Source organism: Castor canadensis, chromosome 11 (genome assembly GCF_047511655.1).
Source record: "Castor canadensis chromosome 11, mCasCan1.hap1v2, whole genome shotgun sequence".
In the NCBI taxonomy this organism is placed as follows: Eukaryota; Metazoa; Chordata; class Mammalia; order Rodentia; family Castoridae; genus Castor; species Castor canadensis.
This window is the reverse complement of record NC_133396.1, coordinates 41,779,840-42,066,402: the sequence shown is the minus strand read 5'-3', so window position 1 is coordinate 42,066,402 and position 286,563 is coordinate 41,779,840. Positions and strand designations below refer to the sequence as shown.

General features: G+C 40.8%; 8 protein-coding genes, 3 non-coding genes and 1 pseudogene across 26 annotated transcripts; 6 read left to right on the top strand and 6 right to left on the bottom strand.

The window, feature by feature from the left end:
• Nucleotides 1-1,653: 1,653 nt before the first annotated feature.
• LOC141414391 (U7 small nuclear RNA) lies at nucleotides 1,654-1,716 on the bottom strand. The gene has a single exon (XR_012439430.1). It is a non-coding gene; the product is annotated as a U7 small nuclear RNA (small nuclear RNA).
• Nucleotides 1,717-5,217: 3,501 nt separating this feature from the next.
• Suz12 (SUZ12 polycomb repressive complex 2 subunit) lies at nucleotides 5,218-43,067 on the top strand. 2 transcript variants are annotated; one of them, XM_020174473.2, is made up of 17 exons: nucleotides 5,218-5,761; nucleotides 7,820-7,866; nucleotides 7,955-8,019; nucleotides 13,598-13,666; nucleotides 19,764-19,813; nucleotides 20,207-20,233; nucleotides 22,607-22,692; nucleotides 25,012-25,243; nucleotides 26,602-26,695; nucleotides 28,861-28,966; nucleotides 32,738-32,915; nucleotides 34,826-34,917; nucleotides 35,102-35,245; nucleotides 35,721-35,878; nucleotides 37,434-37,632; nucleotides 38,673-38,752; nucleotides 40,703-43,067. In XM_020174473.2, exons 1-17 carry the CDS (start codon nucleotides 5,470-5,472, stop codon nucleotides 41,046-41,048), a joined length of 2,265 nt encoding a protein of 754 aa, XP_020030062.1. In that variant the 5' UTR covers nucleotides 5,218-5,469; the 3' UTR covers nucleotides 41,049-43,067. The 2 variants fall into 2 exon arrangements, with proteins under 2 accessions (XP_020030062.1, XP_020030063.1); XM_020174474.2 differs by lacking the exon at nucleotides 20,207-20,233.
• On the bottom strand, nucleotides 11,268-11,399 carry LOC141414475 (small nucleolar RNA SNORA51). Its single transcript, XR_012439502.1, has one exon. It is a non-coding gene; the product is annotated as a small nucleolar RNA SNORA51 (small nucleolar RNA).
• Nucleotides 43,068-50,842: 7,775 nt separating the features above from the next.
• On the bottom strand, nucleotides 50,843-83,687 carry Crlf3 (cytokine receptor like factor 3). Of its 2 annotated transcripts, XM_074046423.1 has the most exons (9): nucleotides 83,485-83,623; nucleotides 66,261-66,468; nucleotides 63,816-63,873; nucleotides 63,267-63,354; nucleotides 62,070-62,247; nucleotides 59,069-59,291; nucleotides 57,691-57,823; nucleotides 53,511-53,623; nucleotides 50,843-52,542 (listed from the first exon to the last, which is right to left on the bottom strand). In XM_074046423.1, the coding sequence occupies exons 2-9, from the start codon at nucleotides 66,294-66,296 to the stop codon at nucleotides 52,286-52,288; spliced, it is 1,086 nt and encodes a 361-aa protein (XP_073902524.1). In that variant the 5' UTR covers nucleotides 66,297-66,468; nucleotides 83,485-83,623; the 3' UTR covers nucleotides 50,843-52,285. The 2 variants fall into 2 exon arrangements, with proteins under 2 accessions (XP_073902524.1, XP_020030060.1); XM_020174471.2 differs by lacking the exon at nucleotides 63,816-63,873 and having other exon boundaries at nucleotides 83,481-83,687.
• LOC141414372 (U6 spliceosomal RNA) lies at nucleotides 62,737-62,826 on the bottom strand (annotated as a pseudogene).
• A 7,171-nt stretch (nucleotides 83,688-90,858) lies between the features above and the next one.
• Nucleotides 90,859-136,880, top strand: Atad5 (ATPase family AAA domain containing 5). Of its 2 annotated transcripts, XM_074046409.1 has the most exons (23): nucleotides 90,859-91,314; nucleotides 92,692-94,607; nucleotides 95,423-95,519; nucleotides 99,080-99,244; nucleotides 100,923-101,049; nucleotides 101,741-101,822; nucleotides 107,091-107,275; nucleotides 109,534-109,688; nucleotides 110,250-110,409; nucleotides 110,831-111,160; nucleotides 111,671-111,767; nucleotides 113,083-113,162; nucleotides 113,392-113,534; nucleotides 113,981-114,131; nucleotides 119,735-119,908; nucleotides 120,161-120,297; nucleotides 121,675-121,768; nucleotides 124,038-124,102; nucleotides 130,607-130,787; nucleotides 131,352-131,533; nucleotides 132,321-133,186; nucleotides 134,034-134,192; nucleotides 134,297-136,880. In XM_074046409.1, exons 1-23 carry the CDS (start codon nucleotides 91,249-91,251, stop codon nucleotides 134,373-134,375), a joined length of 5,691 nt encoding a protein of 1,896 aa, XP_073902510.1. In that variant the 5' UTR covers nucleotides 90,859-91,248; the 3' UTR covers nucleotides 134,376-136,880. The 2 variants fall into 2 exon arrangements, with proteins under 2 accessions (XP_073902510.1, XP_073902511.1); XM_074046410.1 differs by lacking the exons at nucleotides 132,321-133,186; nucleotides 134,297-136,880 and having other exon boundaries at nucleotides 134,034-134,159.
• Nucleotides 136,881-138,771: 1,891 nt separating this feature from the next.
• Nucleotides 138,772-145,903, bottom strand: LOC109693259 (transcription elongation factor, mitochondrial). Of its 2 annotated transcripts, none has more exons than XM_074046420.1 (4): nucleotides 145,770-145,903; nucleotides 143,475-143,935; nucleotides 140,137-140,286; nucleotides 138,772-139,402 (listed from the first exon to the last, which is right to left on the bottom strand). In XM_074046420.1, exons 1-4 carry the CDS (start codon nucleotides 145,798-145,800, stop codon nucleotides 138,971-138,973), a joined length of 1,074 nt encoding a protein of 357 aa, XP_073902521.1. In that variant the 5' UTR covers nucleotides 145,801-145,903; the 3' UTR covers nucleotides 138,772-138,970. The 2 variants fall into 2 exon arrangements, with proteins under 2 accessions (XP_073902521.1, XP_073902520.1); XM_074046419.1 differs by lacking the exon at nucleotides 145,770-145,903 and adding an exon at nucleotides 145,526-145,759.
• On the top strand, nucleotides 145,882-190,198 carry LOC109683327 (arf-GAP with dual PH domain-containing protein 2). Of its 9 annotated transcripts, XM_074046415.1 has the most exons (11): nucleotides 159,208-159,389; nucleotides 160,181-160,311; nucleotides 161,872-161,963; nucleotides 165,625-165,704; nucleotides 168,185-168,297; nucleotides 174,740-174,886; nucleotides 181,716-181,799; nucleotides 186,198-186,260; nucleotides 187,330-187,407; nucleotides 188,015-188,243; nucleotides 189,206-190,198. In XM_074046415.1, the coding sequence occupies exons 1-11, from the start codon at nucleotides 159,296-159,298 to the stop codon at nucleotides 189,238-189,240; spliced, it is 1,146 nt and encodes a 381-aa protein (XP_073902516.1). In that variant the 5' UTR covers nucleotides 159,208-159,295; the 3' UTR covers nucleotides 189,241-190,198. The 9 variants fall into 9 exon arrangements, with proteins under 9 accessions (XP_073902515.1, XP_073902518.1, XP_073902519.1 ...); XM_074046414.1 differs by lacking the exons at nucleotides 159,208-159,389; nucleotides 189,206-190,198 and adding an exon at nucleotides 145,882-146,016 and having other exon boundaries at nucleotides 188,015-189,191; XM_074046413.1 differs by lacking the exons at nucleotides 159,208-159,389; nucleotides 189,206-190,198 and adding an exon at nucleotides 145,981-146,510 and having other exon boundaries at nucleotides 188,015-189,191.
• Nucleotides 190,199-195,993: 5,795 nt separating this feature from the next.
• On the top strand, nucleotides 195,994-204,735 carry LOC141413793 (E3 ubiquitin-protein ligase RNF135-like). Of its 3 annotated transcripts, XR_012438690.1 has the most exons (4): nucleotides 195,994-196,447; nucleotides 198,642-198,781; nucleotides 199,614-199,776; nucleotides 204,057-204,735. XR_012438690.1 is itself a non-coding variant. In XM_074046422.1 (3 exons), exons 1-3 carry the CDS (start codon nucleotides 196,066-196,068, stop codon nucleotides 199,632-199,634), a joined length of 543 nt encoding a protein of 180 aa, XP_073902523.1. In that variant the 5' UTR covers nucleotides 195,994-196,065; the 3' UTR covers nucleotides 199,635-204,735. The 3 variants fall into 3 exon arrangements, 2 of the variants coding, with proteins under 2 accessions (XP_073902523.1, XP_073902522.1); XM_074046422.1 differs by having other exon boundaries at nucleotides 199,614-204,735; XM_074046421.1 differs by lacking the exons at nucleotides 199,614-199,776; nucleotides 204,057-204,735 and having other exon boundaries at nucleotides 198,642-199,541.
• Nucleotides 204,736-204,819: 84 nt separating this feature from the next.
• On the top strand, nucleotides 204,820-234,629 carry LOC109683323 (uncharacterized). Its single transcript, XM_074044752.1, has 8 exons — nucleotides 204,820-215,389; nucleotides 215,618-215,678; nucleotides 222,576-222,748; nucleotides 223,654-223,725; nucleotides 224,221-224,295; nucleotides 230,205-230,323; nucleotides 232,264-234,038; nucleotides 234,384-234,629. The coding sequence occupies exons 1-8, from the start codon at nucleotides 211,560-211,562 to the stop codon at nucleotides 234,612-234,614; spliced, it is 6,336 nt and encodes a 2,111-aa protein (XP_073900853.1). The 5' UTR covers nucleotides 204,820-211,559; the 3' UTR covers nucleotides 234,615-234,629.
• Nucleotides 234,630-256,136: 21,507 nt separating this feature from the next.
• Nucleotides 256,137-256,337, bottom strand: LOC141414379 (small nucleolar RNA SNORA73 family). The gene has a single exon (XR_012439421.1). It is a non-coding gene; the product is annotated as a small nucleolar RNA SNORA73 family (small nucleolar RNA).
• Nucleotides 256,338-262,127: 5,790 nt separating this feature from the next.
• Nucleotides 262,128-282,228, top strand: LOC109683328 (protein Njmu-R1). Of its 2 annotated transcripts, XM_020159121.2 has the most exons (10): nucleotides 262,130-262,495; nucleotides 263,348-263,428; nucleotides 272,894-273,019; nucleotides 274,608-274,751; nucleotides 274,998-275,055; nucleotides 277,393-277,512; nucleotides 277,957-278,021; nucleotides 278,143-278,279; nucleotides 278,835-278,938; nucleotides 279,450-282,228. In XM_020159121.2, exons 1-10 carry the CDS (start codon nucleotides 262,356-262,358, stop codon nucleotides 279,663-279,665), a joined length of 1,191 nt encoding a protein of 396 aa, XP_020014710.2. In that variant the 5' UTR covers nucleotides 262,130-262,355; the 3' UTR covers nucleotides 279,666-282,228. The 2 variants fall into 2 exon arrangements, with proteins under 2 accessions (XP_073902509.1, XP_020014710.2); XM_074046408.1 differs by lacking the exon at nucleotides 272,894-273,019 and having other exon boundaries at nucleotides 262,128-262,495.
• Nucleotides 282,229-286,563: the final 4,335 nt, after the last annotated feature.

Genomic DNA, 286,563 nt, shown 5'->3' with positions numbered 1-286,563 from the left:
ATAAAAATGAGTAAACATTTGACTTTATGTTTCAAATATAACAGTTGAAAGCAGTCCTTCACTGCCTTATATTAGGCAAATCATTACTGTTTTTGCCTTGGGAGCTATTTTGCCTTAGAATTTATCGCAAATAAAATTAGTTTACTTAAAGCACAACAAACATTTTTCTTTGATACAGCATTCGCAGGCTTATTTTAGTATTCTCAACCCTTTTCTTGATCTTAAGGTGATAAAAGGGTAGGTGGAGGATGGAAAGATGTACAAGTAAAAAGGAGACTTGATATTTTTGTTATGTTTTGGCAAATGCATTCATACTGATGACTAATTCCAGGGTTCAGAGGCAATATTTACTGATCTAGAAATGATATGTACAACATTTTGTATCTCTTAAACTCTAGTTTTGTGGCACAATGGTCAAGAGTGAGGCTTCTAGAGATGGACTGTCTCCATTAGAATCCTAGCTCCACTACTGACCAGGTGCAAGGTACTTAACAGAGCTCACTATTGTTTCTTCATCAATGAAATGGGTTGGTGTGGAGAATGAATGAGCTAAAAATGCTAAAAACTTAACATATTGCCTGGCACATAGTAAGCACCTTGATTATTATCATAATTTACATTTGTGCCCTGGTATCCATCCTTATACATCATCACTCAATGAATGAGCCCCTATTCTGTGCCAGACACAGTGATAGACACGTCAGTTACTGAATCATCCATCTGCCTTTCCCCAGGAGCTTATAGCCAAATAGAGTGAAGATTTCCTGCCATAGGAGAGAGGTTGTTTCTTTTACTTTTTGGTGCTGAATATTGAACCCAGGGCTTTGGACTATTTGGCTAAGCATATACTCTACCCTAGAGACACCTCCCCCACATACAGAGTGTGTCCTTAAATTGAATAGGATTCAGTTTGTGAACTTGGATGAGAAAAAGTTCCATCTTTATTTGTATTGAACTGTTAAGTGAACTTTAAGACTTCCTTCAATTACTAACTAATCACAGTAGTGTTGGCAGTATCTGTGGCTTTGTTACCAAGAAAAATAAGAGATATTTCCATATCACATTACAATTCTTTCAGTATCTCAAAATGTTACTTATTATCATACTTTGCTTTTGTGTGTGTGAGAGAGAGAGAAAGAGAGAGAGAGAGAGAGAGAGAGAGAGTGTACTGGAATTTGAACTCAGGGCTTCACACTTGCTAGACAGGCACTCTACCACTTGAGTCACACTTCCAGCCATTTTTGCTTTAGTTATTTTTTCAGGTATGGGGCTCAAGTTCTGCTCTAGACCAGCCTCAGACCTCAGTCATCCTACCTATGCCTCTGCAGAGCTCTAATCACAGCTTATCAAAATCGGGGGGTGGGGGGGTGGGGATCTCACCAATTTTTTGCCCAGGTTTTCCTTGGACCACAATCCTCCTGATCTCTGTCTCCTGAGTAGCTGAGATTACAGATATGAAGCACTGTGCCCAGCTTCCTACTTTGCAATGTTGATATTTATTACACTAACTTGATACTAGATTTTATTTACTGCATTCATCAAGAAGCATAGTATTATAACACAACTTTAGTTTTACTATTTTGGTAACAGTATTTTATTGTAAGTGGTTCTCTGTGTAGTTTAATATATCTATGCATTCTTTTTTGGCGGGGGGGAGGCAGTTCTGACATAAGCCAAAAAACCCACTAAACAAATTCTACAAGAGCTGCAACACTCATATCTATGTATTTTTAAAAAGGGGGTCCATAGACTTCACTAAACTGCCAAAAGGGTCCATGGCACAAAAAAAATGTTAAAAATCCTAGTACAGAAATCTACATCAAGCAAAGTAAGGTGCTAATGAGAGTGGAGTGGACAAGAGGGAGGAGTACAAAAAAAAAGATTTTTTTGGTAAGAGAAGTTAGGTGGCTTTTTTTTTCTTCTTCTTTTGGTATTACTGGGGTTTGAACTCAGGGCCTGTACCTTGAGCCACCCCACCAGTTCTTTTGTGTTGAGTTTTTCGAGATAGAGTCTCTTGAACTATCTTACCCAGGCTGGTCTTCTTGGTCTCTGCCACCTTGAGTAGCTAGGATGACAGACATGAACCAATGGTGCCTGGCTAGGTGGCTTTTTTAAAAAAGGAACTTTAAAATGGTAGAGTGCCTGCCTAGCAAGCCCAAGCCCTGAAGTCAAATCCCAGTGCCAACTGGAAAACAAATCAAAACCAAAAAAAACAAAACAAACAAACAAAAAACCTTTGTTTTGGATTTTATTTTTAATTGTAGTGCTGGGTGGGGGTACATTGCAGCATTTACAAACATTCTTGCAATATATCAAATATATCATACTTGAAGTCACCCCCTCCACCATTCTCCTTTATCTCCCCTCCCCCCAAAAAGGAACCTTACAGACAAAGGACAATTTTTTCTGATTGCAACAGCATAGACATTGGAGTTAGAAAACCTGAGTGTAAGTCACAGCTATGCCACTAAATTTAAAAAGTCATTTAATTTTGCTAGGTCTGTGTTGTCAGTTGTAAATAGAAATAATGCCAGTTGCAAAGAATCATTATGAACAAGTGGGCTAGTCTCCATAAGAGCATACGACAGCTGTAAAGTGATTAAACAATTCTTAAACTATTCTTTTGCATTACATTCATACCTAGTCATGTTAGGAAATGTAAAAGAAATATATGATGGCCTTTGCTTTTTAGGAGTTTATATTTCAATTCCAAATATAGGTTTATATGGCAAAACCAACCAAACAAAAACCCTTAGACAAGGTGGCTCACACCTGTAATCCCAGCTATTCAGGAGGCAGAGAGCAGGAGGATCTGAAGCCAGCCCCCGGCAAATAGTTCAGAAGACCCTATCTCAAAAAAAAAAGGGAACGAAGGAAAAAAGAAAAAAAATATCCAGAAGAAAAAGGGCTGAAGCGTGGATCAAGGGGTAAGCACCAGGCCCTGAGTTCAAACTCTAGTACTGTCCCTCACCCTACCCCCCAAAAAAATCAAAATTCAGTATACATCAGGGGAATTACACATTTACATGTTACTGACAGGGAACTGGCGTCACAAACATCAAATCGTTCTCACCCAAATTTAAAAATAACAAAATAAACAAGCTAGCCAGATAAGGCCAGTCTGGAGATGGAGATGATCTATAAATGTTTCTTGATTAAGAAGACATTAATGTAACTAAGATAGTCCCTCAATTAATTCTAATTTGCCAGAGGTACAGATTGTTTTTGATATTCTACATATATTCTGGATAAAGAACTCACAAGTAAGAATGCGTTCCTGTGCCTCTCTCATGTACTTAACAGTACACTTGTTCATGCCCAACCCTGACATGTCCTTTAAGAATGCCCCAGGGCTAGGGATGGAGCTCAGTGGTTGTGTTTGCTAAGCATGTACAGGTCCTGGGTTCAATCCCCAGTACCACAAAGAATGCCCCAAATTCCTCATGTCCATTCTTCTTTCCATCAGTGAAAGATTTGATAGTCTATCACTTGGTTTTTGACTCTTATCTTTTCCTGTATTCCTCTCTGCCACAAAACAGGAGAACCCTAACAAATGATTGAGAGCAAGCATTTTGTCAGTTATTTTTAAGGTTAATAAATTACCATTGTGGTTTATAAATTGATATTTTGTGATTTGCTTAGTGATTTAATGCTCCAGACTATGACTGAGTTGATGAGATTTCTTTTACTAATCCTAAAAGGCTGAAGACAAGATGGCTTACTTCGAAATCTAAACATGAAAAAAAAAAACCCTATTTTTAAGAGAGTTTAAAGACACATACAAAGTATAGAGACTAGTATAATAAGAGTGCGCCCTAAGCTTTTTGTGTGAATATAAAATATAGACTATCCTTAAAAACCAGCAACAAGAATACCCAATTTCAGGTAAGAAAGGTATACCTGATTTCAGTTGTGTCCCTCAAATGCCAAATTTTATATTGAATGCATCATTTGTGGAGCTCACTTTCTTGAGAAGCAAATGCTGTGATAAAATCAGTACTTTAGATATTTAAACAACCATTCCAAAGATAACTAGTTTTGTAAACCAACACAATAACCACTCCAAAGATTCTTCTTGCCGTTTTGTAAACAGTTTTGTGGCTCCCTGTAGAGAACCCAAAGTAGACGTTTGAAAAATGCGACTCAAGAGTCTGAAATGGTTCTGTTTTGTTGATTGGGGTTTTTGAAGATAATGTTTCCTTTTAACGTATCGTAAGATCAGAGGATTTGGGTTGAAGAGCGTCCTTGGAAAGAGATCATTTAGTCCGACCTGAAATTCAAATCTTTCATCGTACTATCTCAATCCGAACCAACCTGTCCCAAAAATCTGAATCCGGCCTATGCATCGATCTTTTCCAAGCAAGACCCGCAAAAACCCGCTCGAGTTTTTGAGCGCAAAATGAATGGGTTTCTCAAGAAGAGCGTCGGCACTTCGAGCCACCCCATTCGCCAGCAGTGTGTGTGGGGGAAAACCAAATTATCACTCTGCTGCCATCACGCCGAGAAGCCACACCTTCCTCGGCAACGATCCTGAAGCCTCACAGCACCTACAAAAATTTAAGTTTTCCTCTTTTCTCAAGGCACGACTGCCACAACACAGATCGCTCCCGAAGGTGGAGCCCAGTCGCGTCCGACAGCCGCCGCCACCGCAGACCCGCGCTGAGCCGGGTGGGACTCGGCCATGGGTGGCTTGGGGCACGTGGCGGCGAGGGGACAGGGACGCGATCCTCTCCCTGCGGGCCCCTCAAGCTGAGCGGCAACCCCGACTGTAGACACCCCACACCCCCCCTTTCCTGAGTCGTTAGGGACTCGGTGATTCGCCACGCATCTGAGTTCATTTCACAGATCCCTCGCCCCCCAAGTTCCGCAGACGCCCGCCTCACTTCAAGGGTCTTGTTCACCCCCCACCCCCAGGGGGGCGGTGACTGACGACGCTCTGAAGGCGAGAAACGGAGAGCTAAACCTTAGCTCGCTAGGTCCCTCTCTCCCCACAATGCACCGGGGCCAGCAGGAAGGCCGCTCCGACCCCTAATTTTCCCGCGAATTCAGTTCAAAGAGGCGGCTGGGCCCGCGATCGGCAGCGCGCACGGGCCAACCAAGCCGCGCCTCCGCGAGAAGTACCTCCGCGTGACTGACGGGGGATTCCACGGGCCAACAGGCTGGGCGGCCGGGCGGCGCGCGCTCCCGCCGACCAATCAGAGCACCGGGCGGGGAAGTGGGCGGAGCGAGGCCAGGGTAGGGTGAGCGGCCTCCGAAGCGGAGCGGGGCTCTGAGGAGACACTTTTTTTTTTTTTTTTCCTCCCTCCTTCCCTCCTCTCCTCCTCCCTTCCCTTCCCCTCTCCTCCCCTCTCTCCTCCTTCCCCCCTCGGTCCGCCGGAGCCCGCTGGGGCGAGCGGTTGGTGTTGCAGGCGGCTCACTCTCCGGGGCCACCCGGCGGGTAGCTGGCGGGGGGAGGAGGCAGGAACCGCGATGGCGCCTCAGAAGCACGGCGGTGGGGGAGGGGGCGGCTCGGGGCCCAGCGCGGGGTCCGGGGGAGGCGGCTTCGGGGGTTCGGCGGCGGTGGCGGCGGCAGCAGCTTCGGGCGGCAAATCCGGCGGCGGGGGCTGTGGAGGTGGCGGCAGTTACTCGGCCTCCTCCTCTTCGTCGTCGGCGGCGGCGGCGGCGGCGGCGGCAGCGGCGGGGGCCGCGGTGTTACCGGTGAAGAAGCCGAAAATGGAGCACGTCCAGGCTGACCACGAGCTTTTCCTCCAGGCCTTTGAGAGTGAGTGTGTGGGAGGGGAGGCGCTCGGGCGTTCGGGGGACGGGACACTCGGTTGGGTCCCCTGGCTCCCGGGCTGGGAGGTGGGGGGGCACTTGCTTTGGGGGATGGAGGGAGGTGGTGTTTGTGGTGGGGGATGTCCCCACTTCCCGGGACCCCGCGGGGTGCGGCTGGGAAGGGGGTCGGCAGGTCCCTGGCTGCCCGAGGGGGTCACACGAGGGGCCGGGCTGCGGGGCCCGCGTTCCGGGACGTTGCAGTTATTAGGTGCGTGCGGTCTGGTCCCAGACCAGTTGCTGGGTTCTTGCGGGTAGTAGCGGGGTTCCGGGTGTGGGTGTCGCGGGGACCGGCGCGATCGTCACCGACCCGGGCTGGCTGCGGGAAGCTTTCCAGATCCGCCCGCCCATTGCCTGGAAACGGAGACTGAGGCCAGCGCCTCCCTCGGCCCCGGTTCCCAGCATCCCAGCTCAGCTTGTGCTTTAAAGGCCGCCGGGAGGGCGGGACTGTGACTTAACTTGGAGAGGGGAGCCAGGTGCCTGCAAACAAACAATAGAATTTATCAACACCACCAGGACTATAAATAAGCCTAGCTGTGGTGGAACGACCGTGCCATCCCGATTGTCTTCCTTTTGGCTTTTGTGTGCAGGCTGTAATTTGGGTAATGGGATCGCCCAGTGTCTTCGGGAAACTTAATAAAGTCGGCTCTACCGCCCAGTGTCTTTATTTACAATGATATCCGTGGCATATGTTAAGGGCATTGGTATCAGCTGTGCTGGGAAAGACACTACATTGTTTAATGTCCTTCCTTCATTCTCTCTCGTTAGTGCTTCATGAGATTCTAATTGGAATTTAATACGAGGAATTCCGGTTTTTATTGAGATAAATATTGAACCTGCCTCCTAGAGATTCACATTATTCTTTTGCTTGATATACTTTCAAAAAACTGGGAAGGCTGTAATTGGCTATATAGAGAACTGAAGGACAGTCGTAACAATGAGCGTATTTGTTTGTGTCTCTTCTAAAATGTCTCATCTTTTAGTTTAATTTGAAGGGAAAACTAACTGGAGATTACGTGGAAACTTAAAACTTTCTAAATGTTATGAGAAAATAAATCCACCTAGAAGGTTTTAGCTATTTGCTTTTGGATGGTTCCACCTGGGAGAAGTCAACTGTCATTAAAAGCTAAATCTGGTCAGGAAACAACTTTTCCCTAATATTGATGTTAGTTTCTGGGAAGTTTAAATGCCTTAGTATTATTAATATAATTAATTTATTTTGATACTGCCTTATTTAAAGAAACATGCTAGTAGGTCAGTATCACTGGCATGATGGCATGTGGATGTATTTTCAACTTTAAGTAAGTCTCTTATAAGAAATTGAATTTTAATAAATTTTAAGCATTATAAAAGATTGCTTTGGGACGCTGTCAGTTGTGCAAAAAATATGTGTAAGAGGTAGTTTTTACAGATTGATGCATTATTTACATTGAGCAAAATGCATAAAAATTACACTAGAGTTGAAACTTCATTGAGAAATCTGTGATACTGACTTACCTGTATTAGGATGTCTGGTAACTGGTTTTATTCCATTTCAGCTGGATACGATACAATTTTTTAAATGGCCAATTAAAAAGTGAGATTTTCTTCTTGTTTGGTGTCATTAAATACTTCTTTTGTTGAATGCAGCTATCTCATTCCAACTACTTTTTGTGAGGAGATGGGTTATAAATAAAATAGTTAAATTAAATGAACAAAACTACTATTCTTTAGTTCTGCAGAATAAGTGGTTACCTTAGAAAGGTTTAAGAACAACTTTGTGGAGATCTTTAAGTTTAAAATAAATGTAGATGAATTTTGGGAATGTATGCTACAGATTAAATGTCTTTTGATCTTATTTTGCATATTCATTTTCTTAATATTCTAAATATTTAGTGTACTTCTTTTCATAACAAGCGGTTAGTTTACATTGGATGTAGTGTAGACTAGCATGGGCTGGGTAGGTTCCTGACAAGTTAGGCAATAAGTTCATTTAGATAATGTTTGGATTTTGTTTTCTGTTACCTAGAACCAACTCAGATCTATAGATTTCTTCGAACTCGAAATCTCATAGCAGTAAGTAGTCAATGAAATTTACCAATATTATTTCATTCTTCCAACTTCACCTGTATCTAACTTTAACATTTTTCAAACTTTTTTATAGCCAATATTTTTGCACAGAACTCTTACTTACATGTCTCATCGAAACTCCAGAACAAACATCAAAAGGTACATTTTTGTGACTCTTACTTTAAGCTGATCAAACTATCTGAAAGTTTTATATTAAGGTACTATGTCTAATTAAAGGTTAAATGTGAACACTAAAGTGAAAGAGCACCTAGTTGAATTGGTTGTAATTTTTAATAGTATCATTTTTGTAAATTCCAGTTTATTAGCTAGGTTTTTTTGAAATAGAAATTATTTAGTAGGGAAGCAAATGAAGTGATTTTATTCATGGTTTTACTTTGTGCCACTGGTTGTTCTTAAGTTTGGTAGAAGCCTAGGATTTAAATAATTACTACAGAGCTCAGAGTAACTTTAATCTTTGATACATAAAATTTAGCAGCTAGTTAAAAATATTTCTTATGTCTAGTAATGAAGGATTAACTTCTTAAGTTTACATTTAGAAAACCTCACTTTGTATCTTTGATGGTATTTTTTGTTTGTTTGTTTTTGTGTGTTGGGTATTTTTGAGATAGGGTCTCATGAATTATTGCCATCCATCTTCCTGATCTCTGCCCCCCAAGTAACTAGGATTACAGGTATGAGCCACAGGGGCATCTCTTGTTATTTATTTTATATTTTGACAGTACTGGTGTTTGAACTTAGGGCCTACATCTTGAGCCACTCCACCAGCTCTTTTTTTTTTTTTTTTTTTTTTTTCTTTTTCTGATGGGTTTTTTTCAAGACAAGGTCTCTCAAACTATTTGCCTGGACTGGCTTCAAACCTCAGTCCTCCCTCCCAGTCTCTGCCTCCTGAGTAGCTAGGGTTACAGTGGGGAGCCACCAGCGCCAGGTTGATGGTATTCTTATTGAAGGGGAAATACTTTTGAAGTTAATAGGAATGTTTTAAAAATCAAAGTATCTTAACCATCTAGCGTTAAAGTGGAGTCCAGAGGTGTGCGATACAGACTTATTTTTGCTATGTGATATTTAGTACTTAACCAAATGCAATAGTAGAATACAAGTTTCTTGACCTAGTGTAAGATTATATTTGTTGAGAATATCAAGTGAACAGGTTCAGATTTAAAAAAAGAAAACGTCTATTAAGGGTTTGATATTGTTATAGTCTTGATTTGATAAAATCATTAAACTATTTCAAGGTTTTAAAACTAAACTTGTTGGGAGATTCATAGTTACTAAGCAAGCATCACATTTCTATAGCAAGATACAATACAGGTTTTTTTGTTTGTTTGTTTTGGTGGGACTGGGGTTTGAACTCAAGGCTTTGCTGGCAAAGCAGGTGCTCCTCTGCTTGAGCCACACCTCCAGTGCATTTGGCTCTGGTTATTTTGGAGATTGGGGGGAAGGGGGAGGGGTCTCTCAACTATTTGCTGGGATTATCTTCAAACTTCAATCCTCCCAATGTCAGCCTTCCAAGTAGCTAGGCTTACAGATGTGAGCTGCTAGTGGCTGGCCTCAGATACAGTTTTGTAGATACTTCAAGATGTGTATTAAAGGATTGAAAGGCTAAAACTGTTTGTGTTTTAGCAATCTTTCTGAATGGAAGAGGGATATGAATGAGTCACATTTAGCGGGTAAGATTTGCTAGGCAGCAAGAACTAGGAAGGAGGTAATAAATTAGGCAACAGTTAGATTTGTCAACTCTTTGCCTGTCTATGCCATTATTTGATCTATGCCAGGATTCAGCAAACTTTTTCTGTAAAGGACCAGACAGGAAATATTTTAGGTTTTGTAGCCAGGAAGTGAAATAAATTGAGGACATTATGTAGGTATTTAATATATAAAGAGAAAAATTTTGAGCTGGAGGAGTCCCTTAAGCAGTAAGAGCGCTTGCCTAGTAAGTATAAGGCCCTGAGTTCAAAAATCTCAGTGCCACCAAAAGGGGAGGGTAGAAATGTCCATATATTTTTGGGGGAGTGGGGTGCATAGTTTGCTGACTCTTGATTTATTCCATAAAATTAGGAGAATATGAGTTCACTTTTTTCTTTCATTTAAAGTATTTTTAATAGGGACAGTTTGGGACAGTTGAATTGTTACCTATGGTACCTGTTTTTAATTTTAAAATGATTAATCATTTTAAAATGATTTTTAAAACCATTTTTAAATGGTTTTTTTTAGCCAGGTGCGAATGACTTATGTCTATAATTCTAGCTACTCAGGAGGATTGAGGTTCAGAGCCAGCCAGGGCAAATAGTTTGAGAGACCTTATCTTGAAATAATGTAACACAAAAACAGAGCTGGTAGAGTAGCTAAAGTGGTAGAGTGCCCACCTAGCAAGTGTGAGGCCCTGAGTTCAAACCTCAGTCCTACCAAAAAAAAAAAGATGTCTAGCTGGGCACAGTGACTCAAGCCTATAATCCTAGCTTCTCGGGAGGCAGAGATCAAGAGATCAGCTGAGGACAAAAATTTAGTGAGACCACATCTTAACCAATAAGCCAGGTATGGTGGTATACCTGAGAGAGGCAGGGGTAGGAGGATCATGGTATGAGGCCAGCTATAGACAAAACTGCAAGATTTTACCTGAAAAATAACTAAAGCAAAAAGAGCTTGGGGCATGGCTCATGTGATAAGCACTTGCCTAGAAAATGTGAAGCCCTGAGTTCAAACCCCAGTACCACAAAAAAAAAAAAAGAAGCCCTTCTCAACTGGAGCATGGCACAACCAATAGTTCCCAGTACTCTGGAGGCTGAGGTAGGCAGTCAGGAGGATCATGAATTTGAGGCCAGCCTCGGCTACATAGTGAGATCCTGTCTGAAAAAAACAAAACCAAAAGAGGATGTTCTGTATTTCTATTGTGTCTGAGCAGTATTAGCCTATAGAATTTGAATATCTCTATGAAGTAAGACTAAAGTACAAGATGAATTTTAAAAATACACCAGAGTATTACAACTGAAAGTATGGCATCAAAGGGAGTAAAATGCTTATTCCAGTAGTGGATATTGAGCTGGGGATGTAGCTCAATGGTAAAGCACTTGCCTAGCATGAGTAAAGCCCCAGCACCATCACCGACACCTGGCTCCAGCTAGGCATCTTTTATTGAATCCATTTTATTACATTTCATGTAAGCTGCTTCTGAACCCTTCCAAAAATTTTTTCAGAAATTTCTCGAAATTTTGATCATTCTCTTTTTGGGTGACCATTTGATAACTGTTTCCTCTATTATCTTAAAGTTACAGAGCATTTTTTTGGCCAGTACTAGGGTTTGAACTCAAGGCCTTATGCTTGCTAGGCAGGTGCTCTACTACTTGAGCCACTGTGCCAGCCTTTTTTTGGTGTTGGATATTTGCTTTTTCCCACATCTCCCCATTCACAATAGAGACCAGGCACAGGGCCTGGGCTGAGGTGTATGTGGGATATGTTTACTTTACCTCCTTTTTCTATACAGTCAGTGTAAGAACACAGCCTGTGGCAAGCACCAGGAGGCTTGTGTTGGGTATTTTTGATATAGGGTCTTAGAAAATTCTTTGCCCCGACTGGCCTTGAACCTTGATCTTCCTGATCTCTGCCTCCTGAATAGCTAGGATTACAGATGTGAGCCACTGGCACCTGGCTTTTTTTTTTTTTTTTTTTTTTTTTCTGGTGGTACTTGGTTGAACTCAGGGTCTCATGCTTGCTAGGTAGGAGCTCTATCACTTGAGCCAATACCAAACCTACACACCTGGCAGTTTTTTACAGAATTTTTTTTTTTTTTTTTTTTTTTAATGATTCTAGGGTTTGAACTCAGCCTACATGTTGAGCTACTCCAGCAGCCCTTTTTTTTGTGATGGGTATTTTTGAGATAGTGTTTCAGAAACTATTTGCTGGAGCTGTCTTGGACTCTCGATCCTCCTGATCTCTTCCTCCTGAGTAGCTAGAATTATAGGTGTGAGCCACCAGCACCTGGCTATAAGGTTTTTGTTTGTTTGTTCGTTTTGCAGTACTGGGGTTTGAACTTAGTGTCTTGGCACTTGCTAGGCAGGCGCTCTACATTTGAGTCACACCTCAACATTGCTGTGTGTGTGTGTCTGTGTGTCTATGTATGTGTTGTGGATTGAACCCAGGGCCCTGTGCATGCTAGGCAAGCACTCTATATCAAGCTATAGTCCAACCCAGTGTTGCTTTTTTAAAGTTGGGGAGGAACTGCTTTTGTATGGTTACTTGTATGATTTGTTTTATTTTTTCCTAATGGTTTGTTTTATTTTTTGGTAAGGAAGGCTGGGTTGCCTTTACGATCTTAATCAATTTCAAATGATTATTACCATTCGGTTCTCTTACTCACTTCTGTGTAAAACTTCATAATGTTGGAAGAAATGAACCTTGGGACTTATAGTTGTTCCTTTCTTCCTGTAGGCAGAGTTTCTTCATAATCATTACATAAAGATAACATTATTAAAAGTTTCTAGTAGCTTTAAAGCCTTCCTCAGTGGTAATTTACAGTATTCATGTTGAATAGTCTTTTGTAACTCTCTTATCTATAGAGATTGAAAATGTATTGTTAGCCTTTAAAAATCGCTTCTTACTATGCTATGTTGAGTGAAAATTGATGTTTTCGGTTACTCTAAAGATAAGAGGGAAGGTTTTGTTGAAAGGTCTTTTGTTAATGAAGAGTATTCTTACCTAAAATACAGACTGTTAATGTTGCTCTTCCTCTATTTTACTGTAATACATGTACATTAATACTTCTCTACTGATGATTTTTATTGTAGTAGTTGAATACAGTAGTTGTATTTGGCTGGAAGTCCTAACTTTGAACAGAATATAAGACTATAAAGAGAAATAGTGTTTCCAGTTAACAAATTACATGGGGGCTAGATTCTTAGCCTCTATCTGTAGGTCATATTATAGACCACCTTGAGAGTTATGATGAGGCTTGTTTTATAATCCATTTGCTCTTTTAATTGCTTTGGGAGATTTTACTTGAGATTCTATTTTGTGGAAAAATTACATTTTTCTCTTAACGCATGTCAGGTTAGAAGCTAATATATCATTTTATTATGATTTTATGAGTATGTCCCCTGACTTAAGTTTTTTCATAGTTTTTTTTTTCTTTCCCAGCTATCCCTTTAGTATAGCATACTTAACTTTAGGCTTTGCCAATAATTGTTTAAGATGTCTTATGAACTTCAGATACATTGTATAGAATATCCATTTTTTGTGGTGGTGCCAGTACACATTTGTTGTGTTGCTTACTATGAAGTAGAAGTGTGGATGTTTCAAAATAGACATAATTTATATTTGTTTGGCTTAGTTAAATAACCTACCAAGAATAAGGAACTATGTCAAAAACCGCATGCATAATGAAAAGCAATCACTGCCTTTCACAAGCTTATAATCTAGTAGGAGAAATAAAATATTTACCCATGTTTTCCATGTAAGAAACTTAAAAATCAATGTAAATGCAGTGTCATAGGTGTGTAATTACTAAAGGTTTCATAAAAAAGGTAGCATTTTAAATGGGGTTTAAAGGCTTGTCTGCTATATTAGAACATACAATGTCTCGGTATTCATTGTTATGGCTAACCATGTATAATTTACCATACCAAAATAAAATGAAACTTCCACCTTGCTTATTATAGTGACAATAAAACATAATTTGTGTTTTTCCCAATTGAGAGGAAATGATTATTTTGTTTATTTCTTCCAGGAAAACATTTAAAGTTGATGATATGTTATCAAAAGTAGAGAAAATGAAAGGAGAACAAGAATCTCATAGGTAAGATAATCTATCAGTTAACATTAAATGATATACTTGAGTAAAGAGGAAAAATTACAGTCATTTTCCTAGTGATCGCCTCAGTATTGTTAGGAGTTAGAAGAACTTTAGAGGTCAGTTGGTCCAAATTCATACACAAGTCAGGAATTAACTTTGGCAGAGAATCCTTAAGCCTCAACTTGAGCACCTCCAATGTTGGGGAATTCACTCTTTGGCAAGGCATTTGGGTTCATTACCATTCATCTCTGTTACCGGTTTGACTTGAATCAAAATCTGTAAATTCTACTCTGCAGTTGGTTTTAATCCTACTATCTCATCTAACGAGGTAGTAGATACTCTTATGGTACACTTACGATGCTGTAGGTGCTTCATAGTACTATACCTCTTCTAAGTAATTATCCTCAAATGTGAGAGAGGCCTCTTATTTTCCCCATCTTCTCTTTTTTCCTCATTTTCTCTCAGGCTATTCATAGTTTTATATTTGACATGTTTCTCTCATGATAGTTTCAGGAATTTGACCCTTTGGACAAAATCTGCTTATTTGTGTTTTCAAATATATCACCAGAACTAATCCGTAAATATTCTAAGTTAATCTCTGTTTACTCTAGACAATATGCTTTTCTTTAACTTTGGCATATAAGCTAAAGAAAATTAAACCTTATTCTGAATCAGGAACTTGATTGGTATGTATGTATGTATGTATGTATTTATTTTTGCAGTGCTGGGGTTTGAACTCGGCCTACACCTTCAGACTCTCCACTAGCCCCTTTTTTTTTTTTGGTGAAGGTTCTTTTCGAGATAGGGTCTTGGGAACTCTTTGCCCTGGCTGGCTTTAAACCTTGATCCTCCTGATCTCTGCCTCCTGAGCAGCTAGGATTACAGGCATGAGCCACGAGCACCAGGCCATTGTCTACTTTTTTAAATTTGTTTTTGACAGTACTGGGGCTTGAACTCAGGACTGTGTGCTTCCTCAGCAAGCACTCTGCCACTAGAGTCATTCCTCCAGGCTTCATTCTTGGCTACTTTTAGAGAGAATATAAGACTAGAAATGTTGGCTATCCATACCGTGTTCCCTGAGATCAAACCGAGGGTCATGTGAATGTTAGGTGACTGCTGCTCTACCACTGACCTATATCCCTGTAGTCCTTTTAAAAGGAGTTGCACATTTCACCATTATGTATTTTCCTTTTTCTCTTGAAGTTTTTACTTTTTGAGACAGTTTCATGTAGCTCAGGCTGGCCTCAAATCTACCCTACTGCCTCCTCCTCAAGTGCTGGGATTATAGACATGTGGCACCATGCCCAACTACTCAAAGTTTTAAATCATCATCTTACCAATTTACCAATAGAATATATACCCAAGCATGCTTCATGTGTGCTTTCTGATTATTTTAGAGACTGGTAAAGTCTTGTAATTTTATAGGATTGAGTTATAATTTAATTATACTTCTATATCTAGGCAAATCCTGACTGGTCACCTTCACAGATCTCTTGTTTTCCTTGGGGCTTTTTTTTTTTTTTTTTTTTTTTTGGGTAGTGGCAGTGCTGGGAATCAAACCCAGGTTCCTGAGCATGCTAATGGCACTGTACTTCTGACCTGTATCCCCTAGAATCAGAGCACAGTCTGATTTCCCTGCTTTTCACTGGACACCTTAATAGTTTGCCCTCTAGAATTTTCAAATGAAAAGGAAGAATGAGCTAATAAGAAGGAAACTTGACCCCTCCTTTATCTTCCCTGTCAGGATCCTGTTTCATCACTGCTAAACCCCACTACTATCTCATTGTGCCATTGTCTTTCATAAGTATTACATAGCTTCCCTGAGAACATGTGTTGTGAGGAAGATATACTGGTCATCTTTAGAGTTATTAATCTTTTCTAAACATTCTAAACATTTTTTTCTAAACATTTTTGATGGCACTGAGGTTTGAACTAAGAGCTTCATGCTTGCAAAGCAGGTGCTCTGCCACTGCAGGTACACCTGCAGTCTATTTTGCTCTAGTTATTTTGGAGATAGGGTCTCAGAACTGGGTCTGGGGTAGGCCTCGAACCTTGATCTTCTTGATCTCAGCCTTCCAAGTAGCTAGGATTATAGGTGTGAGCCACCAGTGCCTGACTCCACTGAATTATTTTAAGTAGAACCATCACATTACTGGTTTTTCCTCTATCCTTCTGTTTTGTAGATATAGCTCCATTTTTAAACTATTTTTTAAAACTATTTCCCTAATGTATTTTGGTTTTTACTTTTTAAAAACACTCCATCTTTAAGTTTTGAAGTTGTTTCAAATTGGCATCTTTTCACTCTTGAGTTTAAATTCTTTTTTTCAGAATCTGGGCCATAAATTTTTCCTGAAATTGCCTTATCATTTGCCACTGAGGATAACTGATTCTTAAAATCTAGGTATTTTGGAGCAAATTTATTTATGTTGTGCTGGGGATTAAACTGAGCACTTTGCACATACTAGGCAACTGCTCTACCACCGAGTTACACCATCTCCTACAGAGTTTGCAAAATGTTCTTTGTATAATTTTGGGGTTTATAACAGTTCCTTTATGTTTTCCCTATAGTAATTTTGGAAGATGATCCATTTACATGTAATAGACGTGCACATCCTCATTTTAATCTTCTCATTATAAAGTCTTTCCATCTGTGTCTGAACCCTGTATCTTGGGACCTTAGATTCTAGGATAATGGACTTGACAATGTAATCACCAGTTGCTCAGCTTTATATATCAGAGGATAAAGCGTGTAAGAAAAGTTGAGTGACTCCCATTGAACAGTGTAGATGTCAAGTAGCTTATCAACCTGTCCTGTTTTGAGGTAATATGGCCATGACCCTAGAAATGAAGCTTTATACCTGCCACTTTCAGATTAATGTGTATAGATTAGAGGTACTAGTCTTAGTCTCTTCGAGTCTGGCTATTAAACTTTGAGGTTCTTATGTGAGTCTTGTTTCAGTGTTAGTCCCTTAAGAATTTATTTTTTGTAATACTGGGGTTTGAACCTGATTTTGTACTGTCTGGGCAGATGCTCTATTACTTGAGCCATGCCTCCAGCCCTTTATGAATTTACTTAACCTCATTTGGTAGACTGCTTCAGAGCTGTCAGATGTTTGTGCTTGAAATGGAGAAGAGAAAGACAAGCTGGCTAGCTGGGTGCTGGTGGTTCATTCACGTCTATAATCTTAGCTACTCGGGAGGCAAAGATCAGGAGGATTGCAGTTTGAGGCCAGCCCAGGCAAGTAGTTTGCAAGACCCTATTTCAAAAATAACAAACACAAAAAAGTGCTGTCAAAGTGACTCAAGCGCTGTATTGCCTCCCTAGCAAGTGTGAAGCCCTGAGTTCAAGCTCCTGTACAAAAAAAAAAAAAAGAAAGGTGATCATTAAACTGTGGATGATTGAAATTGGTGTCTTAGTAGAAGAGGAAGAGACTATTGGATACATTATTATTTTATGTACTTCGCAATCTTGAGAGAGATAGCATCCTTATTTTAAAGATAACATGTCCCAGCTAATAACTAAAACTAGAATTCAAACTTGGATTTGTCTCTATTTTCCCATTCTAGGTTCTATTTTCCCATATAAAAATTTAGTAAAGATAATAAGAAATGAAGAAACTGAGCATGGTAGTGCATATCTGTGATTTCAGCACTTGTGAAGTTGAGATAGGAGGAGCACAAGTTTGATTCTAGTCTGGGCTATGTAGTGACAAGACCCTATCACAAAAACCAAAGTAAGTAATAAAAAAAATAGACAGTAACTAGACAAATTACAAAGGGGATTATAAATACAAAATGATGTTTTAATACACTAAGCCTGATGTGATGCCTTGGGTTCAGTCCTCCAGCAGCAATGAAAAAAAGAAAAGAAAATTAACCTGACTTTATAGTATGTAGGTTTAATTGAACCAACTAAGAACAGGATAGACTAATTTGACTGTCCTCCTGATCTCAACTTCCCAAGTAGCTAGGATTATAGGCATAAGCCACTGGCATCCAACAGGGTCACGTGTTTTTAAGAATCCCATTGTATACCATTCTGTTGATATTTAAGTTGTGGTTGTTAACTAGTCCCTAATATTTGTGCTTTCTAACTCTGCTTCAACCCCCTATACTTCTGCTCTTCCATAGTTACTTTGTCATCTACTGATATCCCAGCATTTTTTCCTTAGTTCTATTCTAGAAATGCCCATCAATACCCCTACCCTGGTTGTTGTTTTTTTTTTTTTGAGCAGGTTTATGGTTTACTTAGATGATAAAGGCATTCCCAGAGTCTTTCATTGAAATATCTTACTTGCCTCTTTTTTTTTCTTTCTTGGTGTGACTAGGGTTTGAATTCAGGGCTTTATGATTACAAAGCAGGCACTATACCACTTGAGCCACATCTCCAGTCCTTTTTTTTTAATGTGTTGTGCTGGGTGGAGATTCATTGTGGCATTTACAGAAGTTCTTAACAATATATCAAATATATCATACTTGAATTCACCCCCCTTCTCTAGTCCATTTTCCCTGGTTATTTTGGAAATGGGGTCTCAAGAAGTGTTTGCCTAGGGTGGCCTTGATCTTCCATACTCCTGATCTCAACCTCCCAAGTAGCTAGGATTACAGGTGTGAACTACTGACATCTGGTTTCTTTCCTTTTATTTATCTTGGAAAAGAAGGATTCTTGGGCAGAATTTAACAGATACTCTATAGTGTGTTCTTGTTTCCAGTCATTACTTTCCCTTAACACTCTCTACATTCAGTGTCTTTTTGCTATAAAAATACCTAGATTGTCATTATTTTAAAAACTAACACATAGTTAGTTGGCTTTCATGTAGCTGTGACCAAAATACCTGAGAGAGCAACTTAAGTGGAGGAATGGTTTATTTTGGCTCTTGGTTTCAGAGGTATTAGTATGTCATGGTGGGGAAGGTTTGGCAGCACAGAGCAGACCAGTCCACTTGGTGGGCCAGGAAGCAGAGAAAGGCATACAGGAAGGGGCCAGCAGGGCAAGATAGAGTCTCCAGGGACATGCCTCCCAGTGATCTATTTTTTTATAACTAGGTCCCACTTAACCTTTCACCACCTTCCTATAATGGCATCTTACTATGAATCTATGAAAAGATTAAGTATTCATTAGGTCAGAGCCCTCATCTAATCTTCCCTAGAGATGCCAACACAAAACATCCAGAAGTTTGGATTTACTGATCCTCATTGCCCTGTAATTACTGATTACTTTCTTTTCTCCAGTAAATTTCTTTGAGTACAGGATCAGAACTGCTTTCCTTTCCCCATCATCTCTTCTATCTAGCCCTATGTAATCTGGATTCTGTCTATATCACACCGTAGAAACTATGCCACAAATGAGATTATTCTTTTTTGCAGTTTAAAGGTACTACAAAAGCCTACTGATGTTTATTTTATTCCATCCTAATAGTTTTTCCACTGTTCATACATTTTTTTCAAAACAAAGGATCACTGATTTACCCTTCCTTTTCTATAGTTTCTAAAGCTGGAAATAAAAGTGGCATGTTGAAATAGTACATTATAGATACATAGCAGATTTGTAATTATGTATGTTTATCCTAATTGAAATGTAAAGTGATGGTTTTCTGTATCATTGGTTAGGAAGTTAAGGTGTCCATTGCTTTAAAATATCCAGATACTTTTGATTGATTCTGCTACCTTTATCAGACACCTTTTGTAAAATAGGGAAAAAAAGCCTTCCATTTTACAGGTAGGGCTACTAAAGCACAGTAAAATATATGACCTTATTTGATGCTCTTTTTTCTTCTGCCTTACTCCATTTGTGGTGATTTTTTTTTTTTTTTTAATGTGAATTGTGGGGTTTTGTTTAGAATATAGACATACTGTTTTGGATGTCGTACTTAATAGGGATAGTGTCTAGAGTCATGGGGCTGAGTAGCAGGGTGTGGTAGTGCAGAGTTCCAGGCTAGCCTGGGCTATGTAGTGTGACCCTGTCTCAAAGAAAAAAAAAGAGAAAATCAGATGCTTGTAAGTTAGATGTAGTAGCTTAATCTCAGTGGCACAGTTTGAAGTTTTAGGTTTATTTGTTACAGAGCCATAAGTGACAATTTTTTGTTGTTGTTTTATTTAGCTTGTCAGCTCATTTGCAGCTTACATTTACTGGTTTCTTCCACAAAAACGGTATGTACTTTAAAGTAATGGAAATGATGTTTATTCGATTTGTTTTGTTTATTTTTGTTTGTTTTGTACTGAACTTTTGTTTTGTGGTAGTTGAACCTATAATCTCAACTAAGCAAGTGTTCTATCATTGAGCAACACCTTCAGCCCTCTGATAATGTTTATTGAACTAAAGTTATAAGGGTTACTGATTAAATTTTTAATTGGTTAATTGCCTTAGAACTAGGATAGGTGAAGAATCTCCTTAATATCTATTCTGCATAAACATTTTGAGTTGATGTTAATACATCATTAAAAAAAAATAAAACTGAACTACTAACCATTACTATCAATGGGATGTTAGTACTATATCAGTATCATATCAAGGAAATTAAATAGTATTTTATGTTATTTCAGGAAAGGCCAAAAGCATGCTGGGAAAAGGTATAGTTGTTTTATAGTTGTTAATTTGTCCTTAAGTTTTTGCATATGTCCTCTAATTATCATGTAATGTAATAAAACCTTTATTGGAAACATGCCAGGTTGGTTCTCGTTAGTATTGTTCCATAAGAAGCAAAGTTTAAAGGGTTGGAGGTGTAACTCAGAAGTAGAGTTCTTGCCTAGCTTGCCCAAGGCCCTGGGTTCTATTACAGCACTGAAAAAGAAAAGGGGGGGGGGAAACCAAACAAACCAGGTTTAATAATAAAATAGTTATCACAGTAAAGGTTGATAACCAGTCATGTCTTTTATCTAAGAAATTTTAAATCTGATGATATCTCTTAACTAATGCAGTCTTTAGTTTTTGCCTTAGATATGGCCCATAGCTGCTTTTTTTTGTTTTTAAGTAGAGAAGTAATCTGAATAGTGTCCTTTACACCCTTAATTATTTAGAATTGTATGATGGAATCTTTATTTCTAATCATCCATACTGGTTTTCTATAGTACTTTTAAAGTATATGGAGTCTAATACTTGGGAAGTTCATAATTTGACTTCTATAAGTTCATTACTCCTTTGTTTCCAGGGATTTGTTTAAAATATACAAATTCTCACTGAAATTACATCTTTGAGAAACAGTCTTATTAAACTTTTTCCTGTGTATGTGAGAAAATATGTAGTTTGAAAATTACTCAAATTCATTTCAGGCTTTTGGTTTTTTCTTCATATTATTAAAAAGGGAAAATTATTCATAATTCTGTTCTCTCAAAATAATTTCCCATCATAATTTTGAAATTAGTAGAAGTTCAGAAGGATTAGGAAAGAGTAGATATATTGCTTCTTTTGTTGAAAAAAGTTACTAGGGTTGGGTGCTCATGGCTCACATCTATAATCCTAGCTACTCAGGAGATAGAAATCAGGAGTACAGAGGTTCAAAGCCAGCCCAGGCAAATAGTTCATGAGACCCTATCTTGAAAATACTTAACACAGAAAAGGGCTGGTGGAGTGGCTTAAGGTGTAGAGCGCCTGCCTAGCAATTGTGAGGCCCTGGGTTCAAACCCCAGTACCACCAAAAAAAATCATGAGGGTACTATTCTCATGATGATTATCATTCTGGCAGTGATTTTGTTACTGTTTTGGACAGTGGATTCTGTTTTACTATATTAAAGTGTGGTTGTCCTGATTATAACTTCTGAGGAGACTGATTCAGACATGTTCTGTGCATATGTTCTGTATAAAATTGTTTTTTTGTTGTTGTTGTTTTGTGGTGCTGGGGATCTAACCAAGGGCCTTGAGCATGCTAGGGAAGCACTCTATCATTAAACTACGTTCCCCAGACTGTTGTTTTTGAGTAGGAAAATATGTTGTCTAAAATCTCAGAACAAAGTGATTTTGTTTTGATATATTTCGATAGATTCATCTATTATAATAGTTCTATTGTATATTACTGAAGTTTAATGATTAAATATTTAGGTTTGAACGGTTCACAATTTGGGCATTTTAAAAACAAGTAATATATAGAAGAGTAGCATGGGACCTTAATTTGCAAAGCCTTTGTTAATTGACATAGCACATACACAATTATTCAAAACTAAAATTCCTAAATTTTGGAAATTGGGATTCCCCTAGGTAGTAAATGATAACTAAATTTTTGCTATCTAATTTAGACTCAGAATAATTTTGGTAAAAGACTAAGTATCGCCATTTTATAATGTTTAATACCTTTTGAAATCCCCTTTTTAATCTCTAGTCACAAATTGTGGTCAGATCAAGACCTTCTTAGTTTCATATCTCTTTACATTCATAATTAAACATGTATAATAGTAATTAATTTAGCTTAAGTGTACCTTAAATAAATTTTCTAATAGATTTCCGAAGGGGAGTAAAAACTTTTTTATATGTGGTTGTTTTTCTAGGATTATTTCATTCCTGCTTCCTGCCAAGAAACTGTACTTGTCAAAATTTTTATTTTTTACTTTTAATTTTTTGGTGGTACTAGGGTTTGAACTCAGGGTCTTAAACTTGCTAGAGGCAGAGACTGGAAGGATTGGGGTCAAGACCATCCTGGGCAATAAAGTTACATTTATCTCAATTAGTAAGCCCATCTCGTGGTACATGTCTGTAGGTAGGAGGATTGGGTTCCATGGCTAGACCCTAGCAAAAATGTGAGACCGTATTTTAAAAATAACTAAAGCAAAAAGGGCTAGTGGCATGGCTCAAGTGGTCGAGTATCTGCCTAGCAAGTGTGAGTACCTGAGTTCAAACCCCGCTACTGCCAGAAAAAGAAAGAAAAAGAAATTCCCAGACTTCTTAGGAAAATGGGAAATGAATACTGTGTTTATATATTAAAGTAGATTTTAAAGTATTGATTTTTTATTTAGATAAGCCATCACAAAACTCAGAAAATGAACAAAATTCTGTTACCCTGGAAGTCCTGCTTGTGAAAGTTTGCCACAAAAAAAGAAAGGTAATGTATAAGCTGCCTTCTTTTTGTGGTACTTGGGATTGAACTCAGGGCTAGTGCTCTACCACTAGAGCCACACTCCCAGTCCAAAGGTAATGTGTAAAATGATACTTTTTGAAAAAAAAGACTAATTTTTGATTGTGTTTGGTTTTTTTGAGACTGGGGTCTTCTGTGTAGCCCAGTCTGGCTTTGAAATTTTGACCTATATGCCTCAGCCTCACACACCAACTACCATGCCCAGTGGAATAATTTTTTTGGCAATACTGGGGTTAAACTCAGGGCCTACTTGAGCCACTCTGCCAGCCTGGATTTTTTTTAATTGAACATGTTCATGCATACGTTGTATTTCAAAGCTAGTTTTAAAAACCTTAAAGAGTTAAAGAAATATGTTAATGGCTGAATTGTAAACTGTAACCTCTTTTGCCAACTTTGTGTTAGTTCTAGTCTGACTAGGTGTCTATACTTTCTCCAGTAGGAGTCAGGAAGAAGCTATGGCCTTATGACATGAATTCAGTTGTTTTACTATCATTTCTGTCTATTAGCTTATCCCTTAGCTATTAATATACATTAACATCGTAGATAAGAGTTGAGAGTTTTTCCCAAAAGGGTTATCTCTTAAAACACTACCATTAACTTATTAATACATTGCTTCAATTTTTTATTTAGAAGATGAAATTACTTCATCATAGAAACAAATATTATAACAGTAAAGTTTCCAGGGCCACCCACCAAAATTATCAGATACATGTTTAGTAGTCTTGAATCCTTCAGTTTTTAAGAAGAGCAGGAACTGACCTGTATAGAGGTTCCTATTGTTGATGTTCTTCCAAGATCATACTAAGGTGACAAGGGGCTTAGAAACTGCTGGAGCACTTGTAGGGAGTGGACTCAGGTAATAGGAGGTGGTGGTGCAACTGTTAAGTTTATGTAAAGTTAGAACACACTGCTCCTTCTCTTCAACCTCCATATAGTTTATGACAAGAAGAGAAGTGAAAATTCTAGCAGATAAATTATTTAGGAAAAAAAATGTGAATGTAAGTATAGTATGATCCATTTTTGTGTTTCAAAAACAAAATAGCAAGCATAAATATTTTCTTTGAAAGATAAACAAAGCCGCTAGTATTAGTCGTTTATAGAGTGTAGGACTTGGGGTGTGGATGAGACATATTTCTTGTTTTATCCTTTTGTAGAGTAGAATTTTTTTAAACTGTGAATATATATTCTTTTCATTTTTAAAAATGAAATTGCCAAAACCAGGTTGTGGTGGTGCATGCCTAGAATCCCAGCACTTAGGAGGTAGAAGTAGGGGTTGTGAGTTTTCTAGGCCAGCATTCTGGGCTATATAGCAAGACCCTGTCTCAAAAACAACAACAAAAAAAGAAGCTACCATAAAATATGTTGTATACTTTTTTTGTACCATGCTGTCAGCATAGCTATTTATATGTAAAAGAATATTACTCAAGCCAAGTGCCCGTGGCTCAAGCCTGTAATCCTAGCTACCTAGAAGGATGGAGGTTTGAAGCCAGCCTAGGGAAATAGTTCTTGAAACCCTATCTTGAAAAAAATTCATCACAAAAAAGTCTGGTGGAGTGGCTCAAGATGTAGGCCCTCAGTTCAAGCCCCAGTACCGCAAAAATTAGAAAAATCAGATGATCAACATTGCTTCTATAAATAACTTATTTATGGGCTGGGGAAATGGCTAAAATGGTAGAGGCCTGCCTAGCAAAGCACAAGGCTTTAAGTTCAAACCCCAATACCACACACACAAAAAATTAAACATATTTACTGTTCCATAATGTTGATTGGGAGCTTATGATACCCATCTTATGTTTCATTTCTAATGGTCCCATCAGTTGTTGTTGTATTAAAATAGAAAATTTAAGGAAAACAATGAAGTTACATGAGTTCAACATTAATATTAAGCTTGATTTCTAGTTCCATATTTTTTTTTCTTTTAAAAGGTGGTAGTAGTGATCGAACCCAGGGCCTTATGCATGCTAGGCTAGCTGTCTACCACTGAGCTATATCACCAACCTTAATTCCATGTTTCTAAGTTACACCATTTCAGAGGACCACCAGCTAAATATTGTATATATATATATATTATATCATTATTTTCATTGTATTGTAAGAATCCTCAATTGCTTTAACATTTAGAATATAGTTCCATTTTAATTTTGCTTCACAATTTTCAGAACTATGATTATCTTAAGATGCCATTTGGGTAGCATGTTTCCCATAGTTGTAATTAGCTAATAGCTTTATTGCAGTTCTTATCATTGCTTGTATATTAATATAATTTAATAATCTTTACCTTTGCAGGATGTAAGTTGTCCAGTAAGGCAAGTTCCCACAGGTAAAAAGCAGGTGCCTTTGAATCCCGACCTCAATCAAACAAAACCTGGAAATTTCCCGTCCCTTGCAGTTTCCAGTAATGAATTTGAACCTAGTAACAGCCATATGGTGAAGTCTTACTCATTGCTATTTAGAGTGACTCGTCCGGGAAGAAGAGAGTTTAATGGAATGATTAATGGAGAAACCAATGAAAATATTGGTAATTTTCATTTCAAAAATTTTACTGGGCTTTAACTGGGCTTTATCATTAGAGATTAAAGTAGTCAATGAAAATGACTGTAAAGTATTTCTTTTTGAGATATTTTAAATTTTTGCCTTCAAAGTTGGAAGGATTGGCATTATATTGTTATTTTGCTGTGCTAGAGATCAAATCCAGGGGCTCCCACATGATGGGTAAACTCTCTACCTCTAGCTGGTATTTTAAATTAATTTCTTCAGTAAATGATGAGTTCATCCTTCCCCTGATTACTTTTTTTGGGGGGAAGATGGGATCTTTCTATGTTGCCAGGCTGGCCTTAAACTCCTGGGTTCAGGTGAGCCTCCTGAGTACTGAGACTACAGGTGTTTGCCACTATGTCCAGCTTCCAACATGTTGTAATGAAAATTTTCCAACAGAATGAACAGTTGAAAGAATTTTGTAATAAATATCTGCCTGCTCCCTATTCAGATTAAAGATGAACTTTTTTAGTTTTGAAATGGGGTCTGATTGTGTTACCCAGGCTGGTCTCAAACTCCTGGGTTCAAGTGATCCTCCTAGCTCAGCCTCCCTAGTGCTGAGACTGTTAGTCACACCACCGCACCCAGCTTGAACATGAATAATTTATTATATTTATCTACATGTTGATCCCTCCTATCCATCCCTTGATTATTTGAAAAATTCTGAGTTAATCATTGCAGTAATCATTCAGCTAACAAAGGTGTTTTGATAATAGTCTCCAAAAGCTCATAAGCTAGGGTAGACAGACATGAAAAAAATAATTGCAGTATAATGTGAGTACAGTAATAAAAGGTATATGTGAAGGTCAATGGAGGCACCTTAGGAGAAGTAATCATTGAGTGTTGAAGTGTCCTTTGAAAATTCTCTTTTTTTAATTTTTTTTTCTTTCATTCATATATGCATGTAATGTTTGGGTCATTTCTCCCCCCTGAAAATTCTTAAGAAAGAACCTTGGGTGATGAGTTAGCGAAGAACATCATTCTAAACAGAAATTTGCAGTTGTAAAGGTGTGAACTTAGTATCAGTGAATGTCAAAAAGTAGTAAGGACTGCTGCACTTCATGGTACATACCTGTAATCTCAGTACCAAAGAGGTTGAGGCAGAAGGATAAGAGTTAAAGTCACATCCTACACATTGTGAGACCCTATCTCAAAAAAGAAAAAAAAAATAATATACCCATATGGTAAAAATGCAAAATGGGAACAAGTATGGTCTAAATATTGCAACTTGATTTTAATTTGTGCTTTATTTGGGATAAAGGTAGCATGTTTTATGTTAAGGGACCATAAATCATACCACATTTTTGTTCAAATATTTATAACACATTTTGTTGAATTCAGATGTCAATGAAGAACTTCCAGCCAGAAGAAAACGAAATCGTGAAGATGGGGAAAAGACATTTGTTGCACAAATGACAGTATTTGATAAAAATAGGTAATATTGATGGGCAAGTAAGGTTTCTATAGTGTTCTAGAGATGTCTTCATTCTGAAGCAGAATATAATGCTGAATGATGATTTCATTGCATGTGCTTTATTCTTATGAATAGAAATACAAATTTGCAAATTTTTATTATATAGAAAGTAGTAAGCACTAATAACAGTCTTTGAATGACTCAGTTAAAATTGTTTATTTGGCAAGTATTTTCTAAGTATTATCTGCTCTCTACCATACATTAGTCTGTACAATAGAGAAGCAAAGAGTCCCTACCTTCCTGTGGCTTAACTTTTAATGTAGGATATAGACCACTCTACCAAAGTATCAACTAATGTCAGCTAATGATACATGCTGTGAAGAAAAACAACTTTATAGAGAAAGCCTCTGGAAGAAGAAATATTTGAACAGAGTTCTAAATAAAATGGGTGTAAATTGTAGTTACATGCTTGCTAAAGTTAAGAAAGAAAATTTATATAATCATTGTGTGGCTACATGTGCATTTGACACAGAGTGGCAAGGGGAAACAGGGCTTTAATCATCTCTGTAGTCTGGTTGGAAATGAAACATCTTAGCACCAGTAAAGGAAAGTCTAGGAAATAAATGCAGCTTTTTTTTGTTGTTGTTGTTTTAAACACATTGGAGGATGTAGGTCCTGAGTTCAAACCCCAGTAACACACACACACCACTCCCACCCCAAAACCCTTGATAAAGCACTGTTGATGAGGCTGTAGGGGGCAAAAGACCTCTTTACGCATCACAGGTAGGAAAGTACATTGGATTGTAACCAATAAATATACAACCACAAAATGGAATATTATGTAGCCATGTAAAAGCATGAGGGAAGCACTCTTACATTTGGGAATATAGTACTCCATTACCTAAATAAGTAAAGCCAGCATTTCTTTTTTTTCTTTTTTCTTTTTTTTCTCTAATACTGGGGCTTGAACTTAGGACCTTTTCCTTGAGCCACTCCACCAGCCCTATTTTTGTAAAGGGTTTTTCAAGATAGGGTCCCACAAACTATTTGCCCTGGCTGGCTTTGAACCATAATCCTCCTTATCTTTTAAAATAGAAAGTTGAGCAGCTTTGTTGATATACTGTGGAAAAAGTAAATTCAACTATTACAGCACAGAGAAATTGCAAAAGTTCTTGAAGTCTCAAAATTATTTGGTGTTAAGAGTTAGACTTAAGAGACAGACTATCTGAATTCACTTGTTACATCTGTCTGCTCACTATATGACCTTAAGGCAAGTTACTTAATGTTTCTGTGCTTCAATTTCCTCTTCTTTAAATGGAGTAGTAGCACCTGGATCATAAAGTGGTTGGGAAGGTGAAATGAGCCTGGTACATAGTAAACATTCAATAAGTATTTTACAATCTAGTAGGATTTCTTAAGATTGCTGAAGACAAGCCAGATTCTTGATATGTATGTACAATCAATTGTTGAGCATGGTAGGTTTGATGTTGAAGTGGTTGCCAGTGTTTAAAGATAGGGAAAAAATATTTAAACTATATGTGCATACATATGCAATATGCACATAAAATATACCGTGTGAGTAAAATTTAATTGATTATTTGATTCAACCAGTATTCATTCATTCATTAAATACTTAATTCAGCACCTATATGTGCCAGATGCCATCAGATTCCTGTTACCAGGTTTGACATTATAATCATTAATTTGTATACTTGACAAATATCAAAAAGTAAAGGATTCTATTTCAAACATTTATAGTAGTTAAAAATCACACACATAATTCTTAGTGGTTCCATAAGGTGAGTATTGTAACATTTCCATTTTGGGGGGGCAGGGGTGATTCTGGGTCTTGCACATGCTAGCTAGGCAAGTGCTCTATCACTAAGCTACATCTCCAGCCTGTCACCCTAGTTTTAAAAGTATGAGGCCTGCACACATGCTTTATATTTAACGTGTAAAATTTACAAGATTTTGAGACCTTAGGAATATTATATTTTAAATGTTTAAAGTTACATCTGAGCAGTTACAGTCATGAAAGAATTTTGTCAAAACTTGAGTATAGATAAATTTTTAAATCTTCCTAGATATAAATTTAATAAATGCTTCTTAGTGTAAATCTAAAGCTGTAGAATTTCTGTACATAGTAACACACAGGTTACCTTAAAGTGTATGTGTTTGTCTAACAGGCGCTTACAGCTTTTAGATGGGGAATATGAAGTAGCCATGCAGGAAATGGAAGAATGTCCAATAAGCAAGAAAAGAGCAACATGGGAGACTATTCTTGATGGGAAGGTATGGACTGACTTAGAAGATTGAGCACATTACAGTTGTGAACTCCCATTTTTGATTAATGTTTTCTTCCCCAAATGCAAATTCATATTGGAAGTAAAGAGTCTTTTGTTTTTTAATACTTTGAAATACACAAGTAAAATGATCTAGTCAGAGGATTTCATTGAAGGCATTGTTCTTCAAGACAGACTGCCTGATTCAGATCTCTGAGTTGTGTAGCATTTTGCAAGTTACTTACTGGTGTACAGTTTTTACATCTATAGAATGAAGTATAGAATTGATGGATCAAATGAGATAATAAAATATATGCCTGTCACACAATACGTGCTCAATAAATGTTAACTACTGTTTTAAATCTTATTTGTAGTAAGAGCAAGTAACATGTAATGACTAGCAATAAATTTGTCAAGAAATCTGGGGCCAGACATGGTGATTTTGACCTGGGAAGCAGAGATTGGGAGGGTCACAGTTTGAGGCCAAACCAGGCCTGCAAACAGTTTGTTTCTTACCCAATAAAAGCTGGGCATAATAGCACATGCCTGTCATCCCCGGGTCATTGGGAAGTGTAAATAGGATCAGGGTACTGACCAACCCTAACATAAATGTGAGATTGTATTTGAATAATAACTACAGCAAAAAGGGCTGGGGAAATGCCTGCTTAGCAAGTGCAAAGCCCTGAGTTTGAACCTTAGTACTGCAAAAACAACAACAACAACAGCAGAAAAACTTACAGAGGTCAGATAAATATACCTAAGTATAAAGGAATAAATAAGCATGCATTTATTTCTTAGTAGGCAGTCTTAGCAGAATATAAGTGTGCCATTTTGAAATAGATCAGTAGCAGTTGCAATCTCAAGGATTTTTTTTAAACCTAAAAATTAGTCTAAAGTTAATATAACATATAATAATACTAAGAAAACTTAGTATTCATAGTACAAGGGAAATTTTGGGAAGATAGAATAAGGTTTGAAGAACTTAAAATGGACTGAGCATGGTGGTACTCGATTATAACCCTAGCACTTGGGAGGCAGAGGCAGGAAGATCGTACATTTGAGGCCTACCTGGGCTGTGTAGTGAGATCCTATTTGAAAACAAGAACAACAACAAAACCACACTCAGAAAACTTTCTGTATAATATAAGAATATATCATCAGATCACTGCACTATACTCATGAAGTAATTTCATGTCTATTTGAAATTTAGTGTATGATAAAGGTGATAGTGTACAGGTCTGTACGGGGAAGAATATTGATTGTGACAGAACTGATCTTAGCCATCTGAAGATAAACTTACACCTAATAAATTCCAGAAGGCCTTTAAACATAAATGTGAACGTTAACATTCTAGTACTGCAGAAAAAGTTGTTAATAGTCTTGAGGTGAGAAAGACTCTTGTAAGGATGATACAAAAGCCAGAAACAGCTGGACGCCAATGGCTCGCACCTGTAATTCTAGCTATTCAGAAGCAGACATCAGAAGGATTGAGGTTTGAAGCCAGCCTGGGCAAATAGTTTACGAGACCCTATCTTGATAAAACCCAACACACAAGAAAAGGGCTGGCAGAGTGGCTCAAGTAGTAGAGTGCCTGCCTAGCAAGTGTGAGGCCCCAAGTTCAAAGCCTAGTATGGCCAATAAAAAAAAAAAATTCTGTTCCACAAAAATGTGAAATTAACAGAAATGGAACTGTGACTGTATCTCAGTGGTAATGTGCTTGCCTAGCATGCATGAGGCTCTGGGATCAGTCCTTAGCACCACAAAAAAAAAAAGTGATAGAGGCTGGGGATGTATTTGAGTGGTAGAGTGCTTAACATGCTTGAGACCTTGGGTTTAATCCCTAACACTGGAAGGAAGAGGGGTAGGGGACCCAGAAATGATTCACTAGCTGATGAAATTTGTATCTCACAATATGGTGATATTACAAACACATGTAAGTTTTATAAATCTGTAAGTGGAAAGGAGTTGGGATAGTGTTTATACTTTATATGCTCAAGGCTCTCTGTTTAGTCCCTAGTATCAGAAAAATAAAGGAGGCAGGGGTGAATAAGAAAAAGAGCAATCTAGTAAGAAAAATGAGTAAAGAAAAACCAGATAGTTCTTAAAAGGACAAATAGAGATGCCAGCAAGCTTCTAAAGTGATATTAAACATACTCAACCAAGACATGAAACAAAAGATAGTACTTTTTTGACAAAGATTAAAAAGCTTCCCAGTTTATAGTATTATGGATGTGGAGATACATACTGTCAAGTAATATTTTTAACTCAGAATAAATTTGGTAGAACCTTACTGGAAAGCAGACCTATAATATGTATAAAATTAAAATTGTGTGCATTTCGTCATTAGCAATTGCAGTTCTACGATTTTGTTTCATGGTATCAATTGGTTAGCTGAAAAATAAGATCTAAAAAAGATAAGCATTTAAAAAGAGAGTTTGACAAGACAATTTCCATGATTTTAAATTTTTATGGAATATTATATATAATTCCACTTTTTCTAAAATAAATATTATAGTGGCTAACTGAGTATTGGGGAATTCAACTAATTTCATTTCTGTGTATTCATCTACAGTGCTTGAATTTTCTGCAGCTGTTTATAATTTTTTTAGTATGTTCATTAAAGATAAAACGAATATATATGAAGGTTTTAGTCTAAGAAATTACAGCAATTGCTTTTTGGCAATTTGTCTAAGATAATTCTAAAAATTGTTTGCAGCAATATAAAATAGATGTTCTTTAAATTAGAACCCATAGATACACTATTTTTTAAAAAAACATCTGTGGTATTTTATGTAAATGTCCTGTTAAGCCAGTTTTGGTTAATTGCTAATTACTGGTTTTTTGGTTTTGTTTTGTTTTGTTTTTATTGGTACTGTGGTTTGAATTGGCCTCAATGCTTGCTAGGCAGATGCTCTACCATGTGAGCCACTCTGCCTGCACTTTTTTGTGTTGGATTTTTTCGAGATTGGGTCTTGTGACCTATTTGCCTGGGTTGGCCTTAATCCTTGATCCTCCTCATCTCTGCCTCCTGAGTGTCTTCAGGTATGGGTGAGACATTGGGTCAGATGGTTAGTTAGGAACTAAGGAACCAAAGAAGAGTTGTCTTACAAGTGATTTGAGGTGAGGGTAGAGAGCTAAGATAATTTAGTATACCAAAACAGAAGAAATTTTCAGGCTGAGAGTAGCCAAGGAACATTACTAATTGTAAAACTTGCTCAATTCACAAAAAGGAAAAAATAAAAAGGAATTGGGTACCTATGATCAAAGGTTGAAAGTAGGCTGGCTTTTGGATACCACAATTTTCTTTTGCTTTATTTTAAAGACATTTAGAATTGGTTATCCACATAGAAAATGGGAAAGTTTCTTGAAGGCTGGTTTCTGACTCTTGAAAACTCTGAATTAAGCTTGTGACACACACCTGTAATACTAGCACTTGGGCAGCTGAGGCAGGAGGATTGTGAGTTCTTGGTCAGCTTAAGCTACATTGTGAGACCCTATCTCAAAGAAAAGAAAAATCTGAAAATCTGGCTGTACTGGGTTATTGTTTCCACATAACAATTCAGCTGTTACTATAATAACTACTGCTTTATACAGCCTGAGCTGTTCAGTCACATAGTGTCTACTGCTCAGTACTTTGCTTGACCATCGCTGTTGGCTTCTGTACTTTCAAAAAAAATTCTGATTTAAATCAAATCCACATTGGCATATAATGATTTTTTAAAAAAATAACTCGTACACTTTCAGATCATTATGTGAATCTTTTTGTGTTTTTATTGTTTAGAGGCTGCCTCCATTTGAAACATTTTCTCAGGGACCTACATTGCAGTTCACTCTTCGTTGGACGGGAGAAACCAATGATAAGTCTACAGCTCCTATTGCTAAGCCTCTTGCCACTAGAAATTCAGAGAGTCTCCACCAAGAAAACAAGCCTGGCTCAGTTAAACCTACGCAAACTATTGGTAAAAACAACATTGTTATCAAAATAATGGCTTCAAAGTTAGATCTTATGTTTTGGAGTAATTCATTTGTATTTTGTTCATGTAATTATTCTTTAGAAAATATTATTTGGCTTATTAGGCAATAGATTATTAACCATAGTAATTTGGGTTTTCTTCCTAAAGTTCTGTGTTGAGTTCTGATCAACAATCTTTTATTCAGAATCTTTGTGCCAGATGTGTCTGGGATTTGCGAGCATATTTATGAGTTATATGCCATATATTCTGAAACACCTCCAAGTTGGGTCTATAGATAGCTTCATGTTATTTTAGAACAAGTTTTTCCACTACTACATAAGTTTGCCACAGATTCACAAGAAAGTGACTGGTTTACAGTGCATTTTAAAATTTTTGTTTTAGTGTTTTGTTTTTTTGTTTGTTTGTTTTTTTCCTGATGGTACTAGGGTTTCAACTCAGGGCTTCATGCTTGCTAGGCAGACACTCTCTACTTGAGTCATGTCCCTAACCCTACAGTGCAGGTTCTTTTGGGTTTTTTTAATTTATTTTTTTATTCTATTGTTTTTACATTTACTCACATATGTATACATTGTTTGGGTTGGGGGCGGGGTGGGCACCTCCACTGCCACCCCACCCCCAGTGCAGTTTTAAGAGGAAAAAGCATTTACAAATGGAGTTAGCTCTCTGCTGGGTTAAGTCCTAATTTGTAGTGGTTTCATTTTATATCTACCTAGTGAGAACACTCCTTGACCTGAGAGCATCCATTTATTTTTATCTGTGTAAAGAATACAGAATTTTGGCTCAAGTTGGTAGCGTGTCTGCCCAGCAGGTGTGAAGTTCCAAGTCCCCATTACCAAAAAAAAAAAAAAAGAAAAAATTTTCTGGAGTTTGCAGTCAGGGCCAGAAGCTTACAAGGCAGGTACTCTACCACTTGATACACATACGCAGCCCAGAAGGCAGAAGACGTAAAAGATGTTATCTTTGACATGAGCCCATCACATGTAGTCATTATGTGTAGGTCAATGTACTATATTAAATAAAAAGAAGTAAATTGTGGTTTGGGCATTTCTCAAAATACTCTGAAGCCAATGAAATGGGTAAAAGAGTTGAGAAGAACGTATGAAATTGACAATATTACACACGTGGGAGAATTGTGCCACCAAAAAAAAAAAAGGTATTTTTCCCTAAGATTGAGGGAAATAAGCTTAAATCTTTAATGGTGCCTATCCTTTGGATTTGGAGTGATTTTAATACCATCACTTTTTACTTAACTTTCTAATTTGCTAACAATTAGTAGATGCCTGCTGTCTGGTGTACACTGGTAAAATAAAAACCAATCAAAACCATACTCTTAGTTAGGCATTGTGGCAAATGCCTGTAAACAGCAATTAGGAAACTTACAAGTTTGAGGCCAGGTTGGGCTGAGACCCTTTTCAAAAATAAGAAAGAAAAAGAAAAAACCTCCATTCTCTGGTAAAGCACTTGCCTAGCATGCATGAAGCCCTGAATTCAAACCCCAGCATTTAAAAATAAAACCCACACTGTGACCTGGAAATGCGCTTATGTAGTATAGTGGCCACATAATAACTTGGGATTATTTTTATCATGGGTTAGGACATGGATGTAGGGTTTGTGTTTTGCGGGCCTATTTTGTTGTTGATTTTTGAGTTACTGCAGATCAAACCCAGGGCCTTGTGCATGATAGGCAAACACTCTACCACTGAGCTCCATCCTTAGCTCTGATTCACTGATTAAGAGGATTGTTTGTGTGATTAGCAGTTGAGGGTAAGAACAGAAATTACATTAATTACTAATGTACAATTCTGTGAAATCATTATTTAATAATTTTGGCAAGATATTATTTCACTTTTTAGAATCAAGTATTTTCATTTAAATATAAAAGTGTATGTTTTCAGCCGTTAAGGAAACATTGACTACAGATCTACAAGCAAGAAAAGAAAAGGATACGTCAAATGAAAACCGACAGAAATTAAGAATATTTTATCAGGTAAACATAACAGACTCTTCTGGTTTAAGTAGTCATAAAATACATTTTCTGTATTATATCTGAAATCTTTTGGCATGATACCTATCTAATTTTATTTTTCTCTTAAATTGTACCTATTTTAAGATTATTTAAACAAAATACATGGAGATGTATAAATTGTGAATTTGTTGTTTTTGTTTTTTAGTTCCTTTATAACAACAATACAAGACAACAAACTGAAGCAAGAGATGACCTTCATTGTCCTTGGTGCACTCTGAATTGTCGCAAGCTTTATAGCTTACTCAAGCATCTAAAACTCTGCCATAGCAGATTTATCTTCAATTATGTTGTAAGTAATCACCATTTTTTTCTTATGCATTAAATATAAGACAATCTGACTTGAGAAATTGAACTTTGTTTAAAAATATCAAAATTTTTGCATTTAATAGATTGCTTTATGCTAGGATTATTGTTAATGAGTCAGTTTATAAGTATTTAGAACCGTAATTAAGATTTTGTAAAGTATTCTCTTTATTGACTCATGTAATCCTTATACCAGTTCTTTGAATGAAGGGGTAATTGCCTTATTCTTGCTTGGGTAAGAAATAATTTCTACAGTCACCAAGTCAATAAATGGTACTCAAGACTTTTAACACTTTTTTTTTATTTTTTAACATCTTCACCAAGCTGGTACACCTGACTTGTATTAGTTTTCAAAACATTAACAACCCATAAATCCTTTTTAATTCGTTAAATTAGATGAGTAGATTTTTAGGGTAGGATAATATTTTCTTTACCTAAACATCCTGCTGTTTTTATTATAGTATCATCCAAAAGGTGCTAGGATAGATGTCTCTATCAATGAATGTTACGATGGCTCCTATGCAGGAAATCCTCAGGATATTCATCGCCAACCTGGATTTGCTTTTAGTCGCAATGGACCAGTAAAGAGAACACCTATAACACACATTCTTGTGTGCAGGTAGGTGAAAAGGTCACAACAAAAGTTTGTTTTCGGGCTGACAGTATGCCTGAAGTGGTAGAGCGCCTGCTTAGCAAGCTCGAGGCCCTGAATTCAAACCCTAGTACCAATAAACACAAAAAGGTTGTTTTCTGGCTTTTATTGATGATGTTGGAGGAACTAAGTTGGGGGGAGTGTCAAACAAAACTAGTTCAGTGGAGATCATTATTTCAATGTTAGGTAAGTCTCTGGAGTAGGATACAATATTTTATATCTTAACCTCTATAGGTTTTCTCCCCCTGCCCCATTTCCTCTTTTCATCTTTTTCCTCCAAGTTGTATTTATTTGTTTATTTATTTATGCTGCAGATATTCAAACCCAGTGTTCTACTACTGAATAGGAACCTGCACAAAAGGGATATTATCGTCTACTTTTAAAGAGTTGTATCCCTGTCACTTAGTATTCCCATAATGGTATACATTCACATAATAGTATCCTGTTAGGTAGTACGTAAGATTGGTTAGCCTTCCATTAGGATTTACAGCCAGTTGGTGGTATATTTATAGTAGCAGATGGATTGCTGAGATTAAAGTTTTACCTTTTTTGGGCACCACTGGGATTTGAACTCAGGGCCTCGAGGTTTGCTAGGTAGGCACTGCACTATTTGAGTCATAGCCTCAGCACTAAAGTTTTAGCTTTGTAAAACTGAAAAAAAAAAAAAAAATTTCGGGAGGGTTGAGTATATATGTATAACCAGTATTGTGGTTTTCCACTTTGTAAATATACATGTGTTATATTATGCAATTTTGGTATGCAGGATTTTTTTTGTTTGTTTTTGTTGTTCCATTTTGTTGTTTGAGACAGGGCCTGAATCATCCTGCTTTACCTCTGAGGTGCTGGGATTGGTTTTAGGCATGCACCACTACATCTGGCAACATACGGGATTTTGTGTGTGTGTGTGTGTGTGTGTGGTACTGGGGTTTGAACTCAGGGCAGGGCCTCATACATGGTAGATAAGTGCTCTACCAAGTGAGCCCCTCACCAATGGTTTTGTGTTGGGCACTTTGGAGATAGGATCCTCCTGTACTAATTACCTGGGCTGTCCTCAAACCACGATCATCCTGATTGATCTCTGCCTCCCAAGTAGCTAGGATTTCAGGTGTGAGCCACCAGCACCCGGCAACATACAGGATTTTTATATGCATGATTATTCTTAGTGTGCCTTCTAGTATTCTGTTCCTTTTTATCCTTTTTAAACCATTTTCCCTTTTTTTTCCTAGGTTTTTATTTTTCATACACAAAAAACTGGGGTTAAATTGATAAAGTAGGGTTTGGATGCAGGAATAGAGCTCTTGCCTATCACTCAGGGATCTGGGTTCAATCTCCAGCTGTGAAAAAAAATTGATATGTTAAATGTGCTTTGCATTATGCATAGAAAAATAATTTGGGGAGAGTCACTTTTGTGTGCTTAGTTTTATCAAATATTAATATTGTAACTTACTACAGATGTCAACCAAGTATTTAGATGATATAGATGTAGATGCCACGTTATATCACATTTATTTCTTTTCATTAGGCCAAAACGAACAAAAGCAAGCATGTCTGAATTTCTTGAATCTGAAGATGGAGAAGTGGAACAGCAAAGAACATACAGTAGTGGCCACAATCGTCTGTATTTCCACAGTGATACCTGCTTACCTCTCCGTCCTCAAGAAATGGAAGTAGATAGTGAAGATGAAAAAGATCCCGAATGGCTAAGAGAAAAAACCATTACAGTAATTATCTTTGTCATCATCATTATTTGGCAGTCATCTTAGAATTTTGTGATTGAGTGTTTGAAACCTCATTTAATATGAACTAGACTTTTTTTTTTGAAACAGGTCTTGATACATAGCTTAGGGCTGGCCTGGAACTTGCTGTGTAGCTTAGGCTATCCTTGAACTCACTGTCCTTGTCTCAGCAGACTCTTGAGTTTTAGTAGACATGCACTACTATGCCTAGCTAAAGTAGGCTTTTGACCTGTGAAGGAGCTTTTATGAAGTCCCAGAATACACAGTTTTTATAATTGTTATCTCTTTGGCAGTACTGGAGTTTGAACTCAGGGCCTCACACTCGCTAGTGGCCACGTGAGCCACTCTGCCAGCACAGTTTTTATAATTGTATCGTTTAAAAAGTTGCAGAGTAGTAAGCAGGTGCAGGTGGCTCATGTCTATAATCCTAGCTACCCAGGAAGCAGAGATCAGGAGGATCATAGTTCGAAACCAACCTAGGCAAATAGTTCGTGAGCCCGTCTTGAAAAAACCTTCACAAAAATAGGGCTGGTGGAGTGGCTCAAGGTGAAGACCCTGAACTCAAGCCCCAGTACCTCAAAAAAAAAAAAAAGAAAAGAAAGAAAGAAAATAGCCAACACATAAAAGGGCTGGTGAAATGGCACAAGGTGTAGACCATGAGTTCAAACCCAGGTACTGCCAAAAAAAATTTAGAGTAAAGGAAATTCAAATATATTTTTCATGTGACTTTGTAGTGGATATGTTATATATTTGTAGATAACTATTTTATATTTTATGATCCCCCCCCACACCTTTCTTTCCTTGGTGGTACTGTGGATTGAGCTCAGTGCCTTGCAGTTGTTAATCAGGCATTTTACCACTTGAGCCCCATCCCTATCCCTAATATACTTAACTAGATGTTGATTTTTAAAAATGTTACCTCTTTGCTATTTTGAATTCTAAATCTTTGGTTTTGATACTCAACAATTTTTTCCTTGAAATGCCAATTATGTTCTGCTTAAATTTAGTATTTTTTTTCTTTTTAGCAAATTGAAGAATTTTCTGATGTAAATGAAGGAGAGAAAGAAGTAATGAAACTATGGAATCTCCATGTCATGAAGCATGGGTAGAGTATTTCTAAATTAAATATTCCAATATTAATACTCTTTTTGCTGCTTTACATTCTATTAATCAACTTATGTTAGAATCTTATTTTAGCTTCCACTGGTTTAGGTATGTGTCTCAAATCTTTTCCTAGTCCAAAAATACTATAATTACATAGTGAAAATAGTGATGCTTAGTAGGCATGTTAGGAAAACCTGGGTTTTTCGAAGGGCCTTTGACATCTTCTTTTAAGTGTTTATATTAAAAAGAAAAAAAAGAGTAAAACTTCAATGTTTCCTCTAGTTAAACTGAATTCAACTCTTTCACATATTGTGAAATGAGCCACCACACCTGGCAGACAATAATTTCTGACTGCTCATTAGATTACTATAATATATCTTCTGTCATTTATTTTTTTTGAGACAGTATCTCTCTGTTGTTGCTCAGGTTGGTCTTAAACTACTGGTTTTAAACTTTCCTTCCACCTCACTCTCCTGAAGTAACTAGGACTACAGGCACCTAATTGCTTTCTTCCTTTATTGCCAGGGAATACAAGAATAATATACCATTTGCTATGTACCTAGACATTCTCAAAATTTATTACAATCTTCATCACAGGGTTTTGGTTTTTTTTTTCTTTTTTTTGGCAGCACTGGGGTTTGAACTCATAACAGAGTTCAGCTCTATCAGTTTTCAAAACTTGTTTCATAGTGCTGGCTGAATGGCTCAAGTAGTAAGAGTACCTGCCTAACAAGTATGAGGCCCTGAATTCAAACCCAAGTGTCACACAAAATAAAAGCTTAATTATTCAGAATAAAATACGTGGCTTTTCAGCATGTTCACTCATTTGATGAGGTCAGGGTACAACCATTCTTATTTCTCATGCCTTTGTGACTAAAAGTATGTTCGTAGCCATTTTTTCCTAAAAATCTGCTTTCTTCTATATACACAAGATCCTTTTTTTTTTTTGTAGTGTTGGAGTTTGAACTCAGGGCCTACACCTAAAGCCACTTTACCACCCCTTTTTTGTGATGAGTTTTTTCGATAGGATCTCATGACTTATAGATCCATAAGTAGTTAGGATTACAAGCATGAGCCACTCGCGCCCAGCTTTATGTTTTTCTTGTATAGCTCAAACATCCAAGGTTTTTTCATTTTATAGAAATGAAATTAAGGACTAGAGGTATGGCTTAAGTGGTAAAAACCTGCTTTGCAAGCAGGAAGCCCTAAGCTCAAACTCCAGTAATACCAAAAAAGAAACAAAGAAAGGGGGATGCGGGCAGGATGCCCATGGCTCACACCTGTAATCCTAGCTACTTGGGAGCCTAAGATCAGGAGGATCGAAGTTTGAGGCCTTATCTCTAAAATAGATCCTACTCCCCTCCCCTCCCCCCAGCCTTTTTTTTTTCTTTTTGATGGGACTGGAGTTTGAACTCAGGGTCTCACACTTGATAGGCAGGCATTCTACCACTTGAGCCAATCCACCAGCCTTCTTTTGTGTTGGGTATTTTCAAGAGAGGCTCTCTCAAAATATGCCTAGACTGGCCTCAAACCACAATCCTCTTGATCTCTGCCTCTGGCACCTGGCTAAAACACTGCATCTTAAAGTACGTCAAGATCAACAGAAGAAATAACGGGAGGAATTGTCAGTACATATAGAGTTAATAGACATGGTACTGATAAAAGAGAACATGTCATCCTTTTAAAAACTGTTGTATGTAATTTCAATAGCAAAAACATTTCTGACTACTCTAATGAAACCTGAGTAAGGTCTGCTGAGATTAAGTCACTTCTTAAGTTTCTAAAATGTTCAGCTGACTCAGGTGATTGGCTCTCAGTTTCACTGTAGTCTTATTACTTGTTAAATGGTAATGTACTAGATTGGGATATAGTTTTTACTGTTTTATAATGGTTATCATTATTGTATTTTGTAAGTGTTTTGCATCATTAATGTTTTGTTTTTATTATATAGGTTTATTGCTGACAATCAAATGAATCATGCCTGTATGCTGTTTGTAGAAAATTATGGACAGAAAATAATTAAGAAGAATTTATGTCGAAACTTCATGCTTCATCTAGTCAGCATGCATGACTTTAATCTTATTAGCATAATGTCAATAGACAAAGCTGTTACCAAGCTCCGTGAAATGCAACAAAAATTAGAAAAGGGAGAATCTGCTTCCCCCACAAATGAAGAAATAACTGAAGAACAAATTGGGACAGCAAATGGATTTAGTGAAATTAACTCAAAAGAAAAAGCTTTGGAAACAGACGGCGTCTCAGGGGTTTCAAAACAGAGCAAAAAACAAAAACTCTGAAAAGAGCTAACCCCGTGGTGTGGACAAACACTGAAATTGCATTCGAGGGAATTCAGCCTCTAGAAAGAGTTGTGTTTTTGTGTTTTGCTTTTTAAATCATAGCTTCCAAACAGGCACTGTTAGATGAAGTAAATGATTTCAACAAGGATATTTATATCAGGGTTCTCCTTTACTTCATTGTGCAACATTACATGTTTATCCATTTTATTGTCATTAAAACTTACTTCAGTTCGAGCATGAAAAGCAGTACTTCACTGTACCACTAACTGCAACCATTGTCTCACGAAATGTATTCAACTAATCTAGAAATTATTTCTTGTATTTAAATTATGCTTTTTGCATTTGTGACTGGCTGTTTTTTCTACTTTGTAATTGTGAGACATTTTCTTGGGGAGGGAAAATTGGAATGCAACTCCCTTTTTTAGAAAATTGAAGATTTTGTGAAATTGTTGCATTAATACTTGCAACCAAACCATGATCCTTGCTTTTGAAATCATTTATAAATTTAGAATGAAAATTACAATGCAAGATATTTTACATAAGCTTATTTTACAATTTTAAAGTAGCACTTCTTCATCTTACGCCTGTTTGAGAACATGTTAATTTTTCACATTGTTGACGGTGAGATGTCAGGTTGGTTTATAAGGATACTGACCATTTGTTTTCATGTGGATAATTTTAGTGCATTGCTTACCCAGCATATTTTTTTAAACATGAACATTTTGGTTTTCCTTTTTCAATTAGGTAATTACATGGAAAACTTCAGCCGTACACATCCTTTTATTAGGATTGTGAACCAAGGGAAGAACAAATTTAAGGTTTTTAAGATGCCACTTTGTGGCCAGGGGGACAGTGTTCTGTAAAAATGAACCAGAAAATGTTAGACTTTTTTTTTTTTCTTTGCAAGGATGTCTTTGTAATGTATCTCATGATTAGAATATTCAATACAGATAAGCTGACTTGAATTGTTTTGAGCAATTTTGCCCTGTGTTATGTGTTTTACGCACATATTTGCAGTTGGATTTTTCTCCAACAGAAAGCGGTTTCACTACTGGCACATTAATAAGCACCAATAGGTTTTTTACTCCAACTCCAAGCACTGTGGTTGAGTAACATCACCTCAATTTTTTATTATCCTTTAAAGATATTGCATTTTCATATTCTTTATTTATAAAGGATCAATGCTGCTGTAAATACAGGTGGTTTTTTTTTTTTTTTTTTTTTTTTAAATTTCATTCCACCACCATCAGATGCAGTTCCCTATTTTGTTTAGTGAAGGGATATATAAGCTTTCTAATGGTGTCTTCAGAAATTTATAAAATGTAAATACTGATTTGGTTGGTCTTTAAGATGTGTTTAACTGTGAGGCTATTTAACTAATAGTGTGGCTGTGATTTGTCATCCAGTATTAAGTTCTTAGTCATTGACTTTTGTGTTGAAAAAATAGGAAGGAGGGAAACTGCAGCTTTCATTACAGACTCCTTGACTGGTGAACTCTCCCCATGAGGAGTTCCATAAACTCCCATTTTGCCTCTGGGTAGTGGGTTTCCAGCATTTCTCTTGGGCTTTAATTTGCTAAAGCTGTGCACATATGTAAAGAAAAAAAAATAGATTATTTTAGGGGAGATGTAGGTGTAGAATTATTGCTTATGTCATTTCTTAAGCAGTTATGCTCTTAATGCTTAAAAGAAGGCTAGCATTGTTTGCACAAAAAGTTGGTGATTCCCTCCCCCAAATAGTAATGAAATTACTTCTGTTGAGTAAACTTTTTATGTCATCTTATAATAAAAGCTGAAAAAAACCCTTTGTTTCTATTTATAAAAAAAAAAATGCTTTTCTATATGTACCCCTGATAACAGATTTTGCAGAAATCATGTAAGATGATAAAGCATTTGAATGGTACAGTAGATGTAAAAAAAATTCAGTTTAAAAGAACATTTGTTTTTACATTAAATGTTTATTTGAAATCAAATGATTTTGTACATAAAGTTCAATAATATAAAAGTTGTGTTTTGCTTTTTTGTTGTTTTGTCATTATATAGGCACTGTTAAAATGTGCATTTATATTTAGAGGACTGGAGATGTGGCCCAAGTGGTAGAGCACCTGCCTAGCAAGTGTAAGGTCCTGAATTCAAACCCCAGTACCAATAAAAAAAAAATAAAAGATTTAGATACAATAGTAAAGATCCAAAAAGTATAGTAGCATCAAATAATGAGTCAGCTAATACGGAATTTTTTAAAATGTGAAGTCATTTACGACAATGACATGGTTATGCATACACACGTTTTATATATATATATATATATATATATATATATATATATATATATATATATATAAATTTCATGGTGCTGGGAATTAAAGCCTAGGACCTCGCATGTGCTAGGCAGATATTCTAATACTGGGCTATATTTTTTTTTGGGGTGGTGGCTTCTGGGGTTTGAACTGAGGGCCTTGTACTTGTTAGGTGAGCACTCTGTTGTCGTTTTATCTGTGTCAAAGCTGCAGGGGCAGCCTGCATATGCACCAAGTACTGGAATCATGATTTGTGTCCAATCTACTCCACTGTAAAATGACCGTGATAGCTTCCATGGCTCTTTGAGCATGCTATCACTAGTGACCATCTTTTCCCTCACTGATTGAGACTATATATGCACCACAGTACTTGTCCCAAACACTGGGAACAGGAAATTGAATTAGACATGGATTTTTCCAGGGCTTAGAGGTAAAAGTTGTCATTAACTTCTATCTGTCCCTAAGTAAGTACATAGTCCTTTTCTCTGGAATAACTGCTTGTTATTCCAGAGAAAAGGTGAAGGTGTAGGCACCAAGGAAACTTTTTTGGTGGGACTGGAGTTATATTTTTATATTTTAACAAATCTACGAATTAGTATTGTAATAGGTTAATAACCATAGCTCCTTTCCTTACTAAATCAATTACAATTTTCCTAAAAGTTCTATCCCTATATCTCTTCTAACTTGAGGAGCTGTCTCTTCTGGAGGCCTTCGAGGAAATCACCATGTGGGTAACTTGGGTTGGAGAGCCTATGCACTTATTAAACACTAAGGGCCCAGTAAGGAAGCAAGGCTTAGGGATTCAAAGATGAGTAAGCCAGGTATTGTCCTATCCTTGAATTTTACAGACTAGAAAGCTGTTTCAGTAACACGTTCGGTACTTACTAATGTCTTGGCTATCAGGGAGTGATGGAATACGGGTTTTGGAATTGTTAAACTTGGGTTTGAATCCCAACTTTGGTGCATTTGTAGGTTCATAACTCAAAGTTAGTTAACCACACTGACTGTTTCCCTAAATGTAAAATGGGATCTAAAGAGTTCACTCAAGCACAATAAGTAGTATTACTTCCTGCCCTACAAACACTTGACCTACTTCAGCCTTCCACTCCCACCTCTGAAGAATTACATGCTAAACTATTTTAAGAACAAAGAATATACTCTAGCATTGCCTTATATATGAACAATTGTAGAAAAGAATTTTTGGAGGAATGAGTTTGAACTCAGGGCTTTGGACTTGCTAGGTAAACACTCTACTGCTTGCGCCACACCTTCCGCTCTTTTTGCTCTTGTTATTTTGGAGATGAGGCCTCAAGAACTATTTGCCCAGGCCAGCCTCAAACCACGATCCTCCTGATTTTAGCCTTCCACATAACTAGAATTACAGGTGTGAGTCACTGGCATTTGACAAATCCCCCGCCCCAACTGGTACTGAGGTTTGTAGGATTTTGCTTTAATCAACATTAAACTTCATGTAATAAAAGCTTTTGTCAAATTATCTGAGATCTTTTAAAACGAAAAGTACTAGTCTAGTTCAAAAGTATAAAATACTGATAGATTAAGATTTCTAGGAGATCCCATACTTTCAGATTTCATCAAGTATAACTTTAAATGTATTTTTAATTTCTCTTTTGTTAATATAAGATTAACAAAACAAACCTGTCATCTGTCACTTTTAAAATGACAAGACTAGACTACAAAGAAAGGATAATTTCAGAATAAAGCATAGTGGCTTTTTTTGTTTTTTAGCAGTACAGGGGTTTGAACTCAGCTTGTTAGGCAGGGCTCTTACCACTTGAGCCACTCCTAAAGCTTAATGTTTAAACAGTAAATTTAGAAGTACAAAAGAATCCCTATGGAAACTGTTATTTGCTTTGGAACAAGTTACTGCTAAATCAGCCTTTACAATAGAATCATGTAGTTTCTTAAACAATGAAAGCATGTCAACTGAGACTAATTAAGTGAGGATTTCTGCAAGTTTTAAAAGCTCTCCAGGTGATTCCAATGTGCCTCCAGGGTTTAGAACAACTGCTATAGAAGATGTAAAGCCTCAAGGAATTTGTAATCTCTTGGGTTTACAGCAGATATCACACACTGAAATACTCAGAGGGTCAGCAGTTAAGTGAGTTACACAGCTGGCATTAGACCAACTTATAAAAACTAGGAACAAAGAGAAAAAAACAATACAAAAGAATAGGCCTCAGAATGGCATCCGGATTTCAATTCCAGAAGCTAAAGAACAGTGGAGTGATGCATTCAAATTCTTAGCTATCCATATATGTGCAGTGTAAAATAGAAAAGATTTTCAGATTTATATTCTCAAAAAATTTACTTCCAAGACAAGCTTCCCCAAGAAGTGGAGAAAGTGCTCCACTGAAAGAAGGGAGTAAGTCCAGGGTATGTACCTCAGTGGTGAGTGCTTGCCTAGCATGTATAAAGCCCTGGGTTTTATTCCCAGCACAGGAATGAATCAAAGAATGAAATAATCCAAGAAAGAGGATTCAACACTTGGAAACATGAAATGCAACCCTGGATGTAGGCTGAGCAAACGATATATTCTGGCACTGATTTGTGTGTGTGTGGTGATTCTGAGCCAGTTAGGAGATCTTAAATGAGTATGTCAGCCATAGTTGTCACCATAGTTATCAACAATTGACTAAATCTCACTTTTTGATCTTGGACTAATGCTTTTCTACTTAATGGACCTTAACTGCTTCTACTCCATTCTACAGGGAAACCCTTCATAAGTGTTTTATTTCCATATGAACTGTTCTATTGTTTTGAAATTAAAATTTATTATATAGCATCAGAATCTCTGCTTTTGAGATGGTGTATTAGTTTTCCCATTCCTTCTGCTAAAAGCCCTCAAAAATAGACAGCTAAACATAAGAACACACACTTTTTGATGAGACTGGTTTGAACTCAGGGCTTTGAGCCATACCTCCAGCTGTGGTGGTGAGTTTCTTTTATTTTCTTTTAACTGGCAACCTGGCTACCAACAAGCACAGGCAAAAAAAAAAAAAAAAAAAAAAACCCAACAAGCTAGCACTGGTGGCTCATGCCTATAATACTAGCTACTTGGGAGGCAGAGATCAGGAGAACTGAGGTTCAAAGCCAGCCCAGGCAAATAGCTCTTGAGACCTTATCTCAAAATAAAAAGAGCTGGTGGAGTGGCTCATGTGATGGAGCACCTGCACAGCAGGCCCTGAGTTCAAACCCCAGTACCACCAAAAAAAAGAAAAAACAGAAAACCAAACCCTTCTGGCCAAAGGACAGGGAAGAGACAGCCTGGTAAGTCAGAAGCCTTGGAGCCAATAACCACTCTACGCTAGCCAAACACCATTGCGCCATCAACAAAAAGACATGTCCATGTCCCCACATCCAATACTGATTTTATTTGGGACAAGTCTTTGAAATATAAATAAGGATCTTTAGGTCATCCTTGGTGGGTTCAGAGTCCAAGACAAGTGTGCTTATACGAGAAGACAAAGGCAGAGACTTGAGTCATGTGGCCACCGCCAAGGCATGCCAGAAGCCAGGAGAAGAAGCAAGAGGCAAGGAAGGATTCTCCCCTAGAGCCCGCAGAGTAAGCACAGCCCTGCCAACACCCTGATTTCTGAAATACAGCCCCCAAACCATAACGATAAATTTCAGTTGTGCTAAGGTACAAAACTGTGGTAATTTTAATCCAGTGGCAGTCTGATGCCCAACCACCAGAAAAGTCAATGAAGACTGTGGGGAGCCTGGACTTCCACCCCTAGAAGCTGTGGTTTAGAAGGAGTGAGTTCCTCTACTGGACTGTAATGGAGCTCACCACAGCCAGCAGCAACAGGGAACTCCACATGGCTGACAATGGCGGCTGAGTGGGGAAGAACCACTTTTCCCTGCTGGAATGGTATCAAAAAGCCAGCTGAGAAAGATTTAATCAGATTCACACTCTGGTACCACAACACAAAAATGGCCATTTTTGTTTTTTGAGAGGGCTGGCCTCGAACATGCGATCCTCCTGCCTCAGCTTCCTGAGTGCTGGGATCACAGAAATGCAATACCACATTCAGCTAAAATGTCCACATTTCAATAGAAATTCATCATACAGGATCCAGAAAGACTTCAAACTGAATGAAGAAAGATAAGACACTGAAACTGGAATGTGGTACTGGGAGCGTGGCTCAAGCAGTAGAGCACCTGCCTTGCAAGTGCAAAGTCCTGAGTTCAAACTCCAGTACTGCAAAAAAAAAAAAAAAATAACCAAACTGGAATGTGCCTGGTCTCTCCTGGAGAAGACCCTTTGGGCCTTTCTTTATGATATGACTTAATCCATTCTGTGCCTGTCCTTTTGCGATTCTACATGGTAACTATAATCGAACAGTTTTTCTGAGTTCTGAGTCCTGAGAAATCACTGATCCTGGGAACAGTCTTTTGGTTTGTTTTTATTTCTACTTATCTTTTGGGACAGTGTGTCACTATCAGGCCAGGCTGGCCTGGATCCTCCAGCCTCCACTCTTGGGCCATGGGCACATTGCACTCACCTGGTATTACAGGGCAAGCCCCTTGGGTTTGAGTGCTATTTCCAAACTGCTCCATGGTGTTCGTCATGGAGTGCCTGCTGTGTTGGATTTCTCTGTTCTACTCTGCCCTTTCTGCCTCTCCCTGCACAGATACCAAGGTCACACAGGGTTTGAAGCTGTTTGTGCAGTGTCCTTTGTCTCCATGAGCTTAGAATTTGGGATTCACAGGGGATCCCCTGTCACCTAGTCTTACTGTAAATGTTGTCCATGGGATTTTGCTTTTGTAGCTATCTAGTTGCCCTATTTCTCTGCAGGAATTATGAGGTCTTAAAAACTATACTGCTTGAAATATAAAGTGCTTCAAAAAATTAAAAAAAAAAAAAAACAAGAGCTGGGTGCCAGTGGGTTACACCTGTAATCCTAGCTACTCCAGAGGCTGAGATCAGGAGGATCACGGTTCAAAGCCAGCACAGGCAAATAGTTTGTGAGACCCTATCTTGAAAAAACCCTTCACAAAAAAGGGCTGGTGGAGTGGCTCAAGGTGTAGGCCCTGAGTTCAGGCCCCAATAATGCAAAATAAATAAATAAAAACTACACTGCTATCATTGCAAACTCCCTGGAATCCACCTGGCACACTTATTATTTTTGGCAGTACTGGGATTTGAACTCAGGGCCTCATGCTTGTGAAGCAAGTGTTCTACCACTTAAGCCACGCCTCCAACCCTTTTTGCTTTCGTTTCTAGGTAGGGTCATGCATTTTGCCTGGGCTGGCCTGAACTCCAATCCTATTTCTGCTTGTAGGTATGATGACAGCATGCCCAGCTATTTTGTTGAGATGGCTTCTAATTGTGATCCAATTTCCACCTCTGAAGTAGCTAGGATTACAGGTGTGAACCACCACACTTGGCCCCATCTGGTACATTTTAATTACATATATATACACATATATAATACTAAGAGATATGTTAAAGATAAGCCTGTAGCATAAACAACTGTAGTACTGGATGTGAAGAATGAAGGGATATTTGAGGGTAAACTGCATGCAGTTTATACAGCATTTGCAGGGGACAGAGAGCAAGACCCAGAGACAAATGATCAGATTTTCTAGACTCTTCTTTAAGCCAACAGCATTTTGTCAATTCCCTCATGTAAAAGTAACAACTGAAAAGTAAACATTATATTCTACTCTGGTGAAAAAGGAGTAGGACTATCACATCTTTAATCATGAAAGTCACCAGTCAGGCAACAACTCTAAGCCTCTGCTCTCACATGGGTCATCCAGTCCTGGGTCTAATTCAAGAATCTATTGTTTGTGTGTGCATCCCTCTTGTCACTGGCCATTCCACCACTGACAATGTCTCTCAAGGATGACAGTCTACTGACTGTTGTCTTTCATTCTGATTCATCTTTATTTTTGACTTTTTTGTGGCAGTATTGAGGTTTGAACTCAAGGCCTCACACTTACTAGCATTTGAGCCGCTCTGCCAGCCCCTGATTCATCTTTTTGAAATTAAGTAGTTTTACCTGTAAAGATTTAGTATTAACTTTAACTTGGGATCAAAGACCTTCCAATCTGACCCTAGACTCTCCTTCCAGACTTCTCTCCACCTCTGCCCCTCACTCCAGCCTCACACCATCTCGATCTTGAGATGCCCTGACAGTTTCCTCCATTGTGACTTTGCAAATCCTTTCCCTCTGCTTTGGATGCCACTTCTGAGCTTACCAAATTTTTAATCATCTTTTAAAAACGGGCTCTGAGCTGTCTGAGCTCTTCAGGCAAATGTAGTCATTCTTTCCTCGTTTGGCCCCGTCAGTTGTTACCTATAGCTGGGGCTTTCCCCTTAGCACCCAGCCCTGCCCTGAGCACAAAGAACAGAGCTGGGACCCCACAGAGATGTCTAGGCCAGAGTCCTGACAAGACCAGTCACTAGCCATGATCTCAGACAGATTAGTTTACATCTCTTGAGCCTAAGTTTCTCATTCACAAGAAGTACAACAAATGATAGTAATACCAATGTCATAAGTCATGTGTAGACTAAATGAGATAATTGGTTTTTTCTGCTGTATTTGGGACTGAACTCAGGCCCTCAAGTACTCTACCACTTGAACTATGCCCCCAACCCTTTTGTTTTTGAGATAGGGTCTCACTAACTTTGCTGGGGTTGGCCTCAAACTCGCTCCTTTTGACGCCACCTCCCAAGTAACTGAGATTTCAGGCATGTGCCACTATGCCCAATGGTAACAGTGTATTTTGAAAATTTAGCATTGTGCCTGGAACATAACAGTGGCACCTATAGTCATTCAATCCAACTTTTTTTTTTTTTTTTTTTTGCAATACTGGGGCTTGAACTCAGGGCCTTCACCTTTAAGCCACCAGCCCTTTTTTTGTGCTAGTTTTTTGAGATAGGGTCTCAAGAACTATTTGCCCGGGCTGGGCTGGCTTTGAACTTCTATCCTCTTGATCTCTGCCTCCTGAGTTGCTAGGATCACAGGCGTGAGCCACCGGCGCCCGGCTCAATCCAATATTATGCACATGTTGTATGTCAGGCACGATGTTCAATATGAGTTACAGAGAATATAAGAATGTACAAGCAGCCTTTCACATTAATTTTCATTAGGCATATCTAATGAAAATGCCTAGAGCAGCCAGGTGCCAGTGGCTCACGCCTGTAATCCTATTTGGGAGACCAAAATCAGGGGGATCGAAGCAATCCATTCATTCAATCCAACATTTAATACGCACATGTTATGTATCAGGCAGGATTTCAGTATGAGTTATGTTGTAACCTTTCACAAGTCTAATTAAAATGCCTACAGCCACAAGAAACTTCTTCTCTTCTTGAAAAGCAGATTAAAACTGGATTCATTATGGCTGGTGGAGTGGTTCAAGTGGTAGAGAACCTGCCTAGCAAACCAGAGACCCTGAATTCAAATCCCAGTACTGGGAAAAAAAAACTATATTCATTAAATCTCACAAAACAAAAATACACACATTTAACTTTTAGTTTTTTATTTTGTTTCAGAGGGCTGGCAAGGCAGCTACATTCTACAGTCTCTTCTTAACAGTCACTAAATATGTGAAAGGCTACTTACTTATCTATAGAAGGGCAAGGAGAAGAAGTCATGATTGTCCAAAAGGGAACACGAATCCCCAAATAAATTATCTTACAAAAATATCACACCTGCTCTGCCACTTTTCTACTACTGATAAAAAAGAGAAAAAATTTCACATTAAAAAAATTCTATAGGCTGGTATAGCAAGTTAAGGCCACTGTTTTTGTTTTTGTTTTTTAAAAACATTAATAAGTAAGCCCTTTAAATAAATATTTTACATAAATTTAAGTTTAAAAAAATAGGTCAAGTATTTACCCTATATTTATTTGGTCCACTAAAAGACCATTGAGACCACTGACATGACATTGGACAGTAGCTGACACCCACCAACAGTAACAGGCACAGCCTTGGGGCTGGATGTGAACACTGCAGATCACGTACATATGAAACTGCAGGCACTGCTAGGCGCTACTTCCATGACTAGTTTCACCTGTACAAATCCTCCACCCTACCATGGATCAAACTGCAAGGAAATAATAGATAATACTTGCCAATTATAAACACTTGCTCAGGCATTATTTAAAAAAGGCAAAAACTGTGAAGCTTTTCATACTGAACATGGGCTGAAAGCTAACACTGCTTACAAATACCCGAATCTGGGGTGTACAGCAAGACATCATGTGGAGAGTAAATGAGCAAATGCATATCACACAACTCTGGCTTCTGGCTGTTCTGTTCTTGATTTTTTTTTTTTTTTTTTTTTTTGCTCAGGCTAGCCTTGGACTGCTGTCCTACTACATACAGCCTCTCATGTAGCTGGAATCACAGGAGTATACCATCACATCCAGCTGTTTGGTTGAGATGGGATCTCAGTAACTTTTTGCCTGGGCTGGGCTGGAATTTCAATCCTTCTGATCTCTGCCTCCTGAGTAGCTGGGATTACATAGGGATGAACCACCAAGTCCAGCCCTATTCCTGTTGTTTTTATTCCAGAGTTTTGCATAGCCTTGGATCCAGATGGAGGTTTCATAAAATTAATGATGTCACATTAAATTTTCCTATTCTAACAAACAACTTTAAGAAGAAGTACAGTAGAAGGGTATGGAATTTTTATATCTTCCCAGACTTTTAAAGCTCATTTGATTTTTATTGTAATGTGAAATTTTAGTTAACAGTATGATAATAAAAAAATTGACTGGCTTCTGGTTTTTTCCACACCATTCAATTCTCCTATTGCTAAAATATTACAATATAAATCCAGTAAACACTTTCCATTTCTAACAGCCTGAGAGATGAATTCAACTTTTTAAAATTTAAGTTAAATAAACCAGGCTGAGGATGCTATGGTAAACCCTACAAACCAGAGGCAAGCATCCAAAACACTAAAACACTAACACTTTCCATCCAGGATAGAAAAATGAGCATCCAAAGTAAAGAGAACCACAAGACTGATCAAGTAACCAATCAAAAACCACCTCTCTGTTATTGGAGCTAATAGTTACTCGGAGCTTGAAGTTTCCGCCTTCATTATTATTGGTGGTTCCTAGAGTCACAGCTTCGACGTCAAATGTGACAGTGGATCCAGAGGTAACTGCAGGCAACTGATTAGTCATTTCTTTTCCATTGACAAAGACTGCACCTAAAATGTTAAAAGTCATTTACCTATGAGCAATAACTGTAACAGAACTGAAATGGGTTCTAGATGGTTAATAACAGACAATTTCCTAATTCTGAAAAAAATTCGGAATGCTAAATGAATTTAACTTTGCTAATTAACCTTCATCCTCATGGCAGGAAAAAGTTAGAACCTCAATTATATTTTAGAATTCTGGTACAGGGTTCTACTCTTTTCCTATAGAGACTATGTATTATTCATGTGAATTGCATCAAAACAAAACGGACACTATTACAAAATTACAACCTGTGAAATGGCAAGACTGTTTCATATGGAATAAAAATTTAATTCTTCCTAATACTTGATCTGATACCATAAAATATTAATGTGTCTTAGTACTGATTTTTAAAACTGTGATTACTGTGGAAAAAGGAACCAAAGAACACTAGAGATGTATAAATGTAATCTTTCTCCATAGTTTTCAAGTCTACAACAGGAGTATGTTGAACTTAGATGACCAATGCATACAGAATCAAGAGGCAGACTGCCTGGTTCAAATCCCAGTTGCTTCTGAGCTCTGAGTTGCTAGCTACATTTCCTTTGTGGGACCTTACTTTCCGTCATCTGTTAAAATGGGGATACTACTACTTTCCACCTCAAAAAGCAGTTAGAAACCAGTGGAAAAGCACCTGCCTAACATATGAGAGACTCTGGGTTAAATCCCCAATACCAAAAATAAAAAATACTAGAAAGATTAAATTTGTTTGTAAAGAGTTTAAAAGAGTATTTGCTAAGGGGTAAGGAGTGTAGCTCAGTGGTAGAACACTAGGCCTAATATAAGCAAGGCCCAGAATTTAATCCCCAGAACTGCAAAAAGAAGAAAAGGAAGAGCTAAGTCTTCTCATCTGTTTTATAAATGTGGGATATTGGGACATCTTCATATTTTATGATAGCAGTTAATATGTTTCAAGGACACAGTTATTCAGGCTTACCATTTGTACTAATGCACACAGCTTGATCCCTCTGCAGAGATTCATACCCATTCTGTTTTTCTGCACATACTCCTATACTATCTCTTCTGTCTGGTTGTCCCACGGTTTCAACTCTGTAAATGAGGTAGAAAGGTATTTTACCTCTTTTCTTTTTTTAAATATAACAGGATACCTAATAGCTACTAGCTTAAAAACAGCAGTTTCACAATTGTTCATTTCTAAATAAATAATAATAGCTACTTACAATTGAGAACTTACTACATTCCATGCACTATTTAAAGTATTTTATAGACTCATGCCCGCACAACAAGGTTATAGTCAATGACAGACCACATATATGATGGTAGTCCCATAAGATTATGTAAAGCTGAAAAATTCCTAGTGTTTTACCCTACCTTGCCTATGTTTAGGAACAAATACCATTGTGTTACAACTGCCTACAGCATGCAGACCAGTAACATGCTGAACATGTTTGTAGCTAGGAAGGAGCAACAAGTTACCATAAGGTCCAGGTGTACATTAGGCTACACACCACCCAGACTTGTGCAAGTGCACACTCTATGATGTCCGCACCATGACAAAATCATGTGATGATGCACTGTTCAGAACACTGCCCCATCCATAAGTGATGCATGATTGTATCTATCTATAAATAACCTCTTCCAATTCTTACAACAACCTATGAGAACCTTCAGTCCACACCTCTAGTCCAATTTGCTCTGGTTATTTTGGAGATGGGGTTTCTCAATTTATATACCTAGGCTGTTCTTGAACCTCAATCCTCCCAATCTCAGCTTCCCAAGTTAGGATTACAGGTGTGAGCCACCAGCATCTGGCATGTGACTAAGCTTTCTTAAATAAATTAATATTGCAGCCAGGTGTGGTGGTTCACACCTGTTATCCTAGCTGTCAGGAAGATCACAGTTCAAAGCCACCCTGGGCAAATAGTTCACAAGACCATATCTTGAAAAACCCATCACAAAAAAAAAAGGCTGGTGGACTGGCTCAAGGTGGAGGCCCTGAGTTCAAGCACCCTAGCTGGAGGCATGGTTCAAGTGGTAGAGTGCCTGCCTAGCAAGCATGGGGCCCTGAGTACAAACCCAGCACTACAAGGAAAAAAAAAAAAAAAAAGCAAGCATGACTTGGGAAATAAATCCACCAGCCCCTGTTAATACCACATGAAACAGAGATAAACTGTTCTCACCATGCTATGCCCAAAATCACAATTTCTTGAGCAAAATAAATGACTACCATTGTTCTAAGACTCTAAGTATTGGGGTAGCAATAGGTAACCGGCACGCCATTATATTTTTATGTTCTTTGAAGGAAAATTAATAAAAACTAGCTAACTTATTCCCACTTCCTGTTCCTTGCTAAGAGCACAGACTTTGAGCCGGGCACCAGTGGCTCATACCTGTAATCCTAGCTACTCAGGAGGCAGAGATCAAGAAGATTGAGGTGCGAGGCCAGCCCTACCAACAAAAAAGAGACCCCATCTTCAAAATACCCAACACAAAAAGGCTTGACAGAGTGGCTCAAGTATAATGCACCTGCCTAGCCAGGACTTGAATCCTACAAGTCTACTTGTCTCGAAGCCTCTCTGTGCTTCTGTTTCTCCATCTGTAGAAGACAGGAACAGCTCTAGATTAGGACTAAGGAAGACTGTAAGCACTGAAAGAAAAGAAGCTGCTTTTTAAAAAGAGGTGACAGAGAAGATAAAGTAAAAGTATGGTTTTTAAAAAAAAATAAGACAAGGAAAAGTTAAAAGCAAGGAAAGAAAGAAAGAAATGTCAGGCAGGAAATTGGAGAGAGGCCTGGAAGGAGGGGTTGCCAGAAGACATGGGCACCAAAACAGAGTGGACACTCGGGACTGTTAAGATCTAACTAGGACACTGGTTTCTCTGACTTTAGTAGCTCTAAGCCTTCCAAAAACGTCAGCAGGTACAAAAATTGGCACTTGGAAGGACCAGGCCCTGAAGTACCCTCAAATAATTTAACAGTTTATCTTTATTCAGGTATGCCCAGCTGCCCCTCCCATTCACATCTCCTGATCCAATTGCAGCTGCCTGAAATTCCTTTACACAGGGGAGAAAATACTTTCATTTGCTACTCAAGGGGGAAAAAAATGACAAAAATGCAAAGTCTAGCTAAGATAACACTGAGTTTAACTGAATTTCAGTTAACCACTCTGCCAAGAGAAGCCGCGTCAAGCTTGTTTGGGAAAGAAGAGAACAGTTCACTGAGGCCTACTAAGTGTCAGGCTATAGTTAGCAGATGGTAAGCAGTGGATTTAAATCAGTCTGTGTTATTTTCAATGCCTTACTCAGTAAATGTTTACTGCTTGATTCAAGAAACAAAACTAAGTATACAATACATCAAACATTCCCCTGCATCCACAAAGGAAGAATTTAAAAAGCAGATGAGCATCAGGATTACAGTCAAGCATGAGGCTCTGAGCTCAAATCCCAGTACCGCCCCCTCCCCCCCAAAAAAGAGCATAGTCTCTGCCAGGCATGGTGGTCCATGTCTGTAATCCTAACACTCAGGAGGCTAAGGCAGGAGGATCACTTGAGACTGGACAATATAGTGAGAAGGCAGACCTTGAAGTCAGACTGCCTAGACTTAAATCGTAGCTTCGGCACTGACTCGCAGTACTCACTGGGTGAATAACTTCTCTGTGCCTTAGTTTCCTCATTCCTAAAATGAATAGCTAGTTTACAGCCATACCACCCAGAACATGCTGATCTTATCTAAAATGGGTAACCACACTTACCTCATTAGATTACTGTAAGAATAAGCACAATTGCTCAGAACAGTACCTGGCATACAGTAAAAGCTGTTTACGTATTAACTGCAAGTATTATCACTACCATTATCTGAGCTATCTACCCGAAATCTATCAAGAAGCTCTGGCACATAAGTTCCTTTTTTCAGGAGATTCACTAATGAAAGTATTTCTGTAAGCAAGAGACACAAACAGAGAAGGGTATGTTAGTTAGGAGAACTCATGAGTACTTGGGGACTAATTAACTAGATTTTAGGTTTAACTTCAGTTTAGATTGCATAGTGTCCCCCAAAGCCCATGTGCTAAAGAACTGGTCCCCAGTTTGGCGCTGTTAGGAGGTGGCAGAAATGCTGCCACCATGATGTGCTGCCTCATCGCAGGCCCAAAAGCAGTGGAGCCAACCAATCATGGACTGGAAACTCTAAAAGAGTGAGCCAAAACTAACTTCTTCTCTTTGTAAGGTGATTGTCTCAGTTATTAATCATATTAATGGAAAGCTAACTAACACAGGCTCATTTTTTCCCCTTTCTGTCTTTTCGGTGTTTTTCCAGTTAAGTCATTGTTCTTTTATAACACAAGGGGTGAGAAAAGTTAGACAAAGGATTAACTAGCGTGTCTGACAACTGTTGACAGTTCAAAAGTTTTGGCTGGAGGGAAACATAGCAATACTGGCTCAGACAAAACTTTCAGATATATTTCATGCCTTATACAAGGGACTGAAAACAGGAAGGACTTGGGACAAGCATTCACAGTAAAATCCCATCCATCTCAAGACATAAAACTTAGGGAAGAGTTTACCACACTAAGTTGAGTATGGTGAAAGTCAGGCAAGCTTTGTTGCTCTAAATCAAAACTGGGCTTTGGCTTCTAGGAAGAACTATTTTAGAAATATGACCATAGAGCACACAGCTAAGATACAAGAAAAAGAAAAATTTTCCAATACAGGAAGAAATGGGTAAAGAAACAGAGAATTAGTTGGTAGCAGAAGAGGCCTGCTTTCAGTTTTATTTTACAGAGAAATATTCACATGGTATACTTACACTGGTAATGTGCCTATCTCAACGATTTACATTGACAAAGGAAAAAACAACCTTGGTCTCTGAATTTTTCAGATTGATTTTTTATGAGGTATTCTATTTACTTCTGTTTACCAAGAGGAAAAAAGACATAAACATATTGAGTACCAAGCATTTTATGTATATCAGTTAGTATGAATAACCTTATGAATATAGATAAGAAAACAGAAATACAGAGAAATAAAGAAAGCTCCCTAAAGTAACACTACCTATAAATGATGGAATAAACTCAAGATATTTTGAATTCCAGGTTGGTGCATGCTCTACACACTTTCACTGCACTGTCTAAGGCATGACAGATGTTTCAGAATCTACTTGCCTGAATGTTAATGTCTGCCCACAAAAATAGGTAGGCGCATTGGAGTACAGAACCCCTGAAGACTCAGAATCATTCCGGAGCGCTATATTTCTTCGACTGCTCAGACTGTAGCCCTCAAAGCCAGTTGTCCACTCTTTTAAAAACAAAAAGATAGAAAATTATTAGCATCTTTTCAGGAATAACTTCCATACAGAAAACACTAAATAGAGGGGACCAGGAACTAGAGAAAAGGTTAGATCAAAAAGAATTAACCTAGAAGGTAACACACACGCACAGGAAATCAATGTGAGTCAATGCCCTGTATAGCTATCCTTATCTCAACCAGCAAAACCCCTTGTTCCTTCCTATTATTGCTTATACTCTCTCTACAACAAAATTAGAGATAAGGGCAAAATAGTTTCTGCGGGGTATTGAGGGGGGGAGCGGGAGGGGGTGGAGTGGGTGGTAAGGGAGGAGGTGGGGGCAGGGGGAAGAAATGAACCAAGCCTTGTATGCACATATGAATAATAAAAGAAAAATGAAAAAAAAAAAAAAAAAGAAAACACTAAATAGAACTTGGAAGTGGAAGTGACTACTCATAGGGGTCCTAGCCAAGTTTAATAAAATAAAATAAAATATTCAGTAACAGGGAACTGTGGTCAGCTCCTTAAGTTACAAAACAAATTTTCATATTTTACTGCATAATTCTGGCATGGAAAAATCAAATAAATGTTATTCCCCACCTAACAAAATCATGGTTCAAGTTTAATCTGAGCTTATTCCAACCTGATTAAGAACTAATTGATAGGGACAGAGGTACAGCTCAGTAGTAGAATGCATGTTTAGCATCTGTAAAGCCCTGGGTTCCATCCCCTGAACCATATTAAGAAATAGCGAGTGAGTATGTATGTAGCCAACTGTGTGGCACATGCCTGTAGTCCCAGCTACCTGAGGTTGAAACAGGAAGATTAATTGAGCCCAGGAGCTAAAGGTTATCCTGGGCAAACCACAAGACCCTGACTCTTAAAAATAAGGAAGAGGGAAAAGTAGGTATTTTAAAAATAGTAATGGAGGAGACAGAAATTTAAAATTAAGTTTTTTAAGAAAATCCTTCTACCCAGGTATTTATTGAGGGTTTGGAAAATCAGTGTCCTATATAATATTTTCAATCTTTGCTTTTTAAGTGATGCTAAGAATCTGTTTAGCATTATTTTTGAACTCCAAAGGTAAGAAATGATGAAAACAAAATTAAAATGAAGTAATCTGAGTATATGTTTCAGGCTCTCATCAATTCAGGATTTATCTTTAGAAAAAAGGTTGTCAGTGCACCACCCTTAGCAGAGAATAGAAGTGTTTGTATACATATTAAGCTTCAGGAATGAAAAGGTTAACAGCATACCATGAGGCACCAATGTGGAATGACCTATCTGGGGGACGCTCCAAGGACTCCACTCCTGTCGTCCATCTCCTCGGGCGCAGACTCTGAACTGATAATCGACATTGGGGTCTATGTGCAATACTATGAATTCAGTTTCAGAGCCTACGTATACGTCTTCAAAGTGATTTGAAGTGCATTTTCGGAACTGGAGCCTGTAATCTTGGGCTGTAAAGTCGTCATCCACCTAAGGAGAAGGGTTTTATGTTAAGTAAAAACTAGAGAACAAATGGGAACCTTCTGGACCAAACACCCAGGTCCATGTGCTGAATATGGGCTACACTGGAGAAGGCCAGCGGAAGCATGCAATCACTATTTTCTTTCCTCCTTTTTTTTTTTAAAGACAGGGTCTCACTGTGTAACTCAGGCTGGCCTTATACTTGCCATCCTTTTGTCTCAGATTCTCCAGGATTGGGATTAAAGGCATGTGCCACTATGTCCAGCTCCGTTCTTTTTTTTTTTTTTTTTTTGACACTACTGGGGTTTGAACTCAGTGCCTCGTGCTTGCTAAGCAGATGCTATACCACTGGAGTCATACCACCAGTCTTCCTTTCTTTTCTTTATTGACTTATGTCTTTAATAATTCTCAGTCTAATATAAAAAGTTGTTTCCTTTTTTTTAGAAATGGCATGCTTTTGTAAACAATAATGCCAAAGATAAAACATTCAAAGAAGTATTCCACAGCTTTATACCATTTATCTAACCAACAATTAATATCATTATGAAATATATATACATGATATCATATATACATGATATCATGTATATATATATATGATTCCTAAAAATTAATAGAAGACAAGCCATCCCTACAAAATGGGCAAAAGAACAGGTGGGCATGGTGGTATATGCTTGTAATCTCACTTGAAAGGCTGAGGCAGGAGAATCATGAGTTCCAGGCCAGCCTGAGCTACACAGCAAATTCTAAGTTAGCCTACACTACAAAGCAAGACCTTATCTCAAAAAAAAAAAAAAAAAAAGAGAAAAAATGAGTAAAAGAGAATAAGAAGTATCAATAGCTAAGACACATATAAAAATATTCAACCTAATTTATAAAATGGAAATGCAATGTAAAACCACAATAAGATAACACTTTGGCAAAAATATTTACTCTGACTTTGCCAAGTACTGGTCAAGATGTAGGATAAGCTGAGAGCCAGTGGCTCAGGCCTGCGATCCTAGCTGTTTGGGAGGCTGAGATCAGGAAGATCCAGGTTCAAGGCCAGCCTGGGTAAATAGTGTGCAAGACACCATCTCCAAAATAACCAAAGCAAAATGGACTTAAGGTGTGGTTCAAGTGGTAGAGCACCTGCTTTGCAAGCATGAAGCCCAGAGTTCAAACTCCAGTCCCACAAAAAAAAAAAAAAAAAGAAAGAAAAAAGAAAGATGTGGAATAAAAGGTACTCATAAGGAGGGGAGAAATAACCCAAACACTGTATGCACATATAAATAAAAGAAAAAAAAAAGGTGCTCATATTGGAAAGCTAAATTCACACAATTGTTTGGTAAAAAAGATCTGACACCACCTAATTGTGTATAGACCCAAAACCTTAAGTTTCATAATTTTAGAGCTAGGTTTATGATTTAGAACAAACTTCATATGTGTGCACAAAGAAACATGAATAAGAACATAAAAACATGGGCTAGAGGTATGGCTCAAGCAGTAGAGCACCTGCCTTGAAAGTACAAAGCCCTGAGTTCAATCTCCAGTATTGCCAAAAACAAACAAAACACCCCCAAAATTGTGGAAATGACCCTTGATCTACTGATAGGCAAAAGAACAAAAATGAAATAGGAGCCCTTCTGGGGTTTTCACATTAGTTATGGTTGCTTTTTGTTGTTTTGTGTTTTTTTGTGGTGATGGTGGTAGTAGAGAAAGTGGGCACCAATAGAATCCTTGTTTTGAGCCAACAAAAGCATTCTTACTTCTTTCTTCTTTATCAAGACTTCATTAAAAATAAATAAATGAATACATGAATAGATACATACATACATACATAAAATTCCATTTAAGAAAATAGCTTGCAGGCTTGAGGAATGGCTCAAATGGTAGAGTACCTACCTAGCAAGCATGAGGCTGAGTTCAACCCTCAGTACTGTGAAAAAGTAAGTAAGTAACAGCTTCCAGAAGGCAGGCACTTATCTTTGAGTGATGTACTTGTCAATAGCCACAGTACTATGTGGCTAATCTGGGTATGGTTTCTACTTAAAATATGGTAACTCATATACACAGTAAGATTTAATACACAGAATTCTGGGTGACACTGAGAGTATGAGGAAACTATACATTAAGAATCTTATGTCAGAGCTATCAGTTCAATAGTGAACAGACAATATTAAGATACTGAATATTCACTATCATCTTTTGGCTTTTCTAATAAATAGAAATGGGAGAAATCTTCAATTTACTAAAAGTTAAGTCTGGGAAATATGCAATGAGAAACAATGTGATACAGAGCTTTAAAAAGATTTTGAAAAAGATTTTCAGGCTGGGAGTGTGGCTCAAGTGGTAGAGCCCCTGGCAAGTGCAAGGTCCTGAGTTCAAACCCTAGTACTACAAAAAAAAAAAAAAAAGACTTTCAAGGGGCTGTACAGTATTTGCCTGGCATGTGTGAGGCCCTCAGTTTGATCCCTAGCGTGCGCACCCACACACACACCCCCACCCTTGTAGAAACTTTTGGTGGGGGGGTGGTACTAGGGTTTGAACTCAGGACCTCACGCTCACTAGGCAGGCGCTCTACCACTTGGCCACTCCACCAGCCCCTTCAAAACTCTTTATTTCAATCTGGAAGAGCTACCTTAGTTCATCTTCCCTGTTTCCCTTGACTTTGTTTTAACTGTAAAGCAAAAGAAATTTTTGGTTGAGAAGAGAATATTTAAAGGTAGTTAATGAAAAAAAATTTTAAAGGCTCCAAGTCCCAATTCCATAATGTGGAAGCTACTTTTGCAGTTCTGAATTACATACCTTACACCATCGTACTATGATGCCTCCGGGTTTCTCTATTAGTTCTTCTATCTGTACTGGTGGACGAGATGCTACTGTTCCATGCTTAAAAATGTGGTCTTTCACTATGTTAAGAATTGAATCATCCAACTGAGCAGACAAACAAGGCACATCAACCAGCAAAGGTACTTCTGGTAAGCTGAGGAAACAAAGCTCATGTGTTTATGAGACTTTAACTTAAGAGTTGAATATTTTAGTTCAGTCACATGCTAGAAGGATCCTGAAGTCCCTGGCAAATAACTCACATGGCAGTCAGGGGCTTTTTAGTGAGGGAATTTAATCTTTACTTTACGTAAAGATTAAGTACATATAAGCAAGACAAAAAAATTGGGAGTCAGAAGGGGTGGTACATGCCTATAATCCTAGTATTCAGGAGGCTGACAAGAACATTGCAAGTTCAAGGCCAGCCTGGGCTATATAACAAAACCCTGTCTCAAAAAACAAAACAAAACAGGAAAAACTGGTGGTAAGAACACAACTGTAAAATTTATACCAAAAGATCTGGTTTTCTGAAATATGACTTTTTCTTTTTTTTTTTTTTATTCATTTATTCACATGTACATACATTGTTTGGGTCATTTCTCCCCCCTGCGGGCCCCCCCCCCCGCCCCCAGACTCAGTTTCAATGATACAATTGGAATTTTTTTTTTATGCAGGGTCATGCTAATCTTCTCTGTATCATTCTAGTTTTAGTATGTGTGCTGCTGAAATCAAGAACTAGAATTTTAAGAATTTAACCATTCTCCTACACTGGAACTGAAAAGGATCTGTAGGCAAAAAATTACAATCACAACTATTTTACAGTGATAAAAGGGAAATGAAACCTTCAAAATTAATTCTCTATCTTCCTTAACTGGAATTTCTAATTTTTATCTTAATTAATTAATTAATTTTCAGTATACTGAGGTTTGGGCTCAGGGCCTCATGCTTGCTAGGCTTGTACCCTACCACTTGAGCCATTCCACCAGTCCTTTTATGTGGTGGGTACTTTCAAGATAGCCTGGGCTGGCATTGAGCCCAGTCCTCCTATCTCTGCCTCCTGAGAAGCTAAGATTATAGGCATGAGCCACCTGGTATTAACAGGAATTTTTAACAGGGGGGAATAAAAGAAAATACAGCTTAAATGCTTAGATGTCCAAAAGGCATAAACTCTTTTACCTGTCCAACTGAATGTGGGAGGCCTTTTTGGCAAAACTCCACAGTTTCTCATTCTGTTCTTCTATACCACCAAGAATGGCGATCTCACCTACAAACAAGAATAAGAAAACTAGTACAATGAAAAATGGGTACCTATCTTGCAAGCACAAAGCCCTGATTTCAAAATCTTGTACTGCCAGAAAGAAAGAGTGAGAAATGGTCACACAACTCATCTTTGCATGGGTCTCTAGTTTTCCCTCCCTCTCTTCTTCTTTCTCTTGCTTTTTTTTCGGTGGTACTACGGTTTGAGCATTTCCAGGTTTTTTGCAGACAATTCCTAAGTGATTTCACAGTCAATTTCCCAAAAAGTAAAAACGGAAACTATTTTGGAAGTGATTCTCTTGGTAAGCCCAAGAAGAAAAAGGATACACAGTGGTAATATTTTGCCAAGCTGAAAGTTTCTGCTCTACACAAACAATCTGGTATTACAACCAATTTCCCACAAAGTACAAGGCCCAGGGACTTTTCCCCATCCCTCTTACAGAATCTTCAATGGGAACAAAATTTTACCATGACAGCAGCACCAGGGTACAGGTCTTAAAAAGCCAAATGATTCAGTCAGATTTCCCTAAAAGATCACACATTAGATCAGAAATTATTCAACAAGAACAATAAAAAGGAAATGCTATATAGAGGGTACAAAAATGACCAACTTCTACATCTTCCAAAACTCTATTCCATCTGACTGCGCCATGGAGTTACTCAAGTTTTTTGAGAGCGTGTAACTTTCTTCACCAAAAGAAAAAGGGACATACTGAACACTGCCTCAAAATCCTCAAAATTTCATAAATAAGTTTTTGTCTCTTGGGAGGAGTGAGGAAAAAAGTGTTTGAAATTAAAAGTATTTCTGAAGTATAAAAAAAATCAGGCATCAAGTGCTATAACAAACATATGTATTTGCCTTAAAGGATTTACTTTCCAAAATGAAAACAGTCCCCAGGGTGATGGGTGTACACTCCTGACCTGTGCTGACCTGCTTCTGAGTTTGTTTCCAAATGCAAAGCCTCCAGGGAAAGTTATTCTGTGTTCTTGCTAAAAAGAATTTTCACAAAGGCACTGTTATGGTCAGTGAAAAATAAACACTTCTCCTTGAAGGTTATAATTAGCATGTAAAGATAACACTAACATATTCTATGTGGGACCAAAAGGGGATTAACTTCCAGCTGGAGTGACAAACTTGTGAGCTAGCCACACATTTTATTCTATGCCACTCACAGCACTCATTCTGTGGAATGGATGGAATTTAGTTTCCTTCCCTGACTCCTTTTCCCACAACTGCCCTGCAAATGTTGGCATACTTTAGTGTTCTCCTATCTGCCACCTGTTCTTCCCACATTATACAGTATCTCCTGATGATTTTACTTATTCCCATGGATTTGATGCATATGCCATTAACTGTCACAATGACATCTTCAGGTATGATCTCTCTCTGAAATGTCATACCCATACTTCAATGTTAAACGCCTCAAACTCAACCCAAAATCAAATGCCTAAGTACCTATTAAAGCCCTCTTCTCCTCCTTTATTTTCTGTGTCAGTAAATGGTGGCAACATTCTCTGGTCAGTGAAAAACAGGCTGGTTTTGATCATCTCAAATCCTCCCCTTCTACTCCATCCTGTATCCATATACTCACCAATCAGTGATGAGGAAAATCATCAACTTTATCTCTGAAAAAAAAATCTTTTGTTTATTGGGTTTGAACTCAGGGCCTTGCACTTGCTAGGCAGGCCTCTACCACTTGAGCCAGGCTCCCAGCTCTGGAAAAAACTCTTAAACCCAGCCCTGTTTCATCTTCACTTGCTATTGTCTTTACCACTTCCCACCTGAATCACTTTCCCTACTTTTTTTTTGGTCAGTACTGGGGTTTGACTCAGAGTCTTGTTCTTGCTAGGCAGGCCCTTAACCGCTTTAGCCACACCCAAGCCCTCACTTCCACAACATTCTAATCGGTCTTTTTTTTGCCTCCAGTCTTAAATTCTCTAATCCAGGTTCATTTAAAAAAAAAAATGTTGGACTGGAAGCATGGGTCAAGTGGTAGAGGCTGCCTAGCAAGCCTGAGGCCTTGAGTTAAACCCCAGTATGGCCAACAACCCTAAGTTCAAACAAAAAATACAATAATAAAATAATAAATAAAACTGACTATGTAACTCTGCTATTTAAAATACTTCAATAGATCCCTGAATATGCCATTTATTACATGCTTGATGTCACCTCTCTTTGGAATCATGGATACCTTTTTTCCCTTTATCTGCTTACTGAATTTCTTCAAGCCTCTGTGAAACTCCTCCTACAGAGAGCTACCCTATGCTCTTCTAGACAGACTGAAGCATTTCCTCCTCCATGTTCCATTAAGGCAAATCTTAGATCTTGCTCCAAATGTCTGTCTCTCCCACTGGACTGTGTATCCCAAAGAACAGAACTGTTACCTTTTTATTTAATGTACCCAACAGAGCACAATGTTGTACAAAGTATAATGTTGGAGGCAGGAAGGTGGACATGAAGGAAGATAGCAAAGCAATATCTGGACATGACTTATCCAAAAAACCTTGCTAAAGACAGGAATATAAAAATAAAATTTCAGAAATAAATATCGATCTCATTTTTAACCTTCTAAAAGGTTAATTCTAAAATTTTAATTCTACAAATTATGTTCACTGAAAAATGTTTCAACAGATTCAAAATGACCTCAAAATTGTTAACAACTGATTAGGTATATAATCATAGAATCATCTGGGACAAATCATTTACTTCTTATTTGTAAATGATTCTAATAAATACTTCAATTACACTTACCCTGGGATATCTCAGGAATATATGTCATCCTATTATAAACTGTCTTAAGATATGAACATCCCAGGCACCCCACAGATGGTAAGAAGCCTGCTGTTTTCTTGCAAAATCAGTCAAGTGTCAATCTGAATGAACCACATTTAATATGCTCACTGGACTCCCACCTTCTTGGACCAGGTCCTCCGCGGTTTTAACTCCATGTTCTATGAGCTTCTGGCAGTCATCTAGTGGTTTAATGGTCTCCTGTTCAATGGTATCCACTTCTTGCAAAAGGGATACCAATCGCTCATCTAGGAGCTTCCCAAGAGTTCCCTTTAAATCATTAAAATGCTGTTTGAGAACATCCCTGGTCTGTGATGCACTCTCTTTGATCTAAAAAGAAGTAACATAAAAACTCAAATTCAGAATCTATAGAAAAAATTAAACCACAAGCATCACTCACAATTAAGGTTCCATACAACTATCATGTACTACTCATACAAAAAAATTTTTTATTTTTGAAACAGGGTTTGATTATATAGCCCAGGCTGGCCTTGAATTTGTGATCTTCTTGCCTCAGCTTCACAAATACTGAGATTACAGGCTAATCTCACATTAAAAAAAAAACTGGAGGCTGGTGGAGTGGCGCAAGTGGCAGAACACCTGCCTAGTAAGCATGAGGCTGAGTTCAAACTCCAGTACTGCCCAAAAAAACCAAAAAACTGGGAGACAGGGGGTGTGGCTCAACTGGTGGTAGACCACCTGTCTAGTATGTGCAAGGACCTGAGTTCAAACCCCAGTACTGCTAAAAAAATTTTTAATGATACGGGGTGGCTTTATATAGCCCATGCTGGCCTGGAGCCTGCTATGCAACACAGGCTTGCTTCTAACTTGAGATCCTCCAGCCTTAGACTATTAAAAATTGTTAATGTAGGTAGGCATGGTGGAACACTCCTAAAATCACAACACTCAGGATGCTGAGGCTGGATGATCCCAAACACAAAGCCAGCCTAGGCTATATAAGACGCTGTCTCAAAAACACAAAACAAAAGTGGTAGTAAGGTATGAACTCAGGGCTTCATGCTTGCTAGGCACATGTTCTATCACTTGAACCACTCTACCAGTCCCCCCCCAAAACTGAGATTATATATACTTAAGGTATACAGTGGGATGCTTTGACATACATGTACACAATTAATTGCTATTACAGTCAAGCTAATTAATATATCCATCTCCTCACATAGTTAACTTTCTACATGGGGTGAAAATGCGTAACATCTCTCTTAGCAATTTCCAAACAGAAAATATAGCATTAACTAGAGTCCCCATTCTGCACATTACATCTCTACATTTATTCATCACACACGCACTCTTTGGCCAACATCTCACTATCCCTTCCCACTAATCACCTCTAGCCCTGCTAGCGACTATTCTACTCTAAGCTTTATGAATGTGACATTTTTTTTTAGATTCCATAAAAGTGAGATCAGGCAGTGTTGCCGTTTATCGACCTTTGCCTCAGTTCCTTGGAGCTTTCTCACAAGGCCAGATGCCAAATCACACAGGCCCGGTCCCACTGCTGGCTCTGACAAGGCAGTATTTTTTTTTCTGTCTGTCTTATTTCACTTAGGATAATGTCTTCCATTTACAATGCTATTGTAAAAGACAAAATTTTCTTCTTTTTAAAAGCCAAGTAATATTTCATGGTATAAACACACATCTTCTATCACTGATAAACCAAATATGATTATTTTGCACAAATTTGCAGACCTGCAAAGAATTGGCCATCCTATCAGAAAGGGCTCAAATCCTAGCTCCACTGTTCAGAAAATGTGCCAATTTGACCAAGCTAATTAAGTGCTCAATACCTCGATTTTCTTATTCACAAAATGAGTATAGTAATGGTAATTTCATACTCACAGCAATTTCAGTTGCTGTGAAGATTAATTAAAATCTATGTACTGTTTTTGGTAGAATAACTGACACGTTGTTCCAATAAATAAATGTTAGAAATTATTATGCCAGATGTGGTGGTGTAGGAAGGAGGACAAGTTCAAGGCCAACATAGACCACAAGTCCTGTCTCAAAAGAAAAAAAAAGGGTGAGGGGAGGGATTGCAGCTCAAGTGGAAGAGCATTTGCCTAGCAAGCAAGAGAGCCTGACTTTCCACAAAAAAAGAAAAAGTTATTACTTGCATAATCTAGTTCTTGCCAATAGCATGTTTTGGTACTAAAAATTAATTACAGGGTGACTAAAATTCATTTCACTGAAAAGAAGCAACGAAAATACTGTAATTAGAAAGCAACAATACAAACATAAAAATCACTACACGGAAAAAATGCCCTCATTATGCTAAAAGAAAACTAACAGCTGGACACCAGTAGCTCCTACCTATAATCCTAGCTACTCAGGAGGCAGAGATAGAGGACTGAGGTTCAAAGCCAGCCCCAGGCAAATAGTTTGTGAGACCCTCTCTTGTAAATACTCAACATGAAAAAACACTGGCAGAATGGCTCAAGTGATGGAGTGCCTGCCTACACCTACCAGCCTAGCCTAGTGTGAGGCCCTGAGTTCAAACTCCTTTACTGCCTCCCCCCAAAAAAAGAATTTATTTATAACCCAAAAAAGACTCAGGAGGCAGAGCTGGGACAATAACTTAATCGTTTTTGAGAAATGGTACTCTTTGTGACTCCGCATGAGAGATTTATAGACCCTCTTCCCAGAAAAATGAATAATCCAGACCCTAAAAAAAAAAACCACTCAATTTCAAAAGTTTAAAATTCCCTCAGATCCAAACCATGGCTTGCCTAGAGCAGTAATTATGAAACTTTCTTTGCAAAAGAATCATGAAGGCTGCTTGTTTTAATTCGGATCACAGGGTTCCATCTCAGGCTGACAGAACCAGAAGCTTAGAGGAAGGGCGGGAGGAGTGTACAGATGGAGCTCTCGTTTCTCACAAGCACACATTAGGTTCTGCAGCACACAGATGCACTGCCCTCAGTCCACAAAGCTGAGATTAAGAGCCCTTGTTCCGGGAGACAGAAGAGAAAAATCATTGTATCTCATGCGTATTTTGAAATAGGCTGTTGGTATGGGTGTTAGCTTTATTTATTTATTTATTTAAAACACTACTGGAGATTGAACCCAAGGCTTCGACTATTCCACTTGAGCCCCAGCCCCAGCCCCATTGTTTATATTTTGTTTTTGAGATAGGGTCTCACTGACTTTGCCTCAGCTAGCCTCAAACTCACCTGTCTCCTGCTTCAAACTCCAGAGTGCTGGGAGGTGTGTGCCACCACACTTGGCTCTTACACAACTGTTTAAACCAGAGCAGGGATGGGGGTGGGGAAGGTGGCCCAAACAATGTATACATATGTGAGTAAATGTAAAAATGATAAAAATAAATAAATAAATAAATAAATAAATAAAAAAGAACCAGAGAGAGGATGTCTTACAATTTTGATATTATTAGCAATGAAGAATCGCAGGCTCCATCCAGAATTACTATTTTCAGCAAGGCCACAGGTGACTTGTATATACAAAACAAACAGAATAATAAATACAGATATCGTGTCTGACCACTGTAACAAATTTCAAACCCAACCACCAAGAGGAAATTCTGTAGTTGAGCAGTATATCACCAAGGTCCTGCCTCACTTAACGGATACAGTATACACAGGAAGTACACTGGTTAGGTAAAGTCAATTTCCTCTTTAGAAAGAATTCAAAAGCTCCTTTAGCCTTTACAGAGCCTGACTATACTTTGTTTTTGTTTCAGAACCTCAGGAAAAAAAACAAAAAAGGAAGTATGTAAGTATGTACACATAAAACAGGAGAAGGCTATGGAAGGGAGAATCCATTTCCAAACCCACCCCTCCTGTGCTCTCAGTATAAATTTGGTCCCTTTTGTTCATGAATATCAACCACTGACATTTCAAAACTGATACTACTTCGGGATTGTTTTCTTTTCCCAGAGATAGTTCAGAGTTTAAAGTTCAGTCACCTTGCTGGGCACTGGTGGCTCATAGCAAAATGGACTGGAGGTATGGATTCAAGAATTAGAGCACCTGCTTTGCAAGTGAGAAGCCCTGAGTTCAAACTCCAATCCCACCAGAAAAAAAAAAAAAAAGAAAGACGTTCAGTCATCTTTAATCTACCATGTAACTAATCTAGATCATTTGTTTGGCTTCATGAAACTAATTTAAAAATGAAGACTTCACTACCGAGAGAATTTCCCCAGAGTCAATTCAGTACCAACGGTCTGATGTGCTCACTATTAACTCCTAAATCTTCAGAATAACTCTGAGAGTGGGTCTGCGTTGCTTACAGTTGCAGAAAATGTGGCTTTAAGCCGAACAACTGCCGGGTGCCACTGGCTCACTCCTGTAATCCTAGCTACTCAGGAGGCAGAGATCAGGAAGATTGTGGTTTGAAGCCAGCCTGGGCAAATAGCTCCAAGAGACCCTATCTTGAAAAACCCTTACAAAAAATAGGGCTGGTGGAGTGGCTCAAAGCAAAGGCCCTGAGTTTAAGCCCCAGCACTACAAAAAAAAAAAAAAGACTAACAACTAAGACTTCACAGCCCAAAATACTCAGATTCTGACCACCACACTCTTCCTACCACACCAAGCTGTTTGTACTTACACATCTCATTTTAAAGTGTTTCCACGGGGGCCAGGGCCTTCCATAGCAAGCACTAGACCCTGGGTTCAACCCCTAGTATCATAAAAATATATATATATATATCTTTCAAAGACATTTATTTGCTTTATTTGCTGGGGGTACAGCTCAAGTGGTAGAGCACTTGCCTAGCATATACAAGACCCCAAGTTCAATTCCCAGTACTGCAAAATGAATGAATAAACAAATAGTTTCCAGGAAAACCTATAAATTAGGTATTGGCCAAAGACACTTTGTACTACAACTTGTGTTATTTCCCTCTGCATAAAGCATTATGTAGTAACAATCCATCAGCCCCAAAAGCTATATAGTCATCTAGGGAAAAAACAATTGTGGTAGTTTGTAACAAAGCACATAGAAGAAGAACACAAATGATTGAAAAGCCAAGATCTCAGAAAGGAAACTATAATATTTATTGTTTATATTGATTTGATTAATCATATTCTAAATTTCTTTTCCACTAAAACTTCTAGAGTAACAGACCATTAAACTTACAAAATTTCCACTGGAACTGAGTCTCACCTTAACATAACCATTTTTAAGTTTTAACAGGATGATGAGCTCACAAACTGCCACCCATAAATACTGTGCCACCCCAAAGACAAGCCAATGTTTAGTTCACAATCCTCCAAACCAATATGATTGACATATTTCCTCCCAGAGCTAAGCTACCAAAGTCTTCAAACTCAGATTTTAATACACCTCTGATCTTAAGTGGCACAACACAATTACTATATTAACAACCCACTATTACTTCAGCTAATTAAGTAACTGGAATCTGTCATCTCTAAAACATGAATTTTCATGAAAAAAATATTTTTATCCTCCAGGGTTAATGTAAGAATTTATTTTCCCAACTGCTAAAAACAACTTAAAATTGAGACTGCCTTTTTATTATTATTTTCTGGCAGCACTAGGGTTTGAACTCAAGGCCTCACACTTGCCAGGCAGGTGTTCTTACTACTTGAGTTACTCCACCAGCCTGATTTGTGTTGGGTATTTTTGAGATAGGATCTCACAAACTATTTCGCCCAAGGCTAGCTTTGAACAGAGATCCTCCTAATCTCTGCCTCCTGAGTAGCTAGGATTATAGGTGCCCCGCTTTACACTGCCTTTAAAAATAATTACCTAGGGCTGGTAGAGTGGTTCATGTGGTAGAGCACCTGCCTAGCAAGCATGAGGCCATGAGCTCAAACTCCAGTACTTATCCCCCCACCAAAAAAATGATTAGCCAAGCACGGCTCATATAGCACACACCTATATTCCCAGCACTCTGGAAGATGAGGCAGGAGAATCATGAGTTGGAGGCCAGCCTGATCTACATAGCAAGACTCTGTCTCAAAAAAAAAAAAAAACAGAAATAAATAAAAATAAAAGATGAGGAGCTGAGGGTATAGTTCAGTGGTAGAGCACAAATTTAACATGCATAAGGCCCTAGGTTCAATCCCCAGAAGCAAAAATAAAAGAGAAAGATATAAGGAAGTCAAGTGAAATTGAAGAAACTAACCAAAATATTTTCTCTCGGTTCATGTGAAATATACTACGTTTTATGTACCAAGACACCGGTCATTAATAATAATGGCAATACTAACATTACAGCAGTATCTATCATCTACTGAGCATGTACTATGAACCAGTTACTTACACTAGGGTCTCATTTATACTCTACCACATCCCGTGAAGAAAGCATCTGTAGATGAGTCACATGGACATCAGAGAGATGAACCTGCTCACATCACAAACACAATGAGGTAGCAGAGAATCTGAATTCTGTCTTGCTCAACTATAGACTCAAAGATCTACATTTCCTCTTCTCTCTCTTATAGTTTGATTTTGTTTTTTAAATGATAGCCAGGCATGGTGGTTCATACTTGTAATCCCAGCACACTTCACAGGCTGAGCAAAAAAAAAAAAGGGAATTCATTAGATTGGCTCACATACTCAGAGTCTGGTAGACCCACAATGGTCATTTGTAAGCTGGAGGGGCCAGGAAACCAGAAGCTGCTCAGTGCAAGAAGCTGGAAGCCGCAGAACAAGGAGATCAATGATGTACCCCCAATTTGAAACTAAAGACCCAGAAGCCCCGGCAAATCCCCAGTGTGAGTCCATATTCAAAGGCTGAAAAAACTGGAGTCTGATGCCATGAGTGATGGTAGCAGCAAAAAATATACCTCAAATATGTACCCACTCAAAAACAGTCAAGCATGCACATACATCTTATATCTAGACATAAAAAAAATGCATACTTGAGGTCAGGCATGGTGGCTCATGGTTGTAATCTCAGCTACTCTGGAGGTACAAATTGGGAAGATAATGGTTTGAAGCATACTCTGACAAAAAGTTGGTGAGGCCCCATCTCAAAAACAAGCTAGGCATGGTGGGGCATGCCTTTAGTACCAGTTACACAGGAAGCATAGGTACAATTAGGAATTTGGTCTGAGGCCATTCCTGGGCAAAATTGTGAGACCCAGCTTCAGAGTGGCTCAAGTGGTAGAGTGCCTGCCTAACGAGCATGAAGTCCTGAGTTCAAACTCCAGTACCCCTGTACAACAAATATATGCTAATAAAAATTAGAAACAAAATTTAAAAAAATTTTAAAGTGCATACAAAAAAGCCCAAACAAGCCCTAATACCACCACAAAAAAAAGAGAGAACCTACCCAAAAAATAACTAAAACAAAAAGGGGCGTGGCTCAAGTGGTACAGTGACTGCCAGCAACCCAAGACCCTGAGTTGAAACTCTAGTACAGTTAAAAAAAAAAAAAAAGTGTGTATCTATGTGTGGAAACTTTCGAAAAGATCTAGTATATCATATGGTGTGGTAGCCTGCTACATTAGTGGCCCCCAATGAAGCTGGAACCACACCTCCCGTAGTCTTCTTCCTTGGATTCTGGGCCTGTGACTAGCAACATACAGTGAACCCTTGGTATCCTTAGATGTACAGCTGCAAGAAGATGCCACTGAGAAAAACCAGTGAGTGCTCAGGATGCAGAGTTTAGTGCTGTACTATTATTGATGCTTGATTCATTTTTTCCCATAATACCACCCAACTTCCACTAAACACATGCCACCAGTCAACAAATCTCAAATTTCTATTTTATCACTTCAATTAAGCACATTCACTTTTACTTGCTTTTTGGACACCATGTGCTTTTGGGGAGGCAGACTTTCATAAAATGAAGAGCAGGAAAATGCTCAGCAGATTACACAAGGATTTAAACACAACTGCTGATAACGTGAGACTGACTGAGAGCTCCAGGTCCACTGAGCAGAATAAAGTACACATGGCAACTTAAATTTTTTGGTTTTGAAATTTCTTCTGATTTTTAAAAATTTGTTACTTTTTAAAAACCATACTTGGTCAAAAAAAATTATGAACATGTAGTCAGTTACATGTTCCTAGCAAGAGTGTATGTAACTAATGCTGCGCCAGTTCCAGACCTTAGCCTTAAGAAGACCTGGCAACTTTCACTTTTGTCTTTCAGAGGCCTTGAGGCACCATGAAGTAGTACGGCTATCTTGACAGAAAGGACATGTGTCAGAGGGATGAAAGAAGAGAAGGAGAGAGGGAAAAAGAGGGACATATTGAGGCCTAGAATTCCATCTGAGTCCTGCTAACACTAAACTCCAACCATCTGAGTGAACATTCTGTATTGGACATTTCAGCCTCAGCTGCCATCTGAATGCAACCACAAGAGCATTGGCAAGCAAACCAGAACTGCCTAACTCAGCCTCAGTCAACTTCAAGAATAGTAAGCAAATAAAAGGGTTGCTTTTTAAGCCATTAAGCTTTGGCACAATTTATCATGCAGCAAGAGTTAACCAAACCATGTAAGACAAATGTCAATTCTTGATTAACTGCATTAATGAGTAGGGTGTATATAGTGAAGATTACAGACAATCTAAAAAGGATCTCTGCAAGATTATACCCACAACATTCATAAAGGCACTCATTCAATGTTTCTTGCGCTCTAGTATGTGCCAGGACAGGGGTTACAAAGATAATAAGGCATAGACCTAACCTCAAAAGCTATCATTCTGCTGGTCACGGAGGCCCATGCCCATAATCCCAGCACTTTGGAAGCTGAGGCAGGAAGACTGAAAGTTTGAGGCCAGCCTGGACTACACAGTGAGACCCTGTCTTAAAAAAAAAGCAAACAAGGCTTGTGCCTTGTATGCACATATGAATTATGAATAATAAAACAACAAAAATAAAATAAAAATAAAAATAAATTACTTATATTTAAAGTGAAAAAAAAAAAAGCAAAACGAAAACAAACAACAATGAAAACCCTCTCATTCTGGTATAGGAGATAAGACAAATAAAAGCGGGGGGAGGGGGGAAAAATGACCCAAACACTGTATGCACATATGAATTAAAAAAAAAAAAGACAAATAAAAGCACAAGCAACTATGATAAAATATATTAAGTTCTTATGTTAGTGGAATGGACAGATTGCCATCACAGCTCAAAAAGGGCATTCTGCTGGGAAAGGGAGTAGGCTGAATTTAAGGAATAAGTTGTGGGTTGGACAAGTAGGAGATATCATCTCAAATAACAATAATATTCAGTGATTTTATTATCATTGCTAATAAGTAAGAATATTCTATGTCCTAAGCATTGGGCTAAGCATTTTAAATGTTTCTCATTTTAATTTCAACACTGGCCAAGTAAAGTAGGCACTATCTTTACCCTCATTTTACAGATAAAGAAACTGAAGGGCTGGGGCTGTATCTCAAGTGGTAGAGTGCCTACCCAACAAGTACGGAGGCTCAGAGGTCAAATCCCAATACCACCAAAAATCCCCCTGAAGATCAGGAAAGTTAGATTTCACCAGATCTCATGGCTAACAGGGACAAGTAAAATAACCACAGATATTAGTGATTCACTGACAGCCCTCAATAATAAAAAGATGTTCCTATATTTGCTTGACTTTGAAGAAAACAAATTAGCCATATTTATCAGGTTTATAATAAAAATCATTCTTCTCTATCAACATTATATATACATTATAATATACACTGTAAAAACAACTATACTTGGAAGTATACCTCTGTGACACTCAGGTTCTTGTTAATTAACATCAATGAGTTTAACATTACTGATTCAGAATGCTAGATTCTCTACCCCCTCCTATATTTCAACTGAATTTTGAACTCAGCAAGCAGTCTTCATAGTATCATATTTAAAGGATATTTGTGAAGAGGTGACTGAAAAGCCCAGGTAATTATGTGTGCAAATATGTCTTCTGTACAAAGGTGTATGTGGTTCACCTTCCCCCATTGCAATTATTTACTTTTGGCTAGAGAATGTTGCTTCTGGTATTTTGGGGTACCTGAGTCAATACATTTCATCCTATCACCAATGAAAGCTCTATTAAGTACGTATGTTAATAGACTCTATTCACCTCTGCAGGGCTGGCAGAGCGGCTAAAGTGGTAGATCACCTGCCTAGCAAGCATGAGGCCCTGAGTTCAAACCCTAGTACTGCCACAAACCCACACACACAAAAAAAAATGCTGCATATGGAATTTTTTTTCCCTTCTTTTGTTGTGCTGGGTAGCAAACCCAGAGTATTTTGCATGTTAGAATAGTACTTGATCACTGAACTACAAATGCTTATGTTAACCAAAAGAAAAAATTAGGTAGTCTCGACTTTGTAGAATAATATGTATAGAAAGATACACGAAATGTTAACGGCAGTTGTCTGAAAAGAATAAAAATGTGAATCATTTTTAAATGATTTTACTTGTTCTTGGTTTTCCCTAGTTCTAGAATTAACTTTTTCTTAGGATCTTATAACGGAATGGTACTGCTTAACAAATTACATTCAAAGGGGTTTGCACTGTTTTGAACATGGTGAGAAGGGGAAGTGAGAGATAAAAGGAGCAACAATAGCTTTCTTTTCTTTGCTGAGCTACTAAGACTTCCTGTCTTAGTTTTCTGAAATAACTCACTTTTTTTCTTCACTGAGTTCTATATATGTACCAGTCTTTAGTATGCTATGTATTTTCAAGGCCAGTCTGGACAACATAGTGAGACCCTGATTCAAAAGCAAAACTAGGTGTGGTGGTACATGACTATAATGCCAACACTCTGGAGGTTGAGGCAGGAAGATCGAGTTCAAGGCCAGCCTGGACTATGTAGCAAGACCCTGTTGTACACAAACAAATAGTAAATCAATCAATAAATAAAAACAAAAAAATATAGGAAAACTATTCAGCAAAAGGCCACATTAATCTCGGTGTCGGTGGCTCACACCTGTAATCCTAGCTACTTGAGAGGCTGAGATTGGAAGGATCACATTCAGGACAGCTGGGGCAAATAGTTTTGGACACCCCCAACTCCAAAACAACCAGAGCAAAATGAGCTGGAGGTGCGGCTCAAGTGGAGGTGCTTCGCAAGCACTAAGCCCTGAGTTCAAACCCGTCTCACTCCCTCCTCCCAAGAAAAGGCCACAATACAGATATCAAAATATGCTAACCAGGGCTAATGGTGTGTATCCATAATCCCAACCACTCAGAAGACTGAGGCAAGAGAACTGTTAGGTTTGAGGCCAGCTTGGGAACATTTGACCTCAAACTTGTGATCTCTTGCTTCAGCCTCCTAAGTGCTAGGATGACAGGCCTGTGCCACAACACTCCAAACATTTTAATCTTGAGCATAAACTACAACAATTTATGAAGATACACTGTTAGTTTAAGCTGTAGAAACCAGTAAAGGTCTGATGAAGTGGAATGGTGTACTCTGAGGCAATGTTCTACAGTTTTGTTTTTGTAGTTGATGGAAATGATTTATTTCACCTGTACTATCCTTCTCTTTCTCAATTCTGAATTCCTAGAATGCTACCTCTTTAAAATTATGGATTAAATGTTGTACTTTTAAACTAACTGAATAAACAGACTTGCCAGAGAGTAACTATAGCTGCAATAATGTTTTTGTTGTTGTTTGTTTTTTATTGGGATATATTCATTATATGGGGGGGATTCATAGTGACAATTCTGATTAGACTTACATTGTACTTTGGTTACATTGCCCCCATCGTCTCTCCCCCTCAGCCCCCTCCCCACTCCACTTAAAGCAATTGCAAGAGGTTTCTTAGTTCTGTCTCATACAGGTACATGAAGTCTATCTGCCATATACGGTCACCTTAATCTCCTTCCTTCACCCTCCCCCCTGCCCACAATGTTTCAACAGACATGAAGAATACTTCACATTTCAAAGCATAAAACCTTTTCTATGAAATAAAAACCCAAGAGCTTCTTCCTTTCCCCACCCAAATCACTTGGAAGCAACATAAGATGCATTATCTGGAATAGTGGAAAACATTCCTGGACAATATCTAAATGCCCCTAAATGATGCATATGCCCATTCAACAATGTACTCATAGCAGTTAAGTTTCCCTCAACACCTTCTGACCAAACACAATACCTTCGGGCCATCATACACCTTTAGCACAAGTTCATTTCATACTCGGATTTTTTTTAGTTAGAATGCTTATGCTGCGATTTTTGTCAACAAAATTATAGCAGCTATAAGCAGTTCTTTTTGGAATCTAAAAACTAAAAAAGAAAGTACAAATCAAGATACCAAACTCTTTCATGCTTGAGGACAAATGTATTCCCTTCCTTTCCATGCAGCACACATGCTCCTTATCCAAAACAACAGTTTGGGACAGCCTTTGAGGATCCAAATCTCCTTCACAGTGAACCCATCTTGCAACATGTGTTCCACTAAGAATCTTACATAAGGAGAAAAGGAACATTCTCTTGACCTACAGATTGGCCAAGTGAGGAGTATACTGGAAGAGAGCTAACATCTACCGTGTCTCCCATTACCATCAAGCTCATGTAGGTTCTGGTTTTATTGTTTTTTTTTTTTTTTTTGGGGGGGTGGTTTTTGTTTTCTTGTGGTTCTGAGGTTTGAACTCAGGGCTTTGTGCTTACCAAGCAGGTGCTTTACCACTTGAGCCACTCCACCAGCCCTAGGTCCTGTATTAACTTGTACCAACAGATTCCTGTAAGAAGCCATTCAGATTTGCCACAGCAGGGAAGAAGTGTCCCTGTCTCTACTGTGCATACATATCACACCTATGGATCTTGCTAAAGTACAGATTCTGATTTGGTGGTTCCAGGTTATGCCACTGTTGCAAGTCATGCATCACACTTGTAGTAATGAGGATCTACGGGTCACCATGTGCCAGAGCTGAGAAGGGCCCTTACCAAACAGCATCTCAACTAGGAATCAGGATCTGGTCATCTACTCTGAGAGAGCAGAGACTTGTTTTTGTCAATGCCTTGAGAGACAAAGAATTACAACAGTAAAAGGGCACATGAAGGCTGATACATTCATTTTTTAGAGTAAACTCTAACTGCACAGACTAAAGTACTGGCATTTCTTACTGCAGGCACTGCTAATACCTCAAACTAATCCCTCTTTAATAATGTAGAGAAATGGAGTTTCTGGACCTGCAAACCTTAAGGATCAGGCCCACACTAGAGCAATGTCCTCAAGATAGTACTGCTCTGTAAGCCTGGGCGGACAGCTGTCATCCTTGATCTGTTAACTCTACCTACAACAAGCAGAAAACCCAATGCTGTAGATTAGAAGGCAAGTGATAAAAAACACAATGCAAATAAAATCTAAAAATGAATAAACAGAACTTACGTTTTTATTTATTTGTTTTCAGTGGTGAGAACCTAATTATCAACCACCAAAGATAAGAGTATGTCCACGAGTGCAATGTTCTATTTCCCTGACCTCAGTATACAGGACCTAGAAATACCTCTGATGCATAATAATGTTTACTGAGAAATGACCAAATGAATATTTAAGGAAAGTGGGAGTTAATTTATTTGGTATTTACATCTTAGTACCCAGGATTCCAGGGAGCTACAAAGAACAATTCTTAATGATTTCAACATCAGGACTGGGCTATAAACATTATCTGATTTCCTGAACCCAACCAAACATCTTTCTAGTTTTTAACTTATTCAAACAGAAATAAGAGACAACCCTTACATTCCTACACAGAACTTCCTTTTCTCTGAAAACAGAGCGTAGGGCCTAAACTTAACCACAGAGGAAAAACTGCAATATGTTGGCAGTTGTTTTGACAGAATTAGTCTTCTTTCTAAATGTTCATAGGCATGATTTCTTTTCTTTTCTTCTTTTGGGTGGCATTGGAGTTTGAACTCTAAGCCTCATGCTTGCCAGGCAGGCATTCTTAAGGCTTTGGCTACTCCACCACCCCTTTTCTTGTGGTAGGTTTTTTCCAAGATAGGGTCTCACAAACTATTTGTCTGGGCTGGCTTCAAATGGCGATCCTCCTGGTCTCTGGCTCAAGTAGCTAGGATTACAGGTGTGAGCCACTGACACCCAGCTAGGCATGATTTCTTTTTTTTTTGTCTTTTCTTTTTTGGTGCTGGGATCGAACCCAGGGCCTCGCACATGTTAGGCAAGCACTGTACCACCGAGCTACATCCCAGCCCGGCATAATTTCTTAACATAAGACAAATTTCTTGAGATTTTTAAATGTAAGAAAACAAAAACAAAGATAAAAAGTAGTCCAAGAACTTCTGAAAAGATTAAACAAGCCTTAAACAAAAAAAAAAAAATTACCATGTGATCCAGTAATTAGTAGCTATATTCTAAAAAATAAATAAAGTAATAAAAAGATGCCCCCACAAAAAGTTGCACAGAGCGTAACTGGAGTGGGTCAGGCAGTACGAGCGCCTGCTTAGCAAGCATGAGGCCCTGAGTTCAAACCCCAGTGCCAACAAAAAGAAAGAAAAGTACAGATGTTCACAGCAGTATTATTCATATAATCAAATGTCAAACGTCTAACCTGATGAAAAGATAAATAAAATGTGATATATACGAATCACAAATATTATTCAGCCATGAAAGAACTGGAGTACTGATACATACTACTACATAGATGGACTTTGGAAATATATGCTAAGTCAGAGAAGTCAGTCATGAGCAGTTATATACTGCCTGATTCCATTTCTGTGAAATGCCCAGAATAGGCAAATCAATAGAAACAGAAAGCAGTTTAGTAGGCTAGTGACAGCAATAGCCCAGAGGTATGGAATTTTTCTGGGAAATGATGAAAATATTCTAGAGTTAGTCAATCATGATGGCTGAACAATTTTGCAAACTACACTAAAAAACACATTGAATTGTACACTTTAAAACATGAGTTTTATGGTATGTAAATTATATCTCAATTTTTAAAAATCAGGGGCTTTGGGTGTAGCTCAGTGGTAAAGCACAGCCTAGCAACCCCAGCAATACACACACATACTCACACACACACAAATCACATGCCAGAGGAAATAAAATCAGCAAGTAAAAAATACAAAGAGTAGCAAACCTTCTCTCTGGTCTTTTTATCTTTCCTCATATAAAATCTGACTAAAAACAATGAATTTTATGTAGCAAATCTGAAAATAACTGGAACTCTAAAAATATCCTAACCACCAAACAAAAGCAGCTGCTCATTTTAAAAATATTTTTGTGACATACACCTTTCTTAAAATGCAACCCTAAAGTCTGGGGGTATAGCTCATTGGTAAAATGCCTGCTTACCATGCACAAAGCCCTGAGTTCATACCCAGCACAACAACAAAATGCAAGTTGACAGAAGCAGGAGAACGCTGAGTTTGAGACTAGCCTGGGTTACACAGAGAAACCCTGTCTTAAAAAAACTAAAAAGAGAAAAAAAGTAAGTTGGCAGAGGTCTTATTCTACAAATTCAAACATGCACAATCAAGTAGACCTAGTTGTTGTAACTGACACTGGCACAAAACACATTCCTGCTGGCAAAAGAGAACTAACTACACTATTACTCAGTGTACTCAGAAGGCAATGTCATCAGAAATCTAACGGGGATGGATGTGCTTTTAGTATTTTCTGTCTTAAGCGTGAGACAATGGCCTTCAAAAACAAAACGAAAAACCTCCACATTAAATCACACTAAGTTGTAGGAAGTATGTTCTGTATTTAAATTACTGGATACAAAATAGGTTGGGGTTATAGCTAGAAGCAGAGTAAGTTGCCTAGTATGTGGGAAGGCCCTGGGTTCAATCCCCATAATAAACAAACAAACAAACAAACAAATAGAACAGAGGTTTAGTTCGTTGTTGTGTTTGCAGTGCTGGAGATGGAAGCCAGGGCCCCTGCATGCTAAGCAGGCACTCTATCACTGAGCCATACCCCCAACCTTAGGTCTGGATATTGAACACTAAACTACCTAAGATGGAAATCACACTAATTTTTTTTAATGCATCCAATATCACATGAGAAATTAATCAGTACCACTCCCAGGCACCAACCTCATTCTTTTAATGCCAACTCTACTGCTTCTTAATTGCTGACACAGAATTAAATAATAGTCATGCTCATGTATTAAATATTTTAACTGGCTGAAACATTAGTCATATATTGAGAGGTATTTTACTTTTTTTTTTTTAAACAATGTCCTAGGTTTAGAACCTTTACTTCAAAATAGCAGAAGGAATAATGTGGATGTTTTCAGAAGGAAATCTAGATGAGTGTATTGGAAGGCCTTGGAAAGTAATCACCAAATCAAGATAATCATACTTAGATTCTGCTCCCAGTTTTTGCTACTATAATAAAAATGATGTGTGGCCTGCACCAGCTCTACAAAGATTTTAAAATAACCCAAAGCATGCTGAATATTCTTAGTGTTAACAATATTCAAACACACTGTTATCACAGCACTCCTGTACCATTTTCAGATTCTATGCAGCACGGGAGTTACTAGTATGACAATATATATTGATATCAAATGAGACTTAGAGAAATTCAGATGGAATCCTATTTACTCCAAAAACATTTATGTTAAATAGTGGCCTGAGGATGATTTGTCCTATCACACATTAGCAGTGGGTTATATCCTTTTCTGTATATCTTTGAGGGTGCAGAGAAACCATGTGTCTTTCCCATATCCTTGATAACCCTTTCCCCACGGAACAGATAACTGCACCACTTGAAGGTATATTTAGCTTCTCCTTTCAGCACTCCTCTCTTTAAATCTGTTTTTCCATTTCTCTTCGCCTTTGTGTACCCTCCCTCAAGCATTCCATTTTCCTTCTTCTGCCCTTCCAGCAACCTTCATCTTAAATTCTAAACCACCTAAGAGATTACTCTAAGTGATTTTTTAATGCATTCAAGATCATATGAGATATTCCAACATTAACCCCATTCATTTAGCATTATGGCTACCGCTTCTCAGTCTCTCCCTCTCCCTCTTTCTCTGCTTCGTTCTCCTCTCCCAGTATCTATTTTTTCTGCACTTCTATCTCTCTGCAGGTCACTGCCCCACATTTTCCTCAGGACCTACAAAGTGAATCTCATCTACTGCAGGTTTTCCCCAACAATCCCCACTCCTCCAACTCTCTTCAATCATCACAACCCCCAGTGGTCCATCACCCCTCGAATTTTGCAGTGGCGGCTCCACAGTCCCTCAACTGCCCGGCACGGTGCTGCGAACGCTCCCCACACACTTCCTCGATCCCCGAAACTTGTCTTCCTCTAAGACTCCCCAGCTTCCACTTCCCTGTTACCAGACCCTGCGAGGTCTCCGTCCACCTTCGGCGCCTCTTCCTGTCTCTCTATGGTTTTCGGACGCTCCCTCACTGTCGGTGCCCACCGCCCGGACCCCGCGCCCTCCCGGGCCCACAGCCCGGCCCTCCGACCTGCCTCTGCGCCTCCCGCAGCCCCTGCAACCGCTGGCCCAGCTCCCGCCGGTAGCTCTGCGCCGCCTCCACGTTCTCACGGGCCTCCTGCAGCAGTAGCTCGGGCTCCAGCTCCATCGCGCCTCTCATCCGGCCGCGCGGCCGGCGACTGAGGCGCGGGTTCACTGAGCCCGGCGCGGGCGAGCGGCGCTGCCTCACGCAGGCGGAAGCGCCGCTATGCCACGCCTTGCCTGTCAGGCCACGCCCCCGTCACAGCGCCTTGATTGACAGTCGCGCGGCGGCACCTACCCCTAATCCCCACCCCCCAACCCCCATCCCCGGGTACTGCTCTCAATGCCTGGCCCGCCTGACTTAGCTGCTCTGCGGTGCAGCGCAGGGGCCGCGGTACTTCCCCAGGAAACTACCCGCGGCATAGCGAGATAGCACGAGTTCTTCGCTAAGTGCTTCCCATATCTTATCTCATTTACAGCCCAACTTTTATCTCCACGGTACAGAGGAGGAAGCTGAGAGGAGAATACACTTTCCAAACTCAGCGTTTCAGCCCAGAATTAAGGCCACACACCCTGGCCCTTAAATCGTCACTGTACTACCTCCATAGTAAATGAGAAATGATGACCAGAGAACAGCAATCCTAGCAGAAGTCCAGGGCCGGTAAGGGTCAGGTAGTATTTTCGGCCTGATGGGCAAGTCTGTTGCAATATAGTAAGTAAATGGGTGTGACCGTGTGAAATATAACCTGTGAGCCCAGCAGGGTGGCTCATGCCTGTAGTCCCAGCTACTGAAGAGGCTGAGGCAGGAGGATCCTTTGAGTCTATGAATTCCCGGGCCAGCCTGGGCAGCACGACAAAATCTGGTCTTAAAAAATAAAACAAACTTGGTAGGTAAGGGAGGGGGCGGTGGGGGAAGGGGGTAGAAATGTCCCAAACATTGTATGCACATATGAATAAAAGAAAAAAAATAAAAATAAAACAAACTTTATGGACACTGAAATTTGAATATTACATAATTTTCACATGTTAAAAAACAGTCTTTGGATTTTTTTCCCCCTATTTTATTATTTCTTTATTTGGCAGTACTGGGACTTGAGCTCAGGGTCTACACATTGAGCCACGCCACCAGTCCTTTTTTGTGATGGGTTTTTTTCAAGATAGGGTCTCACAAACTATTTGCTTACTATCTCTTGATCGCTGCCTCCTGAGTAGCTGGATTACAGGCAAGAGCCACTGGCACCCGGCCTCCCCAACTATTTTAAAAGGTAAAAATGATTCATTGAAAATTCATACCTGGAGGGGGTGAACTCAACTATGAAATATTGTAAGAAATATGGTAAATGTCACAACGGACCCCCAGTACAACTGTAAGGAAGAGGGGAGGGAGGGAAGGAAGGCAAAAAGGAAGGAAGGAAGGAAGGAAAGAGGGAAGGAAGGGAAAGGAAAGGGAAGGAAGGAAAAGGAAAGGATGGAAGGAAGGAAGGAAGGAAAACTCATGCAAAAATAGGCAACAGGTTGTAATTTGGCCTCTGGACCACAGCTTGGTGACCTCCCTCACCCAGGATGTTAGAGCTGAAGGTTGCCTCAGCCAGGAGCAGATACTGATCCTGATCACATTGTTTTGTGATAAGAAAATGACACTTGGAACTAGAGAAAATTAGAAAGGAAGCCCTTTTGGAAAAAATGAGAAGTTGGATTTATCCTGAAAATAAGGCAGCTTGGCCCTTAAAAGGTAGCCAGAATCTGTGAATAAAGGTATTATTAACCAAACAGAAAAGATTAGGAAAAGATCCCCCAGGTAGAACAGAGTGGAGAGAGGGAGAGAAAAAACTTGGAGAGAAGAATATAAGAGACTGATGAATATGTAGACCAGTGTGGATAGAGAGGTAGAACTGAATAATAGGTTGGGAGGTGAAGTTGAAAGATTAAGGATCTTGGAGCTCAGGTTAAGAAGTGTTGTTTTAGCCAGGCTGCAGTGGCACATGCCTATAATCCTAGCTACTCTGGAGACAGAGATGAGGAGGATCACAGTTCAAAGTCAGCCTGGACAAATCACACTAATTGGGAAAAACCCAATACAGAACAGGACTTGTGGGGTGACTCAAGCAGTAGAAGGCCTGCCTAGCAAGTTCGAGGCCCTGAGTTCAAACCACAGTACTGCAAAAAAAAAAAAAAAGATAGAAAATGGCATCTTTTGCTTTTTCACTATGTACAGACAACAATGTATCATTGAAACACACACACACACACACACACACACACGCACCAGGAAGTTGAGATTTGGCTGCTCACTGTAACTTTTGTAACTGTAAGCTACCATGTCTGCTTTTATAAACTGACAATCAGGTAAATGTCTTCCTCAAAGTGCTAATGTAAAGGATGAATTATGTAGTTGTGCAAAAAGCACACATTTGCATAAAAAATGTTTAAAGAGCACAAGAAATATGTCTGGGTCTGTGCTAGCTGCTGGGAATCAAAACAGAAATGAGCCTCCTACTTGTCTTCACAGGCCAGTATGTGTTGGGGGGAAGGGGGAACACAATGATACATAAATAAGCAGGAATTTATAATATAATGCACTGAGTGCAATAGAAATACAGAGACCTGCCACAAAAATTTAACCTGAGGCAAAGTAGATGGATGCAGGTATCAGAGGTTTCTTGGACAAACTGAACTCCAAGTTGAATCTTAAATTTGTTTCTTGGGTTGACTACATATGTTTATCTCCTGTCTCTTCCAAAACCCTGTCAAACAATAGTACAGGAATTTAAAGATTAGATTAAGGAACAAGAGAGACACCAGAGAACAGGAGAAGGCACAAAAGCACACCAGAGTGGTCTGCCAATATTTGGAATTTGGAAAACAGATACAGGAGTAGTAATGGCCCAAGTCAAGCAAAGGAGGTTGCTTCCTCAGCTGCAGAGAGGTACCAGTCAGAATTGGGCCAACTTCTTCTAGAGATGCTAGAGACACTCAGTTTAGAAGGCCCCAGATATAATCTCAGCCACATTTAAAGCATGCAATCTTCATCTTTTCCTTATCCGACTTCCCGCATTATTTTCTCCTCAGTATTTATCCTTGCCTATCATAGCATATATTTTACTTATTTGTCATTTGTATCACTGTATCATCCAACTAGAATATAAACTTCAACAAGATAGGAATTTTTATCTGTTTTTTCACAGATACTTTGTTGACAGCTGGCACATACCTAGTACTCAATAATATTTGTGGAATGGATGGATGCATGGATGGATGAATGCTATAGAAGATAATGAAAGGGTGTGGGGTCATAACTGAAGTATCAGGCACTGGGTTCAATCCCCAATACAGAAAAAAAAATTGGGAGCTGGGATATAGCTCAGTGGTAGGGTGCTTGCCTAGCATGCACAAGACTGTTGGTTTGATCCCAGCAGCAAAAAAGAAAAGACAGAAAAAAAAATTGGAGGAGAAATTGAATGTCTGTAGAGCAAAGGCCACTCATGCAGAAAAACAGAAACCAGCTTTTAAAATACTTTGTTGTTTATTTAACATAATTTCTTTTGAGTCAGGGTCTACAAGTAACCAAGGCTGGCCTTCAACTTCAGATCCTCCTGCCTCAGCCATCAGAGTACAGGGATAATAGGTGTGCATTACCGTGTCCAGTTTTTTTTTAATATAGCATTATTGAATATAACTGATTTGAAATGAATTGTATATATTTAAAATATACAATGTGATGAACTTTTACATGAACCTATACCTGTTAAACCATCACCATAATCAAGATAATGAACATTTCTGTCTTTCACCTAAAGAGTTTCTTGTTATCTATTCCTGGGTCCCTGAACCCAGGCAACACTGCACTGCTCTGCTTTATGTCATTAGAGATTACTTTTTGTTGTCTAGAATTTTGCATAAGTAAATTTTGCATAAATTTTATTTACATAAATAGAATCAGACAGTATATACTCTTTTTCATCTGGCTTCTTTACCCGTAATAATTTGGTGGAGTTTTACCATGTTGTCCAGACTGGTCTTGAACTTGGAGATCAAGTGATCCTTCTGCTTCAGTCTCTTGAGTAGCTGGGACTACAGATGTGTACCACTATGCCAGTCATTATAATAAAGATTTTGAGATATACCCATGTCGTTACCTGTATTACATGTTCTTTAGGGATGGAGCCCAGGGCCTTCCTCACACTAGGCCAGTACTCTACCACTGAGCTATAGCCCCAGCCCTCATTTCTTTTTGTTGCTGGGCAGGATTTCATTGTATAGGTGTACTACAATGTGTCTTTTCTGTTTTTTTTTTTTTTAAACTGGGCTCACTATGTAGCCTAGGCTAGCCTCCCTAAAACTTATGATCCTCCTACCCCAGCCTCCCACGTGCTGGGATTACAAGTGTCCAGCACTATACCCAGTTCCACAATGTGCTTATTAAACTTTATGTTGAAAGGCTGGGAGGAGAAGTATGGAGGATGGTGTTCTAGGGAGTTAAATTCTTAACCACCATGACAGGGCTTTAATAAATACTGTTTGAGTTTTTTGTGTGTGTGCAGTACTAGAGTTTGAACTCAGGGCCTACATCTTGAGCCAGTCTACTAGCCCCTTTTGTGTGTGTGTGTGTGTGTGTGTGTGTGTGTGTGTGTGTATTTTGTTTTTCGAGATAGGGTCTCTTGAACTATTTGCCCACGGCTGGCTTCAAATTGTGATCTTCCTGATCTCTGCCTCCTGAGTAGCTAGGATTACAGGTGTGAGCCACTGGCACCCGGCTCTGTTTGAGACTGTTAAGTCATGGGATAGGTATATATATCAGTGGTAGCGTGCTTGTTTAGCATGACCAAGGCCCAGGGCTTCATCTCCAGCAGTGCAAAACAATGGTAACAGTTGTACAATAAAAAAATAGCTGGCTGGGTGCTAGTGGCTCACGCCTGTAATCCTAGCTACTCAAGAGGCAGAGATCAGGAGGATATCAGTTCGAAGCCAGCCTAGGCAAATAGTTCTGTGAGACCCTATCTTGAAAAACCCTTCACAAAAATGGGGCTGGTGGAGTGGCTCAAGGTGAAGCCCCTGAGTTCAAGACCCAGTACCACAAAAAAATTAATAATTAATACATTTATTAGCTGCATAAATGTATTACAGTATTTAAAAATAAGGAGTGGAAGGCTGGAGCAAGAGGAAGGTCCTGAGTTCAAGCCCCAGTATTGCCAAAGACCCTGAGTTTGATCCCCATTACTACAAGCAGAAAAACAAATAAAAATAAGGAGCTGGTGGCTCACACCTGTGATCCTAGCTATTTGGGAGGCTGAGATTGGGAGGACCATGGTTTGGGGCCAGCCTGGCAGATAGTTCATGAGACCCCCTGCCATCTCTAAAAACAACCAGAGCAAAATGGACTGGGGATGTGGCTCAAGTGGTAAAGTACCTGCTAGTGGGAAGCCCTGAGTTCAAACCCCAGTCCCACCAAAAGAAAAAAAAAATTATGTAAAAGTATTTAAAAAGAGAAATGACCAAAGCCTTGTATGCACATATGAATAATAAAATTTAAAAAAAAGTATTTAAAAAGTTTTGACCAATTGGAGAACATCGTTCTGAGTGAGGTTAGCTTGGCCCAAAAGATCAAAAATCGTATGTTCTCCCTCATATGTGGACATTAGATCAAGGGCAAACACAACAAGGGGATTGGACTTTGATCTCATGATAAGGCGAGAACACACAAGGAAGGTATGAGGATAGGTAAGACACCCAAAAAACTAGATAGCATTTGTTGCCCTCAACGCAGAGAAACTAAAGCAGATACTTTAAAGCAACTGAGGCCAATAGGAGAAGGGGACCAGGAACTAGAGAAAAAGTTAGTTCAAGAAGAATTAACCTAGAAGGTAACACACATGCACAGGAAATCAATGCATGTCAACTCCCTGTATAGCTATCCTTATCTCAACCAGCAAAAACCCTTGGTCCTTCCTATTATTGCTTATACTCTCTCTTCAACAAAATTAGAGATAAGGGCAGAATAGTAGTATCTGCCTGGTAGCGAGGGGTAAGGGGGAGTAAGGGAGGGAGGAGGGGGTAAGGGACGGGGTGGGGGGAATGGGAGGGAGAAATGACCCAAACATTGTATGCACATATGAATAAAATAAAAATTAAAAAAAAAAAAGAAGCTTTGACCACTGGAGAGGAGAGGAAAAGACTAAGTTTAGGGTTTGGAAGTCAGATGGGACTTAGTTTTTTCTTGTTTTGTTTTTCAGTGCTGTGGACAGAACCCAGGGCATGAATATATTAGGTGAGCACTCCACCACTGAGCTATATACTAGCCCTATCTTTTTCATTTCTTAATCTCCCCCTCATCTCTTCCACCTCTCCTGCCTCTTCCAGGGAAATTGTTCTCATCCGATATGAGTTATTGAAAAACCCTAAACCCAAACGGCAAAATAGTGTATAATTAGAAGACAGAAAGCAGTCTTCCCTTCCTGAAAAACCTAATCCAGATTTAACTTTTAAAGGAAAAGTAATTATCCCTAATTTCTGTACCCTTTATGTTAAAATAACACCAAATACTGTAAAGATGAACACAATAATATTAATAGTTAAAATCAAGCCTGGCGCTGGTGGCCCTCTCCTGTGAATAATCCTACCTACCCAGGTGGCAGAGATCAGGAGGATCACGGTTCGAAGTCAGCTCAAGCAAATAGTCAAGCAAATAGTTCAGGAGACCCTATGTCGAAAATACCATCACAAAAAAAGGGCTGGTGGAGTGGCTCAAGGTGTAGGCCCTGAGTTCAAGTCCCAGTACCAAAAAATAATTAAAATCAATTTATATGATCTGATTCTTACATAGGATGCAGCTAAAATTATGCACTCCAAGAAAATTAACAGATACTATATTTATGGAATTGCAGCTTTTACTTAAAAAAAGGTTTGTAGACAAATCTATGAGCGCAATGCAAATGATGCATGGGATTATGATCACTAAAAACCCTTTGAAAACTGAGACTATAGCTTTGGGTTTCTCCGCTGCTAACCTTGGACGTCTATGGGGAAGGGGGTGAGATGCCTTTTTAGTACGATTAAGTGCATAAAAATCGAAATCTCAGACCCCAATGGCGTATCTCGAGGTAGCACACTTACCAAAATACTAACATTTTTGGAGGGGTGGTTTTTCAAATTTCCACTTTTTAAAGGAGGACTAACCTAGATTCTTACGTTTTAATTCTGTCAGCAATTGATCGGCTAGATAGCCTTAGTTAAATCAGGTCCTCAATAGTGAAGGTACGAATGTCCAAAAATCCCGCCGGTATGCAGACTCCAGGACGTTTGGTCACGCCTCCAACATGTTCGCCAGGGGAGGAATTTTGGCCTTCGCGGCTCGCCGTCCGCGCAGCCTCCAGAAGCGGCCGTAAGCTCCGCCCCCTGCGCTCTGGACGGCGCGAAAACCCAATTGACAAGAACTCCCGCCGAAGCCCCGCGGTCCGACTGCATTCTGTCTGCTGATCCGACCCGGGCCAGAGTCCGGAGCGCTGTATCTGGGGAGCCCGAATAAGAGGCCTTTTGCTTGCCGGCCGCGACCCAGAGGCCTGGCTGCCCGTACTTTCTCACCGCCTTTTCCGCGTTTGACTGCGGAGCTGGGCCCAGCGTCCGCGCCCGCTCCGGGCGGGTGGGCGCCCGGGGTCCCGAGACCCACCCGACCGTCCAGTAAGTCGCTCTGGTAGGAGCCAGCTGCCTCCATGGCCTCCAGACAGGCGGGACCGGACCGCGCTAGGTCCTAGGAGCCGGGATTCTGGTGGAAGGCAGGGACTATGGTGGGGGTCCTGGCCATGGCGGCTGCAGCAGCTCCCCCTCCCGTGAAGGACTATGAGATTGAGGTGAGGTCGAGCTTCTGTCAGGTTCCTTTCTTCTGGTCTCTTGGGGGATGGTGGGCGGGGTGGGATGGTGGAAGGCGATCTCAAATTTGCATTTGGGAGGTCGAGAGGAGGAACAAGGTGAGGAGTCACAGTTGTGACTTTGGGTGACACGGTTGCCACAGTGTGTCGTTTCTTACAGTCGAGATAAATGCCGACAAACACTGGGACTGTGAGATGCTTGTTGAGATTTAGGAAGCCAGTCAGTTCCTAGATCCGAAATGTTGCTGGGATGCGATGTCTTGAATTTCTGACATGTTAGGAGGATCCCAGGGTCAAGTTCTGAGTTCGTGATACGGACTCATAGAACCTTAGCGTGGAAAGAGATCTAGTTCACACGTCTGCCTGTTCAGGGAATTCCACTTAGAATGTCACTTGAGGAATCAATAAATCACTGGATAAGCAAATCAGCTTCTAATGGCTCCAGAGCATAATATGCTGCAGTTAGGAATCCCAGCGTGGCATGCTGATGTTCTCCTGTATTTATCAGGTTTCAGTGAAATACACTCAGCAGTCATTAGTCATATTTTATGCCGTGAAGTGGTGGGTTAGTATACAGCTGTTATATTTTTGCACCTTTTCATCTCAGTTTAGAATTCTAACTGAAGTACCTTGGTTTTGTTTTGTTTTCTTGTTTTTGATGAGACTGGGATTTGAACTTAGGGCTTCATGCTTGCAAAGCAGATGCTCTACTGCTTGAGCCACACCTCCAGTCCATTTTGTTCTGGTCATTTTGGAACTAGGGTCTTGAGAGCTATTTTCCCTGGCTTGCCTCAAACTATGATCTTCCAGATTTCAGCCTCTCACATAGCTAGGATTACAGGCATGAGCCACCAGTGCCCAGCTTTTTGTTGTTGTTGTTGGGACAGAGTCTTGCTGTGTAGCCCAGGCTGGCCTCAAACTTGATCCTCCTGCCACAGCCTCCTGAGTGGTGAGATTACAGACATGTACCACCACACCAGCTCTGTTCTGGTCAGTTTTACTGGTCTTTTGCTTAGTTTCTGCTTTTGATGCCCTTTTTTAGCCTATTTCATGATGATGATACTTGCTGTTTAGTATGGTAAAGGCCTTTTCCACATTGTTTTGCTTAATATCAGCCCTGTGATGAAATATCTGTATTCTATCGATGAAAGAAGAAAGTTAAAAAGTAATTAAAAGTAAATTTTTGTTTTGATGGATGTAGGTTTAACATTAACGTTCACTTTCTTTTTAATGTATGATGTTTGTAATCTAAAGTGATTTTTTCCAATTATTTACAATGTTAGATCCATGCTTTAAAATTATATATTTATTACTTTGCTTGAAATAAGTGCTTTTTTCCCCCTTCTTTTAAAATGTTAGCCATGCAAAAAGCGAAGGAAAGATGATGATGACGGATCTTCCTGCAAAACAATTACAAACTATTTACCACCAATAGGGAAGTCTGGAGACAGGGTTTTCTCTCCGCCCAAATCCAGTAATATTATGCATTACTTTAGGAAGACTTCACCCTCAAATGAGCAACTACAATCAGCAAAAGACTGCAAAAAAAATTTGTCTGCGCTATCACCTGTTGACAATAGCAAAGACTGTAAGGCACCTTTGGAAGTGTTCTCAAATATAAAGTGGAAGAAGAGAAGAAAAAAGGTTAATTTATCTCATCAATTAAATAATATCAAAATTGAGAATGAATCTCCAATTGAAATTAGTAGTGATGATAGTAAAGAAGACTCTGGTTTAAGTAATGATTTTATGGAAAGTAGTACTTCGGTGTTACTTTACAAGAAACATGTAGACATTCTTGCAGAAAGTATTCAAGATAGCAGAAACCAGATAAATACTATGACCTCCAAAAAAAATGTTAAGAAAGTAAATCCTAGACAAGGATCCACAAAAACTGATCGCAAAAAGTTGAGAAAAAGAAAGTCCAGAGATGTAATAGATCTATCTCAAAATTTACCCTTAGCAGAAGAACTAAATATGCTGAAAAAAGACGGTAAAGGTAGTAAACAGACAATGCTTTCCCTAGCTAATGAAATTGAGAGTACCACAAATGATGCAAACTCTAGCAATCATGAAATAACCAATTTAAATGATAGTACAATAACTGTCTCATATGAGGACTTTTTGAAAAGCCACAAGGAAACTAAAGTGGAAGAGACACTAGACTCTACAGCATCAGTTTGTGTTCCTTTTGAAACAGTTGAAATAGTCAAAAGTGATAATCTAAGTGAATCTGAAAACTGTGAAATACCTCAGCAGGTATGCTCTAAGACAGTTACCATTCTTGCACAAGTTCACCCCACTCCCCCCAGGAAGACAGGGAAAATACCCTCAATTTTTTTGAAACAAAAGCAAATTGAGATGGAGAATAGTCTGTCTGATCCTGAGAATGAACAGACAGTTCAGAAAAGAAAATCCAATGTTGTTATACAAGAGGAAGAATTAGAATTGGCAGTGTTGGAAGCTGCAAGTTCTGAAGCTGTGAAACCAAAATGCACCCTGGAAGAAAGACAGCAGTTTATGAAAGCATTTAGGCAGCCTGCATCAGATGCTCTTAAAAATGGATTAAAAAAGTCTTTGGATAAGCAGAAAGACCTCAATGAAAAATCTTTAAATGAAGATGGAAGAGATAATACTACACGAATCATGGAAAATTCTAATATCCAAATGTTTTCAAATAATGGCAGTTCACAGCCACATACTGATAAAGGAAGTTTTTCTAAGGAGAAAAGTAAAAAGCTAAAGAAAAAGGGCAAAAAACCATTGCGTACTTCTCCAAGTGAAAGCAGAGAGGGAAATACTCAAAAGAAAGAAACAACTTTTTCCTTAAAAGATAAACAAAATCAAAATAGGGTCAGAATGAGTTTAAGACAAAAGAAATCAGAAGTTTTCAAAAGCAGTACATTATTTGACAGTGAAAGTCCTGTTTGTGAGAATATAGCAAATGATGACCCAGTAAAGATTTCATCTCCGTGTGACAACAATACATCATCAAGAAAAAACAGCACACCAGATAAGGATGTTAAGGTTATACATCTTAAAGCTGAACCCGAAGACAGACTGGTAAATCTTCCCACACCCAAATCAACCAGGAGATCTTTGAGGAGTAGCAGCACGCTTACTACAGTAACCCTTGTAGGTATTGATTCTGAAGATGCACAAGATAATAGTCCAGTAAAGGTTTCCACTCCAAAAGCAGCCAACATATCGGAAAAGCATAGCCTATACACAGCGGAATTAATAACAGTATCCTCTGATTCAGAGAGCCCTATCAGGTAAAGTTTTGGTTTTGTTCTAAAGTTTTAGCATTCTACATGTATTATTAGTTGGGAAGGAAAACACTTCAAGCATTGGTAGGCATTATGTTTTCTCTAGAACACAGCTGATTTATAAGAAAAAAGACAAAGTTTCAAAAATTTTTCTTGTTTTTCTTATTTACCTTAAAGCCAATCATACTTTCAGAAGAATTCTATATATTTTAGATATATTCTAAACACTTATTCATGACAGTTGATAATCTCTGGAGAAAAATCCAATAAATATGGTATCTGTGTGTTTAACAAAAAATTAAAAATAAATCAATAGAGTATTATTTCATACTGAAGTATATAGTTGCATACTGGTTCTGGCTAATATATGAATGATCCTAGGGCCCAGTGTAGTGGAGCATACCTGTAATCCCAGTACCCAGGAGGCTGAGGCAAGAGGATCATGAGTTTGAGGTCAGCTGGTCTACATAGCAAGTTGCAGGCCAGCATAGGCTACACAGTGAGATCCTGTTTCTAAAAACAAAACAAAAAAAGATTCTAGAGGCTAATTTCTAAAGGAAGTAGTAAATAATAAAGTTTGAGACTGAGGATATAACTCAGTGGTAGATTGCCTCCATACACAGAACTCTGGGTTTGATCCCCAGCATCTCAAAAAAATAAAGTTTGGCTTGTGTTTGAATCAAACTGATGAGAATTTTTTTTTCTTTTGTGTTTTATAATTAAGCCCAGAAACTGGAGCTTTAGTTGGTTCATTTCTATACTTGAGATTCCTATACATTGTAATGAAAATGTTTCTAAATATCTTACCTTTTGTTTTCCAGAATGAAATTCACCAGAATTAGTACTCCCAAAAAATCTAAGAAAAAATGTAAGAACTTTGAAACAAGTGATGGAGATTTTACTTCTCAGACTAGAAAGGTAATTAAAATATTGGAGTCTTATAAGTGACTCCAATATTCTATTTTTACTTATTTATTTATTTTTTTAAGAACACACTCACCAGGTGCTGGTGGCTCATACCTGTAATTCTACCTACTTGGGAGACTGAGATTGGGAGTATCACAGTTTGAGGCCAGCATGGACAGATAGTTCATGAGACCCTCTTTTCCAAAATAACCAGAGCAAAATGGACTGGAGGTGTGGCTCAAGCAGTAGGGAACCTGCTTTGCAAGCATGAATCCCTGAGTTGAAACCCCAGTCCCACCAAAAAACCAAAAACCTACACTACTATGGAAAATAATAGAGCAAAAGAAGATTCATATTTCACAGGTTGGTTAATGACACTCCTGTACCATTTTTCACTCCTATTTGTCTAGATATCTTTATATGAAGGTATCTTCATATCTTAATATCAAAGTAGCTGTAAAGATAGGGTGTAATTTACTTAGAAAAAGCTTAGTGACTGTTAACATTCCAGTCATTTTCCCTAAGATTGCACATCTGAGTTTGTGTTGTTATAACAAATTACTGTAGGTTAAGTGGCTCAAATAACAAAAATTTATTTCTCACGGTCTGGGGACTGAGAAGTCCAAGATCAATGGTAAGGCCAGTTTTCCTGGTTTGCAGTGGGCTGTTATCTTTCTGTGTACTTGCAAAGTACAAAGCAAGCAGAAAGAATTCCACACTGATGACCTAATTACCTCCCAAAGGCCCACCTCCTAAGATGAAGACATTGGGGGTTAGGATTTCAATGTGAATGGGGGGGCACATTTAGTCATGTCTATAAATAATGATTGAACTTGAGGTTGATATATACAAATTAGATTTTCAAAAACAGGGTTTCTTAACTTTGACATTGTCAACATTTTGGACTAATTTGTTTTAAAGGTCTGTCCTCTACGTTGTGTGATGTTTAGCAGCAACCCAGACCTCTACCCTTAAGATACCAGGAATACTCAGACTCCTCTAGTTATGACAACCCAAAATGTCTGCACATAGTGCTAAATATCCCCTGGAGGTGGGGAATCACCCCTTCAAAAACTATTGCTCTAACAGGGGTGGTGGTTCAAGTGGTAGAGTGCCTGCCTAGCAAGTACAAGGTCCTGAGTTCAAATCCCATACTGCATTAAAAACAAACTACTGCTCTAAAGGGAGAAGTAGGATAAATAAAAATTGTTTAGTTGCTTCTACAAAATAAGCAGCTTGCACCCACCCTGGGAAAATTGAATTATCTTCAGTATGAGTAGATATGTGCCTGTGTTTTGTAAAAGCCACCAACGTGTCTCTGATAAAATCCTTAAATCCTTGTGTGAAAGGAAGTTCCTACTACAGGAACTTGTTGAACGTAAGTGTTCTCTCTCTCTCTCTCTGCCCCTGTCTTTCTCCCTCTCTTCCTCCCTCCCTCTCCTTCTCTTTCTCTCAGTACCTCTCTTGCTCTCAGTACCTCTCTTGCTCTCAACAACTGTCACTTTTTGGCTGCTTGTCACATTCTAAACACTGTGCTTAGTAGTCACTAATTTCATAAAGTTGGGATGAGGAAACTGTAGTTTAGCAACTATACGTAATTAAAAAGATACATACTAGGTACATAAAAAGTAAGTAAGCCACAAGAGTTTAGAGTAGAGAGTACTTTAGGCTGAATCCTTTGGAGTGAAGTTGGAAAGGTATTACAGAATTTGGAAAATGTCCTTAGCCTCTTGGAAAGCACTCTGGATTCCAACTGATTATACTACAGTTAAAAGTTTAAAGTCTCTGAGTTGAACTTTATCCCATAGCTATATTCTTTCTGATTTAATTCTAGAGGACAACCTCAACTTTGATTTTGGAAATACTATACTTTGGTTTGTTCCATATACTGTGTAGAATTGGGATTCAGTAAATTTAGTTGGGTAAATCACAAAAATAAAGGTCCTTTATTGGGGTCCTTACTCAAATTTACTTAGATCACTTATAATCTATCAGTAAACCACAGGACATTTCTCAGAAGGATTCTGTGAAACTTTATCCCTGCTTATATCCTAGCTCTAGGAGAATATCTTCATTTATTTAATTTATTTATTTTTGCAACAGACTCGATATGTAGCTCAGCTGAGGCTTTAACTTGCTGTATAGCCCAAGCTGGCCTCAAATTGGCAGTCCTCAAATTGGCATTCCTCCTGCCTTAACCTCCTGAGTGCTTGGGATTATAGCATGAGCCACCAAATACAGCTAAGAGATTTTTCATGTTTCTATAAAAATGAGGAACAAACTGTTTTCCCTAAGTGTTTGCCTTCTAGGTTTAGTAGTTAAGTATTTATCCTCAGACTTTTCCTTAGATGTATTATCATTTTTTAAAGGGATCATACAGTGTAAACTGTTCTGCATTTTGCTCTGTGTGTGTGTGTGTGTGTGTGAGTGTGTGTGTGTGTGTGTATGCGTGTGCATGTTTGTAGGACTGGAGTTTGAATTTAGGGCTTTGTACTTAAAAAGCAAGTGCTCTACCACTTGAGCACACCTCCAATCCATTTTGCTCTGATTATTTTGGAGACAGGGTCTCACAAACTATTTTCCCAGGCTGGCCTTGAACCATGATCCTCCCAATCTCTGCCTCCCAAGAAGTTAGGATTTGGATGTGTGTTTTTAGTCTCAATGTAAAAACCTATAGAATTCCGAATATGGAAAGCACATTCTCTGGAAGATAATATATGAATGCACAAGGTCACATCATACATCAGTGGTAGAGCTAGGCCTGAAAGCCAGACTTTACATCTAGTAACCTTTCCGTTCCATAATACTTTTCAACTTCACTTCAGCCAAAAGTATCTTCTACTCTTAAATTCTCATGGTTTACTTTTTATTTACCTAATATATATCATTCTCCCCGTCTTTCTGCCTCTCTATACATGTGTGTGTGTGTGTATGTGTGTATGCATAATATACATGCAAACACTAGTATACACAATAACATATAGTATGTGATTGTACTTATCTGTATTCTTAATTCTTCCTATACAAGTTTCTTGAGACCAAGGTCCATGTATTACAATATTTTTTTTTTCCTGTATAGTGTCCAACGCAGAGCCTTGCATGCATTAGACTAAGTATCTACTTGCATTTGGAATGTACTTTGCCTGAATTTGATGATTAAAACCAAAGCATAGAGTATCATGAAGATAGTAGGAAAATAACTACCAATTCTAATGTAAACTATAGCTGTTCTTCTGGGCATTTTTTACACATGTAAATATATTTGTCAGGATACTTTCAATTAAGAAAGGCAAAATAATTATAACTATATATATTTTAATTTAAGATCTTTGGTAAGATTTGAATAATCATTTTTTGTTGATTATTTAACGTGATTTGCAAATAGCTTTTTTTCTGTTATATATTTCTATTAAGTATTAAATATTTGTTGTGGGTTTTTTTTGTTTTTTGTTGGTACTAGGGTTTGAACTCAGGGCTTAATGCTTGCTAGGCAGGCGCTCTACTGATTCAGCCATACCTCCAGCCCAAAACATTTGTTTTGGTCTAAATTAATAGTTCTAATTTTTGTCTAGGCAAGTAATACTTCAAAAAATATATCAAAAGCAAAACAATTGATTGAAAAAGCAAAAGCTTTGCACATCAGTAAGTCAAAGGCTACTGAAGAAATAGTGATGCCCTTAAGGCGTTCCTCGAGACATCGGACACTTCCTGAAAGGGTGAAATCATCACAAACAGATGTAAGTATTATAGATATCTATTAGCATAAATTCTGTCCCATTTTGCTATTTGGAGTGGGAAAAGGAAACTATTACAGAGTTATGAGGTCATGTTTCTGATAGCCTTGATGTGTTAGAAAAAATACCATGTTCAGTTTTGCTTTAAAAGCCTTTGGCTCCCTTTTGCTTACAAAATACAGTCAGAATCTTTTTCAAGTCACTCAATATCTTTCATAAGCTGAACTGGCTCTTCCATTTTCTCAAAGCAGTTCTTTACTATAGTTATACTAAATTATTCATTTCTTCCCAAGTGGTGCTCTTTTCACTGTTTCCACTTTATTTTTTTAACTTGAAATATATGTTCCAAGTACTGTCTTACCCAAGGAATTCCTACTCTGCCTTTAAGAGCCTGCTAAATGCCACTTCCTCCCCTTTTTAAATAAAATAGTTTTCACATAACATACAATTCACCATTTAAAGTATACAATTCAGTGAATTATAGTATATTCACAGAGCTGTGAGTCTATCATAATCAATTTTAGAACATTTTAATTACCCCCAAAAGAGACACCATTCCCCTTTGCTGTCACTTACCAGTCCTCCCAATTTGCTTTCTTTTTCTGTAGATTTGCCTATTTTGGACATTCCTTATTAGTAGTATCACAGACTATGTGGTCTTTGTGTCTGGCTTCTTTTGCTTAGCATATGTTTTTACAGTTCATCCATATTGTAGTCTCAGTATTTCATTTTTTTTATTGCCAGATAACACATTGTATATAGCACGTTTTATTTACTGATTCATCCATTGAGTTGTTTCTGCCTTCCACCTGTTATAAGTAATTCCATGAACATTCTCCTACCTCTTCTTGATGCCTTAAAGGCAAATAATTTCCTTTCCTATATGTATTTTACTTCCTTTTATTCCCTGTAATTTAGTTTACTTTGCTTTCACCGTACATACAATTAATGTCATAAAGTACAAAAAAATTTAATTGTGTGATGGATAATAGTCTCATTATCTACATTTTTGCTCTCTGAGGTTCACTTGCCCATAGTCAACATGGTCTGAAAATATTAAATGAAAATATTCCAAAAGTAAACAGTAGCTTTTTAAATTGCATCTGGATAGCTTGATGAAATTTTGTGCTGTCCTACTCTGTCTGACCTGGAATGTTAATCATCCCTTTTTCCAGTATATCTGTGCTCTATATGCTACCTACTTATTCATTATTTTGCAGCCATCTCAGCTATCTGATGAGCTGTGGCAGTGCTGTAGTATGAGTTCATGTACCTTTGTTTTACTTACTAATGACTGTGAAATACTATATAGGAATGCTGTCAAATTGAATATGCAAAGGGAAACCATAAAGTGCTTCCTTTAAGCGAAAGGGTAAAAATTCTTAATAAGGAAGGAAAAAAAGTTGTAAGTTGAAGTTGCTCAGATCTATGTTAAGAAGGTCTCATCTGGGAAATTGTGAAGAAGGAAAAAAGACATCCTAGTTTTGTTGTCATATATCAAGTTTCAAAAGCAACAGCCACAGTGTGTGATAAGTATACATATATAAGAAAAAAGCCTGTAAAATTATATAGTCTGAGACTATCTTAGGTTTTAGGCCTTCATCGGGGTTATTGATTTGTATCCCCTGTGGGTAAGGGGGAGTACTACATTAAAATTATTTTTTTTCTTATTTTGTCCTAGGATTCTGTAATATTGGTAGATTCAAGTCCCACTTCTTTAAAACAACCAGAGAAAAATCAGAAGAAACTTCAGTGTTTGAATGATGTGCTAGGAAAAAAACTTAGCAAGGCTTCTAAAAATGTACCTGGTAATCAGATTTAATGTCATTTATGATGAATAGTAGGATGTTTGGGGGAATTATTCTGAATGCACTACTTAATGGAACTTTAATCTCTTGTCTTACAAAATGGAAAATTTTAATTGTATCATATTATTTGCATTTTGATAAGTAAACTTCTGATAAAGTGAAGGTTTTTTCAAAGTGTAATTGAGCATATAATTTACGTTTTTTTGGTTTTGAGCATATTTTAATTTATTGCATTTTTGTGTATCTATTTAACTTTAGATAAGGCTATTTGTCTATTTAGCTAGTTAGGTTAGTGGTTCCCAAACTTGACTGATCATCAAAATTATCTAGGTACAATAAAACTTAATTTTAAGTCTGTAGTTCTTTCCCTAGACATATTAGATAACAATCTCCAGAGGTGGGTTGTGGGATTCTGTAGTTAAAAATGAAAATTTGGGCTGGCAGAGTGGCTCAAGTGCTAGAGTACCTGTCTACAAAACACAAGGCCCTCAGTTCAAACCCCTCCCAAAAAAAACCCACAATTCCTCAGAGGATTTTGATATTGCCAGGTTGAGGGAACAGATCATTATTCAGAATTTTATAATTAAAAGGTTAAATTTTAAAAAGTTTAAAGATTTATAACTTTGAGAATAGGTAAAGGTAAGTGGAGATGGTAAACATTAACACTAACCTAAATGTTTATTTTTCTAAGGAAAAATGAAAGTTGCTCCTTTATTTCTTGCCAGAAAGGCTCAAAAAACAGCCAGTCCTGTCCTTGGGTTTGATGAGAACAGGTCAGTCCGCTACAAATTTTTAAATGTCAAAATATTTTATGGAATGGATTTTGTATTTACTCATTTACTTTGATGAGAAGGCATGTAAATTGTTATTTGAAACTTTGATAAGTACATTTTAAAAGATAACAATATTGACAGTACTTCTTCTGCTATTGAAAATCTTGATTTTTGCAAGTATATTTTGGTAATCTCTGCATAAAATAGCAGCATAATAAAAAAAGCAAACCAAAAAAATAAAACTTCATTTATGAACCTCATTCAATATATATGTATTTTTTTTTTTTTTTTTGCAATACTGGGTTTTGAACTCATGGCATCACACTTGCTAGACAGTCACTCTACCCCTTGAGCCACTCTGCCAGCCCTTTTTGTATTGGATATTTTTGAGATAGGGTCTCAAGAACTGTTTGCCCAGGCTGGCTTCAAACCTCGATCCTCCTGATCTCTGCCTCCTGAGTAGCTAGGATTACAGGCGTGACTCAGTGGTGCCTGGCTTCAATAAACATTTAAATACCTATTGTGTACAGGTACTAGTTATTGTGGGGAACAGGACAGATTCCCTGTCCTCCTGAGTTTATAATCTGTAGGGAAGGCAGTCTATGATTAAACACTAATGAAAAGCTGACATTGTGCTAAGGAGAGGTACAGAATTCTATTAGCGTTTATATTTAGCAGATTTCATGTGGTCAGGGAGGGCTTCTCTGAGGAAATGAAACCTGAACTGAAATCTGAAAGAAGAGCAGGGGTTCATCAGGGAGGTACAGTGTTACAGTTTGTCCAGAATACCTTTAGCTAGTAGGAACATGGTAAATACCAAAGACTGAAAGAATGCTAATGTGACTTGAACACAGGGAGCAAGGGGGAGAGGAATATGAGATTAAGCTGGAGAGGGCGTGCAGCCAATGTAAGATCTTGAAGGCCATGTTAAAGAATTTTGTGATTATGTTAAGAGCAGTAAGAAGCAGCCAAAAGGTTTTAAGCATGAGGATAGACATAAACAGATCTGTACTTTGAAGGTTTAATGTTCCTGCTGGGTGACTCTAATGACTGCATAGAGTAGAATGACAGGTGAAAGTAGATGGAGGAGTACAGTTGTGAAGATGATGGAGGTGAGAGCTGGAGTCTTGGAAATGATGTATGAAAATATTTTAGGAGATAAATTTGAAAACTTTTCATGTTTAATTACATTGGGGGAGGGGTCTGGAGGCAAGACTCAAGCAGTAGAGTGCCTGCCTAGCAAGTGTGAAGCCCTGAGTTCAAACACAGTACCACCAAAATAGAAAAAATTAGGCTTGGGGGATAGGACTGGGTAAGAGGAAGATGTAAGGATGACTCAAGTTCCAGTTTAAAACACTGAATGACATGCTGAAAGATTAGGTTTAAGCTCACTGTGGGCTCAGGTTATTTTGATTGTGTTTCAATTTTATTGAGCCATTATTCATATTGTCAAGTACACAGACCTCAACCATATGGTTTTGACAAGTATATCATCTTAAGATATACAGTCTTTCTGTTACCCCAGAAAGATTATAGGTACTCTTTTTCTGTAAACTCAGTCACCACCGTTATGACACATGGTTACTAATATTCTGATTTCTGCTACCATCAGTTAGTTGATCTCTGTTTTAGAACTTTACATGAGCCTTGTATGTATATATTTTTTTGTGTCTGGTTGTTTTTGCTTAGTACATGTGCGTGTGTGCGCGCGCACACACACACACACACACACACACGCACACACACGCACATCTTTATCTCTTAAAAAATTTTTGCCCAAGCTGGCCTTAAACTTAAACTTCTGGTCTCAAGTGATCATCCTGCTTTAGCCTCCTGAGGAGCTAGGACCACAGATGTGTGATACCAAGTTTGACAATATTTTTTAATGAGCTTCATTCAGATATAGTGTACATATAATACTATGCATCCAGGTAAGTCAATAGTTTTGAGTTTTAACAAATGTACATATCTGTAATTACCATCCCATAAAGATATATAACATTTTCATCACTTTTTTTTTTTTTGTGGTGGTGGGGTTTGAACTCAGGGTCTATACCTTGAGCCACTCCACTAGCGCCCCCCCACCCCATTTTTTTTTTTTTTTTTTTTTTTTTTTGTGATGGGTATTTTTGAGATAGGATTTCATGAACTATTTGCCCAGAGCTGGCTTTGAACCATGATCCATCTGATCTCTTCCTCCTGAGTAGCTAGGATTATAGGCGTGAGCACTGGCACCCAGCTGTTTTCATCACTTTCAAGAGTTCCTTTTGCTGAGTTTGCTCAAGTGGTAGAACACCTGCCTAGCAAGGACAATGCCCTGGGTTCGTACCCTGGTACTGCCAAAAAAGAAAAAATAAAATAAAAATTGCATACATTTATTTTTAAATTTTTAAAAAAAGTTTCTTTGTGCCCCTTTGCAGTTAAGCCCTGGCCAGTACCATGCAACCTCTGATTTTCTTTCTGTTGACATAGTTTGCTTTTTCTAGTTCTCATTTAAATGAGATCATACAGTTAAGTGTTCTTTTGTCTTTGGCTTCTTTCATTCAAGGTAATTCAGTAATATTTCTAAGTAATATTCTTTACGTGAATATACCACGATTTGCTTATCCATTCTTTTATCGATGGGCTTTAGGGTTACCTCCAGTATTTGACCATTAAAAAGGCTGCTGTGAACATTCTTATACATATATGTAGACAAGTTTTCTTATCTTTCTTGAGTAAAAGCATGGAAGAGTAATTGCTGTGTCATTATACAGGTGCATACTTAACATTATAAGAAGCTGCCAAACTGTCCTGTAAAATGGGTGTTCCGTTGTACACTCCCACTTACAACATATATGAGTCCTAGTTACTGTCCTAGTCCTTGCCAGCACCTGGCAGTATCGAGATGTTTACTTTTAGCTACTCTAATGAGTTTGTAGTCGAATCTCATTTGTGGTGTTTTGGCTAAGTTAATTATTTAATTTTTGTGGCACTGGGGATCAAATCTAGCCTTGCATGTGCTAGACATGTGCTCTACCACTAAGCTACATCCCCAGCTCCAGTTTTTGTTTGCTAATAATTAATGAATCTAATTTTTAATTAATTCTTAACCTTTTTTGAAGTATAATTTCCATGCAGTTAACTGCTTGCATTAAAGTATATATTTTGGTGAGCATTGTTAATTGTATATACAGTGAAATAACCATAGTTAAGATACCAAATTATTTCCCTTACCCCCAATAGACTCATGCTTTTTTACTCCATTACTCCTTCTGGCCCACCCAAGGCCAACACCAGTTTCTTTTCTCAAACAAGAAAGGAAAACAAAACAGAAATAAAAAGTTTTGTAGCTTCTTTTTAGTTACTCATCCAAGTTTATATTTGTAGGAAATATTGCAGTTCTCACTCTCTCTGTATATGGCAGGCCAGGAAGGGTATGTAAGCTCTGACACACCACCACTCCATCCTCCCATTTTGCCTCATCTTCATACCTCTCCCACTTCCTACAACTCTGGTTAAGAGTCCTATGATAGGATGTGAGGGTGATCTTGCTGTGACATCTGTCACCTGATTGACTACCAGGATTGATTTGGCTGATCTGGCTGGTTAGGCAGGTGTCCCCTTCCTCCCTCACCTCTTTTTTTTTTTTTTTCTCTTTTATTCATATGTACATACAATGTTTGGGTCATTTCTCCCCCCTTACCCCCTGCCCCCTCCCTTACCTACCCCACCCCCTCCCTCTACCCCCCTACCCCCTCACTACCAGGGAGAAACTATTTTGCCCTTATCTCTAATATTGTTGAAGAGAGAGTATAAGCAATAATAGGAAGGACCAAGGGTTTTTGCTAGTTGAGATAAGGATAGCTATACAGGGAGTTGACTTGCATTGCTTTCCTATACATGTATATTACCTTCTAAATTAATTCTTCTCGAACTAACCTTTTCTTTAGTTCCTGGTCCTCTTCTCCTATTGGCCTCTGTTGCTTTAAAGTATCTGCATTAGTTTCTCTGCATTACCTCCCTCACCTCTTGAGGTGTGTCCCTCCCAAAGTTGCATGCTCAGTGGAAGAGAACAACCATCCCCGTTCTTCAGTCAAGGGTATATGAGTAGCTGCGCTCCCCTGCTAGAACCTCCAAACAAGCTCTCAAGATTCCTGACACATAATCTAAAGATAAGCCAAGTAAAATAGACTTCAGTGATAAGGGTTTTAATTATCCTTCTATTATATTGAAAACAATATTATGAGATTTTTTTTTAACTGTTTTTGTTTGACGTATGTGTGGGTTTTGTTTGTTTTTAGTTTTTTGCAATGCTAGGGAATGAATCCAGGGCCTTATATATGCTAGGCAAGTGCTCAACCACTGAGCCATATCCCTAGCTATCTTTTTATTTTTTTATAATTTGGCACTTTTTTCTGATTATAATATAAGTGCACATTTAACAACAATAATAAAACTCCTAGGGCCAAGGATGTAATTCATTCGTAGAGTGCTTTCCCTGCATGTATCAGGTCCTGGGTTCGGATCCCAAGCACTGCAAAAAAAAAAAAAAACCCTCAGTAAAGAAAAGATGAGGAAGAAAATTCACCTTCCAGTTAAAGATAGTCCCAGTTAACATTTTGGTGGATGCCCTTCAAGTCATTTTTTTCTATACATACTTTTTGTTTTTTGTTTGTGGTACTGGCAATCAAACCCAGGGTCTTGTGCATGCTAAGTAAACACTAAGCCACTGAGCTACATCCTCAGTCTCTGTTTATTTAATTTCTTAACATGGGTACTTTGATTTTGTGATAAGCAAACAAATTTTTTTTGACATGCTAACATTTTAGGTGACTGATTAATTTTTAAGTTAAATTATTCTCTTTTTTATTTTTCGCATATTGTAGTTGTACCGGGGGTACATTGTGACAGATACATAAGTGCTTACAATGTATCTCAATTAGATTCACCTCCTCTCTTCTTCTCATTTGCCCCTTTTCCCCCCTTAAGTTAGATTTTTTTTTTTTTTAACAGTACTAGGGTTTGAGCTCAGGGCCTACACCTTGAGCCACTCCTCCAGCCCTTTTTTGTGATGGGTTTTTTTGAGATAAGGTCTTGAGAACTATTTTCCCGGCTGGCTTTGAACCACCATCCTTCTGATCTCTGCTTCCTGAGTAGCTAGGATTACAGGCATGAGCCACCAGGGCCCAGCCTTAAGTTAGATTTAGAAGTATTTATTTTCTAGATAGTTTGTTCTTTATGTGTTTATAACCTTAGCTTTTCTTTTTCAAATTATTTTCTTAAAAGTCAAGATAAATCTGAAAAGTCTCAGGATTATGATGTACAATTTAAAGCAAAGCGTGATTTTCTGATGAGTGGTTTGCCAGACTTGTTGAAACGACAAATTGCAAAGAAAGCTGCTGTACTGGATGTTTACAATGCAGCAAGTACCAGTTTCCAGACAGTTGTTCATGTACAACAAAAGGATGATGGTAAGTTTCCTTATTATTATTGAATACTTCATCTTCAGCTGTTAGAAGTAATATGCAATTACATAATGTGGTTGTCAAAAGTGAGACTAAGGGCCAGATATGGTGATACACACCTGTAATCCCAACACTTGGGTGGCTTATGTCACCCCTGAATCTGTAATACAAGGGACCGTGAGTGAATGTTGTTCTCTAGAAGGCACTGTGTTCTAACAGGAAGACAGTTCCCTTCTGAGATCAAAGCCCATGTGTGAGCAGATCATCTTTAAGAATTTCTTGGAGGCTGGGGATGTGTCTCAATGATAAAGTGCTGGCCTAGCATGAATGGGAATTGAGGTTCAATCCCCAACACTGTTGAAAACACAAAGTTTAAAAACTTCTCAAAGGCAGAGCAGTCCTTGTTCACAGCTTTGTCCTTGTCCTGTCTACTGGTGAGTGTTCAGAGGAAGCCCAGTTGCCTCCTTTCCAGAACAGCTTTGGCTGTTAGCACCATGTAAGTCCCTTAAATAATAAATAGAGAAGTAATGACTGAGCTGTTTGCACAAGCCTTTTGTAACCCTGGTAATTAGCCTGATCATAATCTAATTCATTTGGGTTCAAGTATATAACACCCTTACTTTACTTATAGTTGTTAGTAACAGACAATGTGCAAAATCTTTTATTATTTAAAAAATTTTTTATCTCATGTGGTGCTGGGAGCTTACTTAGCCAAGTGTTCTACCACTTGAGCCACACCGCCAGTCCCAGTGTGCAGTCTTTTATCATGACTTTGCCATTGTTCCTACCTAGAGTTTTTGTTTGTTAAAAAAAAAAAAAGAAGAAAAAAAAAACAATTACTTTCACCTCAGTTGGCTTTAAGGCTTGGCTTTGTGCGTTGTTTGTACCTATGAAATGTACATTGTGTTCTGTTCACCTTTCTTTTCCTTTTGTGTGTTTCTGACCTCGCTAATGCTTTCTGGGTTTTGTTCAGTCTTTCTTTTTTATGGGGTATTTCCCAGCCAGTGTGTTTTTTTTTTTTTGAGAAAGATTCTCACTGTGTGTGCTAGGCTGTCCTCAAACTCACGGTCTTTCTGCCTTAGCCTTTTGAGTGCTGAGATTACAGGCACGTGCTACCAGGCCCAGCTCCTCAGCCAATCTTTCTAATATTTTCTTCTATTTTACCTTGTTTCCCATTTATGCTACTAACCAGTCAGCTTATGGGGCCTTTTGTGGTATTTTTACTAGTTCAGTTTCATATAACATTTTCTTTCTTTCTTTGTTCCTCCATCCTTCCTTTTCTTTCTCCCTCTCTCTTTTTCTTCCATCCCTCCCCCTTTCCTTCTTTCCTTCCTTCCTTCTTGTTTTTCTTTCTGTCTCAATTTTTTTTTCAGTGCTGAGGATCAAATCCAGGGCCTTAGTGTACTAGGCAAGTGCTCTCTCACTGAGTGCTCTACATTGCCAGTTCAGCATTTTCTAATGATACTCAACTTCAGAAATTAGATAAGCTTTTCTTTTCTGAATGTGATAAACTCATTTTCACAGGAGTGCTACTATAAAGTAAACATTTCTGTTTGTAGATGAGCAGGTGAGGTAATCATAGAACCCCTGTCTCACAACCTTACAAATAATATATTAAATGTTTTCTATTATTTGGAATCTTGCTGAGCTAGTTTAATTGCAGTATAGCTAGTTTAATCTCAATAACAAATTGAAGATGTTGAGTATTACAACTATTGCATTACAGATAAGAAACTAAGCTCTGGAATCTTGGCCTTACTCACAAGGGTAGTAAGTGGCAAAGTCTGGATTTGAGTCCAGATCTGACTTAAAAGCATAAACTTTAGAACTGGGCTTGGTGATAATGCCAGCAGTCCAGAAGCTGTGGCAGGAAGATCTGTACTTCAAGGCCAGACTGGTCTCAATAGCATGAATGCTAAATTTCACTAAACTTTCCCATTAAAATTTTTGCTCTGATTATCAAAGTAGACTTAAAAAGAAAGTTTATTCATTTTTGTTTGTTTTGAATTTGTTTGTTTGGAAGACTAATTTTTATTAATTGTATTTGTTAGAGGTGTTTATTTTTTCCCATGTATTCACCTGTGTTTTTGGTACTTTCTCTTTCACTAGCCTTTGTTTTTTTTTTGGCCATGCTACAGTTTCAAATCCAGAGCCTCATGCATGCTATGATTTGCCAAGTCTTTTCATGTTTGCATACTTGCCATTCAATAAATGCATAGTATATAAGTACAATTAATTATGATAATTTTCCTGTTTTTCTTTAGGGTGTTGGCTTTGGCATTTGAAACCACCCTCCTGTCCTCTGTTAACTAAATTCAAAGAACTGAATACTAAAGTACTAGATCTCTCAAAATGTGTTATTGCTCTTGGTGAATTTTCAACATTGAATTCCAATCTGAAAAGTAATTCTGCTGTTGAGGTAAGTACTAGAGAGCTCATCTTTCAGAGGGGAAAAAAATTGAATATCTGTGGTTGTAGCCTATACTTTGTTCTTTTCCTAGAGCCTAATTTTTAAAAATATATCTAATTGAAGTATACATCCTTTAAATACAAAGTTTTAAAAACATTTAAAAAATTAATAATAGAGCTGGGCATGGTGGTACATACCTGTAATCCTAGCATCTTGGAGGCTGAGGCAGGAAGATTATGAGTTTGAGACCAGCATATGTTATATAGTAATACACTGTCTCAGAAAAAAAGAAATTAATAAACAGTTTTGGTAGACTATATAGCCCATTTAGATTCTGCGTAAGTCAGCATTATTGTTTAATAAAGGTGTAAGTATAATAGTTGAAAGGGAGAAAGTAAAAATATGAACTGAGTTCTTCAAAAGCTATGTAAATGGAGCCTTGTGTGTAATGACTATAGATAATCCTACACTGATACTGACTGCTTTTGGGCAGAGAACACTTGATAGTATTGTGACTAACATGAATATATGATATGGGTCTGTTATTGTGTATCTTTTTCTTCTTTGCAGTTTACGAGGACAAGAAAGGATTTTACTAAAGAAGTAAGAAATATTTTACTGGAAGAAATTGGGTGGTCAAATCCTGACTTTTCTTTGGGAAGATATTTTCCCTTGCTTCTACAAAAACGATTGGAGCACCAGGTACTTTATGAGTATCATAGTAAACAAGGTTAGTAATAATTACTAACATTTATGTTAATATTTCAGTTTTGAACATATAAGACTTAGTTTTTAACTCTGAGAAGTGTACACCATAGACAAAAGTTGCTTAAATTGGCAACGAAAATTGTTTATCCAAAGGAAAACACCTTATGCATGCAGTGTTAGCACTGTTAGCTTACAGAGATGCCAACATAAAGACAGCTTTAATTATGATAAAATGTAAATCACTCATTTAAGGAAAGCCTTAAAGAAGATAATAGTAACTTACGTTAGGTTTTCAGCTTAATTTCAGTATATCACATTTGATTCTTATTTTTTCATCACAGTGTCATAATACTATTATCTGGAAGTGATATGAAGATTATTCAGTATTAAAAAATAGTTTTTGTTGATAAGTAAGCACATGACTTCTATAATTACCCAAATAGGGAGTCTACACCTAGAGCCTGATGTCAATCAAAAAGAAACCAAAAGGAAGCGAGTGGAAACAGAAAATCAGAAGGCAAAAAGAAAGAAAACAAATGAATGTTCAGTAAGTCCAGAAAAGATAAATGGGAAGTCAGAAGAACTACACAAAAAAAACGCCTCTTTTGGGATAAAGCTAGATTCTTCCAAAGGTATATTTTCCAGAACATCACGAAAGAAGCTAACTGCTTTGAGTACAAGGTGTAAAGGGAAGACAGAAGCAGTCAAAGATAATGATGTTCTGAAAACAGATGATGACAAAGAATCTGCAGCAGAGACACCTTCCATTTCTGGTAAATTAGGTTTCTCTCCTCTTGTCCTAATAGTGTTGTTTTTGAACCCTCATCCTTTTTCATTCCCTTTTTTCTTTTTTTCCCCACAATACTGAAGTTTGAACTCAGGGCCTTATGCTGGCTAGCCTAGCCCCTAGCCGTCATAGAATGTTTTAATGTTTCTTTCCAGTGGTCAAAGGGTCTCCATTACGATTATGTTGTCTTTGTTCTTTAAATTGTTGGGTTTTATACTACAAATTATTTTTCATAGTTCTTGTTTCTTGAGTGGTAATTAAATATTGTAATGTGTACTTTTTTATGCCTTCTTTTCATGAGATTTTATGGTGATTTTTTTAAGTTGTTGATTTGATGTGATGAATTTTAAATGTAATGTTAAATTTTAAAAGTACCTTTCTTGCATTTTATAAACTAATACTTCTATAAATACCTAATGTTACATTACCACAGTAATTTAAATCCTTAAGAGTATATGCTTATGTCCAGAAATAAATAATACCTTTTGTTTTTTAGATTCTGGAACTGAAGATATGCTTTGGACAGAAAAATACCAACCTCAAAATGCCAGTGAACTCATAGGGAATGAGTTAGCTATAAAAAAGTTACATAGGTTGGTAAAAACTATAAAGAAATTGAGAAATAACCCATAAATTTAGTTTTCTAGTTTATTTAGACTAAAAATTAGAAATTGTAATTATTGAGTAATATACTATGTGGAAAAATCTTTTTAAAACAAAAAAAAAAGAAGAATTTTAAGTAAAAAATTTCTCTTTTCTCACATTTCTCCACCCTAGAGGTTACCACTGTTGAGACTTTCTTATGAAAGTGTTCAGAAAAAAATTTTTTTTTGTATTACATAACATTTGTTCTTTCCTTTCTGACCAGTAGAATCATATTATTATTTATTCAGGTCCACACCCTTTGCTTATAACTCCAAAAAAGTTCTGAAAACTGAGTATATTGACTTATATTACATAAAGTTTATTATGTTGTTCATGATTACACTTAGTAGGAATTTGAATTACCTTTCTAAAACCTGAAAAATTCTGAATTCTAAAATTGCTTGAACCAAAGGATTTTATGTAAGGGATTGTGGACCCATAATAATTGTTAGTATCACAAACTTGGTAATGTTCCAAGTACTTGTGCTATTCTTAGTTCATATAATCCTTCGGACAGTACTTTTGGGGTAAATACTGTTCACCTCATCTGACAGATGAAGAAATAGGCCTCAGATATACTGTTATTTGTCCAAGGTCCCAAGCTAGAAAGTGGAGGAGCTGGGGTTTACACTTAGAACTGTCTTTCAGCTTGCACTTAGCATTGTATATTAGGCCTCTTTCATATCATCATACACTCAGTTTACCTCAGTTCTTTTCAACTACGATGTACTGGTTACTTCTATGAGTATACCATAATGTATCATTTCCTCTTCTGCTGTACTTTTCTGCATGTCCTTGAATGAGCTAATACAACATTGCAGTGAATGTTCTGACACATAGAGTCTTATATATTTAGGAAAAAATTACTTCATTTAAAAATACTCGTGCCCATGTAAAAATATTTTATTAAGCCAGATGCTGGTGGCTCATGCCTATAATTCTAGCTATTTGGGAGGCTGAGATAGGGAGGATTACAGTTTGAGGCCAGCCTGGGCAAATAGTTCTCAAGCCCCCCATCTCCAAAGTAAACAAGCAGAATGGACTGGAGGTGTGATTCAAGCAGTAGAGCACCTGCTTTGCAAGCATGAAACTCTTGAGTTGAAGCCCCAGTCCCACCAAGAAAAAAAATTACTGTTTAGTTGATGCAGAAGCACTATGGAATAAGATACCGTAACTTCCGCCTAGCAATCATTTTAACATAGGTTTAAGAGATCTATATTCTGTAATTTCTTTTTTTATTAACACACATTTCTTGTGTAACAGTTGGTTGAAAGACTGGAAAAGAAGAACTGAATTGGAAGAAAGACAGAATTTAAAGGGGAAAAGAGATGAGAAACAGGAAGGTATTTTGAGTCATCTTTTTCCATTTCACTGAACTTTTCTAAACTTAGATTAGCTAAAATTTTCATAAAATTTTTGGGTTCAGATTTTATATTAATTTTTTATTTTTTGTAAATTCATTTTCCAGCATTCTTTGTCAAGAAATTTGTGGGATTTGATTATAGAGTTTCGTGAAGTAGAATTGCTACCTAAGCAATTAATCATTTTATATGCATTTGAATAACTTTTCAGATTTTTCGGATAGTGTAGACTTTCAAGGCAATTCAGATGATGAAGAAGAAAGTCGTCTTTGCAATACTGTCCTTATAACAGGGCCCACAGGAGTGGGAAAAACTGCTGCAGTGTATGCTTGTGCTCAGGAGCTTGGATTTAAGGTTAGTAATAGTTAAAGCTGAAGAATGTTAATATAGTAATTACCCTTGAATTAAAAGAAAAACAAGCAGGTGGCTTGTGGTCACTCCTGTAATCCTAGTTACTTGGGAGGCTGAGATGGGAGGATTGCAGTTAGAGGCCAGCCTGGGCAAACAGTTCATGAGACCCCCATCTCCAAAATAACCAGAGCAAATTGTACTGGAGGTGTGGCTCAGTTGGATGCCTGCTTTGCAAGTACAAAACCCTGAGTTCAACCCCCAGTCCCACCAAAAAACAGAAAAAAAACCCCAGCTGGGTATGGTGGTGTACATGCCTATAATCCCAGCTCTCAGGAGGCTGAGGCAGAAGGATCTGGAGTTCAAGGCCAGCCTGGGCTACATAGAAAAACCCTATTTAAAAAAAGTAAAGAAAACTAAACCATTCTTTTTTCCATATATTCTTCTTTTAGATATTTGAAGTGAATGCCTCTTCCCAGCGCAGTGGTAGACAAATTCTGTCTCAGCTGAAGGAAGCTACTCAGTCCCATCAAGTAGACAAGCAGGGTGTAAACTCACAAAAACCCTGTTTTTTTAATAGCTTCAACATTGGCAAGTCACCAAGTAAGTAAATTCTTTTCTTTATCTTATAACCTTTTGAAAAAAAAAAATCTGCAAAAATAGTTTGTCAGCTTTGTGCTCTTCATTTTTTTAATCTTTTCCTAAGTATAAGTATGCTGAACTATTTTAAAAGAAAACAAATTGAAAATCATTGTATCATCTTACCCATGTTTTTCTAATCAATAAGAGCTTTTTAAAAAGCGTAACTACAGTGTCATAATGAGACCTAACAAAATTAAGTGTATTCCTTGGTATCACCTAACACACAGTTTGATTTCAGTTTTCTATTGTTTCATGTGCTTTGTTCAAATCAGGATCTAAAGAAGGCTCATAGCTTACATTTGATGAATGTCCCTTAGGTTTCTTTTAATTCCTCTAACAATTCCCATACCCTTTGTACTCATGTCATTTATTTGTTGAAGAAACTGAGTCATTTGTCATAGAAGTTCTCACGTAATGGATTTGGCTATCCTTGTGGTGTCAGTTAAGATTTTCTTCTTCCCTGTATTGCTTTTAAACATGTAATGAGCTTGATTAGATTCAGGTTCGGTTTTGCAGCTGGAACGCAGGAACAGTTGGGCTTGTACTTTCTGTGACACCATGACAGAAGATATAGCCCATTTTTAGTGCTGTTATGATTGATGAGTGAGTTCAAATATTTTCACTCTGACCCATTTGTTTCTTTTTTTTTTTTTTTTCTGTTTGGTGCTGGACATTGAACCCAGAACCTTGTATATGCTAAGCACATGCTCTGTCACTAAGTTATAGTTCCACCCTGTGTGTGTGTGTGTGTGTATACACATATATACACACACATACACATATATACATGCAAACAAATATATATGTGTCTATATATATTTATTTGTTTATTTATTTATTTCAGTACTAGGGATTGAACTCAGGGCCTCATACTTTCCAGGCAGCCATTCTACCACTTGAGCCACTCCCCTGTAACTATCTTATTTAATGGTCCTTTATAGCCAATAGTGCTCTTTGTGTAATGGACTGGTTATTAGAGATTTAAAAATGATTTTTATAATTCTTTTGGCCCTTTTGCATTTATTACCTGTAATTTTGAGAAGCACTAGTCTCATCAGCTATTTGGATACTTTGAAATACAGTTTGTTTGCATGAGAAATGCTTCCCATTATTTTTTAGTTCTTAAAGCATCCTAGCAGCCTCCAAAAGTCACTAATGAGTTTTTGTACTTTTATGTTTTTTAATGTTATTATGAACTCATGAATTTATAAATATTTAATATATTTTAATACTTTTTGTTCATTAGTCTTTGCTGCTTTTAAATTAAAATTTTTTATTTGTCAGTAACTTTCAGCAATTTGATTATGAGATAAATTGGTGTAGGTTTCTTCGTGTTTCTTCTGCTTGGAATTTGTTATAATTTTTGAATATATGGGTTTATAGTTTTCATTGAATTTGGAAAACTTCAACCATTGTTTTTCAGAGTATTTTTTCTGTCTTCTCCACATCCTTTGGTAGCTTCAATTGTAGATATTTTAGACAACCTAAAGTTGTATCACAGCTGAGTGATGCTTTGTTCAGTGTTTCAGTCTTCATTTTCCTCTTGGTCAAGTTCACAGATCTTTTCTTCTACAGTGTCTAATACTTTCAGTGCCATCTAGTGTAGTTTTCATTTGTCTTCTTGTTTCTACTTATGTGCCCACTCTTCACTCTTTCCTCAAGGGTTTTTGAATATCTGGAATTCAGTTACGGTAACTTTTAATGTTCTCTTCTAGTAATTCTGTCATTTGTATCATTTCTAGTTGGTTTTCAATTGATTGTTTCTCTTTCTCTCATACACAAGGCACATTAGGGATGGTATTTTTCTGCCTCTGATGTTTGTTACTGTTGTTTGTGTGGAGTTTTTTGAGATAGTGTCTCACTATTTAGCCTCAGGTTGGCCTTCTGCCTCATCCTCCTGAATGCTAGGATTATAGACATGAACCACCATGCTGGCTGGATGCCTAAAAAAAAAAAATGTGAGGGGTGGGCCTCACATTTGCTAAGCAGGGACTCTACCACTTGAGCCATTCCATGCCTAAAAAGTTTGATTTCATGTCAGTTTTACTTTGTTGGATGCTGGATACTTCTATATCCTTCAGCTTTGTTCCAAGATGCAGGTGAGTTACTTGGAAACAGATTATTCTTTTCAGGTTTTTTAAACTCTGTTAGGCAAGACAATAGCAACAGTTAGACTAGGACTACTTTTGTCACACAACTTTGGCAAAACTGAGTTACTTTACCTAGTACCCCATTAAGTCTCTTGTTTGCTACTATGTCTTTTGGGATGAATGAACTCACTCTTTAGGTCTTTAGACAACAGGGATTATTCCCTGTTGTCTGATGAGTCTTCAGTTTTAGACTTTAGGGGACCCTGCACATTTTCAGTGTTCTTTGCACAACTGACTCCTCTTGTTTATTCTGCATTATGATCTCTGTCTGCCTTGGTTCCCTGGCACCGAGTATAGTCTCCTTGACTCAGGAAAACCTGCACTGAGTTTTCCTTCTGCACTGTGGTTTGGAAATTCTCTTGAAGCAATAAGCTGGCCAATCCTAGTACTTACTTTGCTTCTTGTCTCTCAGGGACCACTGTTCTTTGCTGGAGGAGGGCTAAAGTGTTAAAATGTTTTATATGTTATGTCCAGCTCTTTTATTGCCATTATTTCAGGTAGGAGGGTAAATCCAGTCTCTGTGTCTCAGCTATAACCAGAATCATATCTTTTTTCCTCTGATGCTCATATATCCCCATCTATAGCTAGCAGGGAATTGTTACAATTGGCCTGTATCCTTTTTACGAATCCCTAGCAATGTTTTATATTTTTCCTTGCTTTCTGCCAAGTCAAGATGTCCCAGACCAGTGGGGCACTGGTGACTTACACCTGTAATCACAGCTAGACTTGGAGTTACCTATTTCTCCTAGGAGGTGATTCTTTTTTTTTTTTTTGGTTTATTATATATGCTTTACTAAAATGGTACTTGTATTTACAGTATCTGCAGAAAGAGTCCTTTCCGAGCCCTCTCACATATATCCAGACATCCAGATTTACCCATATAGACATCCACACCATGGTGTCATGCATCCACACCAGGTGTGAGAATCACTCCTAAAGTTAGGTTGGAGGATAAGAGTTGTTGATTTGTTTTTCAGTTTGTTTTGGCAAAGAGAAAAGCATGGGGAAATGCATTTAGCTATTACAGTGCTAACTCAGTTGTGTATATTAACATATATGCAGTTAACACTGATTGGTCCTTTTACATTCTAGATGTCTAGAGACATCAAGTTTATCCCAACTTCAGTTTCAGTGCTGTCTGCAGTGACTTCTGAATTCACATAGGTGCTTTCCCTAAAATTAATTCAGGTTTATAGAAGTGAAATAAGGCACAGTTAATATTGATTTGACTGAGGGGAAGGAAGGGAAGAGATAAAATTGGTTTCTAATGGTCTCAGTTGTGGAATTGCTTTGACCTCAATCCATTTGAAATTCCCTCTCCTTTCTAAGGTTTATTGGAAAAAAGTTCTTTCCTTTTCCCTGATAAAACCCTGGAAAAAAAGTTTGGGAATTCACATTTTAATGTTTCAGTAGCCTCAACTATTCTAATTAATGTGTAATCACCTAGGAAGTGCTTGTTTATTGAAAAGTTTTTCAAAAAGAATATATTAATAATAATCAGGTAATTAAAAAATTTTAAATTTAAATTGGAGTATCTTTAAGTAAAAATTTTCTTGTAATTTTTAAAACCAGTCTTAGGACTGATACCAGTCTGTCATCAAGCAGTCAATCCTTGGTCTATGTCAAAATAAGAAAAATAACAGGATAGTAAATGTTTCTAATATTATACAATATAAAGAATTGTTTTTCACTTTAAGATTTTCCATCTCTTACCTATGTTGTTGAAATAATGTGATGTCTATGATAATTTTTTCAAACAGAATTATGAATAAGTTTATTGAATACCTCAAATACGCAAGGGATAGGACAAGATCTATGGATATAAAGGGGACAAAAAAATAGGCTGAGCTGGGTACCTTTGGCTCACTCCTGTTAACCTAGCTACTCAGGAGGCTGAGATTGAGAGGATCACAGTTCAAGGGCAGTATGTGCAAATAGTTGGAGAGACTGTATCTGGAAAATACATAACAAAAAAGGACTGGACAAGTGGCTCAAATGGTAGAGCACTAGCCTAGCAAGCGTGAGTTCCTGAGTTCAAACCTTAGTACTGCCAAATAAGTAAATAAGTGTAGGACACAGTATAGAATTGTGTCCATAAGAGTTAGTAAAAAAGCTGGGCATGGCAGCACCCAGCATTCGGGAGTCTGAGGCCAGAAGATCGAGAGTACAAGGACTACATAGAAAGGCTTCTCCCAAAAAACACAAAGGGGAAAAAACCTGGTGCTTTGGGCCTGTGTAATCATTAGGAATATAGGCTGGGTCTAGTGACTCACTTTTGTAATCCTAGATACTCAGAAGGCAGAGGTAAAACTACTGTCCAAGGCTGGCCCGGGTACAAGACCCTATCTGAAAAATAAATGAAAAGCAAAAAAGGGTCTGGATGTGTAGCTCAAGTGGTTGGCACTTGTCTAGCAAGCACAGGTCCTGAGATCAAATCCCACACTATAAAAAAATAATAAAAACAAAATAAAATTAGAACAGATAAGAACTAAGTCAAGGTACTTAGAGGAGAAAAGGGCCTAAGCTCTGTAATAAATGCCTTGGGACTTCTGGAGAGTAGAGATCAAGTCCCCATCCTCCAAAGCATCTTTGGAAATATATATTGTTTGTGTGTAATAAGAGTTACATATAGGGCTAGCCAGGTGCTGGTGGCTCACACCTGTAATCTTATCTACTCAGGAGGCAGAGATCAGGAGGATCGAGAGCCAAGCCAGGCCGGGCACATAGTTCATGAGACTCTATCTTGAAAAAACCATCATAAAAAAAGACTGGTGGAATGGCTCAAGGTGTAGGCCCTGAGTTTAAAGCAAAAAAAAAAAAAAATTTACTTATAGGGCTAAGTTGAAGTTGAACAATAAAGGTCTATAATGGGCTCAGTGTGTATACTATTATCATTTTTCCTCCAGCCTCTTCTGACTTCAGGCAGGTGTTAAGAAAGTCAGTTGAGGGTTTGTGAACATTATTTGCTTAAAAAATGTGTATTTTAGCTGGGTGCTGGTGGCTCAACCTGTAATCCTAGCTACTAAGGAGGCAGAGATCAGGAGGATCACAGTTTGTAGCTAGCCTGGGCAAATAGTTTGCGAGATCCTATCTTGAAAAAACCCTTCACAAAAATAGGGCTGGTGCAGTGACTCAAGATGCAGGCCTTGAGTTCAAACTCCAAAAAAAACAAAAACTCAAAAAAAAAAAAATGTATTTCGTTGGAAAAGAACGATTTCCAAATGGCTGATTTCTTTGTACAGTTAGAATAAATATACTACAGTAATATTTGACTGTAAAGTATTTGCATATTAGAATGAAAGGAGGCTTCTACGTCTATGCTTTTTATCTGGTAACAGTAGGTTATAGAATGTGTATAACTCTATCAGTGTAATTTTTAGAATGTTTTTCCTTAAATGCATTTGTTTTTCACAGAGAAATTGAGCTCCCCTAAAAAAATTGTTTCATCACCAAGGAAGCATCCTCCGTCCTCACCAAAAATTGGTGGGCAAAAGCGGGCTCCTCCCTCCAAAACTTTGGCAAGTTACTTTAAAGTGTCTTCCAAACCCCAAAATAAAGAAGAAGTAGGAGTACTTAAGGAAAATAAAGGTAAAACATTAAAGTCACAAAATAAGTGTGACATTTTTAATATTAATGATGCTGATACATAAAATATGAATGTATGTCATAGGTTCCTATTGTTATTTATTACACCTTGGTTACATTGAAGGTCCTACATACAAGAGTTTTAATATTCTGTTTCAGTTTTGGTAAAGGGAATCAGTTGAACTTATTCTGTGGAAATATCCGCTGTTTGAATAAAAATGGTTTTCCTAAAATATTAGTATTTTATTTATGCAGGAATCAAAAATTCTTCTTTGGAACAGAAGCAAAGTACTCAGACTAAATCTACAAATGCAACTAATTCAAATGTCAAAGAATTTGGAGTTGAGGAACCCAACAGGAAAAATGCAACATCTCTCATTCTTTTTGAGGAGGTAGGTTAGAGAGGTACACATTTATGATATCTCCTGATAGAAACTTATTTTAAACATTAAATATATTTTCTTATAAAGAAATATAAGCCAGCTGGGCACTAGTGGCTCACGCCTATAATCCTAGGTACTTAGGAGGCAGAGTTCAGGAGGATCGCCATTCAAAGTCAGCCCAGGCAAATAGTTCGTAAGACCCTATCTTGAAAAAACCCATCACAGAAAAAGGGCTGGTGGAGTGGCTCAAGGTGTAGGCCCTCAGTTCAAGCCCCAGTACTGAAAAAAAGAAAAAAAGGAAAAAAAAAGAATTATAAGCTAGATGTGGTGGTTCATGCTTGTAATCCCAGCTACTAGAAAATCAAGAGACAGGAGGATTGTGTATTTGAGGACAGCCCAGGTAAAATTATCGAGAACCTATCTCTAAAACAAAAATAAACAGGGTGCAGAACTAGAGATGTTGTTCAAGCGACAGAGCACCTGCCCAGTAAGTGCAAGACCTGGACTTCAAATCCCAATACCACAAAAATTGTTTACATGGCTATGTATTTAGTTCTATTTCTGATTCAGAAAGAAAGATTAGCTCGTTAAAATGCTTTTCTAAAATCTTAATTTCTTAAGCTGGGTGCTGGTGGCTCAATGCCTGTAATCCTAGCTACTCAGGAGACAGAGATCAGGAGGATCGTGGTTCAAAGCCAGCCCAGGCAAATAGTTCAAGAGACCCTGTCTCAAAAATACCTAACACAAAAAGGAGTGGCTGGTGTGGTGGCTCAAAGTATAGGCACTGAGTTCAAACCCCATTACCACAAAATAAATAAATAAAATAAATAAACATAAATAAAATAAAAATAAGAGATGGAGGTGAAGCTCAAGTGGTAGAGTGCCTGCCTACCAGGTACTGAGTTCAAACTCCACTACTGCAAAAAATAAAAAGACTGTGGGTGTAGTTTAAGTAGTACAGTTCTCTTGTAACGAGTGCAAGGCCTTTGGTTAAATCCTGAAAAAAATAAATAAAATAAAATTATAAAATAGCTAAGGAAGCCAGGAATACTTATATCTATTTGAAGTTAAAGCAAATGAAACCACCAATTATAGAAGAATTTTTTAGGAAGATGATTAATGTAGTTCAAGGCTATTAGTTACTGTTTAGTGATTGTAGAAATTATTGTGATTCACATCCTTCCAATTATGGATGACTGCATGTTTAATGTTGAATATTTGATTATTTTATAAATTATTTTATGGTACAAGCTTTCAGCATGGGCTAAATTCACTTTTCAAATATTAATAAATTTTGTCATATGCAGTTTATGCACTTTGTATGTATCTGATACCAGTGAGTATATTGTTACTAATTACCTTAATATTCTAATAAATGGTTTATAGGTTGATGTCATTTTTGATGAAGATGCTGGGTTTTTGAATGCAATCAAAACATTCATGGCAACAACTAAACGACCTGTAATCCTTACTACAAGTGGTAGGTAACAGTGATTTCAGTACACTTAATTACTTTTGCTTAAAATGTTTCAGGAAAGCTTCCAGTTTTATTAGAAATGTTCTTTTAGAAATCAGTTGGGGCCAGACATAATGGTGCACACCATAATCTCAGGCACTCAAGGGATGGAGCCTTCTGCAGTTCCTTAGTACTGAACGTACCCCTTTATGCTGATGCCACTACCCTATTGCACGGTTTAGCTAAAGGAAGCCATCACCAACCTCAGAATCTATCTACTTTTTTAGGAATTAGTAGGGGATATTTAGTTTTTAAAATCCACACAGCCAGCCATGGTGTAATCTCAGTTACTAAGTGGCCACATGCAGGGGAATCTTGAGTTGGAGGCCAGCCTGGACAAAGTTGACAAAGTTAGTGAGACCCTATCTCAAAAACAGGAGTGAGGGTGTGGCTCAAGCTGTAGAGCACTTGCCTAGTATGTTCATTCTGTGCCCACCACCCCTGGCAAAAAAAATTCATAGTTTCTTTTTTTGTTATTCATTTTGTTTGGTTTTTGGTTTTCTAATACAAGATATCCCTATGTAGCCGGGCTGTCCTTAAACTTACAATCCTCTTGTTTTAGTCTGCGATTATAGGCTGCGATTATAGCCATGCTCCACTACACCAGGCTCAACTTCTTCTCTTCTCTTCTATTTTCTTCTCTTCTCTTTTCTTTTTGTGGTACTAGTTTTTGAACTCAGGGCTTCACTCTTACCAGGCAAGCACTCTGCTACTTAAACCACACCTCTGTCCTTTAGTTATTTTTCAGATAGGGCCTTGTGGTTTTTTGCCCAGGCTGGTCTTGAACGGCAATCCTCCTATATCTGCCTCCCACAAAGCTGGGATTTCAGTTTCTTCTATATCTGGGGTGTGGTGCTACATACCTGTAATCCAAGTACTCTTGAGGCTAAACAAGACAATTACAAGTTAGAGACCAGCCTGTCCTACACAAACTCTGCCTTTAAAACTCAAACAAGAGCTAGGGATGTGGCTTAAGTAGAGGTGCTGAGTTCAAACCCCAGAACTGCCAAAAATAACACAAACAAAAAAATTTGAAAATATTCAGGAGGCTAGCTCTGCTGTGGATTTATATAAGAGAATGTGGTTTTGTTAGGCTTTACTTACATTTTCTTGGTGCTGTGGATCAAATGCAGGGCCTTGTGCATGCTAGCCACATGCTGTCCTGGAGCTACATCCCTAGCCCCTACTTAGAAATTAATGGCCCATTTGACAGCTAGTGACTGTACTCTAAAAATATAAAAATTTATTAACCATAAGTTAGTTGGTAGCTTAATGAAAAGATCATAGTTACTTCAAATAGAAAGTCCCTTTAAGATTTATGATTTACATGGTAGTGTACAGTAGTCACCCCTTATCCATAGGGGATATTTCTAAGACCCCAGGTGGATGCTTAAAATCTTGAATAGTTCCAAGCCCTATATATACATCATGTTTTTCCTATACATGCATACTTATAGTGAAGTTAAATTTATAAGTTCATCCCAGTAAGAAATTAACAACTAATAATTAACAGTTACAACAGTATACTGTAAGAAAATTGTCAGCCTCACTCATGCTCGAGCTGTAATTAAGGAATAAAAGGATTACTTGAAGTCAGCACTGTGTTTCTACAAAAGTCAGTCTGACAACCAAGAGGGCTAAGTGAGCAATGGGCAGGAAGCAGATAAAACATGGACACCCTGGACAAAGGGGATGATCCATGTCTAGGGCAGGGCAGAGCAGGACAATGCTAGATTTTATCACAATACTCAGAATGGCATGCAATTCAAAATGCATGAATTGACTTGGGTTGTAACACATTTGTACATGAAAGTAATGCTAGGAATCTCTCTGTATATCTATCCTTAACTAGCAAAAATGCTTTGTCTTTCTTATTATTGTTTATACTCTCTCTTCAACAAAATTAGAGATAAGGGCAGAACAGGTTCTGCCTGGAAGCGAGGGGGGTTGTGGGGAGAGGGTGGGGGCAGGGGGGAGAAATGGCCCAAATAATGTATGTACATATGAATAAATGAATAATTTTTAGAAATACATGAATTGTTTAGTTCTGCAGTTTTCCAGTTAATGTCCTTGGACCATGGTAGACCACAGGTAACTAAAACTTGAGAAAACAAAACCATGGGTAAGGAAGACTACTTTCATTACTGATGAAATGCTAATTATTATCATGAAAAAGTATAACTGAGAAAAGTTATTTAGTAGTCTTAATATTTAAAATTTTTTTTTTCTGCAGATCCTACATTTAGCTTAGTGTTTGATGGCTGTTTTGAAGAAATCAATTTCAATACTCCTTCCCTGGTAAGTTTTAAATTCTGATGATCATAAATTACATATTATGTAGAAGGTAATTATGTAGAAGGTAATTTCATACTATGTTTCGTTATAATTTAAAAATGTGTTTGCTAAGGGATACATTAAAACATTTGGGGTTGGGATGGAACACAGCAGTAGAGTGCCTGCCTGCCAAGGCCCTGAGTTCAAACCCCAGTGCCACAAAAACAAAAACAAAAAACCAACTTCTGGGCTCATGGAATGGCCTAAGTGGTAGAGCACTTGCCTAGCAGACATGAGGCCCTGAGTTCAAACCCCAGTCCTGCCAAAAACAAAAAAACCAAAAAAACTAACTTCTGTGTTTGGGAAATTTCTAATTAACTTTTTGTTTTAAAAATGTTTTTAAAATTTTTTTACACTACAGTGTTCGACTTTTTTTCCCTTAGTAATAATGTTTATTTTTTAATTAGGATATATTCAATATAGAGGGATATTCGTAGTGACAATTCCGATTAGACTTATATTATACATTATTTACATTGCCCTCATTGTCTCTCCCCATCAACCCCCTCGGCATCTCACTTAAAGCAATTGCAAGAGGTTTCTTAGTTTTGTTTTATATAGGTATATGAAGTCTATCTACAATATACCGTCACCTTAATCTTCCTTCACTCTCCCCCTCCCACTAGTATCCCCCCACACACACACTGGACCTATTTTACAGGTCTGGTTTTCATTATTAATATTTAAGTTGATGTTCAAAGGGGTGTGTCAGTGTATACCCACTGCGGGTATACTTTACTTTGGTCCAGTCAACCCCTTCTATTACTCTCCCTTACCCCTTTAGCTTCCACTCCCCCGTTTTTGAACAGTTTTCAACACACATCCTTATATCGTCTTCCTTCACATACTATGTCATGTGATATTACTGACGCTCTGTCACTCTCTTTCCCTTTCCCTCTTTCCCAGAGTTCCATAGAGTAGTTCCACTGTTACCAACATGCTCTACATTTGAATTTGTACATGATCACGCTTGTTTTGTGTATATGTTTATCTTTGGATCTACCTTCCACATATTAGAGAAAACATGCGGCTTTTGTGTTTCTGATCCTGGCTAACTTCACTTAACATGATGTCCTCCAATTGCATCCATTTACCTTCAAACCCCATGTCATTATTCCTTGTGGCTGAGTAATACTCCATTGTGTACATGTACCACAATTTCATGATCCATTCATCAGTTGTAGGGCATCTGGGTTATTTCCAGAGTTTGGCTATTGTAAATAGTGCTGTGATGAACATTGGTGTACAACTGTCTCTACTGTATCCTGTCTTAACATTCTTTTGGGTAGATGCCCAGGAGTGGTATCAGTGGATCATATAGCAGCTCTATCTATAGTTTTTTGAGGAATTCTCATACTGCTTTCCATAGTGGTTGTATTAATTTGCACTACCACTAAAGGTGCCTGTTTCACCATATCCTCTCTAGCATTTGTTGTTGTTGTTACCCTTGATTATGGCCATTCTAACTGGGGTGAGATGAAATCTAAGTGTTGTTTTAATTTGTATCTTTTTTATAACCAGGGGAGTTGAACACTTCTTCATGTATTTACTGGCTATTTGTACCTCTTCCTTTGATAATTCCACTTAATTCATGTGCCCACTTCTTCATTGGGGTGTTGACTCCTTGGGGGCTGAGTTTTTTGAGTTCCCTGTAGATTCTGGATATTAGTCCCTTATTGGATGAGTGGCAAAGATTTTCTCCCATTCTGTGGGCTGTCTCTTGAGTCTGGTGATCGTTTCCTTTGCTGTGAGAAGCTCTTTATTTTGATGCAGTCCCAACTTTTTTCATTCATTCATTCATTAGGATATAGAACATTTAATCACCCCATGAAGCTCCTATAGGCTAAGGTATATTAATTTAGGTTTTTAATTTTCAAGTAGTAGGAAACATGTGGCCTTTTGTATGTGGCTTCTTTAGACATTCAACATGATGCTTGATTGATTTTTCAATGCTGTTCTGTTGGTGCAACTGCTGAGTCATATGCATTAGGTATTTGTTTAACTTTTTAAGAATTTGCTAGGTAGGTTTCCAGTGCATAATAATTCTGTCAGCTTCTGTCAGTCTTTGTTCAAGAGCTCTACCACTTGAGCCACACACCCCAGTCCTTATCAATCTTTTTAAGTTTAGCTACAGTGGTGATGTCCATCTGAGTATGTTTGCTTCTTATTAGTTAGCGCTATTGAAGTATAATTTACATTTAATGACATTCATTCATTTTAAGTGTATGGTTCAGCGAGTTTTGATAAATGTAGGTATAGAACATTTGCATCAAGCTGGGTGTGGTAGTATACTCCTGTAATCCTACACTCAGGAGGATCAAGAGTTGGAGACTAGGCTGGGCTGCATAGTGGCACCCTGTCTAAAAAAAAATGAAACAACGTTGAGAATTAAACTCAGCCTTGTGCACGTCAAGTCTCTACCACTGACCTAACATTCCCAGGCCTTGTTTTTTTCAAACAAGATCTTGCTATGAAGCTCAGGCTGGCATTGAACTTGAGATCCTCCTTCCTCAGGCTCCCAAGTGGTAGGATTATAGACATGAACCACTATGCTGGGCTGTTAAGCATCTTTTCAAGGGTCCATTTACCATCTGTCTCTTTTTAAACTTTTTTATTCTTATTTTTTATTGTTCTAGATTTTTTAATATATTTTATTAGCATATATAACTAACAACTGTACAGGGGGTTTCATTTTCACGTTTATATTATGTGCTTACAATTTTTTTTTTTTTTGGCAGTACTGAGGTTTTGAACTCAGGGCCTCATGCTTGCTCAGCAGTCTCTGTACCACTTTAGCCATTCCACCAGCCATTCTTTTGTGTGAAGAGTTTTTTCGAGAAAGAATCTCACAAATTATTTTCCTTGACTTGCTCTGAACTGTATCCTTCTGATCTCTGCCTCCTGAGAAGGTAGGCTTATAGGCATGAGCCACCAGTGTCCAGCTTACAATGTATTTTAATTATATTCACCCCCTCCATCATTTTCCCTCATCTTCCACTGATCCACATCTGTTTGGTGAAGCATCTGTCAAATCTTTTTTGTGTGTGTGTGCTAAAGATTGAACCCAGGACTTTGTGCATTCTAGGCAAGTACCTTACCACTGAGATATACCCTCATCCCCATTCAAATCTTTTGCCCATTTTTTTTGGAGGTACTGGAATTTGAACTCAGGGCCTTGCACTTGCTAGGCAGGTGCTCTAACACTTTAGCCATATTTCCAAATTGTTTTCCTTCAGATATTTTTCAAAGAGGATCTCCCTGTTTAAAATCACACTGGCTCAAACCATGGTCCTCTTATTTACACTTTCCATGTACCTGTCACATACCAATGTGACCAGCTTTTATTGGTTGAGATGGGAGTCTCACGAACTTTTTGCCTAGGCTGGCCTCCAACCACCATCCTCCTAATCTCTGCCTCCAAAGCAAGTAGGATTGCAGGCATAAGCCACTGGTGCTCATCTTTACCCATTTTTAAAATTAACTGTTTGCCTTATTGAATTGCAGCAGTTTTAAAAATACATTTTAGGTATGTTTGTGTTAGATTTGTGTTTTGTAAATGTTTTCTTTTAGTTTGTGGCTTTTTCATTTTCATTATGAAGAGTGAAAGTATAATTTTAATGAAGTTCACTTTATCAGGTTTTTCTTTTATGGTTTGTGGTTGTATATCCAATTTAAGAAATCTTTGCCAGGCACTGGTGGCTCAACACCCAACACAAAACAGGTCTGGCGGAGTGGCTCAAGTGGTAGAGTTCCTGCTTAGCAAGCATGAGATCCTGAGTTCAAACCCAAGTTCCTCCAAAAAAAAAAAAAAAGAAGAAGAAAGAAATATTTACCAAACTGAAGCTTATAGAAATTTCATAGTTTTTTAGCTGTAACATTTAGGTATGTAATCTACTTTAGAACGTGTTTTTTTTTTTTTTGACAATATTGGGATTTGAATTTAGAGCTTCACACTTAGGTGCTCTATCACTTGAGCCAATCCTCCAGCCCTTTTTCCTCTGATTATTTTGGACATAAGGGATTTCTTTTTGCCCAGATCACCTGGACAGTGATCCTCCTATTTTATGCTTCCCAATGTAACTAGAATGACAAGCACATGCCACCACACCTAGCTTTTCTCCATTGAGAGGGGTCTTGCAAACTTTTTCTTTCTTTCTTTTTTTTTTTTTTGCCAGTGCTAGCCTGGAACCACAATCCTCCCCATCTCAGCCTCCCAAGTAGCTTGGTTGAGATAGGATCTGTCAGTCTTTTGGTTAGGGCTGGTTTCAAACCTTGATCCTCCCAGTCTCAATCTACTAAAAGAGTTTATATATTATATGAGGTTCAGCATAATCTGTTTTCATTGTAGACATCCAATTGTCCAAGCATTATTTTTTCAAAAGACTTTTTTCTGTTGAATTACTTTGCAGTTTTGTTAAAAATTCATGGAATATGTGTGAGTCTTATTCTGTTCCATGCATTTATGTGTTCTGTAGGAAGTCTTGAAATCAAGGAGTGTAACTCCTCTAACTTTGTTCATTCACAAAGTTGTTTTGGCTGATGTAGGTCTTATTCATTTTTCTGTTAATTTTTGAAAGAGCTTGTCAGGTTTTACAGTTTATTCTGATATTTTGCTGGAATGGCATTGACTTTGTTTTGTGTATTAGTTTGGGGACAGCTGACATTTACCAATATTGAGTCTTCTGATTTGTGAACAGTTTACTATTTTGGGAGGAGGTAATTTCTCTCAGCCATGTTTTAAATGTTTTGAACATGCCAAAGAACATAAAGTATACCACAGTTCCAAAGTAGCCAGTTTTACATGTGCGGTTCAGTGGTGTTAGGAATATTCACATTGCTGTGCATTCACATTGCTGGAGAGAACTTTATCATTTTACAAAACGACACTCTATGCCCACTAATTCCCTCTGACTCTTCCACCCACGGTAGCAACCGCTATTCTACTTTCCGTTTCTGTGAATTTGACTGCAGATACCTCGTGTGGTACTGGGCCATATTTGGCTTTTGTCACTGGTTTATTTTATTTAGCATATGTCCATCTATGTTGTAGCATTTGCAGTTTTCAGTTTTGATTTGTGTCATACTTCCCCTGGAGAGTGCTTCTCTAGACTGTCAGTGGTTTTTTTCTTCATCCTTGCTAAATTCTCTTATTAGCTATAATAAGTTGTTTTGTCGGTTTCTTAGTGTTTTGTTTTTTTAAAGCAACTATGCTGGCATCTGGTATAGTTGACAACAGAATTGTCATGGCACAGGCCCAGAATGTCAACAGCTACTGGCTGCGGGTCTCCCAGCAGAGTAACACTGATTTAACAACAAGGCACCCTAGGCAACTGCCTACAGTTGGGTATTTCTTAGATTTTCTGTGTATGCAATCATGTTACCTACAAATATAGGTAAGTTCACTTCTTCTCTTTGATTTTTCTTCCCTTCATTTCTTTTTTGATGCTCTATCTCATTGATTAGGACTTTTAATACAATGTTAAGTAGAAGTGGTAACAGTGGATATCCTTCACTTGTGCTTGATCTTAGATGGGAGGTGATTACTATTTTACTATTGAATACAAAGTTAGCTGTAGGTTTTCATACATTCTTTTTATAGAATTGAGCAAATTCCCTTTATTACAAACTTTCTTAAGAATTTTTACCAAGAGTAGATGTTCAGTTTGAAAACCTTCTATGGCATGTTCTGAAATCAAATATTTTACTATTACTATAGAAAATTGCAGTGATTACTATTGGCCTTGGGTTTGATCCCCAGCACTACAAAACAAAACTAAAAAAAAAAAATTATGTCACGTGTGGTGGTATACACCTATAACCTCAGCACTTGGAGGCTAAGGGAGGAAGAATGCCAATTCCAGGCCAGTTTGGGCTACATCAGAAGTTCCAGTCCATCCTGGACTACATTGGAAGACCCCATCTCAAAAGAAAAAAAAAGATATGTGTGTGCGTGTGTGTGTATAGTAATACTGGAATACTAAATAAAACAAAAGTGTTCTTTTCACCCATAAACTCCCCAAAAAATCAAATGTTTTCCCTTCTGTTTCTTATTTACATACATATACATTTTTATGCACTCATTGCTATAATTTTCTAATTCTAATTTTAAAAATACGTATTTTTTCAGTATAAGTTTTCATAATTTTGATGACTATAAAATATTCTATCAAGCTATACTATTATTTAACCCTCAGGGTTTTTTTCAAGGTTTATAAAACTTTGTCCACAGGTTGGAGAATTTCCTATAAAAGTTTCCTTGCCGACCTGGACTATAAATTATAAATAAAAGAAGTATATGTAAATGCCTTTAATTTGGTGATATATGCCCTTATATTTTTTACAGAAATTTCTTTCTCAAGAAGAGCTTTAAGGTATTGTTTTAGCAAAATTTGTCTCACTTGTAGATACTGTTCTGTTGACTCTGCAAGTAACCACGTTTCTCTTTCTCTTTCTCTCTCTGTTTTTAAGCTAAATGTTGCCAGCTACCTACAAATTATCTGCTTAGCTGAGAATTTCAGAACTGATGTAAAAGACTTTGTAACCTTGTTGACTGCAAATGCTTGTGATATCAGAAAAAGTATCCTTTACTTACAGTTTTGGATTAGAAGTGGAGGTGGATTTTTAGAAGAAAGGCCATTATCTCATTGTCGTAAGTTGATCTATTATAAAAGAAGTTTTTACTATGGGACCTTAAGTATATTCTATAACAAATTATTTGTGGGGTTTTTTTTTTTTGTTTTTGTTTTTTTTGTTTTTTTTGTGGTACTGGGGTTTGAACTCAGGGACTTGCACTTGCTAGGCAAGTGCTCTACCACTTGAGCCACACTCCCAGCCCTTTAGTATATTCTATAACAAATTATTTGAAAGACTATATAAAAATTTTGAGTATCTAGTCATGCTAATCTTCAGAATACAAACACACATCATATGCGCACCTTTTTATGAATTTACTATAGTTGTTTTTTCCTTCTTTCACAATTCTTTTTTTGTATTGGGGTTGTTTTGAAAGCCCCTATCATCATTTCACTTAGCTTAGGTATTGTTTTTAAATAATGCTTATATTATACTCTTAATGACTTAAATAAATACATGAAGAATAAAAATGGGGGTATAGGTCCAAAAGGCATCAAAGGATTTCATACTTTAGATAATTGTCTGATACAAATTGTTTAAAATATGCATAGCTAAGATTTTTCATTTATGAATTTTGTAGGTGGAAATAGCAGAAATGTACTATCCTGCTCTGAAGATGACCCTGGTTCCAAAAATAACACTAAACCTACTAGAAAGAATCTTTGCATAGACCTTCCCAAATGTGACACTGGCTGTGTTGAGACCTTGTTTGGACTGAAGAACATTTTTTCTCCATCTGAAGACTTATTTTCATTTTTTAAGGTATTTTCAGTGTTTATTTGGAAAGTTGAATTTATGTGTCTTTTCATTTTCCCAATATTCTTTGTGTTTTGAGCCTTAGGTTAAATTTAAATTTGCTTATGGTTTTTATAGGCTTTAGAGTTCTGATTTTAACACAAAAGGTGCATAGGTATTGCTATAAATACATCTTAGAAGATGTAGAATAAATTTAGAAAGTTTTCAGATAATTTCAAAATAGTTTTATTTTTTATTTATTTTAATTTTAATTTTTTTGCTGTACTGGGGTTTAAACTCAGGACCTCAAAGTTGCTAGGCAGGTCCTCTACCACTTGAGTCACTCTGCCAGCCCTCAAGGTAGTTTTTAAATGAATGATCTAATTACTGAATTGAAGTATATGTTTTTGTTTTTGTTTTTTGCAGCAGTGGGGTTTGAGTTCAGGGTCTTGTGCTTGCTGGGCAAGTAAGTGCTCTCCCACTTGAGCCTCAGCTCTACTAATACTGGAGCATTTAGTTCTGCAAATTAATGGTGTAAGTTTAATTTTCAGACTCACTGCCTTTTTTTTGTTGTTTTTCTTTAGTGCTAGGGATAGAACCCAGTGATTTGCACGTTAGGCAAGCGCTCTACCACTTAGCTACATCCACAGTCCTATTAGTACTATTTTGATGTAGTAATTGTAAATCAATAAAATTATAAGGGATAGTAACTTAAATTTTGAAAAGAGAATAGAAACAGCTCTTTTCATATGTGTAAAAAACTGTTTAAAATATGTCCTGTTATAACATTTCTTTACTCAAAATTGCTTTTCAGCACAAAATCACAACAAAGGAAGAATGGCATAAACTCATCCAGCTTCTTATGGAATTCCACGTGCGAAATGTAGACTTTTTATATAGTAATCTTGAGTTCATTCTCCCATTACCAGTTGACATTATTCCAGCAGTGAAAAACATCTGTGGCTCAGCAGTAACTGTGGATGCCAGTGCAGCAACACCTAGTGTGACTTATCTTGCTGGGAAACAGTCTGAAGGAGAACAGCCATTGAGAAAGTCACAGAAAAAGAAGCCTAAGAAAAAGATGGTGACACTAGATGATAGTGACTTATTTGACACTGGTTTGGATTTTTCTGATGAGTTTATTAGCCTATCCCCTGAGTTGTCCTCAACTTTAGAAGAAAGCAAAGCCAGAGACAAAGAGAGCAATCCAGAGCCAAAGAAACTAAAGGAATGTTTAGAGTCTAACATTGAATCTATTCCTCATCCTCCTAAAACACCCGCAGAAAAAAAATGTTCTATCCTTGTTTCTCATTGTTTAAATTCTCTTACTGAGTTCATGGATAACATGTCCTTCTTAGATGCCCTTTTAACTGATGGACGGGAACAGAAGGACTTTAGTCAAAATGACTTTCTTTGGACAAGTGGAAAGGTTAAAAGTGGACTTTGTGATGAGTTCAGTCTGGAGAATAGTGATGGATGGACTTCTCAAACCTTTGGAGAATTAAAGGCAGCCGCAGAAGCTCTCAGCTTTACTAAATGTTCTTCCACTATTTCAAAAGCATTGGAATCCTCCTTGAATTCTTGCAAGAAATTAGGAGGAGACCCAACCAGTGATCTTACTTTTTGTGTTTCACAAAAGCGCAATAATGTATGCTTTAGCCAGTCAGCAGCTAATGTGGAGTAAGTCATCTTTCTTTCTGCTTTTCATTTCTCAGTAATAAATGGCAAGGGGAATCACTGGTTTCCTCATTCTTACTGCTGGTCTGCTGGCACTGTTGACCTGCTGATCATGGTGTGCCCTTCACGTTAATGGAAGACCAGCCTGATTGCAGGAGGACGAGGATGGGCTAGTTTTGGGAAACCCTTGAATGCTAGTGAAGCGGTCTGCACTTGCTGTGACAGACAGCAGTCAGCCATTACGATTTTTCAGTATGGACTGGTAGAGTGGCTCAAGTGGCAGAGCACCTGCCTACCAAGTGTGAGGCCCTGTAAAAAAAAAGAAAAAAAGGTTTTCAGTATGGCTGGGCTCCAGTGGCTCATCCCTGTAATCCTCGCTATGTGGGAAGCTGAGATCTCGAGGATGGCAGTTTCAGGTCTGCCCAGGCCAACAGTTCATGAGACTTCATCTCCAAAATAACCAGAGCAAAATGGACTGGATGTGTGCCTCACGCAGTAGAGCACCTGCTCTGCAAGTGTGAAGTCCTAAGTTCAAACCCAACCTCCCAACCAAAAAAAAAAAAAAAATTGGGTATACTGGCTCATGTCTGTAATCCCAGCACTAGAGAGGCTGAGGTAGGAGGATTGTGAATTTGTAGTCAGCCTGAGCTACATAGGGAGACCCCTTTCTCAAAAAAAAAAAAAAAAAAAAAAAAAAAAAGATTATGGGAGTGATTGGTGTGTTGACAAGAAATTAATCTAGAAGTGTCATCAGTGTAGATCAGAGACAGGGAACTGGTTATGTTTCGAATCATTACATTTTTTATTGGGCCTTAAAGCTAAAAACTAATGCATTACTTTTAATTTGCAGTGATGCTTGGAAGAGGACAGCAGTCATTAAAAGCGTGTTCTCTAGTCGATCTCTTCTGAGCCTCGGTAATAAGCAAGCTAGCATCGTTGAATACCTGCCAACTCTTCGGAACATTTGTAGGATTGAGAAGCTAAAAGAACAAGGGAAAAATAAAAGAAGGTAAAGATTATTTTAAAAAGTAACATTTTAGATAGCTATTTCAAGATTAATAAATATGCTCAGATGGAAATATTAAATTATATTGCTCTTTATAACTTTGATAGGTTCCTGCACTATTTTGAAGGAATTCACCTTGACATTCCAAAAGAGACAGTGAATGCACTGGCAGCTGACTTCCCTTAAGAGTCCTCATTAACAAAGCCTTGTACAGAGCATGTGGTCCGTAACAGGCATTTTTGTACTATGTTGATTTTCATGGAAGAATATTTCTCAATGTACATTTGAAACAATCTGTTTGTATTTTTTATTGCTGTGCAAATATTTAAAATGAAAATTTTGAGTTAAAATTATATATATTATTGTAGTTTTTACTGAATTTTTTAATATTATCTAATTTCTCTTTGGTGTAATTTTTGTATGTGAGTGAGCTGTTTGTAGGAGATAGAGCTGTCTAAGACATTTCTAAAGATGCTTCATTGCTAAACTAATCTGTAACCTTTCCCTTTCCTGTTGCCCTTTAATCTTTCCCTCTCCTCATGTCAGTGCTCTGTCATGCTGTACATATGAGGCTCATGGATGATATTCTTTCTAAAGGAAGTTTACAAAACACAGAACATAAAATTATAAATGCAATATTTAAGGAAACTTCCTAGGAAGAAAATTAAGCTTCATCTTTTAAAACAGCACTTTCTGTAAGTGTATTTCTAATATACTTTTTACCATTTTATCATTGAATTATTGAACATTCCAAATTACAGCTTTCATAAATTTTGTTTGAACCTCTGTATACGTAATATTTTGTATATTTTGCCAACTCAAATAATTTGCCTTGTAAATTTTTCTTTGATTTCTGCATCATTGATGTTTTACTTCATAAAGATGTTGATGATATTAATATATCTATTTTGGACAAGCTACTACTGTTCACTAAAACAACAACAAAGGAGGATTCTACCATAGGGCTTCTGCATAACAGCTATTTCTATTAAAGGTTATGCTGTTTTTTAAATTTTATTATTATTATTATTTTTGTTTTTGTGATATGGTGTTTGAACTCAGGGCCTCATGCTTGTTAGGCATGATCTCTATCACTTGAGCCACACCGCTAGCCCTTTTTTGTGTTGGGTATTTTCAAGATAGGGTCTCGACAACTATTTGCCCAGGCTGGCCTCAAACCTCGATCCTCCTGATCTCTGCCTTCTGAGTAGCAAGGATTACAGGTATAACCCACCAGTGCCTGGCTAAAGTTTGTGTTTTTGATTTTATCAAGGGATCAAATCAAGGATGTTGCACACATTCTCGGGAAGCACCCTCCCTATAAACATAGAACCCCAGCCCTATTTTGTTTTTGAGAAAGGGTCTGGATATGTTGCCCAGGCTGACCCCAAACTCTCAAGCTCAAGAGGTCCTGCTTCAGCCTTCTAAACAGCTGTAATTACAAGCACAAGGTATAATACCTTGGCAAGTTTTATGGTTTTTTTTTAAAGTACATATTTTTTACTCTTTTAGCAAGATTTTAAAACATCACATTTCATTTAAAATTATTTTGCAGTAAGATAATCAAGTGTGTTTAAAATCACTCCATGTTTCAAATGTTTAGATTGTATAATATCTTAATATTCAGATACATTATCTGATGAATTGTATTTTTAACTCTAAAGGATCCTAATTCTGTAATTTTTTTAAAGTATAGGTGCATACCTGTTTACAAATGTGTACAAAGACTTATTTTTACCTCTTATTTGTTTAGGCTACTTTTTCTTGTATTGATAAGTATACTGATATGATTAAAGATTAAAGCTAAGGGCTTTATGTGGTATTTAAATAGGAGTTCAAGATGTAATCATCTTGGTAAATGTATATGTTGTGTAGGTTTGGATATAGGCTTTATCGAGATTACATCCCTGTACAACTGAGGTCCTAATGGTGACCATTTAGCTATTAATTAGGTGTTTTGTTATTAGAAAGTCTCTGATAATTCTCAACAATTGATGAACCAAAATAAGTTAACTCCATAGAACTGTACTCAAGATAAAACAAAAAACCAGCAAATAGTGGGGGCTATCTTCCTCCTTAATAGAGACACATTTGAGATAATATGTGTGTATATATGTATATATAATTTGGTGGGACTGGTATTTGAACTCAAGACTTCAGTACTTACAAAGCAAGCACTCTACTGCTTAAGCCACACCCCAGCCCATTTACTCTGGTTTATTTTGGAGGTGGTATCACAAGAACTATTTGCCCAGGCTGATCTTGAACCAAATAGCTAGGATTACAGGCATGAGCCCAACTAGATTTGATATAATTTGGAGTAAAATTTCATGGTTTTTTTTTTTCTTAGTCATTTTTCAAATAGGGTCTCGTATTTGCTCAGGACTGGCCTCAGATCCTTCTACCTATGACTTCCTGCCTATAGCCACCTGTGTAGCTGGAAGTGACATCCAGCTTATTGGTTGGGGGGGGTGGGGGAGTGTCTCACTAACTTTTTGCCTGGGCTGGCCTTGAACTGAGGTCCTCCTGATCTCTCTGCCTCTCAAATAGCTTCTGCACCCAAGCTTTTTTTGTTGTTGTGTTTTTGAGGCGGGGTCTCACTCTGTAGGCCAGGCTGGCCTCAAACTCATGATCCTGCTTCAGCCTCCCTAGTGCACCACCACATCCAACTCCAGCTTTTCATTCTTTTTTTCTTTTCTTTTATTATTCATATTGCATACAAGGCTTGGGTCATTTCTCCCCCCTGCCCCCGCCCCCTCCCTTACCACCCACTCCCCCCCTCCCTCTCCCCCCCTTTCATTCTTAACTGTGACAGATTCCTATAAAGTTTAGATTCAATCTTGTGATGAAAGCAACAAATTTTGATGACTTAAATACTTTGCCCCATCCTCTTAATTCCTAAAATTGACACATTTTCATGTATAGCTATTTCCAGAAATATGTAGGAGGTAGAATGACATGTTCTGAAATAAATAACTGGATAGCTGGTGAAGAGAATAATTTCCTTTTTGACATGCACAGTTTGAGCAATCTACACTATTTCAAAGGCAGAGATTTATAAGTACACAATCACATATGTAAATGTGGAAGCTTACAAGTGCATGGCAAGTCTAGACTGCTCACCAACACTGGAGAGTTGTAGTAGCTTGTAGCAGGACTTCTCCTTGCTTTATACTTTTTTTTTTTTTTGGTGGGACAAGTTTAAACTTGGGACTTTGCATTTGCAAAGCAGTCACTCTACCACTTGAGCCACACCTCCAGTAGATTTTGCTGTAGTTGTTTTGGAGATGGAGTTTTGTGAACTATTTACCTGGGCTGGCCAGATCTCAGCTTCCTGAGTAGCTAGAATTACAGGCATGAGTCTTTTTTTTTCCAACAAGCATATTTTTATTTTGGATTAAACAACAGATTTAAAGCCAGGCGCCAGTGGCTCACACATAATCCTGGCTACCTAGGAAGCAGAGGTCAATTCTTTGTTTTTTAGGATTGCAGTTCTAAGCCAGCCCAGATGAATAGCCCAGGCGAATAGTTCAAGAGACCAAGTGACTCAAGTGGTAGAGCACTTGCCTAGCAAGCGTGAGGCCAAGTTCAAACCCTAGTATCACCAATTAAAAAAAAAAAAAAAAAGATTTGGGTTCAGTATAGAAGATTTAATGAGTCCCCAAATTATGACAGTCATAATGGAAAACTGAGAGGGATGAAGAAAAAAATGGAAGTGTGATATTTTAATCAAAAGATGGTCGAGGTACTTCAAAGTAAAAAAAAGTCCATTAGAAAATGTTGTGGGGTTAATAGATTTCAGCTGATAAAAATTGCCTCTTGCAGGGCTGATGGAGTGGCTCAAACGGTAGAGTGCCTGCCTAGCAAGTGCAAAACCCTGAATTCAGTCCCACATACCACCACCAATCAAAAAAAGAAAATTGCCTCTTATAGACACTGTCAAGTCACATTCTACCTGGAGAATAAGTTGTGATTGTCTTAAGTACCACCCAGAAAAATCATTCTCTGTTTTAATAATATGGTAATGCAAATCCTTAGTATAGATGGTGTTTTGTTTTTGGGTTTTATTTTGGGTGGTTCTGGGGTTTGAATTCAGAGCCTCATCTTGCTAGGCAGGTGCTCTACCACTCAAGCCATGCCTCCAGCCATTTTTTGATTTTTTAGTTTTTTGACCCAGAGTCTCCCTATGTAATCCACAAATTCTCCTGCCTTACCTTCCCAAGTGCTGGGATTATAGATGTGGAAGTGAGTGGTATTTGTTTTTATTTTTGGTAAGACTGGGATTTTTTCTTATAGTACTGGGGATAAACCCAGGGTTTTGTGCATTGCTAGGCAAGCACTCTACCACTTGGGGTATAGTTCCAGCCCATTTTGCTTTGGTTATTTTGGAGATGGGGTCTTGTAAAATATTTGCCCACATTGGTCTCGAACGAAGATCCTCCCAATCTCAGCCTCCCAAGTAGCTAGGATTACAAGCATGAGCCACAGTGCCCAGCTGGTATTTGCTTTTACAGAAAGATAACTTTGTTTCTTATTCTGGCTGTCTGGGCAGGCACCTTATTAACTGGAAAGGCACAGTATCTCAAAATAAAATATTTATTGATTTGGTCTTGACTTATTATTGCGTACACCATTTCACACCCAAAAATCTGACTTTATAAACAAAGAATACACTAAAGACGTGTTTTCTCCATTAACATGGGTATTCAGAACAGTTGGTTTTACAATTTTAGAATAAATTAAAATAACAGAGTAGGTTCATTAATCTCAGTGTTCTAAGGCTAAGTATCAAAAACTGCTAATTCATAGAAAGCAACAGCCTGTAGTAGTGAGTCATAAAACTCTTCTATCCGGTATGGGTCTGTAGGTAAAAACATCTGTCTGTAGTGCACCATCTTCTCTGGTGGGAAGAACACCCGTGGCTCTGCCTTCAGTACAGATTCGGAGAGGAGCTGCTTCACCAGTTCTTTCCCACTAGTGCGAGTGTCGCCAATCATCAGTTCAAAGTGCTTCCCCACTGCATTTCGATTCATGCTCAGCACCCGGTGCTGGCCGTCCTGAGCAAAAGCTCTATTTAGTAAGGCATACAACATGGCCTCCGTGATGTGAAAATGTAACAGTATGGGAAACAGAGATGAGTTCTGAATGGAAAGTCCTGTTTTTTCTAGAACATAGAAATCTGCTTTAGGCATCTTTGAAATGACTGAAGAAATCTTTAAAAAAGAAAAGAAAAAAGACAAAATAAGAGCGGAAATCATTAAGTTTTATGTTTGGGCCCCCTTTCTGTCCCATTGGTATCTTAAACTATTATAATCAGGTAACTTACACTGCTATTGAAAATTTTTAAATAACTGAAAAGCTTTTTTATGGGCAGCCCATTTCTGGTCATGGTTCTCTCAAGAACAAGCCAAGATAAGCTGGTCAGTCCTTGGAACTACTAGTTTCTTCCTCTATGAAATAGGCTGCATAATTTCTATTTTGAATATAAAATTAGTAAAGTTAAAGTGTTTATCAACTGTTTAAAATGTTCTAGGGTAAAGCACAGGGTTAGAACAATTAGCTAAGAACTGGTCATCTCTGCACATGACAAGATGCTTGCTGCACTACAGTTTTCATGAGCATCACCGTGATAATTCCTGCGCATTTCATGAGACAAGCGATAGCATTTTGAAAATAAGCTTAAAAGACAATGGTAATGTTGTGTAACATTAGAGTAATATAGTTTACCACTCATTTTCTCAATGTCTGCCTTTGACATGGGGCATTTCTTCAACTAATCAAAAAATCAAAGGTGACAAAAACAACAGAACAGTGAGAAGTACAAAAAGCAAACTCCTTCCTATTTACATTCCTTTTAGAACTAGAAAATTAAACTATACAAGGAGATATGTAGGAATGCACAAGGAGGTGCACAAGTAACAGGAATTTGGAGGTGCAACTGCCTTACCTCTTCTAAATAGACTGATGATGAGTGTGGTCTATTCATTAGTTTCCGACAGTCACTTTGCTGCCAATCCAGTACTGTCAATTTACGATCAAGGTGCGCCCATGCAATTCTTCGAGTACCAAAAACAATAGATACAATGCTCTTAACTGCCTAAAGCAAAAGGTCTGGTTTAATTATAAATGCAAACATTTTAACAGGTGCAAAGTCTAATCTACAAATTCAGAATCCTAACTCATTTATGTAATATACATTTATTTAGTTTCTGAACTGAGAATTATTAAAGTGTTGGCAGGGTCTGTATTAGATAGTAGAAAATAAGGAACATAACTATCTCATAAGAAATTTGGCCAAGCCATGTGGGGTGATGCAGGCCTGTAATCCCAGCTACACGGGAGGCAGAGGCAGGGAGATCTCGAGTTTGAGCCCAGCCCAGGCAAAAATTATAGCGACCCTACTCAAAATCAACCAAAAGGCTGTGGGCATGGTTCAGGTGGTAGAGTGCTGGCCTAGCAGGCACAAGGCCATGAGTTTACCCCCAGTACTGCAATGAAAATAAATATCACCATACAACAGTTACTGTGCAAGGAGAAGGAGCCAAGAAGATTTATTGGAGGACTAGGAGAATGGGTAAAATGATAAATGGGAAGTTATTTTACCCAGATGTCTGCAAAGGTAAGACTGACCTCTCACCTCACTGGAATAAAGACTGAGTGGGTAAAGGACAAAGAGGTAGAGACAGACTTCTATAGAATTAAGGAACTTGCTTTATCCTGACAACTACAGAGGGTCACCAAAGTGCTGTGCGCGTGCGTGCGCGCATGTGTGTGTGTGTGTGTGTGTTGTGTGTGTGTGTGTTTTAAGACAACATTGCACTATGTAGCCCAGGTGGGACTTGAACCTGTGATCCTTTTGCCTCAGTTTCACAAGAAGCTGGGATCAGGGGGTGGGGGGATAGGGGGAAGAAACAGCCCAAACAATGTATACACATATGAATAAACAAATTAAAAAAAAAAAAAAGAAGAAGAAGAAGAAGAAGCTGGGATCAGAGGCATGCATACCACGCCTAGCTCTAGAGCATATATTTTAAGGAATAACGTAAGATTCACATTTCAGAAAAATCACTGACAGCTGTGTGGGAAATGGACTGGAGAAGATTAGATGAAAGGTAAGGATTTGTGTTAGGTACTAATATGACAGAATATTAAAAATCAGTCTGGATGTGGGATACCTGTCTTTAATCCCAGCAAGCAGGAGGCTGAGGCAGGAGGAGTGTGAGGTCAAGGCCAGCCTGGGCTACATAGTGAAACCCTATCTCACAAAATAAGTAACAAAAAAAATTAAAAATAAAACACAATGACAGAAGGAAAAGAAATAGGTTAGAGATAGTGGGAGGAGCCTATGGTGACCAGTGTTTTCCTCCAGTGACTGAATGGCACCATTAATCAAGATGAAGATTGGAGGCAAATTAAGTTGAGAAGGTCAGCGAAAAAGAGGTGTTTCTTTGTTGTTTTATTTGTTTTTGGTGGTACAGGACTATATGCTTGCTAGGCAGGTGCTCTACCACTTGAGCCATGTACCCAGTCCCTGGCTTAAAGGCAGAATAATAGCCAGGTTGTGCTGGCACAAATCTGTGTCTCTGTCAGGAGACAGAGACAGAATTGAGAGTTCAAGGCCAGCCTGGGCTACAGAGAGACCCTGACTAGAAAAGAAAAAAGGCAGAATAGTTTCTGCAAAATGAAAAATACAGATTTCTTTTTTTTAGCTCAGTGGCTCTCAAACTGTAGTGTGCATGAACATTACTGAATCATTTGCATGTAGCAACTCTTTGTGCAAAAGATTTTTTTTTTTGGCTATACTATACTAGGGTTTGAACTCAGGGCCTTAAGCTTGCCACTTGAGCCACACCTCCAGCCCTTTTTTGTTTTAGGTTATTTTTCAGATAGGGTCTCCCTTTTTTGCCCATGGCCAGCCTCAGACTGTGATCCTTCCTCATAGCTGGGATTACAGGTATGTGCCTCCTAACCCAGCAAGATTTTTTTTTTTAAAAAAGGAGCTCACTACACAATTTTATCCACATATATTGACTTTAAAACCTAACCACAGCTGGGCACCAGTGGCTTACACCTGTAATCCTAGCTACTTGAGAGGCTGAGATTGGGAGGATGGAGGTTCCAGGCCAGCCCAGGCAAATAGTTCGAGAGACCCCCATCTCCAAAATAACCAGACCAAAACTGACTGGAGGTGTGGCTCAAGCAGAAAAGTGTCTTCTTTGCAAGTGCAAAGCCCAAGTTCAAACCCCAGTCCTACCAAAAAAAAAAAAACTACTCCCCAAGCCAGGTGCAATGGCTCATTCCTATAATCCCAGCTACCTAGAAAGTAGATATCCAGAGAATCACATTTGGAGGTCAGTCCAGGTAAATTAGCAAGATCCATCTCAACAAATAAATTGGGCATAGTCATATGTGCCTGTAATCTGAGCTATGGTGTGAAGCATAAATAGGAGGATCATGATCCAATCTGGCCCAAGCATACAGCTAAACCCTATCTGAAAGATAATTAGTAAAGCAAAGAGGGCTGGGGGTATGGTTCAAGTGACAGAGTGCCTGCCTAACATGAGGCTCTGAGTTCAAATCCCAGCACGCTAAATAAGATGCAACCCCACTATAATGTGAGTATAAACAGTTTTAGCTATGAATCTGGATGACAATCCTCCCTGAAAAATGTGGATAATAGCAAGTTTGAATCCCTTAGTTCAAGCCCCAGAACTGCAAAAAAAAGAAAAAACCCACATGGATGAAACATGTTCCTGATCAACTGAAGCAGTTCTATTCTGAGTCCATGAAGTCCACATCCATACAGTCCCTGAGTGTATATGCAGCATTCTGAGTATGTGTGCCATGCAGGGATACATGTAAATGGATGAGTATCTCACATACACACACACACACACACACACACACACACACACACACATGAGACAGTCCATAGCTTTCATCAGGTTTTCAAAAATTATTCATATTCCCCCAAAACACTGAGAACCACTGTTCTAGAAAAAAAATGATGCTTATTATTGTTGGTGGGATAAGAGAACATTTTATCAAGGGGTATTAACTAACACAGGACCTAAGTTCCTCCAAAGTTCAGTGTGTAACTATTGTGTCAAGTAACTCAAATACTATATATATATATATATATAAGTAAGAGTATGTCTAGATCCACCAACTAAACCTGAAGAACCCTGTCTTAGTACCCCCCAACCCAATGCTCAGAACAGTATTTTACAGAGTAAGTTCTTAAATATTAAGCAGTAAAACAGACCCTAAGAAAAAAGTGTATACCTTAAGTCTCTCTCTTTCAATGTCTGGTTTGATGAGCTTTCCCAGCTGGTTTTCCCATGACTTTCTTTTTTTCTTTCCAGTCTCTGGAAAAAGAATGGAGTTACAAACTTGAACAGCAGTTTTATACTGTAACAAGGGCACATTCACCAAACTCTCCAAATTTTGAAATGGCCCAAACTTTTCTCTGTGCTCTACAATATTGATGGATTTTCTTCCACGAAGCAATTTGAAAGCTTCAAGTTCCTTCTTCGATGCTGTATTCAACACATGCAAGATAGAGGCCTGCTGTTCTGAAGAGAAGAGCTTGTCAAGTGCTTTTCCAGACTCCTTTGCATTCTCATCACCGATAGCAACATTGGTAAGAATTTTCTCAGATGCAGAGAATTTTTTCCCGCAGCAGAAATTACGGAAGGCCTGAGTCAGGGATGACTCCAGTGGGACTGAAAAGCATCTCCACCATCCTAGAAGGAAAATTTAGCAAAATTTAAGTTGGGATGTCCTACTTTTAGTGTAAGTTACAAGCTTGGCAGGATCTTTTGCAAAGTCACATAGACTTGCATATAATTTAAGAAATACTGGACCATAGTAAGCTGTGCAGAATTATCTTTAAAATAGGTTTTAACTAGGGCTTTTGTTTTCAGGTTTTTTTGAGTTTTTTTATTTGGCAGTACTGGGGTTTGACCTTAGGTATTGCACTTGCTAAGTAGGTGCTCTATCACTTGATCCAACTTCCCTGCCATTTTTGCTGTAGTTACTTTTCCCAGATCCTATTTATGCCTTCTGAAGTATCTGGGATCACAGGTGCACACCACTGCAAAAAGTTTATTGGTTGAGATGGCATCGAGGGCCTAGAAACTAGTTCCTCCTAATCTCTGCCTCCCAAGTAGCTTGGGATCACAGATGCCAGCCACTGCACCCAGACACTTTTGTTGCTTTTAAGTCACAAGCAATGTCCTCTGATATTTAAGGATCACTCCTAAGTTTCACTACCTAGAAATTGTATTTTATACCAATCAAGAAGTTGTAGTTGGGGGAGGGGGGCAGTGGCTCATACCTATAACCATATCTACCTTCGAGGCTGAGTTTGGGAGGATCACAGTTCCAAGCCTGTCTTTTCTCAACAGAAAAAGGTGGTGTGAGCCAGTCATCCGAGCTATGGTGGGAGAATTAAAATAGGAGGATCTTGATCAAGGCTGGTCTGGGGGAAAAAAATGCAAGACCCTTCAAAACAACAAGAGCAGGAAGGATTGGAGGTGTGGCTTCAGTGCAGAGGCCCTGCCTAGAAAGTGTGAAGCCCTGGTGAATTCAAACCCCAGTACTGCAAAAAAAAAAAAAAAAAGTTGTAGTTAAGGGCTGAAAGTATAGTTCAGTGGCAGGTAGAGTTCTTGACCAGCATGCTCAAAGCCCTGGGTTCTAGCCCCAGAACTGCTTCGTTTTTTGTTAAAATAGTAATTTCGATTATTTGACTTTTTAAAAATATTTGTAACATTACAGGGATTTACCTCCATTTCCATTTTCACTAGTTTTTCGTCTGGTGGAACTAAAGAAAATGAAATCTTATACATTTCTAAGAAATGTTTAGGGCTGGTGGTAGACTGCCTGCCTAGAAAGTGCTAAGACCCTAAGTTCAAACCCCAGTACCGCCAACATATACACATATTACAATTTTATATACATTATATGTAATGTACTTGCAATATACAAACTATATAAAAATATATATAATACATATTTTATGTACAGAATGTATTTTACATATATTTGGCGATACTGGGGTTTGAACTCGGTACCACTACATATATGGTGTGTGTGTATCTCTCTATGTGTACATATATGTAACGTGTATCTACCTATGTAGAGATACACTACATAGATGCGGTACTATCATCCATTCATGCTTGCTATCAGGCGCTCTACCACTTCACCCATTCTCCCAGCCCAAAGGTTTTATATTTAAGGATGGCTTTATTTCCTTCCGGACACTTCTCAAGATTTCTACCATGGCTAAGTTTTTTGCAAGCAGAACAAACACCACACGATGAAAAACTAACGCAGTGCAAAGCGCCTCGGACACGGAGGCGGCCGGAGGTAAGCAAGCTGATGCTGGGATCCGAATCCTCCGCCTGCCGCCCGCTCGGGAAGGAGCCCGAGAGGCCCCAAGGCCCGAGACTCGGGGACCACCGCCATCCCGTCAGCCCGGCCCGCGCTCCACGCGTACGGGACACGAGGAGAGCCACCCTTTAGGATCAGAGGCTGATGGCAAGTGGGAAACCAGCTGTACTCCAAACACCCTACCTCCCGCCTTGAGGAGCCAAGGACTGATCATCCTCCGATATTCGTACAGTCTTTCCGGTTCCTGCGTGCTTCACTCAAAAGCCCCCGGCGTGGGCTGGGCAGAAAGGTTCCGGCCGAAGCGAGGTGCGTCCAGAGGAAGCAATGCGTTGCCTGCGGTTTGCCAGCGGCCTTCTTCCGGTTGGATGCTGAGCGGGCGGGATCTTCCGGAAGGAAACGCCTAGACTAAATTTAGTCTGTAGTACTTAAGGTCGGTGTTTGGGGAAGACGAAGTTTATTGCAGACACGCAGGTTGAGGAGCGTAGATAAGTACATGATAAACATATCACAGAGTAGAGGGAAATAACGAGGAGACAGGCGAAGTGTTTGAGAAGCTCGGCAAGGAAGAGAGGGCAGGCAGGATTAGGGAAGGGCAAGGTAGGAGGGGATGGCGTGGGTACTGGGGACTGTAGTTCATTTGGAAGTATGGAGTTTGGTCTTTCAATGCAGGGTGGAAAGGTTGAATAGATACAGCAGATCTCTGCTTTTTGAGTTACAAAGTCAGACTGGAGGGGTGTTCCTAGAAGAACCAGCTATTTGTAGCCAATGTGAGGCTGGATTGGAGGTGAAGAGCCTGGAGTAAGGAGAGGAGTGGGGAAGCTACTGTAGCTTCCCACGGAAGAGGGAGCAGGGAGGAACTGAACCTGGGAGACATAAGGAAAGGAGAGAAAAGCATTCTTCCTGGAAGATGGAGACTTTAATCAGGTTTGTGAAAAACAGGGAATTCAGGAGGGAGAGGGAAGGTGGTAGGTTTGTGTTTTTCTGGGCATCAGTGGATCTCTTGTCCTTCTGGATATTTGTCTCGAAGGCACTGGGGATGGGAAGAATCTAAGTATTAATAAGAATTGCTCGTAAAAGAGTCGGTTGTGGTGGCACACAACACTTGGGAAGCTGAGGTAGGAGGATTCCCGACTTCGAGGTCAGCCTAGGCTAGCTACTGCCTCAAAAAAAAAGTTACAGTAATTTTAAGAATCTTGGTGGTTTCTGTGGAATTTGGGAATATAACAAGAAATAAAGTCAGCTTTTTTGTGTAAAATCTTTCAAATCAGAAGGAAATTATTTCCTTTCCATTCCAGAGGTCATTCACATTTAATGTGCTGTTACGGTTGAATTGCATCATTTAAAAAAGTTGGGTTGAGGCCTCAGACCTCAGAATATGAACTTGTGCCAGACACTGGTGACTCACACCTGTAATCCTAGCTACTCAGGAAGCAGAGATCAGGAGAATCGAGGTTCAAAGTCAGCCCTGGCAAATAGTTCTAAAGACCCTATCTCGGAAATACCCATCACAAAAAAAGGGCTGAAGGAGTGGCTCAAGGTGTAGGCCCCAGTACAAACTCCCCAGTACCACAAAAAAAAAAAAAAAAAAAAGTGAACTTGTTTGGGAATAAGATAATTATAATTAGTTAAAATGAGGTAGGGGTTAAGGGTGTAACTCAGTGGTAGAGTTCTTGCCTACCTTGCATGAGACTGGATAACCCCAGCACAGCACAAACAAAAAAGGTGAAAATGCCAGATGCAGTCCTGTAAGAAGTACTTAAATTGCTTTTGCTGAAAAGCACTGACTCTTTATTCAGTCCCATGAAGTAACTGAAAGCAAGAGAAAAGCTTGGCATCCCTGCCTCCATTTTGTATGTCTTTGCTCTAAGCCATTCTCTGCAGTCATTTTGCAATCACCTTGGGGTCTAGGAAGGACAGAACTGATCAATAACATCTTTATGACAAGGGACAGAAACTACCCCTAAGGGATTGGAGTTGTGGCTCAAGCCCTGAGTTCAAACTCTAGTCCCACCAGAAAAAAAAAAACAAAAAAACTAAGCCAGGTGCTGTTGGCTCAATCCTGTAATCCTAGCTAATTGGGAGGCAAAGATAGGAGGTTTGAGGCCAGCCCAGGCAAATAGTTCAAGAGACCCCCCCATCTCCAAAATAACCAGAGCAAAATAGACTGGAGGTGTGGCTCAAGTGATAGAGTGCCTGCTCTGCAAGCGCAAAGCCCTGCATTCAAACCCCAGTCTTAACGAAAGAGAAAAACTACTACTAAGGAACAGCGGAACCTCAAAGGACAAATCACCTCAAAGGACAGTGGGGCGGGTGGAGTGGCTCCAGTGGTAGAGCGCCTGCCTAGCAAGTGTGTGGGCCTGAGTTCAAACCCCAGTACCACAAAAAATAAATAAAAAGGACAATTACCTATAAGATGAGGCTGTACCTGGAGCACAGTAATCGCCTCATGGGAACCAGATTGCTCCCCTCAAGTTCACTGGAACTCTCGAAAAGCAAGTACTGAGATAATTGTCAAACAGGCCCCACCTGGCCAGCGCCACCTCTAACCATTGGAACACACTTGATTGGAATTGTTTAATTATGCATATCTTCTGCCCCATCCCAATTCTTTGTTTATTTAGACCCATAACTCATGTCTGTACCCTGAAGATGAACTGAAATGCTGTCTTCCCATGGGGTTTGTTCCTGGGGTCTAAAACTCCAGTGAGAGGGAGAAAAGAGATTACACTGCATTGGGACAGTTGTCCAGAGCCTGGCCGTTGTAAATGCTGTGTGAACATGAACATAGAATGGCAGGGAACAGAGCCCTCACAAGGAACCAACCTTGATGACATACCGTTTTTAGACTTCTGGCCTTCTGAACTGTAAGATAATAATTTTTTTGTTGTTTTTGGCAGTACTGGAGTTTGAACGGCCTCGTGCTTGCTAAATAGGTGCTCTACCACTTGAGCCACTTCCCCAACCTTTTTTTTGATTTTTTGAGTAGGGTCTCAGTTTTTGCCTGGGCCAGCCTGGACCATGGTCCTCCTATTTATGCCTCTCACATAGCTGGGATGACAGTCGTGATGAGAGAATGAAATTCTGTTATTTTAAGCCACAAAATTCACAGTAATTTGTTTCAGTAGCCCTAGGAAACTGATACCTGAGAAGTTCTGGTGCTTTCACAGATAGTTGTGGTTCACTGGCAAGACTCAACCAAGCACTTACAAACCACAGGAGCTTAGCAGTTTCTTACTGTCTCTGAGCCTCTGCTTCCTCCTTTGTAAAATGGAGACAATGGCACTTGCCTCACAGGAGTGCTTGGAGAATTAATGAGAAACTGGATGCAGAGAACCCACACAGTCTAAAGGTTCAGCCAACACTAGTTCCCATTAACCCATCACCTGTTCTGCAGAACTAATTATTAGTGGCCTTGAGGGGAAGCTCCCTCATCCCTCAGAGCATTTGCTCAAAACTATACTTTGACCAGAGACTGGAGGTGGTAGGGAAGGGACAACCAGTGCTCATGAGTCACTGTAAATCCGACGCCGTGACTTCAAAATGAAAGTCGTCATCTTCCTCCAGAAATTCTTCCTCACTTTTTTTTTTATCACCCTAGCTCAGGTTAACTCAGGTTAATTTTGTTTGGAGAAAACATTACAAATGAATTCTCCATTATAGCTTCATGACCTTGAGATAGGCAAATATTAAACAGGGCATTTACAAAAGCATGGAAGTTAAGGAAAAATAGTTTAATAGTAGGCACCTTTGAGAGGGTAAAAAGGCAAGCTACAGTGATATTTGCAGCAATATAACTAACAAAGAACTTGTATTCAGAATATATTTTCAAAATTCCTGGAAATTAGTAAGAAAAGGTAATTCAGCTGGGGAATTGGTTCAGTAGCAGTGTTTGCCTAGTATACATGAGGCCCTGGGTTTCATCCCAAGGACAGAAAAAAGGAACCCAATTTTAAAAAATGGGCAGAGTAAATAGGTAATTTACCTAGAGGATATTCAAATGACAAATAAGAGAAAAAAAGGTATTCAAAGCCAGTTGTGGTGGCAAATGCCTGTGATCCCAGCTACTCAGAAAGTGGAGATAAGAGGATCTCACTTTGAGGCCAGCCTGGGCAAAAGTGTGAGACCCTATCTGAAAAATAAAACTAAAAGCAAAAGGACTTGAAGGAGTGGCTCAAGAGGTAGAGCAAGCACAAGGCCCTGAGTTTAATCCCTGGTACTGCCAAAAAAGAATAAAATAAAAGGTGTTAAATTTTATTAATCATTAGGGAAATGCAAATTTCTCTACCACATTGTGATACCACTACATATTTATGAGGATATTGAAAATGAAGAAGACTGACGTTACTGATGGACCAATGGATTGGAGTTTTAGCAAGGAAACCTCATACATGCTGGTGGAAGTGTGAGTCTGTAGAATCATTTTGTAAAACTGGCAGAACTGCACTTGGCAGAAATAGGAGTTTTTTAGGATATCTACCATCTCCTTCCCCACCCCCAAGCTCTGGGTTCTAATTAAACACCATGAGCACTTTGTAAAATCCATCAAGCTGCTGGGTGCCGGTGGCTCCTGCCAGTAATCCTACATACTTGGGAGACTGAGATTGGGAGGATTGAGGTTCGAGGCCAGCCTGAGCAAATAGTTCAGGAAACTCTATCTTCAAAATAACCAGAGCAAAATAAAGGACTGGATGTGTGGCTCAAGTAGTAGAGGGCCTGCTTTGCAAAAGCAAAGTCCTGAGTTCAACTCCACCCCCTAAAAACTGTATCTAGCTGTATGCTTATGATTTGTGCAATTTTCTGTAGTGGTTATAGTTCAATAAGAGATTACTTAAATTTTTAATTTTCAAAATTTCTTTGAATTAGATTTGCATCATATAAGGTCTGAAAGTTTACTTAGTGACATAATCTACTCTGTTTAGTCCTCAAAATCATTCACCTCCTGAAATGCAGTCAGAATCCCAAGAAAGGGCTGCAGATTCTTGCATATCATTCAGGCATTCAGGGCAGGGAGCACCTGACATATCTTGGCCGACTCCCGTGGTGATATTTTATAAAGGGATAATTAGTCCAACTAATCCTTATCTGGGATGTTCTATTTTCTTATTTTTCAATATTTCATAGAACTAAAATTATTAAGCAAATTTGCAAAAAAAAAAAAAAAAACCTCTCAATTTGAGACACAGAATCAGGATACTTGGGCTCCAACTCCAACACTGCTACAGACTACATATGTGCAAACATAGAGCCTTGAGTTCAAACCCCAGTCTCACCAAAAAAGCAAAAGCAAAACAGATTACAGATGTGTCTCCACTTCTTTCTTTTTTTTTTTCAGTACTGGGGCTTGAACTCAGGGGCTACACCTTGAGTCACTCCACCAGTCCTCTTTGTGAAGGGTTTTTTTGAGATAGGGTTTTGCAAACTATTTGCCCAGTCTGGCTTTGAATTATGACCCTCGTGATCTCTACCTCCTGAGTAGCTAGGATTACAGGTGTGAGGCACTGGCACCCAGTTCTCAGTTTGCTTCTTACTAGAACAGTTTTCTCTTTTGCAAAATGAAGCTCTAAGTACTATGATAGACTATTGTGGAAATGAAATCATATAACTCATTGGTACACCACAAAATGTTATTCAATTAGAGATGTTATTAATTGGACAGTTGATGATCTGGATGAAGATGAGGCATCATAGTCTAAGAAACAACCTGAAGAACCAGGTGCTCTGCAAGACAACCATTATGTTAAACAGGTATAATTAAAGCTAGATAGATAATTCAAGTAAGATAGATTTTTTTTTTTTTTTGAGACACAGTTTGGCTATGTAGTCAGGCTAATTTTGAACTCAAAATCCTCTTGCCTCTGTATCCTGAGTTCTGGGATTATAGGCCTATTCCTAAAAGTTTGGGATTCTTGAGCCCAGGATTTTTGGGTTTTGGTGTTTTTTGTTGTTGCTGTTGTTGTTTTGCAGTACTGGGTGAACTCAGGGCCTACACCTTGAGCAACTTCATCAGCCCTTTTTTTGATGTTTTGTTTTGTTTTGATGAGATAGGGTCTCTAGAACTATTTGCCTGGGCAGGCTTCGAACTGTGATCCTCCTGAGTAGCTAGGAGTACAGGCTTTAGACACCAGCACCTAGCTTTCTTTCTTTTTTTTTTTTTTTTTTTTCTAATGAGACGGGGTCTCTCTTATAACACGGGCTGGTCTTAACTTTGTGATCTTCTTGCCTCAGCCTGCTGAGTGCTAGGATTACAAGCATGCACCATCACATCTGGACTTTTTTGAGCCCTGTTTTAATTCTAGTTTCATAGGAGGATCCGCACCCTCCCTCAGTATTCCAATTTCCAACAGATGTAATCTTTTCAATTGTAGTTGTGACTAAACCTTCATGAGTAATTTCTCACTTAGCACTCTTGTGATGGTATAAAATGTAAAGTGTGATCATGTGTCTACTCAGGACTTATTTTCTGGCTCTTCAGTTCTCAAAGATGAATTTTTCAATTATCTGGGTCACTGTTGGGTTGTCACATTTTATTCAGAATACTCACTTTTTTTTTTTGCGGTGTTGGAGTTTGAACTCAGGGCCTACACCATGAGCCACTCCACCAGCCCTTTTTTTTTTTGTGATGGGTTTTTTTGAGATAGGATCTCACAAACTATTTGCCTGGGATGGCTTTGAACCATGATCCTCCTGATCTCTGCCTACTGAGGATTACAGGTGTAAGCCACCAGCTCCCAGCTAGAGTGCACACCTTTATACGCTGGACTGCCTGTGCAGTGATGGTCTTAATTCCACTTGATTGAACCACTTTCTTTTTAAAATTATGGCAAAATTCACATGGCATAAAATTCATCATTTTAATCATTTTAACATACAATTAAGCAGCATAGTACAGTCACAATATTGTGTAACTGTCACCACTGTCTAGTTCCAGAACATTTCCCATACTCAAAAGGAAACCTTGTGGCTATTTAACAGTTATTCTTTAGTCTATCCCCATTTTCCACCCTGCCTCCTCCCCGAAACTACTAATCTACTTTCTATCTATGGATTAGCAGAACCTGGGCATTTCATAGAAATGGATCAGCCTGCAAGCTTTGGGCTCAATACCTTCTAGGTACCAAGGATACAAAGATTAATATGGCAATCTGTTCTTAACCAGGTCATCACTACTGACTGAAACAAAACAATCCTAGAAACCATCATGGTACAAAGTGATGATCACTGTAATAGAAATTTGAACACAGGGGAAGCTGTAGGGAGGAAGATTTGAATGTGGACATGGAGGCAGAAGATTGCTAGACTGACTGGAACTGGGGTAGAGGAGGGGAGAGGAGCAGCATGAGCAAGGCGTGCTGTCAGTGGAATTGGACAATTCTGTGCTCAAATCAAAGGAGGTGAACAGAGCACATGCCAAGCATATTAAGACCTTAGGACTGCTGAGCACCAGTGGCTCACACCTGTGATCTTAGCTACTCAGGAGGCAGAGATCAAGAGAATTGCGGTTCCAAGCCAGCCCGGGTAAACAGTTTGCAAGACCCTATCTCAAAAAAAACCCTTCACAAAAAAAAAAAAGAAAAAGAAAAAAAAATTGGGCTGGTGGAGTGGCTCAAGGTGAAGGCCCTGAGTTCAAGCCCCTGTACCAAAAAAAAAAAAAAAAGAAAAAAACCTTATTACCTTTGCTCTTGCTGTTTGCTTTCCCTGGACACTCCTGTCTTGGGTAGGTATAGGATAATCTTGACTCCTTCCTTCAGATCTTTGCTTTTTTCAAAGAGGAAAGGGTTTTTGCTCTTTTTCAAAGAAGACTTCCTTGACCTTCCCATCAAAATAGTATCTTCTAGGGTTGGAGGTGTGGCTCAAGTGGTAGAGTGATTGCCTAGAAAATGCAAAGAACTGAGTTCAAACTCCAGTACTAAAAAAAAAGCCCAGCATCTTCTATTCCTTTCGATCTCTTTATTTGTTTATTCTTCTTTATAGCACTTGTTATGCTTATGCCATATTGTGTATATGTATATTTGTTTCTCTGTTTGGTTTTTGTCTCCCCAAATTGAAAGTAAGCTCCATGAGGGCATCTGTATCCCCAGCACCTGGCACATAGTGGGCTCCTGGTAAGTATTTAATGAGTGAGTGAGAAAACTCCTTGATAATGTTGGACTGGAGTCCCTTGGGCCCTGGATTATTCCCTGTTGTTGAACATAGAAATATGTAGGGAAAGTTGATGTGGTTCTTTTGGCTGCTTCATTGTCAAGTATTTCTTTTGCCTGCCTGGTATTTCTTTCCTTCAAAGGGGAAAACATTTTTGTGATTCCAGGACTTCTCACTTTATTACTTTTACTAGTACTCATTTCTTCATTAATTGTTGTTTGTTTTGTTTTGTTTTTTTGGCAGTACTGGGGTGGAATCTCAAGGCCTTTACCCTAAGTAAGCACTCTCCCCAGACTAGTTTCTTCATTTATTTAGCAAACATCTATCGAGGTGCTGGGATGCAGCAAAGAACACAAGTCTCCCACTCTTGTCCTCATGAAGGTTTAGAAAGAAGGAGACCAGTAAGCCAGCAAGCAATTAGAGTATAGCGTGGTGCTTGAAAATATGCTTTGGTTGCAGGGGGTGGTAGTACTAGAGTTTAAACTCAGGCACTCTTACCACTTGAGCCACACCCCAACCCTTTCTGCTCTGGTTACTATGCAGGTGGCCTGGACTGCCATCCTCCTTAAACGTCTCACAGTAGATGATGACAGGCTCACAGTGCCATACTCAGCTCTTGGTTGAAATGGGTTCTTGGGAATTTTTTGTTTTTTCTGGCCTGGAACCACAGTCTTCCCAATCTTAGCCTCCCAAGTAGCTAGGATTACAGGTGTGAACCACCAGCATCCAGCAAAAGTACGATTTTTAAGGATAAAAAATCATCAGGGCATCCATGCCACCTGGAAGAGGCACTGCTTCTTTTGCCGTTTTTTTTGGTTTTGTTTTTGGCAGCACTGGGGTTGAACTTGGTCTCACACTTGCTAGACAGGTGCACAGGCACTCTTACTGCTTGAGCCACTCCACCAGCCCTCTTTCCTTTTCTTTTAATAAAGTGTTGTTAATGTTTTGGAAAAAAAAAAATCATTGAGAGTGCTAGGCCCAGTGGGACACACCTGTAATCTCAGCTGCTTGGAAGGCTGAGGTAGAAGGATCAAGAGTTAGAAGTCAACCTGGACTACATAATGAGATCATGTCTCAAAAAAAAGAAAAACAAAGGAAAAAGGTACAATAACAATCATTATAGCATTATGTCCATTTAAAAATTGGTTGGGCACCAGTGGCTCACGCCTGCAATCCTAAGCTACTCAGGAGGCAGAGATCAGGAGGATCATGGTTCCAAACTAGCCCTGATAAATAGTTCGAGAGACCCTATCTTGAAAAAGCCCATCATAAAAAAGGGCTGGTGGAGTGGCTCAGGGTGTAGGCCCTGAGTTCAAACCCCAGTACCACACACACAAAAAAAATTGATCACAACGTGTAAGTCCAGTAGTAAGGAAGTTTGTCCTTAATGACAAATATATCCAACAGTAAGGAAATGTTCTTTGACTACTTGTCATTAAAATGATCTTAAGAAACATCCTCAATGATATAATGTGAGACTTCTTACAGAAAAAAGTAAAAAAGTTGTATGAAAATTGTAGCCTCAATCATATTAAAATATTCCTGAAAGACCAGAAGGAAACTCACAAAAAAGTTAATGATAGTTGGTGGCAGTTAATGATAGTATTCAAAGCATACTATTAGGTTGAACTGCATGGCGTTGCCATTTTTGTAAGTCAGGTTCCTGTGGGTCAACTTGATGAATTGGTGAAATGGATTCAAGGCCAACTTGGATTCGAATCCCAGCTCCAGGACTATGCATCATTTTGTATGCTTCATCTTGCTTATGTGCTTGGAAAATTTTACTTAACCTCTCTCTGGGGCAGTTGCCTCATCTGTAAAATGAGCATAAAACTAGTCTCTATCTCAGGGTTGTGACAGAGTAAGTGGAATCATGCATGCCTACATCCAACCTGACACACTAGTCTCTGAAGAAATGGTGGCCATCATTGGCAGGGTTTTCTCCTTCGGTACCATATTTTCCAAATTCCCTATAATTATAGTTTAAGTTCTAAAACTAATAAACATAATTATTTAAAATTGACAAGGGGGGGTCATGCTCTATTCCTTGGGGATCTTGAGTCTATTCCTGGGAATGCGGTTGAAGGCTTTCTTCCAGCCCCTCCGCAGCTCAGCTCAGCTCAACTGGACAGTCAGTGGTCTGAGAACACGGCTGGATGTTTGTGCACTGAGGGACCATGGAAGCTTTATTTACAGAGGACATTCTGTCCCAGGGCCCCGGCTTCTCCCTCACCCCAGCAGCTGCGGTCTGAGCACACCAGAGAGACTGCCTCAACCCACCCTGCCCCTCAACTCCTGGGTCATGGTGCTCAGAGTCAGTTGGGGTGCAACAGCATCTGTCACAGATCTCTTCCCTATGGAGCAGCTTCTGATTTCTGAACACAGAAGCTGAGCTGATAACAGGAGTGGACTACAAAGTTTCTGTTTGGGGTGATGAAAATGTTTTGGAAATAGTGAAAACAAAGGATACAAACTTTCAGTTATGAGACAAACAAGTTCTAGGTATCTAAGGTACAGCATGATGGTGACCAGGGTGTTGACTGTGGTAGTCATTACACAATGTATATGTATATCAAATCACATTGTACACATTAAATATTTACATATAAGGAAGTAAGCATAAGGACTTTATGAAATAAACCAGGACTAAACAACGCCACAATGGGACACCCAGACTTCATCCCCTGTTCTGCTACTTATTTGACCACATGACATTGGGGAAGAGCTCTGAGGTCCACCCTTCTCTTCTACAAAGTGGCGTGATGCCTGTACCCTTGGAGGGGCATCGTGAAGCTCGTCTGTATGGGTGTGTGGAACTCTTCTGAGGAACACTGGGTGTCAATAACCACATTTTTCACCCTCCCCTCAACAAAGGACAGTACTATTTTTTTATCCCCTCTGAGATGTCTAGAATTCCACCTTAAGACTTTGATTCCTGTTGAAGTCTCCAAAAGTTAAGAAGGGAAGAGGGGAAGCCAAGGGGACCTTTCGGCCTCTAACTCCTTACTGGGAATGAGATGCTGTATTTTCTTTGGTTTTTGTTTTGTGGGACCTCTAGGGAGGGGACATAGTCAAAGCACCAGAAGAGAGCAGCTCCGAGAAGCCAAGGAGCACAGACTGCAAAGGATGGGGTTCCAAAGAACCACCTCCAGCATCACAACTTTGCCTGTTGATGTGCAGAAGAGAAATGTCCTTGGCTTGTCCCTTCTTTCCTCCTCCCCCTCCTTCTGTCTTCATACCTTAGGTTGCCTTTCCCATCTTCCTCCTGGGAGATTTATTTCTGTCCCCTTTTCATCGAAAAGCAGTGGAAATGAATCATCCCTGGACTTGTTTGGTAAACAGCTTCCTGCCCTCTGACCCCAGTTGGCTCTGTCACTGCTTCCTCTGTGGCTGCTCCTGAGCTACACCAATCCCTCCTCTCCCCCAAGACACTGGGTCAAGACCCCTTATGGCTGCTTGTTTTAGGAATGTTTCCCGCTCCCTCCTCCAAGCTTGGTGGTTTGACCTCCTCCACCCTGGGGATGATGGGAAATGACATTCGGCATTCCAGATGACAATCCCATGAGCTGACCAGAGAGGAGGCAAGGAAGCAAGATGACTACTGTGATTTGAGGACCTTATGTGCCATTTCAAAGACTGTTAGGTAGATCTCAAAATCCCAGACTCAGAGAAGTGAGTGAACCTGTCCAAGGACAAACGGGAAGTGATTAAGTCAACACCTAAATCCTGAATTTGTGGAACCCTGGATTCTACCCATTATATCATGCTGGGGTGTGTGTGTCTGTGTTGAATGCAGGTGTGGACAGATGAGCTGGAATGTCAGCTATTGGCCATCATACATGTGCATTACGCCATTTGTGTATGATAGATGGGTGTTTATCCACAGAGGCGACAAAGAACGTACAGAATGTATTATATAAGAAGCCCAGTGAGTCACTGACTATGATGTCAAGGAGACAGGAAGGGCACTAATGAAAGTGAGGTTCAAGACCCCTTAATCATTTGGCACCAGCAGCTCGTGCCTGTAATCTAACTACTCAGGAGGCAGAGATCAGGAGGACTGCAGTTTAAGGCCAGCTCCAGGCAAATAATTTGTGAGTCCCTAACCCAAAAATACCCACCAGAAAACAGGGCTCAAAAATACCCACCAGAAAACAGGGCTGGCAGAGTGGTTCAAGCGGTAGAGTGTCTGCCTAGGAAGCATGAGATCCTGAGTTCATACCCCAGAATGAAGAAAAAAAAAAAAAGTACCTAATTACTGCCCATATCATGGTGATGGAATTTCACAGTGTCCAGACTGGTTCACTTCCTGGTGAACATGGTCATGTAACTATTTTTTGAACTTCTAAAAATGTGCAGGTGCTATTTCTAGGAGCTATGAGGGATACAGGAATAGAAATGCTGACGTCAAATGCTGGAGTGAAGGCACAGGTGTGTTTGGAGGCAGAGGATGGGATGGAGGTTGATGGAAAATATTGGGGCCAAAGGGAAGGGAGGGATGCTATGAAGAAGTTCTGAGAAGTTGGTGCTGGTGGTTGCCTCCTGTAATGTTAGCTACTCAGGAGGCAGAGATCAGGTAGATCATGCCAGCCCCAGGCAAATAGTTCGTGAGACCCTATCTCAAAAATACCCATGACAAAAAAGGGCTGGTGGAGTGGCTCAAGCAGTAAGAGTGCTTGCCTAGCAAGCGGGAGGGCCTAAGTTCAAACCCCAGTGCCGCCAAAAAAAAGTTCTAAGAAGACCAGAAGCTGGAGAGGTTGCCAGAGACTGGATACCAGAGGGAGGACTTTCTTAGGAGGTGGCATTAGCATTACAGCTATGTCTCTATACATGCAAGATCCTGTATCAGAAGAGCACTTTCCGTTTAAAATTTCCAAGGAGTCCTGAGATGCTGCAGACTACAGACCTCCCATCTCTCTCTCTCTCTCTCTCTCTCTCTCTCTCTCTCTCTCTCTCTCTCTCTCTCTCTCTCTCTCTCCCCTTTTCTCCCTTTCTTCTTCCCTCCCTCCCTTTCTCTGCCTGTCCCTTTCTCTCCCTCCCCCGCCTTTTGTGCGTATGAAGGGGCGGGGAAGGACTGGGGTTTGAACTGAAGGCTTCGAGCTTAGGAAAAATGAGCCTTTCCACTCGAGCCGGGTCTCCAGTCCGTTTTACGCTAGTAACTTTGGGGGTAGGGTCCCGTGAACTATTTGCCCAGGCTGGCCTCGAACTGCGATCCTCCTGATTCTAGCCTCCTTAATAGCTAGGACTACAGGCGTGAACTTCCAGCGCCTTGCTTGTTCATCTTTTTTACAGAGGTGGAAACTGAAGGTTGAACAGGTTGCTCGTGGTCTCGCAGTAGCAAGTGGCAGGCCAGGATTTGAGGTCGCGCGTTCGGTCCCGCTCGGGTCGGCGGAGCTCGGATCGAGACTGGACCGGCCGAGGCGGGGCGGGGCGGGGCCGGAGGTCCAGGAGGGCGGGGCGGGAGGCACGGAGGGCTGGGTCCTTCACTGCTGGCTGTGGAGCGCACGGCCGTGGGTGGCCGCTGGCCGGGAGGCTGCGGGGTTGAGCCCCGCTGACCCGCCGGGCCGGCCATGGGTGATCGCGAGCGCAACAAGAAGCGGCTGCTGGAGCTGCTGCAGGCGGCAGACACCGGCAACGCGCACTGCGCCGACTGCGGGGCGGCGGGTAAGGGTGCGGGGTGCGGGGCGCGGGGCAGGTGCATCCCAGGACCCACCCCGACCCGACCCGCCTGCCCGTCGCCTAGAGCGCACGGGGTCCTACTCCCCACCCCCCACTCCCCGTAGGACCCACACATGCCCCTCGCTTCGCCCTGCGCCTGGATCCTCACCCACCCAGACCCGGGACCCCGCTCCCCATTCTGGTGCGGGACCCCGACGTCCCGCTCGCTTTTCCTACCAGTCCGCCACCACCCAGGACCCCGCTCCCTGTGTCGTCCCTCTGACCTGGGTGCAACCCACGCCCCAGGAGACCCCGGACCCCCGTCCCCGGCCTCCTGCCCCTCCTGTGCCCGCCGTCCCGCGCCCCGACGTCCCCCAGACTCCCTGCCCACCCCCCCCACCCCTCTCCACCGAGCAGACCTCCCTCCTGCGGCTCCCTGAGCAGGACCCTTCCTCGCGCTCCTCTCGGTTCCCCCTCAGTTCCGTCGCTTCCACGTCGAGCCTGCCTCACCCTCTTGCCCCCAAGCCCCGCGTCGTCCCAAGGTCTTCACCCTGGCGCCACCGTGCCATAGCGGGTGGATTGACCAGAGGTTGCATGCCCGCAACTTAGTTGGTCTGAAGTGGGGAGACCGAGAAAAAAAGGAGTCCCCAGCGTGGGCAGAGTTGGCCACCGCCCCCGAATCAGACCTTCCCTGCCCTGCCCTGCCTATCCCAGCACCCCTCCCCCAGCCCAGCCCCGGTCTCCTGGCCCCACTGTGCTGAGCTCCGCTCCTGTCCTCTCTCCCGCCCACCCTGCAGGTCCCGACTGGGCCTCCTACAAGCTGGGGATCTTCATTTGTCTCCACTGCTCCGGCGTCCACCGCAACTTCCCGGACATCAGCAAAGTGAAATCCGTGAGACTTGACTTCTGGGACGACAGTGTTGTAGAGGTAGAAAGGCGCACCCGCGTGGAGAGCTTGCAACGAAAATGTTGGGAGGTGCTCCCATTCTGCAGAGGGGTCGTGAGGAAGGAGAGGAAACTCAGTCTAATAGATGGTGGTTTCGAGGCCCTGCGTTCAAATCCTGGCTGGTCTCTTGCCCACAAGCTGTGAGACCCTAGGCTATTTACTGAATTCTAACTGTGGACCCTCAATTTCCACTACTGTATTATGGACATGCACCACCCTCTATGGGATGCATAAGGATTAAATGCAGGCTCAGCCCAGGCACAAAGTAAGCAGTGAGTTAACAGTCTGTCATCCTTAGTGGCTGTCCTGGACTGAGGGAAGAGAAACATTCGGACTCATAGTCTTTGGCCCTCCACCCCTTCCCCAGCCAGGAAGTGGGCTACTTTCTCTTCCACTGTGGGCATGGAAGAATCCTCAACCTGGATGGTGAGACCATTTTGGTCAGAAACTCTTCAGAGAGCAGGCAGTTGTACACTGTGCTGGTGGACTGAAGAGTTCAAGATTGGGGAAGTAAATGACAACACTGAGCACCCACCCTGAACCAGGAACAGTGCTAGACACCACTGGGCTGCATATTTTACTTATTCAGTCAACAGTAGGTCCTATAAACCCACCATGTGGTGGGCACTGGGAGAGGAGAGTGGTAAGACACACTTGCTGCCCATGCAGGGCTTACATTCTAGTTCAAGAGAAGGTCAGGCAGTCAGTCAACCAGCCCACACACCTGAAGGACTGTTACTTTGTGCCTCGTGAAACCCACCCTTCCTTATTTTTGTAGATGAGATCCTAAGGGTCAGAATTTGGACCCTGCTCTGTTGAGTGCATGTCCCGTGATACTGCCCAGTCCCTCACCCACCCCCCACCGCCCCTACCAGGAGAAGGGTATGGTTCACTCTGCCCAAGGGAGGAGGATTGCAAACTTGGTGTTTCTTCCCACTCCTGCCCTCACCCTGGATATGCCACGGCCAGGTGGGACATCCCCACATCCCTGGGCACATCAGCCTCTGGGTCTCAGGTTCCAAAGGGCCCCACTGGTCATTCTGACCTATGGGGCCTGCAGTCACCTCATCCTCTAGCCACCTCAGTGTTATGCAGACTTTCAGAGCTGCTGGAGTCCTGGCCACCTGTGGAGGGAGTGGCAGAGAGAACATGAGCTTTGTAGTCACACAGAGCTGGGTTCGAATCCTAATTTTCCACTCGCTTGCTGTGTTACCTTAGGCAAACCCCTCCGAGCCTCATTTTCTTCATCTTTAAAGTGGGGATGGTAGTATCAGATGTTTGAGGGGATCCAGCAAGCTACTGTAGGAGAACTGTAACATGCTGTTCCTACCTGAGGATGGTTGTTACTACCCCTCATCGTTCCAAGCTAGGGCTTCCCAACAGTGTGATGACCAAAGTGGATGGGATGCCTCCTTCTTGGAGGCAGTTTCTCCTGACCCAGCCTTTGAGTCAGTGAGACCCGTGGCCTTCTGGGTAGATCATAGTTTCATTTCACATTTTTTTCAAGTTCTAATATTACCCCAAGTTGCTGTTGTCTTGCAGTTTATGACCAACAACGGGAACCTCCGTGTGAAGGCCAAGTTCGAAGCCAGAGTCCCAGCTTTCTACTACATCCCCCAGGCAAATGACTGCCTGTGAGTAGGGATCTTCCTGGTCTCCTCCCCACCCCGCCCCATCCCTGGTGCCTTTGACTGTGGTGGGCTTTTCTGTGGGCCAGGTCAGCAGGTAGATCCAGGAATGCTTTTGGAACAGTTATGGAGAATACAGAAAAATTCTGGGTTGAGCCTCTCTCTACCTCTGCTGCTTCCCCTCTCTGAATCTCAGTTTCCATAGCTGAGAAATGTTTTTTTTCTCTATGATTTGTGTCCTGTCTCTGATGTGCTCAGAGCCTGGAGAGGGGAGAAATGCTGGTATTTCAGTAGGACAGACGTGGTTCTGCTATTTCCTATTGACTGTTATATCTAGGGCTGCCTCATCCAAGGTCAGGTTGGCTCTGAGAGACTCCCTGAGCTGCAGATCTTAGCACTAACCGTATGAATGATAATTGCCGGTCACAGGCTTATGTGCTAACTCTCAACAACCTCTTTAGTACTGCTGTCTCTCTGTGAACTAGATGAAGAACCTGGGGTGTACAGAGGCAGAACTCTGTGTCTACCCCATCTGATAGCAGGGTCCTTGGTGACTGTTTCATGGCATTAACAGAATCCAATGTAGCAGGAAGCTGTGAAGCAGCCAGAGGGTGAGGGGGTCCATGTGACAGTGGTACCTGGTAATCCTGGAACTGTGCAGGACTAGCTGCCTGAGCCGGGCCTCCTTCTCAGAGACTTGGCCTCCCCCAGGGCTGCTAGACAGCACCTGTGTGACTGGGGAGGAGTCCATCTAGGCAGACCCAACTAGATGGGGACGTGGCTGGCAAGAAAAGAACAAGCTGCAGGCTGGAGAAGTGTTTCAAGAGATAGAGCACCAACCTAGCAAGCATGAGGCCCAGAGTTTAAACCCCAGTGCTGGAAAAAAAAAAAAAAAAAAAAAAAAGAACAAGTTGCATTTCATCTACCCTGGCCTCGGCAGGTGCTTTGAGCAGTCCACAAACTATACAACAGGATCTGATGGTCCTATAATTTCCCAGGACTTACACAACCCGAGGGATACTGATGCAGAGTGCAGTGGGGGGAAGCACAGCTTGGCACGCAGAAGACCTTAGTTTTGTTTCCTAACACTACCACTCCCCAGCTGTGAGAGGAGCACAAGTTACCAAACTTCTGATTGTCAGCATCGTCATCTCAGACATGCAGACTGTGACGCCAGCCTCATAGCATGGTTGTAGAGATCAGATGAAGTGATTTATATAAAACTTCCCACACACCACTTGGCACACCAGGTTTTTGTTTGTTTGTTTGTTGTTTTTTGGTGGTACTGGGGCTTAAACTTAGGGTCTGGTCTACACCTTGAACCTCTCCACCAGCCCTTTTTTGTCATGGGTTTTTGTGAACTCTTTTTCCAGGATGTCTTTGAACTGCGATTCTCCTGAGCTCTGCCTCCTGAGTAGCTAGGATTACAGCCACTGGCACCTGGCTCACTGGTGGTGTTTGTTTGTGTGATACTGAGGTTTGAACTTGATTTGTGCTTGCTAGGCAGGCGCACTACCACTCGAGCCAGGGCTCCAACCTTTCGCTCTAGTTGTTTTGGAGAAGCGTCTTGCTTTTTTGCCAAAGCTGGTCTGGATCATGACCCTCTATTTTAAACTTCCCATCATCACTAGGGTGACAGGTGCATGCCACTGTGCCTGGCTTTGTTCTGTTGAGATGGGGTCTTGCAAACTGTTTGCCCAGACTGGTCAGGAGCTGGGGTCCTTCCAGTCTCATCCTCACTCATAGCTGGCTGCTGTTAGTCCAGATGGGTCTTAAGAACCATTTGTCAGGGCGGGCCTCAACTGGTGATTCTCCCAATCTCGGCTTCCCAAGTACTGAGGTTTGAGGCATCAGTCATGGGCATCTGGCAGGTAGGTCTCACACTTTTGCCTGGACCACGAGCCTCCTGATCTCCACCTCCCACATAGCTGGGATCACAGACGTGCACCTCCGTGCCCAGACCCTCCACGCACACTAGCTTTTCTCAGTGTCAGCTTTAGAATGCTGCCCGGTCCCCAGCCCAGCTGAGGGACATATTGGACTCTACTTGAGACACTGCTGCCACTTTGCTCTATGCACGTGCAAGCACCTCCTGTATGCGGTTTTCTGCCAACATCACACAGACGTTACTTGCCATGACTCCAACAGCCCTACATTCTGACCCCCTTTAGCTGAGTACCCATGGCTGCTTCTCTCCAGTTCTAAAATCCCAGTAAGTTCCCCACTCCAGGACCAAGATTGGTGCCCTTGATCTCCAATCCCTCTCCCAGCTCTGATTCTGTGGCCCAGGAGTCCCATCCTCATGTGGGACTGGTGGCTGTCCTCAGTGTCCTAGGAATGAGGGCTGTACATTAGGAAATAACTTTTATTTTGAGGTACTGGAGACAGAACCCAGAGTCTCATGCATGGCAAGCAAGTGCTGTATTACTGGGCTGTGTCCCCAGTCCAGGAAGGACCCTTGATTGTAAGTAACAGAAACCCAATTTAAGTTGGCTCAGGCAAAAGAGAATTCTGTGGGTTTTGGGGATCAGACCACAGGAAGGACAGAGGTGAAGCTACCCTCAGGAAGAACCAAGCCAGGGCTCAAACATGATCAGGTGTCTCACATCTGGCTCTCTTTCCTGCATCTTTCTCTCAGCCAGACTTTCCTGCCAGCCACTAGCAATAAGGTCATGTTCAGGTGCCAGTCTACACAGCCCAGTGTGGCCCCAGAGAGGGATTCCAGTTAATCTCTCTTTCAGTTTTGCTCCTTTTGTCCTCACAGCCCAGGGCAGCCCGGAGCTGTGAATGACCAGTTTGAGTCAGGTGACCAGCTCTAGGTCACTCCTGTTCAGGAGGTAAGGTCAGGTAAACCTTGAAACATGTGCCTGACAATGGTAAAAGGGAACCAAACAATTAACATAGGTCCACTCTTGGATGTGTGGGTTTTCTGCAGGGGTCATGGATAGTAACATTTGACTGAGATAGCATTAAACACCTACACAGTGTCAGGTTTTTATGTACATTTAAACCTCTCAACAACCTTGTAGGGGAAGGTATGCTATTACTGGCATAGTACCAAACTTCAGAGGAGTTGGGTAAAGTTACTTGTTCTTGGTCACACAGTAGACCATAGGTAGAGTGAGACCAGATAGATCCCAGGTGGTCAGGCCCCAAGATCACTGCTCGTCCAGTATCATAGGCCTAGAGTTCATGAACGGGCCCAGGAGCCCTCAGGCTTTCCTAATTCAAGGTCATGGGCATGCAGTGAGTGGCGGCAGGGGAGATGTCCAGGGGAGCTGGTACCTTTCCTTATTGACCTGGAGGACTACCACTGGGGTTAGAACAGTCCAGCGGCTCTCAGACAGAGAGAAAAAACCATGGTGAGAAAAATTCTTTCCCTGGAGATATTCAGTAATGTCTGAAGACATTCTGGGTGTCGCATCTACTACTACTGGCATCTGGTAGGTAGAGGCTAGAAATATTGTCACACCTTCTACAAAGCACAGGACTGCACCACAACACTGTTGCACTGCAGGGCAACAGGCCTGAGGCTGAGAAACCCTAGGTAGCCCAGCAGGCAGCAAGGCGGCTGCTGTGTTGTTCCCACCCTCTGCTGCAGAGTCTTGCAAGGTCACTATGGGAAGAATCTTTAGCAGACAGTTAACCAAAATGTCTCTCTTTCTAGGGTCTTAAAGGAACAATGGATTCGAGCTAAGTATGAGCGACAGGAGTTTATGGCTGAAGGGAAAACCGTCTCACTCCCAGGTAAAGTTATTTTCTTGTCTTTTGAGGTCTGTGTTCTAATGAGCTCTCTAGAACAAAGTACGTGCAGCAAGGAGCAAGACCTATCTACAAGATGCCTGCTGCCCTGGCTCTGCCTATGGAAGCCAAGTTGTGAGCTCCCCTGCCTGGAAGCAGCAAGCACTTGAGCAGGTGATGCTTTGTGGTCCCAGCAGCAGAGAAACACGTGGGTCTTGATCTTGCAGGGTCACAGCAGTGCAGAGTCCTAGTATGAAGTGCAGGAAGACTCCCCACCGGGCAGACCATTAGAACAGCAGCCCTGCTCTCAGTTAATGGAACTCCTGGTGCAGCTTTAGGCTTGGCGAGGAGCGTAGGCTGGATATCTGCCTCCCTTTCCCTGCCCCTCCCTGGTGCAGGGCACAGCCTCATCGGCAGCCCCAGATCAATGGCAATTTTCACTCAGGCAGTTTTGACCTGAGTTCAACCTGACACTAACTGAGAGAGTTAACAAAGTTATTCTTGGAAGCCAGACACCAGTGGCTTACACCTTTAATCTTAGCTACTCAGGAGGCAGAGATCAGGAGGATCTTGGTTTGAGGCCAGCCTGGGCAAATAGTTTGCAAGACCCTATCTCGAAAATAACCATCACAAAAGAGGGTTGGTGGAGTGGCTCAAAATCCCAGTACTGCCTAAAACAACAACAGTCCTTGGAGGTCCAAAGGCAGTCAATGCTCAACTCTTAGCTACTAGGAGTGCAAATAAATCTTTTTAAAAATTTTTATTTAGTAGCATATAATAGTTGAACAGGGGGAGACATTGAAACATTTACATATGTGCTTATAATATGTCTTAACTAGGTTCACACCTCCATCGTTCTCTTCCCCCTCCCCCTTCTTAGAAGAATTTGTATTTTAATACGTGGATACAAAGTACAACTCCATATTCAATATTCACCCTCCTTCACCCTCTCTGTTTACCTTCCCCTCTCCCATTGATGCCCAGTCCCCAGACAGAATCTGTTTTACCTCCTTGACCTTCTTTTTTTGGCAGCACTGGGGTTTGAACTCAGGGCCACATACTTGCTAGGCAGGCACTCTTTACCACTTAAGCCACTCCTCCAGCCTTCTTTTATGATGGTTTTTCGAGAGAAGGTCTTGTGAACTATTTGCCTGGTGCTGACTTCCAAACCTCCTGATCTCTGCCTCCTGAGTAGCTAGGATTACAGACATGAGCCACTGGCATCCAGCCTTTTTTTGCTTTTTTTTTTTTGGTGGACCTGGGGTTTGAACTCATGGCTTCATGCTTGCAAAGCAGGCACTCTACCACTTGAACCACGCCTCCAGTCCAAGTCCTTCATTTTTTTAATGTGTATATTGATTGTTCGAGGGGATTTCATCTTGGTATTTTACCCAGGTATCTATCGTACTTTAATCAGGTTACCCCCTCTATTACTTTTTGTCTGTCACCCTGCTCTCCTATTATTCATCAACTTACATGAATTTTCTTATACCTTCTTTATACCCAGATGTATTGTAGTGCAGTATTAGTCACTGTCATTCTCTTTTCTTCTCCTGCCTTCCCATAGTTCCCTCAGACAGACCACGAATACAATCGTGTTTCCCCATGATTGCAGTCATGTTCCCTCTCTCTCTCTTTCTCTACACACACACACACACACACACACACACACACACACACACACACGTGTATAGAAGACCATGTATGTATTTATGTATGCATTTGTCTTATAGATCTAGTTTCCACATATGAGGGAAAACATGTGGCCTTTGTCCTGCAAATTACTCTTCAAACCAGTAGATGCATCAAGGTCACTTATTATTCCCAAAGTTTTAGTAGGGTAATGTCTGTATGAAGTTAGGTAGAACCAGGTCTCCTTCAGAATCAGTTTCTCAGGAGTTAGCCTTCCTTGTTTTGTTTTTTGTCAGTAGTGGGAATTGAACTTGGGGCCTTGTACTTGCTAGCCCAGGGCTCTACCCCTACTCCTTTTCCTTTGTTTTTCAGATAGGGTCTCATGTTTTTGCCCAGACTGGCCTCAGACTGCAATCCTCCTACCTCTGCCTCACAGAGGATCACAGGGATCACAGGCAGGCACTACCATACCCAGCTTGTTCTTTGAGATTCTTGCTAACTTTTTACTTGGCTGGCCTTGAACATCAATCCTATATCTGCCTCCCAAGTAGCTGGGATTACAGTTATGAACCACCATGCCCAGTCCCGTCCCCACCCCCCCACCAGGATTTAGACAGCCTGATCCCGTGGAGAGCCAAGGAGGAAATTTTGCCCAGTGGGTGAAATCCAACTAAGTAAGGCATCACAGAGTTGGCCCCAGACAGGACCTTTGTGTTCTGCAGCTGAAATTGTTTGGAGGTATTTGGGCAACAGATGAAGGGCTCTTTCTACCCCTGAAGCCCTGAGAGGTTCATTGGCTGCTTATTCATCTTGAGGTCATGGATGTCCATTCCTCTTTGTCCTTGGTGGTTAAGGTAACCGGGAAGGATTCCTGTGGAAGCGAGGAAGGGACAACGCACAGTTCCTGAGAAGAAGGTTTGTCCTTCTGACAAGAGAAGGCCTCCTGAAGTACTACACCAAGGAAGAGGTAAGAGGCCAGACTTGAGAGTTTCCTTCCAGAGCGCTTGTTCACTAAGGCTTCACTAAAGAGTACATGGAGGGTGTGGTGCCTTGTCTAGTAGAGAGTTTCAACCACTGAGAGAACAACATTCTTCTCCTTTTTCCTGGATCTACCATCAACCTAGTCCTCTGAAAACTGTACTCTGGTCACTTTGAATCAACTTAGACTGGTCCATGTTTGTTTTTTTTGAAGGGGTGGAACTGGGGTTTGAACTCAGGGCTTCACATTTGCATAGCATGTGTTCTGCTGCTTGAGCCACTCCACCAGTCCCTTTTGCTTTGGTTATTTTAGAGATGGGGTCTTGCAAACTGTTTGTCCAGACTGGCCCCAAACCTTGATCCTCCTAATCTCAGCCTCCCAACTAGTTTGAATTACATACATGAGCCAATTATGGTGCCCAGTTTGTTTTGGGATTTCTTTCTTTCTTTTTGGCAGTATTGGGATTTGAACCCAGGGCCTCACAATTTCTTCAGCCATTCTGCCAGTCCTTTGTGTGTGTGTGTGTTGGGTGTTTCTACATAGGGTCTCTTGAACTTTTTGTCCAGGCTGGCCCCAAACTGTAATCCTCCTGATCTCTGCCTCCCAAGTAGCTAGGATTACAGGTGTGAGCCACCAGCACCCAGCTCATTTTGTTTTTTGAGATACAGTCTCACTGTGTTGCCCAAGCTGGTCTTATACTCAAGCGTTCAAGCAATCCTCCTGCTTGAACTTCCTGAGTAACTGGGAGTGACAGGAGTGCGCCACGGTACCCAGCCCCAGTACCCGGGCCTTGCTCATGCTAAGCGCGTAATGTATTTTTGTCCTGTAAACCTAGAAGGATGAACTTGCTATCTGCTGAGAGCAGACTTAGCCCCTTAAGGGAGTGGTCAAGGGTCCTTTTCAGTTTGAGATGCTAATTGTCATCCAAGTGGAGACATGGAGAAGGCGGCTGCACAGTGTTGGAGGCTGGAGAGTTTGGAGCTAATGTCCTTAGCATGTGGACTGGCTAAACCACGGGAATGTGTGGAGTTGCCTAAGTAGGGAAAAGTTGTTTGGGCACAGAGCATCTGGTTATTTGTGGCTGAATCACACACTACCCTAAAACCTTACGGCTTCAAACATCAACCTCCTGTTCTTCCCAATTCTGTGGATCAGGAATGAACAGGCCTTGGCAGCTCCAGTGAATACCATGTGGTGTCAGCTGGGTCATCACCTTGTGCATGGAGCTGGGCTAGAGGAGCAAGGAAGCTTGCACTCACATGTCGCAGAGAACCTAGCGTGCCCCGCCCCCGCTGCTGTCAGTCAGGAGTCTAATACTTGCTTCGTTTTTGTTGTTTTTTTCTTATGGTCCTATGGTTCGAATCCAGGGCCTTGTGCATTCAAGGCAAGCGCTCTGAGCTGCATACTCAGCCCAGCATGGTGGCTGGCTTCCTTCAAGCCAAAGAGGAGGCCAGGAACTGCACTGTACTGGTCAAAGCAAGTCATGCAGTGAGCCTAGGTTGAAGGGGAGGGGACATAGAGTCCACTTTTGTATGGATAGAGTGTCAGGTGCCTACAGGGAGGGAAGGAATTGGTGAGGAGTATCTTGGAAGACCAGTTACCACATTGAGCCCTAGAGGACAGAAAAATGAAAAGTTGTCAGCAAGGAGAATGTGAAGGAGTGGCCAACAAAATTAGAGGAGGACTAGCTCTGAGCACGTTAGCCTTCACCTGAGTGTATTTCCCATATGAAGAAATTGTAACTTATTTACCTGTCGCTTCCTAGACAGACCAAAGCAGTGCTACAAGGGCTGTCTAGTGTGGCCGTGCCCTAGAACCAAGTCTTCTGGGAAGAAGAGTGTTAACACTCCAAGTGAAGGTGGAGATATCTTCTCTGTCTTCAACTTAAAGGACTGGAACTGTTGATTTTTCAACATTTTTATTGAAATAGCACAGAAGGCTGGAAGAAAAAGTGCTACTGTGGTGAGAAAGAGCCCTAAGCCCCAGCTGCTGCTGCAAAATGGCCTTTAGATGGAGTTTCATCTTTGGTTGGAAAAAAAGTTAATCTGTTTTTCAGTTCCAAGTCAGTTCAGCCTAGAATAGTCCAAAACTAGAGTGGGCTCCCTATGTTCATTTTGTTTGTTTTTGTTTTGTAGTACTCGGGTTTTAACTCGGTCTCACACTTGCTAGGCAGATGCTCTACCACTTGAGCTACTCCACCAACCCTTTTTTGTGTAGGTATTTTTGAGGTAGGGGCTCACAAACTGCCCAGGCTGGCTTCGAACCACAATCCTCCTGATCTCTGCCTGCTGAGTAGCTAGGATTACAGGCATAAGCCACTGGCACCCAGCCAGCTCTTTTTGATTTAGTTATTTTTCAGATATGGTCTCACATTTTTGCACAGGCTGAACTGTACCACCATTTTCCTAGTACTCCTCCCTCATAGCTGGGATGACAGGTATGTGCCACCACAGTTTATTGGTTGAAATAGGGGTCTCACCAAATCCTCCCTCCCCCCCACCACTGGACTTAAACTGTGATCCTCTGGATCTTGTCTCCTGAGTAGCCTGGATTACAGTAATGAGCCACAGCACCTGGCTGGTTTTTGTGGGTCTTTTTTTAGGGTTTTTTTTTTTTTTTGTGGGACTGGGATTTGAATTTAGGGCTTCGCACTTGCAAAGCAGGCATTTTACCACTTGAGCCACACCTCTAGTCTATTTTGCTCTGGTTAGTTTGGAGATAGGGTCTCTTGAACTTTTTGCTTGGGCCGGCCTCAAACTCCATCCTCCAGATAGCCTCTCAAATAGCCTCCCAAGTAGGTAGGATTGCAGGTGTGAGGCACTGGCACCTGACTTGTTTTGTGTTTTTGAGACAGGGTCTTGCTATGTATTCCAGCCTGGCCTGGGACTCCTGAGTGCTAGGATTAGAGACTGGAATTACAGGTATGAAGCACCGTACCCAGCTTGATCATATATTTCCCAGAATGGAAATTTCTTTTCAATCATAGAGGTAACTCATTTATGTGTAAAAATTTGAGTAATACAAAAAAGTGAACTGGATGAGGTGTAGTGGTGCATGTCTGTAATCCCTGTACTCAGGAGGCTGACACAGGAAAATCATGAGTTTGAGGTCAGTCTAGGCTACATAGCAAGATCCTGTCACAAACAAACATAAGCTGGGTATGGTAAAACAGTCCTGTAGCCCCAGCTACTCAGGAGGCTGAGGCAGGAGAATCTCTCGAGCCCAGGAAGGCCTGGGGCATGTGGTTCAAGCAGTAGAGTGCTTGCCTAACAAGTACAAAGCTCTGAATTTAAACTCCAGTGCAGAAAAAAATAAACAGCCTGGGCATCGTAGCACAACCCCATATCATAACCAACACAAGCCAAATGCAGTGGCTTATATCTATAATCCTAGCTACTTGGAAGGCAGAGATTGGGAGGATCACAGTTTAAGGGCAGCCTGGGCAAAAAGTTTGCAAGACCCCATCTCAACCAATGAAAGTTGGGCATGGTGGTGAGCACTTACCATCCCAGCTGTGCAGGAAGTACAGTCCAGATGGGCCAGGGATTATACACTATTCAAGGCCCTATTCAAAAAGTACCTAAAGCAGGGGCGTGGCTCAAGTGGTAGAGCACCTGCCTAGCAAGTACAGGGCCCTGAGTTCAAACCCCAGTACTGCCAAAAAAAAAAGAGTAAGTGAAGCATAAAAAAGAAAACTCCAGATGCTATGTCAACGTAACAATGTAAATACCCAGAATATGTATTTTTTAAAATTACAACTCAAGAAGAAAAAGACAATCTATTGGAAAAATAGGGAAAGGAAATGGACTGTCAGCTCCATTAAAGGAAACCAGCTTGCTGGATAAATATCAGAACTGCTGGTCCATCTCTCGGACAGTTAGGGACATGAAAATTAAAACTACAATGAGCTATACTCCATACCCTCCAGAATGTCTGTTGAAGGGCTGGTAGAGTAGCTCAAGTGGTAGAGCACCCGCCTAGCAAGTGTGAGGTCCAGAGTTCAAACCCCAGTTGCTGCAAAAAAAAAATTTATTCTAAGCCAAAATATCCTTATCCAAATGTTCTACATGAGTCCATTTATATATGAAATTTTTGAGTAGGCAAAGCTACCAGTAGAAGGCAGATAAATGGTTATCTGGGGTTGAAGTGGGGTAGGGATTGACTGCAAGAGAGTGAGGGAACTCTTCTGAGGTGATGGGAATGTTTTATATGTTGATTGTTGCAGTGACTGTATTGTGGAGAAATACATTTGTCAAAAAACAAACTTTTTTTTGTGGTATTGGGCGTTGGATTCAGAGCCTTGAGCTTGCTAGGCAGATGCTGTACCAATAGAGCCATTCTGCCAGCCCTCCATCCTTTATCTCCTTTTTTCTGTTTTTGTGGTACTGGGGGTTGAACCCAGGGCTACAAGCTTGTTAGGTAGGCATTCTATCATTTGAGCCACTCCATCAGCCCTCAAACTGTTCTTAAAACAAGTACAGTATTGCTCATAAGTGGTACCTCAGTGAAGTTGACTAAGTGAAAATTAACAGTGAGATACAATTTCGTACCCATGATATTGGCAAAAGTTGTAAATCAGGCAATGTTGCGCATTAATGAGAACATGGGGACGGGTAACTCTTCTCTGTTGTTGGTGGGATTAAGTATTGGCACAACTGCTGTGGGGCCATTCAGTAGAATAAGTTGGCAAGTTCAAGTTGCACACAGCTGTGATCTAACAATAACTTCTCAAGTATACATTGTGACCTGCAGAGACCCTCACATATGCAGAAACATAAACTGACTGTAGCATTACTTATGATAACAAAAAATCAGAAATAATCTCAACAGCAAGCTGGGCATAGTGGTACACACCTGTAATCCCAACACTTGAAGGCTGAGGCAAGAGAATTGTGAGTTTAAACACGCACACACACACACACACACACATCAACAGGAAAGTGAATCAATAGCTTTTGGTGTAGTCATCCACAAGAACAAACTCTAGGTTGATGTATGTCAACATGGGTAGACCTCAAAAATATAATATTGAGTGACAAAGTTAAGATAGAGAATGATACATTTGGCATGACACCATTTATGTACATTAGAATCACATAAGAGGGTTGATGGTGTGGCCTAAGTGGCAGAGCACCTGGCTAGCAAGTGTGAAACCCTGAGTTCAAATTCCAGTGCCACAAAACAAAAAGCAAAAACATAAGAACTGAGCATGGTAGCATGTGCCTCTCATCTCAGCACTCAGGAGGCAGGAAGACCATGAGTTCCAGATCAGCCTGAGGTACATAGCAAGACTTGCCTCAAAAGAACAAGGGCTAGGGATGTGACTCAGTAATACAGCACTTACCTCGCGTGCACAGAGTCCTGGGTTTGATCCCCAGTACTGCAAACAAAAAACCTACATAAGACAATACTATGCATATGTATATATGTGTGCGCAAGTCTGAAGAGGGAACTAGAAGGATAAACATCAAATTTATGTCAGTGATTCCCCGTGGGAAACACAGCAGGAGATGGGATGAGGCAAGTCTCATTTTAAACAGATTGGCTTTATTAGTATTTTTTTTTTTTTTGCAGTGCTAGGGATTAAATTCAGAACCTTATACTCTGTGGGCTCTACCACTGAGCTACATTTCCAGCCCTAAATTTTTTGTCTGGTTTTGATTTTGATTTATTTTATTTTTGGTGGAACTGGGATTTGAACTCAGTGCTTTGCACTTGCAAAGCAGGTGCTCTCTGCTTGAGCCATGCCTCCAGTCCATTTTGCTCTGGTTATTTTGGAGATGGGATCTTGCTCAGGCTAGGTTTGAAACTTGATCCTCCCAATGTCAACCTCCCAAGTAGTTAGGATTACAGGCATGAGCCACTGGTGCCTGGCCACCCCCAGCCCAATTTTGTTTAATTTTAATTCAAACAGCCACACGTGGTTAGTGGCTCCCACAGGTCCAGGCTGCCAGAGTTGTTGGAGTCATCATGGTCTCCACCGGGAAAGAAGGAAAGCATTTCCTTTTCCCATCCCACCCCTTCTTGGCATCAGCTCTGCTCCACTGTGTAACAGATCCCAGGACAGGAGCGCACGGCAGGGGATGGAGCACTGCAAGGCCCCCATGCCTGCTTATATCTGGTTATTTGTTTGGCTTCCATGGATGACTTACTTCAGAAAAAGGTCTATGGCTAAAAAAGTTTGAAAAGTTCAAGTCAAGGCCTTTCCAAACTCCCTTCCTGCTTAGAGACCAGTCCGATGAGGCAGGGGTAGGGGATGACAGAGTACGGGAAATCAGTAGAATATCTATTCCTTTTGATATTCAAGCAAGAATATTTAACGCCCAAAGTTACATATTGCTTCCTGGTTTGCATAAAGGGCTTGGTGAAGGTGAGAAGAAGTCATGCAGCTGGAAATGTCATCATACAGAGAATCCTTTCTCTCTTTCAGGGAAAAGGCCCCAAAGCTGTCATCAGCATCAAGGACTTGAATGCCACCTTCCAGACAGAAAAAATCGGGCATCCACATGGGCTGCAGGTCACCTACAGAAGAGAGGGGCGCACCCGGAACCTATTTGTGTATCACGAAAGTGGGAAGGTAAGATGCAGTGCCCAGCTTGGCATCCGAGACTCAGCAGGCCAGCTCACTACTTCCATTGCACACTTCATGACGCACTCAGCTGCCTCTTGACCCTTGCTACTGCTGACTACTTTCACTTCCCAGTCTGGGACAGATGGATGAGGAAGGCAGAGTGAGATGTGGGAGGAGAACCCAGCAGGTGCCATGGACATATCTGGACAGTGCATGGTCACCAGTGGGAGTCCAGTTACCAGCAGGAACAATGACCAGGAACGGCAAATGCAGGGAGAGCCAGAGATCCTGAATTTGGATTAGGCTAGGGCCTTGGTTCTCTGTGTACCACCCTGGACCAACAGCATCAGCATAAATCTCGTGGGCACTTGTCAGAACTAGAGTCTCAGGCCACCCTAGACCTGCTGAATTAGAAACTACCATTTAAGCCAGGCACCAGTGGCTCATGCTTGTAATCCTAGTTATTCAGGAGGCAGAGATCAGGAGGATCATAGTTTGAAGCCAGCCCCAGGGAAATAGTTTGTAAGACCCTATTAAAAAAAAAAAATCACAAAAAAAGGGCAGGGTGGCTCAAGTGGTAAGAGCACCTGCCTAGCAAGTGTGAGCCCCTAAATTCAAATATCATTACCACCAAAAAAAAAAAAAAAAAAACAAAAACAGAAAGAAAGGAGGGAAGAAAGAAAGAAAGAAACTATATGCATTCAAGTACTTGTGATCCTAGCACGAGGGAGGCTGAGGCAGGATTGTGATTTTGAGGCCAACCTGGGCTACAGAGTGAGACCCAATCTCAAAAAAACAAAACCAAAAGCAAACCCAAAAAACAAACAAAAGATTTGGGGTATATTACTTAATGATCCAGGAGATCAGCCCAGTCGGAGAAGAGCAGGCAGGTCAAAAAGGGTTGGCAGAGTGGCTCAAGTGGTAGAACACCTGCCCAGTAAGCCTGAGGCTCTGAGTTCAAACCTCAGTACTGCCAAAAAAAAAAAAAAAGAAAAAAGTAGATTCAAGAGAGTAAACTGGGTTGGCTCCTGAGCAGGGTCCTGGGGTGGATCAGAGGACAGAGATGCTAAGTGGGGGTTGACATTTTGGGGGCATCTATTAATTCTAGTGGACACTATTCTTGGCAATAGTTGTACATTGTTTCTTTTTTGGTGGTACTGGAGTTTGAACTCAGGGCTTCATGTTTGCAAAGCAGGCAGTCTACCAATTGAGCCACACCTGCAGTCCATTTTGCTCTGGTTATTTTGGAGATGGGATCTCATGAACAGTTTGTTCGGGCTGGTCTTGAACCTCAATCCTCCCCACCTCAGGCCCCCAAGTAGTACCTGGCAGCTATACTTCTTTTCTTTTGCAGTACTGGGGCTTGACTTCAGGGCCTATGCCTTGAGCCACTTCACCAGCCCTTTTCTGTGACAGGTTTTTTGAGATAGGGTCTTGTGAACTGTTTGCCTGGGTTGGTTTTTAACTGTGATCCTTCTGATTTCTGCCTCCTGAGTAGCTAGGATTACAGGCTTGAGCCACTGGCTTATATGTCATTTCTTAATCCTCAAAACAACCCTGGAAGTGTTTTGTCCCCACATCCCTGATGCATGCCCATGTTAGGTAACTTGCTCAGTGTCACACAGCCAGTGGTTCCTCAGCCCTGCACCCATTTCCACCATGTGTGCCTCTACTGCTGCTGGGAGAGCCTTGGGCAGCAGAAGTCAGGAACCAGATGTAGGGCCTGGGCCTTCCCAAGTGTTGCTCACAGTGGGGTGGTGACGGCGGGTTGCCCTCCAACAGTCTTTGTGTTTCCTTCCTCCTGGGCCTGGGCAGCGTGCCCGGTAGGGTGTTCTGAAGAGCAGGGGTCTGGAGTCCAAGTTGGAGCTCTGTCTCTGCTGCTGTCAGCTGTGTCACTTGGGTAGTCCCTTCCTCCTGTGTTGGTTTGCTTGTTTGTGTATTCTAGCACCCACTTCTCAGAGGGGTTTTAAGGGCTGAGTGACCACAAACCATGAATGTGAAAGTATTTCATGTCTGTAAAGTGCCTTAGAAACATTAGTTACTGCAGGAATTATTTGATTATGATTATAGCAGATGAAAGAGTCAATCTGGTGTCAAATCTCACATCTGTACCACATATTCATTTATGAATTCACTCTTTCAACAAATCTTTATTGAGTCCCTATAGGTGTTCTAGGAAGTGTGATGGTGAGTGGGGCAGGGTTGTGGGTCTCTGGATCTCTTAGTCAAGGAGAGGGGAGATGGGGAAACAGGTGCTGATGATGTGGGTGATGGTTGGTCACCATGCTGTGGACACATAGAAGACATGTGGGGTGTATGTGTCAAAAGGTTTTCCAGAGGAAGGAATTTCTATGGAAGAATTGGTAGCGGGTATAGTGGCTCATGCCTGTAATCCTAACTATCTGAGAGGCAGAGATCAGGAGGATTTCAGTTTAAGGACATCCTTGACAAAAAGTTTATGAGGAAAAAAAAAGTTTGTGAAACCACATCTCAACCAATAAAAAATTGCGTGGGGCAATAGCCAAGTTATGGAAACAGCCAAGATGTCCCACCACTGACGAATGGATTAAGAAAATGTGGTATCTATACACAATGGAATTTTATGCAGCCATGAAGAAGAACGAAATGTTATCATTCGCTGGTAAATGGATGGAATTGGAGAACATCATTCTGAGTGAGGTTAGCCTGGCTCAAAAAACCAAAAATCGTATGTTCTCCCTCATATGTGGACATTAGATCAAGGGCAAACACAACAAGGGGATTGGACTATGAGCACATGATAAAAGCGAGAGCACACAAGGGAGGGATGAGGATAGGTAAGACACCTAAAAAACTAGCTAGCATTTGTTGCCCTTAACGCAGAGAAACTAAAGCAGATACCTAAAGCAACTGAGGGCAATAGGAAAAGGGGAACAGGTACTAGAGAAAAGGTTAGATCAAAAAGAATTAACCTAGAAGGTAACACCCACGCACAGGAAATCAATGTGAGTCAATGCCCTGTATAGCTATCCTTATCTCAACCAGTAAAAACCCTTGTTCCTTCCTATTATTGCTGATACTCTCTCTACAACAAAATTAGAAATAAGGGCAAAATAGTTTCTGCTGGGTATTGAGGGGGGGGAGAGGGAGGGGGCGGAGTGAGTGGTAAGGGAGGGGGTGGGGGCAGTGGGGAGAAATGAACCAATCCTTGTATGCACATATGAATAATAAAAGAAAAATGAAAAAAATAATAATAAAAAAAATAAAACCAGAAGGAAAAAATTCCTCTGTACAGAATTACCACATTAAAAAAAAAAAAATTGCATGGGGCATGTCATACCAGCTATGCCAGAAGCAGATGATCACAATCCAGGCTGGCCTGGACATAAGTGTGAGACCCTATCTCAAAAAATACCTAAAGCAGGGCTGGCGTAGTGGCTCAAGTGGTAGGGCACCTGCCTAGCAAATGTTCAAGCCGAGTTCAAACCCTAGGATCACCAAAAAAATTCTTTGCTGAGTGCTGGTGGCTCATGTCTGTAATCTTAGTTACTCAGGAGGCAGAGGTCAGGGGGATTGAAGTTTGAAGCCAGCCCCGGGCAAATAGTTCCCAAGACCCTATCTTGAAAAAAACCCATTACAAAAAAGGGTTGATGGAGTGACTCAAGGTGTAGGCCCCAGTACCGAAAAAAAACCCAAAAAACCCTAAAGCAGCTGGGTACCAGTGGTTCATGCCTGTAATCCTAGATGCTTGGCAGGCTGAGATAGGGAGGACCGAAGTTTGAGGCCAGCAAGGCAAATAGTTCACAAAACCTTATCTGCAAAATAGCCAGAGCAACCTGGACTGGAGGTGTGGTTCAAGTGGTAGAGCACTTGTTTTGCAAGTGCAGTCTCATGGAAAGAAAAAAAAAAAAGTGAAAAGGGCTTTGAGTTGAGGGGGCAACTCAAATGGTAAAAGCATCTGCCTAGCAAGTAAAGATCCTGAGTTCAAACACCAGTACTGAAAAGAAAAGAAAGAAGAATTGTCCAGTACATTAGAAAGGAGCACACTCAATCTGGCTTGAAGGGGCATGGATAGGAAAGATACGTCAGAAGTATGGTTGGGCCTCCTAAGAGAGAAGAATCAACAGGGTGGGTGGGTGTGTGTGTGTGTGTGTGTGTGTGTGTGTGTGTGTGTGTGTGTGTGTGTGTGTGTGTGACAGAGAGAGAGGAGAAAGAGAAAATCAGAGAAGAGAGAGACAGAGACAGGGAGGGAAGGGAGAAAATGTACTCTTTCTAACAGGCACAGGTTGTTCTATGACACCAGGGGTCAAGTGATGCCACCCTCCTTTGTTTCTTCACATTCAAGGTAGCAAGAAATCTAAAATCAGTCATCTTTCTTGCTCCCTCCCTTGGTTTTACCAGAATCTTGGGAGTTGTATAGTCTGGGAGATGTGGAGGGAACCTCTGGTTCTCAGTTTGTGAGGCACAAAGTGTGTCTGCTGTTCCCCAATGTCTAGACACCAGGGCTAACTTCTCTATGCCAGTCACTGCCACAACTTTTGCTGAGGTGTCAGGTCTGTCTCACTCATGCCATCTGTTCCCTTCCATTTGCCCAGTGTGACAGGTGGACATCTCAGGGCTGCCCCTTATTCCCTTTCTTTCCCTCGATGCCCATGCTGCTTTGTTGATGGGCATCAGTGGGGTCATCCTGCAGGAGCCACATAGGCAGAAAAGTGGACTGATAGAAGGATGCCAGGGGTGGGAGGTGGCAACAGGAAAGCCTGCATAGAGGATTGAAAGAAACAAACAAAACTTCTTCAGGAACCAAACAAACATTTATGCAAATTGGATTTGGTCCCAGGGCCAGCAGACTGTGACTTCAGAGACCTTGGTTGGTTGGTTGGTTTATTTGCAGCATTGGGGATTGAACCCAAGGCCTCTCACACTTGCTAGGTCAGCATTCTACCACTTGAGCTATGCCTCCAGCCCTTTTGTTTTTATTTTGTCTTTTTTTGGTTTTGTTTTAGTTTTGACATAGGGTCTCCTTAACTTTGCCTGGGATTGCCTCAAACTCATGATCCTCCTGCCTCTGCTTCCCAAAATGCGGGGATTACAGTCTTGTGGCACCACGTCCAGCCAGGAAGTTTCTTAGCAAACCCAGCACAGGAGAGCTCAGAACGGCAGAACAGTAGGCACGTTTGACCGAAGGGAGAGAAAGGGAAATTGTCTCATTATTTTGAAACTATTTTCAAGCGAGTTTCTCAATCACCAGAACACATCAAAGTCCAGCACTGCACCTATTTGAACAAGTCTTTCAACCTCCTCATTCCAGATTCCTGGGAGAAAGAGTATCTGATAAGCCCAGTCCAGCTTCTACATTGGTCAGGCCCTGGTCCAGTTGTTGTGGCCAAAGAAGGAGCAGGATCATATGAGCAAATGAGGCTGTTAATGGGGGAGAGTTGAGGATGGGGGAGGCAGTTTTCGGAGAAGCAGGGCTTGGGCTGAGCAAGTGTCCAGAAATCTGTCTATTACAGCCAGGTGCCAGTGGCTCATGCCTGTAACCTTAACTACTTGGGAGACTGAGATCAGGAGGATCTCATGCAGCTGGAGGTCAACCCAGGAAAATTCATGAGAGAGAAAGTTCACGAAATGCTACCTCCAAAATAACCAGACCAACTGGACTGGAGGTGTGGCTCAAGTGACAGATCACCCGCTTTGCAAGCACAAAGCCCTGAGTTCAAATCCTAGCCCCCCTCCCCCTCAAAAAAAGGAAAGAAATCTGTTTATTTATTTATTTTTTTGATGGTAGTGGGGTTTGAACTCAGGGCTTCATGCTTAGCAGGTGCTCCACCACTTGAGCCACTTCACCAGTCCTCTTTTTTGTGTTAGGTATCTTCCAGATAGGGTCTCTTGAACTATGTACCTGGGCTGGCTTTGAACCCCAATCCTCTTGATCTCTGCCTCCTGAGTAGCTAGGATTACAAGCATGAGCCACTGGTGCCCAGCAGAAATCTATTTATTACAATGCCTAAACCAACTTGCAGGATGAGTACAATGTTGTAGGTAAAAGGTGAGGGGTGTGGGGAAATGAAGGAGGCACAGTGTCCCAGGAAAAAAGAACAGCATGAGTTGGGTGAATGGGAAACAGTGGTGGGTGGAAGGAGCTCACTGGGCAAGGGAAGTCCTGTTAAAGAGCTTAGGGCAGGGAATTAGATTTGTAATAGAAAGTCACTCTGGCTTTCTGGGAGGACCAGTTGGAAAGCAGCACAGCAAGGCTGCTGGACACCTGGTTCTCCAGGTGAGACAATGGTGGTCCACACTCCGAGGGATGCATTCTCCCAGAGTGACAGCACAAAGGTACAAGGCTGCTGTGGCCCATGTTGCATTCCAGGCCATGAGCACCTCTGCTAGAGGAGCATCCCCAGGTGCAAATGCCCCCCACCCAAAAGTGAGTCTTTGATACCCGAAGATGGTGCTTTCCTACACCCTTGCTTTTCAAAATGTGTCCCATTGACTAATTGAGAGTTTAAGGTTAAGGAAGGCAGAGTCTCAGGCCCTACTCCAGACCTATTGAATCTGAGTCTACATTTGAAAAGATCCTGCACACATTAGAAATGGAAAGCTAGGTCCTAAACCACTGCATGGAACTTCTGGGCAGCTCACGTGGGTCTTTTCCCTTGGCTGTGGACTTCCTCCTGTCTGGTTTGCTTGCTCAGGGTGGCCCTGGGGCTCTGACATAGTCCTCACCAGATGTCCAGGTGGAACTGTGTGATGTCCAGGTGGAACTGAGTGCTGAGTTCATGTGCCCAAACCTGATGGCCCTAACCCAGCCCTCCATCTCACCAGTTGTCTGTGTCTTCTGCATTTTCCCTGACAGGAGATAGTAGACTGGTTCAATGCCCTTCGTGCAGCCCGTCTACAATACCTAAAAATGGCCTTTCCTGAGTTTCCAGAGTCTGAGGTGAGCAAAATTTGGACCCCAGCTTCTGAGTCTCCCCTCTGCTACCTCCTTCTCTTCTTGTCTCCTGACCCGTAAGACACTTAGAGGCCACAGGTTTGTTCCAGAGGCCTTGAGACTTGGGGTCTGGGCACCTCAAAGGGAAGCCAAAGGCTTTGTCTTGAGGAGGCTGGAGGGTTCCAGAAAAAGAATCCTCTAAAAAAAGGATTGGTTTCTTCCCTCTAGGTCAGATGGCCACTGTCTGTAGTGTCAAGGGGCTCAGCCTTTGGGCATTGCTTTCCGACCCCTTCTCCCACTAAAATGTTTAAATGCTTCTTATTACTGTTTACAAAATGTATTTGCTTTTTGGTTTTGGGTTTTCAATTCCGTCTCTACCTTCCAGCCTCCCAAGTGCTGGGATTATAAGTAGCTATTACCATGCCTGACTAACAAAGTGCTTTTGAGACCATTTTATCTTTTAAAAAAATTTTTATTATTATTATTATTTTAATTTATTTAGCAGTCCTGGGGTTTGAACTCAAGACTTCATGCTTGCTAGGCAGGTGCTCTACTGCCTGAGTCACTCTACCAGCCATTTTTTTATGCTTGGTATTTTCAAGATAGGGTCTCCAGAATTATTTGCCTGGCTGTCTTTGAACTGATCTCTGCCTCCCAAGTAGCTAGGATTACAGGCCTGAGTCACCCATGGCCAGCTTTATTTTTTTACTTCTTGGTAGTACTGGGGTTTGAACTCAGGGCCTCACACTTGTTCTACCACTTGAGCTGCTTCTCCAGCCCTATCTTATAACTCTTTTTGTTTTATCTAGTAATCCCATAGAGCAGGCAGTTAGGCAGGGTGATTGTTTCCGTTTTATTGATGAGAACCTGAGTCCCGGAAGGTCACATAAATAACGGAAAGTTCTCTTCCCACCCATGACCCCTTTGCACTGAGGTGCACTTGACTCAGGAACATCTTGGGAGCCTCTCCATTACAATTGTAACAGGAGCTGGCCTGCCTGTGGTGGCCAAGGAGATAGTGAGCCTGAGCACTTTCTCTTGATTTTCTCCAGCTGTCTGGGGCCTCTATCTAGTTTCCTCAGCTTGGCTGAGGAAGCTTAGAAGGTGTGGGTCAGAGAATGCTGTTTCCAGCCAGGGGGCTTGGGCCATCACAGTGCTCTGTCACTGACTTGCTACACAGCCCATATAGGTCGTGACACCATTCTATGCATCAGAAGAGGATGGCTGGTTCAGGTCATCTGTGGGTCCCTTCCCGTTCTGAGACGCTATTGTCTGGTCCGTTTTCTTGTTTGGTTTGTTTGTTTTGGGATTTGAACTCAGGGCCTAGGCTTGTTAGGCAGGCGCTCTACCATTTGGGTCACTCTGCTAGCCCTCTGATCCCTGTTTGAAACTTCCCTCCAAGAAGGTTGGGCTTTTTTTTTTCAGTACTGGAGTTTGAACTCAGGGACTTGAGCTTATTAGTCAAGCACTCTACAACTTGAGCCACACCCCCCAGCCCTTTTTGCTTTAGTTTTTCAGATAGGGTCATGAGCTTTTGCTCTAGCTGACCTCAGACCTTGATCCTCCTTCCAAGTAGCTGGAGTTAAAGGCATGCACTACTATACCCAGTTTCTTTTTCTCTCTCTTTTTTTTTTTTTGGTGGAACTGAAGTTTGAACTCAGGGCTTCACACTTCAAAGCAGGCACTCTACCATTTGAGCCATCTCTTCAGTTCATTTTGCTCTGGTTATTTTTTGGAGATGGGGGTGTCCAAAACTATTTGCCAGACTGGCCTAGAACTAAGATCCTCCCAATCTCAGCCTCTGAAGTAGTTAGAATTATAGCCATGGGCCACCAGCACCCAGCTCCCAGGTTCTTTTTTGAGGTAAGGTCTTGCTAACTCCCTCCTCCACCCCAGGGCTGGCCTTGAACCATGATCCTCCCAATTTCTGCCTCCCAAGTAGCTGGGATTACAGGTGTGAGCTACCAGCTCATGGCTTAGGAGGACTTTTGTGAATGATAGGAGTGGAGGGACCATGCCATCCTGGGATGTTCTTATTCCATCCCAGGAATAAGAACTTCTTAACTTATCTGTTAAGTTCCTCAATTCCAAGGTTTTTAGGGAGCTGGGTGTCTGAGATAAAGACAGTCTAGCCCCAATGATGCACTGAGATGGCAGCTTCTTAGGCACAGTTCCAGCAAGGCCAGGGGTCAGGGCACTCCCAGAGCTACTTCCTGCTGGCTCAGTGGGCAGGGAGTCCAGGGTGCAGATTGCTAAGCAAGAGGAGGGCAGGGTAAAGAGCAGACTCTGGCTTGGCTTCCTGTCTTTGCTGATTGGTATGGAGGAAATTGGTTTTCGACCAACATCCTCAATGTTCTCTTGCCTCTCCATGGCATCATTACCCTAATACACCCTGGCTCTCCTACCAGCCTGCCTCTTTCCTGTCTTTCCTCCCACTCTACCTGTGCCATGCGTTTCTGGGCAATCACCCAGGACTGGCTCAGCCTGAAGAATTCAGATACTGAAAACCCAGGGAGTCCCATGGGTTGTGGTCCTTTAATCAGAAATGTATATAGGGCTGGGGTGTAGCTCAGTGACAGAGTGCTTTGCATACATTAGGCCCCAGGTTCCATTCCTAGCACAAAAGAAAGGAAAGGAAGGGAAGAAAAGGAAGGGACAGGCACAGACTCTGAAGTCAAAGAGCCTGGTGTATCACCCAGGTAAGTTACCTTGCCTCTCGGGCCTCAGTGTTCTCCTCTGCCACCATGGACCCAATGCCCAACTTGCAGGGCACTTTTGAGAATGCAATGAGTGGAGTGTGTGAAGTGCAGTAAGGAGTCCTCAAGCCATGTGATTTCCCTTCTTCTTCCCTTTGTTCCTCTGAGCCTTGACTAGCCCTGCACTGGTTCATGTTTGGAATATGCAGGAGCTCAGGGCTCTTGTTTTCTCTATATGGAAGAATCAAAGGCTTTTGAATGTATTTTAGAGAAAAGGGAGTAGCATAGCTCAGATTTTCATTTCTGGCCCTCCAGTTCCTCCCCTTTCAGACTTCCCATTGTTATTCCCCAGACCTCATCTCCCCTTTGCCTCTGCCCTGTGTCCTGGAGCTCAGGAGGCCCTGCTGTGTTCCTGGAAGCCTAGACTTCCCTTTGAAGCTGTAGACTTGCCTGATTTTTCCCCCCAGAAGCATATGCCAGCAAACATATGTCCCCAGAAGCATCTCTGAGGGCATAGAAAGGGCTCCTGGAGATCATATGGTCAAGTCTCCTCATTGCATGGGAGGAAACAGGCTCCTGAGAGAGAAGTCTTTTTCTTTTCTTTTTTTGCAGTTCTGGGGTTTGAACTCAGAGCCTACACCTTGAGTCACTCCACCAGTTTTTTTTTATGTGATAGCTTTTTTTGAGATAGGGTCTCCTGACCTATTTGCCTGGGGTTGGCTTTGAACCACAATCCTCCTAATCTCTGCCTCCCGAATAGGTAGGATTACAGGCGTGATCCACCAGCGCCCGGTTCAGAAACAGAATTCTTATCAAGGTAACACAGCTGGTTGAGGCTAGAGCATGTTTGTCAAGCCCAGGTCTCCTGACTTCTTGTCCAGGGCTTTCTTTATTTGCCGACCCTGTTATCACCTCCTGGTGGTCCTATGCCAGAGTCTCTACCCACCTGTAATCCCAACTACTCAGGAGGCAGAGGTAGGAAGACCACAGTTCAGGACATGGCCAAAGTTAGCGAGACCCTATCTGAAAAACAAGCTAAAAGCAAACAGGATTAGGGGTATGGCTCAAGAGGTAGAGCAGTTCCCAAGCAAGTGGGAGGCCCCTGGATTCAACCCCCAGTACTGCTCTCCCCTCATCCCCCCCCAAAAAAAATCCCTACCAGTTACCAACTCTCAGCTAGGGAGCCTGGTCAGAGGCTCTGGCACGTTTGTGCTTTAGCATCTTAGTGTGTGACACTTAGGAGTACAGCCTAGTGCTGGTCAGTCCTAGGTATGAAACCTACCTCTTTATGCTACCAGGTACACTGACTTTGGGAAAATCCCCTATCACTTCTCTGTGGTCAGGTTTCTTTGTATGTACAATGAGGCTGATAAGACCCACACAGGGTAGATGACAATTGTACCCAGAGCCTGACACAGTAGACTCTGGGAAACTCTTCTTGACAAGGGGGTCTCCTCTCAGCCTTGCCTGAGTCCATGCCATGATTCAGCCATGCTGGTAAGCTCTGCAGACCTCTGGGATGCTGTTGACTAGCTTTGTTGAAATATTTATATCATATCCAGTGCATATTCCAACTATAACCCCAAAACCGTAAGTGCACATCCTTCTGCATTCCAAACTTCCCCTTTGTCTGCGAACCAAGTTCAGTCGGGAATCTTGAGCCCCTGGGTGTGAGTATGTAATCAGTATCTGTCTCTCTTCCCCCCAGCTTGTGCCTTTCATCACCAGGAACTACCTCAAACAAGGCTACATGGAAAAGACTGGTCCAAAGGTAAATTCTATCACTCTCTGGGAGGGACATTCATGGCCCTGTCCCAACCACACTAAGAGGGCAGAATTTGGGAGGTGTGAAATGGGGAGGGAGGGAAGGGAAGAACACCAGTGTCAGTGAGTTCCTGGGTTGAAGGACTGAGTGGAGGCTGGGTTTTAGCTGGTGTGTGATCCAGCACTACCCAGGGCTTCTCCCTCTCGTGCCCCGCCCCCATCCTCATCGCCATGTTTCATTCTTCTGAACTCCCTCTACCAACTCTATCCCGGGAAAGCAGGACAGCAAAGGGACAGGTTTTGGGTTGCTGTTCTAGAACATTCATGTGCTGTGTACCAAGAGCCCACCAGGACTGTCCAGGGAAGAGAGGCTGAAGACTAGTCTAAGAAAACACACACATCGCACTCCCTCCCTCACCCTTAGGCTGGCTCCCCTTGCGAAACTGCCTCCCTCCCCAGGGCCTGGTCCTTCTCACTTATCTCTGAAGGAAGGGAAAGCCAGCTGCCCCTGTGGGATGGAGCCAAGGTGCTGAGGGGGGTGAGGCTCCAAGTCTGGCTGGAGGGGATCAGGTGGTTGAGAAAGGAGGGAGAGGAAAGAGGAAGAGAAGAGGCCTGAGGCAAGTGAGCTCCCTTACAAGTGGCCACATTCCAATGCTTTTTAAAAGGTTGAATGTGGTGTCAGGGGAGAGAGTGAAAAAAGCCTCAGTGAGTTGGAAAAGTGGCTGAGAGTTGTTTCAGAATCTTCCCTCCCTAGCCAGGCACAGCCCTCCCCCCAGGTTCTTGCTCCAGTCCTGACCTAGCTTAGAATTTGGCCAAGGCCAGCACTTTCAGCCCTGCTGAGCAGCAGCCACTTCTGATTTCCCCAGCTTCCTTTTTCTTAGCCTTCTTTGTCCCCAGCCCAAGAAAGAGGAGGCAGCACTAGAGGCAGTGTGCGCGGGGAGGGGAGAGCAGAGCCTTCTCCAGCCAGAAGAAGCATTTGGGCTTCTGACTGCAGAAGTCAGACTAGAGAACCCGAGGCACGGACCACCCTTGATCCCCAGCTTTGCATCCCTGGTAAGAGGTTCCCTCTTCCGCAGCAGAGAGAACCTTTCAAGAAAAGATGGTTTGCCCTGGATCCCCAGGAGCGGAGGCTGCTGTATTACAAGAACCCCCTGGTAAGAGCCATTCCACAATGCCCCAGACAGATGTGAGCCGTGCTTGCAAGAGACTAGCAGATAAACCATGTCCTGGAGCACCAGGGCTGGGGAACACCTGTGCCCCTGCTTCTCTCTGTCAGCTCCTGTTCAGGAAGTCCATTCGGGTTTCCCCAACACTGCCAACTGTGGTTAGATACAGTGTATTTCCTCCTCCAGTCCCCAGGTCTCACTTCTACCCAGGAGGCCAAGAAGTGGAGTGGTTAGAGATGTGGGCTCTGGTCTCAGCCCTGACATTGTGGTGGTGTGCCCAGGGCAGGGAATGCACTTAGTTTTCTATGCCTCACTTGGCAAAAAATAGGCTTACTATGAATGCCTTGCTCAGAGGTAGCGATGATGAGTGTATACATTGTTGCAAAGCACTCAAATTCCTGGTGCCTAGTGCCCTATGTATAAATGCTAAGTATATTTTCAACAGATGATATGTGGAAGGGTTTATAAAACCTTTCAGAGTCACCCTGGGAGAAATCCCAGCAGTGGCTCTTATAATCCTTTACCAAAATAGAGCTTGGGGGCTGTTAGGGCTGTCCAGCATGGCCTTTGATGACGAGGTGCCTTTGGTTTTCAGGATGCCTTTGAACAGGGCCAGGTTTTTCTCGGGAGCAAGGAGCAGGGATACGAAGTATATGAAGACCTGCCCAAGGGCATTCGAGGGAATCGCTGGAAAGCCGGCCTTACCATCGTCACCCCAGAGCGGAGGTTCATCTTCACCTGTGCCAGCGAGAAGGAGCAGCGGGAATGGCTGGAAAGTTTGCGGGATGTCCTGTCCTGCCACTTGTCACCCCTCCACCTCCTCAGTGAGAAGCAGGGACTGGGGGTGGTTCTTTTGGCTGAGGGCAGAAAGGGGTTTCTTCACTTGGGCTCAGCTGTGAAACCACAAAGCCCTCTGTGCTTTCCATGGCCTTCCTTCTGCCAAGGAAAAATACAGACCTTGCACATTACTGCCAGAAAGTCCCCTTGGCACCCAAGTTCCTCTAACTGGGCCCTTCTCCATGTACTTCAGGCAGAGTTGGGCCTCTGCAGAACCCTAAGCTGGCTCTACCATGCTGGGCTGGGCAGCCTCCTCCCCTCCCCCTTCCTTTTCTCATGAGAAAACCCTGGCCTGGTATTATCAGCAGAGGTCACCCTGCTAGGCAGCTCCTGGAATTCTGGATTCCTCCCCACCCAGAGAGAGGGTTATTTTTAGTGCCCTTCTTTTCCCCTGGGTCCTTCCCTCTGTCTCTCTCCTCTTCACCCCAAGCATGTCACAAGGAGGTGTCCCTGTCTGCTGACAGCCTTGCCTAAGGGGAGATGTGCTGAGTTAGGGCAGGAAGTTTCTGGCTTACGGGCCTGGCTTCTGCAGGGAAAGAAGTTCTGTGCTTGGAAACATACAGACTGAGCAGGTGACCCCACACAGCAAATTGGGGGAGCCCTTCTGCTCTATGAGTCTGACCAGTATGAACACAAACTCTCCTCACTGCCCTGGTTCCTGAAGCTACAGAGCCTCAAGAAAGGATGCAGAAGCAGGCCTTAGGGAAGCCTTCTGTTTTCTGTTCTCCATCTCTCTTGTTCTCTCTCCTTTTCTCTTGCTTTCTAACCTGCACCCCTCTGTCTCTCACTCTTTTAGTCTGTTTTTAAATGCTTTGCTTTTCTTTTTGAATCTATTTTTTTTAATCCTGGCTCCCTCTGTCATTGCACCCCTGTCATCCTGCTGTCCTCTTCTCTCCAGAAGGACTGCACTGTCTTGGCCACCTCCCTCAGCCTCTTGTTTCCCTTGCAGCTGCATCAGCAGGGAGTGGAGGCAGAAGCAGGTGACCCATCGCTGAGGAGCCTGTGGGCACTGAGCACCTGAGTTCCTGGTGGCCTTGCCTCCAGAGAACTCATCTCTGCTCTGGTTGCCCAGCAGGGGTGCCTCATAGCCAGCAGCCATCCCAGGCAGTGATCTCTGCCATGACTGAAGCTGTGACTTATCCTCCTACACCCTGGGCTTCCTCCTGCTGCCACTGCCCAGCATCAGAGAGCTGCAGATCAGGTGCAGAGATGAGCACGCGGCCCTGCCACACACACCTTGGCCTGACATGTCCTGAAGACCCAGAACTTTCTCACATCTGAAATAGAGGCGCTGTAAGAAAAAGGCACCCAGAGCATTGTGCAAGTGCATTTTGCCAAAAGAAAAAAAAAAGTTTAAACTTAACCACGAGTAAATAATCAGACAAATGCAAATTCACATTGGGTACCTGCTGCTAAACAACTAGCCTGGACTCTTCAAAAGGTCAATATCATGAAAGATACAGATACACTAGAATACAGGAAACTAAGACATGGCAACCAGATGCTGTTTGAGATTCTTGATTGGGCCATGAATTAAAAAAAAAAAGGTGTAAAAGACATAACTGAAATATTGAGAAATCTGAATATGGATGTATAGTAGCTATTGTAAAATCGTGATAATCATGCCGTATTTGTATAGGAGAATGTTCCTGTTCTTAGAAGATATTGCTATAGTAAAATGTAAAAATGACACCTACAGCTGATTCTTAAAGAGTTCAACAAAAAATTCATGTATCCAGTATATGAACAGAATGTGTGTTATTCATAGCTATACTTGTCTCTCCATGTGTGTACATACATATATAGTGTACAGAGAGATCGTGCCACTGTAAAATGTTAGTGACTGATGAATCTAAATGAAATATAGGTGGGCATTTATTTTCCTATTCATGCAAATGTTATATAAACTTGAAAGTTTTCATATTAAAAAGTTGAAAAATAATTTTAAACATTGTTATTAGTATGTAATGGTTATATGTGGGGTTTCCCTGAAAAGTTGAAAAAATTTTAAAACATCCACTTTTTACTCTTCAAAAACAGTGGTTTTTATGCAGAGTGCTTGCCTAGCATGCATTAGACCCCAGGTTCCATCCCCAGCACCACAGAAAGAAAGGACGAGGTGGGGTGCCAGTGGCTCACTCCTAGAATCCTAGCTACTCATGAGACAAAGATCAGGAGGATCATGCTTCAAAGCCAGTTTGGGCAAATATCTCATGAGACCCTATCTTGAAAAAAACCATCATAAAAAAGGGCTGGTGGAGTGGCTCAAGTTGTAGGCCCTGAGTTCAAACTCCAGTACTGCAAAAAAAAATGTTCCTGGAAGCTGGGTGTGGTGGTGCATGCCTATAATCTCATCACTTGGGAGGCTAAGGCAGGAGGATTGTGAGTTTGAGCCCAGCCTAGGCTACATTCAGTGAGATTAAGACCAGCCTGGGCTATATAGTGAGACTCTGACTCAAAAAGCTAAAAAGAGCAAGGTGCTAGTAGCTCACGATTTCGGTTCGAAGCCAGCCTGGGCAAATAGTTCATGAGACCCTGCTGGAAAATACCCATCACAAAATGGGACTGATAGAATAACTCAAGTGCTACAGTGCCTGCCAGTAAGCATGAGGTCCTGAGTTCAAACCCCAGTACCACCAAAAATTAAATCAATAAGTAAAATGCTCCTGTGAGAGTTCCATCTTTATGCACATTTGAGAAGAAATAGAAGCCCAGATAATAACAAAATGATGCTACATTGATGATCATAGCACTCTAGAAGAAGCAAGCTGAGGACACACAGTTCCACTGGATCACAAGGCAGAGGGCCACTCAAGGTCTGAACCCGCCACTAACTTGAGACCAATGGAAAATTCACTTCTCCAGCACTTTGCCTTGGTTTTTGACTTTCAAATGAGGAAGCTGCACTAACTATTAAAACTGAGTGTAAGTAACAAGTATTTCTGACCACCTCCCAAGTGTCGGGGGGCCACTATTCCAAGCCCAGTGGAAGGCCGGCTAAGATGAAGTGGCCCCTGCTGTCACGGATTTCAACTGCAGGGGGCAGCAGTCCTTAACCAGGGCAGCACTAGGAGGGAGGAAGGACAGAAAGGGGAAGCACAGGCTGCCCTGGGAGTGTGCGGCAATAGGGCTTACCCTAATGGAGAGGGAGAAAGAAGTCTCCTTCCTCTCCAGAAAGTGATGTTGAAGTTAAAACCTCTAAGCTGTGTAGAGGTTGGTCAAGGGAAGAGGGTGAAGAAAACACTTTAAGCTAAGGGAAGAAAATGTTCAAAGGCCCCAAGATGGGAAAGAGGAACTGAAAGAAATCTCAAGTGGCTGGAGTGTTCCAGAAACAGATGGCCAAGACCCCTGCTCAGTGATTGGTTGTCCCTTTCCTCACCTTTCAGGGGAAATAAATTGGGAGTTCAGTCCTCACTTCAATGGAGACCCAGAGGCTGAGGACATTCCTTAAGTTCCCCAATCAGAGGACAAGCAAGACTTTGTAACCGGAGTTCTAGGCCACAGGCCCAAATCTAGGGGTTCCACATGTCAGGTCCAGTCACACCCCTCAATGAGCCAAATAAAGAGATGAGGGGTAGTGGAAGGCAGAGAAAGGAGACGTATTATACAGCACAGGCATGCCAGAAGAGACAAAGTAAGTGTTTCAGCCCATTTTGAGGTTCAGACATAAGCTTTAGGTTTAAATAGAGGGAGAACTGAGGTGGGGGGGGAGTTGGAGAGAGGTATGCATAATTAAACAGCCCCAGTTACAGTGTGACCTGGTTGTCATTAATTCAGTTCTGGCTCTGAGGAGGTTCTCTAGAAATTGTTATTGCTGTCATCACTTGAGGAGAGCATTCTGGTTCACATAAGATGACTAAACCTGCTCTAGGGTGCAGCCTCATCATTACAGGTGATTGTCCTCATTAAGGGGGTGGTCTGCTCTCTGAGGCTCTGCTGATCCCTTCCTTGGGGGAATTTTTGGTTCTCATCGTGAGGATGTTACCCATCAGTCCTGTCTTTCCTGGATTCCAAGGTGGCTGCAAGGAGAATAGTTCAGAGCAAAGACAGATACAAAATGGAGACAAGGATATCAAGCTTTTTGTTACTTCATGGGCCCAGATAAGGAGTCAGTGCTTTTAGCAAAAAGTTTCTTTTTTTTTTTTTTCTTGACAGTACTGGGGTTTGAACTCCCAGCCTTGTGCTTGCTAGGCAGGCACTCTACCACTGGGCCATGACCCCTACCCCTTTTGCTTTAGTTATTTTTCAGGTAGGGTCTCACACTTTTGCCCAGGGCCACCTGAATCACAGTCCTCCTATTTTCACCTCCAGCATAGCTGGGATGACAGACAAGTACCATCATGCCTGGCTTACTTGTTAAGATGGGGTCTCTCTAACTTGTTATCCCTCTCTTTTCAGAAATGTGGCTGTGAAATGGAGACGAGAAAGAGAGCTAGCTAGAGGGAGGCTTAGATCAAAGGTGATTTTTTTTTCCTTTGGTACTTGGACTGAACCTGGGACCTCATATACATTAAGCAAGTGCTCTACCATTGAGCTACATACCCAGGCTGACTTTCTTTTCTTTTTTTTGGAGTAGGGGGCAGTGCTGCAGTTTGAACTTAGGGTCTTGTGCTTGCTAGGAAAGTGCTCTGCTACTTGAGGCATACCTCCAGTCCTTTTTTTGTTGTTTATTTTTATTTATTTATTTATTTGGATAGGGTCTTGCAATTTTGCCCTAGACTGGCCTGGACCCTGGAATAAATTTGGAGAAATACATCAGTCAGGATAGACTAGGTTATGTGGAAACAACAGTCCCCACTAATCACAGTAAGCTCAGTGCTTCACCAGTGCACCTCTCTCCCTAGGGGGCCAAAGGGAGTCTGCCCATCTTAGCCACTCAGAGCCCCAGGTCTTCAGATGATGGCACCGTCTCCATAATCCAAAAGCTGGGAGAAAGATGCGAGGACTTGCTCACTAGCTTTTAAAGCTGTATCTCCTTTGAGCCATTCTCTCTCACAGTAGTCACCGTGGATCCAAACAAGAGGGCTTAAGGATAAACATCTTGTGATGGAGTCCACTCTACCCCTCAGGCAGCAATGATTTCATCATGACAAGCCCCTCCCCAAATCCTGAGATAATGAGGAACTGGATCACATCTTTACCAGAACTGTTTAATAATTATGGATACCTCTGGTCCCCTGCCCCAGTTCTTCTTCTATTTAAACCTAAAGCTCACATCTGTACCCAAAAGATGGGGTTGAAATATTGACTTTTCCTCTCCCCACAGTGTGCCTGTGCTACATAATAAATTTCCTTTCTGTGCCTTTTATCACTACTCTCTATTTAGTGTATGGGGGCAAGAGGCCTGACCCGACCCACTGGAACCCCTGGAGTAGAGGACCCACTGGAACCTCTGGCCTATTGGAAATAGCTACAACCTTGTGCGTTTTGAAATAGTTGAGTTTGAGCCCGGGAAAGATGGGGTAAAGCATAAGACATTATCAATTCATTTGAACAGATCAGAGAGTTATGGGTTCCAGTCTAAGACTTTTGAGTCACTGGGGAGGACCAAGTTCTCTTCCAGTCACATTTTCTTATTGTAATGTGCTTAGGGCTGGAATAAGAGGCAGGCGAGGAGAGAAAGGGAGAGCAGCAGGTGCTAGCTCAAGAAAACTCTACTATTTTTTATCAGGGAGCATGTTAGGTACTGTGCTGTCAGCCCTTAGAAGAAGTCGGGGGACAGTGGCACAATTACACATTATGATAGTGATTTTAAAAGTCCAGAGGTCAGTTATTCCATCTTGACTGAGCATAAGAATCACAGGGAAGGGAGGCCAGAAGGTGGTTTTGGATTTTTTTGTTTGGTGGTACTTGGGTTTGAACTCAGGGCCTCATGCCTGTTAGGCAGGTGCTGGAACCATCTGGGCATAGGGTCCAATCATATATATATAATATATATATATATATATATATATATATATATATATATATATATATATATATATATATATATATATATAAAATTGTTGGTGACACTGGGATTCGAACTCAGGGCCTCACTTGTCTTAGCCACTTTGCCAGTCCTTTTTTGTGTTAGGTATTTTTGAGATAGGGCCTCACTACTTGCCCAGGCTGGCCTCAAACTAGTATTCTTCTGATCTCTGCCTCCTGAGTCGCTACTGTTGCAGTGATCTGCTCTCAGGTGTGCTGTAGTTGCCGGGAACTGTGTCTCCTGCAATCGAAGAATGAAAATCACAGACAACAGGGTGAGCAAAAGAGTAGTTTTATCTAATCAGAGAGGAAAGGAGTAGAAAAGCGCCCATTTACATGAAATGAATTTCAGAAAGGCTGAGCCCTCCAGGCTCTTTGTCTAGGGTTTTTGTTTTGTTTATGAGGATTTTATTTCCTGACTGAAGGGAAGCTGCTTGTGCCTCAGTGCTATTGGTCCATTCAGGGGATGTACATTTGTGCCAGCCGTGGACATCTCAGGGGCACTGTGCATCGCTCTTTTCTTTTCCCCGCACACCAGCGGGGCATCCTATCAGAGCATGGCTCACGTGCCACTTATGAACCGGTTTCACGGCCTGGGCACAGTTTCAAGATTACCTAGACTCCCACACCTGTTTACCTCATCTGTGTCCTTGGTTAAGTTTCCATGGAGTTCCCCGTTCCTGTTTTGCCTGATCATTTTCTATCTCTTAACTTCCAGTCTCACTAGGATTACAGGTGTGAGCCACCGGCACCGGGCCAGGAACCCCACAATGAAATCAGACCATCTGGGCGTAGGGCCCAATCATCTCTCTCTCTCTCTCTCTCTAATATATATTTTATTTATTTTATATATATTTTATATATATCTTGTATTATTTTATATATCTTATATTATATATACCTTTATATATATTTTATATAAAATTTGGTGGTGATACTGAGATTCGAACTCAGGGCGTCACTCTTCTTAGGCAGGACCACACGCTCCGGCCATTTTTTACTTAGTTTTTCAGATGTGGTCTGACGTTTTTGCCCAGACTGGCCTGAGACCCTGATCCTCGTACTTGTGCTCCCATAGCTGGAATTACCGAAGTGCACCACCAGGCCCAGTGCGATTTGTATTTTAAAATTGTCTCAGGGGAGGGGGTGGGGGCAGGGGGGAGAAATGAACCAAGCCTTGTATGCACATATGAATAATAAAAGAAAAATGAAAAAAAAAAAAAAGAACTAAACCTGGGTTCTGCTCAGAAAGGGGGCAGGGAAGGGTGGTCCAAACAATGTATACACATGTGAGTAAATGTAAAAACAATAAAAAAGAAACCTATAAAATAAATAAATAAATAAATAAATAAAATTGTCTCAGGTTTTCTTTAATCCCTTACTACTAGTTAAAGGGGGTGGACACCTAGTGAGCGCATCACTGCACAGGAGTTCCCGAATCGAACTCTTCTCCCAAGAGTTGCCAGGGCTGCGTCTTAATGGGGACGGGGGCGGGGTGGGGGGGGAAGGGCCACATCAAACTTTGGGGTGTCTGCGGGTTCCCAGCGGTTGGGGCGAACGGATTCCCACATCAAACCTTGGGGTGTCTGCGGGTTCCCAGCGGTTGGGGCGAACGGATTCCCAGGAGGAGGAGGTCGCAGCTGAAGGCCATCTCCGCCAGATGGCGGCGCGAGCAGAGCGGCTGCGTGCAGCTGTCTGCAGCACTGGACCCCGGGGAGGACCTGGGCGAGGAGTGGAAGAGGCGAAGGGAGGAGGAAGAGGGGGAAAGGAAGAGCAGGGGAGGAGCTTGGGGAGACGCGGGTCCCGACTTCCTAGGGCGGCGGCGGCGGCCGGGAGACCATGGCTGGCCTGGCCTCCAGCTCTGCGATCCCCGTGTGGCTGGGCGAGGACGACCTGAGCTGCATCATCTGCCACGGGTTGCTGGTCTGGCCCACCACGCTGCCCTGCGGCCACAGCTTCTGCCGCGATTGCCTGGGGAAGGTGTGGGGCGCGGGAGGGGCTGGGAGCCCCTGGGCCTGCCCCACGTGTCGCGAGGCCTTGGCGCCACGGTCGCGGCTGCGGAAGAACACGCTGCTCGAGGACCTGGTGGACAAGTACAGCCGCGCCGCACGCGAGCTGGAGGACGCGGAACTCGCCCAGAGCCCCGCCCCCGGGCCAGGCCCCGCCCCTGACTCCGCCCCCGACCTCGCGTCCCAGCACCGCCCAGCACAGCCGCGGGTAGGTAGGCGGGGCCGCAACTCCACTCGCTCCTCCCACTGCCCAGGCCACCTGCGCGGTTCCCTCTGTCCCTCTCAGGCTCTCGGGTCCTCTTCCACTCTTTCTTCTCTTACATGGCTTTTCTCAACCTAAAAGTAGAACCTGCCCTCGGGAGGATCTTTGGCCATTCCAGAAAAGATTAAAGAAAGAGAAAAACATTCGAAATTCTATCAAAGATGCTATGCACCTCTACATATTTCCCCTTCTTTCCAGTTTGCGATGTCTCTGATTTTTTTTTTGGAACTTTGGACTCAACCCTGGGACTTGTGCATGCTAGGCAAGCACTGGACCACTTGAACCACGCCCCAGCCTGCTTTTTTTTGTATTTTGTGTTTGCGATAAAGTCTGCCTAACTTTGCCTGGTCTGGGCTTAACTCCAGGTCTTCCTATCTTGGCCTTCAGAGTAGCTGGGATTACAGACAACCATGCTCAGCTCTCTGAAAATTTCTTATTGTGGTAAAATACATACATCATAAAATTTCCGTTTAAACAAAATTTTAACTTTTATTTATTTATTTTGCAGTACTGGGATTTGAACTCAGGGCCTTTCACCTTGAATCACTCTACCAGCCCTTTTTGTGATGGGTTTTTTGAGATAGGGTCTCACAAGCTATTTGCCCTGGCTGGGTTCAAAGCACTATCCTCCTGGTCTCCCTTAAGCCATCCCTGGGAGGCATCAGTGGCTCACACCTGTAATTCTAGTTACTTGGGTGGCAGAAATAGAAGAATCAGTTAGAGGCTAGCCTAGGGAAAATAAAAGCAAGACCCTATCTCAAAAATACCCAAATAAAAAGGGCTGGTGGAGTGCTTAAGTGGAAGAGCGCCCACCTAGCCAGCGTGAGGCCTAGAGTTCAAACGCCAGTGCCGCCAAAAAGCAAAACATTGATTTAGCCAGGGGTTCACGCCTGTAATCCTAGCTACTCAGGAGACAGAGATCAGGAGGATCGAGGTTCGAAGCCTGCCCTGTCAAATAGTTCTTAAGACCCTATTTCCAAAATACCCATCACAAAAAAAGGGCTGGTGGAGTGGCTCAAGGTGAAGGGCCTGAGTTCAAGCCCCATACCGCAAAAAAAAAAGTGTGGGGGAGAATTTTCAGACCCTTCCTTGTACAACCAAGCTGTTCTAGTTAGCACACTGTCTGTCATTTTCATCTTTCTAATAAACCTGCTTTTCTTTTTTAAAGAAAGTATACCATTCAATGGTATTAGTCATATTTCCAATATTATGCAATTATCACCACTGTTTCCAAAATGTTTTCATCACCACAATCAGGAACTCTGTACCCATTAATCAATAGCTCCTCATTCCCCCTCCCTCAACTGTTGATTGTGTCTAACCTACTTTCTCTAAATTTTCCTATTCTAAATATTTCATATAAATGGTATCATTCAATATTTGTTCCTCTATATCAGCTTCTTTCACTCACCATAGTATTTAAGGGTTGATTCATTTTGTAGCATGTATCAGAACTTCTTTATTTTGTATGGCTGAATTATATTGCATTGTATGGATATACCTTGCTCTGTGTGTGTGTGTGTGTGTGTGTGTGTGTGTCTGTGTGTGTGATTTTTAAGACAGAATCTCCATAAGTAGCCCAGCTGCCCTTGAACTCATGATCCACCTGCCTTACCCTTTCCAGTGCTGGGATTATAGGTATGTGCCGCCATGGCCAGCTGGGATATACCACTTTTTAATCCATTTATTCATCAATCAGCATTTGATTTTTTCCCCTACTTTTTACTTATTATATGACTAGTGCTGCAAGTGAACTTTGTTTTACAACTGAGTTCCTATTTTCTTTTTCTTTGGTGCTGGGGGTTTAACCCATGACACCATGTATGTTAGCCATGCACTCTTCCACTGAGTTACAGCCTCAGCCTTCTGAGTTGATTTTGCATATGGTGTAAGGTAAGAGTCCAACTTCATTCTTTTGCATGTGGATATAAAGTTTCCCTGCTAGCATTAATTGAAAAGACTCCTTTCTCTTCTGAATAGTCCTGGCACCCTTGTTAAAAACTCTTTGACCACATAGCTGAGGGTTTATTTCTTGACTGTATCACTATTCCAGAATCACAGTGTTTATGTCTCCCTCTATCTAGGTGGCTTCTGGGTCCAGTTTTATGGAACCCAGAAGCCCAGCTTTGTTCTTTTAAAGGTAGCAGTACAGAAGAGCACCACAGAAGTCATGTGGGAGCTGACAGAGGTGGCGCAAGAGCTTGTGAACATTGTCAAGAACCTTCAGAACCAGAGAGCCCTTTCAGAAACTGGAATAGAGAAGGAATCAAGCATCCTGGGCATGGTAGGCTCAACTGGGAGAGGAAAGAACAGAGCTAGGAACAGAGATAGGGGAGCTCCAACTGCAGCAGTAAGAATTTGTTTGCAAAGAAGCTGTAGTAAGTCTCAATCTTTAACTGTTGTCTTTACTGCCAAACATGGATGATTCCTGGAGGTGTGTTATGGAAGCTTCAAGTGGGCTATGACCCACTCTACCTAACCAACTCCCTCTCTCTCTCTCCTTTGAGGTACGGGAGCTTGCAGGCACTCTACCTGTTGAGCCATGCCCCCAGCCCTGAGTACTGGGATTACAAGCATGAACCACCATTCCCAGCAAATGCATTTCCATGCTGCAGCACAATGGTTATGTTTTATGCTGGTTATTAGAAAAAAATTAGAAAATACATAGCATTTTACAGGAAAATAAAGTAGGCTGGAGAATAGCTCAGTAGGAGAACACAAGTTTAGCATGCATGAGTGTTTAATCCCTAGTACAATCAAAAAATAAAAATAAAAATAAAAAAGCAAAAACCAATACTCTATACCCTACCACTCAGAAATAAGCACTCTTCAATATTTTTGTTTTGCTGTGTATTATTCCAGATTGTTTTCAAGGAGAGTGTTTTGATAGCTTAATGTTGTTTTTAAAAGCTTGCTTGTAATTTAATGAAAAATTATAGCTGGGTGGCAGAACTTTTTTTTATTATTATAATTGTTTAATCTTCTGTACCAGTGGGTGGCAGAACTTGAGCATAGTATTTGTTGGGTTCTAGAGGATTTTCATTGAAAGTTATTTCAATGAAATAACTTTCATAATAATTATAAATTTCATTTATAATTTAATGATTCATCCATAGGCCCCTTGTTCTGGAGAGTAAGTTTCCTTGGCTTCTATGAAGCACGTGACATCCAACACATCTGAGGGAAAAATGAGCAATATTCTCTGCCACCTGGAAGAAACTCAGGAAAAATTACGGGGACACGTCACATGGAAAGAAGCTCCTGCAGAGCACACACACGGTGAGTTGATTTTGTTTAATGGGGAAGGCTAATCTGGAAGTTGGCAATGGCAACTTTCACATGCCATATGGCATTTCCAGTGCCATGGCTTTGCTTTTTGGAGACAGGATCCCAGAGCCCGGCTGCTTTATCACTGCGGTTTGTAATCAGGTAGGAGCAGTTGAAGGCATATTTGTGGCTGAGTACGTTTGGGGACATGCTGAAAGGTGTTCTTTGTCACAGGCTGTGAATAGACAGAAACTTATTTTCTAAGACCCATGAATGCAGGACCCACCTTACTGCTCCTCTGTGTTATCTTCCTGAGGAGAGTTGGAAATAAGCTACTTTTCACTTGTTTTTGTTTTTTTTTTTGAAATGGAGTGTCACTATGTTGCCTAAGCTGGTCTCCAGCTCCTGAGGTCAACCGATGGTCTTGCCTTAGACGCCTGAGTAGCTAGGACTTCCTTCCTTCCCTTCCTTCCCTTCCTTCCCTTCCTTCCCTTCCTTCCCTTCCTTCCCTTCCTTCCCTTCCTTCCCTTCCTTTCTCCCTCCCTCTCTTCCTTCCCTTCCCTCTCCTTCCTCTCCCTGCCTCTTTCTTTTTGTCTTGCTATGTAACCCACCTCTGCTCTGGAACTTCCTATGTAGCTCAGGCTAGCCTTGAAACTCAAGAGCCTCCTGCCTCTGCCTCCTGGTGCAGGAATTACAGGTGTGTACCACCCATGCTGGTTCAATTTCTTAATTCTAGAGAGAAAAATACTTTCTGAATGTTCTAATAACAATTAAGTGAATCAAAAATCTGAAATGGAGGCTGTAAAAAGATCTAGAATGACTTGTATAAATGGCTATATAATTTAATAATGATAATCTCTATATTTCTTGTTAACCCTATGTGATAAGATGATTTATTCCTAAAAAGATTTAAGATAATGCATTATCTTACCAATTATTGTGGTAACCTATATTTTTGTCTATTTAAATCAGGTAAAAGTGATATGCATTACTTAAAAAAAATCTAGAAAATTACATGCCAGTGAAAGAATTTAATAGTTCTGTTAAAAAGTATATAACTTAAAGTTAATATGGATCACTGGATAAAAGATACCTTTAGTATACCCAAACGACTAACAAATCAGTATCAGTATGATGGGATTAGAATATTTAACAGTATAACAGTAAAACCCTTGGAATGTTGCTGTTTACAATGATTGCTCCTTTAATCTTTTACTCACCTGTAAATGAGTCTACATTTTCTATCATCTTATTCAGGTTAATTTTTTCACCTGTAAGATGAGGTACAAATGAGACCCAGCCACAATGACTCAGGCCCAGAGAACATGTTATAAGACCTGACATGGTGGAATGAAGCTCTAAATTCAGACACTGATCCTAATTTGTCCTGAAAATGCACACATTTTCATTCTCAGATGAGCATGGAATTGAAAACTGCAGGTCTAAATATGATAAATGTATAGTATAGAAGAAGAAATTCCACAACAGTCCATCAAATTCTATACACAATAGTGGTAGGAAATATAAAAAGCACTACTTGACATCCTTTATACTTGGCCTGTTCCACATTAAAATTCAAGAGCAACTGTGTTCGACTACCTCAGTATTGTAAGATTTAAAAGCAATATTATAATTTTACTCTATTCACCTACCTAAAATATTGTAGAGGCTACTTGTCGTTACTGAGCACCTTTGGTTCTCCTTGTGTCCAACACCATGGTCACCAAGAGTTCTAGTGTTTGCTGACTGTCTCATTTAAATTATATACTTTCTGGTGGGAAATTCTCATTTCTAGGTCCCCTGGTCCCCTGAAGATCATCATCTGCTTTCCTTTCTTCTGAGAAGCAGTATTAGTTGGTAGAAAAGGTAAACCTTTGAAATTGTATAGACTTGGGTTCAAATCTTCATTCTGTCACTTAGTATACATGGAGTCTTGGAAAAACTAATCTTCTGTGACTGATCCTCTGTTTCTACATCAGAGAAATTAAGATAGTAGCCTACTTTACAGAGTTGTTTTAGGACTATTAGTAACATGTGTCAAGTGCCACATATTAACATATTTATCGAATATTTTTAAATGTGGCAATGAGGGAAACAAAGAATCAGAGGGGCCAAGAGGACAGGCCAAAAAGCTAGTGATGAAGAGAATTCTTGGCCTTATTCTGCAGAGAAGACCTCCCAGGATCTGGTCTGGTGGATGGAGTAGAAATTCTGAGTTGAAAGCATTTTCTTCACTGGGCAAAATGGAAGGTGTCTGTCCTGACAGATACTCTCCCACTGGTGACAGGGTGTTAGTTGGAATGAAACAATGTGTTAGCACACTGGGGAATCATGCCAGGACTTTGGTCCTGGAACTTGGAGATTCTTCACTAAATATTTGTCTTGCTTCTACTTTATGTTAATTTCCTGTCTTTCCATTTACTAGTAAAACTGACCAGAGTCCCAGGAATAAATGCCTATTTAGATTTCCTCCTCTGTGTCACCCAGGTCCAATGACCTCGTTCATGACTGTCATTGGCAAACCAAGAGGACCACAATAAATAAATATCTATATGTTTTTATGATTCATCAAGGCATTCCTTGTGCAAAGAATATATTAATTTAGTCATTATTAATTCCATATAAATTTTTGTGCCCATTACAGTAGCTGTTTGAAAGGTAGTAGAAGGAAGACAAACATACTATTGCTCTTCAGATGTTCAAAACCAAGGTAAAGAAGAGGAGACCCCCACAGACATTACAATAGAAATGAAAAGTATAGTAAACTTTACAATTATTGCCAGGCACTGGTGCCTTTCACCTGTAATCCAGCTGCTCAGGAAGCAGAGATCAGGAAGATGAAGGATCAATGCCAGCCCCGGGAAAATAGTTCGAGAGACACTATCTCAAATATACCCAATATTAAGAAAGGCTAGTGGAGTGGCTCAAGTGGTAAAGCACCTGCCTAGCAAGCATGTGGCCCTGAGTTCAAACTCCAGTGCTGCCAAAAAAAAAGTTATAATTTGTTAGAAACACTATCAAGATCTTGTAATTCCTCCAGGGACAACTATTTTAGAAGTTAAAGAAAAAGCTGAGACGTAGATAATGGAATTGGTGAGGTAGCTAGGTAGTGTAGTGCTTGCCTGGCATGCCCAAGGCCTGGATTTGAACCCCAAAACTGTTTACAAAAGGAGGGGGCTATAGATGGGGCTAAGGGTGTGGAACTGATACGGAGAAAGTAGTGCTCTGGGATGGAGAAAAGATATAAGGAACCAGTCATTTTTGGTTGCTTTTGCTTTGGGAAAAGTAGTTTTACTCCATATGGGTTTTGATTTTTCTTTTTTTCCAGTACTAGAGATCCAACTGAAGAGCTCTCTACCCCTTGAGTCATTCCCCCAGCCCTAGAATGCAGATGATTAAAAAAAAGCTGGGGTGTCATCTGGGGTCATGTATCCCTCTTCCTCTGAGCCTTAATTTCATCAGCTTTTTTATAAGACAAGAGATTTGATGAGTCAGTGGTTTCCAGACTTTTGTATTTCACAGACCAGTAAAATGACAAAAAAATTCCAATTTTTAATTTTAAGTAAATGTGTACAGCAATTATCCTCTATTTCAGCATGTGTTCATAAAACATTTTTAAGCATCAAAAATGTGTTGAAGTCATACATGTAGGAGAGTAGATTAAAGCACATTTTATTTATGAAATTTTTCTAAATTTCACTTTCTATCACACTTGTCTTACTTTGCTGAGGATGATGAAAACTTGTTCATAGACCAGCAGAGATCAGATCCTGCTATTTATTTTTTTGGCAGCATGGAGTTTTGAACTCAGGGCCTCACCCTTGCTAGGCAGGCAGTCTACCTCTTGAGCCACTCTACCACCGCACAATCCTGTCATTTAGAAATCCCAGGAGACCTATTCTGCAGAGTGCCTTTTGGCTCTGACATCCTGTTCAAATAACAGGATTGGGACTGGGGGTTAGGTTCAAGTGGTAGGTGGTTACCAAGCAAGCACAAGGAACATGTTCAAACCCCAGTATCTCCCTAAATAAATATTAAATAAATAAATAGCCAGAACACTCCCTTTCCCTCTCAGTGTTACCCAACAAGTAGGTGGTTATGACACCAAGCACACTCCTTCTCAGGCAGCATCAGCTCCAGAACAGATGCCCTGTTTGGTCCTAGTCTGATGCCTTTCCAAATCGATCTCTCCTTCCTGCCCTGTGCCCACCTTCCCATATCATATGATCCCCACAAACACACATAAACCACCAGAATCACTAGGACAACCAGGGAATTTTCTTTCATGCTAGGAGTTCGTGCTGGACTGCTGCTGGCTGATTTCTACTTTGACTTCTATATTCAAATCTCCGGAAAACACTCTAACTCAAAGCAGTGCATCTTCAAAGATCCTTTCCCAAAAGGAGACTAGGTAGTACCTAGAGTGCCTAGTACCTTAGTCTCTGGAAGTGACGATGAAGCCAGCTGCTGTAAAGATGTCCACAGTCTCAATCTGGTAAACCCACCTTTAGGACTACTGTAAACGTACAGTTGAACACAAGGGCGAGACTCTATGGCATTGGAGTTGTGTGGAGGCTGGGTAAAGGCATGAGAGTCAGAGATCACCCTTGTTTGAGGGGCGGTCCCAGGTCGGGCCACGCCCACGCTCCCTTGCGCCTCGGCCCCGCCTCCCGCGTGTTCTATTTAAATCATCGCGGGCGGCCTTTGCGCAGGCCCAGTGCTCTGACTACGGGACTGTGGATTCGGTGTGCTTTGAGGGTGCCATGGAGAGTGACAACCGTGCTGGAGTGGGAGCTGAGCCCTGGGCTCACGCCGAGGCCTTGCATGTGAGTCGGGGCCAGGGTGGAGGAGGAGTGGAGGAATCCGCTCACCCGCTGTCAGGGCTGGGGTCCTGTCTTAGCAAGTCGCCCCCCCCCGAGTGGGACTCTCAGTTCTAGAGGGGTCCCCAGCAGCCGGCCAGCCCCACCGATGTTGCGGAGACCCGAGGGGGCCTGTCAGCAAGGAAAACTCGCTCACGTGGTGAGAAGCGCTCTGAGTTGCCCCGGTCGTGGAGAAGGGCTTGGGGAACAGGAGCAGAGGTGCAGTTTTGTCCCGGCGTGCAGTTACCGGTCCTGGGTCACCCACCGCGTTCTCTTCACAGCATTCTCCCACTTTGGCGTTCTGTATTCAGTCCTGGTCTTCTCAGAGCTGCTGTGGTCCGGCCTGGGTTCTACTCCGTCGTCAAGTTTTATTCGGCACGGGATGCCCAAAGAGCCCAAAGGGCATGCGACGGGAGCTACTATTTCAGACCTCATCAGTGAAGGTGGTCCACATAGCTTTTTGTGTGTGTGTGTGTGTGTGTGTGTATGTGTGTGCACTGGGTTTTGAACCCAGGGCCTCCTGCTTGCTAGGCAAACACTGCACCACTTGAGCTGCACCCCCAGCCCAGGGTGGGTTAAGTAAGGAATTCTAGTTCCACTGGAATGAAGTGCTGAATTCCATAATAGAACAGCATTTTGGGGGGCTCACCTGCTTCCCGGTGCATTGCCACACTGAGAGATGCCAGGTTTTCTTAGATGTAGAAACTCAAACTAAAGATGGTTAAGTGGCCTGCTTAAGGGTCATGATAGTAACTGCGGAAGCTCAGGTCATGAATGCAAAATCCTGTCATTTTATGTTGCTTTTTCATTTAAGAAATCTTCTCAACATCAGGGCCCCTGTGGTTCACACCTGTAATCCTAGCTACATAGGAGGCAGAGATCAAGAGGATGGAGGTTTGAGGCTAGCCCAGACAAATTGTTCTTGAGACCCTATCTCTATTAAACCGTCACAAAAGGATTGGTGGAGTGGCCCAAGATGTACATCTTGAGTTCAAATCCTAGTGCCGCAAAAAAAAAAAAAAAAAAGAAATATTCTCCACAAGCTTCTTTCATTTACTTTTACATGGATGTAAAATGTGTGAGCTTGACAAACTTTGTTGCCACTTCAAACAGAAAGGATGCTTTGTCTTCATTGCTCTCTAACTGCCTATCAGAACTTCCTTCACCTCCCAAAAGATGCGCAAAACATCCTTTACTGTGCTGTAGAAATCCATGTTAACATGTGAACCAATTTTACTTTCCCACAGCTCCAGGACAGCGTCTCACTGTGTGCCTCAATGCAACTCCCTTCCTTTTTCAAGGGCCACTTTATGCCTGATTGGCTCCTTGCTTCTGAACTTGCTGCCTATTCTTGTCCATTTTGCTGTCCTTAGTGTTTTAACTTTGACTGAGTTTGAGAGCTCTACTCAGTAGTGACTCCACATATACTCCACCCACTTCTCCAGTGTTCAACCCCCTCTTCCATCATGGGTCCACTTCCTGTGATTGAAGTCATTACACTCAGACATCTGAATTTATGTACTGCTTCTATCCTGTGACTGTGTCTCATAGTCAGTTAGATGGATAGATGGTACCAGAAAGATAACAAAACAGTTTAGCATAGTAATGAGTTCTTAGAGCTCTCTGAGATCATTTCATAAGCTTATCTTTTGAGAAATTCACAATGTAAAGCCCATCACTGGTAAAGTAATGAAGGGAATGTTCAACACTGTCAATGTGTAATTGAGAGAAGGCAGTCATATTATGTTACTTATTTACTTAACACAGGGCCTTGGGTTACCCTCACCCACCCATTGTCATCTAGTTTAATTATGAGTGTTCTTTTATGCTTTGCAAATTACACATAGTCTTTCTCTCTTTCATTCTCTATCACTCTTTCTCCTTTTTATAAAGACAGAAAGGAAAATATTTTAAAATAAAATCAAGGAAAGACCCAGACACATTGAGAGACAACACCCCCCACCCCACCCACCACAGCATGTAGGAAAATGGTTGCCAGCAAGAATTTTGGCAAGCTTATCCAAGGTGACCACTTACCTGTAATACCCTGGGACTCAGAGCCTCTCTGAAGCTTCCTGGTTGTCCAGAAAAGCTACACTGTCACTCACGGTACAGACTAGCCTCGCCTGTAGCACTGGACACTTAAAAATCAGCTATCATTTCTCTTTCCCAGCAGGAAGCTTTAGTTGGGGAATGGAAATCACCAGTCCTCTGTTAGATGCTAAGAACTGGGCTTGGTTTTGGGAATGAGAAAAGAATAAGCTATGAGTCTCTCAGGTCCTTCAGGAGGTTATGAACTAGTAGTAGAGAAAGATGTGATATGTGAGTTAGAGTTTATACTTGGAGAAATTTGCATTCTCAAAGAATGTTAGTGCAGATGAGCCTCTTAACAGTTTTGGCTGTTTGTAAAATTCATAGAGATATGTGCCTTCCTTCATCTAACAGCCATTAGTAGCTTGGAGATAGAGTGAGTGGCAGGTGCATCTGCTCTTTAGGTTAGATTCTCAAGCAGGAGCTAGTGGTTGGGAAGATGTAAACAATTCTTTGCTCACTCACAGCCCTATACTTTTGCTGCAGGGCTCCTTAGTTACTTTCATCATCATTACTACCACCAGAGGTCATAAAAGCCTTCCAAATAATCAGGGGCCCAAAAAATGACGCAGGAAAGTACTATGACTCAGGACTAACAGACAATATTTTTTTAAGGCTCACTATGAATATAGTACTTAAAACGTTCCTTCCTATTCATATACTCTTCACAACTACTCTATGAAACGAGTATTGATGAATATTAAATGTATCTAAAATAAAGTCTCTGGCAGGTTGCGATTTTTGTGGCAGTATCATCTGTGACCTTAAGTTCATCTTGGTACCAGACATAAGGCTGTTCAGTATCAGGTCCTGGCCCTAAACAGATCACGATGTCAAGAGCTTGCAAATGTGGTTTCAATAGATGGTCAAAAAGGATCATTAGGGTAAACCTTGTAGAATTAATTTGACCACACTCTCCTTTCAACATTATAATCCTTTATACAGGATTGAACTGGGTTGTGAGGAGTACATGCAAGAGCCCACCCACTGTTGAGGGTGAGTGGATATATCTGAATTGGCCCACCACCTAGAATTAATAATCATCATTCCAAACACGTGGTTGGTGGAGCCCATAATTTTCTCCAGTGTTTGTGAGGAGTGTAATAATAAAACAAAAGAACAATTAGCTATAGAAGGTCTGTTCTCAGTGCAGGGAGGGGACAAGGAGAGGGCTCTCTCCTTTTTTTTTTTTTTTCCTTTCTTTTAAAACTTTTTTTGATACCTCTCAGGCCCCTCTCTTGCTAAGCTACTGAAGTTCTGGGCAGAGTTTCTGTGCCTTACATCATCGGTTTCCCTTTAGGCAACACCTCACAGAGTGTTGCAGTGTAAAATTTGAGAGCAGACTTCCTGCCAAGAAGCTTAGGAGGAGAAAGGAAATAATTTTTTTCTAGTTTTTGGTTAAGAACTTGTTTTATGGTAAGAGTTTTTCAAATACAGATCTCTTTGTAGTCTTCAGTTGTCTCAGCAGAATCACCATCTAATAATTTCCATAAACTCTTGTGTAAATGTTCAGTTCTTTGCCTACTCATAAAAGGGCTTGAGCAGAAAACGAGTCAAACATGGATACCTAGAAATAGTTCTCAGATCGATACTGAGATATTTCTAGAACACATGGCCCTTCAGCTTTTGTGTTTAAGTCAGAGGCAGGGCTGTTAGTGAATGCAGTTGAGTAGGCTCCTGTGGCTTATGCACGGGTAGGAGCCAGAGCATCTGTTCTGCCACCAAACCATTCTCAGTGTACGTGATGCAAGAAGGCAAGGGTCTGTAGGGGACAGAGCTTCTACTTGTCAATTTGAAATCTGTGCCAAGTTCCTGGCTTAGATCCTCCTTCTGGTACATCAGGACCTTCCAGAATAGATTAAGGCAATGAAAATAGACCCTAGCAGCATGTACCTACAGCAGAGCCATGCAGCTAAACCCTCTGCTGTCTACCTGTAATCACAAGGATAATGACCTGAGAATCGTGGGTGTATTATTTTTTAAACATAGAACAGTTATCACTCATAGAGATATTTTAAATCCATCTGTTTTGTTGGATATAGGGCCCTCATCCTTCTTTGTGAAAAGGAAAACAGAAGCTCACTATTCAGAGGGCTTTGTCAGATGCCTTCCACAAACTGACCATTGTGGTTTTAGGTAAAACTTTCTTGACTGTCTTTGAAGGACTTCAGTTTCAATGAGAAAATAAACTCACTGTGAAAAGGTAAATGGGTGAAAATATGGAGACCTAAAATATTCCATATTATGCTTTCATCCACTACAGTCTTTTATAATGATAGTTTCATATGTTCTTGTGACATTTGTGAGAAAAATGACTGCAAATCTTCTCTCCTTAGACCAAAAGCCTAATGGCTCTTAGTGTGCTTTGAGGAAAGTTGTATTGTGTATAAGGTACATGGTGCAGTTTCTGTCAATAAAAGTTTCTCTAAAGCTGTGCTCATTGTATGGAGTGGATTTGGTTGTTAGGGCTTGCCCCTTGCTTCTAATATGAGGTATCTACTCGTCCGTTGGTCTCTCTTACCAACTTTGAACTCACTTTGAACCCTGCCTAATGTCTTACTATACATTCAATCCTTTCAACATTTTTGAATCCAAATTCCTGTCATTATTCTTACTTCCTGTCCCTAAAATCACAAAGTTCTTTGAACCAAAAACAGTTGATATTTCATATGTGTTTTTAAACACACATTTATGTTAGAAATTGTGGTGTAAGAGGAGGACATTTTTAGGGAAATATTTTCCCTTTCTGCTTTTTGAAATCGAAGACCATCTCATGCCAGGTATTGTGATGTAGGTCTGTAATCTCAGCATGGGGAGGCTGAGGCAAGAGCATTGTGAATTCAAGACCAGCCTGAACTATGCAATGAGACTGTCTTTAAAAAAAAAGAAAAAGAAAAATTAAATTTAAACAGAATGACTCATTATTGGATGCTATTGTTATATGCAATAAGTTTACAATAAGAAAAATTCTCAATTGATCTTCATTAACTTTATTTCCGTAGTGGTAAAATAGCTATAGAGTACAGACCCAGGGAAGATGCCAAAAGTGAAGAACTACACGAGTTCACTCATGTGGAGAGGAAAGCTCAAGGGTGACTTAGCCAGTGTAGCCATGACTCAAAACAGGCAACAGGATTTGGAGGACTTGTGCACATATCATTCTTAGCAAAATGGGAACCTCAAGTGAATTAATTGAATACAGGGGATTTCTGGGGCGTTTCCTAAACTCCCAGTCTTAACTCTGAGCTCTTGTTTGAAGTGTGGAGAACAGGACTGAGGCCTCTGAGTACTACTATAGTTGTGGATCCAAGAGAGGGTCTGGGCTCCCTCCGTCTGCAGGGGTTCAAGAGGTCAGGATGATTGAACATAAATCTTTTTAGAACTCTTCCCAAACAGGATCCCAGGGATTAGGAACAAAATACTACCTTCAGCCTTATGCCATTATTTTATGCCTGTGAAAACCATTACGCTTTTCAACTGTGGAGTACTACCTAAATCTCAGCATCTTCCCATGTCTCACGGAGAATATTTTGCCTTCCAAAGAACCTTTCTATAAATCAATTATCTGAAAGTCCCTAAATCTTAAGGATTAAGTTGCCAAAGTAATTTCTAGAAGGAAATAGATACTACTTACTGTGTATAGGATAGGCTAAGAGGGGAGGAGCAAAAAGTGTGTTTCATGCCAGTGGGAACTTAATTTAGGGATTTTTTTGATTATTTAACTTGACCTGAAGTTGTGAAGTGTTTTGTCTTGAAACGGTAGAGATGAAGCTAAAAAAGTATTGGAAGCTTTTCCCGTGTAAAATAATTATGTTCATTCAGTTTAAATAAAACCAGTCACAGTTTAGGAGGCCTAGCTTCCTGTGAAAGGAGAGAGAAGTCAGCACTGATTTCAGAAATCTGATTATAACAGATCCATCCTTAAAACCATCACAATGTGCCCAGCCCTGTGCAAGGCGAGGGGAATAAATAGGATGAAGCCTATTCTGGGACTTTACATGATGGGCCATGGTGGACAATAAACATACAGTAAAATAGGTTGTTGTAAGAAGGGCTCTGAAGGAAGTAATGTCTTGTCCACGCGTGCACATGGGGTAGACCTCTGAGTCATGGTGGTGTCACTTCTAGATTCTCACTGTGTTGAGCCAAGGCGGGATGTGGTTGCTTCCCCAGGCCAATGTAAGGGGCCATGTCAGATTCTAACCTTCTGTGTCAGGCTGAATTGCCCACCGCCCAAGACCCCTCCTGCAGAACTTTTGGAATCATCCCTGATTCTCTGGTAGCCCCAACAAGGGAGTGGTGGATCATGAACCGTGGAACTAAGAGTTTAGAGGAAATGGCAGCATTGTGGAATAAATAACTGTAATGTGTGCTGTCTTGCCTGCACCCTAATTGGCTCTGATTTCGCAGGTGAGTTGCTTTTCTTGGAAGCAGTACAGCCAAGGGGAAGAGTATCTCGTATCTCTGGGATGTCCGCTTGGAAGAGGAGAAGCTCAGGTTGCCCAAACTGGATTAGCCCTGGGAATATCCCTGGAGGCCCCGCCCTGCCCCACCATACCCAATGGGCTGCTGGCCCCAGGTCTGAGCTCCAACCCCGCCTCGCTGTGGGGGAGTGGCCCCATAAAAGGCATTTGTGGCCTCCTCTAGGGGAATGACATTTGGGTCTTGTCTTTGTGGGAAAAGGCTCCTTACTGCAGGGCCTAAAGCCCAACTGGGCTGAGCCTTGTAAGGGTTTGTTTCCTAAACAAAGGTGTCATAAAGGGTGGGCGTGGCAGGAGCTGTGCCAAGGTGAGCTAGGGAAGCTGCCAAGGCATTACTCCCTTGACTCTGTCCCTGTTGCATGTCATGTCCCTTCTAGGTATTTGGGCCCCAAGGCTCCTTCTCATGTCGCTAGAGACATGGTTGTTGACCCAGGGTTTTCCCATTCCGAAGAGGGCCCAGGACTTGGTCCAGCTGACCTGCGGGGAACAGAATCAGGCCCCAGCTCTGCCTCTTCTACTCAAAAGTAAGACTCAGCCTGTCAGTCTAGATCAGGCTTCAGATCAAGTATTTGATGTATTTGTTCCACTTCTTGATCATAAGAGATCAAAAAGAAAAATGTTTATTGGTTTACCCTGGAAACTGAAAAAGTATGTAGCTCAGCATCACGAACTTGAGGACACTGTGGTTGGAACTCCACACCAATTTGCAAACCTTCAGCTTCAGACACAACCCTTGCAGGATGATGACACAGATCCAGGTCTGAGCACAGCTGATTCTGACAGCCCTCCTCTGAAACCTCAGGAGAGCACAGATGAGCCTCCAGAGCCCCTTGAGCAAGTTGAACCTTCTGCAGTCCAGCAAGAAGCCCCAGTTCAACCCTCAGACTTGCCAAAAGTCACCGTGAAACATACCGATCTGGAGGTTACAGTAACTCCAGAGCCTTCTCCAAGGCAGAAGCAGGCCTCAGAGAATACTGAGGACGTAACACTCTCATCCATCCAACAAGAGGCTCCAGCTCAGACTTCAGAGCTCCCTGAAGACACTGAACCTTCTGCAAGCCAGATGGAAGCCCCAGTTCAGCCTACAACTCCTCCGAAAGAAGTCAAACCCCCTGTTGAGCAAGATCCTACAGATGAAGCTCCAGAGTCCCCTATAGAGAACACAGCTCCAACTCTACCAAATCAGGAGGTGACGGTTCAACCTCCAGCTCAGGATCAAGCTCAACAAGCTATCTTGCCCGGTGTTACAGGTAAGCCTGTGGATGTGGAAATCACCATGACATCAGAGCCTACCAAGGCGGCTGCATCTTCTCTAGCCCAGCCACGGGCCCCAGCTGAGCCTTCTGAATCTCCCGGGGAGGCTGAAACTTCTGGAACCCATCTGCAGTCCCCAGTTCAGCCTCCAGAGTATGGTGAGGAGCTTCAACCTTCTTTAACCCAGCAAGTGGTCCCACCTCAGCCTTCAGGCCCTCTTTCAGAGACTGAAACTTCTCCCAGTGAGCAAGAACAGCCAGCTCAACCTTCTGAGTCTTCTGAGGAATTGGAACCTTCTGGAAGCCAGACAGAAGCTCCAGTTCAGCCTGCAAAGCCATCTGAGGAAGTCAAGCCTTCACCTGAGCAAGAGGTTCCAGTTCAAGCTCCAGAGGCTTCAGTTCAAGCTCCAGAGGCGACAGTTCAAGCTCCAGAGGTGACAGTTCAAGCTCCCGTTCAGAATCAAGCACAACAGGATAACTTGGCCAGTGAAACAAGTAAGCCTGTGGATGTGGCAATTACCATAACTCCAGAGCCAGCCCAGGAGGCTGGATCTGCTCTAACTCAGCCTTCAGAGTATGCTGAAGGGGCAGAACCTTCTCTCGGTGAGAAGGAACAAACAGTTCAGCCTTCTGTGTCTCCTGGGGAGGCTCAACTTTCTGGAATTCACATGGCTGCTCCAGTACAGGCCTCAGAGCATACTGAGGAGTTTGAACCTCCTCCACCCCAGCAGGAACAACCAGCTGAGTCCTCAGTGTCCTCTGAACAGTCTGAAGCTTTGAAAAACCAGCATGAGATTACAACTCAGATGCCAGAACCCTCAGAAAAGGATGAACTTTCTCCAGTCAATCAAGGGGCTACAACTCAGCCAGAAGAGCTTCCTGAGGAACCTTCTCCAAGCCAGCAGGAGAGCTCAGTTCCTCCTGTAATGCCCCCTGCGAATGCTGAACTTTCACCAATTCAGCCACAACTCCCAACTCCGTCTCCAGAATCCTCTGAGGCTAGTGATCTTCCTCCATTGGCAGGTAACACATCACTTTCACCTCACAATCTAGAAATGATATTTAGAAATCAGCATGCAAATTTGCAAGAAACCACAGTTACACATGGGGATGTGGAGATTACCATGACTCCACAGACCACTGTGGAGTTTGAACCCATTCCTGGCCAGCAGGACACTCAAAACCCTACAGATGCCCCTGAGCAACTTGGATTTTCTCCAACCCAGTCTCATCCCCCTTCCCAGACTCCACAATTCCCTGAAAATGTTGAGTCTTCTCCAGGCCAGCCACAGCCCACAGCTCAGCCTCCAGTGCATTATGAGATGGCAGTTCCAACAATAGGTCAGGATGAAGCTCAGTATTCAATGTCCAGTGTCACATTTCAACCTTTGGATCTGGAGCTCCCCATAACTTCCAAACCCACTACAAAGGTTAAAAATTCTCCACCTATGAAGAAGACTAGAACTCCTCCTCCAAAGCCCCCTCAAGTGACACTTCCACGTCCGGTCCAGGTTCAGGATCAGCATCCAAATCTGACCGAAGACACAATTCAACCTGTGGATCTCCAACTTAGCATAGCTGTACAGCCTATTACTGAAGATGAGCTTTCTCCAACCATGCAAGAGAACCCAGTTCAGCCTACTGAGCCCCCTATGGAGGTGGTACCTCAATCACCAGTTCCAACACCAGGTCAGGATGAAGTTCAGTATCCAACATCACCCAGCCCCTCATTTGAAACTTTAGGCCTGGATCTCACCATAACTCCAGAACCCACTACAGGGGCTGACCTCAGTACAGCCCCACTGAACCCTACAGCTCCTCTAAAGCATCCTGACCAGATGCAGGCTCACCATCCAAATCTGACCCAAGTCTCAGTTCGACCTTTTGAAGTAGAACTTACCTCAACTCCAGAACCCACTACAGAGGCTGAACATTTTACCAATGTGAAGACGACAACAGCTCTTCCTCCAAAGCACCCTGGGGGGACACTTCCACATCCAGTCCAGGATCAGGCTCAGCGTCCACACCTGAATGAATTCACAGTTCGGCCTTCCAATCTGGGAATTACCTTAACTTCAGAGTCCAGTTTGCAGGGTGAATCTTCTCAAACCACGCAGGACACCCTAACTGAGACTCCAGAGCCACCTAAGGAGTTTATACCTCAAGCTCCAGTGTATTATGCAATGACAGTTCCAACGTCAGGTCAGGATCAAACCCCGCATTCAGTGTCTCTTACAGAACTAGATCTTAGCGTGACTCCAATACCTACTGCAGGGGCTGGATATTCTCCAGACCTGAAGATGACAGAGTCTCCTCCAAAGGAGGTGACACTTCCACATCTAGACCAGGTTCAGATTCAGCATCCAAATCTGACCCAAGTCACAATTCTACATTTTGATCTAGAACTTACCTCAACTGCAGAACCCACTACAAAGGCTAAACATTCTAAGACAACAGCTCCTCCTCCGAAGGTTGAGGTGACGCTTCCACAAGTCACACTTCAGACTTTAAAGCAGGAGCTTACCAAATCTTCACACCCTACTACAGAGGCTAAACGTTTGTCTGTGCAGGAAACCTCAACTACAGAGACTACAATTCAAACTCCAACATCAGGTCAAGATCAAACTCAGCATCCAACGTTGCCAGTTACAGAGGCAAATAACACTCCAACTCCTCCACAGCACACTGAAGTGACACCTCCACATTCAGAACAGCTTCAGTCTGGTCTGAAACGCACCACTATTCCACATCCTGTAAATCCCACCACAGAAAATGCTCTAACTCTGCAAACGGAACCGAATGCCACCCCGTACACCAACATATGTGAGCTCTGTACCTGTCGAGATGAATCACTGTTGTGTGTTGGTCTCAGCCCAACGCAGAAGCTCCGCCAAGTGCCTGTGCCGAAGCCCAACACCTACAAGAAGGTTCTCACCACCCTGTAAGATCCACCTTTCCTCCCTTGTGCTCTACACTCTGCCTGCAGGGCAGCCTTTTCCTCAAGGTCTTCCTGGGCCTTCCTCATCTCCCTAACCCACACGGACTGTCTGCTTTTACCTTTTGCTTTTCAACTTTTCCTTGTCTGCATTCTCCTTCTTATTATGGTTCCCTTCTCTGTTCTTTAATTCTCAATTGCCCTTTCTCTTTTTCCATATCCATTTTTATTCAGCTGCGTCATCTCACTGCTTAACCTTTGCTCTCCCAGTTTTGCTTTACAACTCATCTCATTAGTGAGGATACAACAAAGTGGCTAAGAGTTGATTCTGGAACCTGACTGCCTGGGTTTGAATCAGGGCCTTTCATTTATTAACTTTGTACACCTGAGCAAATTATTTAGCTCTGTGACTCAGTTTCCTCATCTGTGGAAATGGGAATTATAATAGTTACCATTTCATAGGATTGTTGTATGATTTAGATGAATGAATACATGTAATACTTATCTGTATATGCTAAATATTCAGATAACTATTAATAATATTATTCAGTTCCTCAGTTATGTCCAGAACTCATCCTTGTCCTTATAATTTCTACATATTGCATCCATTTTGTGCCCAACCCAGGGCTAAGTTCTGTGGGAGTCACAGAATTATGGCATTGTCTCCAGAACATGAAAATGATAGATGCAAAGAAAGGAAAAAAGGCATAAAAAGGAGAGATGGTATATAATGAAATGCTAAAAGAGAATCAGACTATAGGAGCTGTAATTCGTCAGATTCTGTAATCGCTGAGTTGTGGAGGATAAGGTGAAAGTTTATCTAGAGCTTAGAGAGTGGCTGTAATTGTTAAATAGACAAAAAACAACCTAGGCAAAGGCATGGCTGCAGCAATAATCAGGCTTTAGTAGACCAGTCTGCCTGCAAAGAATTGGATTAGGAAGCAATGAAAGATGTTATATGAAAGACCTTGAATATGAACTACAGGGGTTTGAAAGTTACAGTGAGGTGTGGAGAGTCACTAAACGTTTCCAAGGAAGAGAGATGAATGATTAAAGCAGGACAATTTGTTGTTGTTTTGGAGATAGGCTCTTGCTATATATATCCCAGGCTGTCCTGGAACTTGTTAAGCAGACCAGGCTGGCCTCGAACTCACTCTCCTCCTACCTCAGCCTCCCAAGCACTGGGAACAAACCATGATCCAGAAGAATTGCTTTAGAATCTCCATATAGAGTAATCTAGAGGGAAAAGTTTAATTCAAAGAGACCATCTAGAAAGCTCTAGTAAAGTGTAGAGGTTAAGTAAAAAGGGAGTGAGTCAGAGTTAGTGATGAGAATAGACAGAAAATCCTGGGATTCTCTACATAGAAAGTTCACAGAGGATTTAGTGATGGGACTAAAGAGTTGAGAAAAATCAAACATGACTCCATAGTTTCTGTCCTGGAAGGATATGGATACCATGTGGAAACAGCAGTCAGGAAGGAGAGCCAGTTGGAGGGAACTGAGTTCAGTTTTAGGCCCTTTTATCAGTAAGAAATTAGGAAGCTTGTGGTTGAGTGGAAATGTCCAGTAGGCAGATGATCCAGCTTCTTCTCCACTCCACCTCCAGAAAAAGTATGTAAACTGAACAGGAGGGTGTTGCTGAGGGGTAAGGACAGAATCAAAGGTAAATGTTCAGAGGTATCCAGAGTGAAACTGAACATAAGGTAATTAACAGCTTCTTTTTGGCTGGGGCTGGGGTTTGAACTCAGGGCATCAGGGTGCAAAGCAGGCACTATACTGCTTGAGCCACATCTCCAGTCCATTTTTCTCTTGTTATTTTGGTGCTGGGGGTCTCATGAACTGTTTTGCCTGGGCTGCCTTTGAAACCATGATCCTCCTGATCTCAGCTTCCCAAGCAGCTAGGATTAAAGTCCTGAGCCACTGGAGCCTGGCTTAACTTCTTTTAAACATGTGTCACCTAAGGATAGATTCCCACTTTTAAAAAAGTCTCAAATGCTGGTGTGGTGGCACACGTGTTTAATCCCGCCACTCTGAGGACTGGAACAGGAGGGTGTGAACTTCAAGGCCACTCTTGACTACACAGCAAGGCTCTGTGTCAAAAAAAACCAAATGGTTGGGAATGTAGCTCAGTGGTAGAGCACTTGCCTACCATTTTCAGGTTACGTGGGTTCAATCGCCAGCACCTCAAAAAGTCATAGAAGCATGTAGGAAAAATGTGAACGTATACAGCCACCCTCGCACCCTTTGTCACCCACTCTTCCATGCCTACCACCCATAAGATAACCTGTTACACAACCCTGTGTGTCCTTCCTTCCACTTTCCTTTGCACTTTTTCCCTGATGAGGTAATGCTTTACTCCTCCTCAGATTAGTGCTGTCCCCCTGCACCAGAGACCTTTCCACATCAGCTCATTTCTAATTGTCCTCTCCCTTCAGGAACGCACTTCCTGCTTTCTATGTGCTTTCTTCGTAAGATCACTTAGGCAAAGCTTTGGTGTTACCTGACAGAGTTTCTTTATTCTCATTTGCTAATAATGATAAAAATTTCCCCATTTTCCTATTGAATTATTTGTCCTTTTCTCATTGATTTGTAGGAGTAAGTTTAAACACAAATGATTTTGAGAAAAATACTTGCATTCAAAATAATTGACTGGCATTATATATACAAGCGATTGGACAGTGGGACTTGGGCTTCTGATGAGATCCTTCATCATTTGTGCTGCTCGTCCCGTTATTTCTTTATTAATTGCAAACTGAACAACTGGGAGTTCTCAAAGTTACAAAGCTGGTGGTTTTCCTATATTTGAACATTCCCTACTTCCCCCTCGCCCCCCCCACCGCCCTGTTTGCAATGATTCTTTCACTTATTCTGCTCCTCATTTTCCTACTTATTCAAGGATATAAACTATTTCCTCACAGAAATTTCCGTGGAAACTCTATTGATTACATTGATAAAAATACATGGAAAGCATATCGTTGGACTGAGAAACTGTGAGTATTTTCTTTCCAAATATGAATACAAAAACTGCATTGTAAGAGCCTCCTTGGTGGAGAATTTTGAGGTCAGTAACTCTGAGAAAAGGTATTTCCCCTCCACGCCCTGGATTGAACTCGATTGAAGTTCTGTGGTTATTTTAAACATTAAATTTCACACGAACCAGGGGATATAGCTCAGTGGTAAGGCACTTGTCTTGCATGCGTGAGGCCCTGTGCCAAAATGAAAAATAAAAACCAAACCTTCATGGTTCCTCTTTGAAATAAGTAAGAGGCAATTTAAATTGATTTTCCATTGTACAAGTAATATAAGTGAAATAACAGGTATAGTGAAAACCCTCCTTGTACCTTCATTCCCCACTGTTGAGGTAACCACTATTCTGAGTTTGGTATCTGTCCTTCCACATCTTTTCCCATATATTTGCCTACATGCATATTTATATACAGCAAATAGTTTTGTTGCATGACTTTCATAACATTTTCACATAAATGGTAACACCTTGCAACTTGATTCTTTCTCTTCACTGTGTCATATTTACTTCTTTCCCTGTACATAGAACTTTCCCTACCCATAAGCTCCTGCATAATATTCCACAGTGGGGCACATTGTGGCTGATTTCATAATTCCATATTCTTTTTAGAGCATGTCAAGTTTTCTTGTTGCACTCATAGCTACAATGAACAACCCTGTACATACTTCTTTCTGAGCATGGACAAGTATTCCTGTACAATAGGGATCTAGGAATGAGATGGGTAAGTTAACGACTAGTACAGATAGGGAATTTTAATTGCCCTCTAAAAAGTGGCGCCAACTTACACTCCAAGCAAAACAATATGATAGCACTCATTTCCCCGAGCCTTTCACCACTCGATTCTTTCCATCTTTTTGATGAATTTTGATCCAGAGATAACCTTTCATCTTCCAGAATTCTCAGTGAAAATCACCTGACTGAACTACGTAAGGATTCATTTGAAGGCCTGCTGTCCCTTGAGTATTTGTAAGTTAGTCAGTTGATCACATTTATCTGTGAGTTACTATTTATGAAATATATAAAGGGTTCAAAGTAGATACTTTCTGGAATCTCCTCCAGCAATAAAATTCTGCCCTTGTGTAAGTCTGTGTGGGTCTCAGTCCATCTCTGGCATTACATGCTTTGCATTTTCAGATTTTTAAAAATTGTATAGATAAGATACAATAAGATGTAGGGCTGGAGATGTGCCTCAAGCAGTAGAGTGCATACTTTGCAAGCACAAAAACCTGAGGTTAAAACCTCAGTACCACCACAACCAACAAAAAGATACAGTTGTAAAAAACTAATTATGACACTCCTATGAACCTTGGTTTATAAGTGTGTTTTGTATTTATATTTAGTCTATGGTCCATGGAGCCAATTCAATCCACAGTCTGGTTTTATAGCTCATAAGTTAAGAATGGTTTATCCTTTTTTTTTTTTTTAAGTGGATCTGGTCTCACTAGCTTCTCTGTTCTGGCCTCAAACCTCAGATCCCAAGTAGCCACCACACCTGGCTGCCCTAACTCTTCACTGAGTACAAAATAAAAATCTCAGCAGCTTTTGTGAATGAGGAGGGACTATTTGCATAGTATTTCTGTCTGTTCGGAGATAAGAAAGTACTATGTTCTTTGCCTTGAAAGTTTGATTTTTGTCCTTTGTCCAGGGGGTGCGTTTGTGTGTACTTCATTAAGGTTATTAATGCTTACATTAATTAGCTTACTAATCTAATTAGCTTTTTTCAAATAGTTCTCCTTTCAAAAGAAGAAGACTTTTGGAAGTGAGTATAAAGAGCCTCACATGGCACAAAATACAGTCCTTTGAATCATCAACCCTTCATGGGCTCCCAGGGAAAACAAATGCATAACCTTAAACCATACTACAGCAAAGGTGCAGAAGAGGTTGGTCAGGAAGAAATAAACTCCATGCCTTTTAAGTAGTCATTTTTCTTCTCCTGCTCACTCCCCAGCTAGTGATTGAGTTTATAAATATTGGGTGTGCTTGGCAAGGCAGACAAGCAAGACCTAGTGCATGCTGTCAAGGAGAAATGGGATGGAAAAATAACCATTAAACCATAAGCCATAGAAACATTAAAAAGGGTATAAATTGTATCAAAACCACAAATGAGAAGAAAAATACTTTGAACTGGGTCAGGAAAATTGTTCCCAGAGCAACGCTGCTGGAACAGAACCTTAAAGGGCCCCAGGGAATCGTCAGAGAGGTATCTTGGGGAAATGTCTCTCTCTAAAACTCTGCAGAAGTAGAGTGGGAGAAAGGCAAAAGGCAAGAAAGTGCTTGAGGAATGCCATGAGTACCTGTAGAGTAGAAGAGAAGGAGAGTAGGAGATTGTAAGCAGACCATCTAAGACTTTGAATGCCAAGCAAAGGAGTCGAGATGGGGAACCACATTATCAGAGCCATGCTGTAAGACAATCTTGATCCTGCTTCAGAGTTTCATGGAGGGCTTGTTACAACTTGTTTCTGGACACGACGCCGACAGTTACTGGTTCAGTAAGTTTGTAGGAGGCTGAGAATTTGCATCCTTGAAAGTTCCCAGATGGCAGGGGTGGTGGTAAATGCCTGTGATCCCAGCACATGGGATTCTGAAGCAGGAGGATCCCAAGTTCAAGCCCAACCTAGGCTATGTAGAAAGTTCCAGGCCACCTGGGCTACACAGTAAGACCTTGTCTCAAAAACCAAAAACAAGTTGGGCATGGTAGTACATCCCTGTGATCCCAACACTGGAGAGGCTGGGGCAGGAAGAGCAAGAGCTCAAGGTCATCCTGACCTACATACTAACACCCTCTCTCAAAAATGAAACAAAAAATTCCCCAGTAATGGAGGTGTTCGAGAACCACTTCTGGAGAGTCTATCTGGTGACTATTCAGAACTGACTAGAAGGGGAGAGAGTAGAGGTAGGAATCAGTCAGGACAGTTACACCCATCCAGGTGAACAGTGAGGGACAAGCTGGAATGGAGGAAGGAGGAGAATTACCTGTTGCAAAGGATGGCTGTTTTCAAGTAAGAATCCAAGTTCATGTTGTTTTTGTTGTCCCACCACTGTACAACTGAAGCAGTTGTCTTCTTGGAATATTAAGTCAATATGAAACAAAAAATGAATTTGTTAACATGAAAGGATAATTTTGAATTAGTTCAAAGTCATATATTAGAGGAGCAGCTGCCTTTCAAATGATATGAAAGGGTATCTTTTATTCTGGTCTTAAACTGATTAACAAAAACAAATCAGGAAGGTATATATGCGTGTGTGAAAAGGGTGTGTGTGTGTAGAGAGAGAAGAGAGAATATTCCTTCTAATATTACCATTATACATACAACTTAAAACCTTTAGCTCAAAATATGGAATTTGATGAGAATACAAAAGGTCACATAGTCCTCCTGCTATCAGGAAAGATTATTTCCAAACTCCTTCAAGATCTACAGTTGTATGTTTTATGTATGAAAATCATGAAGGTGAGTCTTAGGTGGGAACAAGATTAGGGGCTTTAGAAAGTTCAAATCCAAAGGTTTAGAGTTTAGAAAAAACTATGTTTTCAGTACTATTGAGTCTAAACTCTATTCATGAAATTAGATATCTAATAACTAATCAATGCAATGTTTTCCTTTACTTTTCCTAGAGATTTATCCTGTAATAAAATACAGTATATTGAAAGAGGGACATTTGAATCACTACCTTTTTTGAAGTTTGTGTAAGTTACTTGATTATGCCTAGAATCTTGTTACTCATTTTGAAAGTTAATTAAAATTTTGCTAATAGAAAGTTACTAAAAGTATATATGCAGGTTCTTTTAGTGTGCAGCAAAGATGAATGTGAGGATCATTACAGGTCAGAGTGAAACATTCCACAGCAGTGCTTCTCCATCAGTGTGACTTTACCCCCAGGTGACACTTGGTGGCTGTGGATATGCTATTGGCACCTAGTGGGCAGACAATAGGGATGGTGTTAAATATCCTACAGTAGACAGAAAATTGTCCAACCAGAAATGTCAGTAGCACTGAAGATGTGAAACCCTGTTGCAGAGAAATAAAGATTACTTGACACAAGTAATCCTCAAGCATTCATTGTTTTGTATCTAATGCACTGCATTTGTAAATATGAAAGTAAAATCATAAGCCAGTATCATCCACAGTGAGATTTCTTTAATGTAGGAGGAAAGTATTGACGTTATAGTTCATCAAATGTAAGTTAGAATCACTACCACATGATGAGTGTTCTGAAAGAATATCTTTTTCCTTACCTTCTTTGGCTTTTTCTTTTTGTAGAAATCTTGGTTGCAATGTAATCACAGAGTTGAACTTTGGAACATTTCAGGCATGGCATGGAATGCAGTTTTTACAGCAAGTGTAAGTGGAATAGAAGATAAGCATGTTTCAAAACTGAAAAAAAAGAAAAAATTTATATCAAAAGTGAATTTATGCCAGACACAGTGACAGACACAGCCTGTGGTCAGTTAATGACAGGCTGATGTAAGAGGACTGCTTGAGCCCAGGAGTTCAAGGCCAGCCTGGGCTACAGAGCAAGGCCCTCTACCAAAGGAGAGACAGGAAGAGGGGGAAGGAGGGAGAAGGGGGGAGAGAGAGAGAGAGTGAATAAGAATGTATATAGTATGTATACAGAATGTTATTTATTTATTCAACAAACACTTAAGTACCTAGTAAATTTCAAGCTCTATGCCAGGGATGATAATAACAAGCTGTGCTCCCTTGCCCTTAACCTGCTGATAGTTTGGTAGACTGATAGGAAGACAGGTGATTAATTACCTGCAGTGCAACAAAGGCTGTGATGTGACAGAAGAATACAAGTGAGAATATGGGATGGGAGTGTGGCTTTCACCAGTTCAAGGCCAAGGAATTGGTCCTATTTCTTCCTTAACTGAATGAATCAGATCATGAATTGTTTAACATCTCTAAATTGAAAGATGAGCACCTTCGTGAATTATGGAGGACACTAAAAATAGTGTTTCCTACAGGGCAGGGCTCCCTACCAGTGTAGTCAGTTCGAGAGTTTTTGACCTGAAAGTTCTTTGGCATATTTTTTTTCTATTTTCCCCCCCCTCTTTTCTCCACTTTATTTTTTTAGAGACTTGGGTAGTCCCAAAGGAAGGCTGTTTATGGATTCTAAAAGTGATTTGTAGGTAAAGACAGAAAATGATTTTTTAACCCAGAATTTTCAAACAAAAAATGAATACAAACCTTTCATGTAGTCTCAGAGATATTGAAAATGCATTTAATTGCATTGCATTTTTCAGAATTCTCAGTCGTAATCCTCTGACAACTGTCGAAGATTCCCATCTTTTTAAATTGCCAGCATTAAAGTACCTGTAAGTATTGCAGTACTTTTTAGGAGTCATGAGATGATTTCTCTTGTTTACTTTCATCAAAGGTTAAGTCATCATTTGAATTTTAACTAGGTAATTGAAAAAAATGTTATTGGCAAAGGAAAGGGTTATAATGAACAAGACAGCCAGTCAGGGAAGAAGACACAGAGATACTGAATGTGAAAACAAAAGTACAAATACCATTTCTTCCTGAAAGAAAAGAGTAAAGGGTAGGAGTGAAAGTAACAGAAAATGAAAAGTAAGCTAATGGTTAGAAAAAGGACTTAGGCTCTATTCAATGCCAAGGTCATTAATTTGATGATGCAAACAGTAAACTTAAATTTCTTCAATAAGAGTAATTAACTTCTGTAACAAACTTCTGAGATGGCTTGTATTATAGGGAAGTCAAACCTGAACTAATAACATTTCCTTGAAATGTCTTTTTAAGTATACACTCTTTGTGTTGGGTTCCTCATGAATGTGTGCTTTCTCCCTCAGGGACCTGGGAAAAACACAAGTGCGACTTGGGACACTTGAGAACATCCTCCTGATGACTCTTAAGTTGGAAAAACTGTAAGTTAGTTTTTATTAGATTTATGTATCACCTAGTTTCCTTTGGTTTGCTTGACTAATTTCTTAACTCAGGCTGATTGAGATGCCATTTCCATGTAACAAAATTCACACTTTTTTTTTTTTGAGGGACTGGGTTTTGAACTCAGGGCTTTGCACCTATTAGGCAGGTGCTTCTACCACTTGAGCCAAACCTCCCAAATTTACACTTTTTAAGTCTACAGTTTAATGGGTTTGCATAGCTATGTAACTCCAACCCCACTGATAATTACATGATCCTGTCATCTCCAAAAGCCCCTCACATCCTTTCAGAGTCAGTCCACTCCACCCACTGCTAGCCACTTGCAACTATCAAACATTTTTTTTTTTTTAATGGTACTGGGGTTTGAACTCAGGGTCTTGTCCTTGCTAGGCAGGCATGTGAGCCACTCTGCCAGCATTTTTTTGAGCATTCTTTCTTTTGGGGGGGAGGGTAGTGGGATTTGAACTCGGGGCCAACACCTTGAGCACCTCCACCAGCCCTTTTTTATGATTTTTTTTTTTTTTTTTTGAGATATGGTCTCTCAAACTACTTGTCCAGGCTGGCATACAAACGACAATCCTCCTGATCTCTGCCTGCTGAGTAGCTAAGATTACAGATATGAGCCACTGGTACCTGACTTTTTGAGCATTTTATATATGAAATCATACAGTACATAGCCTTTATGTTTGGCTTCTTTTATTCACCACTGGCAGTGATGAGAGTTACTTTTGCTCCATATTTTCACCTGATCCTTATATTTCAATTTCTTTTTAAATTTTAGCCTTTTTTACTAGTAGGTGTGTAGAGGTGTCTCATTGTCATCTTCATTTCCATTTCTTTAATGATGATGTTGAGTGCATTTATGTGCATATGTCTTCTTTACTGAAGTGTCTGCTCAAATCTGCTCTCATGTTTTAGTTGGATATTTATCTCCTTTCTGAGCTTGAAGAGTACTTTACATACTCTGGATCAAGTCTTTTCTCTCAGATATGTGCTGAGCAAATATCTTCTCTCTGGTTGTAGCTTGTCTTTTCACTCCCTTAATTGTCTTCTGAAGAGCAGAAGTTTTAAATATTTAAATTTTGATGAACTCTACCATAGGTAGTGTTTCTTGTATGGTTCTTGTTTACGTGTGTATGTGTGTCTCGCCTAAGAAATCTTTGTCTAAGAACCTGTTGTCACTGGGGTAGGTGGCTCATGCCTGTAATCCAATGTACTTGGGAGGCTGAAAAGTGGAGGATGAAAGTTCAAGGCAGTCTGGGCAAAAATTTAATGAGAATCCATCCCAGTGAGTAAGCCAGGTATGGTGATACATATCTGGAATCCCAGCTACACCAGAGGCTGTATGTAGAAGGATCAAGATCTCAGGCTGGCCCTAGGCAAAATCATGAGACTATCTGAAAATAACTACAGAAAGGCCAGGTGTCATGGCTCACATCTCTAATACTAGTTACTCGATGGTAGAAATCAATATTGGGGTGTCACAATAAAGAGAGGACAGAACTCAGAAATCAACTGGCAAGGCAAAATTTTCTTCTGTAGAAGGGTGGGCCACAAAGAAAGAGCAAGCACACACAGCAGGGAGTCCGCTGGGGTTTTATCTCTAATGCAATACTGCCCCTCCCCTCCCCTGAATTGGGCAGGTTTTGGGGTCACAGTCTATGCAGTTGGCTAACTGGAAAGAGGACATTGGGACGGGGCTTTGAAGACAAGGAAGCTTAAAACCTCAAGGAAGCAATACCTGTTTTAGGTTAAGCTCTGGAAGCAGGGCATCTAGCAGAATTTTGCCAAGCTGAGGCTAACAATCCTTTGTTCTTAATAGAAACTTTAATCACATTCACTACAGTCCATGAAGGGACTGTGTGGGAAGCAAGTTAGTGAGACTAACATTTGTAACAGCAGGGGTTACTGATTAAATCCTTTGACGGAAAAGACCCTACCTAAGCTCATTCTCACACTTAAGTCTAGAACTGGGAGGATCATGGCTCAAGGCCACCCTGGGCAAATAGTTCACGAGACCCCTATCACCAAAATAAACTAGAGCAAAGTGGAGTGGAGGTCCAAGCAGTAGAGCACCTGCTTTGCACTCTTGAAGCCCCAAGTTCAAACCCCAATCACACACACACAAACAAAACTTCAGCAAAAAAAAGGCAGTGGAGGGGGATTGGAGGGGTGGTGGTGGGGAAGGGACTGGGTGTGGCTCAAGTGGTAGGCCTGCCTAGCAAGTACAGGCCTTGAGTTAAGAATCATAGTACCAGAGGTGTAGCTCAAGTGTTAGAGCACCTGCTTCTAAGAGCAAAACCCTGAGTTCAAACCCCAGTCCAACCCAAAAACAAAACAAAAAACAATATTAAAAGAAAAATCCATATACCCGAAAAACTGTTAAGAATGAGAGGGGAAGGGGCTAAGAAAGAGTAAACTAGATGACCAAACAACTTCATATGCCTGTTGAAAATATCACAATGAAAGCCCTTTGTACAGTTAAGCTATGCTAGTAAAAATTTTAAAACCCACAGTGGTGACCAAAAAAATCATTGTCTAAGCCAATCATAAAGATTTTCTGCTATGGTCCCTCTCAGAAATTACAGTTACATTTAGGTCTATGATCCATTTTGAGTTAATTTTAATGTATTTTAGTTTTTTTGGAAGTTTTGAAAAATATTTCTGTAGGGTCTATCATGACAGTTTATTATAACACAGCAACTTTAATTGTGGCATCTTCCCTCCAATATGGCAAGCTAAGTAGAAATTTGTATGCTAAGGACAGTCGAAAGGATTGCTCAAGGTTAGTATGGAAAAGGCCCTTCATTCAGCCCTCTGCTCTGAACATTTTTATGAGGACACCTCCTTACTAAAATCCCCACACTCAAATCTTTTGGTTTCTGCTCCAGTCTCATCATCCTCAACCTCCGATACAGTGTCTGCCAGTTGATCCCCCACTGTCAGGGAGATGCCTTCCTCTGGATAGCAGAGTCCTCATCACTAACCAGGCTTCTTAGTTACCCAAGGTAGTGGTGTTCTCCCTTGTCCTTCCTCCCTCCTTTCCCTTTGCTTCCTTCCCTCCCACCTTCCTATTTCTTTTTTTTCTTCTTTTTTGAGACAGGGTCTTGCTATGTAAACCCCCCTCCCTTTTTTTTTATTGTTGTGCTGGGTATCGGTACATTGTAGGATTTACGAAAGTTCTTACAATGTATCAAATATATCATACTTGAATTCACCCCCTCCACTGTTCTCCTTTATTCCATCCTCCCCCCAAGCTGCCCTTAAATTTGCAATCCTCCTGCCTCTCTGTCTCCTGAGTGCTGAGATTACACGCGGGCATCAGCATGCCCTGTTGCTTTTTTCTTGGATAGGAAAAACACTATCATTCTCTGGCCATTTTCACTCTTTAAGTTTTGTACGTACCTCATGGACATTTATAAGAACTCTGTTCATGTCTTTGTGTGCTCATTCTAACATGCATGTAAATTCTGTGTTGGTTATGATTGATTGTTTTTTCCCCTCAATACAGATCATTGCTTCTTTGCATCCTTAATTTTTGGATTCCACACACCGTGAATTTGAATTTGTTGTATACTGTATATTTTGATATTCCTATAAATATGCTTGATCATATTTCAGGTGAGGTTATGTTACTCAAAACAATTTCACCATTTGGGCTCGAACTTTAAAGATTTGTGAAGAGGTACCACAAAGTAACCCTTAATCCAGAGTCATTATTGACAAGTACTAAGGCAAGACCTTTGAGTACCTAGTGCCCTATGATCATTAGGGTTTCCAGTCTGCCTTGTGGGAACAGGCAGTATTCCTAACCCTGTGCCATATCCTCTAATCTGTTTGGTGGGGCTTTTCCTAGCCTTGAGTAGTTTCCTCACACACATGCACTGATTAGTACTTTGCTGTATACTTGACCATCCTTCGACACGGCTCCAGAGTTTTTTCTCTGTGACTCTGTCTCATCTGGTACTGTGCTCTGAATTATAGTCACCTTGGTTCACCTGGATCTCAAGTTTCATTTCTTTTATTTATTTATTGGTAGTATGGGGCTTGAACTCAGGGCCTCACACTTGCAAGGCAGACTCTCTACAACTTGAGCCACTCAACCAGCCCTCAAGTCCATTTCCTTAAGTAGGGAGATCATCAGTCTCTGCTTGTGTTCCTTCCCTACCTTGTAACCTGGAAACTCTCAGAGTGGTAAGCTAGTGTGTTAGTCAGCTTTGCATCCCTATGACAGAGTACCTGGGAAAACAACTTAGAAGAGGAAAGGATTCTGTTTTCTCGGGGAGGGGGCTCTCAGTTTATGAGGTTTCTGTCGATGTCTATTGCTGTGGATTTGTGAGGAAGAACAAACGGTAGTGGGAGCCTGTGGCAGAGGCTGCTCACTTAATGGGCAGCTAAGAAAGAGAGAGAGAGAAGATCCAGGGAGAAAATATACACTTCAAAGGCATTCCCCTTTAACCTACTTCCTCCACCTAGACCCCATTTCCTAGGAGCCCAATTCAGCTCTGCGCTTATAAATGGATTAATCCCTTCAACACCACCCTATGGGTTATACCTCATAACCAAACTAACAAGTAGGGAAATCACAGGGCTCACTTCATTTATTTCCCATTTCTTGATTGTCTGATATCCAATGTCTTGAAAACTTGTTCTTTCATATATTTTATTGCTGTTTTGGGTGGAAGGTTAAATTGGTTCCTGTCACTCCATCTTGGCCATAAGCCAATAATGCTCTTTAAGTCTGTTTTGTTTTTATTCATAGACCAGCTGTTATTTCCTTTAGTCTAAAAAATTTCACCACTTTTTTTTTTTTTTGTCTTTCAGCACATTGGGACATTTAAACAGTCTGAGACAGTTGTCTTGTAAATGGTTCCACAATCTGGATTTGTCTTTTCCTCAGGACTAAATTCAGGTTAACCCTGTGATATACCACATGATTTCAGGTGACCCGTGCTACTGTCTAGTCACCTGATTAAAGTGGCATCCTGAAGATCTTCAAATTCTCACTTCATCATTATGATATAACCAGTGGACCATCAATTAGAGATCACTGAAGATGCTGCCCTCAAGCATCTTTTCACCCACCTATGCATCAGTGAGAATCCTTATTCAAACCAGTTATTACTTGGTGCTCACAAAATAATGCTTTTCTAGTTCTGTCATTCCTTCTACGTTTATTAGCTTGCATTATTCTATTAATGAACAGCCCTCCTCCACCGGTTTTTTTTTTTTTTTTGAGTATTACTATGGGTACAGGATTCCTCTTATTTATGCTGTACCTTATTATCATCTTTACAGTTCTTGTGTGGGTGATGCTGACATCAAAGCCAGGATCTTCTCAGACATCTGGACAAGCCCTCTGCCACTGAGCTGCACCCCTAGCCCTCTAGTTTTTTGTGTGCTCAGATTGCCCAGATTTACACAGTGTTTTCTAACCACACAATATGGATTAAGCTATGCTGTTTTTAATGCCCAGAATAATTTCTAGTATTTGCCACTTCCGATGGGAATTGAGAAAGTGACTTCCTAAGTTGGGAGTTTATCATAGAAGTCTGCCTCCTTCCTGTGCACTGCCAACCCAGACTGAGACTTGAGTTGAGAGGAGATGCTTCTGATTGATACTACAGACCAATGTCACCCAATTCTAATCCTTAGCACTCTATTTTAGGCATAGGACACCCACTGCCATGCCGATCCTTCAGTTACGCACCTGTCTTCCTTCCTGTTTATTTTCAATATGCAAGAGCAGCAATTTACCTTTGGGCTCTTTCCAACCTGTCCAGGTTATGTGCTACCTGAAGAGTTCTTTTTGCACAGCCCTGTGGCCTTCCTCTTCCACCCTTCAGTACCCCCTTTCCATTAACTTAATTATCTGTGTTTCCATCTGTAGGATCTTACCTAGCCATATGGCCTGCTGCCTCTGCCAATATAAAAGTAACATTGAAGGTGTCTGCAAGACAGTCAAGCTGCATTGTGACAATGAATGTCTGCCAAACACCATACAGTGTCGTGAGTCTGTTGTCTTTTGAAAAATGTTTTAATTTTAATTTCTAATATTCAGTTTCTAAATAGTGATAAATTATTAAACTAATAATGTAATTGCTTTACTTTTATTTATTCACCCAGAGTTAAACTTCCTAAATTTCTGAACTGCTCCCGTGCTCAATGTCAGGTTCTTAGTTGTCATTGCATAATTTCTAATAGAACTCTTCCATATGGGCAAGGACCTAGAAGAGGCAGGGAATAATATTAATGGTCACTGTACTGTATTCTCCCCTTGGGGCTTTGACATCCAGGGATCACTTATTCATACAGTGTCATGCAGCTTGTAAGTAGCTTTTATATGTGTTATGTCTCAAGTGCTCCCTGACCTACATACAGGGCAGCGTTTTGCTTGTTTGTTTTTGCAATTTTATATAAAAAAAAAAAGTAAGTGCTACTCTCTTATTTGGAATCTGGGAGTTTATAATTCTGTAACTAGCAATTACTGCCTTACTCTCCTAATGAAGTGAGAGCTCTTCATGCTTAGACTGTCCAACTCTGAACTCACTCTCAGTTGAGGCTTTTCTATCTATGCACAGATCCCTTAGGTGCTTTTATGGGTATATGTAGGTATTATATCTTGTCATTAGCACTAATGTCTTGGCTTCCAAAATATCAGTGCTTTGATATCCTGATAGCTCGAAAACACAAGCCTACTGGTGAAGTCACTTTGTGACTTACATGAAACCAGTGTTCAAAACAATTTTTCAGCAGTAACATTATTCTCGTTTTACCCGCATGAAAAACATACTTTTTCATTTCCTTTTATCCTGAGGAAAATAAGATCTCAGGTGCCATGTGCTTTATCCCAATACCTGGATCATCTGTCCCCAGTTCTGGGCTCTCCAGGAGTCCACATTCTTCCTTCCTCATCACCCTTGTCTCCTGCTCTAACTCTCATTACCACCACAAATACTCTCAAATGTCCTGGAAAAAAAAAGCCTAACTACACCATACTCCAGCTGACCTCGATGCAATCAGATGCTTTGGATGGCTCCCAAGTTGGAATTGTTAGTAATGAAATGAAAGCAGTTCAAACATTGGGCTAAAGTATCTTTTCAAAATAAAAATAAAGTTTAAAAAAGAGAAAAAACAAAAAAGGACAGAAAAGAAAAAAAAGTAGCTTTCCCCCCAGGGATTTAGGACCTCAAGACGTGTTTCCCCAGAAGTTGCTGTTACTCTACAGATTTGTTGCACATTGCACAGAGACATACAGCCAGGCAAACTGAAAATTCCTTGACCTGCATATCCCAGCTCCCTGACCAAATTTAAGGAAAAATCCAGGAATGGTAGAGTGTTTTTGTTTTTGTTTGGTATAGAGTCTTCTGTTATGGGGGTTAGGCTACATGGGATCAGAGCCCAAGCAAAGGAACTAAATGGGTAGGTGGAAGAGGACAGGCCACCTGAAGATTTCTTAGCGAAAGAATGCTCCCCTCATAGGACTGTCCTTCATCTGGCTCTCTGTGACAGTAGCAAGAACACAGTATGGGGAAGGGGAGTTGAGAGAAGAAGCTTTGTTATCCTTCTGTGTCTGAGTCAGGACGGTATGGGAACTGTGAATGTGAAGAGGTTTGCTGAGCAGGCAAATATTTGTCTTCCAGTCTTGGTATTTTATTGAGTATTGGGCATTTGGCTTTCCTAACCAGAGTTCCTGTATTTCACACTATGGAATGTTCTGAATAGGTAGCTACTTTGTCAAAGTTGTCTTTTTCTCTCTTTGTTGCCATTTCATAGGTTTAAAGTTTGGGCTTATTTTTCTCCCCTTTAAACGACACTCAAATAATGCCTCCCCTCTACTTTGTCTGTGATTTGTAGCGATGATCTGATTTAAAAAAAAAAACAAAACTGTCCACCAGTCTTCCCCTTACCAACAGCAGTCTTTTTTTTTTTTTTTTTTTTTTTGACAGTTGAAGAACGATCTATAGAGAACACAGAAGGAAAATTCATGAAGGTGTTACAGACCCGGAAGAAGAGCACAAACACTGAGTTGACTATTGAACCAGAAAGGGGATATGAGGACCAAAATGGTGTCAGCTCTTCTGGCTTCATAAATGAGCAGCCAGACTTTAATGATGATGAAAGTGATCTCATTAGTGCACTAAATTACCTATTGCCATTTTTCTCACAGGGAAATCTAAAAGGTGTAGAATCAAAATTGTTACCATTCATTAAACTGCTTTTTTCCAATGTGCAAAATGGAAATAATTCCCCTGGTAATTTGAAAACTGATACAAGGAGACCCCCTCTTAAACCTTCTTCAGACAACTCAGCTTACAAAAGTAAATTGAACAAGCTCTATTTTCTGGAAAATTTGTTAGATGCAGAAATTCAGGAAAAAATTGATGAGGTTAAAAAAGAAAAAACAGCCATGTTTATGCAGCCTAGCCTTCTTAGTCCCAAATCTGAACGCCAAATCTTTCAATGGAAAATGGATACTGACCAACCCCAGGAAAACAGCCTGGCAGAGACTGCAGAGAAAAGGCTGCAGAGGGTGAACAGAGTCCTCAAGGGGCCAAAAAGCATACAGAAAAGGCATTTCAAGGAAGTGAGGAAACAGAGCATCTGGGGGAGACAGAGTGCCCTGCCTCTTATGGAGAATATTGGTGCAGAAAGAAGGCTTAGGAGACCATCCCTAGGGGAGCTGCAGAAGCTTCCCATGGTACAGGAGCCATGGAAATCAGAGGAATTCACCTTCCAAACAGACCCCTCACTCACAGAAGAACAGAAGGCAACTGTCTCTTCTTCCCTGAATCCATACTCAGCGGACATGTCTACTATTGCAAAACCACTACCTGACGTCAGAAATAAAGCAAAAGACTTAACCTACAGCATGTTTGTTTTAGAAGATGCAAATGCTAGAGTTAAAAACATAGAGGCTTCTAAACCAATCATACATGACCGAAAAAATCTCCTTCATAAAACAGGCTCTCGTGTGGTCCATGGAACACCTAAGTCAAAACTGACTCAAAAGGTCAGAAAGAAAAAGTCTCGCTTGAGCATGCTGCTTGCACACAGGCCTCCCTTCCCTGTGGTGAGGAGCCTCATAAATTCCCCTTCACAAAGGGCCATTGCATCTTTGGGAGACCTGAGTTCTCAGGACAACCCTTTTTCAGAATTATATGCGCTTTCAGAACCTGTTACAGAGGACACTCCTATACAAAAACAGACTGAAGAAAATGCTCTTATGGCAAACACTGATGAGCCAGAAGAACGTTTCTCTGAAGCCACAAACCAGGAAGATGCTGCTGATGCAGATTCCAGTGTGGGTGCATTCAAAATACCAACTGTGAAACAAACCAATGAGATACAATGGGAGTACCCCAACATGGGCACTGACTCAACCACCAAGCCCAAAGATCTCCTTACCACACTGGCATCCCTGGCTGACCTTCTTGTATCAAAACTAATCCAGCAGCTTCAGTCCCTCATCCCCAACAATGATGTGAGAACACTTCTTTCTCAAATGATCAAGACCTTAGGGGTTGACTGCTCTGATGCTGATGTGCAGAAGGCCTGTTCTAAGCTTATCCTCAGAACAGGCTACTTAATGAAACTTCTCAGTGAGGAGCGAGAACTCAGTGTGTCCAGAACTGACTGGGATACAGACCACTGGAAAACAGAGGACTACATCAGTGACAGTACAGAGCTTCAGCGTGGACAGAAGGGGCAGGAATCAAGTGAGGTGAGGAAATCTATAAAATATAAGACCTTGATTTTCCCATCATTCAGGATAAGCCTAAGCATTTCCTATGCTTAGGCAGGAAGCAGGAAGACCAGGGGTGCTAGTGCAGTGCAAAGTTATGAGGCTAAGACTGTGTCCCCCATTTTGCTCCTTTGGAGACTGAAGTGGACCTAAAACAGATAAAATTTAATAGAAAAATGCAAATTAATAAGGCATGTAACATATTAAATTTGGTGCATTCTTTAAGAACCTACAAGCTACTCACCTGGAACAATGGGGTTTTAAATAGTTTTCATCCTTCCCATCTCTTTGTTACTTAACAAAAACTATTATTTTTCTTTTTAGCTTATACAAGAAGTTCCAGCATATGGTTGTAACAAAAAACTCCTCATCTTGGCAGTATCTGTGGCCGTAATAGTGATGATCGTGATTCCAGTTTCCTGTCTCTGTATCATCGAGGTAAGAACCACAATTCATTCAGGTTTCCAGAATATATGTTGTCTTTGTAAGAGTCAGACCCCACAAACTGAAAACCAAAGGCATTTTCCCACTCTCTACAGAAAGGTAATTCCGTGATGGTGTACACAGTGTTCTGTCTATAGATTCGTATTTCTCACTGTCAAGCCATTACATGGCATTCTGAATTTGGGTCAATCCTGTGATATCAGTAAGATGACAGAGTCTAATTTTTTATCTAGGAGTCAGGGACCAGCATGGGGTTAGTTTGTGAAGACCTCTGGGAAGCTGACCACTGGCCACTGCCCAGGCAGTACCCTCTGCATCTCCCAGTGGCTTACAGCCTTTCTTGAAATTTCTATAAACTCTTATACTGCTTTTAATTTGTATGTTCAGTGCAAGCTGTATTTGTATTTATTTATGTTTTCATTATTCCCTCTGCTGTTCAAATGATAAGCTCTTTGAAAGGACAATATTTTACCTGGAGTAGATAGTAATGGTAGTCAAAGAGAGATAAAAGGCATTGGGTCAACTCCACAATGAGGAATAATACAATTCAATATTTATTTAAAGTAGCATGCAGAGTTCAACAACAGACAGACTAGGTCTTCCCAAGTTTTGTGTGTGTGCTGGAATTAAAAAAGGGCCTTTCACATGCTGAGCATGTACTGTACCACTGAGCTGCACTTCTAGCCTAAGACTTCAAAGGTCACCTTCTAATAATTCTAGTCAGTGGAACAAACGGTAATAGAAGAGCTGCCTAACTATTTAAGAGCAAGTAACAAAACACTGCTACACTTCACCCTAAACAAATATATTTCCATAAATATAAAGACAGACTGGGAGATGGAGGGAGGGAGGAAGGGAGAGAGAGATAAAGATTGAGAGGAGAGAGACAGAGAGAGAGAGAGAAACTAAACACAGGCCATACTTTTATAGTTTTGTGGTGGAAAGAGCTTTCTAAGTCTGATACCATGGGCAGGAACCTTTGGTAGATTTGACCACCTTGCCTCTGGTGCCATAGCAATCTTATATTTATGGGTGCTAGGCATAGGACAAAGAGTTTTCCATAGATCTGATATAGTCCTCACAAAAATCCTGTGAGGCAGATCTCATCAGTCCTGTTTTACAAATGAAGATCATTTAAGGCCCCAGTGACAAAACCAAAGGCATAAAAGCCTCCAATTTTCCTGGCCATAAAACCTGAACCACTTACTACCAGTGCTCTGTTTTGCCTCCTTAGAGACAATACTGGGAAATATCTGAAACACTGAGATCCAAGGAAAGCCATCAAAAACCATTGAAAGAATGAATACATTTAATGTAAAACAGGACAAATACAATTCACTGGGAAGGGAGTCAGGGCTGTGAAGAGCAGGTGTGTTTCCAGTGGAAACCACCACATCGATCAGCCCCCATCCTCACCCCACACCTTGCCTCAGAGCTTATGGGATTTTTGGTTTGGGTTGTTTGTTTCTTTGTTTTGTACTGGGATTTGAATTCAGGATCTCACACTTGCTAGGCAAATGACTAGTTTATTCTTAAGATAGGATCTCAAGTTTTTGCCCAGGCCAGGTTAGGACCATGATCCTCCCATCCTCCCTGAGTTTTGGAATTTTATCACATAAATCATATACATCTTTGCGTAAACTTATTCTCAGGGACTTCCTACATCTTTATTGCTAGTGTAAGGAGCTCTTTCATTTTTCTAATTCCTATTGGTGATACATGGGAAAGCTATGGAGGTGTTTGAGCTGATGTCTTCATTTTCTATCTAATTACATTAGTGAATTCAATTGGTGCCAATTAAATTTTATTTGATTGTCTTGGGCTTTTTGAATTGTTCATCATTTCACATACAAATAATATTTTGGCCCTTCCTTTCTAATGCTTATAACCCATTTGTTTGCCTTATTACATTGACTGGGACCTCATCAACAGGGATGATTGAAGCACTAATAAGAAACATGTTACTCTTGCTTTTGCTCTAAAAACAGCACTGCTAGTTTGCTTTCTGGGAGATACTTTTTTTTTTTTTTAATCCACATAAGGATGTTTCCTTTTGCGATTTGAAGGGTTTTTCTTGAGAATTCTCCACTGAATTTTTATCTAAAACAGTCAGTACAATGTTATCAAGTGCCAGCTGCATGCAAGATCCTAAGTTAGGAACTGTGGAAGAGAAAAAGAACTATCAACAGACTAGAATTCCTGTGTTAAGAAAAGTTACATGAGTTAGTAAGACTTAAAGGGATGGATAAAGATTTGAAGATAATGTTTCCTGTGGTGGATAATCATAATTGTGCTTTCTTCCAAAACAGATTTATTCCCACAGAAGAACAGAGGATGATAGAGAAGGGTCCTCAAGGTAAATATAGATCTAGCACTCTTTTCGTGAGGGTCTGAGAACTAGGGGAGAACTTAGAACTCATCTCTCATCTCTAGGGAAGCACTTAGAACTCACTGGTTTCACAGTGAGTAAACACCCAGATGCCGGAAGAATACTCATTTCCCATAGGGTTTCGACTGGCTCCAGCAAAAGTAGTTCCATAGTCAAGGCAGAGGAAGCCAGGACTTTACTATCACCAGGCCCTCAAGCAAAGAGGGCAAAGAGTAAGAGGTCATGCGTGCTCCTGCTGGTGGTGGGCATCTAGCTCAGACAGAGACTTTACTGGAGGCTTTGGGGCCTCTGTTGGGAAGCCCCAGGATGTTAGGCAGGGCTGGTGAAAGATGGAGTTTCTGAGTCCTTCCTGTAAAGTAGTGTGAAAACTGACCTTCTCAATCCTATTAGTTACCTTCTCATCTCTACTCTCTCTTTTAACCAAACCTCATAGATCTTTAGTTAGGAAAGACCTTAGACAGTAGTTGGTCTCTTCTGTTTATCATAAGGAAATGGGAAAGAAAAAGGGTAAACATCTTGTCCCATGGTCATACTGCTAGTGAGTCTCAGGAAGGTGGCTCCTTTGAAACCTGACACTTCTCCATTACTTACACTGTGGTTGGGCTGTGATTACATTTTATATCACGAATCAGTACTCACATACCATGCAATGAACGTAGTTTCTAGAACAATACACACAAGATACTTTGTCTTTTAGTGCTAGTATTAGCCTTTAAACTGATTTCATGCTGCATTTATTAGTAACAGCCTCAGTAGGAAAATCTATGAGCTAGATACTTCATTACTTGGACTCATATATTTGCTTTGGCTGCCTATGAGTCCACTTATGGGGAAAGCAGCTAGGAAAACAGAACTACCTTCTCCCTCACCTTGCCCCCCACCCCGCCCCAGTGAGTGAATGATGCATGAGAGCCAAATCTGAAGAGGACTAATATGAAAGGCTCTGAGAGTGTGAAATGCTTCTTCCCAGTGTGGTTGTGCAGCTTGTTCACTGCACAAGGGCACACAGCAGAGGGGATAAGTGGGACTACTGATCCTGTCTACACTCCAAGCCACGCCCCATACAAAGGGCTTCCCAGACATTGTCAGGCTCATTGGGGCAGACGTGGACAGCTCCTGGATGCATGGAATTATTTTAAAGCCCCCAGGTCTGGGGTGACTTTGCTTGTTGTGATTATGGACCAAAGCACAAGTTTTTGTCTTAGTAAGACCTGAGATGTACATTTTAAGAGACATGTAAAATAACATGATTCACTAACTGCCTTGTGCATGTGTTTTCCTCCATGGGGATTTTTCGGATTTCCGCGCAGGAGCAACAAAAAGGTAAGTGAGAGTCAGGCAAGTTTGAAGAGGACTTGGCACTGTGGCTGGAAAACGGAGGGAAAACAGAATTAATATCTCCCCTTCTCTTTCCTAGGAGGGCTTCTTCCGGTTAAGGTGGCCAAATTGGCTTAAGGGTATGTACAGATCTCTCAGTGTCATACCCAAGAAAAGTATGGGCCAGAAGCTACATGACACAGACTCTTCAGATGAATATGAGATCTTCAATAAGGATGCAGGGTAAATGGCGGAGGGGTGATTTAAGATTCCTAGCTAACACAGGAGTAAGAAAAAGTTGGGACTTTAAAAAGTAAAAGTCTTGCATTGTTCTTCTCCCAGGGAGCTCAAGGAAGTCATCATAGACATTTATAGAACTTCAAGAGAAAAAGGATTGCAATCTTCTTCAACGGGAACTCAGTGAAGTCATCATACACAGTTCTGGCACTTCAAGAGAAAAAGGCTTGCAGTATTCTCCCAGGGAGCTCAGCCATGTCATCCTAACAGTTCCACAGGAGGGAGATTCAGCCCCAGAGGCTGAGAAGACAGAACTGGCTGAGTTGCTCTCCACTCAGCCTATACAGTGATGCCTCTCCTGCCTCAGAAACTGACAATTTTTGTCTTCTAATGGTTTTTCTCATTAAAATGTATGAAATTTATAACCAATTCTCTCCCTGTAGTAAGAAATTAAAACCTAAACAGTTACATAATGTATATGCAAATCACAAGGCCAGAGCCAAGAAAACCAGAACTGATGCTTGACTCCTTTGTGGCAGTCTAGCTTCTGCAAGAGGCAGTGTAGGCAGTGAAGAGTGCCTTTTGCCCTACCTCCTCCAGTGTAATCATCCTCTGGGCATCAGAAAACATAACTTCAAGGGATGTAGATTTTTAAGTCAAATCCCAGATGTTCTCTTGCTCTTTTGCTCTAGTTCATCAAGAACCAGTCATTTCCAAGGTATTTGCCTCTTGCCCTCATGGAACTGTACACCTCTAGATCTCCTCACTAAATGTTGGGGACACTAGCATATCAGTGAGTCTACCGTAGTGAGGGTCCAGGTCTTGTTTTTTTTTCCCCCCTAGTTTAGCCTTCAAACTATTACATGAGTATGGTCCTGTCTTGGAAGTGTTTTCCATTTTGACAAGCAGGTAGAAAATTGATAGCAGTTTGTTTTTCTTTTAAAAATCTCAACCCTGCTAGCCACCGGTGGCTCACGCCTGTAATCCCAGATACTCAGGAGGCAGAGATCAGGAAAGTCTCGGTTTGAGGCCAGCCCAAGCAACTACTTTGGGAGACCCTATATCAAAAAAAACCCTTCACAAAAAAAAAGCAGGTAGAATGGCTCAAGCTCTAGGCCCTGAGTTCAAACCCCAGTACCACACACACACACACACACACACACACACACACACACACACACACACACACACAAATTGACCCTTTGACAACTAGTAGAGAGGTACAAGAGGGATAGTGTAAGAATGTGCAAGTGCAGTAATTTCTCAAGATTGCCCTCCCTACCCTTTATTTCCAAAACAAAAGTGGTGGGGCTACTTCTCCATTCACTTCAACTGCCCCAGCCTCTCCTAACCCCACTGAGGGTCCCACATGTGCTGCTCAGCTCCTTCAGCTCTGCTCTGCTTGAAACCTATCTGCTTCCTGCCTTGTCCAACTGGCATCCATAGCTACATGATTGCAAGTGGCCATTTGCAGAGGATGCAAGCGATCCTTCACTCCATACTCAAAACACTTAGTGTTAAACACAACTGTGAGTAACAGAAAATCAGGGTAAACAAGACTAATCCACCTACTGATCACGAGTCAATGCTGGCATTCCAGTAATATGAGATGAAGAACAGTATCAGCCACAAATGGATGAACAGCCCCAGGTCTCCTGGAGGAGCAGTGTGCCTGGAAAGCACCTCAGTGTGATTTGCTGCTTAGGGTTCCAAGCAGTGAGTGGCCTGTCAGTTCCTCATCTGGCTGATGAGTTAGCTAATTGTGGGCAGGAGACCCCTGTTCTCTTGATGCTTCCCATAGTTCCTTCCTGAAAATGAAAATCAGTGTTTCTCCTTGGGTGGTGACAAGTGAGTCAAAAAAAATTTTACTGAATTTAAAGCATAAGATTAAATAGTAATAATAACAGGAAGCAACAACAACTACCACTAACAATCAGTTTACTTGGTGCCAGGCCCTTTGTTAGGCATTTCACCGTCTTTCATCAAGAGAAAGCCCTACAGTCTTGAAAGCATAGACTTTTTGGCTTTTTGTTCTTATTGTTATTGTTTGGCTTATTTCTGTTGTTATTGTTTGTTTTGATTTTTATCATCATTTGATATATAAGGAAGCAGGGCTCAAAGACTGTAGATAACCTACGTAGGTGGTCAAGGCCACACATCCAAAATAAGGAGTTAGGTTTTTAGCCTAGGACCAGTAGACTCCAAAGCCACTTAACCATTACACTGCCCTGCTGTAGGGTACAGGGGTATGGTGAGGTACAAACCATGCTGCAAGCACAAATAATGGCAGTAACAAATAAATGGTGTTCACTCAAACAATCATAATACTGATGGGGAAGATGATAGCCAATACTTTTTATTGAGCACCCAACATTAAATACAGCACTAGGCACTTTGGTTACAATGTTGTCACAAGGACAGAAACTCTTTAAGCCAGCTCTCAATAATGGGGGGCAGGGTATTGATTTTTGGTCTCCTTTCATTTTTGGGGGGGAGGGGCTGGAGTTTGAATCAGGGCTTTGTGCTTCCAAAGGAAGGCACTCTATTGTTAAACCACACCTACAGTCCCATTTTGCTCTGCCTATTTTGAAGATGGGGGTCTCTTGAATTATTTGTCCTACCTGGCTCAATCTGTGATCCTCCCAATCTTAGACTACCAACAAGCTAGGATTACAGGTATAAGCCACTGGTACCCATATCGAGGTGTTTCCCTAATAAGACTGTTGGACAAAAAGCCAGGAGATAACAAGAAAGCTCCATGGTGTTCCTATAGTGTTAAACAAGAAGCTTTATGGTGGCTTATTTGCATTACTTTAAATGTGACACAAAAAGTGAAGGTCATTTGTATTGTAATACTGTCTCAGATTTTACAATTAAATTGTACAATTCATTAAACCCACAAGCTTTAGCTTCTACATTGTCCAGCTGGACCTAGATGAGGCAGAATTTCTACCCAAATCCAGACGTTCTTCTCGGCCAGCTTGTGGCCAGCTGTCTATCCTCGAACCAGCCACCCACCCCTAGCTGTAATCTGAAAGAGGAATGGTGTCTTGGGTTGAGTGGCACAGAACATGACTGTCTCTATCTTACTGATGGGCAAATCAGCTCAGAAAACCAGCTCTTAGTGGAGACCTGAGTGATAGAGGTGGACACTAGACCAATGTCACTGCATGAATGAAAACTCTCACTGACCCCAGTGAAACCTGTCAGAGAAATAAGACATTCTTAACAAGATGATGAAATGAGACGAAATACAATCAGGGTAAAAATGCTGCAGACCAGAGATGTGTCAGGTCACTGAAGGAAAAGTTAGGTGGCCTAGGGAGAGTCCATAAAAGGATGGAACTTAAGCTGGGTAGGAGTTATATGCAAGATGCTGTGCCTGGTGTTGGGGAAAAAATTGACTAGGACAGAGTCCCTTTCCTCAGGGGACTCCTAGGCTGGGAGGATGACAGCGATCTCAATCCACACTGAGAAGACAGTGTATTGAATGAAACTGTGGCTGTGTATCAAGAAGTAGTGCAGCTCTGGGTTCTCTGGAAAGGAGCAAAGTAAGGGATGAAGGAGCATGACATGCAAGCATGCAAGGAGTAAAAAGCATAAATCCTACAGGCTGCATAGGGGCCAGGGACCCTGATCCCAAATGCATAGGAACCAGTGATCAAACTACTGATAGGTTAAACAGTGAGAAGACATGATCAAGTTTGGAATTTAGGAGAGTCCTTTCATGGTGGCCTAAAAGTAGAGAGAGAGCAGAAGATAACTGGGGGTCTGGACTAAGCAGGAATTGGGAGGAAAATGGAGCTCCAGATAAGAGGTTTGAATCAGCAGGGGCGTTTCTAGATCAACAGGTACCAGCAAGTTCAATTGGAAATATTAGGCTAATGAGGTCTTCTCACCACCAAGCAGTATCCACAAAGGTAGCATAGATGTTCCCTGCTTCCTTAGTCCTATAAACATGTAATACATCCCAAGACAGGCTCCTTCCATACAGAAACTCCAGCCTTGGTGTACCCACAGTCCTAATCAGCCCACCCTGACTTGCCTCCTCTGAAAGCTTGGGATACAAAGAGTGTACTGTTATCATTCTGCTCAGAAATACCTCTCCCTAAAAAAAAAAAAAAAAAAAAAATCACACTAATTTACATGTGCAGCATTTGGTGCGACCGTCCTCCGACAGTGGGCGAGGAAGTTTGTGCCCAGCAAAATCAATGAGTAGTTGGCATGGAGGGGAAGACTTGGAGCCTGGGGTAAAAATCCCTCCCCATTCCAAGGCTCGACTAATATACCAGCTCAGAGGGTCTCCGGTCTTTTTGGCTCAATCTCTGTATCAGAGAATCAGTTATCTAATGCCATGTACCAGATCGCCCCCAAACTATGACTTAAAACAGCCATAAATTTCTAATACTCTTAATATCTACGAGTCAAGAATGAGGAGTAGCTATTGAGTGTCAGCTCTGAGAGTCTCATGAGGTTCACAAGCTTTTGGTCAAGGCTGTGGCCATCTGAAGGCTTGACTGAGGCGGGAGGATCCATTTCCAAGATGGCTCATTCCTTCCTGCTGGCAAATTCTGCCACTAGTCAAATGGAAGCTTCAGTCCTGCCTGTATGGGCCTGTCCACATTTGACTTAATGTCCTGACAACATGATGGCTGGGCTTCCTCCAGAAACAGAAGCCCTTTTTCTTTTTTTTAATGACCTAACCCCAGAAAGCACAGAGAATCCCTTCTGCAACACCACATGAACAGCAACTAGTTGCTAACTGCACCCCACATTCAAGGAGAGAATATTTAGATAGACTCTGCCTTTTGAAGCAAGAAGATTCAAAGAATTTGTGGACGTATTTTAATACTACCTGCATTAGGACAAGAACTTTTTCTCTACTTTTGACATCAGATTGGGGGCATGTCCCACACCAAATAGTTTTCCAATTTTCTGTGGACACCATCTGGGTGTATTCTCCTGTCACCCCCCAAATTTCCAAGGGATTCTGGAGCTCTGTATCAGGAACTGGGGACAGAAACCAAATTTATGTTATTTCTTATTCTGTCATATTACCTCAGACAAAAAACTAGAAGCCTCTATGGATATTTTAAGCCACAAGAGATTTTGTCTAGGTCATTGGTGCTTACCTTCCAACCCACTAACCTGCTCTCCCCGAGTCAATCCTAGAGACAAAGAGGACCTATCTGAGCAAGCCTTTGTGTGCTGAGTTCATTACTAAAGTATCGTCTTGAAATATTCAGGGGGCTTCTAGTGTCTTGAATGACGTAGTATGTCATACCAAGATGAGGGTATAGCCCTTACCTATATGAAGACTCCATAGTATTCAGAAGTCAAAGTCTCAGTGTCCTTTAGTCCTACAAGCCCAAGCCCTCTAGTGTGGCACCAAACCCTCCTTCCAACATTATAACACAGAAAGCCACCACTTGAGCTGCTCTTGCCTCTTCTGTTTGGACCTCAAGATACTCCCTCCTGTTTTGGTTTGTTTTCTTCGTTGTTTTGTTTTGAGGGCACTAGGGTGGGAAGCTAGAGCTTCACCCTTGCTAGGTAAGCGTCTACTGCTGGGTTGCACCCCACTCTACTTTCCTCTTCTTCAGGGACACACCCTCCTCTACATGAGGTAGAGCAGTAAGATAGACAGAGCCTGGGTTCCTGACAGTGTGGACCACCAAATTAACCCTGAGCTTCTTAATTGCATTACTGCAACTTCTTTCTTTCTAATCCACCGTGTGTTTGGACTCTGTGGTAACAGCTGGACTTACAACCTAGTAGAAGAAATGGGTTAGAGTGCTGAGTGTGGCAGTGATACCTGTAATCCTACCTACTCAGGAGACAGAAATCAGGAGAATTGTGGTTCAAAGGCAGATAGAGCAAAAAGTTAGCAAGACCCCATCTCAATACACAAGCCAGGTAAGGTGCTACATACCTGTGACTACAGACAGCTAAGTGGTAGGTATAAGTAGGAGGGTCGTGGTTCAGGCTAGGCTAGGCAAAACCACAAGTCCCTATCCAAAAAATAAGAATAACAAAAGGGACCAGGCACATAGGACAACCAGTAAAGTACATGTCTAAGAAGTACGAGGTACTGAATTCAAAACCCTATACTGAAAAAAGAAAAAGAAATGTGTTAGACTGAATAGGGTGGTACAACTATGGTCCCAGCTACTCAGGAGGTGGAAGTAAGAGGATCAACGTTGAAGACCAGCCTGGGCAAAGTTAGCACTAGACCATATCAGACAAACTAAAAGTAAAAGGATTGGAAATGTGGATCACGTGGTAGAGTACTTCATGCCTTAAGCTCTGCGTTCAATCCCCAGTACCAGCAAAAAAAATAAAATAAAATAAACAAAAAAAATAAGGAATGGGTTAGCTATTGCCACAGTGATGTAACTCCGGGATTAGAATGATCCTTGCAGGGCTGTAGCTGTCTAATGTAGTTGTGTTCTAATACTATGCTAGCTGGTTGGCTCCATACCCTGCGGCTCTGTCCCACCTGTGCTCACTCTGCCACTCTGGGGGGAGAGGTGATAGTTCAGACGAGATGCTCCTCTCCTGTGAAGGCAGAAGTACAATGAAGTACACTGAAGACCTATTCAAGCCAACACTTGGAACTATACTTTCATTTCTACTTCATCTCACTGGCCAAAGCAAGCCACAGCGAAGCCTAAAGCCAGGGAACTGGAAAGGACAGTTCTTCCACAATGAGATCATGGATGCTATATGGGCCAACAGGTTCGGGCTAGTAATTCAGTGTGTGAGGAGTCCCGGTTTGGAGATTATACAATGTGGGCCTGCTGTTGCTACAGTCACCTGGAAATATGACATAGTGAAGGAAAGGGGACTCAATCACTGTTCTCTTTGAGGTCACTTTGAGGAACCATAACAAGGCAAGAACCACATCTCCTTCCTCTCCACGCAGCTCCTGCTCCCTTCCCACCAGTGCCTAGCATTAAGCCCTGCTTTAGGGATGACTCAGAAATATTACTGAGTGCATTTTAGTCTGTTCCTTCAGCCTCTCCATGTGATTCAGTATGAAATATAGACTGAATGACTGGAGGTCAAAAATACTGTCACTGCCCCACAAACTAAAGAGACTGTGCCCTTTGGAGCTGAGATCTGTACCCAGATGTGTCTGACACCAAATACTGGCTCTACTGCCTTCCACAGGGATATCCAGAAAAAAAAGGATGAACACCAAAACAGACAAGTAAAATTTCTATGTCCAAAAATGGAAGAGATTCTCATCACCTTTGAAATATCAAAAGCCAGCCAGGCACCAGTGGCTCACACCTGTAATCCTAGCTACTCAGGAGGCAGAGATCAAAGCCAACAAATTATTCATGACAGTCTACTGTGGAAACAAGTCACAAAGAAAGGGCTGCCTCAAGCCATGTGGGTGGAGAATGTATTTTAGGGCAGTGACTCATGGTAAATTTTTCCCCAAGTCCCCAAAATGGACTACTCAATGTCAAGCCCTCAAAACCCAAGTTGGAGGTTTAGAGAACCTAGGAGTGCTGTCGGGTGTTTTTGCTATGTATGTTGAAGATTTTGAAGCTTCTTATAAAAAGTAATGGCCTATGGCTCTCCAAGAGTGCCTTCATGAATACAACAGATGTTTTGTAGTAGTCTTAAAAAATCGATCCCCATGGAATGTAGGCACTGGTAAGTGAAAGAAGCAAGGATAGTAGGAGACTGTGTGTTGTGTATTATCTGTACAAAACTGGGTGTCCCAATACAGTAATCACTAGCCACCTATCACTGTTTAAATATAAATTTAATTTAATACAAGTTCAATTTAAAAAGTCAGTTCCTAAGTCACACTAGCCAAATTTCCACTGCTCAATAGCCACATGTGCCTGGCCAGTGGCTACAATGGTGAACAGCAATGGCAGAACATTTCCATCATTGCAGTTCTTTTTTCAGCAGTACAAGGGTTTGAACTCAGGCCTTAGCACTAGCTAGGCTGTACCATGTGAGCCCACACACAGCTTTCTCTTTAGTTGGTTTTGGAAAGGATCTCGCACTTGTTGCCTGGGGCCAACCTCAGACTGCAATCCTCCTACCTATGCCTCCCATGATTGGGACCACAGGCGCCCACCACCACGCCCAGCTTATTTGCTGTGATGGGGATCTCATTTACTTTTTGCCCATTTTGGCCTCAAACTGGGATCCTTCCGATCTCTGCCTCCTGAGTAGCGGGGATTCCATCATCATTACAATTCTGATGGACAATGCTACCATTGAAAACCTCTGGAGGGACATTCCAGATCAGTATCTGGAAGATACTGATAAGTGTGGTTTCCTTCAAGGAGGGCATCTGGGAGGCTGCAATGAGACATGTATGTGCCCTTTTGTATACACCTTTTGAATTTTGTATCATGTATTTCTATCCAGTATTTGAAAAATAATACAAAAATACAAATTGGCAATCCCTTCTAGGAGTCACTGTAATGGGAGAATGGTTCCCAGGAAATTACTTTGCAATTTTTCTACAATAAAATAAGCTAGTAGATTTATGACTTCCCATGTCCTATTTTTTCACAAACTTCTTGGTTCCTGCCAGCCTCTCTCTGCTCACCTGCTGAGTGGCAGGGCTGGGGTCCTGTCTTAGCAAGTCACCCCGAGTGGGACTCTCAGTTCTAGAGGGGTCTGCAGAAGCTGGACAGCCCCACCGATGTTGCAGAGACCCTGACAGGGTCTGTCAGCAAGGAAAATTCGCTCACGTGGTGAGAAGCTCTCTGAGTTGACCCCGTCGTGGAGAAGGGCTCGGGGAACAGGAGCAGAGGTGCAGTTACCTGTCCTGGGTCACCCACCGTGTTCTCTTCACAGCATTCTCCCACGTTGGCGTTCTGTATTCAGACCTGGTCTTCTCAAAGCTGCTGTGGCCCGGCCTGGGTTCTACTCCGTCATCAAGTTTTATTCAGCACGGGATGCCCAAAGCATGAGACGGGAGGCGACTATTTCACACCTCACCAATCAAGCTGGGTCCTCATAGCTGGTGTATGTGTGTGCATGTGCACTGGGTTTTGAACCCAGGGCCTCCTGCTTGCTAGGCAAACACTGCACCACTTGAGCTGCACCCCCAGCCCAAGATGGGTTAAGTAAGGAATTCTAGTTCCACTGGAATGAAGTGCTGAATTCCATAATAGAACAGCATTTTGGGGGACTCACCTGCTTCCCGGTGCATTGCCACACTGAGAGATGCCAGGTTTTCTTAGATGTAGAAACTCAAACTCAAGATGGTTAAGTGGCCTGCTTAAGGGTCATGATAGTAACTGCGGAAGCTCAGGTCATGAATGCAAAATCCTGTCATTTTATGTTGCTTTTTCATTTAAGAAATCTTCTCAACATCCGGGCCCCTGTGGTTCACACCTGTAATCCTAGCTACATAGGAGGCAGAGATCAAAAGGATGGAGGTTTGAGGCTAGCCCAGACAAATTGTTCTTGAGACCCTATCTCTATTAAACCATCACAAAAGGATTGGTGGAGTGGCTCAAGATGTACATCTTAAGTTCAAATCCTAGTGCCGCAAAAAATAAATAAATAAATATTCTCCACAAGCTTCTTTCATTTACTTTTGCATGGATGTAAAATGTGTGAGCCTGACAAACTTTGTTGCCACTTCAAACAAAAAGGATGCTTTGTCTTCATTGCTCTCTAACTGCCTATCAGAACTTCCTTCACCTCCCAGAAGATACGCAAAACATCTTTTACTGTGCTGTAGAAATCCATGTTAATATGCGAACCAATTTTACTTTCCCACAGTTCCAGGACAGCGTCTCACTGTGTGCCTCAATGCAACTCCCTTCCTTTTTCAAGGGCCACTTTATGCCTGATTGGCTCCTTGCTTCTGAACTTGCTGCCTATTCTTGTCCATTTTGTTGTCCTTAGTGTTTTAACTTTGACTGAGTTTGAGAGCTCAACTCAGTAGTGACTCCACATATACTCCACCCACTTCTCCACAGTGTTCAACCCCCTCTTCCATCCTGGGTCCACTTCCTGTGATTGAAGTCATTACACTCAGACATCTGAATTTATGTACTGCTTCTATTCTGTGACCATGTCTCATAGTCAGTTAGATGAATAGATGGTACCAGAAAGATAACAAAAGTTTAGCATAGTAATGAGTTGTTAGAGCTCTCTGAGATCATTTCATAAGCTTATCTTTTGAGAAATTCACAATGTAAAGCCCATCACTGGTAAAGTAATGAAGGGAATGTTCAACACTGTCAATGTATAATTGAGAGAAGGCAGTCACATTATGTTACATATTTACTTAACAGAAGGCCTAGGGTTACCCCCACCCACCCATTGTCATCTAGTTTAATTATGAGTGTTCTTTTATGCTCTCTCATTCTCTATCACTTTCTCTCCTTTTTATAAAGACAGAAAAGAAAATAATATTTTAAAATAAAATCAAGGAAAGGCCCTGACACATTGAGACAACACCCCCACCCCAGCCACCACGGCATTTAGGAAAATGGTTGCCAGCAAGATTTTTGGCAAGTTTATCCAAGGTGACCACTTACCTGTAATACCCTGGGACTCAGAGCCCCTCTGAAGCTTCCTGGTTGTCCAGAAAAGCTACACTGTCACTCACGGTACAGACTAGCCTCCCCTATAGCACTGGACACTTAAAAATCAGCTACCATTTCTCTTTCCCAGCAGGAAGCTTTAGTTGGGAAATGGAAATCACCAGTCCTCTGTTAGATGCTAAGAACTGGGCTTGGTTTTGGGAATGAGAAAAGAATAAGCTATGAGTCCCTCAAGTCCTTCAGGAGGTTATGAATTAGTAGTAGAGAAAGATGTGATATGTGAAATAGTTAGAGTTTATACTTAGAGAAATTTGCATTCTCAAAGAATGTTAGTGCAGATGAGCCTCTAACAGTTTTGGCTGTTTGTAAAATTCATAGAGATATGTGCCTTCCTTCATCTAACAGCCATTAGTAGCTTGGAGATAGAGTGAGTGGCAGGTGCCATCTGCTCTTTAGGTTAGATTCTCAAGCAGGAGCTAGTGGTTGGGAAGATGTAAACAATTCTTTGCTCACTCACAGCCCTATACTTTTGCTGCAGGGCTCCTTAGTTACTTTCATCATCATTACTACCACCAGAGGTCATAAAAGCCTTCCAAGTAATCAGGGCCCAAAAAATGATTCAGGAAAGTACTATGGCTTATGACTAACAAACATTTTTTTAGGGCTCACCATGAATATAGTACGTAAAACGTTCCTTCTTATTCATATACTCTTCACAACTACTCTATGAAACGAGTATTGATGAATATTAAATGTATCTAAAATAAAGTCTCTGGCAGGTTGCGATTTTTGTGGCAGTATCACTTGTGACCGTAAGTTCGTCTTGGTACCAGACATTAGGCTGTTCAGCATCAGGTCCTGGCCCTAAACAGATCACGATGTCAAGAACTTGCAAATGTGGTTTCAAGAGATGGTCAAAAAGGATCATTAAGTAAACCTTGTAGAATTAATTTGACTAACCACTCTCCTTTCAAGATTATAATCCTTTATACAGGACTGAACTGGCTTGTGAGGAGTACATGCAAGAGCCTACCTACTATTGAGGTGAGTGGATATATCTGAATTGGCCCACCACCTAGAATTAATAATAATCATTCCAAACACGTGGTTGGTGGAGCCCATAATTTTCTCCAGTGTTTGTGAGGAGTGTAATAATAAAACAAAAGAAAAATTAGCTATAGAAGGCCACTGGAATGAAGATGTTTTACATCAAGTTTACTTATTATTTTTGTAGTACTGGAAATCTAACCCAAGGCTTCTTGTTTGCTCTGGCAAGTGATATGCCACTAGGCTACATCTCCAGTCTTCACATACATTTTTAAACTTGGGGAAAACAAGTCTCTCTGTCTCCTACCAACAGTAGTTTCTAATGCATAGAGACCTGTTCATCTCACATTTCACTACAGTCTAATTTCACAAAACTTCAGGCAGCTATAAAATGGGAAATAATGTTGAATGAGACATACATATTAAACTAAAAAAAAAAATACACACATGTATATGTGTGTATATATATAGATATATATACACACTTATATGAATATGCATACATATGTATGTATAATTGAAACCTCTCACTATCCAATCATCAAATGACTCATGAAACCCAGATAATATTAAATGAAATAAAGTGCCAAGCCAGATGCAGTATAGGGTGGGCCTATAATCCCAATTACTCTAGAGGCTGAGGCAGGAAGATTGAATTCAAGGCCATCCTGGACTACAGTGAGACTCTTCTCAAATAGAAGTATTATACCAACAAAGAAATATAGTATCATTCCAAAAAAGGTCTATGGGAATAAGCCTAACCATAACAAGAGACAGATTGTAACAAATCTTGCAATGGCAGGGATGTGTGTGTATATGTATATACAAATATATATATTTTTTTTAGTAAAATGGAAGATTGAATTCAAGGCCATCCTGGACTATAGTGAGACTCTTCTCAAATAGAAGTATTATACCGACAAAGAAATATAGTATCATTCCAAAAAAGGTCTATGGGAATAAGCCTAACCACAAGAGACAGATTGTAACAAATAAATCTTGCAATGGCAGGGATGTGTGTATATATGTATATACAAATATATATATATTTTTTAGTAAAATTTATCACAATAGACACTTTTGGGGATGAAAGAGGGCTGTCAGGAAGAGAGATGGAGAACAACCTAATTATGTATTCTTATGGCTACACTGCACACAAACTTAAACCACTGATTCCCTGTTCTCTGTCCCAGATATTCAGGAAGATTATTTTATGGTCTCAACCTAGTTGTACAATCTTCCATAGAACGGAAGATACTATCAATTTTAAAAGGGCTGGCAGAAGCTAGGCGCCAGTAATCTTAGCTACTCAGGAGGCAGAGATCAGGAGGATCACAGTTCCAAGCTAGCTCAGGGAAACAGTTCCTGAGATAGTCCATGAGAACCCACCTCGAAAAAAACCCTTCCTTCAGCAGCAAAAAAAAAAAAAAAAAAAAAACAAAAAAAAAACTGGTGGAGTGGCTCGAGGTGTAGGCCCTGAGTTCAAGCCCAGGACTGCAAAACACAGACACACAGACAGACAGAGACAGACACACACACACACACACACACACACACACACACACACACACACACACACACACACACACGGCGGGGAGGGGGGGGGGAGAACACTGGCAGAGTTGCTTAAGACATACACCATGTGCTTAGCAAGTCTGATGCCCTGAGTCCAAACCGCAGTCCCACCAAAATTAAATTAAATTAACAAAAACAAACTTCATAAACACCAAAAGTGAATATATCTTCTTGTAGCTATAGAACAGATTCGGGGGGCTGGTATGTAGCTCAATAATAGAGCTTGTGCTTAGCATATTTGAGGCCCTACATTCCATTCCCAGCACTGGTACAGAGACAGAGAGACATAGTTACCTTGGTTATGTCCACAGCCCTTTTTGCTTTTAGTTTGTGTAAGAGGGTCTCATGCTTTTTGCCTACAGCAGGGCAAATGCAATACTCCCTCCTGCCTAGCTGGAATTACAGAAATGCTCCATCACGCCCAACCTGTTCTTTGAGATAGGGTGTCACTTTTCGGGGGGCTGGCCTCAACCGTGGACCCTCCCATCTCCATTTCCTGACAGTTCTGAGTTTCTTAAGCAGATTGACTATCTTATCTACTACAATAAATTACAAAAAAAGGCAAAGACTAGATTATTCATGTTGTTATCAAATGACAAGGGTACAAAAGTAAACAAGAAAAATCCTTACCTGCATACAATGAATAGCCAAGCCTGGTCCTGTGTATAATTTCTTATGACATATATGGCATTTAAAATGCTTTGCTTTTTGGTGCTGTATGAGAATTTTTTCATCATCAAAATCTCTATTACAATACCTGATCAATATTGTTAAGGTACAAACGCACAGTAACTGATGGTGTGTGTTGTGTATGCCTGTCTACAGACAGTAACGGGTGGGAGGCTGAAGCAGGAAGCTGTTTGAGCTCAGGAATTCTAAGAGAATGTGGGATTAACATTAAGACATGGAACTTTTACCTAAAATCCGTTTTTTGATAATTACGCTGATAAGGATTGCATTTGACATGTAATTTCCTAGAAACCCATTTCTCTTCACATCCCTCCCCCCAGTAAACGGCAATACTTTGTGAAATTCTTGTTTGGCAAAAATGTTGGGTGAAATTGCTTTTGTTCAGTACATTTTCAAGTGCGCAGGGAAAGGGTTGCATGATAACTCTGTATGAAAATTAACTGAAATTTCAAGACAGAATTAGATAAAAATATTCGAAGTATTACAAATTCACCACGTGGATTAACTTCATGGCAAATAACACCCACACACCATTTCACGCTTAACAATCCACAAATTTGTTTACAATTTCTTATTAGTTTTTGCCATCAGGGGACGCAAACTCACAGGTGGGTTAAATCTACAATACTGAGAACTAGTCCATTACTCAGACTTTCCCATAAGTAGGTATCAAAAGACGTGGCCAATTTTGCTACTTATAACAAAACGCAGCTCTACGGCTAATCGTTCTTAGATACTAGACCGTAAATAAAACCAGTTTTCACGTCAAGTATGTTAACGCTTTTGGGAAAAGTATTAAAAAGGACGCCACGTTTTAGTAAGCTTTCCTTTCTAGTAAGTTTTTTTTTTTTTCCCCAAGTCCTGCCAGGTTGGGCAACAGAAAGGAGAAACTGCACGCACTAAGAGAACGCTTCCTGAAGATTAAGGCGCCCGGGGTGAGACAGGAAGCCAAGTCTCCGTCACCCACCCCCCGGCGGTGGGGGAAGGAAAGGGGAATGGAAACGGTTCAAAGCCGGGCTTAATTTAACTACAGCACCTAGTCTTTAATTTTAAAAAAAGGAAAAAGTGAGTGGCTGACGCTGCAAGCTATTCCCCAATCCTCCACGCAGGCAATTAGCTATTACACTAGCAGAAAGTCCCTCTGTTGGAGCGTCACCAAAACAACGGCAGCAGGAGAGTCCTTAAGGGACTCTGCCCTTGGTGGAGGGGTCCAGGCCGCCTCCTAGTAGGCACCAAACGAGGTCCTCAAGAGTCACGAGTCCACTCCCCCAATTCACATAGCCTCTCGCCCTAGAAAGCCCATTTTCCGAGAAGCCCTTCCCGAGTCCCAGCCCAGCCACAGGAACAGCCACACCGAGGCCTACAGCCCGAAGCCGCCCCCCATCCCCCGCCCATAGGCCCAATCCAGGCCGCCCAGTACCAGTCTTCATCAACCGGCAACACCAGCTCGGCCTCGACTTCCAGTCCACAAAGGATACCAGCACCACGGCTTCAGCTGCTTCTTCTTTTTGCGACCCATGACTGCGCTCTACCGACAAAGTAAAAAGGAGGAGAAAAAAGAAGGAAAAAAAGCGAGGAGAAAAATCGCCCGCTTTTCCGACCCAACGGCCACACCGCGTCCCACAGGAAGCCGACACAAAATGGCCGACAGGCTCGTTCGCTCTCCGCCTCCCGTCAGACACTGCGGTGGAGGCGGGGCCAGACAGGGAGGATCACATGACGCAGACCTCCGCCCTGAGTGGGTGGAGATGCGCAGCCGCAGAGAAGCGCCTGCCATCCTGTGCGTTTTAGTGGCGGCGGCTGTTCCTGTCAGTTTGGTGTTGATGCCTGTGGGTTTTGTATGTGAAGAGCACCGCCTCTTGCGGGGGGCACCAAAACCTGAAAAGATTACTAGTGTAATTAAATACGTGTTGTAAATAAATGATAATTGAGACAGCGAGCAGTTGAAGTTTGTGTCAGCTGCGGGATGAACCCATTCTACAACTTGGTTAAGTACCTATAAGCCGAAGAGGCCATGGCCTCCGCCTTGTAAACTCACCGAGCGGTGGCACGCGAGTAAACCAGTAAACCGCAGTGTGGCCACCCTGGGGACGACATTCGTAACAGGTTTTGGCGATCATAAGAGACGTCCAGAAATGGTTCTTGGAGGGTTGATGGAAGCTAGCAAGGTGGAGAGGGAGAATGGGGGGATCTTGGGGGTTGCGATGCCTGTAGTCCCAGCATTTAGGAGGCTGAGGTGGAAGGTCGCCTGAGGCCAGCCTGGTCAACATAGCGAGATCTTGTACCCCCAAAGGTGCTGGGCACCTTGAAAAAAGAAAGAAAAACTAGTAAGGTAGCAGCTCGCAGTGAAGGTGCTGCTAGCAAGAGGTAACTTCCTAGGGAGGCTGGCGAAGATGAGTTCTGGATCCTCAGAAACTTTCTGCAGAGTAGGGTTTCATGCTCAAAATTGGTGAATTCTATCTTTATTTAAGAAAAACAGGCTGCTCATTTGTGCTCCTTTAACCATCTCAAAGACCTGAATTCAGGAGGTTGTTGAAAATGCCAAAGTCTCTAGGAAGCCATAGATTAATTAGAGGCTGGGGGCATGGCTCAAGCATGTAAGGCCTGAGTTCAAACCCAAGGCTACTAAAATAAATGAATAAAATTTAGTTTCAAATAGAAAATTTTTTCAAAGGGTAATTAGAGAATAAAGCAAGTAAAAGTGGTTTTGAGGCCACTGCTTTCCCCACCTGCTGCATGACTTTGGATAAAACACTTAACTTTATCGGGCTGCGCTCAGCAGAGTTTGGCATATAGCAATAACTTGTTATGTGAGTTATGTGTTATAGTAAAGGTAAAAAATAATATCCACGGAGCACTTACTATGTGCCAGCCAAGCTTTATATTAACTTGTTTCAACAAACCTGTGATGTAGGTGCTTTATTTACCTGTTATTATGGATAAGATAAAAGGGACTTAAGAGTTGGGATAATTTCCCCAAGGTTACATAGTAAGTGAGGATCTGAATTAGACTTAAGTTATAGAAAGAGAACACCTTCTTCACTGATCTATGGACCTTGGGGCGTGAACAGTGAATTAGTAGGGACTTAGAGAAAGGCAAATCATTGATGTTACAGTAACTCTGGTTAGAGAAAAAAATTAAACTGAGTTGGAGCATTAGTGGCTCATGTCTGGAGGCAAAGATCAGGAGGATTTCATTCAAAGGCAGCCCAGGGAAATAGTTCACAAGACCCTATCTTGAAAAATACCCAACTCAAAAAAGGGGCTAGTGGAGTGGCTCAAGTGATAGAGGACCTTCGAAGCAAGTGTGAAGCCCTGAGTTCAAACCCCAGTTACCACAAAAATAAATGCACAAACTGAAATATGGTAATGGTAGCAGGAAGTCATTCATTCTTCAAAAAGTGAATAAACGAGCATGACAATTTTAGTCCTTTAGAAGCTATCCCCAGAGTGTTCTACCATAAACAAAACAAACAAACAAAAAAACCCCAAGGTTTTCCATCCAAGATAAGGAGCTACACATTTATTCAAAAAGTGTGATGCAGCAAGAAGGCCCTCACCAGACAGTAACCATAGGCACCTTGAGTTTGGACTTCTTAGTCAACAGAACTGTAAAAAATTTCTGTTCTTTATAAATTACCCTGCTATGGTATTTGTTATAGCAACATGAATGGACTAAGTCACTTACACGCTGAAAGCTACAAAATGGTCTTAGAAATTTAAAAAGATCTGAATAAAGCATCCCATGTTCGTAGATTGGAAAAAACATATGCTTTTTTTTTTTTTTTGCAGCACTGGGGCTTGAACTCAGGACCTCACTTCACATTTTTTTTTCTTTTACATTGCTTCCTACATGGTTTGTCTCCTCAGTCATTGTCCATAGGACTTTGTGAAGTCCTAGGAACGTAGAGACCCAGACTCAAGACCCAGATTCTCCAACACTGTGGAAAGGGATTGTATATCAGGGGGGCAGAGCCTTATGCTCTGGGTGCCATTTGGATACAGCCCATGGAATGTGACCTCCCAGGCAATCCACTCAGGACCCCTCCCCGCCTTACTTGGGAGCTTTGTCCTTTCTGTTAATAAACTTGTTGTCTATTCCCTCAAAAGAAAGAAAGAAAGAAAGAAAGAAAGAAAGAAAGAAAGAAAGAAAGAAAGAAAGAAAGAAGGGAGGGAGGGAGGGAGGGAGGGAGGGAGGGAGGGAGGGAGGGAGGGAGGGAGAGAGAGAGAGAGAGAGAGAGAGAGAGAGAGAGAAAGAAAGAAAGTGACTTCTTGGGATATCCACATTGGAAATAACATTTATTCATTTATTTTTGGGTGGAACTGGGGTTGAACTCAGGACCTCAATGCTTGCTAGGCAGGCACTCTACCACTTGAGCCACACTTGCATTGGGTTTTTTGAAATAGGGTCTGGAGAACTATTTGCCTGGAGCTGGCTTCAAACTGTGATCCTCCTGATATCTGCTTCCTGGGTAGCTAGGATTTATAGGCATGAGCCACCAATGCCTGGCTGGAAAACAATATTGTTCAGATTCAATTGCAAGGGCTGGAGAAGTGGCTCAAGTAGTAGAGCTTCTGCCTATCTAAACCTAGCAAGGCGTGAGGCCCTGAATTCAAGCCCCATTACCACCAAAAAAAAAGAATTTTCAAGCTGGGCTTGGTGGCACATACTTGGAATCCCAGCTACTCAAGAGGTAGAGGCAGGAGGTTTCAGGCCATCCTGGGCAAAGTTAGACCCTATCTCAAAAACAAAATAAATTGGAAGGCCTAATATTGTTAAAATGTTAGTTCTCCCTTAATTGATATGTAGATTTATTGAAATTCCAATCAAAAATCCCAGCAGGCAAAAAATAAGTAAATAAAATTAAATGTATGCTAATTTAAAAGTAAAATAAAATTTTAAAGATAAAAACAAAAGGGCTGGGGGCATAGCTCAAGAACTTGCCTCGCTTGCACAAGGTCTTGGGTTCAATCCCCAGAACTACAAGAAAAAAAAAAATACAAAAAGAGGGCTATTGGAGTGACTCAAGTGGTAAGAGCTCCTGCCTAGCAAGCATGAAGCCCTGAGTTCAAACCCTAGTGCCATCAAAAAGAAAATGGAATAGAATTTAGAATCTAGAACTATGCCCATCTATTGTCAACTGATTTATTTTTTTTTAATTTTCTTTATTAATACTGGGGTTTGAACTCAGGGGCCTTGCACTTTCTAGGCAGGTGCTTGACCACTTAAGCCACACTGTCAACCCCTTTTGCTTTAGTTATTTTGAGGATAGGGGCTGACATTTATGCCCCAGACAATCTGGACTGTGATACTCCTATTTACCCTTCCCATCTAGCTGGGATGTTGGGCACATGCCACCAAAACCCACCATGGTTTGTGATGGTGTCTCTTGAACTTTTTGCCTTAACTGACCTTGAACTCTGATTCTCCTGATCTTTGCCTTCTCAAGTAACTAGGATTATAGGCATGAGCCACCAAGTGTGACTTAAGTTGTCAACTGGTTTCTGACAGTGATGCCAAGATTATGCAGTGCAATAAAAAGTCTTTTCTACATATGTTTCTAGGACAACCAAGTATCCATATACTCAAGAAAAGTTGGACCAGGAGGTTACACTCAAACTAGGGATCCTTTTGCCTCTACTTCCTATGTGATGGGATTACAGTTGTGAACCACTAGGATTGTTAATGGCAATGATGCAGTCTCTGATCAGGAAATTTCCAAATTCTTTGTGTCCCATGTGGAAGAATACATGGCAAGACATGTAGGTGTAATGGAGTTTATTAAAAATCAGGGAGGGGAATTACAAAAGGGCATGGTTGGTGGGACCAGGTAGAAGCGGAGAGAGAGCTGCTTTTTTTTTTTTTTTTTTTTTTTTTCATTTTTCTTTTATTATTCATATGTGCATACAAGGCTTGGTTCATTTCTCCCCCCTGCCCCCACCCCCTCCCTTACCACCCACTCCACCCCCTCCTGCTCCCCCCCTCAATACCCAGCAGAAACTATTTTGCCCTTATCTCTAATTTTGTTGTAGAGAGAGTATAAGCAATAATAGGAAGGAACAAGGGGTTTTGCTGGTTGAGATAAGGATAGCTATACAGGGCATTGACTCACATTGATTTCCTGTGTGTGGGTGTTACCTTCTAGGTCAATTCTTTTTGATCTAACCTTTTCTCTAGTTCCTGGTCCCCTTTTCCTATTGGCCTCAGTTGCTTTAAGGTATCTGCTTTAGTTTCTCTGCGTTAAGGGCAACAAATGCTAGCTAGTTTTTTAGGTGTCTTACCTATCCTCACCCCTCCCTTGTGTGCTCTCGCTTTTATCATGTGCTCATAGTCCAATCCCCTTGTTGTGTTTGCCCTTGATCTAATGTCCACATATGAGGGAGAACATACGATTTTTGGTCTTTTGAGCCAGGCTAACCTCACTCAGAATGATGTTCTCCAATTCCATCCATTTACCAGCGAATGATAACATTTCGTTCTTCTTCATGGCTGCATAAAATTCCATTGTGTATAGATACCACATTTTCTTAATCCATTCGTCAGTGCTGGGACATCTTGGCTGTTTCCATAACTTGGCTATTGTGAATAGTGCCGCAATAAACATGGATGTGCAGGTGCCTCTGGAGTAACAGTCTTTTGGGTATATCCCCAAGAGTGGTATTGCTGGATCAAATGGTAGATCGATGTCCATCTTTTTAAGTAGCCTCCAAATTTTTTTCCAGAGTGGTTGTACTAGTCTACATTCCCACCAACAGTGTAAAAGGGTTCCTTTTTCCCCGCATCCTCGCCAACACCTGTTGTTGGTGGTGTTGCTGATGATGGCTATTCTAACAGGGGTGAGGTGGAATCTTAGTGTGGTTTTAATTTGCATTTCCTTTATTGCTAGAGATGGTGAGCATTTTTTCATGTGTTTTCTGGCCATTTGAATTTCTTCTTTTGAGAAAGTTCTGTTTAGTTCACATGCCCATTTCTTTATTGGTTCATTAGTTTTGGGAGAATTTAGTTTTTTAAGTTCCCTGTATATTCTGGTTATCAGTCCTTTGTCTGATGTATAATTGGCAAATATTTTCTCCCACTCTGTGGTTGTTCTCTTCAGTTTAGAGACCATTTCTTTTGATGAACAGAAGCTTTTTAGTTTTATGAGGTCCCATTTATCTATGCTATCTCTTAGTTGCTGTGCTGCTGGGGTTTCATTGAGAAAGTTCTTACCTATACCTACTAACTCCAGAGTATTTCCTACTCTTTCTTGTATCAACTTAAGAGTTTGGGGTCTGATATTAAGATCCTTGATCCATTTTGAGTTAATCTTGGTATAGGGTGATATACATGGATCTAGTTTCAGTTTTTTGCAGACTGCTAACCAGTTTTCCCAGCAGTTTTTGTTGAAGAGGCAGCTATTTCTCCATCGTATATTTTTAGGAGAGCTGCTTTTTTTTTTTTTTTTTTTTTTTCTTTTTTTTGCAGTATTGAGCACACACCTTGAGCCACTCTGCCAGTCCTTTTTTGTGATGGGTTTTTTTCGATATAGGGTCTCACAAACTATTTGCATGGGCTGGCTTCAAACCCAGACCTCCAGATCTCTGCCTCCTGAGTAGCTAAAATTATAGGTGTAAGCCACTGGAGCCAGGATTCCTGGTGGTTTTAACACTTACATTAATCTCTGAAAGGGAAGGGTCTCTTATTTCCTAACCATCAATAATCAATGAGTGGGGAGGGGGATGGGTGGTCCTTGAGCCAAGTGTGGATAACCAGTACACATTTGTAATTGAAAAGAAGGCTCACAGAAAGAGAAGAATGTCCACTTGAAATACAATTAAGTCATATATGTTCTAAGAGTCCCAAACTTTCCCTAAGTCTTGCCTTCCTCAGGATGACTCTGTATTATCTTTTTGTGTGTACACATATTCTAATTCACTTAAAAATTTTTTTTGGCAGTACTGGAATTTGAACACAGGGCCTCATGTTTGCTAGGCAGGCATTCTACTATTTGAGCCACTTTGCCAGCCCTCTCTGATCTTTTTTTAATAGCCATTTCCTATCAACTCAGTGACTACTAATAAACTCTTAGAATGTATATTAAGCTTGATAGACTTCTGGCCCCTACTAACCCTAAAGCTAAGAATATATGTCTGAATCCTTTAAAAGATTTCTTTGTTTCATTAAAAGATGACATCTAAATTCTGTAGACGAGACTTCCCCTACTTGTTCATCCTACCCACTTTCTTTTGTGGCTATTGAAGCTTAAGTAACCTTTTTCTTGGAAGAACCTTGTTGTTCTGGGTATCTGAGTTTGCGTTCCTGGGCATGGTCACTCATACTCATCTGAGAACAAACTTTTTTTTTGAGATACTGGGGCTTGAACTCAGGGCCTTCACCTTGAGCCACTGTGCCAGCTCTTTTTATGATGGGTATTTCGAGGTAGGGTCTCTCAAAGTATTTGTCAAGGCTGATTTCCAAACATGATCCTCCTGATCTCTGCCTCCTGATTAGCTACAATTACAGGTGCGAGCCACTGGTGCCCAGCTAAACTTTTTTTCTTTTTTGCAGAGTTGTTAATGCCCACAATGTTCTGACTTTAGGTCACATATATATTTGGTGTTTTTATTTTTATTTTATTTTTTTCCTGGTGGGAATGGGGTTTGAACTCAGGACATTGCTCTTGCAAAGTGGGTGCTCGCAAAGCAGGTGCTATAGAATTTGAGCCTCACCTCCAGGTCATTTTGCTCTGGTCATTTATTATTATGATTATGATCATGATTATTATTGCTGTACTGGGGGTACATTGTGACATTTCCAACAGTTCCTGGATAATATTTTAGTCGAATATACCCCCCTCCATCATTTGCTCTGGTTATTTTGAAGTTAGGGTCTCGAGAACCATTTTCCTGGGCTGGCCTCAAACCGCATTCTTACTGATCTCAGCCTCCCCAGTAGCTAGGATTACAGGCATGAGCCACTAGCGCTGGGCACTTGTTTAGTTTTTATATAGTCACACTTATTATTTTTGCGGTACTGGGGTTTGAACTCAAGATCTTCACCTTGAGCCACTCCATCAGCCCTATTTTTGTGAAGGGTTTTTCAAATAGGATCTCAGAATATTTGCTTGTGGTGGCTTTGAACCTCAATCCTCCTGATCTCTGCCTCCTCAGTAGTTAGGATTACAGGTATGAGCCACCGGTGCCAGCAAAATGCTTCTAAGCATTTTGTTATCTTTTGAAAGGCCTTCTTAGCCAGGAGTTGTGCAACCGGTGTGTAATCCCATTTAGGAGATGGTGACAGGATTGCGAGTTTGAGGCCAACCTGGACTACATATTCGAGAATATAAAAAAATTCTCTCTTATCTCCCCCTTTCCTATCTTCCTTTTTCTTCTTCTCTCCCCTCCTCTTTCTCGCCCTTCCTCCTTTCCTCCCTCCCTCCCTCCTTCCTTCCCTCCTTCCTTGAAGGAGGGTTCATTTTTAAATTTGTGTCTTTTTGAAAAAAGAAGCAAACAAATTTATGTCTTTGGATCAAACTGGTGCATGCACGAGTTAGCTCAGAAAAAAGGTGGGGAAGCTGCTTTCTTTTTTCTCTTTCTTTTTCTTTTTGGTACTGGGGTTTGAACTCAGGGCCTTCACCTTGAGTCACTCCACAGCCCTTCTTTGTGATGGGCTTTTCGAGATAGGGTCTCGCCAACTATTTGCCTGGACTGGCTTGGAATCTTGAGCCTCCTCATCTGCCTAAGTAGCTAGGATTACAGGCGCGAGCCACCAGCGCCGGGCAAGCCTTATTCTTATGGGACTAGCTAGTTCTAGTTGCACCATCTTTACCACGTACACAGACTCCTTGACGTCTCAAGTGACAGGGGGGAAAAGTGAATTCAAAAGACAAGGGCAGCTTTTCAACGAGGGCGAACTCAACAGCCCTCGCCCCGGGGGGAGCAGACCCGCGGAGGCCCCAGACGCCAGCGGAACTTGGGAGCGCGAGGCCGGAGAGCCGGGCGAGCCGGCGCTCACCGAGGACTGTACGGCAGCGGGGGAGCGGTTTGGCGGGGACACAGGGCCGCTCGGAGACCGCAGCGATGCTGCCGTCTTTGCAGGAGTCGCTGGATGGGGATGAGAAGGAACTGGAGAGCAGCGAGGAAGCTGGCTCTGCAGAGGAGCGGAGACTCGAGCCGCCGCCCAGCAGCCACTACTGCCTCTACAGCTACCGCGGAAGCAGGTGCCGCCGGCCGCCCCCACGGCCCCGCCCCGGGTCCCCGGCCCGGCCTTACATCCCGGCCCGGTCCCAGCCCGGCGTCCTGGCCGCTCCCAAACCACATCTACTCTCCCACCCGAGGTCTTTGACCCGAAGGGCCCTTCTGGCCACGCTCCGTCTTTCCCGGCTCCCCTGCTGGACTTCATGCCCGCCCCTCCCAAGCCCCTGCCGTCTGTTCAGCGCAGTTCTCGAATGCCCCATGATTTCAGTTCCTGTCCCGTCTTCGGATCAGCACCCTTATCCTCTCCCTCCGAGGTCCTTGTCCTTGCTGCTTTTTCTCTCCTCCTGGCCCTGTGAATCCAGTTTTTTAAAGAGAAGTTTCCTTGAGCTTTCTGGGTATTAAACCTTTCCTCCACCTTTTAGGTTTTGGCTAGAGCAGGGGTCCTTGTCAGCACTGATTTTTTTTTTTTTCCCCAGTATTGGAGTTTGAACTCAGGGCCTACACCTTGAGCCACTCCACCAGCCTTTTTCGTGGTGGGTTTATTTTATTTTATTTTTTTTGAGATAAGGGCTCGTGAACTATTCCTCCCCCCCACCCCCGGCCCCCCCCCCCCGCCTTCCCCCCTCCCCCCTCCCGCTGCCTTCAAATCGCGATCCTCCTGATCTTTGCCACCTGAGAGAGCCACTGGCGTCCAGCATTTATTTTATTTACCTATTTTTAAAATTTATTTAATCGTTAGGCAGTAGAGAACCCATGCACTTTGACCTTGCAGCAGTTTAGTGGAGGTCTTGCCCCTACCCTGATTGCAAAGGCCTCATACACTGGTTGATTTAGAGCCCATAATTGATAGCATTATTTGTTTTTGTGGCTTGTAGATTGGCACAGCAACGAGGGGACGGTGATGATGGAAGCCCAAGTAACACAAATGTGGAAACTCCCTCTGGTGATGATTTCAGGTAAAAACAGCTTAATCATAACCCATGCATGTGCTTTTCAATCTTCTGTGCATCTCTGGCCTGTAGATGTCAGTGGGTACCCTATTTCCACTGAGCTTTCCCTAAGTCAAACCATCAATTTCTCCTTTTCCCTAGGAACCTCTCTTGATTTCCTCATTGGTTCATTCATTCCTGGCTGAGGCAGATTCAAGTACTGATATTGCCCCTGTGATTAGCCAGAGAGAATCTTTTTTGTTGTTGTTTTGTTTTGTTTCGGTGATACTGGAGTTTGAACTAGGGGCCTTGCACTCCCTAGGTAGGTGCTTTACTATTTGAGCTGTGTCCCCAGTCCTGTTTTGAGTTTCTTGATTGGAACTCCAGTAAAATATTTAATATCAAGATTTAAATTTAGCTCCTATCTCAAAAATACCCAACACAAAAAAAGGACTGGTGGAGTGGCTCAAGTGGTACAGTGCCTGCCTAGCAAGGATTAGACCCTAAGTTCAAACCCCAGTACCACCAAAAAAAAAAAAAAAAGTGCTCTCTGTTGGTTGCTGGTGGCTCACATCTGTAATCCTTGCTACTCAGGAGGCAGAGATCAGGAGGATCGAGGTTCGAAGCCAGCCTGGGCAAATAGTTCAGGAGACCCTATCTCGAAAAAACCCTTCACAAAAAGGGTTGGAAGAGTGGCTTAGGTGTAGACCCTGAGTTCAAACCTCAAAGATTTTAATCTTTTTTTTCCCCTTTGTTTATTTTTACTATCTCTTCTACCGTACATTACAATGTATACTGCAGGAGCAAAGGAGAACCCCTTTTCTTCATTGATGTCTCTACCTTGTTCCTTGAGTGGTACTTGTCTGGTGTAGACATTTAATACATATTTATTAAGTGCATGAATGAATACATCTTGACATTTGATGCAAAATAAGGTATAATACAAATTCACTGAATAGATAATGATTTAAGGAATTTTTCAGTTTTCAAATAGTGAGAAATTTATGGATGAAATTAAATGATCCTTGGAATTTGCTTCAAAATAACATGGGATTGGGAGAATGGTATGGGTATAAAGATGAAACCAGTTGGCAATGAGCTGAAAACTGTTGCAACTGGATGGTGGGGAACATGTGAGTAATTATACTGCCCTCTTTCCTTTTTTTTTTTTTTTTAATTTTTATTTTATTCATATGTGCATACAATGTTTGGGTCATTTCTCCCCCCTTCCCCCCCTCCCTCCCCCCCCTGCCGCCCCCTCCCTCTTCCCCCCACCCCCTCATACCCGGCAGGAACTCTTTTACCCTTATTTCTAATTTTGTTGTAGAGAGGGTATAAGCAATAATAGGAAGGAACAAAGGTTTTTGCTAGTTGAGATAAGGATAGCTATACAGGGAGTTGACTCACATTGATTTCCTGTGCATGTGTGTTACCTTCTAGGTCAATTCTTCTTGATCTATCCTTTTCTCTAGTTCCTGGTCCCCTTCTCCTATTGGCCTCAGTTGCTTTAAAGTATCTGCTTTAGTTTCTCTGCGTTGAGGGCAACAGATGCTATCTAGTTTTTGTGGTGTCTTACCTATCCTCATACCTCCCTTCTGTGCTCTCGCCTCATCATGTGATCAAAGGCCAATCCTCTTGTGTTTGCCCTTGATCAAATGTCCGCGTATGATGGAGAACATACGATTTTTGGTCTTTTGGGCCAGGCTAACCTCACTCAGAATGATGTTCTCCAATTCCATCCATTTACCAGCGAATGATAACATTTCGTTCTTCTTCATGGCTGCATAAAATTCCATTGTGTATAGATACCACATTTTCTTAATCCATTCGTCAGTGCTGGGGCATCTTGGCTGTTTCCATAACTTGGCTATTGTGAATAGTGCTGCAATAAACATGGGTGTGCAGGTGCCTCTGGAGTAACCTGTGTCTCAGTCTTTTGGGTATATCCCCAAGAGTGGTATTGCTGGATCAAATGGTGGATCAATATCTAGCTTTTTAAGTAGCCTCCAAATTTTTTTCCAGAGTGGTTGTACTAGTTTACATTCCCACCAACAGTGTAAGAGGGTTTCTTTTTCCCCACATCCTCGCCAACACCTGTTGTTGGTGGTGTTGCTAATGATGGCTATTCTAACAGGGGTGAGGTGGCATCTTAGTGTGGTTTTAATTGGCATTTCCTTTATTGCTAGAGATGGTGAGCATTTTTTCATGTGTTTTTTGGCCATTTGAATTTCTTCTTTTGAGAAAGTTCTGTTTAGTTCACTTGCCCATTTCTTTATTGGTTCATTAGTTGGGGTTCCATTGAGAAAGTTCTTGCCTATACCTATTAACTCCAGAGTACTTCCTACTCTTTCCTATACCAACTTTAGAGTCTGGGGTCTGATATTAAGATCCTTGATCCATTTTGAGTTAATATTGGTATAGGGTGATATACATGGATCTAGTTTCAGTTTTTTGCGGACTGCTAACCAGTTTTCCCAGCAGTTTTTGTTGAAGAGGCTGCTTTTTCTCCATCGTTTATTTTTAGCTCCTTTGTGAAAGACAAGTTGGTTATAGTTGTGTGGCTTCATATCTGGGTCCTCTATTCTGTTCCACTGGTCTTCATGTCTGTTTTTGTGCCAGTGTCATGCTGTTTTTATTGTTATTGCTTTGTAATATAGTTTGAAGTCAGGTATCGTGATACCTCCAGCATTGTTCTTTTGACTGAGTATTAATTACCTTGGCTATTCATGGCCTCTTGTGATTCCATATAAATTTAACGGTAGATTTTTCAGTCTCTTTAATGAATGTCATTGGAATTTTGATGGGAATTGCATTAAACATGCAGATTACTTTTGGGAGTATAGACATTTTTACTATGTTGATTCTACCAATCCATGAGCATGGGAGATCTCTCCACTTTCTATAGTCTTCCTCAATCTCTTTCTTCAGAAGTTTATACTTTTCCTTGTAGAGGTCGTTCACATCCTTTGTTAGGTTTACACCTAGATATTTGGTTTTTTTTTTTTTTTTTTTGAGGCTATTGTAAATGGAATTGTTTTCATATATTCTTTCTCAGTTTGTTCATTATTAGTGTATAGAAACGCTAATGATTTTTCTATGTTGATTTTATATCCTGCTACCTTGCTGTAGCTATTGATGGTGTCTAGGAGCTTTTGAGTAGAGTTTTTTGGGTCTTTTAAGGTATAGGATCATGTTGTCTGCAAATAGGGATATTTTGACAGTTTGTTTACTTATTTGTATTCCTTTTATTCCTTCTTCTTGCCTAATTGCTCTGGCTAGGAATTCCAGTACTATGTTGAATAGGAGTGGAGATAGTGGGCATCCTTGTCTAGTTCCTGATTTTAGAGGGAATGGTTTCAGTTTTTCTCCATTAAGTATAATGCTGGCTATAGGTTTGTCATATGTAGCTTTTATAATGTTGAGGTACTTTCCTTCTATTCCTAGTTTTCTTAGAGCTTTTATCATGAAATGATGTTGGATCTTATCAAAGGCTTTTTCTGCATCTGTTGAGATGATCAAGTGGTTTTGTCTTTGCTTCTGTTAATGTGGTTTATTACGTTTATTGATTTTTGTATGTTGAACCACCCCTGCATTCCAGGGATGAAGCCTATTTGGTTGTGGTGAGTGATTTTTTTGATGTGTTGTTCATTGTGGTTTGCCATTATTTTATTGAGGATTTTTGCATCAATGTTCATTAAGGAGATTGGCCTATAGTTCTCCTTTTTGGAGGTGTCTTTGCCTGGTTTTGGGATAAGTGTACTACTGGTTTCATAAAATATGTTAGGCAGTTTTCCTTCCCTTTCTATTTCATGGAACAGTTTAAGGAGGGTTGGTATCAGTTCTTCTTTAAAGGTCTGATAGAATTCAGCAGAGAATCCATGAGGTCCTGGACTTTTCTTTTTGGGGAGACTCTTGATTGCTGTTTCAATTTCATTTTGTGTTATAGATCTAGTCAGGTGATTAATAACCCCTTGGTTCAGTTTTGGATGATCATATGTATCTAGAAATCTGTCCATTTCTTTAAGATTTTCAAATTTATTTGAATATAGGTTCTCGAAGTAGTCTCTGATGATTTCCTGAACTTCCATGGTGTTTGTTGTTATCTCCCCTTTTGCATTCCTGATTCTACTAATTTGGGTTTTTTCTTTCCTTATTATAGTCAGGTTTGCCAAGTGTCTGTCGATCTTGTATATTTTTTCTAAGAACCAACTTTTTGTTTCATTAATTCTTTGTATGGTTTTTTTGATTCCTATTTCATTGATTTCAGCTCTTATTTTTATTATTTCTCTCCTTCTATTTGTTTTGGGATTTGCTTGTTCTTGTTTTTCTAGGAGTTTGAGATGTATCATTCGGTCATTGATTTGGGATCTTTCAGTCTTTTTAATATATGCACTCATGGCTATAAACTTTCCTATCAGAACTGCCTTTGCTGTGTCCCATAGGTTCCGGTAGGTTGTATTTTCATTTTCATTGACTTCCAGGAACTTTTTAACTTCCTCTTTTATTTCACCAATGACCCATTGTTCATTAAATCATGAGGTATTCAGTTTCCACCTGTTTGTATGTTTTTTGTCTTTACTTTTATTGTTGAGTTCTAGTTTTATTGCATTGTGATCAGATAGAATGCATAGTATAATTTCTATTTTCTTATATTTGCTGAGACTTGCTTTGTGCCCTAGGATATGATCTATTTTGGAGAAGGTTCCGTGAGCTGCTGAGAAGAATGTAAATTGTGTAGAAGTTGTATGAAATGTTCTGTTGACATCAAGTAGGTCCATTTGATCTATTGTATATTTTAGATCATGAATATCTTTATTGATTTTTTGTTTGGATGACCTATCTATTGATGATAATGGGGTGTTAAATCTCCCATGACCACTGTGTTGGAGTTAATATATGCCTTTAGGTCCTTCAGGGTATGTTTGATGAAATTGGGTGCGTTGACATTGGGTGCATATAGGTTGATAATTGTTATTTCCTTCTGGTCTACTTCCCCTTTTATTAGTATGGAATGTCCTTCTTTATCTCATTTGATCAATGTAGGTTTGAAGTCTACTTTGTCAGAGATAAGTATTGCTACTCCTGCCTGTTTTCGGGGGCCACTGGCTTGGTAAATCTTCCAGCCTTTCATCCTAAGTCTATGCTTATTTCCGTCAGTGAGATGGGTCTCCTGTAAGCAACAAATTGTTGGATCTTCCTTTTTAATCCAGTTCGTCAAACGGTGCCTTTTGATGGGGGAATTAAGTCCATTGACATTAAGTGGTAGTACTGATTGGTATGTGGTGATTCCTGTCATTTAGTTGTCTTTGTTGTTTGAAGGTTTGATTGTGTGTACCTAAATGGAGGTTACTTTCTACTTTCTTGCTTTTTCTTTTCCTGTAGTTTGGTGTTGCCTGCCCTTTCATGGTTATGTTGGGTTTCACTTTCAGTGTGTGGAATCCCTTGAAGAATCTTTTGTAGTGGTGGTTTGTGGTCACATATTGTTTTAGTTTCTGCTTATCACGGAAGACTTTTATTGCTCCATCTATTTTGAATGATAGTTTTGGTGAGTAGAGCATCCTGGGGTTGAAGTTATTTTCATTCAGTGCCCGGAAGATCTCACCCCAAGCTCTTCTTGCTTTTAATGTTTCTGTAGAGAAGTCTGCTGTGATTTTGATGGGTTTACCTTTGTATGTTATTTGTTTTTTCTCTCTTACAGCCTTCAGTATTCTTTCACGGGTCTCTGTACTTGTTGTTTTAATGATAATATGCCATGGGGTAGTTCTATTGTGGTCTGTTCTCTTTGGTGTTCTGGAGGCCTCTTGCATCTGTATGGGAATAGATTTCTCTAGATTTGGGAAATTTTCTGTTATTATTTTGTTGACTATATTACGCATTCCCTTTGCTTGCACCTCTTCTCCTTCTTCAATGACCATGATTCTCAGGTTTGGTCTTTTGATGGAGTCAGTGAGTTCTTGCATTTTCTTTTCACAGGTCTTGAGTTGTTTAACTAATAGTTCTTCGGTTTTTCCTTTAATTACCATTTCATCTTCGAGTTCTGAGAGTCTGTCTTCTGTTTGTTCTATTCTGCTGGATTGGTCTTCCGTTTTGTTTTGCAATTCTGTTTTGTTCTTTTTCTGAGGTTTTCCATATCCTGAGTCATTTCCTCTTTCATGTTGTCTATTTTCATCCTGAGTTCATTTATCTCTTTACTAATCGTGTTCTTTGTTTCACTTGGTGTTTATACAGTGCTTCTATGGTTTTATTTCTTCTTTTGCTTTTTCAAATTCTCTATTTTTGTTGTCTTGGAATTTCTTGAGTGTCTCCTGTACATTTTGGTTGACCATATCCATTATCATCTCTATAAAATTCTCATTGATTACCTGTAGTACTTGTTCTTTTAGATTGTTCTTGTGAGCTTCATTGGGTTCTTTGGCATAGTTTATCTTCATTTTGTTGGAGTCTGGATCTGAGTATCTGTTTTGTTCATTTCCCTCTGGTTCCTGTACTAATTTTTTGCTGTGGGGAAACTGGTTTCCCTGTTTTTTCTGTCTTCCTGTCATTGCCCTTGGTGTTGTTATTGTTCCCATACTGTGTGCAATTAAGTATTTTCTATCTTATAATAATAACAATGGTGATATTTAGAATGGAAGGGTGAGAGGAGAGGGAAAGCAAAGAAGTTAAAGAAAGAGGGAAAAACAAGTGAACAAACAAAAACCCCAAACAAACAAACAAACAAACAAAAAGTTTCAAGGATATAAATGGAGAGGTAGTGTACCTATCAATGGGAAGTGGAACAGGCATTACAGAGACAGAGAAAGTATTGAGAAAAATAAAATAAAAAAGTAAATAAAAATAAAAATAAAATTAAAAAAATAAAAAAACTCCAGGTTCACAATAAAGTTTCAGTCTTAATAATCTTTGTGTTAGTCCCAAAGCCTGCAATCTTGAAGATGTTGTCTCAGAAGTAGTTCTGTCATTGTCTCATCAAAGGGAAAATAAACTAAAAAAAACCAAACCAAAACAACAACAACAACAACAAAAACACCACAAAGTGTCCCAAGTTCAAATGCAATACAGTTTCAGTAAGTTTTTCAGCACGCAGGTGTAGTTCAGTTTTTGTGTCATCAAAGGTAGGGAGAAAAAAGAGTCTGGAGACAGTTCTGTGAATGACTATCTGAGGCTGCGGCTCACCTGCCCCCTGCTGTCAGCCTGCTCTTGCTGGAGGCTTTATTTATGCAGATCTCAGGAGTGAGCTTAACACTCACCTGGCCCCGCAGGCTTTGTTTACTTAGAGTTCTCCTGGGCGTGATGCCACTGCTACAAGCTTTTCCTTATCCAAGCACACTGGGGAGGTGACACTGCACCTGCTTTCTCAGGCCAGCGTGTTTATTTACAGTTCACATGGGAAGTGGGTCTTCCCCCCTCCTGTGGAGTTTTCCTCCCACCTCCACTTTTACAAGCTTTCCCGCTCCTGATTGCTGGGTGTGTGCCACCTCTCCTGCCTTCTCCAGTTGGCTTGTTGTGAGGGATTTCCCCTTCCCCCTCTTCGGCGCTTAGGGCTCCCTGCCCTCTTTGCTACATGTCTTTTTTGTTATTATTGCTTATTATTCAGTTTTTTCCCTGGGTGGGTGTTGGTCTGTCCAGGGGGATATGCTGATCTGGCCCAGGGTTGTCTGTGGGAGAACCGTGTGCTGCTTAGCTCACCTTGTGGTCCGCATCTTCCCAGGCCGTCTGGGCACTGGCGTCTGGCGGCGGCACAGGAGCCTCCTGCTTTCTCCATTTAATGTGGAGTGGGAATGTTACACATAGGGTGGGGGTGTGGAGGAGTCAAAGTTTTGCCTCTTCTTGGTGGTTTTTCCTGTAAGGTGTATCTCCAGCATCTCTCCAAGATTTTACTTTAGGAGGCACTCTTTCTGCTTCCTCCCTCTAGCCACCATCTTGGAATCCCCCTCTTTCCTTTTGTATGTTTGAAACTTCCTATAATATAAACTAAAACAAAAGACCTTGAGAAGCATTAGGTTCATGTTGTGAAGGTGGGTGATAGAAGAGTTTTTCTTTCATTATATTCTATTTATGTTCTAATCTAAAGCAAAGTAAAATTCTTTATTTACTTAGAGAGAGGGTCTTGCTATGTAGCCCAGGCTGACCTCAAATTTTTTTTTTTTTGTGGGACCAGGGTTTGAACTCATGCTTGTATAATAGGAGCTATACCACTTGAAGCACACCTCCAGTCCATTTTGCTCTGGTTATTATTATTTTTTTTTGCTCTGGTTATTTTGGATGGTGTCTCATGAACTATTTTCTTGGGCTGGCCTCTAACCATGATTTCAATGTTCCAAGTAGCTAGGATTACAGGTGTGAGCCACTAGTGCCTGGCAGGCCTCAAACTCTTTTTTTGTGTGTGGGGGGGGTGTTAAATGGAGTTTATTGAAAGTTATGGATGGGAAATACAGGTGGAAGCCAGTAAGCAGAGAGTGGCCTCCCATTCTTCATCATCGTGCTTCAGCCTCCTGAGTATTGGGATTACAAGCACACACTACCATGCTTGGCTCCGAAGTTGTGATTTTTTTTTAGTTCCTAAGATGTTGTATTTATTCATAGGTTTCTGGCACTTGAAGGATTGAAGGAGGAGGAGGCAGGAGATAGTGATGTAGGAGAGTGAGTGAGCCAGAAAATGTAGTGATAGATGGGCAGCAGGTAGCACCCACTTGAAGCTAGTGCTCATTAATTTAACATGAGACTCAACACTGTGAGTGTGGGGTTTTAGCCAATCACACTCAAGTGCATAGGTACAGGTACAGAGTAGGTATTGACCTTGAATGGTTTTGCTAAGCAAGTCCAGTGAGATGAAAGCAACACAGTAGTTGTGTGTAGTAGCCAATTTCTATATAATTATACCTCAATAAAGTTGAAAGAAAGAAAAGCAAGAATGTGCAGAGGTGTGATTATAGGGAGTGGCCATGGAGTTTAAGCTGAATAAGGGAAGTGAGGAGATGAGAATGTGAGGAACAGTGGGTTGGGAATTCCAGTGCAGTTCTAGTACTGGAGAGAACAAGTTGGAAAGATAGGAATACTTAAAAATGTTTGGTAAGGTAGGTCATACTTGGTGACATACATTCCATTGCTATGACAAAATATCTTTTTTCCCCAGTGTTTGGAATGGAACCCAGTGTCTTGTGCATGGTAGACAAGCACTGAGCTACATCCCCAGCTTAGAAGAGGAAGCCAGGGTTCCCTATCTAATACCCTGAATATCCTAACTTTCTCAAACAATGCCCCACCTCCTAAAGTTTACCACCTCACAATAGAACCATGGGCTAGGGACCAAGCCTTCAACACATGGGCCTTTGGGGAATATTCTAGATCCAAATTATAGCACTCACCAACAGGAATCAGGCAGACAGGTTTCTTAATTCCTTAAGGGAGACCCTGGCTTTGGTACCATTTTGACTTAATGGGCGTGAATGCACCCATCCATTGGTAAGGAATGTGTGTCTTTCCTTTGTCAAGCCTCTCCTTGGTGGATACTAATCTACCATCTGAAGTGGAGCCAGAGCTGCGCAGTTTCATTGCTAAGCGTCTTTCAAAGGGAGCCGTCTTTGAAGGGCTGGGTAATGTTGCATCTGTGGAGCTGAGGTAAGTATAAAATTTGCTGTGTCCTGAATTTTTACTTCTGAGCTAAATATGAGAAGTGATGAGAAACTCTAAAAAGACCTGCAGGATCATTTTCCAGCAGCCCAAGCACTGGGCCTCATGTAAACATTTGTGCAGTGAGATTAATTGAATGGTAGAGACGCTGGTGCCTAAGTTAGTTTTGTACTTGTAAGAAAAGAGTTAAGGAATTGGGGTGTAGCTTAGAGGTGCAGGTCTATCTTCATGTATAAGGCTCAGTGTGCAACCCTAACACAGCTTAAAAAAATATAGAGTTAATTACCCAAACTGAAATTGTATAGTTTACAGTCTGTAAAATGTTTTCATAAACTTTGATGCAATAATTCTTTCAAAGGTGAGATAGAACAGCACTCTTACTTCCTTTGTTTTCTTCTTTTTTGTAGTACTGGGATTTGAACTCAGGGCTTCACACTTGCTAGGCAGGTGCTCTACTACTTGAGCCACTCTGTCAGCATCTTTTGCATTAATTATTTTTGAGATAAGGTCTGACTTTATGGCTGGACCAGCGTGGATGGTGATCCTCTTATTTATGCTTCTCTTTGCAGGTGGGATGACAGGCTAATGCCACCATACTTAGATTTTATTGGTTGAGATGGATTCTTGAACTTTTTGCCTGGGCTCCCTGGAACCATGATCTTCCCAATCTCCACCTCCTGAGTAGCTAGGATTGCAGGCTTAAGCCACTATACCAAGCTTTTATTTCCATTTTCAAATGAGGAAATAAACTCAGAGAAGTTAAATAGCATGCCTAAAGTCATAAGGCTGGTTACCTTGATGGAGTTCATACTTAAACATACACATTCTTTACATTGTAACCACATATGTAAATGTCACAATGGAATTCCCTTGTACAACTAGTATATGCTAATTTTTAAAAAGTGAAAGTTACAGTCATCTTTCTGTTACAATCCCCCTTTTTTTTTTTTTTTTGGCAGCACTGGATTTTGAACTCAGGGCCTCACGCTTGCTAGGCATGTGCTCTCACAGCTTAATCCACTCCACTAGTCCCTTTTTGTGTTGGGCATTTTTGAGATGGGGGTCTCAAGAACTATTGGCTGAGGGCTGGCTTCGAACCTCAATCCTCCTGATCTCTGCCTCCTGAGTAGCTAGGATTATAGGCACCTTGCACTGTTACACTCCTTGATTATAGTTCACTTTATATCATGAAGTTTATATGTAAGTCCCCTCAGGAGTATGAGGTCATGGCTTAAGGATAAGCCTGCCACATCTACTTGGAGCATCCATGATTTGTGACATTTTGGGGAAAGGGGAGACTTTTCTTCATGCAAATGTGGGTATACCAAGAGTGAAACTTGGCATGAATTTTTCACATAAAAGAGGACAACTCAAAGTTCACTTCTGTTAGGGCCACTTTAATTAATGTCCACCATGCATATGTTCTTTCCTCTGCTGTGATGAGTAAACTTGAGAAATCTGGGAAGCTCTGCATTAGTGGGCAGGTAAAGGAGTCCCCAGATCAAGATGGCCAGGTTCAGAGCAGACCACATGAATACCCAAAATACTACATTTTACCTTTTTCTTTCTTTTCTAGAATTCCAGGTTACTCAGTTGGTTGTTACTACTGCCTTTTCCAACAAGGGAAACTGCTTCCTGAAACAGTAGCAGTGGGCTCTGAACATAACCCTTCAGAGTATGTGGTCTGTTTTTTAGGAGGGTCTGAAAAGGGCCTCGAGCTATATCCTTTCATTGTTGTTTGAATGTGTCAGGAAGGAGAACATGGGAAGCAACGGGAGAATTATCTCTGCCACCCTCCCTAAGCTTCTCTACCCCTACATGTGCTTGATTTCATACTTAAATTTGGCCATTTGCCTTGGCTTGTTTTAATTTATAGTTTGCATTATTTGAGAGACCTTACATTTCCTGTTGAGAGATGAAACATTGTCTTAATTATTCATCCTTTAGTATTTCCTTAAGAACATACTTTCAGGCCTGAATTGGACAAGTACATTCAAGGACTGAAAAGTAACATGGATTTTGAGGTAAGATGACTGATTTAAGTTTTATAAGACTGAAATGATTAACATACCATGACCACTGTAATTATAACTACCTGTCATATAGGTAGTCACAAAACAAAGATAGCTAAATTCTAAAAACTTCACCTTGCCAATCAAAAGTATGATAAAACTACTGTAAAATGAAAACAACAAAAAAAAACCCTTTACCTTGTACACCAGTAGACTGATTTTTTTTATTTCTTTTATTCATATGTGCATACAATGTTTGGTTCATTTCTCCCCACCTTCCCCCGTCCTCTCCCTTTTCCCCCCACCCCCTCACTACCAGGCAGAAACTATTTTCTAATTTTGTTGAAGAGAGTATAAGCAATAATAGGAAGGACCAAGGATTTTTGCTAGTTGAGATAAGGATAGCTATACAGGGAGTTTACTCGAATTGCTTTCCTGTACATATATATGTGTTACATTCTACATTAATTCTTCTTGAGCTAACCTTTTCTCTAGTTCCTGGTCCCTTTCTATTGTGCTTTGTCGCTTTAAAGTTTCTGCATTAGAAGACTGATTTTTTTTTTTTTTTTTTGGCAGTACTGGGTATTGAAGTCAGGACCTCACACTTGCTAGGCAAGCGCTGTACCACTTGAGCCATGCCCCCAGCCATAGACTGGTGATTTTTAAGGAAATCAGGGAACACAGTCCTATAAGTGCTGAAAGTTTCACAAGGTTGCTTTTGATGTATTGCACCTATGAAAAATTCTTAGCTGCTAAATTCAGTAGCATGTAATTTTTTTTTTTTTTTTTTTTTTTGCGGCACTAGGGCTTGAACCCAGGGCTTTCACCTTGATCCACTCCACCATCCCCATTTTTGTGAAGGGTTTTTCAAGATAGGTCTCGCAAACTATTTGCCTAGGCTGGCTTCAAACCAAGATCCTTCTGATCTCTGCCTCCTGAGTAGCTAGGATTATAGATGTGAGCCGTCGGAGCCTGGATGTAATATCATGTCTGATGAAGAAGTGGATGCTGCTTTCCTGATTTCTAGGCACATAAGATTTATATTCTCATCAGAGCTTATGGTCTATGTAGCCTCTGGCACCAGAGGCAAGGATAGATAGCTATTGTTGGACATATCGAAGATTTTTAGAAAATCCCATTTTTATTAATCAATCTTTTGTGAATTACATATATCCATATTGACTAATTTATTCAAATCTTTTAAAAATTATGCTTTCATCTTGTATCAGTATTTAAGTTATGACTCTGATAAATTATCTATTACATGTAGTAACATCTGTTACTACTACTACCTGTTACTATCCTAGCTACTCAGGAGGCAAAGATCAGGAGGATTGCTGTTTGAAGCCAGCCCAGGCAAATAGTTTCAAGACCTATCTTGAAAATACCCAACATAGAAAAGGACTGGCGGAGTGGCTCAAGTGGTACAGTGCCTGCCTAGCAAGCATTAGACCCTGAGTTCAAAACCCCAGTACTACCAAAAAAAAAAGAAAAAGAAGGAGCCAGGTGTCAGTGGATGGTGGTTGTAATCCTCAGTACTTGGGAGGCTGTGATCAGGAGAATCGTGGTTTGAGGCCAGCCTGGGCAAATAGTTTGAGAGACTTCCATCTCCAAAATAACCAGAGCAAAATGGACTGGAGGCGTGCCTCAAGCAGTAGAGAACCTGCTTTGCAAGCATGAAGCCCTGAGTTCACACTAGGGGATTTGAGCTCTCAGATTGAAGCTCTTCTTGGGTGACACTAGTCCCTAGAGAGCAGCACAGCCTAGAAAGCCAATGTGTGCCTGGGCGCCTGTCTGACAACTGCTGTGGGCCTCAGTTGCTTTGATGAAGTTACTCATATCCTTCTCTGTTCACATTTTGAGTACAAATTCTCAGCATTTCTTCAATCATTCCATAGTTACTATGTTTCAGATACCCTACCCGGTTCTGGTAGTTTATTAAACAGTATCTCCAATGAGTACACAGTATATTGGGGAGAGATGGACATGAATGCCTACCTCCTTCCAGTGAAAAACAATGTGAAGCAAAACCCTATTAATTCAGTCTCCTAGGACAACTGTATCGCAATTCCTTTTTCTGAGTTGGTAGTGTTAGCTTTAAAAAAAAAAAAAAAAAAAGGTGTCATCAGGTGTGGTGGTCACAACTGTAATCCCAGGATAAGGGAAGCTGAGGAAAGAGGATTGTGAGTTTGAGGCCAGTCTGGGCTACATACTGAGATGTTGTCTCAAAAGAAAAAATGGCGTCTATACCAGCTTTTTGTTGTCAAGAGCATAGTAAAGAAATGTTGAGTCCACTAAGTAGAAGGCTTATATGATAATAAAGCAAATGACATTTTCTTTTTGATCTAGGAAAGGGCCTTGGAGAACCAAATAAAGTCTTACCTGAATAGCTGGTTTGAGGATGTTGTATGCCCAATCCAAAGAGTTGTTCTTCTCTTTCAGGAGAAACTTACCTTTTTGCTACATGCTGTAAGTATTGCCCAAACAAGAGCATTTACTAGTTGAGAATTACTTTGGCAGAGTTTGAATTGTTTATAGACATACTCATTTTCTCTTAATATTACTTTTTCCCCCTCTGAATATTCACTCAAACTTTGCTCCCTGTCAAGACTACACTTTCTTTACTTGGATCTAGAAAGTTTTATTACTAAGGTGGAATTGAATTGCAAATGCTTACTGAAACTTCCTAATAGGATCAAACATTTTGGAAAAAAAAAACATTCCAAAGTGATTTTCACTATATAAAAATGTTAGCAAGCAGCTGGTAAACAAAGCTGTGGAGAGCTCATGCACTGCCCATCAACTGTCCGTGTGGTGGTTATTGGGAAAAGTAACATTTTCTTTCCCAAGAATGTGGTGGCTTTGTAAGGAAAACTGGAAGACAGGTATCAACCAGCCTTTATTTTCTTATAGGCTTTGAGTTATACTCCTGTTGAGGTTAAAGAATCAGATGAAAAAACAAAGAGAGACATTAACAGGTAATGAACATAATTTTGCGAAGGGATGTTTTTCCATAGCAAGCCCCCAGTGTGGAATGAATTTGTTTTCTCCCTTCCATCCTACAATATTGTTTGTGGGAAATGGATTTGTGTGTGGCAGGTTTCTAAGTGTGGCCAGTCTTGAAGGACTTATTCATGAAGGCACCATGACGTCTTTGTGCATGGCCATGACAGAGGAGCAGCATAAGTCTGTGATCATCGATTGCAGTGGCTCCCAGCCTCAGTTCTACAATGCAGGTAAGCAGTGAACTCCGAAGTAGCCTTCCTGGACTTGTTCTGAGTTTTGTCTTTGCATTGAGAACAAGTAATGCAAATATGTATCCTTCTTGTCTCGTGCAGTTTTCCATGACTATCCCACTCCTGCTGGAAACTAGTGATTTTAGAAACATGGAAATCAAGTCATGCTTAGTACTCCACTCCTATGTATATAAAGAAACTTATATATACACAAGGAGACAAAAAGAAAAGTGCTCATTAAGGCATTAACTGAAATAGCAAAGAATTGAAAGCAACTTAAATGTTTATCAACAGGGTAATGATAAAACTGCTTGACTCATGCAAAGAAGTATTAGTGAACAGTTAGGAATGAATGGCCAGACTGGAGGTGTGGCTCAAGTGGTAGAGCATCTGCTTTGCAAAGCCCTAAATTCAAATCCCATTTGCACCAAAAAAAAAAAAAAAAAGCACACTTTTAGATGACTATAGAAGTATTAAATAATTCAATATAAATGTTTTTATGAAGAAATGTCTTGTGGGCCATTTTCATTTGTTTAACTCTAAAATATTTTGTAGGAAGCAACCGGTTTTGTGAGGATTGGATGCAGGCTTTTTTAAATGGTGCTGAAGGGGGTAACCCTTTTCTTTTCAGACAAGTCCTGGAGAACTTTAAACTAAAGGTAATTAATTGGCTGTGTGTCAAGGGCCACATAAAATCTTTTTGTCTGAATTTTAATCAGTAATGGAATGATAGAATAACAAATCTGCTTTATAGCTTTGATGTTATTAGATAGGACATTCTCAAAACTTGAATCATAACAAGGCATGTACTTTGACTTTTCAGTAGCTTCTGCATACATATAATTTCATTTCCTATAAATTGGGTGAATAATTGCTTATATTTAAGGGACATCAAGCTTGCAATTTATGGTGTAGCTTACTTGCAAACCACTAAAAAAAAGTGATTGAGAATTCTGATTGTGGGGAGTATTGTCACCTTAGATTTTTAGAAGTATTTTTGTGAGATTTTGTTCTACCAAGGGTAAAGCATATTAGCAATAAAAATGATGGAATATTTTAAAAGCTTACCTCTTAGCAACAAACGTTGAATTCTCAACTGGATAAGAGAGATTTTTCAGGCTTCATTATTATCTCACTAAATACATATTTAACTCAGTGATCTTTTTCTAGGCCATACAAGATACAAACAATTTGAAGAGATTTATCCGGCAGGCAGAAATGAACCATTACGCCTTGTTTAAATGTTACATGTTCCTAAAGAACTGTGGTAGTGGAGATATTCTTTTGAAGATTGTTAAAGTGGAACATGAAGAAATGCCTGAAGCCAAAAATGTGGTAGCTGTCCTTGAAGAATTCATGAAAGAACTTCTTGCCCAAAGTTTATGATGTTTTGAGATAAATGTTTTGTGAAGCTGTATATTCAAGCATTCATATTTGAAGTTGCAGTTTTTATCATTGTTCATAGGATTACAGTTTGATTATTTGAAACATACCAGATTCTTTTTCTTCTTTGTACCTTTACTATCTAACTTAATTAAACATAAAAATCTGAGGAATGTCTTCACTGAGTTCTAGATAGCTATGTGTGTTAGAGTTGGGGAGTTACAGTATATTGCTGATCCCATTCTAAAACTGTAGAAATTTGTTGCCTAAAAAAGTTCAGAGGTGATTTTTGGCTTCTCCTAGGAGTATTTTAGCAAATTGTCCTCCAGAAAAATCATAGTACTTCTTTTTAATAGATTGTAGTTTCTTTTAAGAAATGTAATCCTAGCCAGGCATGGTGGTTCGTGCCTATAATCCCAGTGGAGCGAGGTGGAGGCAGGAGGATCTCTAGTTCAAGGCTTAGGTCAACCTGGGTTACATAGTAAGACTCTAGTTATCTGCCCTCCTCCCCAAAAAGAAAAGTAATCCTAGTCTTAGGATAGATTAACACCAAGACACCATTCCAAAGATAGATCTGTGTATCCTGTAGGTGCCTGATACTGATATGTTTTTTTTTTTTTTGCCTGATTGATAGTTGGCATGGATGATGAAGCTAGCTTTTAAGTCAATATGCAAATAAATCATGAGTGTTAAGAAATTAAATGAGCTTTAAAAACAGATGCATTAGCTTCAAGATAAAACATTATCTGTAATGGAAAGCTACTGCAGAAGTGGTTCCACCACGACTTTGTTCACTTTATAGATACTTGCTAAGAGCCTGTGTGTGTGTGTGTGTGTGTATGTGTGTGTGTGTTGTGGTGGTGGTGGTGGTGGTAATGGAGTTTGAATTCAGAGCCTTGAGCTTGCTAGGCAAACACTCTACTACTTGAGCCATGCTCCCAGCCCTTTTGCTTAATAATTTTTTGGATAGGGACTCTGGCTGGCCTGGACCACTGTCCTTTTACATAGCTGGGATCACAGGTGCATGTTACCACGCCAACCTTTTTTGTTCAGCTAGGGTCTCTTAACTTTTTTCCTGGGCTGGCCTCAAACTGCAGTCCTCCTGATCTCTGCCTCCCAAGTCACTGGTATTACAGATGTTTTTCTAGATGGAAATGCTGGAGTTTTAAGTTACATTAAGAAACAAAGTAAATACATTTTTACAAGCAAACTGTAACAGGAATGCAACACAGACATTTTTCCTATCAGAGTTGCTTATCGATTTTAGTGTTTTCTGTTTTGTTACTGTTTTACTCTGAAACAATTGAAAGTGCCCTCATCTAGCCATTTATAATTCCCATGGATGCCAGCTGTAGCTACACACACATTTGTTCTGCATGGCTCTTTAACAAATTCATTTGATAATGATTTTTATTTAGAAGATCAGAAGTCTTGTGCTGTCACTGCCTTCAGGATGCACAGAGGAGCCCAAGCCTATAAAACTGAGTAGTGCTCTTAGATGGCTGTAAGTTTACAGTAAGTGCTGGGTTTCAACTTTCCAGATGACTGACAGAGGCCTTTGCTTTCTCCTCTACATAAGCAAGTCTGGAGACGTGACTCACCAAGCCTTTTCTTTTTCTTTAATGAGAAATACAATTCAGGATCTTCATAAATGCTTTCATATGATTTTAAAGTTTAATAACTTGGATTAACTTAGAAAAAAAACCTAATCTTTTTTTTATAGCATTCAGAATGGCTATGGAAAATCATCAACTTTATGACACTATTTTTGAATCTAATCCATCTTTTTCTAATGTACTTGGGTTACCCACCTAAAAATCAGTTGTTTTTTTTCTTGTGGGACTGGGGTTTGAACTCAGGGCTTCATGCTTGCAAAGCAGGAGCTCTATCCTTTGAGTCACATCTCCAGTCCATTTTGCTCTGGTTATTTTGGAGATGGAGTCTCAAGAACTATTTGCCTGGGCTGGTCTAGAACCAAAATCTTCTCAAGTAGCTGGGATTATAGGTGTAAACAACCGGTACCCTGCTGGATATCAATTTTTTAAAATAAGTAACATTAGGATATCAACATTTTGAGTCTGGAAAACATGATTTTCATTCTCAAATTCATGTCATCAAAAGTACATGTTGTAAATGGTATTTAAACAGCAAATATATCATCTGCTTCAAATCACATTTGGGTGTAGGCAAGGTATATTGTGTATTCTTTGTGTGTCTGTATATATATTTTTTGTAATGTAGATTCACATTACAAAGTTGTATACACTAGTCTTATTTTTACAAAGTCTGTGACAAATTATCACTGGTATAGAAAAGGAAAATGATGTCATGGAATTTAAGGATCATGTTGGTCATGAGAGGAACCACCTCATGACCAAAAACATGTACTGTATTCAAATTTTAATAAGCTATGTGTTAACCTTTAAAGATATTTGTTTGAAAAATGGAATAAATTTGTATTATGTGTGTAATACACAGGAAGAATACATTGTCATTTATAAAAACGGTATTTATGTAAATATATTTCTAATAGTAATAAAAATAACAATAATAATAATAAAACATAGCTTCTATCTGAGACAGTGATTTAATTCCCAACACGTTTGTGGGGAAATTATACTGTTATACTAAGGAATGTATTGAAGAAAATCAAGTCACCTGCATCTTTAAGAAGGCATCAGGAAGGGTTTAAGAGCAATTTCTATCACAATGTTTTATTCATTGTCCAGTAAAGTTACACACATAGGACACAATAGCCCATTTCAATTCTTTTCACTCTCATTCTTAACCATGACAGAATGTCTGTCTTTTACCAGAGGATCACTTATGTCACATGCTTCTCAGAGATAAGATTCAGTCACTAGGACATTTTCCTAATCATGTGTTTCCTCAGTGGAAACCTCACTTCTTTCCATGAAGTCCTTCCACTTGGAGCTCAGAGAAGGCAACTCAGTTCCTAACTGCACCGGGGATTTTGAATCATGTGGACCAATGGCTGAGGTGGCATAAATGCCTACATTCTGAATAGGGACGTTCATGATAGGAAAAATAATGGCTTAACAGCTGTTAATGTTTTTTGTAAACTACTTCTGGGAGGGCTGACAAAGCAGAGGCCCTGCTAAAAGTGAACTCTGAGCAAACGTTCCACTAGTTCATTATGGAATGACCCTAGACCTAATGCACTGCAAATGGCTCTTTTAACAAACACCTTCACGTGTCTATGTGTTTAGTGTGCTTGATGTCCTATGCAAATATCTAGAGGCTAGAAAGCATGAACTTTGGAACCAGACGTCTTGGGTGTGAATCCAGATATGCTATCAGCAAGTGACTAAACTCTTAAGCCTTCTTTTGTATAAATATGGGGATGTTTATAAACACTTCACACAAAGTAGCTATGAAGATGCCTACCCTGGGGTTTTCATTTCTTAATTATTATTGGCAAACACCTTACTAAGTTATTTAAAGAATGAGAATCTGATAGAAGTAAGGAACCACAAAAGGAAGACGGGAAATGGGAGGAGGCCAAAGGCAAAGTTAACTTATCAGCTTTTGTCTCCAAGGAGCTTGCCTTGTGCCTCAGGTACTGGAGCCTGGAACTGAACCATGGGAACACCTGGGTTTTTCTTATTGGCAAGTCAGTTCTCCACATTCCAACTAAAAGTAGGTTCTCTGACCTCGAGCAAAAAATTGGGGAAACAACCCCCATGCTGAAGTTTCAGTTATGAACAGCAAAACTACTATGCTGCCATTGGCTTAGAAAAGTTTGTGGAAGCAATTCACTCTCCCCTCAAATATACATTACCAGTTCCTTTTCCAAGTTTCTAGTCCAAGCAAAGCAAGCTTGACTGTTTTAGCTTTCCACGTCCCAGACTTCACCTTGAGCATTTATTGCTTCTGTTTCCCCTTCTGTGTGTGAACTGACCATGCCCTTTCTACCTTATTTCTCGAGATCAGGATGTTGATGGCCCCCAGGACCTGACACAAGGTTACTGGAGTAAAGAAGGAATGTCCCTAGCACATGTCAAAGATTTCTTCAATAAGGGGGATAGTATTTATTAATCTGTGCTAGAGGTGTGGTAAAAGAATGTGGCACTCACCAGGAAACTGGCACAGAAATTCATCATCTGAATTCAGGGATGAATTTCCTTATCCACTGCCACCCATCCCCAACATTGTTTATGTATGTGTGCTTTTATGGGAAGAGCAATCAACTCAGAAGATTGAGGAAGAATCACCAAAACTAAACTAGAAAGACTGGTGTTAGGCTCTCTATTTTACAAATTACCAATCCACTGTTCTTTACCCTGTCCCACCCACCCTGACCCAGCCCCAGATAAAACAGGCTCCCACATCAGACCTTCATGTCACTTCAAACAAGTTTAAGTTGTGACTGGCAGAACTACATACACTGCCATAAGTTTAGAAAAATTCGTGTAAGCAAATCGCTTTTCCTACAAATATACTTTACAATGAACTTTCCCAATTTCCTAATCCAAGCAAAGGTGGCTTGACTGTTTTAACTTCCCACATCCCAGACTTTACCTTGAACATTTATACTTCTTTCATTTCCCCTTCTATGTGTGAACTGATCGCACCAGCCCTTCAGGTCACTTCCTGAATAACCAATGGCTTAAGAAAAATCTTTAATGGAATCTGTGCTCAAATAATACGTTGCAACAAAATATACAGCTTGTACACAACACAAAAATATTTAGAAACCAACATCACAGCTTGTGTTTTCTTGGCTCCCCCCGCCCCGCACCCCACATACTCAAGTCCGCCGAGGAGCACTGTTTTTAAGGCAAAGGAGAAGTGGTGCTCTGTAGCTAGCCCTGGGAGCAACGTGAATGATGCCAGAAGGGCTTCCACTGTACCGGGCAACCTGCATTATCCGAAAACTGAATTGGACACTGGAGGAAGATCTGGGTTTGGTAAGCAATGACTCTCCTAATCCTCTGAGCAAGAATGGTTTGCATGGAAATTGAGAGTCTCATTAACTGGCAAAAGAGCCTCATTAGGGAGCTTTTCCTAATTAAAAAACGAATGATGAATGGTGTCATTAAAGCGAAATGTCTCCTTTGAAGGCCTGTTTTCCCTTCCTCAGTTTCTGTTATTCCTCTCCTGTTTAACAAGCAAGCAAGTCTACGACTGCTGTCTGGGAATTCCCCAGCTTTCAATCTCTGTGTCCTGTGGATGAAAGACCAACCTACCTCCACCAGCCTGTAGATTTACACTGCCCTCCTCATCCCAGCACCCCGGCTGGAGATCCTATTGGAGAGAAAGAGGGAGACCTGGGAGGAGGCTGAAGGCCAAGTAGGCAAGCACTGCTGGGAGGGTGGGGGACACAAGCAAGGAGACCTGCTAAGAAAGGCAGACACCAAAAAGCAAACATTTCTGGGTCCAGTGAAGTGACTCTATTGTCCTTCTCTGTGGCCCTGATTGGGGGTGATGGCTCAGAGAAGGTGGCAGAGGTAAATGAGCTGATAGGCTACAGTTGGTGCTGGTGGCCTGGGGTATAGAAGAGATTCCCTCCAAACATCCTAGACCATGGTAAACAGACTTAGAGGATAGGAGATGGCCCTTCTCAGTAACAAGCTTTCAGCTGAAGCCCAGGAAGAACTGGACACTGGCTTTTTAGAGTCTTCGTTTTTTTGTGGGGTTTTCTTGATGGGACTAGGGTTTGAACTCAGGGCTTTGTGCTTGCAAAGCAGGCACTCTACCACTTTGGCCACACCTCTAGTCCATTTTTGCTCTGGTTAGTTTGGAGATGGGGTCTTGTGAACTACCTGACTGGTCTGGCCTTGAACTGTGATCCTCCTGATCTTAGCCTTCCAAGTAGCTAGGGTTACAGATGTGAGCCACTGGCACCCACCTTGGAGTCTTATAGTTGACTGCTTTCTCAGCCCTTTCTAGACCACATATGACAAAGGGTGGCATTCTGCTGGCTTCACCCACATCCCAGCAGCCTGAGGTGCTAGGACAGGAGTATGGAGAGAATGCTCCTCTCCCAGTAGGGCACCAGCAGCCATCCTCCCTATCTGCAAATGACAACATGCTGAGGTTGCAGCCCATGGCAGAAGTAATGAAGTCCTGGCCCGTTCTGAACCTCACCCAAGTCCTCAGTTCCTCCTCCACAGCCTCAAAATCTCTTCTCCCAAGAATCTCATTCTTCCATGTACATCTCTCATGGGCAGAGAACAGCAGGCAGACAACAGACAAGATGGTCCAGGATGATGCAGCTCAGCCAAAGACCTGGGTCCATGTGGCCTTAGGCTTACAGGCCTCAGCATGGTGTTGGCACAAGTGTAATAAGACCTTAGGAGCTATCTGTGGGGACGAGGACAATCTAGTTAGTGCTGGGTCAAGATAGTAGAGAGCCTGGCAGAGTCCTGTCGTGAGTGGGTATCTTTGGGTGGAGAGACGCTGTCCATTTCCATGTAACCACCAGGCCAGGAGGCTACAGTGGCCTCAGTCACCAATGCCTAGTCTGGCTGACTTGGACCTCACCACATACAGGGTTCTGTTAGGAGCAGGGCTACCCTTGCTGCTACATGAATTCTGCTCCTCGCCTCCCAGGCCTGTGGTTCTTTGTCCTGGGCTTTCAGGAGTTGAGAGTCACAAAGGCAGTTTTAAGGTAAGGACACATTTTGTCAAAGGTCACCTGCCTCATACCCTCCCCTTGGTGCTTGCTCCTACTAGTACCAGCCTGAGCTTGCCATCTCTTCTTGGAGGGGCAGAGGCAGCTGGGGCCGTGCTGGGAGGCAGGGCTTTTCCTTCAGATTCCTGTCCTGGCTTCTGCAGCTGCCAGGATGTGGAGGTCATTCCCTCAACCTTACTCTCCCACCTGTGAAATAGGTGCAAGGGGACTTAGCTGCAAGTTTCCTCCCAGCTCTAAGCATAT

Bases quoted from the DNA above. Each gene is read 5' to 3' on its own strand.
- Suz12 (XM_020174473.2), top strand. From the start codon at position 5,470: ATGGCGCCTCAGAAGCACGGCGGTGGGGGAGGGGGCGGCTCGGGGCCC. The intron at 26,696-28,860 runs GTAATATTGATG...TTTGTCTAACAG, and splicing joins ACAGTATTTGATAAAAATAG to GCGCTTACAGCTTTTAGATG. The intron at 35,246-35,720 runs GTAAGTAATCAC...TTTTTATTATAG, and splicing joins GATTTATCTTCAATTATGTT to TATCATCCAAAAGGTGCTAG.
- Crlf3 (XM_020174471.2), bottom strand. From the start codon at position 83,609: ATGAGAGGCGCGATGGAGCTGGAGCCCGAGCTACTGCTGCAGGAGGCC. The intron at 66,469-83,480 runs GTCGGAGGGCCG...ACTTCTTTTTAG, and splicing joins TGCGGGAGGCGCAGAGGCAG to ATCAAAGAGAGTGCATCACA. The intron at 57,824-59,068 runs GTATGCTGTTAA...TGTTTTTAAAAG, and splicing joins TTCCACATTGGTGCCTCATG to AGTGGACAACTGGCTTTGAG.
- Atad5 (XM_074046409.1), top strand. From the start codon at position 91,249: ATGGTGGGGGTCCTGGCCATGGCGGCTGCAGCAGCTCCCCCTCCCGTG. The intron at 91,315-92,691 runs GTGAGGTCGAGC...TTAAAATGTTAG, and splicing joins TGAAGGACTATGAGATTGAG to CCATGCAAAAAGCGAAGGAA. The intron at 113,163-113,391 runs GTATTTTGAGTC...ATAACTTTTCAG, and splicing joins AAGAGATGAGAAACAGGAAG to ATTTTTCGGATAGTGTAGAC.
- LOC109693259 (XM_074046419.1), bottom strand. From the start codon at position 145,661: ATGGCGGTGGTCCCCGAGTCTCGGGCCTTGGGGCCTCTCGGGCTCCTT. The intron at 140,287-143,474 runs GTATACACTTTT...CTTTTGCTTTAG, and splicing joins TTGAAAGAGAGAGACTTAAG to GCAGTTAAGAGCATTGTATC. The intron at 139,403-140,136 runs GTAAGGCAGTTG...TCTTTTTTAAAG, and splicing joins CATCAGTCTATTTAGAAGAG to ATTTCTTCAGTCATTTCAAA.
- LOC109683327 (XM_020159119.2), top strand. From the start codon at position 159,296: ATGGGTGATCGCGAGCGCAACAAGAAGCGGCTGCTGGAGCTGCTGCAG. The intron at 159,390-160,180 runs GTAAGGGTGCGG...CCCACCCTGCAG, and splicing joins CGCCGACTGCGGGGCGGCGG to GTCCCGACTGGGCCTCCTAC. The intron at 186,261-187,329 runs GTAAATTCTATC...CCTCTTCCGCAG, and splicing joins TGGAAAAGACTGGTCCAAAG to CAGAGAGAACCTTTCAAGAA.
- LOC141413793 (XM_074046421.1), top strand. From the start codon at position 196,066: ATGGCTGGCCTGGCCTCCAGCTCTGCGATCCCCGTGTGGCTGGGCGAG. The intron at 196,448-198,641 runs GTAGGCGGGGCC...TTTTAAAGGTAG, and splicing joins CCCAGCACAGCCGCGGGTAG to CAGTACAGAAGAGCACCACA.
- LOC109683323 (XM_074044752.1), top strand. From the start codon at position 211,560: ATGTCCCTTCTAGGTATTTGGGCCCCAAGGCTCCTTCTCATGTCGCTA. The intron at 215,390-215,617 runs GTAAGATCCACC...ATTTTTATTCAG, and splicing joins AAGAAGGTTCTCACCACCCT to CTGCGTCATCTCACTGCTTA. The intron at 230,324-232,263 runs GTGAGTCTGTTG...TTTTTTTGACAG, and splicing joins GCCAAACACCATACAGTGTC to TTGAAGAACGATCTATAGAG.
- LOC109683328 (XM_020159121.2), top strand. From the start codon at position 262,356: ATGCTGCCGTCTTTGCAGGAGTCGCTGGATGGGGATGAGAAGGAACTG. The intron at 274,752-274,997 runs ATATCCTTTCAT...TTAAGAACATAC, and splicing joins TCTGAAAAGGGCCTCGAGCT to TTTCAGGCCTGAATTGGACA. The intron at 277,513-277,956 runs GTAAGTATTGCC...ATTTTCTTATAG, and splicing joins TTACCTTTTTGCTACATGCT to GCTTTGAGTTATACTCCTGT.